This window comes from Trifolium pratense, linkage group LG3, assembly GCF_020283565.1.
Source record: "Trifolium pratense cultivar HEN17-A07 linkage group LG3, ARS_RC_1.1, whole genome shotgun sequence".
NCBI classification, from domain to species: domain Eukaryota; kingdom Viridiplantae; phylum Streptophyta; class Magnoliopsida; order Fabales; family Fabaceae; genus Trifolium; species Trifolium pratense.
The window spans coordinates 1,205,934-1,470,062 of NC_060061.1; the positions used below are offsets into that span (position 1 = coordinate 1,205,934).

The window sequence follows — 264,129 nt, forward strand, 5'->3', positions numbered from 1 at the left end:
CTGATAATTATGAACCAAACCAAACCAAACTGATAATTATGAACCAAACCAAACTGTTTCATTTTAGTTTTAAAACTGTTAGTTGTGGTTCAGTTTTTTTTTGTTTGGTTCGATTTAGTTCTGCAGTTCGGTTCAGTTTTTGATTTTTTTTGCCCACCCCTAATGTATGATGCTATACGTTTGAGTTCTCATTGGCACCTTTTTTGCCCATGGTATTATTTTTGGTAGTCATATATACATCTAGTCTAGTATATAGTAAGATACATACATCAACCAAAATACTTGACTAGATGTATATAGTAAGATACTATGGAAAATACATACATCTAGTCTAGTATATAGTAAGATACATACATCATCAAAATACTTGATTGTGAGCAACTCAACATTCCTTTTACTTGTATATATATGATACATACATCTAGTCTAGTATATAGTAAGATACTATGGAAAATCCTAAATTGACCCTCCTAGCACCTTAGCCCTCCACTTGTCCAATTACTAATTACTAATTCTAATATAACATAATTATATTTGAATATATATATATATATATAATCATAATTTATATTATATTTATATACATATCCCTATGAAAATATCTTAAATTTTATTTTAAATTCCTATAAAAAATTTCGCCAAATTACGATCTCTAAATATTTTTCATCACACTTTTTGGTTCATATGTGTATCATTTAACATTTTAAATTTTTCCGTGATCATATTTAATACATTATAGAAATCTTACTTGCAAAAGGTTAATTTTTTTATAGATCAGCATGAATTAAATATGAATTTTTATGAACAAAATAATATACACTAGACAAAATATTGTTCAAAATTTTTTGAAATAAATATCTCAATTTCGTTTTTAACCCCGATAAAAAATTTCAACAATTTTCGGTCCTCCAAACATTTTTCGTCGCAAACTTTGGTTCATATTTTTAAATCAACTCATGTGTCATTTGAAATTTGAATTTTTTTCACGGTCATAATTTTTTGCGTTTAAAAACTTTGAATTTTTCCCAATGACTTGGTGTATTTTTTGTCCCATTTAATTTAATGCAATTGGTTTAATCTATATATATATATATATATATATATATATATATATATATATATATATATATATATATATAAAAGAGAATACATGAGTTTTGGTGTGAACTTTTTATAATACCAACAATAACCTTGATTTTTTTAGTAGCAACAATAATATTTTATTAACAAATTCACCATAACACAAGACACATATTTTTTTTTAGCAATAAAAATCTTTTATTAACAAACTCATCATAACACAAGACACATATTTTTTTTAGCAATAAAAATCTTATATTAACAAACTCATCATAACATAAAACATATATTTTTTTTAGACATAAGTTAGACACGGATAGGCGCGTAACGCGCCTGCCTGGCCCGTTAGTATTAATAATTTATATGTTTACAAGAATAAGAATGATTTTTTTTTATATATATTATATGCAATTTAAATAAAAAAAATTTAAAAAGAAAATTATACTTTTTTATTAACGGGCCACTTTTATATTTTGGACATAGCTTCCTAAAACTCGGAGACATCCCGTAAATCACCTATAATTTTTTTAAACATCCATAATTATGGATAATCTATATAATATAAACTTTCAATTCAAAATGAATTTTGTAAATTTCATTTTCGTTATAATAATATTCGCAAGTGGCACGTGATGGTGCAAGACATGACAAGCTGTTGCACTCTAGAACTTGTCTTTTTAAGGACCTAGTCCTCTCTTTCTTTCTCTTATTTTTCCTCGTGTGTGTAAACAAAGAAAAAAAAAGATCAAATTAATTTTTTTTTTTACAAATAAATTGAGAAAAAAATGTGTATCTATAATGTAAAATAATTTTACACTGTTAATTAATATCAACCATATTTTCTACCACATCACTCCACTAAACCTCATTTTTTTTAATATGATAGAAGAATGTTTCATTCTTATTGGTTGACCGTATAAATTTACACTGACTGATTAAATTAATTGAAAACTAAAAGTAAATTAAAATTGATTTCCCCTACAACCCCATTTCACTAAACTAAATCCACAGTCAGAAAAAAGGAACACTACTTGACTTCAACGACCCACCCGTTCGGGTCGGGGCTCACCATGTTTGATACTTAAGCTTCTTCACCATCTGCAAATCCTAAAACCAACCTTCGCTCTTTTTTCTTCTCATTCTCTTCTACAATGCCTTTCATCTCCAAAATTGAACGCCAATCCGATTACAATCGCTTCAGTTCATCCACTCCCATCGTTATCGACAATGGCGCTTCCTATTTCCGTATTGGGTACTCTCTCAAACCCTAATTTCATCTCAAAAATTCCAAACCCTATTTTTTACTTATCTGTGCTCGCTTTCTTTGTTTTTCAAATTTTTTCATGATGGGTTTTTCATTTTAATTTTCAAGTTTGTTTCTTTTTGGTGAATTTTCAGATGGGCTGGTGAAACTGAACCTCGTGTTGTTTTCCGCAACATTGTTCAAAGACCACGACATAAATCCACAGGTATAATCATATGTTCCTATTTTTTGCTATGCTTTTGGTTCTTCTTCATTGTCATTTACGTTGTTTAGTGTTTGTGTTTGCTTAAATTACTTTGTAATTTTCTTTTCATGAAACTGTGTAGTTAAAGATTGTAGCTTTTATATTTAGCAAACATTAGGGTAATTGTTGGCATATGGAATAATTCATGGTTAATTTTTACATTCTGTAACACAGGAGAAACTGTCACCATTGTTGGTGACCATGATCCAGCATTATTGAAATACTTTGACTGTACTCGCTCTGGACCGCGCTCAGCATTCGACAGCGATGTTGTTTTTCAGTTTGAAATAATGGAATATGTAAGTTTTCCTGTTACAATTATGTGAGTATATGAGGAATAGTTTTTCTCTTTTTTGAGGTTTTCGATATATTGATGTTGTGTTTATGATAAAATTCCCCAATGTTCATATGCTAGTCTGATTTATTTTGATTCTGCATTGTGTGCACGTGAGGTTGCACCTTTAATTCATGTAGTGGTCTATTTTGATAGCTGCATGTTAGAATTGGAAGTTATATTTGTTTGTAAAAAGTTGGTGGTGCTTGCTGTATAATTGCTATTGCTATAAGATAAGATAGGTTTGAGCTAATGAGATACCTGTGCTGTTTAGTTGTTGATTTCACCAAAACGAATGCCAGAAGCCGTAAGAATTAACCTCTAACTAGGGAAACAGGCTTTTGAGTTTACGAGTCCAAACTTGCTGTAATTTCTGTACTTAGAATTTCTTGTCTAGTGTGTAGATCACTGTATTTCTTCAAGGATTTACATATTCCTAACACTATCACACAAAAATGGTGCCTTGCATCTAGCATTGTTAGAGTTCCTTTTCATAGTATGAACAAATAAATGGATGCATTGTTCTCCTCATGTGAAGTATATGGATTTTTTTTAATAAGGTGTGAAGTATATGGATGAATTGAAGTGAGACAGCTAGGTTTGGTACTAGGACATATTTTAAAGGTCACCGGTGGAATATGGAACCATAGGACCATAAGTTTGTAATAAACAACCAGTTAGGAAGTTTACCATATTACATATTGGGAATAAAGTCATACAAGTACAGAAGTTTAAGCTGTATACTTCATTAATTTAAAATCTTATCAAGTAACACATTACTAACTTGTTGTTTCCATCTTTAGATTCTGGACTTCGCTTTTGATCGGTTGGGTGCAACAGGATCAGAGGTACGTCTTCAGTGGAATAGTTTTTCTTCTCTTCACAGAAAAATTTAGTCTGTTATCTTTGCTATTGTGACATTTCAATGATATTAAACTCCAATGGTTATTGTTCTAACTTTGGTGTTCCGGTTAACTTAGTGATCTGTGTGATGTTGTTAGTTGTTACCTTGGACTTGTAGTTCCGTGGTTGTAGCATTTAAACTATTATGACTCACTCTTTGATATTTCTATGTTTAATGCCAGAGCAGATTGATCATCCTATCCTGATTACAGAATGTGTATGCAACCCAGTTCACTCTCGAAGTAAAATGGCAGAACTTCTTTTTGAGACTTATGGAGTTCCATCTATAGGTACTATTACTAATACTTTTTTAACCCTACAATAGCAAAAGCCTTAATCTTTTACAAGAGCCTTAGTAGTAGAAACAAAAGTGTTGCATTGCCCGTTGGCTTATGCTCAATCTTCACCACCAGGTCTATTCTTAAATAAATGATAAAGAAATAAATATATTCAAAGCTCTAGCAGGCCATGTTTGGCATCTTGTCGCTTAGTTGTTAGTGGCTTGGATACATTGCATATGCACGTTTATATCTATTTATGTTAGGGGATGTACACGTAATTTTATTGGCTAAGCTACCTGTGCTTCTCTGTCATGGCAGCCTTTGGTGTTGATGCAGCATTCAGCTATAAATATAATCAACAACGAAGTGTTTGTGATAAAGATGGTCTTGCTATGTGTCCTGGATTCGCTACAACCCACGTGATTCCGGTATGCTTTTTATGCTATTTGCTTTATTTAAGGATTTTGTATGTGAAGAAAATAAATTTTACACATCAATTTGAAGATTATTATGGTTGTATCCTCTCAGACAAACATTGTTAAAGAAACTGTGGGGGAAAAAAATAACTATAAGATATAAAAAATGGTAATTTTAAAAATAAATAAATATGCTGAATCATTTTCAATCGTCAGTTCTGCTATTTTGCAATTTTGTAAAGTGATTATAATTATTTCTAATTTCTAATAATCTTTATTTGTTTTTATTTTTTCAGTTTGTTGACGGAGAACCTATTTATAAAGGAAGTTGTCGTACTAATATTGGTGGATTCCACGTTACTAATTATTTAAAGCAACTTCTTTCACTTAAATATCCGTATCATTTGTGAGTATGAAATCATCCTGCTTCGGCTATTACCAAGCTAACTCCTCAATACATATTATTTTTTAGGTCTTATTAAATTCTCAATACAGGGCTAGATTTACATGGGAAAAGGTTGAAGACCTGAAGATGGAACATTGTTACATTGCACTGGACTATGTTTCTGAAGCTCAATTGTTTCAGGTAAGAAATAGGTTCTTCTTCTCAATATTAGTCCGTCCACTGTTTCTAAGGCTTGTACGTCAATTAATGATCTGACAGAAAGGAACGAAGGAGGCTGAAGAAAAAACCAAAATGTGGCAGCTCCCATGGGTGCCACCTCCAGTTGAGGCACCTCCTTCCGAGGAAGAGATTGCAAGAAAGGCAGCAAATAAAGAGAGACAAGGTCAAAGGTTGCGAGAAATGGCTGAAGCAAAGAGGTCATCAAAAATTAATGAGCTGGAAAACGAATTGCGTGGTTTGGAATTTCTTTTGAATCAACTTGGACATTTTCAAGAGAGTGATATACCATCTTTCTTAGCAGAGACTGGCTATGTCTCTCGGCAGGAAGTAGAATCTGCCCGTAGTAAGGTTGTGCAATCCTTAAGGAAACAAAAAGGTGAACAACCTGAAAGTGAAAAACCTGATGTTCCCTCTAATGAGAAGTATACTCTTATAAACATCCCTGATGACATGCTGACGGCAGAGCAGGTGAGTTTTTTTTTTGCAATATGTTTTATCATTGTGAGATTCAGCTCCCTGCCTTCACACCCTTTAAATGACTTCTTTGATGATTATTCACCATACCTTGCAAAGTTGACAATGCTTATTTGGTTTTACTCTTTTGATAGCTTGTTGAAAAGAAGAAACAGTTGTCACTCAAATCTATGTCTGATGGGAGGCAACGATTAAAACAGAAGCGCCAGGAAGAGTTACAGGAAAGAGTGAGGAAAGAACGGCTAGAAGAGGAGAAACACTCGTATGTTCCATTCTTCATTTTATTCAAGCCTGATTAAAATTACTCTGTTGCATATTTATGTGAGCAAGAGATGATATATTCAGCTTAGTAAAATTGAGAGAAAAGTGTCTGCCTTCATGTTTAAGACAAGGCTTGTCTACAAAGCACAACTTTAATCTTGACAAGGCTGGAATACTTCTAAATAGTAGTGCTTTTTTATGCTTTAAAATGTGTCTGATTTGTTTTTCTGGACCTTAATGTGTAGGAAGAACCCAGAGCTTTACTTGGAACAATTGCGTGCCAGATACAAGGACCTTTCGGAGAAAATTGACCAGCGTAAACGGCTCAAGACAAATGGAGGCTCTTCCACAAATGGAAATGGTTTGGCGGGTAGTGTTGGCCGTGGTGAGAGACTTAATGCTGCTCAAAGGGAAAGAATGCGCCTGCTGGCAACTGCTGCCTTTGATCGTGGTAAGGGCGAGGATACATTTGGTGCCAAAGATGAAGATTGGCAACTTTACAAATTGATGAGTAAAGATAATGATGACGACGACGAGGAACCAGATGAGGATACCACAGAGCTAGCCCGCATCTCTTCGAAGCTCCAGGTTAGGTCGTGTCTTTTATAATATGAAACCTAACCTAAAACTATACTGTGTTGTCGCCTACATGTTTGCATGGTTATTGTAGATTTCCTTGTATCAAAGGATTTTTTATGACTCACAAAACTCCTGCTGATATTTTGGTTTGGTAGGCCTTGGATCCAAAATTTGTGGCCGCGGGAACCTCCCAACCTGCCGAGGCGCCACGTGCTCGTCCGCTCACCAAAGAAGATTTTCAGATTGTTTTTGGGGTTGAAAGGTTCAGGTGCCCTGAAATTTTGTTCAGTCCAAACTGGATTGGTGTTGATCAAGTTGGATTAGATGAGATGGCTGGGGTGTCGATAAGAAGGTTATCATGTAAAGACGAAAAGCTTGAAGAGAGAATGACTAATTCAATACTTGTGACTGGTGGAAGTTCTCTTTTCCCCGGCATCATTGAACGCCTTGAAGCTGGAATTCGGATGATAAGACCATGTGGTTCGCCTATAAAAATTGTTAGAGCGCTTGATCCAGTTATGGATGCATGGCGTGGCGCGTCTGCTTATGCATCAACCCCAGGTTTCTACACACAAACATTCACTAGGATGGATTATTATGAAAAAGGTGAAGACTGGCTTCGGAATTATCAACTTCGATATTCATTGTAATTGACTAGATAACACAGTACATTGTTAATTTCTTGAACATCATACCTCGATTTAGACAAATACTATATGTTATCCACTAATCTAACTTTCTGTCCATATTGTCGCTTAAGCTAGGAGTATGATACTTATGTTTTCACTTTTCAGTCTGATCAATAGCATCAACTCTTCTCCAGGTAGAATTGTATTGAAATCTGTGAAGTCCCATTATGTGCCAATTAAGCAATGTTTGTAAGATTACACCATATACTGTACTACCTAATCATATTATCTATAAAAGACATTGAACAAATAAACCCATATTATCCTAAACAATTTAATACTAGTATATCTTCAGGATTAAAGAGCAAAAACTAAACCAATATACTTTTATTTATGGACAATGAAATTTTTGAAGTTTTCTCTCCCGAATTCCCGCATTTCTTTTCTACCCCTTGAATTTTCGTTTTTGCTCTTGGGGGTACTGCAGTTTATACGAACCGAATTTTTTTGTCATGCTAAAAAAAATCGGTTAATATAAACCGAAATATTGTGTTCCAAATTTTTTTCCAGATTTCCTCCATAAATTCTGCATGAGACTCTCAACTTCCACAATTTATTTGAAATACTAAACGATGCCCGATTTGAGTAAACGACCATTCGTTGGAAAGCTTAGGGTGTCAAGAATACAAATATAATTTTTGTTTTGAGGGTTAACAATCCAATTGGTTCAGTTTGACCAAATAATGGGTACTGGTACTGAAACAGAGCATAAACTTTTCTTAAACTTGTAGGTAGATTTTCTCATACTATATACTTAATGAAATTTAACAATTCCGGTGTCAATCCTATAGTAAATTTTGTCTTCTTTACACTAGATTAAAAATCATTAGCATATGACTTATATTCAGAGAGCTATGATAAATTTACCACAGGTATCTCTACAACATTTTGCAGAAACTTTTCTCAAACATGTAGGTAGATTTTCTCATACTATACTTAATGAAATTTAAAAATTCCGGTGTCAATCTTATAGTAAATTTTGTTTTCTTTACACTAGATTAAAAATCATTAGCATACGATGTACCAAAAAAACATCATTAGCATACGACTTATATTCAGAGAGATATGCTAAATTTACCACAGGTAGCTCTACACCAATTTTCACATAAATCTTTCTTCTTTTTGGGGGTAAATTTATGTTATTTCGGTTTATATAAACTGAATTTTTTTTCCCTGTTTAAAAATTTTGGTTTGTAGAAACCGAAATAAGCTGGCCAAATTTTTTCAAACCGCAAGGAGCAAAATGAGATTTTTGGGGGTATAAAAGAAAGGCGGGGGGTCGGGAGAGAAAACTTCAAAATGTTCAGATAACATGGATGACTTTGGGCTTGGGCTTGGTTTTGGCTGCGATAGATTGTTAGTCTGACCCTATTTTTTTTTCTTTTCTGTATGATATTTTCTCTCCGGGCCCCCCATGTATCTTTTATACCCCCCAATATTCCAATTTTGCCCTTGATAAAAACTTCGGTTCGCAGAAACCGAAGTTTTTTCTAGTTCAAATTCAGGAAAATTTTGGTTAACAGAAACCAAATTTTGTTTTCAAGACAAAAAAAATTCGATTCGTAGAAACCGAAGTTTTTATTGAAGGGCAAAAAAGTAAAATCCAGAGGGTGAAAAAAAACCATGAGGGGCCTAAAGAGAAAATATCTTTCTGTATATCTTTCCTTGCACACCTTGTGCTTCAAAATCGGCGGCCCGACTCATTTCGGCCCGGCCCGGTCGGGCTTCGTCGGGTCGGGATAAAAAGCTCGAATAAAAAACGGGCTACTAAAATTAGTGTCCGAGCCTGCCCCGGGTTGTCGGGCTTTCGGACCGACCCGGTTTATTTTTTATTTTACTTTTGGTGCTCAAACTCAACATTATAAATAGGATTAATAATTCTCACGCGTCTTATTTTTACTCATCCTCTACTTATATTATATATATATTTATATAATAATTCTCACGCGCCGTATTTTTACTCATCCGCTACTTATATATATATATATATATATATATAATAATAATAATAATAATTCTCGCGCGCCATATTTTTACTCATCCGCTACCTACGACTTTCTCGAGCCCTATTTTTACGTACCCGCTACTTACGAGTTTCTCATGCGTCATATTTTTACTCATCCGCTACCTACGACTTTCTCGCGCACCCTATTTTTAGTCATCCGCTACTGATGAGTTTCTTGCGGACCCTATTTTTACAAATCTGCTACGTACAACTTTCTCGCACGCCCTATTTTTATTCACCCACTACGTACGAGTTTCTAGCACGTCCTATTTTTACTCATCCGCTACCTACAAGTTTCTTGGGTGCCCTATTTTAATTCATTTGCAACTTAAGTAGCGAACGGTGTTTTATAATTTATATTACAAACTAAGTTCAAATCATCAAAAACAAATTATTTATATTTATTTTAAATTTTTTTTATTATACTTTTTTTTCGTGCTTGCGGGCCGCCCACGGCCCATTCTGACTAGTCCATATTTTAATCGGGCCGGGCTAAAAAGCCGGAAATAATTCGGGCAAGGATTTTCAAGGCCCGAGTCTGGGAAAAAATCGGGCTTGGCGGGCCGGCCCATTCGAGCTAGCCCATTTTGACAACTCTAATATTATGTACCAAAGAAAAAATGTTATGTACCAACAAAAAAAACTTTGTTTTCCAAATATATATTAAATCTTTTACAATTTCAACAACTACTCCTAAATATTTGGAATTTACTATAATAGATAAAATATAACTTTAAATTATCAAAATAACAAGTAATTTCAAACATTTTTTTCTTTCTAAAATGACAAGTAAAATGGAACGGAGGGAGTAATTGCTTTTGTAAAAACAATTGCTGGAATAAAATTATGGTAGTAAAAAACTGAATGTAAAAAGTTAAAAAAATTTAACAATTATGTTTGTCCATTCGATCAGTTGATAGGCTAAACGAGGCTAAAAGTTCTAGTCTCATCCTCGTATTGTCCACGTCTATTAGTTTCCTGGATATATTTGCAATTTCGATATATTTCAAAAAGGGTTAAATATGATTTTGATCCTTATAGTTTCCCGGAATTTTCGTTTTAGTTCCTGAAGATTTTTTTTCACATTTTTTAGTCCCTGAAGTTTTTTTCGTCAAGGTTTTTAGTCCATACTTTTCATTCAACTCGTGCATATCATTCGAAATTTTAATTTTTTTTTCTGCGGTCATGTTTAATACATTATATGAATCTCTCTTACAAAAGTTTAATTTTTTTAACAAGAGATGAATTAAATATGAATTTTTAGTTTTTTGCACATAACAATAAAAAATAATTCATCTTATGTTAAAAAAATCTAAATTTTTATCGGAGATGTTCTTATAATATTATAAACAAGAATATAAAAGATCATTAAAAAATGTGAAAATATACAATAGTTTGATTAAAAGTAAGGACTAAAAACCTTGATAGAAAAAACATCAGGGACTAAAAAGTGTGAAAAAAATCTTCAGGGACTAAAACAAAAATTCTAAAAAACTATAGGGACAAAAAACATATTTAACTGTTTCAAAAACAAATGCAAAATCGAGATATATTTTCAAAGACTAAAATAATGATTTGTTCTTATGTTAATATTTTTTACGATTGTTTTTTTAGGGGTTGACCTCTTCCAACAATTCATTTTTTTTTTACCTAAGATAAATAAATCCGTTGTTTCATTAAAAAAATAAATTGGATAAGTAAATATTATAAAAAACAAATAAATACTGGAGTAGTAAATACGATCAGTTAGAAGGCTAGATCAAATTTTTACTATTTTTGTAAAAAAATCGTTTTTTTTTTCTTCTTTTCTTTCTTTTTTGAATAAGAAGTTTGGAAGCTAACTATTTCAAAAGAGACCCGTTAGAAAAAACGCATACTTTTCTTTGTTTTTCCATCAAACGCTTTCTTTATCTGTGAAAGAGATAGTTTCTTGTTACTACAATTTCATTATCAATTGTCAATCTTTCTAACCCTAAATTCAATTCATAATTTGTTTTCTGTTTGCACACTCTTTCGTTCTCCGTCAATCTTGATTATCGCGCTCAAAAACCTCACAACACAATGCAACACGTTCGTGTAACTCGCTCCGAGTCTCGTTCTCTTCGTTTTCGATCGTTTTTATCATGCCGATGGCTAAAGCTGATTCCAAAGCCGCTGATAACCGGTAAATCGTTTCTATCCGTTTGCAATTTTCTGATTTTGATTTTTAGGGTTTAGATCTGAATATTTCGATTAGGTTTTTAATTCAATTTTTTGTTGATTTTTGTGGCTTAGGTTGAAGCGTAAGGGATTCATGTTTCTGCTGCCTTTGCTTGAATTGAAATGGAAAATAATTCTAAGATTCTTGTTTAGGGATTTATGTGTCTGCTGCCCTTGCTTGATTTGAAATGGAAAAGAATGTAAGATTCTTGTTTATGTTTCTACTGCCCTTGCTTGATTTGAAATGGAAAAGAATGTAAGATTCTTGTTTAGGGTTTCATGTTTCTAATGCCCTTGCTTGATTTGAAATGGAAAAGAATTCTAAGATTCTTGTTTAGGTATTTATGTGTCTGTTGCCCTTGCTTGATTTGAAATGGAAAAGAATGTAAGATTCTTGTTTAGGGTTTCATGTTTCTACTGCCCTTGCTTGATTTGAAATGGAAAAGAATTCTAAGATTCTTGTTTAGGGATTTATGTGTCTGTTGCCCTTGCTTGATTTGAAATGGAAAAGAATGTAAGATTCTTGTTTAGGGTTTCATGTTTCTGCCGCCCTTGCTTGATTTGAAATGGAAAAGAATTCCGACATTTTCTGTTCCACTAATCTTAGTTTGTCTTTTGTAGATATGATGGTGAAGGAGAACCATCACAGTTGGCTCCTGTTGACATTTTTGTTAGTACATTGGACCCTCTCAAAGAGCCGCCTCTTGTAACTGCAAATACTGTTTTGTCTATACTTGCTGTTGATTACCCTATCGACAAGGTTTCCTGCTATGTATCAGATGATGGTTCATCTATGTTGACTTTTGAAGCCTTATCTGAAACAGCCGAGTTTTTAAAGTTGTGGGTGCCGAAACAGCCGAGTTTGCAAAGTTGTGGGTGCCCTTTTCAAAAAGCACAATATTGAGCCAAGAGCACCTGAATTTTATTTTGCAAAGAAGACTGATTGCTTAAAGGATAAGATTCAACCCTCATTTGTTAAGGAGAGACGGGCAATGAAGGTTGTTCTTGAGGCATCAATGATGTTTCAATTTCCAGTTCAATATTTATATCTAGACATGTAGAAATATTAAATATGGATATTTGTGCATAACAGAGAGAATATGAAGAATTCAAAGTAAGGATCAATAGTTATGTGGCCAAAGCTCAGAAAACACCAGAGGAAGGTTGGACAGTGCAGGATGGAACTCCTTGGCCTGGAAATAATTCTAGGGATCATCGTGGAATGATTCAGGTATTACAATTTTCTCTATAATGCACATAACCTATGCCATTATTGATATTTTCAGTTTAGTTATATTTATTTTGTGGTATGCAGGTGTTTATAGGTCATAGTGGAGGACTTGATACCAATGTTTTGAAAACCGGACCGGACCGGCCGGTCCGACCGGTTCGACCACGAACCGGTGCCCTCGGCGGTCCGGTCGACTAGCAAGAACCGCTAGTCAGTGGAACCGGTCAAAAACCGGTGTGAACCGGTATGAACCGGTGTGAACCGGTGTGAACCGGTGAGCCGGTGAACCGGAAAACCGGCCGGTTTTTCTCTCACTTAAAAAAAAAAAAAAAAACTGATTTTTTAATTAAAAAAAACGATGGATTGAAATTGAAAGGTTAAAAAATCAAAAATCTTTCCTTTCCAACCATAGACTCAAACACGTGAAAAAATTATATGAACGGTTCAATATAAACGGTTCAATAACGGTTGAACCGATCCGACCGGTTGACCCTTGAACCAGTTGTCACAACGGTTCGACCTCCGGTCCGGTTCTTAAAACATTGCTTGATACAGATGATAATGAGCTTCCCAGGCTTGTTTATGTTTCTCGTGAAAAGTGACCAGGTTTCCAACATCACAAGAAGGCTGGAGTTATGAATGGTTTGTCACACTGAAGCTTCTTATTTTATGTGTTTGAGGGCATTGTCTTGTTTATTGTCTTCTTAATGGCTGTGTCTTGTTTATTGTCTTCTTAATGGCTGTGTCTTGTCCCGTGTCTTGTTTTGTTCCTGTTGAAAGATGATGTCAACAAGCTGAATCTATATGAAAATAACTTATTAAGTGGTGCTATGAGTCAACATAGTACAATGATAAACAATGTTTAACGTACAAAGTGGTTTATTTTTCTTCTTTAGGATGTGAATGATGTTGCTAGTCGATGATTGTGTATGATGGTTGTGCTTTTTTTATTTATTTATTTATTTATTTATTTATTAGAAAGATAAGCTTCTTTAAGATGTGAAAATGATGTTGCTAGTCGATGGTTGGGTAGGAGTAGGATGGCTGTGCTTTTTTATTTATTAGAAAGATAGGTTTGAATTGAACTTATCTAACCTTGGTTTATCTTGTGCAATGTAGATTCGAGTTTCTGCTGTATTGACCAACAGTGCATATCTTTTGAATGTTGATTGTGATCACTATTTCAATAATTGCAAAGCTCTTAAAGAAGCAATGTGTTTCATGATGGATCCCGCTTATGGAAAGAAGACATGCTATGTGCAATTTCCTCAGAGATTTGATGGCATTGATTTGCACGATCTATATGCCAATCACAATATTGTCTTCTTCGATGTACGTCTTTATTCTTTTGTAATTTTTCCAATTTTTAACCAAGAAATTATTTTCTTTCCTTGCATTACTCTCCACTGCTTTGGCTAAACTTCACATTTTTCATTTGTCAGATCAACATGAAAGGTCATGATGGTATTCAGGGTCCAGTCTCTGTGGGAACTGATTGCTGTTTCAACAGGCAAGCTTTGTATGTGCATGGAATCATCGTTGCTGGTTAATCTCATACATGACTAGCGAATAGGTATTGATCTATGGTATTTTTGTTTTTGCAAATTGTAACTTGTACGCATAGCAACATAATTCCAGATTAAATTACATAGGAAAATAATGAAATCCACTAGCAATAAGTTGTGAAAAGGTTGTGGTGTTGTGCATGTTGTCTTAAATCTGTAGTAAGTAGTAACAGTTATTTTGTGTTTTATTTTTTGAAAATATTTTGTTCCATTCAGTCTTGTGTAATTGTTGGTTTACCGTAGAGTTGTTGGAGACAGTTGGTATAGTGATATCATCAGTAGCACATTCTACTTCCCCTTTCACCAAAATGTTAAAAAATGGCTCAGCCCCCATTGATTACTTGTTCAGTCCAAAATCTCTGTTGAGGTCAAATTGTATTTTCTTATGCCCAATAACATTGTGTGTTGGACTCTGACCTGGGCTTACCCCTACCTGACCAGTAACTTTAGTTAGCCAAAATCGAGTTAAGCTGAGCTATTTAACCAAAAAGATCATAAACTATTTTTCATTATGAATTAATATGAAGCACAGATAGTAATCAGATTAGCGTGTTCCGGTGACACTGTCACAATACTGGCACATATGATCACATTAAATTATGTCATTTTCTCAAATTATTACCAGTGTTCACGTGTCAATGTCCATGTCATGTTCGGTGTATGTGTCGGTGTTCGTGCTTCATAATGAATTATATAAAATTATAGTGAAAATAAAAATGGAATTAAGTCAAATAGTTAAATATACGATTCTCATTCACACCAATACTGATTCTTACTATTTACACAGTTTATACACCTTTTGAGTGTAAACATTTAATACGTTATTTGTTGTGATTGAGATTTAGCTCTCTTGACAATCATAGCTTCCATCCTTCATATTGCAGCGGCTACTGCAGAAAATTGCGGAGGACCAAAGTTACGCAGAAGAAACTGCATCTTATGGTCATAATGCTGATATTGTCCAAGTAGCAAAGGTAATAGCTTTACTCATTTATTTCATTTATTGTATATGATATGATGCACTTTTGATTTAGTCTTGTATGAAGGACCTATGATTGAAGCCAGACCTTTGTTTGTGATCTAGTTGTCAAATAAGTAGCTTGTGTTGCAGAATCTTTTTGATATTTGGAGTTTGTGTGGACTTAGTTTTGAAAAAACTTAATGAAATATCCATTGTACTAGTATCCTTTGCCTACTTGGAGTTTGATGTTACTGTACCACATTGATGATTTTTGCCACATTGTATAGCTATTACTTGTATATGTAATTTTGGTTCTTGTAATTAACTATGTCAGTTATAATTATTCTGGATGAACGTGATTGGAATGAAACATTACGTCGGAAGCGAGGTAGGTAACCATTGTATGTTTATTAATAATTATTAATTACTAATTTATCATTTATCGCTATCATTAGTAGGCTAAAATTGATACATGGATCGGCTGGAGTAATTATAAATAATATCTTCATTATGTATGGCTTTTTGAATACATAAAATTCATTATCTATGAGACTGTTCATGAAATTGTTGTATGTGACCTACGTGTCAATAACATATTGAATTTGAAATTCGAATACTAGTGGTATAAATACAAAAAACTTGATGGTCTGAATGCAATTTCAATGTGAATGAAAGCTGCAAATGTATGTGGAGAAGTCCCTTGGCACCTTTGATGCAAAATTGAATATATGTCCTTCGATGTCCCTAAATTGAATATTTTTCCCTTGATGTCCCTAAATTGAATATTTTTCCCTTGATGTCCCTAAATTGAATATTTTTCCCTTGATGTCCCTAAATTGAATATTTTTCCCTTGATGTCCATAATTTGATTATATGCCCCTTGATGTCCCTAAATTGAATATATGTACCTTAATGTCCCTAAATTAGATGTTCATAATTCTGCTCTGTTTTGTTGCCTATTATGACGTTTACGGGAACAATGTATGAGAACAATTGAGTATATGTCCCTTGATGTCCCTAATTCTGCTCATAATGGTAATTAACAAAGATGGTTTTGTGTGTGCCTTTGTGCCTTTGATGCAAAATAGAGTATATGTCTCTCGATGTCCCTAAATTGAGTTTATGTCCCTAGATTTGATGGTCTATGCAATTTCAATGTGAAAGTTTACGGGAACAACATATGAGAACAATTGAGTATATGTCCCTTGATGTCCCTAATTTTGCTCATAACGGTAATTAAGAAAGATGGTTTTGTGTGTGCCTTGGTGCCTTAGATGCAAAATAGAGTATATGTCTCTCGAGGTCCCTAAATTGAGTTTATGCCCCTAGATTTGATGGTCTGAATGCAATTTCAGTGTGAAAGTTTACGTATGAGAACAATTGAGTATATGTCCCTTGATGTCCCTAATTCTGCTCATAACGGTAATTAAGAAAGATGGTTTTGTGTGTGCCTTGGTGCCTTCGATGCAAAATAAAGTATATGTCTCTGGATGTCACTAAATTGAGTTTGTCCCTAGATTTGATGGTTTGAATGCAATTTCAATGTGAATGCTTCAAATGTAAGTGGAGAAGTCCCGTGGCATCTTTGATGCAAAATTGAATATAAGTCCCTTGATGTGCCTAATTCTACCCATAACAGTAATTAAGAAAGATGGTTTTGTGTGTGCCTTGGTTCCTTCGATGCAAAATAATGTATATGTCTCTCGATGTCCCTAAATTGAGTTTATGTCCCTAGATTTGATCGTCTGAATGCAATTTCATTGTGAATGCTTCAAATGTAAGTGGAGAAGTCCCTTGGCATCTTTGATGCAAAATTGAATATATGTCCCTCGATATCCCTAAATTTAATATACGCATCTCAATGTCCCTAAATTATAAGCATCTCAATATCCCTAAATTGAGTATGCGTCTCTGGATGTCCCTTGGTGCCTTTGATTTAAAATTGAGTATGTGTCTCTGGATGTCCCTAAATGTGATGATTTGAATGCAATTTCAATGTGAATGAAAGCTGCAAATGTAAGTGTAGAAGTCCCAAGGCACCTTTGATGCAAAATTGAATATATGTCCCTCGATGTCCCTAAATTGAATATACTTCCTTTGATGTCCCTAAATTGAATATATGTACTTCAATGTCCCTAAATTATAAGTATCTCAATGTCCCTAAATTAGATGTTCATAATCTCTCGATGTCCCTAAATTGAGTTTATATCCCTGGATGTCCCTAAATTTGATGGTCTGAATGCAATTTCGATGTGAATGCTTCAAATGTAAGTGGAGAAGTACCTTTGCACCTTTGATGCAAAATGGAAAAATGTCCCTAAATTGAATATATGTACCTCACAATGTCCCTAAATTAGATGTTCCTAATTCTGCTCTGTTTTGTTGCCTATTATGAATTTTATGGGAATACCGTATGAGAACAATTGAGTATATGTGCCTCGATATCCCTAAGTTTGCTCGTAACGGCAAATAAGGAAGATTGTTGTGTGTAGGGGTGAGCAGCAACCAGTCACCCGACCATAAACCGGTATATCCGAATCTAAAACTGTGCAAATGGGTTGTTTTGGGTTGGTAATCAGTTTATTAAATAAACAAAATTGGTTTGGAACAATTAAGAATGGGCAGGTTCGGTTCTGTCCTATCTAAAGTGTTTCGACGGTGACCAAGAACGACCGAAGATGATAGTATTTGGAATCTAATTATCTCTATTCTCTTATGTGCTGGAACCTGGAAGTAGAAAACATGTCTCTCTCCACCTATGTAACTGTGCAAGGTTTGCATGAGAAGTTGTGTAATTCCGCATATTTAATTGTGCAAGGCAAATTAAAGTGTACTTTTGGAGGAATGCGTGTAAGACTGTAAGCTAGGCAAGTATTAGTGGAGAATACATTTGGCGCCTTAGATGCAAAAATTGAATATACGTCCCTCAATATCCCTAAATTGAATATATGTCCCTCGAAGTCCATAAATTGAATATATGTACCTTAATGTCCCTAAGATGTTCGTAATTCTGCTCTGTTTTGTTGCCTTAATGAAGTTTATGGGAACAACGTATGAGAACAATTTGATGTCCTTAATGTCCTTAATTCTGCTCATAACGTTAAATAAGAAAGATGGTTGTGTGTGTGCCTTGGTGCCTTCGATGCAAAATTGAGTATGTCTCTCGATCTCCCTAAATTTAGTTTATGTCCCTTGATGTCTGTAAATTTGATGGTCTGAATGTCATTTCAATGTGAATGCTTCAAATGTAAGTGGAGAAGTCCCTTGGCACCTTTGATGCAAAAGTGAATATATGTCCCTCGTTCAATTGTCATCTTATGCCTTGCTCTCTTTAGCTCTGTCCGTACCTCAATAAAGTATATTTCACCACATATTAGAAATTCTGGACTGGTTCATGAAAATGATAGTTAATTCTAATGATTTTGTTTTTTAGTTGTGGATCAGAAGTGAATAAAATATCTCTTTAGGCTTTTCTTGAATTGATCTTATTTCATGATTTTCTTTGCTTTATTGGTTTTGAGAAATCGTTAGTGTGATTTATTTGGAGATCTTGTGATTTTTGTAACTTTATATTTTGTTTACAAGATCACATTATCTACAAATAAATTACACTAATGGAAAATATCAAGTTGATATTTATTAAATTCCTCTGTTTCGGTGTGTGCATGTTGCAGAAAGTTATTAGTGTCCAAGAAGAAGCAGATATTAATGTTTGTAGACGAACATCTACTGTCAGAACTTGTTCTCTCATGCTCACCCAAAAGTGAACAAGCTTGGAGTCATAGGTATTATGCAGGATAAATATTTTTCAGAGGAGTACTAATAATACGCTCGAATTTTGAATACAGAATTTTCTTTTGACAAATGTTTTGAATACCGATTGATCCTAAGGTTTTGGAACATTAATAACCAACTAATGCATACAAGTATTTTATCTAGGCGATGGGTGATCAAGTCAATCTCCGCAAACTGTTCAAATTTCAAAGAGATTTTAGGAAAAGAATTTGAGCTGGTGGAAAAAATAAGTGAGGTCTAAATTCAGTTCCGAATTGCATTACTATTCAAATTGGAAATGTTTTTTAATGTTCGTTTACTTGATTGGTTTTCTTACCCAAGTGAAGGAAAAATGTTAGTTACTATATATATAGTATTGGCATATATATCATTTTACATTTTTTATTTAACACCTTTGATATGTCCATCCATTTTGCATTGAAAACAGTAAATAGTCTACAAAACATCATCGCACTGAAGGGAAAAGATAGAGGGCCAAAAAACAAGACATCTACTGTTTATTTTACTTGATTTATGTAATGCTTCACCTTTTTCTGATAGATATAAGGGACTTACATACAAAACAAACAAACCAGCATATTTTGAGTAAACACCCATTATTCCTCATTTTTTGCCCCTTTCATTTTCAGAGATCAAAGATGAATTATCGTGCATGGAATCATCGTTGCTGGTTAATCTCATACACGACTAACGAACAGGTATTGATCTATGGTATTTTTGTTTTTGCAAATTGTAACTTGTACGCATCGCAACATAATTCTGGATTAAATTACATAGAAAAATAATGAAATCCACTAGCAATAAATTGTGAAAAGGTTGTGGTGTTGTGCATGTTGTCTTAAATCTGTAGTAACATAGTAATTTCTATTTAACCAAAAAGATCATAAACTATTCTTCATTATGAATTAATATGAAGCATACAGTCATCAGATTAGGCATGTTTCGGTGACACTGTCGCAATGCTGACACATATGATCACATTGAATTATGTCATTTTCTTAAATTATTACCAGTGTTGACGTGTCAGTGTCCATGTCATGTTTGGTGTATGTGTCGGTGTTCGTGCTTCATAGTGAATTATATAAAATTATAGTGAAAATACGATTCTTATTCACTCCAAATGAAATGACTTGTCAATGATTTGCTTAATGGTTCTCATGAAGTCTAAATTAAAGATATGCTTATTTAGGTGCTATATGAAATGAAGCAATCCAGAAAATGGGCTGCACTGCACTGCACGTTTCTGATAATTGTTGCTTTCATTATCGCAGTGTAAATTTTGATTTAGTTGTTTGATCCAGATACTGATTCTTATAGTTTACATAATTTATACACCTTTTGAGTAAGAAGACATTTAATACGTTATTTGATTTGATTGAGATTTAGCGCTCTTGACAATCATAGCTTCCATCCATCATATTGCAGCGGCTACTGCAGAAAATTGCGGAGGACCAAAGTTACACAGAAGAAACTGCATCTTATGGTCATAATGCTGATATTGTCCAAGTAGTGAAGGTAATAGCTTTTCTCATTTATTTGATTTATTGTATATGATCTGATGCACTTTTGATTTAGTCTTTTATGAAGGACCTATGATTGAAGCCAGACCTTTGTTTGTGATCTATTTGTCAAATAAGTAGCATGTGTTGCAGAATCTTCTTCTTGATATTTGGAGTATGTGTGTGGACCTACTTGTATGATTGTATCACATTGATGATTTTTGCCACATTTTATAGCTATTAATGTACCACATTGATGATTTTTGCCACATTTTTGTCAATTATTATTTGTCAGGACAAACTTGATTGGAATGAAACATTGATAAAGCGTTACTTCGGAAGAGAGGTAGGTAACAATTATATGTTTATTATTAATTATATTAATTACTAATTTATCATTTATCGCTATCATTAGTAGGCTAAAATTGATACATGGATCGGCTGGAGTAATTATAAATAATATCTTCATTATGTATGGATTTTTGAATACATAAAATTCATTATCTATGAGACTGTTCATGAAATTGTTGTATGTGACCTACGTGTCAAAAAAATATTGAATTTGAAATTCGAATACTAGTGGTATAAATACAAAAAACATGATGGTCTGAATGCAATTTCAATGTGAATGAAAGCTGCAAATGTAAGTGGAGAAGTCCCTTGGCACCTTTGATGCAAAATTGAATATATGTCCTTGGATGTCCCTAAATTGAATATTTTTCCCTTGATGTCCCTAATTTGATTATATGCCCCTTGATGTCCCTAAATTGAATATATGTACCTCAATGTCCCTAAATTAGATGTTCATAATTCTACTATGTTTTGTTGCCTACTATGAAGTTGACGGGAACAACGTATGAGAACAATTGAATATATGTCCCTTGATGTCCCCAATTCTGCTCATAACGATAATTAAGAAAGATCGTTTTGTGTGTGCCTTGGTGCCTTTGATGCAAAACAGAGTATATGTCTCTCGATGTCCCTAAATTTAGTTCATGTCCCTCGATTTGATGGTCTGAATGCAATTTCAATGTAAGTGGAGAAGTCCCTTGGCATCTTTGATGCAAAATTGTATATGTCCCTCGATATCCCTAAATTGAATATACGCATCTCAATGTCCCTAAATTATCAGCATCTCAATATCCCTAAATTGAGTATATGTCTCCGGATGTCTCTTGGTGCCTTTGATGCAAAATTAAGTATGTGTCTCTGGATGTCCCTAAATTTGATGGTCTGAATGCAATTTCAATGTGAATGAAAGCTGCAAATGTAAGTGGAGAAGTCCCTTGGCACCTTTGATGCAAAATTGAATATATGTCCATCGATGTCCCTAAATTGAATATACTTCCCTTGATGTCCCTAAATTGAATATATGTACCTCAATGTCCCTAAGTTAGATGTTCATAATTATGCTCTGTTTTGTTGCCTATTATGAAGTTTATGGGAACACCGTATGAGAACAATTGATTATATGTCCCTTGATGTCCCTAATTTTGCTCATAACGGTAAATAAGAAAGATGGTTGTGTGTGTGCCCTTGGTGCCTTCGATGGAAAATCGAGTATATCTCTCTCGATGTCCCTAAATTGAGTTTATGTCCCTCGATGTCTCTATTTTTCATGGTTTCAATGAAATTTCAATATGAATGCTTAGTCACAACTACAAATGTAAGTGGAGAATACCCTTGGCGCCTTAAATGCAAAAATTGAATATATGTCCCTCGATGTCGGTAAATTAAATATATGTTCCACGATGTCCCTATTGATGGTCTGAATGTAATTTAAATGTGAATGCTTAATCTTGATTATCCAACAATGTGCTGATTTGGAAAATAAGAAATTGTATAATGGCTAAAGTCAATTATTGAGATGATGATGTATTTGCATGACCCTATCGATATTATTTTTTTAACAAAAAATGTGGTTTACAATATTAAATAATATTGTATGGTCAAAATGCAATTTGAATATTAACGTTTTATTCATAACTTGAAATGCAAGTCGAGATGACTCTTAATAATTATTTTCTCATAACAGTAAATAAGGAAGATGGTTGTGTGTTGTGGTGCCTTCGATCCGAAATTGAGTATATGTCCCTCGATGTCCCTATATTGAGTTTATGTGCCTCGGTGTCCCTAAAGCAAGTTTATGTATCTCAATGTTCCTAAATTGAGAGTGTGTTCCTCGATGTCCCTAAAATTAATGGTCTGAATGCGATTTCAATGTGAATGTTTCATAACTTCAAAATGTAAGTGGAGAATGCCCTTGGTGCGTTAGATGCAAAATTGAATATATGTCCATCGATGTCCCTAAATTAGATGTTCATAATCCTGCTCTGTTTGTTGTCTATTATGAAGTTTATGGGAACAACATATGAGAAAAAGTGTTAGACTCGAGCTTTATAGTTGAAAATTGTGTTCATCAGTGACTTTAATGTTGGAATTTAGTGACTGCTTCAGGTCTGATAAGGGCTGGTGGTTTGCAGAATGCTAAAGCAGCTGAGTCTGATGCGGCTCAGACATATTCGGCGGCTGTTAATTGGAAAAGTCCAACTCTGGGGCGATTCAAATGTAATATTGATGCATTCTTTGCGTCACATTTAAATAGAGTTTGAATTGGAATATGCATCCGCGATGAACTTGGTCAATTTGTGTTTTCAAAGACGAAATGGATTGCCCTTCTTTGTGGAGTGGATGTTGGTGGACCTCTTGGTGAGTATATGTCCCTAAATGATGGTATGTCTGTTGATGTCCCTAAATTTAGTTTATGTCCCTCGACGTCCCTAAAATCGATGGTTTGGATGCAATTTCAATGTGAATGGTTATCCATAACCACCAATGTAAGTAGAGAAGACCCTTGGCGCCTTAGATGCAAAATTGAATATATGTCCCTCAATGTCCGTAAATTGAATATATGTTCCTATGGTCGGAATGCAATTTAAATGTGAATGGTTAATCTTGATTGTCCAACAATGTGCTAAATTGGTGAATCTTGATTATTCAAACCTAAGAAGGATAATTTGGAAAGAAATTGTATAATGGCTAAAAGAATTCTTAAGACAATTATTCAGATGATGTGTTTGGAGATGACCCCATCGAGATGAATTTTTTACGAAAAATGTGGTTTACAATATGAATTCTTATTTTGTGGTCTAAATGCAATTTGAATATGATGGTATTATTCATAACTTCAAATGAAAGTCAAGATCACCCTTGATAATGAGCTTTGATAACCACTTGTTGGCCTAAATGCAATTTAATTATTAATGTTTATTAATAATTTAAGATGGTTGTATGTTTATTTTTCATAAATTCGGATGATGGTAGTGTACTAGTGTGCCTTGGCAACCATAGATGTATAAATTGAACATATGTCTTTGATGACTTTGAATGCAAAAATTTGGTATTTGAGCCTTCTTAGTCTTAATTGTTGGCCTAATTGCAATTTTATTATAAATTGTTTACTCATAACTTTAAATGTAATTTGAGATGACCCCTGCTTCAAACTTCTACCATAGCTAAACAAATGATTTTAAAAATATATGATGTCTTTGTTATATTTGATGTTCTCTTTCATAACAACATAATTTAGGATATGGATTTCGAAGTTTGGTGCTATTGGAGTGATGTCAGATTATCCAATTTAACTTGAGAAAATTGCAGGTAATGGTATTTCACACAAAGTACATCTTATAATATTACAGTAAAGTGATAAATGTTATTGTATCAACTCTTCAAATAATTCGAGAAGGGTGTTATTATCAGTCTTATTTGTTGATCAGATGTTGAAACCAGGTGCTATTTGCTTGACGGAGGTCGTAACATATAAAAAATAGTAGGAAATGTTGCTTATACTATTATCAGTACCACTGAATGTGTTCCTATTTAGTAGACAGAAATTGCTATATGACTATTTCACTTTAATAGTTGCTGACTTGTTCTCGAAATGTGCATAACATCTTTTTATTCAGAATTGTTTGATTGAGACATGGCTTAATTGCTTAACTATACTGGTTTGTCTAGGGTAAATTGACCTAAAGTGTCAAGGTATAGAAGAGAAAAAGACTTGAGAAGAAGGGGAAGTTCTAGTTGGTAATATAGAATCTATATGACTAAGCAAGAGAAGACTCTTAGCTTGAGGGTGAAGAATCAACTAGTATAGGATGATGATACTTCGGGAAACCAGCTGTGTAGGTAGGCAAGGTGTGTTACAAATTGAGTGCTTTGCAGAAGGAGAGTAATACAAAAAGGTGCATTCTTATAATATTAATTCTAGTTTGTTTTTGTTCTGTCCTAAAAAGGGCAACAATCTCAACCACAAACTCTTAAGGAAGAATAATTTAGTGTATGATTAGATAACATAGTAAAACTAACAAAACTCTTATTTGATTGAGTTAAATGCTTGTTTGGAAGACATTGGCTCTAAATTGAAGTTGGGAGAGAGGCTTGAGATAGTAAATAGAGGTTAAACATCAACAATATGTATGTTTTCATGCTTATAGCACATGTTGATGAGTACAATGGAAGTATTTTAAGAAAATGCCTAAATTCACCCCTAATCTGTTTTATACTGTTTAATTGCAGTTCATCAAATGACTAAAATAATGCAAAAGGTTGAATGGGATGTATAAGGTTGTTGCTGATGCATATGAAATGGTGGAAGATTTGGATGAATGGAAGGAGGGGAAATGGCTTTGGGTGTAGAAGTAGCCGAGTGAATTAATTCAGTGGGCGTATGATTTACTTTAATGACCGTGTTGCTTACTAAAGTAGTTTTGGAGGTTGGTACCGGTTGAAATGATTAGCCGATCCGAGAGGCACTTATTCAATGAAATCAACATGAGGTGTTTTCAAATGGGGGTATCCATCGGTCTACCATGCTCTCTAAAATTGTGAACCAACTTATTGATGTTGTTCACTTTAGGGATGAGTATCGGGATGCTCGGCGATCTATATGGTTTGTTGTTATCTCGACTGTCAAATAACCGATTATCCCAAAAGCTTAAGCTGTTAGGATGAAGCTATATCAATGGTTTTATATTATTTCTAACACGCCCCCTCATGCAAGAGCCCATTTGGGCTTGAAGCGTGGATAATGCATAGGTCCACCTACCATATGCTTAAATTCCACTTTTTAATTAGAAAGTGAGGGGAGCAGGGATCGAACTCAAGACCTCTTAGTCATAGAGGCTCTGATACCATGTCAAATAACCGATTGTCCCAAAAGCTTAAGCTGTTAGGATGAATCTATATCAATTGTTTTATATTATTTCTAACATCGACTAATGGGTAATCACGCATCCAAGAGGTATTTAAATATGTCCCTTTACAAGTTTTGTTTATTTTTGAGGTAAGTTAAATTGAAACTCTGGAGTTGGTTATGTGCAAGGAATGTCTGGTTCAGATATCATGTTTCAGCATGGTTTATTAATCAGATAGGTTACTCAGGTATCTACTAAATTCATAGGCATGTATGAGATGAAATTATTGTTTGAAAGCTCCTATTATGAAAATTTTGTTTGGTTGTTGTTTGTGGTGTTGGAGATGGCCGATGGGTGCTGCTAGCGATTGTTGTCATGGTATGTTGTTCGGTTCAGCTTTGAATTGAAACACTGGTCACCTAACGACACAAGTTAACAATCATTGACTATAGTTTAAATCACAGAACTAAATCCACCATGACAAACATTCACTTAACACTTGTGTTTCATGATAAGCTGTTGTTGAAACCAACTAGTGTGCATCATTCATCTATCATTCACTCTTTCAATTCAGTTTTGGTACACATTGGACGGAAAATTTAGAACCAAAATGAATGGTAAAACCAGTGAGTTCCAACCCATTGATTTGATCATTATTCAGAAATGTTTCACTTCCAAGTGAACAAAATATGATTGATTTAGCTGGAAATAATGGACAAGTTAACACCTCCTTCAATTTGCTTGCATGATTTAAAAATCATGTTGGAACATTCACTAAATTTTGGTTCTGCGTGGTGTGTTTGCTTTTAATTGTGTGATCACGCATCCAAATGTCTTTTATGCAATACAATGTGATAATGATTCACAAATGATTAACTTTTTTTGGGTAGACGCAAGATCAAGGTTAGCCTATAAAATATTTGGTGATGTTATAAGACCAACAAGTATAGTATGCCATTTGAACCTTTTGCCGCGTTGAATCATCATCACCAGTCTATTTTATTTGGCTGTGCTTTGTTGCAAGATGAAACAGAGAAATCATTTACATGGTTGTTTGAAAATTGGCTTAAAACAATGGGTGGAAAGAGTCCTGTATCAATAATTAGTGATCAAGATTTGGCAATGAAAGTCGCAATATCTAAGGTATTTCACACATTTACCCTAAAAACTCAACTTTTAAGCGTGATCTAAAAAGGTGTATACATATACATGATTCATCATGTATAAAAGACTTTGAACACTATTGGCATCGTATAATGGTTGAGTATGATTTGGTGAAAAACGAATGGCTTCAGGGTTTATACAGTATAAGAGAATCATGAATTCCAGTTTATAATAGAAATACTGTTTTTGCTGGAATGATTACTACACAGAGGAGTGAGAGCATCAATGCTTTTTTTATTTATTCTTTTGTAAATTCTTCAACCACATTGCAAGATTTTGTAGTGAAATTTGATAAAGCTGTCAATAGTCGCTACGAAAAAGAAGACAAAAGATTTTGAGTCGACTTTTTGAATTATGGGGATATTATGTAGGCACATCTTGGTAATTTTTCAAGCAAAAAATATTGTTGAAATTCCAAGTAAGTATATTTTACATCGTTGGTCAAAGATTATGAAATAGACTGGTTGCATCTTTATGTTAGTTTTTTTAATATTAGCATCTTTATGTTACTCATAATTGTTTTTAGAAAGTGGTGAAGAGGTACTACTACAAGAAGAATCTGACAACGTGGTCATATCTCATAAAGCCTTGTCTGGTAGGCTCGGCTTGAATCCAGCATTAGCTTTTTTAGCCCTCGAGCTGTTGGTGGACTAGCGCACTGCTTTTCTTTTATCCATAATCTTCTCCGGATATGTAGTCACTCTGCCGCATCTGTTTTTTACTCCGATTACCAGACATAAGTTACTCTCTGCAGTCCCTACGCCTCATCAGTGCACTATTCTCTTATTAAACTTGAAGTTGATAGTTGATACTTGCTAGATTACCCTCTTCCAGGGTCACTACACTTCTATAAGGACAGGATATATTTTCATGATGTAGCTGCTAAAAGCCTTGTTTTCTACATAGTTATGGCTGTGAATCAGCATTTACTAATGGAGTAGTCTATGTTGCTTAGTATTGGTTGTGCATAGTGGCTGGTTTTTGGTAATGCAAGTATGCAACATTATCATATTGCTGTATTGGCCTAGTTATGCTGTCATTGGCAAACTCATAGGCTTGGTGTGTGAGTTCTCTTTGCCTCTTCAAAAATATCATATCATATACTAGTAAAGTCAAACTCCATATGCAGCACCAAACTGCAAAATAAACAAATTGCAATGTTATTAAGTCATAGAATAAAGAGAAAGAACTTTATCACAAAAAAAAAAAAAAAAAAAAGTAAAGAGAAAGAATTATTAATGGACAAACACCTATTTCGGTCTCTAAAAGTGTAACATGTATTAATTTATGAATGTATTTAAATTGCAAATGCATAATTTTAATAATTTTATGGATTAAATTGATAAACAAAAAACATGTGTGAGAATTAAATTGTTTACCTAAAAACAAATTTAATGACAAAACATGATTAATAAAATAGACATTTTTAGTTATATTTGTAATTCCGATATACTCAAAGACAATGTGACACCGAGTTACGCTCGCCGAACATCAAAATAGTGGTTAACTGATTTGTCTTGGTCATAAATATCCAACTATCCATGTTATTTTTTATTGTATCAGCAATTGAAAGGTTCAATTTAGGTTTATGTTTGTGAAACGAAATTATATATCACAAGAGACATCATTCTAAGGAGTAGTTAACAAAAATCATTCTAAAATAAATTATGTGGAACCCATTGGATAATGTGTGATCCACTATCTAACTTATATATATATATATATATATATATATATATATATGGGGGCTGCTAATTTAGACCCAGTTGGGTCTAAATTAGCAAGGTGCACCTTTTGAGTTGGACAAAAATACCCTTTCTTTTTTAAAAAAAAAAAAAAAAAACATATTGGCGTTGATCCAGTGTCGCGCGCCTACCGCAGGACCACTGTTACAGACCGTTGATTTCCATCAGACGGCCAAGAGATGATCTCATCATGGCTGTCGGATCAATCAGACAGTCCAGATCATCCATCTCCATGATAAGCCAGCGCATGCACCACACTAGATCTGCGCCTGGAGAGAGAAAATTTCATTTTAAAAAAGCAGGACACGTGTCAACTGCTGGGTGGTTGGCGTGTTTTTTTTTTCATTTAATACTTTAAACTCAATTATTTCGTTGTAAATTAATTTTTTATTTTTTTATTTTTATACCAAAATTCATAATTTTTTTTTGTCTACAAATAGAGACTTGGTTCGTTTGATTTGGACACAAAAAAAAAAACTCAATTTTTCACTACCTTTAATTATCTTTATATAATACTGTGAAACCATTTAGCTGGTAGAATGGTTTCACAGTATAACTCTCTGAAACCATTTTACTGGTAGAATGGTTTCAGTGAGTAATTTCTTAATTGTTTGCTTCTGAAACCATTCTGAAACCATTTAGCTGGTACAATGGTTTCAGAGCGTTGTACTTTGAAACCATTTCACTGATAGAATGGTTTCAGGGGAGTTGATTTTTAATTGTTTGCTTCTGAAACCATTTTACTGCTAGAATGGTTTCACAGTATAACACTCTGAAACCATTCTTCCAGCTAAATGGTTTCAGAAGCAAACAATAGTTTTTAATTACCGTTTTATCTCATTTAATTAACGAAAAATAGTTTCAGGTCTCAAAAAATTTCATAAAATATACCAAAAGTTCCAGCATATTATCTAATATTTTATTAGAAACAAATAAAAAAACAATTGGTTTCAGAGTACAAATCTATGAAATTATTATTATTATTTGTTAAATGGTTTTAAATAATCAGCGGAATTTGTGAAAATAATTTCATGACTTGAACTAGGGAGAGTGAGGTACACAAGAGGGTTCTAAATAATTCATAGTACTTTACATAAAATTTTGGAAATTTTTTATGGAATTATAATATTTTTAATTACCTTTTTACTCATTTAATTAACTAAAAATAGTTTCGGGTCTCCAAAAATTTCATACAATATACCAAAATTTCCAGAATATTATCTACTATTTTATTATGAAAAAATAAAAAAAAATAGAGCCTCCCTGAGGCCGCACGCGCCCCCACGCGCCGCCGGTGAGAGTGGGCGTGGGCGACGCGCACTGTTCATCGCCCCTCTCACCCGTTTTATGCAGAAACGGGTCGTGCGACCCGGTTTTTGACCCGGTTCGATCTCCCTCAATACTCAACGAAACTCGACGTTCCTTATATGGATTTTGATCGTTTTTCAATTTTACAAAGGTTTCCGGTATTAGTTTTTGAAATCGGCGTTCGATTCGCACGTAAAATGAGGTCGAAATTTGGAAGAAATTTAAAAAATGTAATAGTTGTTCTATTGTTTCAAAAAAAAAAGGGTATTTTTATGATGCAAATTACATACATGCCCCAGTTGCTCTATTGTTTCAAAAAAAAAAAAAATGGGTATTTTTGTCCAACTCAAAAGGTGCACCTTGCTAACTTAGACCTAACTAGGGTCTAAGTTAGAAAACCCCTATATATATATATATATATATATATATATATATATATATATATATATATATATATATATATATATATATTTCTCTATCTCTCCAAATCGAATAATCTATTTCTTTTGAGAAATTGAGAGCATTTAGGATTGTTTCAAACAATTTGACGGTTCTATTGTAATTTTAAAAATTGTACCTCTTATATAATAAGTTGTAAAAATTATTTCAAAATATTTTATTTTTACTAAATATAAAGCACCAAAAAGGACTATCAAAATTTTGAGACAATGTGCTATTGGCCACTTTACACTCCCTAATAACCGGCCCTAAGAAGATCTTATGCTTTTTCGTGATCATATGATCAAAATACTTATGAGCAGTTTTCACTAGGCTTCTGCGGTGAAGATTATGGTGCCCCCTGGATATCATGATGCATTGATCCTTAAATGTCTTGGGAAAGATCAACCATTATTGTTGTTTTTTCTCAGATCTTGCCCACTACAAAACCAAGTTTTTGTCTCACAACAAAAGATGTTCCTGCATAAAATACAATTATATTTTTAGTAATCCGTTACTTATGAGTTTCTTGCGGGCCCTATTTTTATAAATCCGCTACGTACAAGTTTCTCGCACGCCCTATTTTTATTCATCCACTACGTACGAGTTTCTAGCACGTCCTATTTTTACTCATCCGCTACCTACGAGTTTCTTAGGTGCCCTAATTTTATTCATCCGCTACTTAAGTAGCGAACAGTGTTTTATAATTTATATTACACAAATTATCAAAAACAAATTATTTATATTTATTTTTAATTTTTTTTATTATACTTTTTTCGGGCTTGCGGACCGCCCGCGGCTCATTCTGCCTAGCCCATATTTTAATCGGCCTTTATCGGGCCGGGCTAAAAAGCCCGGAAATAATTCGGGCAAGGATTTTCAAGGCCCGAGCCCGGGAAAAAATTGGGCTTGGCGGCCGACAGATTCGGGCTAGCCCATTTTGACGGCTTTACTTGTGCTTGGATAAAGTTTTTAATAATAGTAATATTTTGGCTTTCATGTATTTTAGATAAAAAATTAAGTATTTCAAAATTTTGATATGAAGTTATTTTAGACATATAACGAGTATATATTAAATAATATTAATTATTTGAAATTTTGTAGACATGAGCAATATGATAAGAGTGGAAATAAGGGGATTAGTTTTGTGAGTGGGTGAAAATAGGGTGACTAAAATTGTAATAAAATAAATTATTAATTATCAATAATGTAATTGAACAATATTCTAGATATGATTTATTATTTTTTAATTTAAATATGATTTGGTCAAACAATTACTATTAATAAAATTAATAATTTTGTTGTATGATTCAATCAATAATTCATTTAATTATTTATTTAGGTGTATAAAATATTTAAAATAAGTTGAGTAAAAAAAAATATTTAAAATAAGGTTCCTAATAAATATTTTAAAACTATTGTCGACAAATAATAAAATATAAAAGTAAAATAGTTTAGACAGTAAAAAAATAAATTATCTTTTTGACGGAAAATGAACGAATGAATTATTGACACGCTACATTAAGTTTGTGAACAAAGTCTCTTTTGTTAGTTCAATAATCTACTGGCTAGATTCACACTATAAGTGTGTAGAAGTGAGAAATTCAGAATCCACACTATGAACATTCAATAGTGTATGTAGTAACTACCAACTAAACTACAATTACGAAACTGTTGCGAATAAAGTGTTATGTTATAGTATAGAATATATAAATTATACCAAAAAGTAAAAATAGAATAAATAACAAAAATAATAATCATGTGTCTAATGGTATATGTTTGAGATTTTAAAGTATACTTGAGGTCTTAATTTTCTATATCAATTTTTGTGTTAGATCAGTCTTCGTTGTTGGATGGTGAAATTGCTCTCTAAATTAGTTACTATTTATTTTTGGAGCGGATATCAAGTTAAAAAAATAAAAATTAGGACCAAGATTGAGCAGAACAATTTAATGTTATAGATGTTAGACAGAACATGAACATAAAAGAAACCTCAACGGTATACAAATTTATGTGACAAACCCAAACTGGTATTTGACCGTTGCAGCAATATCTAACTCTCATTCAGGAAAATAATATTAAATTAATAAACTTCCCATAACCAGCTCTCACAATTCGACCGTTATAAACCTCTTCCTCCTTCTTCTTCCTTAATTCCTCCGAATCAAAAAAACCTCTCTTTCTCTCTCTATCTCTCTCTGTTTCTCTTTCTCTCTCTCTCTTTGATTTCACAGAGAAGAAAAATGGAGTCACCACAAGCAAGAAAATCTGGGATAAACCTCCCAGCTGGAATGTCCAGCATAGCATCACTCCGCCTCGAAACCCTATCAACTCCACCATCATCCGCTTCGCCTCGCGCAATCTCAAACCTTTCATCATCACCATCTTCAAAAAATTCTACATGTAGTGATAGATTCATACCATGTAGATCATCATCAAGACTCCACACATTCGGTTTAATCGATAAACCATCACCGGTTAAAGAAGGGAGTAATGAAGCTTATTCCAGATTGTTGAAATCTGAGCTTTTTGGATCTGATTTTGCTTCTCCTTCTTCTCCTGCAGGTCCTTGTTCTCCTAGTAAGAATATGTTACGGTTTAAGACAGATTCTTCTGGTCCTTCTTCTCCGTTTTCGCCTTCTCCTTCGATTTTTGGACAATATTCTGGATTCTCTAATGAGTGTTCTACTCCTCCTAAGCCTCCTAGGAAAGTCCCTAAAACACCCAACAAGGTAAGCAAGATCTTCTATTTGAACATGAAATTGTTTAATTTTATTGTATTTTTTAATTGAGTTAGACCTTGTTTTTTAGGATTTGATTAGGTCTAAAATGTATGCTGATTTTGTTGTAGATATAGTTACCCCTAAACCCTAAGATAGAATCATATATTCATAGCATAGGTCTTACTGAATGAGATAGTGCTATAAGGTTTTAAAAATCTGTATGTTACCGTGAAAACAGCCGCGACAAAATGGTATAGGTAGCTGCTGTTACTGTTTTCCACCATTTTTATAGAGTTAAAAAAATAAATTATGCAACAACGCCATTACGGAAGAGACAAAATGCTAATAGACATAGACTTCTGTTTTTTTCAATTGAAATGAATAAAAATCACCATTTTTAGTACAAATATATTCAATAAGATTTGTGCAACATTGTCATCAATTCACACCGTCAGCAATTCACACCGCGATAATAGCTGTTGTGGTAACGGTTAATGTTTCATTGTGATCCTTAATTAATTAATGTTGAGGAGAATTGCAGCCGATGCTCGTGCGGCCTCAAAAGCCCGTAGTGCCTGGAATCCTGATCCGGTCATGAGTTGAACAATTTGAGTCCTTTGTTCTTTTTAAATAAAGTTGATTTTTTGAACTCTAGAATTAAAATTGTATATGCATTATTCATTTCTCAAGCTCTAAAACTTTGCAAGTTAAGTATTTAACAGTGTCTTTGATACAGTAAAAAAAATTCTTAGAGAACTAATAGTGATTTATGAATGTTGATTGCTAAAATTGAACAAGTGTTTTTGCAGGTTCTAGATGCCCCTTCACTTCAAGATGACTTTTACTTGAATCTTGTGGACTGGTCCTCACAAAATACTCTAGCAGTGGGACTTGGCACTTGTGTTTATCTCTGGAGTGCTTCAAACAGTAAAGTGAGTATGAATCTGCCAAGTGCCAACAATAACATTATCACAAACATGTACAATAATAATTAACCTATATCTTTGTGTGGCTTTCTTTCAGGTGACTAAGTTGTGTGACTTGGGACCTTATGATGGTGTATGTTCTGTCCAGTGGACTAAGGAGGGTTCTTTCATATCCATTGGTACAAACCTTGGTCAAGTTCAGGTACCTTATTAGCTTACTTAAAAATTTATTTGCTTTTACAATCAATGTATTTGAATTTTGATTTGATGATAGAGAATAATGAGAGCATTTTTGTCTTATGGTAACAGATTTGGGATGGTACTAAATGCAAGAAGGTGAGAACAATGGCAGGTCATCAAACAAGAACCGGTGTCTTAGCATGGAATTCTCGCATATTGGCTTCAGGGAGTAGGGATAGGAACATACTTCAACATGACATGAGAGTTTCAAGTGACTTTATTGGCAAGCTTGTTGGTCACAAGTCTGAGGTAAAAAGAATTTAACAAACAAATACTCATTGAACTAGTAATAATGTTTTATAAGGTCAATTATTTATGTAAATAGAGAAATTGATGCCAACTTTTATCCTTCAACTTTAACAGGTATGTGGATTGAAATGGTCCTGTGATGACAGGGAACTTGCTTCTGGTGGTAATGATAATCAGGTATGTCTCTCTTTCCAATGCTGTCAAACTCGATATCCTTCAAGTCAGAACTCGAGGATCCTAACACGTAACAATAATCACAAGACCCTACCAATTCTACTTAAAGTGACATGATTAAATAAAGATAACAAAGACTTAGGACATGATTAAATTATATAAAGTGAGAATTGAAAAATAGAGACTCTTTCTTTCTTTTAACAAGATTAAAGCACACACAAAATTGCATCATTCGATACTTTTTGTTTAGTTTTGTGAACTTTTAATTCACCTCTTCTTCAATGTTATGTTATGAGCAGCTATTGGTATGGAATCAGCATTCTCAGCAACCAACTTTGAGACTCACAGAGCACACTGCTGCTGTGAAAGCCATTGCTTGGTCACCTCACCAGAGCAACCTTCTTGTGTCTGGTGGTGGAACTGCCGATAGGTGTATTCGTTTCTGGAACACAACAAATGGCCACCAATTGAACCATGTTGACACTGGAAGCCAGGTTTATTTTTGTTCAATATTACAACAAGAATCCATATAATGAAAAAAGAGTGCATCTTATCTTATTAATTTAATGCCATAATCATGCAGGTGTGTAACCTTGCTTGGAGTAAAAATGTGAATGAGCTAGTCAGTACTCATGGTTACTCACAAAATCAAATCATGGTGTGGAAATATCCATCACTGGCAAAGGTATTTTACTTTGAAAGTTCAAGATATACTTTAGAATAATTCTAACCAGAAATGATTATTTAAGTACAAAATGTCTTAACCTTATGGATATTTTTTTATTAGGTTGCAACTCTAACGGGTCACAGCATGAGAGTACTATACCTTGCAATGTCTCCTGATGGTCAGGTATTAATGTCTACATAACAACATGATTAATTTATATATATATATATATATATATATATATATATATATATATATATATATATATATATATATAATAAATTGTTCCTTATTTTTGTTTACATCAATTTTAATTCAATGATGAATAATACAATTGCAGACAATAGTGACTGGTGCTGGGGATGAAACTCTGCGGTTTTGGAATGTTTTCCCATCAATGAAAACACCTGTAAGCATCTAACCAATTTTCAATTATGCCTATAATATAAAGCACGGGCAGTCCTTGAATTAGGCGTGTTTTCGTGTCGGACAGACACAACACTTATGATTACTTATGATTACATTAATTATATTATTTTCTTAACTTATTATCGGTATCACCGTGTCATTGTTGTGTCCGTGTTCATGCTTCATACACTTATCCTATATTTTCAATGCTACTTGAGTCCTAACTTTTGTATTTGCTGTCCTTTCAGACCCCAGTTAAAGATACAGGCCTATGGTCACTGGGCCGCACCCAAATTCGATGACCCATTAAGCAAAAGCCTCAAATGAAACTGAAACAAGGAATTGAATCTTATTATGACAGAAGAAGGAATTGAATCTTATTATGACAAAAGATGATGAAAACTGAAAAGAAATTGTTTATACAATTTGTATTTAGATTAAGATTATAGATAATTTTTTTCCTGTATTTGGGAATCACAGACACATTGACTTTGACACTACCGTATCATATAACATACTTATACTTATTATACCAAAGACAAGCATAGGAAACCAACAATTTGTGAAGTTTTTCATCTAAATTCATCATTGTGTTACAATAATTGTTTTACTTTTTTTTCCCTATTGTTATTGGCATTGCATTTGTGTTTTTTATTCATTTTCTGAAACATTTTTCCGTCTTCTATCAAGAATAAAGGCTCAGAAGAAAAACTTGACCAATAAAAAAAAGGCTTAGAGCTTCTTCCTTGATAGAACTTCTTCCTGAGTCAGAATAATAAACATCAATTTAACTTTTAAACTATCAGTCTATCACTATTTTCTTTTGTCTCTAAGTGTATCTCAAATGGTAGCTATCAGGCATATTATTGAAGTGGTCGGGGTTCGAATCCCGGATTTCACATTTCTCCACATTTAAATATGTGATAATTTAGCCACTAGGCTACTTAACAAAAAAAATAATAATAAATTGACGGATTTTAACTCTCCTTTCGATTTGTAAGAGGATTTGATATTTATAAAATCCAACCAGTGTCTACCATATTGGTTAAGGAAACAAAAATAAATATTTTATGTAAAAAATATTTTTAATTTTTTTTCAAGAGACGTGAGGCCGTGGGAATAGAAATGGCTTGGAGGCAGGTTTTTTGCAAATTATAGTGGAAAGTGGTTTTAAGGTGCTCGTTGACATGGTTTCAGCCTTTCAAGGGAAATGCAATATTAGCGGAGCAACCCCTATTTTTATTCGGTGGATTCGTGATCTTATGAATTTATATTGGCAGGTCCATATAACCCACACTCACACTAGGCATGAAGGCAATACAAGCGCTAATTTTCTAGCTAATCTTAGTCTTGCGCTGAGTTTCATGGAAACCCATATTTTAGAGACTCTCCTCCTAATGAGCTTCATAATCACTTATTTAATGACATATCTGAAACTTACATATCTAGACTCGTTTAAATCCGAGATTTTTTTTCTTGAACTTTGCCTTCTTTTTGTTTATAAAAGAAAATAGTATCCGAAGCACTAATTACATTTCACTTTAAAAAATAGAACAAAATATATTTTGGTTACGTTGAATAATATAATCAAAGAGATAAGATGCCAACATTTCCATCATGTTCTCTCTACGTATCAAACACTAACATAGTAAACCATTTGGGTTATGCACTCATTAGTCATTAGTTTACAATTACGGAAATTAAAGAAGACTATTAGGTACGCTGGAATATGACTCGGTCTCTCTCTCTCTCTCTCTCTCTCTCTCTCTCTCTCTCTCTCTCTCTCTCTCTCTCTCTCAGGGTACAAATACCATCATATGATGTACAAGTCACCCATGTTGAATAAATAAAACCCTGAATCACACAAATTAGGCCAGTTAAATTTCAATTAACCTGTAAATAAATACTATTAGGCTATAGAGTTAAATTTCAATTAACCCATAATATTCATATGGAAACATTAGTTTATTTTTGGCATTAATGGCTGACTTAATTTTAAAACAATAATAAATATCGATAATATTTGTACTTTTGTTTAAAGAAATATATAAATAGTTTTGTATTAGGCATAAGTTCAACTCAGCGTCGAGTAAGACCCAATTAGGTGTTAAGTTTGAGAATGGATTATCTCAAATGTGATTTACAATTGAGAGAATAAAGTATAATCGAACACCATCTAAATTCATCTTCTCTAAATTTTTATATGTTTTTCTCTCTTGATCAATGCTAACAAATCACATTTTATTCTCTCAAGTGTAAATTACACTTGAGAGAATACATTCCCGACAAGTTTGGTCAATAGCATGTTGGCTCAATGCCACACGTTCCTGTTCAACGGCCACAGAAGTCGATACTTCTGTAACAGCCGACAGCCATCGACGTTGAGGCCGCAAGATTGCCCTCAAAATGATAGCATTGGCTTCGTGTTGGGAACTATATACCCCTTCTCCCGCAGAAGAGTCAGATAATTTTCTTACTGATCTCTAACTTCTTACTTCACGCAAACACTAACTTGAACGTTAGAGTGTCTTGCATGTACATCCCTCTTAACATCTACCCTACAAAGAGACGTTGAGTCAATGGTCAAAATTCTCTTGATCAAGTAAGATCGTAAATATAAACTAGTAGAATAAAATATAGGTAAATTCTAATATGGACTACTTCATCAAGTAGTCCATGGTGGACCAGTCATAAATAACATTATAACACATACGAATTTTACAAAATTCACCGTTGGATTTAAAGTTTATATCATATAGATCATCTATAGAAAAATTTAGAAAAATTGAAAATCATTTGATATGTTATTGAGACACATCAAGATTAACGGTTTATTAAATAACATAAATCTTGATAGATCCCAATAACATATCAAATGATTTTCAAAAAAATTTTAAAAATTTATGAATGATCTATACGATATAAACTTTCAATCCAACAATAAATTTCGTAAAATTCATATTCAGTAGATCACTTGTTCACAGTGATCCATCGTAGCATTAGCCATAAAATATAACAATTACAGTCAATAATACTATCATTTTTCATTTTCTTTTATCCTTGCAAAATGAAAAAGCAAAAATTAATCACTTATTGAAGAAATTTGTATGGAGCACGTGCATATGGAATTTGGTGCAATGCAAGGTGCGGATAAGGATCCGGTAAGAGAAGGAATATACTTAGTTGCGGCCATGAATGTCCTAAGGCCACATTGTCATAATCAACTTTTCATTTTACTACTAAAAAAACAAAAACAAGAGATCGTAGTCATCACAAACAACTCACAATAGTGGTGGGACATATCCATGAGCTCATGTTGAGATATATGGATAAGATGTGATTTCAAATTTTGCTAGTCATTCATTTACACCAAATACATTGTGAGGCAATTATGACTCATTTTCATAACCGTCAATCATTATCAAAAATCAATTTCAAGAATATCATTATTTCTAAGTTTATCAATTATTGTCATTAGTCTCATCCTAATTGATTCATTCATCATCAAAAGCAAAAATAAACAAGTAGATGTGATTTTAATGGACCGAAATTCTAAGTAGTGTCTCTCATGGAGATGGATTCAGTGTCGCCAAACTGCATGTATTAAGTACATACGGATTCTTTGATCTTGATCGGATTAAACAACTCAGATGTTATTGAATGCACTGTTAGGACAACTGCACTCTAATCTAGTCCAAGTGGTTCAATCTCTTATCGGTCCAATCTCTTACTACACAAAATGACAACTGAGATTCCAATTTCAATTTTAATATGGATCATGCTAACTAGTGTTCGCATTTATAGATCTCTTAAAAATAGAAAATTATGTGAACCCTTCAAAAAAAAATATTTGCTTTTTGAGGCAATATTATTGCCAAGGATAACAACAAAAAATAAAATATGTTGTAGTACATCAATTTATAAATATTTGAAAGTACACTAGTAACAAACATGAGCACATAGAAAGTACATTAGTAAGAAACAAACAAACATGAGCAACAACTTATATAAATGTTGTCAAGAAAAAAAAATCTATAAATGGAACAAAAGATGGTATAAGAAGGAAATAATTTTTCTTTTTCTTGTGTCATATTCTTTAGACAATTGTTACATTACATACAAATGAAAAATGAATTAACAAAAAAATTAAAAATCAAAGAACAGCATAAGTTCCTGTTAGAGTAACCTTTATTGCATCAAATCATTTACAAAATACCAACCCAAATGAAATTAACGGTTGGCAAAGAATTTGCTGTGAGAATATTACATGAAATTAAATCAAAATGTACAAGTTTTGTTTTCTTCTTTTACTGTTCAACAACATACATAAGTCCCTTTCTTTCTACACATGAATGGACACCCTTTCCGCTGAGGTTTCTGTAATCTTCAATGTTGCTCCTGTTCCACCTTGATGCTTTCCATGTTGCTTGATTTGGTTCTGAGACCAGTAAGCATGTGCTCCTAAAACTCTGTCCAATAACTCCTGAGGTACCGGCTCTCCTCTCCTTTGTTGAGGGGAGATTTTCGCAGTGTGCACTAGTGTTTTCCATTTATCCTGCATAGACATATAAGGCCTTGTTTAGTAAACAACTTAATTAAGCGCTTATAGCATAAGTACTTACCATATAAATGTTTACGCATAAATGCTTGTGGAAATAAATGAAAACCACTTATGGACATGTCATAAGTTGTTTCCATAAGATATGTCAAATAGCCGGTAAAGTGTCTATGTCAGTAGATAAGCTCAAATAAGTTACTAATCAAATAGGTCATCAATCTCATTAATCATCATGACACAATTAAGCAATGCTATTACCACCATTATAGCATAAACTTCTTTTTGCCAAACTACACAAAACATATTGAATCAACACAAATGTATCAAAATATCTTTCTAAAATATACAATGCAACTGATAGAGTGGCTTCATATCAAACAGAAAACATGAAATCAACAAATATAATCACAAGGGTTGGATCCAAACTAAGTAGTAACCATGTAACGTTAATAGCTTGAGAGGGAAGGAAAGAAACAATTTTTACCTTTAAATCTACATAAGTTCTATGATCAGCATTCTCAAAAGCTCGCAACTTAACATCACGCCACCTGCAAGAAGTTAACATTATCAGCAAGCCAGTTTTGTTGTCTATATGCAGGTAAAGCTGATGTATTACTAGGTAAACGCGTACCTTCCAGTCCCAAGTTCTTCAACTGCATGAACAAGTGCTTCTACCTCAGTTACAGAGAATGGTCTCCTGGTTCGACGATGTATAAACTCGGAACGCTTGACTTTCTGACTCACAGGGACCATAGCTAATGGTTCGGTACTAGCCGGAAGAGCAACAATCGCTCTGGAATGATCTGGTGTTATTTTGTCAACTATGGTGTCAGTGGGAGAACAAGTAGAGTCATGGTTATTTTCAACTAGAGTGTCTTGATTTGTCGGCAAATTGATGTCACACACGGGATCAGATATCCCTGAATCTAATGCAGGAGTTTCCGGAGACCTAAAAAGTTAAATGATGATATTAGGTATATAGTGTCTAATAGTAATAATCAACTTAAGATATCTGAATCATAATCATAAGCAAATTTCATTTACAAGCACTACCATTTCCCTTTCATAAATCAACTATGGAAACGAAAAGAAACTATGTTATCAAACTTAGCTCACCTGATAGGTTCGGATGTTTCGCATTGAGAAGAAGGATCACCAACACAAGAAACAGGAAGAGAAGCTAGTAGAGAACTAGGCTCCAACATGAAACTGAGGGCATCCAGATTCTCATTGCAAGATAAACCAGTCTGCTCAAGTGTTCTATTGTCATCTCCAATGTCTTCTCCCTGAAGAAGAACACCGACATTCATACCGCCTCCAATTATAGCCATAACTGCCTCCATGACTGTCCTCTACAAAAACATTATAGCAATACACAATGCAAAGGTTAGATCCAAATGTATGGATGAATCTTTAACAACAATAATAATTTTTGAAACCAAAATAAATATATGTATTTAGCAAGATTTATACCTTTAGTGAACCAACAGTTGCAGTTTCGGGAACCTCGATGTAAAGCTCTGGTATCTTAAACGACTTAATGCGAAATTTCACTGTTCAAAAGGAACATATATCACATGAGTAACGGTTTAGTGTACAGAATCCTCAGTTACCATACAATAAACGATGAAGGGATATTAGAGAATTAGTTAGTGGTTACCATGAGAATCCTCGGTTACTTGCAGTTTCGAAGAGGAGCTAGGCTTGTGTCCATCCATTCCTTTCTCAGGCGAATTTGACACACTCTCGCTGCTAAATCCTCCATCAGAAGTTACTCCAGAAACCCGGTCAAAGAATTTCCTCCTCTTAACAATGGTGCTGTGGCGAGATCTGTCGGAATTGTTACAAGTCTTCCTCTTACGATAAAGAGGTACTTCGAGATCTACAAATTCAATAATACTTTTTTAGTTTAAAACACAATCAAAACAATCATGGTATGTATGCATTTGGTACCACACTTACCAGATCTAGAAAGTTCACAGTCCTTCAACTTTGGAGCAACGTTCCAGTATTTAGAAGACAGCAGATTCTTGATTCTGCGGTGTGCCATGCGTCGTGGAGACCTAAAAGCCTTCGACTTAGTGCAAACCTTTGTGCACCTTAAAAAGTTTTCGTCATCATCTCTAAAATCTATCTTAATGCCATTCCCACGCTTGGCAAAGGAATCGGTGGGGAAAGGCTTCCTATGAAGTGGATATTTTACATTAGTTTTTGAGTCGGCCAGAGAAGGAGACATGTACAATTCTAGCCGATCTTTCAAACCACATTTATCGGATCTGAATCCTTTCTTAATTTTCCTGTTACAAGACTCCCTGAAATTTTCAGGTGCTTCTACTAATCTATTAGTATAACTTCCATATTTATTATATGATTCAACCGTTTCAGTCTTCACATTAGCTATTTCAACTTTTTCCAATGAAAAATCGGACTTCACGTGCAGAAGAGGTTTCTGATCACGGTTTTGTGAGGCTACGTCAGTTGTAAATATACTATCTGTACAGGTTCCTTGATGAATTCCCTCCATCATCGATGGTTTACCTTCATCTTGTCGATCTTGCACAATGACACCTTGGCTATTTGCTTCGGATGCATTGCTAGAAGCAGAACTTTCACTTTCCTCCAATAGCTTGCCAGCTATCGACGCCAATATTTCAAAAGCACAAACTTGACCATCCTCAACCGTTTTGTTTAATGCACCCCTTCCCTGAACAATTGTCAAACATAAAGGGATTAGCGAATTCAAATCACGAAAATGAAATGCATAACACAATTGCGAAGAATGCATCGAGTACTTACTCTTGCAGATCTAGGAGCTTTAGGAATAACCGGAACTTGAAAGCCAGTGAATCCATTATTTACCCTCTTCTTCAACACCATAGTTTAAAGATATATCTCTCATCAAATAATCAGAAGCATCAATACACGAGATCTTCGTCACTGTCATAATAACATTGAAGGAGTTTAACATATTTCAAATCGCAGTTAATATATAGTCAAACGGCTATTGAATCTTCGCATACATCCAAAGAATTAAGTTGAATAATCTAATCTTCAGATTCAATTAAACCGGACAGTTACTTTTCATGTGGATTTATATTTTACAGCATAAAGGCAAAAAAGAATATTCACAACATTAATTTGGCAACTAGCATTGAATTACAAGCGAAATAAATATGATGTGAAATCACAAGATCCATCCAATTGTAACGGTTGAATATAATTTCTGCCCCAATTGAATACACAAGGAACAATTAAGATCAGATTTAAACAAGTCAAAAAACTACCAATTAAACTCATGAATTCAATTTCATTAAACATAACAACAAAAAATGGCTGCTATTGGCTGCAAAGAATGAATCCAGATCACTGAATCCGAAAACTGATCGCTTGAAAGATCGATGCTATTATGGATTCAGATGAATTCCATGGAATTTCAAGAAACAATTCCGATTCCATGGTAATACAAGAATCAAATCCATGATCAAAATCAAAAAGAAAACACACACACCAAAGGATGATAAAAATCAAGATCATCAAAACTCAAAAGTGAAAGAAGAAGAAAAAACTGCTATTTGCTGCAATAGTTGATGAGTGCTAACTGTTGAAGATCAACACAAAACAAACCAAGTTCTTTTTCCAAATCAAAGAACATGGAATCAAAATTCAACACAAAAACAAGTCCAAAACACCCCCACATAAAAAAATTCAAAATTTTCATATTGAAATCAACGAAAAACCACTTACATACGACAAAAACACCTTAACTTCCACGATCGGATCTCAATTCTCAATTCTTCACTAAACCCCATAATTTTCTTATTATTAAAAAAAAAAAACAGAATCTTCAAAATGTTAGAGCAAAATTAATCCACACGCTACCACAATTTCTCTTATTATCAAAATCTCCATAATTCAATAAAGAACTCCACAGATTCAACAAACAATCTTCACCATGATGAGATCGTAAAAACAAACACATCAACAACAAAAAAAAAAAAAAAAAAACACTAAAACCCAAAACCCAAAATTCAAAATTCAAAACCTCTGAAATAAACCAAAACAACAAAAACAAACTCACCTCTTGTAAAAACAACATTCGAACAACGATCCGAGGAATCAAATTGCGATCACGTAACGAAAATTCCGAGGTAACCAATTTTTTTCTGACAGAGAAAAAAATGTCTAAGATCTAAACAGAATTTGCAACTGAAAACACAAAATCCTCAAGTTATATTTTTTGTTCTTTGTTCTTGAATTTTGATTATTTTTTATTTAAAATGAAAAGAAAAGAAAAGAAAAGAAAAAAAGAAATAATTGTTATGTGATTGAGATGAGATGGAAGAAAACAAAAGAATAGATAGAATAGTAGATAGAAGAGTTTAAGACACAAAAACCCACCAATACCCATGAAACAGTACCCTTAAACCCTTTATAGCTACGTTGTTAACACCACATAACCGGATTAGTCGGTAAAAGTGTTATGTTTACCGGTTATAGTAGGTTACTTTTTACAAAAACCCTCTTTAGACCCATTTCTTTCTTAACCCCTAACTCAACCAAATCCAAACCCAAACCCAAACCCATCCTAACCCCTATGACACGTGGAGGCTTGAAATTTTTTGTAAAGAGATGAGACAGAAAATAGGAAAATATTGATTGAGATTTGGCTTTTTACTATTAAGGGGTGAGTGTGTCTGTGTGTGTGTTCATTTTTATTGCTTTTCTTTGATTATCTCTTTTTTATGGTCCATGTTTTTTATCATTCATTTATTATTAGTAGTACTTTCTCTAATCTTATTATAAAAAATTAAAATTTATAGAATATTTGATGTATCTGGTCTATAATGTAAATTAGATACATCATACATTCTATAAAAAAATAAAATTATAATTATATTTTATGAATTTAAAAAATAAATATAGGAAAATATTGATTAGTAGTACTTTCTCTAATTTTTATATATAAAAAAAAATGTTTTTAAGATTTATAGAATATTTGATGTATCTTGTCTATAATATAAACCAGATACATCATACATTCTATTAACTCTTTTTTATAATTATATTTTATGAATTTAAAAAATAATTTTTTTTATAATAAAGATTGTGGCTCAATTCATTAATTTGTCTTTTCAAATAACTTTTTTTTCCTTCTAAATATTCATACGATAATGATAAATTTTCCTTGTGATATTGCATTTCATAAATCCAAATTATGTGACTTTTGACATAAATCCAAATTATGTGACTTTTGAAAATGAAATCCAATTTACTTGTGTTTGACTCTTTTTTTTTTTACTTAAATTTATGTTTGACTTATACTTAAAAAATGGTGTAAATCATACACCTTATGCATGGTGGATTCGAATTACATGTAGGTTTGACTGTATATAGTTTTCTTATAATTTGAGGAGATTTAGTCGTTCGATTAATATCGATTGGTCCATATTTAAAACAGTTTTAATAAAAGAGGAAAAATAATTTTAAATCTTGGTCGTCCAATTTTAATCCCTACAACATCGCATGCCAGATTTGTGGTGGAGCGAGGAATTAAGCATCAAGAGGATGAAGTCCAACGACAACAATTTGGTTAAATAAATGCTTAAAATACAAAAAGTTTGTTTGTATAGTAAGTCTAAGTTAGAACTAAGAAGTTCAACGTTGAATCAAAATGTAAATGTTGAATAAGATGTAATATAAGTGAGAGGATTTGTATATCTAATTGTGAAGAGGCTGTGATCAATGTTGATGGGAGGTTTATAGCTGACTTTGAAATGATTTAGGTGGTTGCATTGTCACTAATCACTATGGTTGAGCTTTGGACAATTGTGAAAGCTTCAAGTGTTAAACGATCGTGGTTTTATGTAAATTGGGATTGAATTTGATTCAGTAAAAATCTTGTCTCTTAGATCAAATGGGTCTATATAGAAGAAAATTGAGAGAAAGATAAGTGCTTTGTTTTTCTTATAATTGTGAACACTGATTACAAGAGTTGGAAAAGAGATAAATATATAGAGAGCAATGTGCAACAGCTCTGCATAATTATAGCTTGATGAATCCTAAAAAATAGAGAAGTTTCCTTTATTTGAGGAAATAGGAATATCGGTTAGTTGACTAATTTGAATTGCTGCAATTATAGCCTTTAATCTCCAACAGCTCTCCATTGATTGTGCCATCAATATGAGATTTCACTTTGCTGCAGTCTTGCCTTTTTCCTTCTCTGTACAGTAAGTATCATAACTGCTGTCTAAGGACAGCTGCATACTGCTAATACCCTCCCTCAAACGAGGCCGAGGTTGAAGGCAGAGTTTGGGCTGGAAATGTACGAGAGCAGACTTTGACACTGGTTTAGTGAAGAGGTCAGCAACTTGATCATTGGTGGGAATGTAGTGAGTGGCAAGAAGGCCTAGTGCAACTCGTTCGCGAACAAAATGGTAATCCAATTCAATGTGCTTGCTGCGGGCATGAAAAACTGGATTGATGGTCATGTGAAGAGAACTAATATTGTCACAATAGAGTATTGGAGGTGAGGCAAGGGGAACATGAAGGTCTTTCAAAAGGAATGTCAACCATGCGAGTTCAGCTGCTGTGTTTTCCATGGCCCTATATTCAGCTTCAGTGCTGGAACGAGAGACTGTGTGTTGTTTCTTTCCACACCATGAGATGATATTTCCTCCAAGAAAGGTGCAGTATCCGGTGGTAGAGCGTCGAGTAGTAGGACAACCTGCCCAATCTGCATCAGAAAATGCAAAGAGATCAAGTGTAGTATTGGAAGTGAAATGAAGACCTACATTGATTGTTCCTTTGACATATCGTAAGATACGCCGAACCATTTTTAAATGTATAATTGTAGGAGAATGCATGAATTGGGATACATAGTTAACACAATAGGAGAGATCGGGCCGAGTAAGAGTGAGATATTGTAGAGCTCCAACAAGCCCACGAAAGTAACTTGGATCATCAAGGGGAGTGTCATTTGATGCAATCTTGGTTTTCGCTTCAAGTGGTGTGCTCATTGGCTTACAATCAACCATGTTAGCTCGTTTAAGGATAGTAAGAGCATAGTGAGTCTGAGATAGATGGAGTCCATCGGTTGTCGGCAGTATCTCAATTCCAAGGAAGTGGTGAAGAGGTCCCAAATCCTTCATAGCAAATTCAGATTGCAAAAGTTGAATGAAATCTGAAACTAGAGAAGCAGTGGATCCCGTGAGAAGTATATCATCTACATAAAGGAGAAGAATTAAAGATCCTACAGTGGAATGCAAAATAAATAAAGATGGGTCAGCCAAGCTACAAAAAAAACCATAATCAATAAGAAAAGAACTAAAGCGATCAAACCATGCCCGAGGCGCTTGTTTAAGGTCATAAAGAGCCTTTTGAAGTTTGCAGACATGGTTAGGGTATTGAAGATCAACGATGCCGGGAGGTTGTTCCATGTATATGTTTTCAGAAAGGACACCATGTAGAAAGGCGTTTTTAACGTCTAGTTGTCGAATGGACCATTTCTGAACAAGAGCTATAGTGATGATTAATCGGATGGTTCCCGGCTTAATTACGGGGGAGAAGGTTTCGGTATAGTCCACTCCATCTACTTGGTGATATCCTTTTGCTACAAGGCGGGCTTTGAGGCGGTCTAATGATCCATCTGGTTTGAGTTTTGATTTGAAGACCCATTTAGAGCCAATAACATGTAGGTTAGGGGTGCGAGGAACAAGTTTCCAAGTTTGATTCTTATGTAAGGCCTCAAGTTCTTCATCCATGGCTGCCTTCCATCCAGGATGAGCTAAAGCTGAACGAATATTATGCGGATTACGTGGGATGTCGGCACTAGGTGTGGTGATTAAGGCATACTTAGGATTAGGCTTTATAATTCCATGTTGTGAACGAGTAGTCATTGAATGCATAGGTAAATTTTGTGGAGATTGGGTCTGGAGAGATGATTCAGGCTCAGGCTGTAGGGTTGAAGCATTTGTCCCAAACTCAATTTCTTCTTCAGTTTGTAAATGATGTTGAGAGTTTTCAAGGTTTTCTGGGTTAGGTTGTGCGTGTTGTTCCAAATGATTGACATGCATTGTAGGGAGCTGTAAGGAAGAAGAATGCATTAAATTTGTTGGTAACGGACTTAAGCACGGTGGAGTTGGAGCTGTTTCTATCAAGTCTGCACAAGAATCAGGGTTAGTGTGAGGTAGCCAAGAGTCAAATATACTAACTACATGTGGTGTAGGAGAGGGGATTGTATTGTGATGATTACTCTTATATGGAAAAAACAACTCATCAAAAACAACATGCCGTGAGATAAAAAAAAAATTACTAGAAGGGTGAAAGCATTTATACCCTTTATGTGTATTACTATATCCAACAAAAACACAAAGAATAGTTTTTGGATCAAATTTGTGACGTCGTGTGTCCCATGTGTAGGGGAAGCATTTAGAGCCAAAGACTCGTAGTGAAGAATAGTTTGGATGTGTCCCGTGCAAGGCAAAATAAGGAGTTTCAAAATTAAGAGAAGATGATGGAAGTCTATTAATAAGATGGACAGCTGTAGTAAAGGCTTCGACCCATAGAAATAAAGGAACACCACTATGAAACAACATAGTCATACCTAGTTCACGTATTATTCTATGTCGCCTTTCAACCATACCTGTTTGTTCGGGGGTATATGGGCATGATACCTGATGGATAGTACCTGTTGCACGAAAATGAGTTGAAAGTTTGGAGTTGATGAACTCTCCTCCATCAGAGTGAAATATCTTAATTTCTTTGTTAAATTGTTTTTTAACATATTGTTCAAACGATAAGTAAGCATTAACAAAGTCAGATTTATGTTGTAAGGGAATAATCCATGTATACTTAGAGAAATCATCAACCAAACATGCATAATATTTGAATTTAGCAATAGATAAAATAGGAGCAGGGCCCCATAAATCACAATGTATTTTTTCAAAGATAGTAGAACTAGAATGCTCAGACGAAGAAAAAGGTAATTTACTAAGTTTTCCCAATTGACAACTATCACAAAGATGTTTAGATTTCAAAGTTCCAACTACATCAATTAGCCCTTTATTCTTTAGAAGTTGTAAAGCTAAAGTTTGAGGGTGTCCTAGACGTTGATGCCAAATATCTGCCGACCCAGATTTGAAGCGATAAGAAAAATATGATTCAGGCACAGATGAGAGGACATATAGATCACCCTTGCGTCTCCCTGTAATCATTGGTTCCCCCGTTTCTCGTTCCTTTACACAAAAATCAGAATTAGAAAATTCACAATTAACAGGATATTGATTGGTTAATTGGCTTACAGAAAGCAAATTCTTTTTTAAGTCAGGGACAAGTAAAACATTATGAAGAGGTAGTGTAACATTTTTTTGCTTAATGAAGGAGTCTCCAATACCATGAATTGGTAGAGAAGAACCATCACCAATGAGCACAGAGTCTGTACCTGAATATTGTCGTATGTTACTCAACATACTTGCTTTACCTGTCATATGATTAGAGGCTCCAGTGTCTGAGGTCCATTCTGTCTCAGCAATTGTGTTGTCCAAAGTGAGTGCTGCAAGTGCTTGAGGTATATCATCAGATTGTGTGGGTTTCTTTGGCACCCACCAACATATTTTTGCTATATGACCCACAACATCACAATATTGACATTTCTCATTTCGATAAAGTTCTCGCTCTGCCGGAGTCATGCGGCGCTCTCCTGGAGGTGGAGGACGACGCTGTTGCGTGGTCAGCGTGGGGTGACTTTTGTTTTGGTTACTAGATTGTTGAGCATGAAACCCTCGTCCTGTTGATGTGAAGGTTTGAGAATTCCCCCGATTTCGAGAAGAATTTTGACGAGATCATTGTTGTTGTCCGTAAAAGGCCATTTGAGGAGTAAGTGAGTTTTGCATGTTGTTACGGCTGGAAAACCAATTGCGCCGTTGATCAAGGCTCTGGAGTTGTGAGATAAGCTCAGAGTATGATGGTCTTGGAGGTTTTAACATGGTGGTTGTGAAGGTTTCATAATCAGGGCCAAGACTTGTGAGGAGATAAAATACATTTTCTTTGTCTGGGATTGGTTTCCCGATTGCAGCAAGGCTGTCACATAGACCTTTGAAAGTGCGAATGTGTTCACCAATAGTTTGATTTTCTTCCTTGCGGAAGTACGTCATTTGTTGACGGAGTGTAAACTCACGCTCTTGTGAATCCTCTGCATATGCATCTTTGAGTGCAGACCAAACGGCATGAGCAGTGTCTATGCCAACAACCAGTCCAAGTGCTTCTTCGGAGAGAGTTCCGATTATCCAACCTCGGAGAAGACGGTCTGCCTTGCGCCATTTGACGAATTCGTCAGTTATTTTTGGGACAAATTGTTCTAAGTTAGTGGTGTTGTTGGGATCTGGGGTTGTGAATTGAGTAGGGGCTGGGTCTTCATTTGTTAGATGACCAACCAAATCTTGACTTTCTGCAAGGGCTAAGGCCTGTTCACGCCACAATGGGTAGTTTGTAGGGTTGAGTTTTAGAGTGATAAAATTACCAACATTGAGGGATAGAGAAGTCGTGATTTTTTTATGGGTGGGTGTTCACAAATCAAAAAAAGGCTCGTGATACCAAGAAGAAAATTGAGAGAAAGATAAGTGCTTTGTTTTTCTTATAATTGTGAACACTGATTACAAGAGTTGGAAAAGAGATAAATATATAAAGAGCAATGTGCAACAGCTCTGCATAATTATAGCTTGATGAATCCTAAAAAATAGAGAAGTTTCCTTTATTTGAGGAGATAGGAATACTGGTTAGTTGACTAATTTGAATTGCTGCAATTATAGCCTTTAATCTCCAACAGCTCTCCATTGATTGTGCCATCAATATGAGATTTCACTTTGCTGCAGTCTTGCCTTTTTCCTTCTCTGTACAGCAAGTATCATAACTGCTGTCTAAGGACAGCTGCATACTGCTAATATATATGTGACACCATTACTACATGATTCGACAAATTACTCAACTTATTTTTCTCTTATTCTTTGACTCATTTGCATTATGAAACTAACCAAGTTGTTGACGATCTTTCCAAATTGTTGATGATTCTTTGACTCGTTTTCAGTGTTTGAACTTCAATTCATTCATGTATAATGTAATGTCCCTATAAATCAAGTAAATATCATGCGAACAACAAACTTAATATTATTTTTTTTTACTTAAACAACAAGCTTAATACTTGATTGGATAATAATTGACAAAATTATAAATTAGATAGTTTAATACTATAGGTCAAAACTTGATATCTGATTATACTTAATTATAGGTAAATTGTCTTTCTTTTTCCATTAAAAATTCAAGAATATTTTGTTGGGTTGATTGCAATGTAAGTCTCATATTGCTAATGAAAGAAAAAAGGTCAAGAAAATTATATTTGAGAAGTCTCACATTGCTTAGAAAAGTGAAGAGTGGAGGAGCTCATTGTTATATATAGAGACCTCAAATTTCTTGTTTCAACGCACCAGTCAGTAACACTTTAAGCTTATATATGACTTTTTTGTTTTTCTCTTGTACTTTTTTATTAGAGTGTTGTCTATGTGTTGTAACAATTTTCACATAATATTTATTCTCTGGTTGTCGATTTTGACAACGGCCGTGATTTTTTCTCCAGGTTTCCAAGTTATATTCTTATGTTGTTGATTGCATTCTTTTATTTTTTTTCTATGCTTGTTTTTCCAACATAGTTAACAAAATTAACATAGTTAACAAAATTTAAAGTCTTGTTATCTCATTGTTAGACTCCTACAATAGAGCTTCTTGTATTCAATTGAATCTCACATGTAAAAATCATTTATTTATAATTTTTTAATAATTCAATCCCTCCAACTCAATACCTTTAAAAAAAAATTATATGAGTCTCACCAATAACACATCTCATTAGTAACTCTACATCAATATAAATGGATCCCACAAAAATAAAATATTACCATTGATTATTATAGAACAAATATATATCAGATACTTTTTGTATTTTGCTCCAATAAATATACAATGATTAGAAAATAAATACCCACTATTAAAGATGGTAACAAAAATTAATACAGTACAAATTTTGGCAAATAAAAACTTTTTCAGAAAATATTGCGATCTTAATGATGAACACACAGAAGTAGTTTAAAAGAGCTTCCAATTCCTGCAGTTAAAGTAAAGAATTTGTCAATTACTCAATTGTACATACAAAGTTGATGATCAATGATTCAAATGATATTGACATTACACTTCTTTTTTTCTTTTTTTTTATAAAAAGTACACTGGTAAATAAATAGTACTCCTACTACTATAGAAGATTACATTAATTAATACTAGTAAAATGATAAAAACAAAATAGTTTAATTTATATGCCCCTTCAGTGTAAAGTTATTTTGCACATGTGTCTAATAATATACCGACACATCATATATGGTAATTAAAAATACATGATGTGTCACATTCATTAAATGATGTGGCAACGCGTCATTGGATGTATGTGTAAAAAAAAATTATACCGACGGTGCACAACAATTAAACTCAAAAACAAAATAGTTTAATTGATATGCACTGACGGTAAAAAATAGTTTTACATGATCGTCCAATAAATAACCATCATTTTGCCATATCATATCGAGAAAGTGGGGTAAAGTAAGGTGATGTGAAGGAAAACATGATTGATATTGATTGACAGTATAAAATTATTTTACACAATCGGTGAATATTAATTAAATCCAAAAGCAAAAGTTGAATGGTTGAAAAACAAAAGGTGGTTCATGTGGTTGGAAAAAAAACGAGGGGCCAAAAGTTGTTGACTTGACAGTTATTTATGCGCTATGCTAACAGAGTTTCGTGTCAAACTATGTTTGCTACAGTATTATTAACATTTTTAGTTTTTATTTTATTTTATGACGTTATCTTATCTAACTGTGTTGCTCTGAATACATCGCAGGCATCATCACCTTCTTCGCAGCAAAAGTGTCGTGGGTCCCAAACCACCGTCTTTTTATTCGAAACGTGTCATTTCTTCAATTACTTTTCGGGTCAAACTAACTCAACTGGACTTGGGTAACCCGAATTAATATTTGACTGTTAGATCATTTGTTCAAATCCCTACAATATTTGTTTTTCATGATTTTAGTTCTAGTCAATTTAATTATTAATAATTATTTTTTATGTGTTTTTTTATGTTATTTAGAATTTAAATAGACAATGATGTTTTTTAATAGTTTTTGTTACGTTTTTTTATCAGGGACGATTTTTAATATTCGAACAGGGCGTTCAAATAGTCGAGAATGATCATGTTGATTTATATTCATGGTATTTGATCAGTATCCTCAATTCATCTATTAAGAAAACTCGTTTGGACATGGGTTTTCACAATACATCAAGGAGAATGGGTCAACCCATATTTTTTCAACAACTCCGAAAAATCATTGTGGAACTTATTTTTTGCTTTGCCGGTCAGGTATGGTCTAACCCTTATCTTATATCTTAAATTAACAATATTCTTCTTGTGATAATACCTAAAATTGAGAAACCTAAATTGTTTCTCAAATTACACTTATTATTGCTTTATATAATGTTGTTTATAAAGTTATTTTTAAATTTATTTATAACAAAATTAAATATTTATTGTACTTGAAGGGATAATTTCACGGTATCAACCTAGTTTTAGTCCTCAAATAAATATCAATCATATTTAGAGGGAAAAAACATATTTTTAACTCTAAAAAAATTGAAAAAATGGTATATTACAGACAAAATATATATATATATATATATATATATAAGTTATACTTATAGATGATCCCCAACTTAGTCAATAAAAGTTTAATATTATAAGTTTTATATTATTTATATTTAATTTTAAAAGGTTATACTATTAAAATTGCTTCAAAAGTCTCTAAACAAGTTGGGTCGGCCCTTATTGATTCTTGAAATAGATTTTCTGATAAACACGTGTTAAACGTGTCATTAAAATTCTTGAATGTACCAAAATTGATAACAAATCTATAAATGTCTCTTTAGTTAATCATTTTGATCTTTAAATTTAACTATGTTTCTTGTCGTTTAGGTGAATTCTTCGGTATATATCTTATTTAAATTTAAATGTGTATCGGTACATTTATTGAAGTAGGCGATTATAATAAGTTTATAAATAGTGTTTATTAATTTTTCTATATTAAATATTATTTATGGACTTTAAGAATTGTACACATTTGTAGTGTATAAGTACATGTCCAAATAATAAGTGTACAAGAATGATCACCTTATTTTAGTCCCCAAGTGTGTTTTTTTATTAATCAACTTAATTCATAAATGGCAAATATATATATGGGAGCACTTCAAGTGAGAGGAGTGTTGTATTGTGAGAGATGAGAGGAACAAATATTAACCATTGATATAAAAGAATGGTCCGGATTAAATTTCAGTCTTTTAAGTGCAGGTTACTCTTTCGTAATACACACCACCCCCTTTCTGCGATTTTCACTTGCGGTCGATTCGTTACTCGCTGCTACTTATCCGATTAAAAAAAATCTGGAATTTAAGATTTCTTACAATGAAGCCCAAAATCTGTTAATTACATACTACCTTTTAAGTTTTACGGCCATTGGTAGAAAAAGCATATGAGAATCTCGTTGATTGCCATCGATGCACACAGGACCAACAAAAACAAAATCAAAATCAATCTTGTTGTTTTTAATAATAACAAACAAAAAATCGAAATCAATCCTCCATTGAATTAAAATTGGCTAAACCTTCTTTTAGGGTAAAACTGTGCAAAATAATTGAATGGTTATGAGTGGGTATAATGAATTAGATGTCTGGTAAATGAAACATGGAATGCCGCTGGGGAAGACAAAGAGAGATATTATAGCGTGCATTGAACCTTAATTATTAATTAAAGTTAAGATTTAATCAGGACCGTCCTTTTATATCCAATGGTTAATATTCGTTTCTCTCATCTCTCACAATAAAGCACTCCTCTTACTTGAAGTGCTCCCTATATATATATATATGGGGAACTATCAAGTAAGAGGGTTGTTATTGTGAAAGATGAGAGAGGGTTTAATAACAACTATAGGATTAAAATAAATGGTTTAGATCAATTGTCACTTTGGTATACTCTCACGTGCTCTCTTTTGCCGGTTTCTCTTCCTTCGCACACGACTAAGAAAACCGCCATTGGCAGAAATAGAGTTCGAACAAAAGCGATGCATATTTTATTGGTAAAATTCATAACGCATCGTCATTTTCATGTTCAGTGTCCTCATCTATTTTATCATTATCCAAAAAAAAACCTTGCAATTTGCGACATCTGTGAACAGAATTCGGATTAAATTGAGTTAATCCTTATAAAAAAATGCTACAAAATCAATATATACCTCCACTTTCGTGAAAATATGGTGTTCTAGAAACAATTTAATAGCCATTGTTAAGAGATGAGAGGGTTAAATCACAACCTTTAGATATTTTGTAGACATTTTATATATTTATTAGAAACAGTTTAATAAACATTTTGTCCCCTCTAATTTTATATTTATTGTAATTTTTGTCTTAATTAATGTGTTTTGCCATGAAAAATTGTAATGTTTTTCGTAAAAAATACTGAATTTATATTTCAAAAGAGATATTTTATTATTAAATTTAATATTGGGCAATAATTCACCTTTTTAAAGGAAAAAATACCTGTTTGGATCAAATTTACAACAAATATCAAAATACAACCCAAAAAATGTAATTAAAAAGGGGTATATATGTATGAGTTTAATAGAATAAAGGCACTAAAATGAAATTAAACCAATATGGTATAAAAAATAATTAGTAAGAACTGTGATCTCTGCTGATTCTCCTTCTTGTTGATTCAAGTTTGGTTGTACAAATTATGACCCTTAAGTTTTGATGATAACAAAGTATATATAACAATTTTGTACATTAATCGTTTCACTAAGTGTGCAAAATTTCAAGTAAAAAGAAAGCATTTTGAAGAGTATCATTTGAAGTTAGTACAATTAAGCACCAAAATCAAATAATTTATAAAAAGGACATATATGTTGAAATCCTTAAGCAATGTAATACCAATGGATCTCTTAAATTCACGTCACTACCTCGTACTAACTATAACTATGAAATCAAAGGACATTTCTATTCTCTCCTCAACGGCATTATTCTTCATCAACTATATAAAGAGAACAAAGAGAATTTGAAGGTGTTAAGTCTTTTGAATAAGAACAACATAGCAAAAAATATACTTAGCCATTATTTTGTCACACTCTTAAGTTTTAAACCTTGAATTTCATTTGTGTATCTGCTTGTTTAGAAGCATCTTAGTAAACACACATAGGAACGGATACAAAAACTAACCAAACGGGGGACTGACCATTTTTTTTAATAAATATTACATAAAATTTAATTGTAATTTATATAAATAGGGATCAAATTATACCAATATAAAACTATTTTACATTGATTTATTTATCAGAATTAATTTACACTATGATTATACATAGAAATTATAGTCTATTAATAATAATTATGTATAAAATAACAACTTTAAATATATAGTATATACAACATTAGGGGTGGGAGGGAGGGGCCAAAGCCCACCCTTGCCACCCCTTGAATCCGTCCCTGCACACAAACCTTGTATTTCAACCTTATTTGAATTTCCTTGAGGGACTAGGTTTAGTCGGCTGTCTTAAGAAGTCATTGACAGTTTGTCTTTGAGTTTGTATAGTCAATTTGATTAGTGGATTAAGATCTTTTGATAAGGTAAAACTACTCTCACTGGACTTAGCCTAATTAACGATGAACCAATATAAAAATCTTGTAGTGATTTGTTTCTATTCTTTTTGTGTTGTCTTTGTTTAGTGTGAAATTTTTTTAATCTAAATACCCAATTCAAATCTCTTTTTCTTGTGTTTCTTGAACCTACGATTCTAATTCATTTATGCATGGTTAAAACTATTATGATACAGTTTCACACACTCATAGGAAAAAATAAATGATTGGTTACCCAAAATGTGCTTGTTAACATTGTTAGAGTGGAGAAGAGAGTGAGAGAGAGAATAGTTTCATCAATGAGTATTGATTTTATTGATCATATGAATACAATTTATAGAGATACAAATTGTAGTGTATTGCTTGGTTAACAAGCTAACTAGAGTAACTAACTCAGGTTAGTTACTAACTAACCAACAAACCAAAAGTAGTTACAACAACATGTTATAACTAACAAACTAACAACTATCTTACAAAACAAGTAACTAACAGAAACAGAGGGACAGATACTCCAGCATCTGGTACAACATCTTGTGCAACTGATTGAATTGTTCTTCAACAAACATTTGTCACAAGGAAAAATATACAGTGTTTGTGGGAGATTTGTGCTAATGATAATCAAAATAATAACTATATGAACGGAAACCGACAATTAATTAAACCAAGCCATTTGGAGAGATTGAACTAAACCTTAAATTCAAAGACGAAACCAACTCTTCATATACATATGTCATCCTGAATTGTTTACTAGTCTATATATAAATATAAATATATATAATATAGTAGTAATATATAATTTCAATTATCTCTTTTGAATAAAATATAGTTGCCTCCTTTGTACACCAAAAATAGAAGTTAGTTAATTATGTAACTTTTTTCTAACGCGGTAGCTGGAAGTTGAAGAAAAGTATCTATCATATGAATATATTCAAACTTTTTATGTCTGGGTCAATTTTGTTAGGCTAGCTGTATAACTAGGCAAATGGTAAATGCATTAGATTAAATATGGTATATGGTCAAGGATATTCGTATCATATACAAAGTGCATAAATTAAAGTTTGTCTATGCATCGGCGAGCTTTTATTTTTGGGGCACAGAAGCAAAGAACAATGATCGACACAATTCAGTATGGAAATTTTGTGGAGTTTGATGCAAGTATTGTGTGTTAATATAATATTATTTATTTTGATTCTTTTAATCTCCAACGAATATAAGCCTAGTATAATTTAATGTAAGCTCTTTAAATGTGTAAATGTTACCAATCATATACCGTGATTAGAAGGACAGAAAAGAGCAACATTTGAAGATCATGTGAAAATATATATTTATTGTGAAAATTAATAATATGAAAATACAGATTATTTAAGTTGTAAAGAAAAGTTTGTTTTGTTGTGTGTGAGAGTCAGGAAGCATGTTCCAAAAGTAAATTAAGCTTTCTCGATGATTACACAATTGGAAGCAAATTACAACCATGTTTCAAAGAATCTTAGTGCCAAATCAATACACATATTAATTAATATGTATTTATTTTTTCACCGCAAAATCCGTCCTGACAGCATAATTTCTTTCGGTTGTCCGTTCTCGCATAATTGTTTCAGCCTCTTCCGATCACAATTCCGATGAATCGAACTGTGATTCTGCTAACCAAATCCAACGTCAATCACCACTATATCGACTAACGATTTATCATATTAAGTAATACTCCCTCCGGTCCTATATATAAGGAACACTTTGGTTTTTTTTTTTTTGTCATTTTTATAAGAAACACTCTTTAAATTTATTCTTTATTAAACAGATAATCTTTTTTATACCCTTATTAAATTGTATAAAATGTAATCTATTCAAATGTTATGCATTAATTACAGACACATTCTCAAAGCTAGTTTTGGAATAACACATAACATTTTAGAATTTTTAATAAAAAAAATAAGTCTCCGGCCTGTGTGTTTTTCTCAATGTGTTCCTTATATATAGGACCGGGTGAGTATTAATCAAAATGAGGGACCTCAAAATGATACTAATGATTATTTTATTGTGAACAAAGAAGATTAATTGAATTTTAATTATTATCAATAAAATTCGTATCACTGAACTGACATAGTATATATATACTCCCTCCGTTCCAAATTATAAGAGAAAAAATAAAAATCACATTTATTAAGAAAAAGTAAAACATGATAATTTGAAATATGTATTTATGAGTTTTCCTTGGAATAAGTTGTATGAGAAGATGTAAAAACATTCTTATTGGTTGTTGTTTATTGAGAAAATGGGACAGAAAAAAAATTAAATGCAATTATGAGATTAGGGAAAAAAACATTCTTAAAAATAGTTTTTCCCTTATAAGGATATTTTCCCTTATAATTTGGAACGGAATGAGTATATATTAGATAAATTACTCCATGTTTAAATTAAATGAACTTTTTGTAGATCTTGAGTGATAATATATTTAATACAGATAGGATTAAATGAACTTTTTTTTTTTTGGTATAAGAGGGGCATCTTATTATAATTTGATCGAATAGTTATGGGTGTGATTTGATTTACAATCAAAGAAACAATTAGCATGTGATTACTTGTGAGTACAGCATGTCTCCGTTTGCTCCGCCAGCTAGTTGTCCCCTTGAAGGCTGGATGGATGGATCCATTTCCATACCATAAAATGAGAGACAAATCAAAAGCATTGCTTTGCTAGCTAGCTAACGTGATTCACAAGGTTGCAATTGGATGCATATATGGGGCAGCAAAAAGAGGGTAACATAATATGCAGTAAAGACAACCATAAAAAAGTCACTTGTTTTAACCAAAGCAATCTAATCTCTTTTCTACATTCTATCATAGTTTTTGTTTTTGGGTGTGGTGTTATATGATAGATTTTCATACAATGCCAAATTAGGCCATTTATCTTTCACTTTTCACATATATGTTAGATTATTGTTATTAAATTCAATATATGAGCATTACTTAGTTTATAGGGAAAGTATATAATATGCGGGAGATGGTTTCAGATTTGGATTCATCACTATTCATTTTAAAAAGTGGAATTTTAATTACGGGTTTATAGGTATGAGTGGCCCGTACAATCCGGTGACTCATTCCAACTTGTATTTTACCTGAAATCGTTTAAGTGCAGATTCAATCCGAACCACTGTATTCAAATTCGAAGTGGTTTGGTTCGGGTAACAGATTTATGATTATAAACTCATCAACCTGCGAACTCCTCCCGTTTTAAAAAAATTGTTACATTTATTTTTTCGACAATATAGTTTAAGTTTTCTATGTATTAGAATTTTAAATTTTGATACTATATTTGAAGTGTTTCTGATAATCTTAAATGTGTTTCGATCCGACTTCAATTCCACATATCCGAGAGATTGTTCGTTTTGGGTTAATCCGTCACGGTTTTGTCCTTTGTAGAAAAGGTGCCCCGATGATTTGAAAGGTGTGGGTGTTGTATATAGACTATCCTCAATCTCGATTACCAAACGATGTGGAGTATTTTGATGTATCCGGTACAAAATGTTTAAAATTTAAATAGTAAAACTTAGTCTAAATTTTTTAAAAGATAATGAAATAGAATGTCATTTAACTATATATTGTTTTGGAAAAAATTTAAAAAGTTATATGTAATTACTTGGTAACTCAACCCAACTCACTCACCACTAAATTGGGTCGGTTTGAGTTTGACATAAAAAATACGGACTTTACGCTAAATTAACTTTACGCGAACACCCCTAATTTTGACCACAATATTACTTATCAAAAAAAATATTAATTAATATTATCTTCGATCCTAAATATATAAAAAATGCAGGGTCAATATAGTCAATAAAATTTGATTTATTGGGCTAGTCGGATAACACCTAAATAAAAAAACATTTGGACACACATAATTATGAGAAAAAAAATAAAAGAAGAATAAATTAAATAATTTTTTAAAAAAAATAAGTAAGCTATATGCATTTTTTATGTATATGTATCTAAATAACTTTTATTTAAGATTGTGTCCAAACAGATGTTACTTTTCTAATATTAAATAACTTTCATGAATGGTGTCAAAATTGCTTCTTTTTTTAAAAAATTTATTTAACAAAAATAACTCACATGTAGTTGTTTGGCTTAACTCACATGTTCTTTGGCTTAAAAAATAAAAAGAACAAATGTCATTTATTTTTTCTCAAAAACGGTTGCTTGCAAAAATTTCTGCATAGGCTGAACCTAATTGTAAGATGGTTATGATCAAAGCAGTTGGAAAGATATTATCAAAGTGTTGGGAGTACTAACAACTAGTTGTTCAATGTTATAGATTGAGCTAAACTCCCTCTTTTAATTTAATATTGACACTTTACTATATAAAGTGTAATTTAAGCAACTGGACCATTAATATAGTATGATCAAATCTCCCTTAGTTTAGGATTTGGATTTAATAAATTTGACTTGCAAACAAGAGATTACTTGAAAAGTGAAGTTAACTAACATTGGCGGTGGTTGAATTTATTTATATAATTGGGTTTCAAACACTCATATCATTTGCTTCTTTTTTTTATGAAATTATTTGCTTTGTTTTCTTATGTGTGTACACGTTATTAATTAATATTTTTTTTTGTACAGCATGGTTTATTATTTAAATTTAAACTTTGTATGGATCACTGGATCAATACCTTTGCCTTCTTCCTATGATTCCATTTATTTTGTACATTAATTCAAACCTATATATATATATATATATATATATATATATATATGGGTCCGTTTGATTCGCTAAAAATAAGGACTGGACATGACAACCGTAGTTGTACCGTGTTTGATTGTAAAACTGTTTCAGGAACTGGACAAACTGGGAAGCAATGGACAGGACAAAAACAGAATTTTTTGTACCTCACTAAACCACAGCACAACTTTTTGTCCGCAGTACAAGTTGTCTAAAATGCCAAAATACCATTTTATTAACAAAATATCGTATAAGACAAAAAAATGTTCAATATCCCAAAAGTTTGTTCTGTGCTGTTCTGTCATGTGTTGTGCTGTTCTGTCTTGTACTATTCTGTCCAATACTTACCCTTTAACAAATCAAACACACCCTATATATATATATATATATATATATGGGGTTTTCTAACCTAGACCCTAGTTAGGTCTAAGTTAGCAAGGTGCACCTTTTCAATTGGACCAAAATACCCATTCTTTTTAATTAATTAACCAAAATACCCATTAATAGACGCGGATCCAGTGTCGCGCGCGTACCGAAGGACCATGGTTACAGACCGTTGATTTCCATCAGACAGCCAATATCTGATCTCATCAAGACTGTCTGATCAATCCGACAGCCCAGATCATCCTGATCCATCAGATTCCAGCGCGTGCGCCACACTGGATTACACCCTGGAGAGAGAAAAATTTGCTTTTTAAAAGTAGGACACGTGTCACACAATGGTTGGCTGGACGTGATTTTTGTTCATTTAATACTTTGAACTCAATTATTTCGTTGTAAATTAATTTTTTATTTTTTTATTTTTATACCAAAATTCATAATTTTTTTTTTCTACAAATAGAGACTTGGTTCGTTTGATTTGGACACCGAAAAAAAAATGCAATTTTTCACTACCTTAATCTCATTTTTTGTCTACTAAATACGTTACTTGTGTGTTGTAATTTAACACGCACCACTCAACCAACTCACTGAAACCATTATACCAGGAAAATAGTAGATAATATTCTGGAACTTTTGGTATATTTTATGAAATTTTTGGAGACCTGAAACTATTTTTAGTTAATTAAATGAGATAAAACGGTAATTAAAAACTAATGTTTGCTTCTGAAACCATTTTACTGGTAGAATGGTTGCACATAGTTGTATTCTGAAACCATTTTACTGGTAGAATGGTTTCAATGAGTAATCTATTAATTGTGTTTGCTTCTGAAACCATTTATCTGGTACAATGGTTTCAGAGAGTTGTAATCTGAAACCATTTTGCTGGTAGAATGGTTTCAGTAAGTTGATTATTAGTTATTTGCTTCTGAAACCATTTAGCTTGTAGAATGGTTGCACATAGTTGTACTCTGAAACTATTTTACTGGTAGAATGGTTTCAGTGAGTAATTTATTAATTGTGTTTGCTTCTGAAACCATTTATCTGGTACAATGGTTTCAGAGAGTTGTAATCTGAAACCATTTTCCTGGTAGAATGGTTTCAGTGAGTTGATGTAAGGTAGTGAAAAATGAGATTAAGGTAGTGAAAAATTGGGTTTTTTTTTCTGTGTCCAAATCAAACGAACCAAGTCTCTATTTGTAGAGAAAAAAAAATTATGAATTTTGGTATAAAAATAAAAAATTAATTTACAACGAAATAATTGAGTTCAAAGTATTAAATGGAAAAAAATCACGCCCAGCCAATCAGACAGCGACACGTGTCCTGCTTTTAAAAAGTAGATTCTTCTCTCTCCAGGGTGTAATCCAGTGTGGTGCACGCGCTGGAATCTGATGGATTCGGATGATCTGGGATGTCTGATTGATCAGACAGTCTTGATGAGATCAGATCTTGGCTGTCTGATGGAAATCAACGGCCTGTAACCATGGTCCTGCGGTACGCGCGCGACACTGGATCCGCGTCCATTGATGGTAATTTGGTTAATTAATTAAAAAGAATGGGTATTTTGGTCCAACTGAAAAGGTGCACTTTGCTAATTTAGACCCAACTGGGTCTAAGTTAGCAGCCCCCTATATATATATATATGTGAGGAGGGGAATAACGGTGGATGTGATGTGATCCAAGATTATAATATGGATACTGTTCAAACTAAGCCAAAAAAAAACTCTCTAGACTCTATCAATTATTCATTTTAATTTTTTTTACTACTGAATTTAATTTGGTTTCTTCAGTTATTTTAAATCAAGACTTAAACTATCTCACATTAGAAAACACAATTAGTTAGAGAAACAAGGAGGGGTGGTTTAGGGTCAATTTTTGACCCAAAATAACCTCTCATAATTGTTTTTCATTTTCTTTTTTATTTAAATAAGTGATCTTCACATTGATCAAGTTTTTCTTTTGTGTTTTCTTTTTTGTGATTTCGCCGTCTGAGTGCGGCGTTGTGTTGTTCGTCGTCTTGTGCGATGTTTTTGTTGTCCCGTATTGTTGCGGTGTTCATTTGATTTCTATTGAAAAGATCGGCTTCAGTCAATTACAGATTCAACCAATGATTTGGGCTTCAACGCTGCAGATCCGGAGGCATGGATACTTCGGTGACTTTAACTTTATCATATTATTTGTTGTAGGCATTTTGCCGTTGTATGCTATTAACTCGGATGCTGTGAGTTTTGTTCGCAGATTCATCTTTTATGTTTTTAGCAATGTTGATTATGTGGTTGTATTTGATGTAATCTATCAATTTGAATGAATGAATATCATTTTGTTATTGTAAAAAAAAAAAACTATTTGGACACTTTAGTTCTATTCTATCTAAATTTTAAATTTGAACTTATTGTGGTTACTATTCCTCATATTCACGCAATAAGTGCATTAGAAGTGTTCAATTGTAATTAGACAACTCATTTAATTCAAATTTTAATTTTTTTAAAAAAATTACTAAGCTTGAAATCTAAATTGTTTGATCTCAATCTAACAGTCATCAATACACTTATTGCGTCTGAAATTCGAAATTTCTACAAAAAAAATAAAGTATATTCTTTTCTTTTATAGTGACTTGTGTCAACTCAGCCATAATTTTGTGTGCATGTTCTTTTTCTATTAGTAACAACAACAACAAAAATTAACCCCTTCTTTATTTAAGATTTTTTTTAAGAAGGTAAATTAGTCCAACCAAATTGACGCCAAAAAGAATTGAACCTCAGACCTCAAGAAGAACACACTCCTAGGTCCCAAGCCAATATCAATGCACCAACTCAAGTGAGTTCCTCTTTATTTAAGATTGAAAGTGTTAGTTTATTTATGTCTTTGGTGTTCTTCCATTCACTTCACCTAAATTCTCCCTCACTCTTGTTCATAAAAAAAATTACAAATATACTCCATATTTGGTCTCTCACAAACATAAAAGACCCAGATTGTTTTATCAAAAGAAAATAAAAACTCAAATTGGTCGTTCACAAACATAACAATGAGATATTAGAACGTAAAAAACGTCGCAGCATCCCCCAAATACAGCTCAGACAGGATTCCAACATATCTGGCAATTCTCCATCTAATATTTACATAATGAGAAGCACAAAAGCTTATGGTACATGGAATTGCTAATCATTTGATACAACGTGTGTTACACTTCCTATGGCTATTCCACCGGAGAAAGTCCAGTAATGATCTATACCGTTCAATTGTATTCAATAATTTTTTACTCAAATAGATGCCAAAGATTCTTTAGGATTCTCATGTCACTGTAGAGAATCGGCTCTTTTGCATTTGTTCATTCTGCATCTAGTCTTTCTTTAATGCAACAAAGGAGTTTGTGTTTTGTTATTTCACAAGCACTTTGAAGTGGTATAAGGTTTGAGCGTGAAAGTCAATCGTCTAATGATGATCATTTTTTTTGGACTAAAAACAACATTCGTTCATTCAAATTGATAGATGAATAATATTCATGTCTCCAAGTCTGCAACGTTGAAGACACCAAAGTCATTTATTGAAATGCACTGAGTCGAATCTAATCTGTCAATCTGAACCGAATAAACACCGCACCAAGACGGGATAACAAAACTGTGCAACAGAACGACGACCAACACAACGGCACTAAGACAAAATCACAAAAAGAAAAACAAAATATATGTGATAATCACTTATATTTAAATGAAAAGAAAATGAAAAACAATTTAGAGGGATGATTTTGAGACAAAAATTGACCCTAAAACCACCCCTCATTGGTGGATGAATAAAAGAATAAATTATGGTTGAAGGGGGCGGCAGCTGTTTCTTAAGAGAGGGTGGCTATTTTTGGAGTAACTTATTGGTTAAGCAATTTAAATACTTGTAAAAGTGTTAAAAGTGTTTATAACGGCTTATAAAATCTGTAACTGATAATATATGCTCAATATTTTCAACTTATTTTGATATGTTATCTGTGATTGGTTATAATCATAGAAACAACTTATTCATAACCTATAAAAAGGTTATCCTAAATTCATCTTTAATTATAGACACAACAAAGACATAATCAATTAAAATAGCTATCTACTACTATACTGAAAATGTATATACACACTTAAGTTGTCCAGGAAGAGTTGTAAATGTTACCATCTTAAATTTCTGATAAGGATAACAGTGTCGTGCATTAATGTCATTCAAATTGGGTAGAAATAGAATTTTAGTTTTTAAACTAAAAATTGAGCACATTCTAGTATTAACCTTTCAGAATCACCTTACTACAATTTTATCAATTAAACTCAAACCTGCAGACAGAAATGACATTACTAAAATATTGTGTATTTGATGTAGCAACTAGCAAGGAATGCTGAAACATTACTAAGACTCAACTACGAACTTCTATTGTCGGTAATAATCAGAAGGGTGAAGTTCGATGTTTCAAATTCAATGTTGAATCATCGATGTATACACAATCTACACAAAAAAGTAAACAATAAGTTAATATAGGAGATGGTCTACAGACTAAACTTACAATGCATTTAACATTTCATACACTTCAATTTCTCTATTTCACATCACAACTTGCAAGATCACAACTCTAAACACACATATAAGTAAATTAAAACCCCACCATCAGGTAAAAGATACCAAAAAAAATGTGAAAATGCAGGAACTTAAAAAAATGACTGCATGACAAGCAACACATCTTCATTGCTCAGTTTTAATAGAAAGATCTAGATTTCAAATCCAAATTTAAATTATTTTAAAGTTAAAACTTGAACTTAAAAACTACATCTTCCATTACTGACTGAGATATATATGTATGACTGCCCTGCAGCATTCCCACAATCTATATGCATATGCATCTTGTTCATATAGTATTAATGTTCCATTCTTACAATAAAACCATTAAAAAAAAACTACATCAACTTGAGAATTAAAGTTAAATAACAGTTAAGCCGGTAGGCTTGGTCTAGTGGTGAGGGGTTTGGGAAGTATGTTATAGATCATGGGATCGATCCCCAACTCATTGTAAATAAAAAATAAAAAAAAAAAAGTTAAATATCAGTTTCTTCAATTAAATGTTAAAACAGAAGAAAATATGAGATGGAATTAGTAGAATGATGAGACAAAAAAAAACTCAACATTCTGTGGATTCCATCTCTACGGTTGTCTGGCCGCTGCCCAATTACAACATATCCACCAAATTTCTGAAAACATTTTCATGTTTGTCAGAAAGAAGCAGTAGTGATAATCAAGCTTTTTCTATAAGCACTTAATCTTCAACAAGAAAACAACAAAATTGTTTCCTCGTCCAAAACAAAATCAGTGCTAAACAAAAAACCCCACTTGAAACTTTTAAACATAAGGGAGCAAATTGAAACCTAAAATAAACATAAGGGACTAAATTTGCAATTAAGCCAAAACATTATTAGCATAAGCTTTGGTTTGGTATGAAGCAACGATAGCATAATGTACACAAAATTCAGTCTCACATGATTTATGAATTGAATATACACTATTTTTATTTTTATTTTGTGGTGTATTCCTACACAACAAACTATACCTATACTGTAACCATAGTAGCTGCATCAAGGTAACAAGCAACAAAAAAAGCTATCTGAAAAGATAATTGGCAACAAAAGCCCATCAAAGACAAATAAAGGTATCCAGGATAATTCCATTTAGTCTCCCATATCAGCTTAAGCCTATTTTGACTTCAATTGTATAGATTCATCTCTAAGAGCAACTAATTGAGACTTAAATTACAAACTTAAAAAATGAGTCTTAATTGGTGTGTACACTATTTCATATCCACTACATTGAAATCATTGGACTTATTTTAAGACTCTACAAATGTACCAAATCAATGTTCACTTCACAATTTTAACTTAATGTAGGAGATGGTTGATGCATTCAACTTACAAGATATTAGTTATAAACATTTCTTAAGCAGACACATTCACCATTGCACATTTGTTACAATTCATGCACCTAAGTAAACAACGTAGACTATAGAGTAATAACTCATCAATGTCATCAAAATTATAAAACCCAAAAAAGCATGTTAAAATTATAAAAAAAAAATCAAAATTAACAACTAAATTTAATTAACATCTAAACATAAGAAAATGTGAGAAGGAATTAGTAGAATGAAGAGACAAAAAAACTCAACATTCTGTGGATTCCATCTCTACGGTTGTCTGGCCGATGCCCAATTACAACAAATCCACCAAAATTTCTGAAAACATTTTCATGTTAATCAGAAACAAGCAGTAGCTATAATCAAGCTTTTCCTATAAGCACTGAATCTTCAACAAGAAAACAACAAAAATATTTCCTCGTCCAAAACAAAATCAGTGCTAAACAAAAACCCCAACAATAATAAAAACAATTAAGTCAATAATCATGAAAAAAATTTAAAAAATTAAGGGGCTCATAAGTAAACAACACAAATGTTTTCCCATCATAAGTAAAACCGGTGCAAATGAAAAACTAGAACATAGAAAATAAAAAGTTTAAAAAGCTTTAAAAAAATGGATTTTTACTTTTTAGGGCTCATATCAAGTGTAAATTATAAAAGATCTGTCACAGTGGAAAAAACCCAATTGAATAAAAGGGACAGTAAGAGAAAGAGGAAGAAAACAAAAAAGGTAAGACAGAAACTGAGATACCAAAGCCAAACCCCTTTGGTGAAAAGGGTGTGGCGGCACCATCAAGTTCTGAGATTATTGTTGTTTTGTTGTTTGTTTGGTTTTGGGGGGTGATAGAGGAAGAGGATCCAAACTCTATCTATCTATCTATCTATCTATGAATCTATCTGTGTGTGTGGAATGAATTGGGTATTTCCACTCGAGGCCAATCTCATTTGTAATCACTGCCCTGTTCTTTCGGCTCAGCAAAACTGCTTAAAGCCTGAAAGTGGCGATGGAAGAATACAACTTAGACTTATATAGCATCGCCCATTTCTATTAGGGTTTCGCTTTTCCTTAAATTTTATTTATTTTAATTTTAAAATTCTCCAATTTACCAAAATATGGACAAGCGGTATAAACTTAAGTCCCCGGCCGATGTGTATGGAAAAGTATTTGTTGGGAGAGATCAACCCTTTAAATGCATCCCAGTTAGCTTGAGGTGCGAAGATACCTTTGGTTTAAAAAAAATTCTCTAATTTCTTTTTAAAAATAAAAAAGAGAAAGTTTTGAGTTTTCAATTCTATATTTTTGTACAAGCACCACCCTTTCCTAATAAAAAATTATATGAAAAATTACATTTAGTCCTTTAATCTTAATTATGATTTGGAATTTACAATCTTCAAAAAGTCTGGAGTGTGGACGACGTATTAATGTAATAATGTGAGACCTGGCGTTACATAGAGAGTTATAAGAGCAAAATTTACGGGTTTCATGTTGCTGATAGATTTTTGGAAGCTGGTTCAACTTTTTTTTTCTTGTCGATCAGATGTTATACCGTTCAGATTCTTAGGTATACCAGTTGGGGCTAATCCTATAAGAAAAGAGACTTGGAAACCAGTGGTGGAAGCTATGACGAGGAGGTTAAGCTATTGGAATAGTCGCCACTTATCCTTCGGGGGTCGCTTCACTCTTATTAACACGGTATTGGCTAGTATTCCTCTGTATTTTTTTCTCGTTCTTTAAGGCTCCTAGTTGTATTTTAAAACAGTTAGTGAGGATTCAACGAAATTTTCTATGGAGAGGAGGTATTGAAGATAAGAAGTTGTGTTGGGTTAAGTGGGAGCAAATTTGTCTACCTAAGGATCAAGGAGGTTTAGGTGTAAAAAATCTAGATTTTTTCAATGCGGCTTTACTCAATAAATGGAAGTGGAGATTTCTAGTTGATGGAGAAGCAGTGTGGTCTGACTTGTTGAAATTCAAATATGGTCACCTACCCACGAGACTGATGACCGAGGCATCGAATGTGAATGGATCCAAAAAATCTATTTGGTGGAAGGATGTGTTGGGTATTGGGATATTGGGTTAGGACGATTGGTTCAAATCCAATATTGGTTGCGGTGTTGGTAATGGCGATAACGTTGGCTTTTGGAAATTTAAGTGGTTTGGAAATCAACCATTTAATCTTTTATTCCCAAATTTATTTGCTAAAGAAACATTTCAGGATGCCTTGATTTCAGATAAGTTGAATTGGAATGGTGTGGATCCAGTGTGGATGTCGTAGTGGCGCAATACACTGTCTGGTATTGAAAATCGACAGTTGCTTGAACTTCATAATTTGCTTACAGGTATCTCGTTACATCCGAATGGTATTGACAGGTGGAGGTGGGCGCCGAATTCGGTTGGTATATTCTCTGAAAAATCTTGTTATACCTTGTTGCTTGAATTTCAGAACTTTGGTAGTTTGGATTCTAATGTGTTGGACGCCATTCGAAATTTGTGGAATAATGATGTTCCATCAAAGGTTAATTTTTTTGGCTGGAGGTTATTATTACATAAATTACCTATCAGGGCAGCGTTAAACCACAAAGGTATTTTACTCAATCTACATGATCTCCCTTGTAGTTTGTGATTTATGGACATTGAAGACTTCCCATCTTTTCTTTCATTGTTCTTTTATCAAAGGTGTGTGAAATGAGGTTTTTAGATGGGTAGGATGTAGTTTGACACCAGATTTGAAAGGATGAAATCACTTTATGCACTTCGGAAATATGATTAAATCTAAAACAGGTAATCATATTAGACACTTGATTTGGTTAGCTACCACTTTGTGCATATGGAAGCTTAGGAATAATGTGATTTTCAAAGAGACTTTGCCTAATGCCGTCTCTTTATTGGACGATATTAAAGTTATATCTTGGGTTTGGTTTAGTGGCTGATCCTGACGCCATTCTTTGTTGTCATTTTCTGAGTGGTGTCTTGATCCTTATGGTTGTTTTCAAAGCATACTATAATTTGCTTTGCATTGTAAGAGATTGAGTATCCCCTGTACTCCCTTATAATATTATTTTGCTTATAAAAAAAAATCACCAAAAATCCAATTTTTACATCATATATATTCAGTCAATTTCTTTTCAAAATTAAACGCAAAATTTGAAGTGTGAGCAAACGATAAAAAGTCAGTTGATTCTAGTAGATCATTAGAAAAATATGATGGAATATTTAAGGCTTAATTGCACTTTTTACCCCATAAATTTCACAAACTTACAATTTTGGTCCCATAACTTTCAAAATAGCAGTTCTAGCCTCTATCTTTTTCGCTCTTTTCCAAAATGTCAATTTTGACAAAATCAACGTTGACATGACAAGTCAGTTATGTGACTCAGCTCTTGTGTCAACTTCTTTTTGCCACCTAGTAATTACCATAATGTTATGAAATATAAGCAAGAGTAATAATATATAAGTATAGAGGAGAGAAGAAGAGAAGAGAGAAAGAATAGAGATTGTATTATTCTCATCAAGGTGTGTGTTTACATGACAATACAAGTCATATTTATAGGACAATATAATGGGCCAGTGGAATGGGCCAATGCTTAATGGACATCCACCAAATTATTCATAACACTCCCCCTTGGATGTCCATCGAGGATATGCCTCGTTAAAACCTTACTAGAGAAAACCCATTGGGAAAAAATCCTAGTGAAGGAAAAAGAGTACAACATCCTTTGTGTGTGAACTACCTCATTAAAAACCTTACCAGGAAAACCCAGTGGGACAAAACCATGGTTAAGGGAAAAAGAGTGCAGAACATATTTATATCTCCCCCTCATAAAGACAATTATATATGAGACGAAGAAAATCAAATAATCTTATGTAGTTGTAGTAATTGGTCAAAAGTTTTACTTGAAGCTGACTTTGTAGAAAGACATGTCTTATCTTCTTTATCATATAATCTTCTCCAAATATGTAGTTTGTGCGACATTATCTTCATGTTGAATCGTTGCAAGAACCCTTTAGAAGAAAACTCACAAATTCTTGTATATGATGAATCACACACTTTAACCAAATCACATTCTTGATTTATCTTCTATAGTGCTCAACTTTCCTCGTCATTTTGTTTCATGATATTGTTATTGTTGTTTGCTTCATAGATCTCCATGAGTAATTGTACTTCTTCATGTGAACATATAGTTTGTTTGTGGTCTATACCTTTACGAGGATTAAACAAATTACCTGAATATCTAGAATAACAAAATATATACTTGATGATATATTGACAACAAATAATAGGTCCATAATGTTTTGACCAAAATTGAACTAAAATGTGGTACTTCAGGACCAATTAGTTCTTCATCATTTACTCGAACTCTAAAATATTCTTCAAATACTTATTTTGTAATAAATGACAATATTTCAAGCTCTTAAGGAGTCTCTTGATGATATTTTTATCATCAACATAGATAGATAGAAAAATTCATTGCCAAATATTTTCTTAAAATAAACAAATTGTCATTTTCATATTTCTCACTTGGAAATATTCAACAAGAGTATTATACAACATGCATATATATTGCTCGAGTATTTAAGGAGACTTATTCATGTTTATTAAGTCACCTTTCCAATAGTTTGATATATGTGTCTCACGAAAATTAAATCCATTTGGGATTTTCATATAATTATCAAGTGAGATGATTTTCATGTAATCATCATTATTAAGTGAGCCATTCAAATACATATACTAAACTTAATCAATTATAAAGAAGTTCTGAATTCACTTAAGGTGAATATGCCTCTTGAAAATTAATGATAGATGTTTATCATTATTCTTTAATAATGAGTCAAACTTTAAATATTTGTATATTTTCTTTTCTCAAATAGTTTGAAATGTATGTCTCGTGGAAATTAAATCCTTCAAGGAGTTTTATATAATTCACACTAACAAGTGAGCCATACAAATATATCGTGACACATTTTTCAAATAAATTGAATTTTTCATGTGTTAATAAACTTAATCAAGTAAGACTTAATCAAGTAAGAGAAGGATTTTGATTTCACTTCAGGTGAATATTTCTCTTCACATTCAATGGCAAACTTTTACCAATATGCTTGAATAAAAAAATCAAGCTTTTAATGTTTGTATGTCAACATTTTCTATTCACACGAAAATTAATTCGTATCTATCATGTTTTACATCTTCAGGTGTATGGATTGCTGGTCCAAAAATCTTCACTTTGCAAAGTGATTTTAATTACGTAGCAATTGCGTTTTCATTTAGACAATCATTGTCTATAATTCTCAATAGAATTTAGTTCATGATCCTCATTAACTCTTTTCACAAATAGCGCTATATTATATATAAAAATATCATCAACGTTGACTTCTTTTCGGTTCCATCATATTCCATTAATGACATAATTTTCATTCATGACATAATTCGTCAAGATCTCTTTATTATCATAAATTTCAGGTACCTGAGAAGTTCTTCTGGAACTTAAAACTCAATTATGTCAAATACTCTTTTGAAGTTTTCATATCCTCACTTGAGTCATCTTTCTTTTTAGCTCCTTTTCTTATTTGAGGATTTTTATCGTTGGAACCGACTGATCTACCACACTTCAGGGTGGTTAATACTGATTTGCAAAATAAGATTGTCCAACAGGGACATCCATTTTGTTTGGAGCATTAGCAGCTAATAGTTGATTTCATAAATTTTGCAAATGATTTATATTTTGAACATTTGATTCAAACTATGAGGATCAATGTGAGATAATAACATTAATTTATTTCAAGTGATTCATTTGAACTTCTGGTTCATATTTTTCAGCTGCTTATTCTCTCCCCTAATATTGGGAAAATTGATTCATCACTTGAAAATCAGCCTACAGGGCTGTAAATAATTCTCCAATTTTTGGCTCAAGATGATTTATAATAGATGGAGATTCATATCAAATACATTTTCCCAATATTCTGTAAGAACCGTTTAAATGCATTCTATTGGAGCAATTGCACATACACAACACATCCAAAAATGCTTATATGGGAATCATGTTTATAAACAAAGTTCAAATTGTAAATTAGGGGAGAACTTATAATAACTAGTTGGCTTGATGCGAATTAGTATCTCAATATACATGTTTGAATGTTCCCAAAATATAAATTAGAAGTTATGATCTCATAAGTATCAGTCATGTAATTACTTTAGACGTCTAAAGAATGGATCTTCTAGTCCATTTTTTGTATGATCATATTCTATTTGATATCGATTTCAATTGACATACGATACTTATCAAATATTTTCTAAGAATTTAGAAAATGAGATCTTAGCAAAACTATTTGAGAAAACAAACTCACAAACTTCTGGTTGTGAGTAAACATGCATGTGACCAATTTAGTTGATGCATCAATTCAAGTCACAAAATATCTAAATGGTCCAAAATCTCAAATTATCAATTTCTTTTGGGAATTAGTAACCGATAAAAATTATTAGAATGAAGGAACTTCGGGCCCTTCAATATATATATTTATTTATTTATTTTTCGCGTCATAATAAATCCGGGATGACCTTTGTAAACTTCTGGTTTACAATAATTTGTGCTTCGATTGCACTAATATATTTATAAGTGTAGTATATAAACTTCTGGTTTATATCTTTCTCATTAGACTTATTTCCTTCAAAATATGTGTCATAGAGATATTCAACATCTCTTCATTTGTTTCAAAATAGGTGTCATATAAGTATAATTTTGCACCTTCATATAACAATATATACTATACCCAAATGTACATAATTGACCTATTTTATATTTTCTGTAACCACAACATTAATTACTTTCTCTATAATATTCTGCGTTTAAAATATGAGAAAGGTTATAAAAAAATTGATTGGCAACTAGTTAAGAGATATTATTGCCAAATAATTAAAAGATTTCGATAAACGATTGCATACCTTGAATACAATTAAAATAATTGAGATATGATCATATAATATTAATCAAGGGGAAAATAGGTGTACTATTCATATTGAAAAATAATGTCATATAAAAATATAAGTTACAAAGACATGATCATTGCATATAAAGAAAGGAAGGTTAATTTCAAAGAAATTAAGACAGTAACCAAAAATAGATATGAATGTCAAATCAAAATTATAACTAATATCCATTAATTAACAATTAAGGTGATTTAACCACATCACAAAACTTCATTTTTCTTCTCTTTAACATATCTCACTTAATCATTTGAGAAAATTTCAGATCATGTACAATTCTTTACACAAAGAAAATAGGCTAAAAAAAATTATTTGTGCATGTATAATCCTTAGTATAAAATTGAACAACACCATATATAAAAAAAATTATACTCAGGATAAGTAATCATAATAAATCATAAATCAGCCTAAAAATGCAGGTGATGCCATAGAAAAATCGATGCTAAAATTAATAGCAACAAAAGGAGATAAAATAAATATAGTAAAATATTGCAAAATTAAAAATATATCCAACAATTTTTCTTTTGTTCAATCACAAATGTGACTGATTTTTCAACATACTCAAAAAAAAATTATTTCTTTAATTTGCGTATATTAATGAAGATCTAACTTTGTTTGGATGGGCCTTAAGTTTAGAAAAGTTGGTTTAAAGTACCAAAATATTAGTGAATAAGTTGGTATCCGAAAAAAAAAATTGCACACTTGTGTTCCTCTTTTGTCAAATTGCCTTAAAAGTAGGTAAGTTAATTAGTTTCTATCTCTTTTGTTATAAGTATGACAATTGGTATATGGAAACAAAATCAATTATATAAAAAAAAACAATCCATAAGGAATATATATATATATATATATATATATATATATATATATATATATATATATATATATATATATATATATATATATATATTTAAATAAAACATTGATAGTTATATTTGGAAACAATATTAAATATGAAGATTTGTCATAATTTAGAATTTTTAACGGAAAAATCAATACGGCCATTGACCTTTGTTTTTAAGGTTATATTACTGCAGGCCGTAAAAACAAACGGTGTGATTCATGCTACATGCTTTCTGTAAAATTTACTTAGCAATTTGAATTTTACAATTTTATCTATTGAGTTCTTCAAGAACTATATAATAAATCACTATCAATTTACAATCCTTCAAGGATGTAGGAATATTGAATTCATCTAGAATTCATTGAAGCGAAAAAGAAGTTGTTTTATTAGTTCTTCAGGAACTATATAACACATAAAGTATTTTGATGTGCAATCCATTAGGGATGCATGGTGATAAATGATGATATTTCGTAAGTTCTTCAGGAACAAAACTAATTTTTTTTAAGTTCTTCGGGAACTAAGATTATGAATTCTTCGGGAATTCATGTATTAAATGTCTAAGTTCTTCAGGAACTGAGAATAGGTTCTTTAGGAACCAAGATTATGAATTCTTCGGGAATTCATGTATTAACTGTCTAGGTTCTTCAAGAACCAAGATTATGAATTCTTAAACATGTTTAAGTTCTTTTGGATGATCGAAGTGTCGATGTTTCACCATACAGGTGTCGGTCACGAAGCATAATGATGCTTCACCAGACTATTGTCGGTCACGAAACTCAAACATTATCCAACATCCAAAATACATATTATAAATAAATAAATAAATAAATAATTGATCAACATTTTATGTAATATTAATGATCAAAGTGTTATGCTTCACCATACAAATGTCGGATATCACGAAGCGTAAACAACATTGAATCAATTAAATACATAAAGGAATGATGCTTATTTATTTATTTAATTTTAATTATTATTATTTGATCTTTATAAGTATACAAGGTTCAAACGATTCATAATCATATAATAATCAAAAATAAAAACTACTTGTGATTTCATAAAAATAGAATAAGAATTGCGCACCTCAGTTGGTAAGCTCGTGCTGATAACGTGTTATGAAATATAAGCAAGAGTAATAATATATAAGTATAGAGGAGAGAAGAAGAGAAGAGAGAAAGAATAGAGATTGTATTATTCTCATCAAGGTGTGTGTTTACATGACAATACAAGTCATATTTATAGGACAATATAATGGGCCAGTGGAATGGGCCAATGCTTAATGGACATCCACCAAATTATTCATAACACATAAAAATATAAAATAAAAAGGAATGGAAGAAGTCATCTTCTCCGATGTTTGTTTTCCTGGATTCCTCAAGTTCTCATGTTCTTGTTTTTGGAAATATTACTCATTCTATCCAAACAGATCGACGACGTTGTCTCTACAAAAGACCGTCGCCTTGATTGCTCGCCATCTCACCGTTGTTGTGTCTTTTTTGTACCCCATTTTTTCCGGTTTTCATTTTTACAAGGGAGTGTTTAAAATTGAAGATGGTTTGGTCGTGCTATTGAGGGAGACACAAAGTTGAAGATTGAAGGATTTTTTTATTGAAATTAAAGATTTTTTTGGTGATGTTGTAATCAATTTTTAATATAAGCTTTGCAACTTAAAGGGATTGTTACTGAGAATTAGAAGAAAGCGGTAACAGAATCTTGTGTTGTTGAATTGTAGAATCAATAATCAATAGTTGGAAAAAATTTGCAGTATGAAGAACAAGAACAAAGAAGAGGACAAAGATTTAGAATTTTTTTGCGAAAAGAAGATGGAACTATCTTTAAGTGTTAAGCCGATCCCAACACTTTTAAGTATACTCAAGGTATCATGACCATTGTAATATTCTTCGCTTCACTTATTCCATTTCTCTTTATTTTGATTTTATTTTTTTGGTAATTATTAAGTGATAAAATAAGCTGACATGACAACTGAATTACTTAAATGACTTGCCACGTCGATATTGACTTGGTCAAAATTGAGTTTTTGAAAAAGAGTGTAAAGATAAGGGCTAGAACTGCTATTTTGAAAGTTAGGGGACCAAAATTACAAATTTCTGAAACTTAGGGAGCCAAAAGTACAATTAAGCTATTAATTTATCCAAATTAAATTTCATGGGAGGAGTGGAAGTGGCCCTCTTAAAAATGAAGCCTCAATTTTTTCTTTAGTAATAGTATTAGTAAATTAAGTGGATGTAAAACTTAATACATTACATTTTGTAAAAAAAAATAAGAACTTAATATATTACATTAAACTGCAATAGTTCAATTTTCAGGCCCAAAATCATTTTTACAGAGTAATAGTATTAATAAATCAGGGGTGTAAAATTTAATACAATACTTTATTGTTATTGATTAGAATATAAATCTTTTTATGTTAATATAAATCATTTCAGGCCCAAAATCATTTTTTCTATATTTTGAATTATAAAATTAAAATCTATGTTATTTTTAACCGTTTTACCTTAACTAGACAGTTATTGTTAGTCTTAATACGAGGAATCTGATATCATAGACTCACCTCAGTTGCTATTCATCCAACTTTGAACTATCAAGAAATGTAAATATAAAAAATGAAAGGAACCAAAATTTACCAGCCAATGAGCCAGACAAGTAAACTAGATGATCATTAGTCTTCCAAATTAATCCAACAAATGAGTGAACTTCGAAGGGAATTTTTTTTTTACATTAATCAATTCTTTTCAAGCATCCTGCAACTCGTTAATACTCTTTCCCTCCATAACGATCAGTGTTTGGTTCAGATCTTCTAAGTCTTGAAGTGACTCTTCCTTGTCCTTCAAATCCAACTGCAAAGCATCTACCTTCTTCAGATGCAGAATTGCAAATACATGTGGCAATGAGGCAAAGCCAAGGACGGGTTTATGGTTTTCCATCCCCCATCCAAACCCTACACTCCCGCAAAAACAAAAACCCAACCAAATTCTCTTCAGGGTTCAAAATTGGGTAACAAACCATGTCAAAGGCTTAAGAGTATCTGAGGAAAACTCATTCTAGATCAATGCAAATTCAGCGGCTTCGGATACGTGTAGGTCCTATTACCATGCCTAATGGCAATCAAAATAAATTATAGGAGACTAGGACTGCAAGTAAATTAATAATAGTAAAACAGAGATGCTTCATGTCACCATTGCACATATTCTCTGGCAAATTCCTACTTCATGCACCTAGGTAAATAGTATGCCACAACACAAAGTTCACACTGTAAAGACTCGTCATTGTCTCACCAAATTCTCACGATCAATACTTAATATGCAATTCTATACCATCCCTATTCCCCAAAAACCTTTCTTCAGTATTGATTATTATAAATCTGAAAGCTCTTAATTTATATCAAATCAAAAGAGAGAAGAAAAATAAAGAGTGCAAATGCAGCAAAACGGTTCCAAAAACACAGTATCAATGTGCATACTACTTTATGTCTTCCTAATTACAAAACCCCAAAATTTATGCCTTTTTAATAGTTGCATGAAAATAAACAATTAAACTAAATCAACAGCTAAACATGACAAAATGTGAGATGGAATTAGTAGAAATGTGAGGCATAAAAAACTCGACACCTGTGGATTCCATAGCTACAGTTGTCTGGCCGCTGCCCACTTACAACAAACCCCACCATGTTACTGAAAACAGAGATCCTTCTTTGAGAAGCAAAACATGTTTATCTGAAACAAGCAGTAGCTACAATCAAGACATTTTGAGTCTGCTAGCAACTTTCCCCACTAACCTGCAGAATATCATGTACATATCATATAAGAACATTTTTGTCACGCTTCATATAGGTAAATTCTCTAAAGATACACTTTTCAAAACGCAAGAAAAATATAGTAAAATCTTCTTTTCTCACCCTTCTCAATAACTATAAACAAGCAGTAGTTATAATCAAGCTTTTTCTGTGCGCACTGAATCTTCATTCAACAAGAAAACAACATAAGTGTTTCACCATCCAAAATAAAATCAGTGCAAAAAAAATCTGAACAAAACAAATAAGTTAAAATCATAACAAAAGAAAATCAGATGATTGAGGGGCTCATAGTAAATTTCGAAAGATCTGTCACTGTGGGAAAAATTCCAATTCAATTTAACGGACAGTAAGAGAAAGAGGAAGAGGAGAAAGAAGACAGACAGAATCTGAGATGCCAAAGCCAAACCCCTTCGGTGAAAACTTAAAAGAATGTGGCGGCACCTTCAAGTTCTGACCTTTGTTGGTTTCTTTTTCATCTTTGTTTTGATATTGACAGAAATTGGGTTCTGATTTTCCAATTGAATTGGGTATTTCCGACTAAAGGCCTCTCTCGTTATAATCATTGCCCCATTCATTCTAGCTTCAAAAAAACAACTGAATGCAAAGAACAGTAAATCTAACCCACGCTTTATGTAGAGCAAACTCATTTCTAGGGTTTCACATTCCTAAAAATTTAAATACTTCCAAATTATCAAATTAGTCATTTCCAAGCGTGCACACACCATCACATGCAGAATTGCTAACACACAGGCAATGAGGCAAGCCGAGAGCGGATTTTCCCTCCCCCGCCCCAACCTTAGACTCCTGCAAAAAAAAAAAAAAAAAACAGATTCTCTTCAGGGTTCAAAATTGGGAACCAAACCCCACCAATGACTTAAGAGTTTTGAGGAAAACACATTAAATGTAAATTTAGCAGGTTCGGAAGGATATGTGCCAGTGCAGGTCCTACTGCTATGCTAAACGGCAAACAAAATAACTTATAGAAAACTACAAGATTGAAAGCAAATTAAAAATAGCGAAACAGTGATGCTTATTGTACAAGCTTTGGTTTTGCGTGAAGCAGTCAATGCTGTATCCTAGTATCCCACATCAGGTTTGACTTTGATTCTAGAGACTGATCTCTAAGAGCAACTAATTGAGTCCTAAATGCAGACATGTGAAAATTATTATACTGAAAAATGAGTCTTATATTTAGTCTGTTACTTAGAAACCATTGAACTTGCTACACCTTCAAAAGTAAGCATACTTGTGACAGTAACTAAATTTTATAACTTCAAATAAAATATTCACTTGAACGGTCTTAATTCAATGTTCACTCCCCAATTTAACCTACATCGACAAACAAAACAAAAGGTCAATATAAAGGAATGGTGGATGCATTCAACTTCCAAGACATTATGTATAAACATTTCTTAAGCTGACATTTTCAAAATTGCACATATGCAATGGCAAATTGCTACTTCATGCACCTAGGTAAACAGTATGCCACAACACAAAGTTCACACTGTAAAAACTAATCACAAAATTCTCAGAATCAATGCTTAGCATAAAATTTTATACCATCTTCATTCCTCAAAAACCTTTCTTCAGTAATAATGAATATGAATCTGAAAGCTCTTAATTTTTATCAAATTAAAAGAGAATAAAAATAGTGCAAACGCAGCAAATTGAAGATAACAAAGGTGGAGGTGACAGTGTATCGGTGTCAAAAAAAGCGGCGCATATAAAAAAATAGTTCAAAGAAAGCGATTCACAAACAAAATATTTGGTTTGGGAAAAATTGTGCTCACGGTTCAGTATCAAGAACCGGTTCATTGAGCTATTAATACGGTCTGGTTCAGTTCGATGGAAGACTATAAAGGTTCGGTTTATTGAACTGTTATGGTTCGGTTCGACTCAGTTTTCAGTCTGAACTGAACCATGAATAGTCCTATCTGTGTAAACAAATGTAAACCACCTACATCAACAAATGTAAACAATAGGTCAATGTGAGAGAATGGTGGATGAATTCAACTTCCTAGACATTAGGTATAAACATTTCATAAGTTTAACATGCAATTTTATACCATCTTTATTCCCCAAAAAACCTTTCTTCAATATTGATAAATATAAATCTGAAAGCTCTTAATTTATCAAATTAAAAGAGAAAATAAGAGTGCAAATGCAGCAAATTGATTCCAAACACAATATCCATGTGCATACTACTATATGTAATCATAATTACCAAAGCCCAAAATTGATGTAAATTTAATAATTACATCAAAATAAACAATTAAACTTAATCAATAGCTAAAGATAAGAAAATGTGAGATGGAACAAGTAGAAGTGTGAGACAATAAACTCAACATCCACCATATTTCTCAAAAACATGTTCATGTTTATCATAAAACAAGCAGTAGCTATAAATATAATCAAGCTTTCTCTTTACGCACTGAATCTTCAATAAGTGTTTCACCATCCAAAATAAAATCAGTGAAAAAAAAAAATCTGAACAAACCCAATTTTTTTTAAAACAACTAAGTTAATAATCATACCAAAAGAAAATCAGATGTGAGGGGCTCATATCAAGTGTAAATTTGGAAAGATCTATCACTGTGGTAAAAAAACCCAATTCAAATTTAAGGGACAGTAAGAGATAGAGGAAGAGGAGAAAGAAGCAGAAGAGAGAATCTGAGGTACCAAAGCCAAACCCCTTTTGGTGAAAAGAGTGTAGCGGCACCTTCAAGTTCTAACCTTCTAAATGTTTTTTTTTTTCCTTTTCTTTTTTTGATATTGATAGAAATTGGGTTCTGATTTTCCGATTGAATTGGGTATTTTCCACTAAAGTCTCTCTATTATAATCATCGCCCCTTTCTTACTACCTTCAGCAAAATAGCTGAAGGCAAAGAACAGTGAATCTAACCCACACTTTATATAGACCACAACCCATTTCAAGGTTTTCACCTTCCTAAAGATTTAAATACTTCCAAAATTATCAAATTAGTCATTTCCAAAGTGTACACGCCATCACATGCAGAATTGGAAACACAAGAGGCAATGAGGCATGCTGAGAGCAGTAGGGATGGCAATTTGACCCATACCCAGAGGGTACCCGCAAAAATTACCCACAACGGGTAGGGTAAAAACCCGCATTTTGGGTACGGGCACGGGTAATTACCCGCAAAAATGAATGGGTATGGGTGCGGGTACGGGTACCTTAGTACCCACCCCGCCCCATACCCGCATAATATATATTTATTTATTTTATTTATATTAGTATATTATAATATATGTAAATCAATTTAAAACAATACAACTCTACTAAACTATTACATATTTTTAATAAAAATGTTTATTTATAACATAATATAAAAATAATGTGAATATTTAACATAAATATGGACTTTAACATAAGGTTGGTAATAATTTTGTTTATAATTTTCATTAGTCAATATTAAAATCTTTAAATTTTTTTTAATTCTATTAAAATTATATGATATTTTATAATTGATCAATTTATTTTTAGTAAAAATGCGGGTAACGGGTATGGGTGTACCCATAAGGTATGGGGACGGGGGCAAAAGTTGTTACCCACGCGGGTATGGGGATGGGTACGGGTATTTTTTCAATCCGCGGGTGTGGGGATGGGTACTATAGTACCCTACCCATTGTCATCCCTAGAGAGCAGGCTTTCCTTCCCCCACCCCAACCTTCCCGCAAAAAAAAAAAAAAAAAAAAACTCTTCAGGATTCAAAATTTGGTACCAAACCCCACCTATGACAAGAGTTTTGAGGAAAACCCATACTAAATCCATGTAAACTTAGCAGGTTCCGATGGATATGTGCAGGTGCAGGTCATACGCCATGCTTAATGGCAAACAAAATAACTTATAGGAAACTACAAGATTGAAAGCATGTTAATAAAAGTAAAACAGGGATGCTTAGTGTACAAGCTTTGGTTTTTTGTGTGAAGCAGTCAATGCTGTATCCCAGTATCCCACATCAGGTTTTTACTTCACTCCACAATTTAACTTACATCAACAAACGTAAACAAAAGGTCTATAAAGGAATGGTGGATGCATTCAACTTCCAAGACATTATGTGTTGGAAATTCTGCCTTCATTGTGGTCCGCCCCCATCAGCCTAATTGCGGCATTTCGGTTGCCTTCATTGCAGCCTCCAATACCTTCATTGTGTTATACCTTCATTGTGTTGGGTGTGAAGGGGTGGATTTAGTCCCACATTGCTTAGAGATATGGCCTGTGTAGTGTTTATAAACTCTTGGCAATCCTCACCTTACAAGCCGGTTTTGTGTGGATGAGTTAGGCCCAATATAAAATCTGACATGGTATCGGAGCCTATCCTAGATCTATTGTTTGTTGGGCTTCCCGCATCGTCCACGCTTCAGGCCCATTGGGCCCGAGCATGAGGGGGTGTGTTAGAAATTCCGCCTAAAAAAGTGCAATATCTTGTAGTTGATCTCCTATCCACAATTGACCCTGCATAGTCAGCATCAATATATGCTTCAAGCCCCACACTTCCATTTCGTTCAAACAAAATTCCTCTACCTGGGGTTCCTTTCAAATATTGAACAACATCAGGTCTAGTATGTGATAGATATATTAGTTTGCTGACCAATCTTTAATACATTTCCTTGTTAACCGCAACATCTTCTTCTGCATTCCCCAACTTTATATTTGGATCAATTGGTGTACATGCAGGCTTGCATGCTGTCTTGCCGGTCTCTTGCAAAAGGTCAGTAATGTATTTTTGTTAGGATATGAAAATTCCTTTCTTAGAGTGAGCCACTTCTATTCCCAAAAAATACTTCAATTTTCCCAAGGTCTTAATCACAAATTCCTTAGCTAAGTGTTGACTTAACATTTGTTGCTCCTCTTCATCATCGCCTGTTACGATAATGTCGTCCACATACACCAATAACACTGTGACTCTCCCTGACTCAGAGTGTTTAACAAATAAAGTATGGTCTCCTTGACTTTGTTTGAAGCCCAAACCAACCATAACTTTAGTGAATCTTCCAAACCAAGCTCGTGGTGATTGCTTTAGCCCATATAAAGCCTTTTTAACTTGCACACGGTGTTGGCAGCAATATCTTCACGATATCCAAGGGGGTACATCCATGTAGATCTCTTCTTCAAGTTCTCCATGAAGGAAAGCATTTTTTACATCAAATTGCTGCAAGTTCCAATTGTAATTAGCTGCTAAATATAATATCACCCTAACTGTATTCATTTTTGCAACTGGAGCAAATGTCTCTGAGTAATCTATTCCATAAGTCTGAGTGAACCCTTTGGCTACCAATCTTGCCTTGTACCTCTCAATAGATCCATCAGCCTTGTATTTTACAGTGTATACCCATTTGCACCCTACAGGTTTCTTTCCATTTGGTAGAGAAACTAATTCCCAAGTATTGTTCTTATCAAGTGCCTCCATTTCCAAATCCATGGCTTGTTTCCATTTCCTGTCAGACAATGCCTCAGATAAGGAAGTAGGTATTGTGGTAGTGTTTAGACTTGTGAGGAAGACTTTATGGGTAGTTGATAACTGTTCAAAGCATAAGTAATTGGATAGAGGGTAAAGTGGCTTGTTGGTGCAGGTTCTAGTTTCTTTCCTATGGGCAATTGGGAGATGCGAGTCTTTAGATTCTAGTTTCTTGATTTTGGATTTTTGTGTTTTATCGGGTTGGGTTCTTGTAAGGTTGAGCTAGATTCTGGTAGGGGTGATCGTATCCGAACCAATCCAAAAGTAAAACCGCAAATCGAACCAAACCGAAAACCGTAAAAACCGCATTTGGTTTGGATGTATTTGGATGGCTTTCTTACTGAACCGCAAACCGCAAACCGCAAAACCGCAAACCGCAAAAACCGCGGATAACCGCAAAAACCGCATTAAGTTACTATTATATATTTATATTCCAATATCGTAAAAGAAAATATATTTATATTCCAATATACATGCCCAATTACCAAGTCAGTCGACCAAATTAATCGAACTTCAAGTTGTTTTTATTTTTTGTACTGAAATTTTATTTTGGTGTTGTAATGTTATTTTAAATAAACAAATTTTATCGGTACCGTGATGTTATTTTGAAAATTCAATTTTTTTATATATTTAAAATTGTAAGTTACTATAATGTTATTTTGGATAAATAATTTTTGTTGGTACTACAATGTTATTTTGGAACTTCAATTTTTTATTTTTTTTTATGCTTAAAATTGTTCGGTACAATCGTTATGTTTTAAACCGCACCAACCGAACCGATCCAAACCGCATTGGTTTGGTTTGGTTTGGTTTGGATGACTTTTTAAAAATCAACCGAACCAAACCGAACCGCATGCATTTTTATCTCGCGGTTAGGATGACTTTTATGCTCAAAACCGAACCAAACCGCACCGCGATCACCCCTAGATTCTGGTACCTGAACAAGAGAAAATTCGGAAATTGAATCACAAGATTTTGAAGGGTCGAAGAAAGTTACTTCATGTAATGTTGGATTGGATTCATGGATCTGAGTAGATTCAGGAATGGTATTCTTTTTCCTTGTGTATACTAAATTCTTCCCATATCTTACATCAACACCAACATTCCCATCTTTTTCAGAATCAATTTCAGTCTCAACATTGTCACCTCTAGTTTCAACATTTTTAGGATCAATTTCAGTCTCAACATTGTCACTTCTAGTTTCAGCCTCAACTTCTGGTCCGAGATTAAGGTCAGGAAGTATAAGAGACTCATCTTCCTTACTTGTCCTCTCCCCCTGAAGATGAGTTTGAGCGAAGTAACTTTCTTGTTCGTGAAAGTTGACATCTCGAAAGACAAAGAATTTATTAGATGGCGGATGATAACATTTGTAACCCTTTTGGGTGGAAGAATACCCTATAAAGACACACTTTAAGGATCTAGGATCATGTTTCCCTCTACCATCACTATGGATATGGACGAACGACTTACACCCAATTATTCTAGGAATGAGATTACAAGAGGTGGACACATCAGGATAAAATGATGATAGAACCTCCATAGGAGTTTTAGAGGCAAGAACACTAGAAGGTAAACGATTTATGAGATACGATGCGGTAAAAACCGCCTCTCCCCAATACTTCTTGGGAACCTTATTTTGGAATGATATAGCACGTGTTTGATCTAACAAATGCCTGTTTTTTCTCTTAGCAATCCCATTTTGTTGGTATCAGAGCCTATCATAGATCTATTGTTTGTTGGGCTTCCCGCATCGTCCACACTTCAGGCCCATTGGGCCCGAGCGTGAGGGGGTGTGTTGGAAATTCCGCCTTCATTGCGGTCCGCCCCCATCAGCCTAATTGCGGCATTTGGGCTGCCTTCATTGCAGCCTCCAATACCTTCATTGTGTTGGGTGTGAAGGGGTGGATTTAGTAAAATCTGACATTATGTATAAACATTTCTTACTTTCAACATTGCACATACATATACTCTGGAAAATTGTTACTTCATGCACCTAGGTAAACAACAGGCCACAACACGAAGTTCACACTTGAAAAACTAATCAATGTCTCAAAATTCTCAGGATCAATGTTTAGCATGCAATTCTATACCATCTCCATTCCTCAAAACCCTTTCTACAGTATTAGTTATAATATGAATCTGAAAGCTCTTAATTTCTATCAAATTAAAAGAGAATTAAAATAGTGCAAATGCAGCAAATTGATTCCAAACACATTATCGATGGGCATACTCCTTTATGTCTTCCTAATTATAAAACCCCAAAATTCATCAATTAATAATTAAATCAGAATAAACAATTAAATTTAATCAATAGCAAAAGATAGGAAAATGTGAGATGGAATTAGTAGAAGTGTGAGACAAGAAAACTCAACATTTGTGGATTCCATCTCTATGGTTGTCTGGCCACTGCCCAATACCATATTTCTCACAAACATGCTCATGTTCATCGGAACCAGGCAGCAGCTAATAATATACCTATTTGTGTATCCACTGAAACTCCAACAGGACAACAACATAAGTGGTTTCCCCATCAAAAATAAAATCAGAGCAAAAAAAAAAAAACTACAACTCTGAACAAAACAAATACGTTAATAATCGTAACAAAAGAAAACCAGATGGTTGAGGGGCTCATATCAAGTGTAAACTTGGAAAGTTCTGTCACAGAGGGAAAAAACCCAATTCAATTTAAGGGACAGTGAGAGAAAGAGGAAGAGAAGAAAGAAGCAGAAGACAGAAACTGAGATACCAAAGCCAAACCCCTTTGGTGAAAAGAGTGTGGCGGCATCTTCAAGTTCTGACCTATTCATTGCTTCTTCTTGCTTTGTTTTGTTTTTATATTGATAGAAGTTGGGTTCGGATTTTCCTATTGAACTGGGTATTTCCCACTAAAGACCTCTCTCATTATAATCATTGCCCCTTTCTATCTAACAGCTGAAGGCATAGAACAAAGAATCTAACCCCCACACACATATAAAGAACCACCCATTTCTAAGGTTTCACCTTTCGTAAAGATTTAAATCCTCTATGTACTCATCCAAATGTTCGAGATTTATGTTTACAGACATTTATAAAAAAAAAAAAAATGATATGTTTAGACGTTGAGATTATTACTACTAAAGAAAGATAAATAGTGAAACAGTTGAATATACAAACATTTCACATTAAGATAGATAGGGACAGTCACATTATAGTAAACTACAAGATTGAAAGCAAATTAAAAATAGCGAAACAGTGATGCTGTATCCCACATCAGGTTTGACTTCGATTCTAGAGACTGATCTCTAAGAGCAACTAATGGAGTCCTAAATGCAGACATGTGACAATTATTATACTGAAAAATGATAGTATTATTTAGTCTGTTACGTAGAAACCATTGAACTTGCTACACCTTCAAAAGTAAGCATACTTGTGATAGTAACTTAATTTTATAACTTCGAATAAAATATTCACTTGCACGGTCTTAATTCAATGTTCACTCCCCAATTTAAGCTACATCGACAAACATAAACAAAAGGTCAATATTTAGAAATGGTGGATGCATTCAACTTCCAATACATTATGTATAAACATTTCTTAAGCTGACATTTTCAAAATTGCACATATGCAATGGCAAATTGCTACTTCATGCACCTAGGTAAACAGTATGCCACAACACAAAGTTCACACTGTAAAAACTAATCAATGTCTCACAAAATTCTCATGATCAATGCTTAGCATAAAATTCTATACCATCCTCAGTCCTCAAAAACCTCTCTTCAGTAATAATGAATATGAATCTGAAAGCTATTAGTTTTTATCAAATTAAAAGAGAATAAAAATAGTGCAAACGCAGCAAATTGAGGAAGATATCAAAGGTGGAGGTAACAGTGTATCGGTGTCATAAAAAGCGGCCCATATAAAAAAATAGTTCAAAGAAAGCGATTCACAATCAAAATATTTGGTTTGAGAAAAATTGTGTTAACAGTTCAGTATCAAGAACCTGTTCATTGAGCTATTAATACGGTCTGGTTCAGTTCGACGGAAGACTATAAAGGTTCGGTATATTGAACGGTTGTTATGGTTCGGTTCAACTCAGTATTCAGTCTGAACTGAACCATGAACTCCTACCTGTGTAAATAAATGTAAACCACCTACATCAACAAATGTAAACAAAAGGTCAAGGTAAGAATGAATGGTGGACTGATTCAACTTCCTAGACATTAGGTATAAACATTTCATAAGTCTAACATGCAATATTATACCATCTCTATTCCCCAAAAAACCTTTCTTTAATATTGATAAATATAAATCTGAAAGCTCTTAATTTATCAAATTAAAAGAGAAAATTAGAGTGCAAATGCAGCAAATTGATTCCAAACACAATACCCATGTGCATACTACTATATGTGCTAATTAAAAAAGCCTAAAATTGATGTCAATTTAATAATTACATCAAAATAAACAATTAAACTTAATCAATAGCTAAAGATAAGAAAATGTGAGATGGAACAAGTAGAAGTGTGAGACAATAAACTCAACATCCACCATATTTCTCAAAAACATGTTCATGTTTATCATAAAACAAGCAGTAGCTATAAATATAATCAAGCTTTCTCTTTACGCACTGAATCTTCAACAAGTGTTTCACCATCCAAAATAAAATCAGTGAAAAAAAATCTGAACAAAGCCAGTTTTTTTTAAAACAACCAAGTTAATAATCATAACAAAAGAAAATCAGATAGTGAGGGGCTCATATCAAGTGTAAATTTGGAAAGATCTATCACTGTGGTAAAAAAAACCCAATTCAAGTTTAAGGGACAGTAAGAGGAAGAGGAGAAAGAAGCAGAAGAGAGAATCTGAGGTACCAAAGCCAAACCCCTTTTGGTGAAAAGAGTGTAGCGGCACCTTCAAGTTCTAACCTTCTATATCTGTTTTCTTTTTCTTTTCTTTTTTTGATATTGATTGAAATTGGGTTCTGATTTTCCGATTGAATTGGGTATTTTCCACTAAAGGCCTCTCTATTATAATCATCGCCCCTTTCTTACTACCTTCAGCAAAACAGCTGAAGGCAAACAACAGTGAATCTAACACACACTTTATATAGACCACAACCCGTTTCAAGGTTTTCACCTTCCTAAAGATTTAAATACTTCCAAAATTATCAAATTAGTCATTTCCAAAGAATTGCAAACACAAGAGGCAATGAGGCATGCTGAGAGCAGGTTTTCCCTCCCCCACCCCAACCTTCCCACAAAAAAAAAAAAAAAAAAATCAACCAGATTCTCTTCAGGGTTCAAAATTGGGTACCAAACCCCACCTATTACAAGTGTTTTGAGGAATACCCACACTAAATCAATGTAAATTTAGCAGGTTCGGATGGATATGTGCAGGTGCAAGTCATACGGTCATGCTTAATGGCAAACAAAATAACTTACAGGAAACTACAAGATTGAAAGCAAGTTAATAATAGTAAAACAGGGATGCTTACTGTACAAGCATTGGTTTTGTGTGAAGCAGTCAATGCTATATCCCACATCAGGTTTTGACTTCACTCCCCAATTTAACCTACATCAACAAACGTAAACAAAAGGTCTATAAAGGAATGGTGGATGCGTTCAACTTCCAAGACATCAACGTTGGACATATACTCTGGAAAACAGTATGCCACAACAAAAAGTTCGCACTAAAAACTAATCAATGTCTCACAAAATTCTAAGGATCAATGTTTAGCATGCAATTCTATAGCATTCCTCAAAAACCTTTCTTCAGTATTAATTAATATGAATCTGAAAGCTCTTAATTTTTATCAAATTAAAAGAGAATTAAAATAGTGCAAATGCAGCAAATTGATTCCAAACACAGTATCCATGTGCATACTACTTTATGTCTTCATAATTATAAAACCCCAAAATTTATGTCAATAAACAATTACATCTGAATAAACAATTAAATTTAATCAATAGCTAAAGATAAGAAAATGTGAGATGGAATTAGTAGAGGTGTGAGACAAGAAAACTCAACATTTGTGGATTCCATCTCTATGGTTGTCTGGCCGCTGCCCAATCACAACAAATCCACCATATTTCTCACAAACATGCTCATGTTCATCAGAAACAGGCAGCAGCTATAATCAAGCTATTTTGTGTATGCACTGAAACTCCAACAAGACAACAACATAAGTGTTTGTTTCCCCATCCAAAATAAAAACAGTGCAAAAAAAAAAACTACAACTCTGAACAAAACAAATACGTTAATAATCGTATTAAAAGAAAACCAGATGATTGAGGGGCTCATATCAAGTGTAAACTTGGAAAGTTCTGTCACAGTGGGAAAAATCCCAATTCAATTTAAGGGACAGTTAAGAGAAAGAGGAAGAGGAGAAAGAAGCAGAAGACAGAAACTAAGATACCAAAGCCAAACCCCTTTGGTGAGAAGAGTGTGGCGGCATCTTCAAGTTCTGACCTTCTATTCATTTTCTTTTTCATTTGTTCATTTTTGTTTTTATATTGATAGAAGTTGGGTTCTGATTTTCCAATTGAATTAGGTATTTCCCACTAAAGACCTCTCTCATTGTAATCATCACCCCTTTCTTTCTACCTTGAGCAAAACAGCTGAAAGCAAAGAAAAATCAATCTAACCCATGCATAAATATAGAGCACCACCAATTTCTAGGGTTTCACCTTTCCTAAAGATCCAAATTACTTTTTTAATGAAAATTTTCCCAGGTTCTCATCCAAATGTTCAAGATTTATGTTTAGAAATTATATTGTATACTATATCTATCTATATCTCTCTCACTTTTTATATTTTACAACCTACATGCATTTCCAAAATTATGATGTCAACATTTAATCTCTCTTTAAGAACATAGTTTAGTAAAAAAAAAATTAAGGTGCTTTCGGTCAAAACAACAAGTGACTAAGTTTGAATAAAAAGCTTGGATGGACCACCAAAATAAACTAGAATTTATAAATCCAATATGTTAATTATATTCCACTTCATCTTTACTTTTATGCTCTACAAGAGTTCAAAAATAAGTCAATAACACAATGGAGTACTCAAGGAATCAAATAATAAAAAAATAAACAACAACCAAACATTCAACAACAATGGTTTATTAATGGTTAAGCAGAAATCAAATCTGAGATACATACACAATATCAGTATGCATGCTAATTCACCAAACTTGTACAATAGGACTAATTACTTCCGTATGGAATGTAAACATTTTCCTTTAATATGTTCTCTTTGCTATATAACATTACATCATTTTAGGCCCTGTCCTAAAATTGTTGATCTATTAAAGATCAGAAAATGTTGAAGCGCTACAACAAACAGTTAACAGTCTTTGAGTAGTGCATGCAAAATTCCACATGATACTGTTTTTGCCCAATTGTTAATTGCTTATTTCACATAACCTAAAATTGATAGTATACATGTTCATACTAATTTATGTCTTCATAATTACATCAAAATGAACAATTACAACAAATCGACCATATTTTTAAAAAACATTTTCATGTTAATCAGAAACAATCAGTAGCTATTATCAAGCTTTTTCTGTGCGCACTGAACTTCAACAAGAATAAAAGTGTTTCCCCATCCAAAACAAAACCAGTGCAAAGAAGAAGAAAAAAAAACCACAACTCTGAACAAAACAAATAAGTTAATAATCACAACAAAAGAAAATCAGATGGTTGAGGGGCTCATATCAAGTGTAAATTTGGAAAGTTCTGTCACAGTGGGAAAAAACCCAATTCAATTTAAGGGACAGTAAGAGAAAGAGGAAGAGAAAAAAGAAGATGAAGACAGAAACTGAGATACCAAAGCCAAACCCCTTTGGTGAAAAGAGTGTGGCGGCATCTTCAAGTTCTGACCTATTCATTGCTGATTCATTCATTCATTTTTCTTGCTTTGTTTTGTTTTTATATTGATAGAAGTTGGGTTTGCATTTTCCGATTGAACTGCGTATTTCCCACTAAAGACCTCTCTCATTATAATCATTGCCCCTTTCTTTCTAACATCTGAAGGCAAAGAACAATGAATCTAACCCACACACACATATAAAGCACCACCCATTTCTAAGGTTTCACCTTTCATAAAGAATTAAATACTTTTATTTTAATGAAAATCCTCTATGTTCTCATCCAAATGTTCGAGATTTATGTTTATAGACATTTATCAAAAAAAAAAAAGATATATGTTTAGACGTTGAGATTATTACTACTAAAGAAAGATAAATAGGGGAAAAAATGAGGATTAGATAAAAGAGTAAACGATTTGATATATTTAATAACAAATCGTGTTATTTGAACATCAAAATAATACATGTGATATCATATACATCTATCTATAACAAATTTATGTGAGTTTACTAATTACATCAAAATAAACAATTAATTGTAATCAACAGCTAAACGTAAGAAAATGTGAGATGGAATTAGTAGAATGATGAGACAAAAAAATTCAACAACCGTGGATTCCATCTCTGCGGTTTGTCTGGCCGCTGCCCAATTACAACAAATCCACCATATTTCGGAAAAACATGTTCATGTTAATCAGAAACAAGCAGTTGCTATAATCAAAAGCTTTTAATGTACGCACTGAATCTTCAATAAGACAACAACAAAAGGGTTTCCCCATCCGAAATAAAATCAGTGTAAAAACAACAACTCCGAACAAAACAATTTTTGAAAACAAATAAATTAATACTTATAACAAAAGAATATCAAATGATTAAGGGGCTCATATCAAGTGTAAATTTGGAAATATCTATCACCGTGGGAAAAAAACCCAATTCAATTTAAGGGACGGTAAGAGAAAGAGGAAGAGGAGAAAGAAGACGAAGACAGAATCTGAGATACCAAAGCCAAAACCCTTTGGTGAAAAGAGTGTGTTAGCATCTTCAAGTTCTGACCTTCTATTCCTTGTCTGTTTCATCTTGTTCTGTTTTGTTTTTATATTGATGGAAGTTGGGTTCTGATTTTCCAATTGAATTAGGTATTTCCCACTAAAGACCTCTCTCAATTGTAATCATTGCCCCTTTCTTTCTAACTTGAGCAAAACAGCTAAAAGCAAAAAAAAAAAAAATATCTAACCCATACAGATATATAGAGCACCACCCATTTCTAGGGTTTCACCTTTCCTAAAGATTTAAATTACTTTTTTAATGAAAATTCTCCCATGTTCTCATCCAAATATTCAAGATTTATGTTTAGAAATTATATTGTATACATCTATCTATATCTCTTACTTTTTATATTTCACAACCTACATGCATTTCCAAATTATACATAAAAATCAAATGACACCGTATTTGACATCAAAATTATGATGCCAACATTTAATTTCTCTTTAAAAATCAACAAAAATGTCTTCACTTCAAGTGAAGTAGTGAACATAGAACACGTATGTTTCTCTCCGCCTCTTCATAAATTTTTATTGTGATGAAGAGAATACTGAACTTTTACAATGTGTTTCATGGTTGAGTCCCTCATTGCCATTTGCAACTTTTGATGTGAAAAAATTATTAAGGATGGTTGAACTTTATCCAAATGATTTTGTAGATGTGCCAGAAGTGGTGGTGCGACATCAACTTCAAAATTATGTTAGAGATGTTTAATTTTAGCCACACCAATATTTTGTGTCTAGTTCCGCCCCTGCCCCGGAACCAGATTAGGCGGTCCAGTGGGCCGGATACCGGTGGTTAAAACAAAAAAATAAAAGTATTTAAGGTGCTTTCGGTCAAAACAACAACAAGTGACTGAGTTTGAATAAAAAGCTCGGATGGGCCACCAAAATAAACAAGAATTTATAAATCAAATATGTTATAAAAGATCTTATATATTTAATAACAAAATGTGTTGTTTAAAAATCAAAATAGAGACACATATGTTACATCGTATACATCTATCTATATCTCTCACTTTACATCTTTTACAACCTACACGCATGTCAAAAATATACATAAAAGTCAAATGACACCGTATCTGACATCAAACTTTTTATGTCAATTTATTTGTTTTCTTTAAGAACATAGCGTACTAAACTCTCGGAATGCACTTTCAGTCAAAACAACAACAATAATCAGTGGCGGAGGTTGACTAAAAAGCAAGATGGGCCACCAAAATAAAAACTATAATTAATGAATAAAATTTGCTAATTATACTCCACTTCATCTTTTCTTTTCTACTCTTCCAGAAATCGATAAGCGAATAACACAATGGAGAAATCAAGGAATCAAATAATCAAGAAATAAACAACTTAACACTCAACAACAACAATGGTTTATCAATGTGAGATGGAATTAGTAGAAATGAAAAAATTCAACACCTGTGGATTCGATCGCTATGGTTGTCTGGCCGCTCCATGTGCATACTACTTTATGTCTTCCTAATTACAAAACCCCAAAATTTATGTCATTTGATAATTACATCAAAATAAACAATTAAATTTAATCAATAGCTAAAGATAAGAAAATGGGAGATGGAATTAGTAGAAGTGTGAGACAAAAGACCTAAACATATGTGGACTCCATCTCCACTTGTCTGGCCACTGCCCAATCACAACAAATCCAACATATTCCTCATAAAGGGTTAGATATTGATAGAAATTGGGTTCTGATTTTCCGATTGAATTGGGTATTTCCCACTAAAGACCTCTCTCATTGTAATCATCGCCCCTTTCTTTCTACCTTCGGCAAAACAGCTGAAGGCAAAGAAAAAGGAATCTAACCCACACACATATATAGAGGCATCACCCATTTCTAGGGTTTCACCTTTCCTAAAGGTTTAAATTACTTTTTTAATGAAAATTCTCCATGTTCTCATCCAAGTGTTCAAGATTTTATGTTTAGAAATTTATCAAAAAAAAAAGTTTGAGTTTAGACATTGAGATTATTACTATTTACTACTAAAGAAAAATGGATAGGGGGAAAAATGATAATTAGATAAACGAGAGTAAAAGATCTTATATAGTTAATAACAAATTGTGTTATTTGAACATCAAAATACAGACACATATGTGATATTGTATACATATTTCAATATCTCTCTTATTATCTTTTACAACCTACATGCATTTCAAAATTATACATAAAATCAAATGACACCGTATTTGACATCAAAACTTTGACGTCAGCATTTAATTTCTATTTAAGAACATAGTGTACTAAACTTTTTTAAGGTACTTTCAGTCAAAATATCAACCAGTGACGGAGTTTGAATAAAAAGCTCGGATGGGCCACCAAAATAGACTATAATTTATAAATAAAATATGCTAATTATACTCCACATATTTACTTTTCTGCTCTTCCAGAGTTCAACAATAAGTCAACAAAACAAAATTTCAGAAAAACACATTCATATGTTAATCAGAAACAAGCAGTAGCTATGATCAAAAGCTTTTTTTTGTATGCACTGAATCATCAAGACAACAACAAAAGTGTTTCCCCATCCGAAATAAAACCAGTGCAAAAAAAACAACTCCGAACAAATTTTTTTAAAACAAATAAAGTAATACTCATAACAAAAGAATATGAAATGATTGAGGGGCTCATATCAAGTGTAAATTTCGAAATATCTATCACCGTGGGGAAAAAAACCCAATTCAATTGAAGGGACGGTAAGAGAAAGAGGAAGAGGAGAAAAGAAGACGAAGACAGAATCTGAGATACCAAAGCCAAAACCCTTTGGTGAAAAGAGTGTGGCAGCACCTTCAAGTTTCCGACCTTCTATATATCTTCCTTTTATTTTCTTTTTTTTGGTTTGGATATTGAAAGAAGTTTGGTTCTGATTTTCCGATTGAATTGGGTATTTCCCACTAAAGACCTCTCTCATTGTAATCATCGCCCCTTTCGTTCTACCTTCGGCAAAACAGCTGAAGGCAAAGAAAAATGAATCTAACCCAAACACATATATAGAGCACCACCCATTTCTAGGGTTTCACCTTTCCTAAAGGTTTAAATTACTTTTTTAATGAAAATTCTCCATGTTCTCATCCAAATGTTCAAGATTGTATGTTTAGAAATTTATCAAAAAAAAAAAAGCTTAAGTTTAGACATTGAAATTATTACTACTAAAGAAAAATAGATAGGGGGGAAATTGAGAATTACATAAACGAGAGTAAAAGATCTTATATATTTAATAACAAATTGTGTTATTTGAATGTCAAAATACTGACACATACATGATATTGTATACATATTTATATATCTCTTACTTTTTATCTTTTACAACCTACATGCATTTCAAAATTATACATAAAATCAAATGACACCGTATTTCACATCAAAACTTGATGTCAGCATTTAATTTCTCTTTAAGAACATAGTCTACTAAATTTCCTTAAGGTACTTTCAGTAAAAACAATAACCAGTGACGGAGTTCGAATAAAAAGCTCAGATGGGCCACCAAAATAAACTATAATTTATAAATCAAATATACTAATTTTTATCAAAAAAAAAAATCAAATATGCTAATTATACTCCACATCTTTACTTTTCTGCTCTTCAAGAGTTCAACAATAAGTCAACAAGACAAACTTTCAGAAAAACACGTTCATATGTTAATCAGAAACAAGCAGTAGCTATGATCAAAAGCTGTTTTTTGTACGCACTGAATCTTCAACAAGACAACAACAAAAGTGTTTCCCCATCCCAAATAAAATCAGTGCAAAAAAAACGACTCCGGATAAAAATTTTTAAAACAAATAAAGTAATACTCATAACAAAAGAATATCAAATGATTGAGGGGCTCATATCAAGTGTAAATTTGGAAATATCTATCACCGTGGGAAAAAACCCAATTCAATTTAAGGGACGGTAAGAGAAAGAGGAAGATGAGAAAAGAAGACGAAGACAGAATCTGAGATACCAAAGCCAAAACCCTTTGGTGAAAAGAGTGTGGCAGCACCTTCAAGTTTCCGACCTTCGATATATTTTCCTTTTCTTTTCTTTTTTTTGGTTTGGATATTGATAGATGTTTGGTTCTGATTTTCCGATTGAATTGGGTATTTCCCACTAAAGACCTCTCTCATTGTAATCATCGCCCCTTTCTTTCTACCTTCAGCAAAACAGCTGAAGTCAAAAAGAACAATGAATCTAACCCACACACTAAGAACATAGCGTACTAAATTTATTTAATGTACTTTCAGTTAAAACAACAACATCAACAACAATAACCAGTGGCGGAGATCGACTAAAAAGCTCAAATGGGCTACCAAAATAAACTACAATTAATAAATAAAATTTGCTAATTATACTCCACTTCATCTTTTCTACTATTCAAGAAATTTGCTAAAATGTTGATCTATTAAAGATGACAAAAATGTTTTAAGGGCTACAAGAAACAGTTAACACTTAACAGCCATTGCATGCAAAATCCCACATGATATTGTTTGTGTCATATTGCTAATTTCACATAACCTAAAATTAGAAGTATATTTCAGATCATTTACACATACTACAGAAAAACCAGAAAACGGAACATGCTCAGTTGAATATACAAACATTTCACATTTCCAAAGAACAAAAAAACACATGTTAGCATGCAATTTCTCAACACACAACCACGAAAAAACCAAATTAAACATAAAACAAAAAGGGAATAACACGCGTTAGACTTGAAATCGAAGATTGAAGTAGAAGAATAAGCGAGATAACAGTACCATCAACGAAATTATAGAGGGTTACCATGGAAGAAGCGAAGAAATGGGGAATATTGTCGCCGGAAAGGGGAGGGCACGGCAGCGCCTGGGGACTGAGAGAGAGAGAGAGAGAGAGAGAGAGAGAGAGAGAGAGAACAGCGGAGGGAGTGACTTGACTGGGGTGTTCTAGTAATTTTATATTTGGTGCATTTTTTTAGTCATTTTTTATAATAATGTTTTTATAATAATGTTTGTTTGCGTTTGATTCGTAAAACAGCAAGGACTTTACAGAACCGTATAGGACAGAACAAGATAATAATTGACAGGACAAAACTATATAGGAGAAAGATAGGGCGATAATATTTTCATATTCGAAAATAAAATGAGTATTTTCGTATATTTTATAGTTGTATTGTGGACAAAAAGTTGTCCCGTGGTTCGGTGGGAGACAAAAATTCTTGTTTTTGTCCTCTCCCTTATTACCTGAAGGCTTAATTACTTAATTGGTCCCTTAAAGATATTTATGGTTTCAAATTGGTCCCTTAAAGAAAAAAAGGGCCAAATTGGTCCTTAAAGACCTTGCCGTTAAACATTTTGGTCCTTTCCGTCCAGAAACTGTTAATTTTTACAGGTGGAGAACTGGATGCTTACGTGGCTGCTCACATGGGTGCTTACATGGCTGCTTACTAGGTAAATCATTTAATTTTAAAATAAAAACTTAAAGTTAAAATTTAAAATAAAAAAGATTATAACTTCTCTCTCTTGTTCTTCATCTTCATCATCAACTTCATCAAACAAACCCCAAAAAAGAAACCAAATCCTCAAATTAGAAACAGAAATCCCTAAAAACACCCAAAAAAACCCCAAATTCACTCAAACCACTTTCTAACCATAAATCAAACCCCAAAACCTGCAAAATAAAAAAATAAAAACAAAACAATTTCAAAATAAAAAGCTTAGATCCATTCTGATTTCTTATTCTTTGCCACAAATCCAACTCAAAACCAAACCAAAATCAATATAAACATATGCACAACTTTGCCACAAATCCATTCTGATTTAATTTTTTTGTCTCTGTTTCTCTTATTGTTTATGTTTTTTCGTTTGATTTGTGATGGATGTGGAAGATGGTTGTTGTGATTGTTGAAAGTGGAAGATGATTGTGAGTGAATAGGTGAAAATGGAGGTGTTTATGGTTACTGGTTTTTGTTCTCAGTTTCCTTTCTTTTTACTCTTTCAATTTCTCTGCCTGTGAATTTGTTTTTGAGTTTTTTTTTTTGTTTTTAAGTGTTTCAAAATCTGGATTTGTGTTGATGAAGTTTATGAAGAAGACGGAAGGAAGGAGATGAAGAAAGGAAAATAAAACAAGGTGTTGGTAGTACATTATTAGATATAATAGATATTCAAGATCCAATGGTTTTTCTTTTGATAAGGAAATCCAATGGTTAATATTAAAAAATTATTGAAGTCTATGGTGGAGCACCTGAAGTGTTGGTCCACCTTATACTTTTGGGGTTAAAAGTTAACGGAAGAGACTAAAATGTTTAACGGCAAGGTCTTTAAGGGACCAATTTGACCCTTTTTTTCTTTAAGGGACCAATTTGAAACCATAAATGTCTTTAAGGGACCAATTAAGTAATTAAGCCTTACCTAAAATAATTCAGTCTCATACCCAGTTTTAAATCAAACAAAGTACATCAAAAGTTGTCCCGTCCGGCGTCCAGTCCCTTGTTTTTTAGCATATCAAACGCATAGTGATTATAAATTTCGTCTTTGATGTGCATAAGTGAGATGACCAAGGTTTGCCCCCTATATATATAATAATGCAGTATTTCCACCAACTAAGTTAACTTTACGAGATTCTTTGTTTTAGCTTTTTATAAGAAAAGCTAGCCCTCTCCAGACCTTTTTGTAAGAAACACTTTGAAAAAAAAATTGGTCTTTTTTATAAAAAAAATTATCAATTTTCAAATGTTTTAAATGTTTAATTTCACTTATACTCTTATTTATTACGAGAGATAATATTAAAAATAAGGAAGTGAGTTGAATGAAGAGTAATTAAATAAAGGTATACATGGAATCAATTTAATTTACAAGAAAATAATAAATGAAAATAATTATGTAAAATGTGTTTCCTTGGTCTATGTAATTTTTTCAAAGTATTTCTTATAAAAAGGACCGAAGGGACTAATTTATTATGAATATTATTAATGGATATTATATAGGTCATTGGTGATGAAAATTCAAGATATAGTACCCGAAGACTATTTTATTTATCATTACTACTCGTGGACAATTTTAATTCCAACTAGATTTTAGCCCAAATATGATGATTGTTGGCTTGATAAAATTTGAAGTTTGACCACAAAAATGTATTTTCTCTTCAAATTAAAAAGTGAGAAAAATATATGAACTTCAAAAATTTATTCAAGCCTCAACAAGCGTACCAAAGAGTCAAACAATCCAATTTAGTTAGATCAAGAACTAGAGGCAGTGAAACATAATCAATCATAACAAAATGCTCATTACTCAAGAAAGAAACAAACCAAATAAAGGCAAAATAACAGTGTCATGTCACTTATGATGCCACAGAAATACATTTGATAATAGTAATAAGTTCAACATGTCTTCTTCCATGGTAGGGATAGTACAAATGATTTCATTATGAATGCAGTTTGATTGTCAGCAAAGATCACAGCTTAACTAAATGTTGGGACTTCACAGCGTACAAAACATGAGGATGCAGGCTACCAAGCTGAGATGCAAAAAGTTTCTCTCTGGCTATATATGCCTTGTGTTTCTTCTCATCATCGACATCAGTTCCCCTTTCCGGCCGGTTTTGTTCCCCTCTTGCGTTTATTTGATTGGTTGTTGGCGAGAAACTGTATTCCTTCTTGCAATGTTGCTCTCCGTTTCTCTTTATAGTTCCATAATTCCAAGGTTGGGTATCCCCCACTAGGATTATATTCATTTATTTCTCTCAAAGCTACCACCACAGCATTATATGCCGCTTTACCAAAGCTTTTTTTCAGCCCCTTCAATTTTTTATCGTCCTCGTCGATCACTAGCTAAAATACCATATGCATAAAACCACATATCCAAGTGTAAGCATTAAAAGTTCAAGAAATTAGGAAAGCATAAAATAAATTTGATAGCATCAACTTTGTTTAGATAAAATTGGGACAAGAAGAGCATAGTTTTGCATACCTTTTCCTGCCCATCAACAAAAATAATTTTGAAAGGATGCCAATTGGGGTCCTTTATATTGTCTTCCCAAGAAGAGCATAGTTTTGCAGCTCGATTTTGAGCTTCAGCTTCATCTGCATTGTATCGTTTCATCATAACTTTGAAGAATGGTCTAGTGTCGAGCTCCCCCATTCTCTTTACACCAATTTGCTTGTCGTCGGATGAAATTTCTTTAATGACCTACATTACACCATATAAAAATATAAAAGTCTTTAATATGTTAAAGAAATAATGGACAGTAAAAAAAATCAAAACATTAAGTGCATGATAAAAGTAATGTAAGTTATGTAACAAACAAGTGAATATGGACACAATCACAGTTTAGTTCTGTATGCATAATCAGATAAACCGATAAAAAGTAAAAACATTTGAGTAGAATTGATTCAACAAATGAGTAAACGCCATACAGGATCTTATATGTGGCGAAAAAACACCTACCTTAATAAATTCTTTTCGAGCATCCTGCAGCTCGTCGTTACTCTTACGTTGCATAGCAATTAGTGTTTGGTTCATTTCATCTAAGTCTTGTAGTAACTCATCTTTTTCCTTTAATTCCATCTGCAAAGCATTTAACTTCTCTGGAAGCTCCTCATCTTCATCTGCAAACTCTTTCAACAGGCTTATTGAAACTTTCAGTTGCTGCACCTCCAATTCCAGCTTTTGTTTCAGAGTTGCTTGCTTTTTAAGCTCAGTGGTTTTAGCATACAGCTTTTCCTATTTTAATATGATGAAGAATGAAGCCTCATTTTAACAAAAAGAATAAATGAATTCAATAAAACTAAAATTAATTTTGCAACTAAAAGCATTCTATAGTCAATCAAAAACAATAAAAAGTTACGTTCGGTTTATGTTGTGAGCAGGCCATAACTTAATTTTGGAACTATACAATTGAGTTTGACATGTTTGATCGCTCTCAAGCATAATCGATGATGTCTCAATAATTTATTTATAACTTTCCCATAAAAAATACTCTATCAGATCCTATTTATTAAAAAAAATTACATTTTAGATTCAAGGATATCTCGCGATAATTCTTTTTAAAAAAACCTTATGTTCCTTAGTTTTAAAAAAATAGATTATATAAAAGCTATTAGGATTAACTTTTCTTTTTGCGGGTAAAAATAATTTTCAAAAAACCTATTACAAAATACTATTAAAATGATAAAATAGCTTTTTAAAGAAAAAAATCTTAAACAAGTGAACCCTTAGCTTTTTAATTTAAAGCTAATATTGATTATAAAAGAACAAACATGCACCTAGTCAAAAAACAACATGCAGAGAGTATAAAAAGGAATAAGAAATACCTTGAAAGATTTTTCAGCTTTCCCAACCCATCCGAGAGGGCGGTGTTGCACTTCAGATTCAGAAGTTTCCATTTCGTCATCATCGCTCTCTTCTGATTCTAAAACATATTCCTGCTTATTTCTTAATGAAATCCTTTTTCTTTTGCATTGATGCTCAGATCCATCAACATTTTGGTGCTTCTGATCCATCCACTTTGTAAAAAGTTGCTTCATGTCTTCAACTGTACTCTTCATTCCAGTAAATTCAGAAGTAAGGTGTTCTACGGATTTTTCCAGAGATTCAATTTTGGAACTCATTCTGGTGAGTTTGGAAGAGAAAGGGACGTTGAGACTTGAAGGTGAGTTTGTTTGTGACTTGTGTGAGTGAGTGCGTAATGGAAGCGTCAAGAATAAAAGTAAAGAGGACTATGAATTTATAGGAAAATGATGTAATAATAAATAGGGTTTTATTTTTGGTTAAAACGCATGTAAAGGTTTAGGGAAAAGAAACGTTCCTTGATGGGATCATTAATTACTAATTCATGGAAATAAAGAATAAGAAATGGTCTTTTTATTGATTTTGTTGAAAAAAAGAAGTTGAAAAGTTTTGGTCTTTTGGTAACAAAGTAGTTAGCGGGATCATTAGAAGTTTTACCGGCACTTAGCTCTGTTTGGTAAAAAATAATAAAAAATAGGGGATATCTGATAAACTAACTTATAGCAGATGAGTTTATAGTGGATAGCTTATTGAATTTGTAGTGTTTGGTAAAATTAGTAGTTGAACTAACTTATAAGTGTGAAATAACATAAAAAAAATAAATTCAAGTAAGATGATAGGAGTAAAATTGAAAGAAAATATGATAAGTGATAAGCTCGTAAGCTACTTGAAATAGCGTTTGAAAAATAAGTTATAATCTTTTTTTTTTAAATTGTTACCAAACAGAACTTTTATCTTATAAGCTAGCTTATTGGTCTTCCTAAACATAGCCTAAATCATTTTAACAATGAACTCTCTCTCCCATATTATACAAAACAAAATAAAAAAAATTACAGCTTCTCAAAAGAAAATAAAAATAAAAAAATTACACATTTTTAAAAAAAAGTAAAATATGAATTGAAGTATGATTTTTTGTGTCTTCTTTAAAATAAGTTTTATGCGAAGATGTAAAAAAAATATTGATTATGAGAGAATGAAGAGAGAGTAAAAAATCAGTTACAAACCAATTCTTTCCTTCGCTTCATTGCCACTAATGATCACTTATGTAACACTTATTATTTAGGCTACGAAAATCTCATTTTTGAGACATTAATATAAGGCTTAATTACTAAATTGGTCCCTTAAAGAAAAAAATGTCCAAATTGGTCCCTTAAAGACTTTGCCGTTAAACATTTTGGTCTTTTCCGTCCAGAAACTGTTAATTTGTACAGGTGGCAAACTAAGTGCTTACGTGGCATACAATGACTAGGCAAAAAAATAGGTGATTGTGTATTTAAATTTCCTTGTTGATTTTAATCAAAAAAATAATTAGGGTTCATCTTCATCTTCATCCATTCTCTTCTTCATCTTCATCCATTCTCTTCTTCTTCTTCTTCTACATTCCAATTCTCTTCTTCTTCTACATTCCAATCAGCATAAAATTAGAAAACCCACCCACACCAACAACCAACCATTTCTTTCTCAACAACAACTACAAACCCATAAAAACAACTCAAAATTAGCACAAAATTAGAAAACCCCAAAATTCCAAGATCCGGAAATTGAACAAAATTAAAACCCAAAATATGGAAATAAAGAAGGTCCACGCGATGATGATGTTGTTGAGAATCAATTTTTGAGAGATTTATCTCCGATTTATAAATAGAAGACATTGAAGTCGTAGATCTTGTATTTTATTGGTAGTTTTGTTTCTAAGTGTGAGTTCCATGTTGTCTGGGAGCCTTGCTTTTGGTTTAATTTCTTCTAGATTTTTTGCGGTTGCAGCATGCTATTTGGTTTTCTCCCTTTGTTTTAGGCACATTTGTTTTTATGCCTCCTAAGAAGAAGAAGAGGATTGGAATGTAGAAGAAGAAGAAGAGAATGGATGAAGATGAAGAAGAGAATGGATGAAGATGAAGATGAACCCTAATTTTTTTTTTTGATTAAAATCAACAAGGAAATTTAAATACACAGTCACCTATTTTTTTGCCTAGTCATTGTATGCCACGTAAGCACTCAGTTTGCCACCTGTACAAATTAACAGTTTCTGGACGGAAAGGACCAAAATGTTTAACGGCAAAGTCTTTAAGGGACCAATTTGGGCCTTTTTTTCTTTAAGGAACCAATTTGAAACCAAAAATGTCTTTAAGAGACCAATTTAGTAATTAAGCCTTAAAAAAATGTCATGCTAAACAGTATCCCTGGTGCACTAGTTAAGCATACTAAAAAACAAAAAACAAATAAAATGTCATAACTTTTTACATTTTTAAAGCATTGAATACACAATTTACAAGATAAAAATTTCATATTCATATCATTAACAAGTGCCTCAGAGCACTTAAAAAAAAAATCATGTTTGGTTAGTATTAACTAGTTTAGACACTTGTGTTAGCATGGGTTTGAATTTAGTCTAAATTAGTTAGCATGGGTTTGAATTTCGTCTGAAATTAGTTAGCGGCTAAAATTGAGCTACGTAGCCCAATTGGTAGTGGGAATGGATTGAACACGTACTTGAACCCCAGGGTACGTGGTTCGATTCCCACTGAAGGCAAAAACTCTACTATTGAGGGGGTAGAGAAGATCGTGAGGTGACAGCCAGGATTGCCTACTAAATACGTAGAAAAGGGGCCCGGGCTGTTACAAAAAAGGCGCCTTTTTCACTTGGTAGTGGGAATGGATTGAACACGTATTTGAACCCCAAGGTACGTGGTTCGATTTCCACTGAAGGCAAAAACTCAACTAGAGAGGGGGGTGGAGAAGATCGTGAGGTGACGGCCGGGATTGCCTACTAAATACGTAGAAAAGGGGCCCGGGCTGTTACACCGACCACACTTAACCACCCCTCCATGGGAACACACACACCATTTACTTTTACAGTCATTTACTATCCTGCAATTTACTTTTCTGCTCTTTAATTATTGCAATTTACTTTTACCTGCACAACTATCTCCAAACACCAAAGCGAATGCAAATTCATTCCTAAGCGAAACTAGTAATTTTGGCACAATCCATGTGGAGAACGATAAACTTATCACTTTTATTACATGGTAGCGATTCTGTGCACTTGCAGAACCACCGTTAGCATCCTTCTTGATCTGCCAACCAAAGTAGTCTATTGCAAAGGGGTAAAGTTTTTGTGAAACATTCTAAAGATTTTAACATAAGACTTAGTAAATATTTATATTTAAAAACTAAATAAATTAAACAAAATATTGATTATATATCGAAGAGGCGAAATCCTAATTTGATGTTTTAAAGATAATAAACATCTTAATTATATTTTAAGTGAATTCTGATATTTTTGTGATCTAACAAGTGCTCTTGGGTGATTAATATAGACAGGAACAAAAGTTCATTCATTATATATCTCTTCACTTAAATTGGTTAAAAACTGCAAGTTTATGAGAATGATCCAAGAACATTCTCCAGTCTGCACTTTTTCTCACGTGCAAAGCTATATCTCAACAATAAGCACTTAATTGATATCATATAAACAAGAGACAAATAAACACTTTTGCAAAGGACTTTATTGAAGAGAATATCTACATGATATAAGTCATTTAAGGCAAAGATTAAAAGATAGCAAAAGAAAGGTTTCTATTTGGTCATGTTTAAGGAATAAACATGAACATGTCTTGACTATTTATTTCTCAAGCTCACATTCTCTATTCAGAGATTATTTGAAGACATTTATGGACCAATGAAAAGAAGACAACAATTTTGAAGTGGTACTTCTCAAACGACTTCATAAAATATATTCTACTATGTCATTGATCTACAAAGGAAAACTACTTGTACTTTTACAAGTACACTTGAATAATAAAAGGATAAGAAGACCAACTATCATCTTATGATCTCCATGGATATCTTGAGGCCCACGAAACAAAACAAGCAAAGCATACCTCTCTATTTGATCTAGGCCAAGAATCAGTAAACTTCTGGAAGAACGATCTGAGAACGTTCCAGAATCAAACATATTTCCTGCACATGTTTAAAAGATTCGATCCAGCTATATCCAGCTGTTGTTTTTAATCTTCCAAGGCTCCTACAGTGCTTGTTCGTGGAGAACAAGTTTATATTGCTCTGAGATGCTCAAACTCACGCTCCTCATGACGTCATCATTCTAAGAACATTCTTATGAAGCATCTTCTTTCTCATCAAATATTATTTGATTAATATTTTGATCTGAATTTTAAAAGACTAACGGCTAGTCTTTGGCTCCATTTCAACTTACTTGGAGACCACAAAACTCAGAGCATACAACATCTATAAATAGCACACTTGGGTGCTTTGAAGACTTGAGAGCTCACACTACAACATTCATTCTATACTTGTCTTTATCATACAAGGTACCAAGCTCTTCTTTTATCACTCAAACTCAAGATCTCCATTCTCATCAGTACTTCTGAGTATTTTGAGTGTTTTGATTTGCTTCTCAAATTAACCTTTGAGTTTTCAACAAGCAAATATCTCAAAAGTTTCTACTACAACTATCAAAATCTAAACTTGTCTTTTTCGCACAAGTCATCAAACTCTTCCACTCTCACTCACAGCTCTTTAAAATCACATACTTGGATCAATATACTATTGAGTGAACTGAGTGCATCTGTTATAAGTTTCTCAACCTGATTGAGTTTTATTTGTAAGCTTGTGATCCAACAAACTCTATTGTAAAAAAAAGGATTGACTCAAGTCAATACGTAACTATTGATTGAGTGACACCTCTGTATAGTCAGAAGGAGACTGAGGTAGTTATTAAGATTCTAGGGCTTAAGGTTATTTGATCTTGGTTTAGATCAAGGAGGTTTGTAATTTGAGATTACTAGTATCTCAAGATTATAGTGGATACTCACGGAGCGTGAGAACTGGACGTAACTCATACTATTCGTGGTGAACCAGTATAATTGTTGTGTGTTGATTCTCTCTTTCCCTATCTTTTACTTTGAGCAAACACTAAGCACACAATTACTTTGAATTCGTTTTACTGCTAACCAGATCCTTCTGAGATCATTCTAACGATTTCTTTTGAGTTGCAATTTTTATAAGGAAAATTTTAATAGGTTCACAATTCAATCCCCCCTTTTTTGTGAAAAACTTTGCTACTTCAATTGGCATCAGAACTCTGCCTCTAAGGTTGAGCACCTAACAAGTTCTAGAGGAAAAGATTTAGGAAGGAAGTAATGACAAAGTATATAAATGAAGGAGGATCCTCAACTAGACCACATTTCTTTGAAGGACAGGATTATTACTACTGGAAGGATAAAATGAAGTTGTTTCTAAGATCGCAAGACAACAACATGTGACATGTAGTTGAAGTTAGAGAATATGTTCCACCACCAGCTAAAGATTCAACAACTCCAAGGACTTCAGATAAATGGACCACACAAAAATCCGATCGGGTACTTTTAAATACTAGAGCAAAATTATTTATAAAATCTACTTTGAACAGGGAAGAACAGGATAGAATCATCATGAAGAATCAAGTCATGTGAAAGAAATAAGGATTGACACAGGTGTCAGAAAATTCGAATTGTTTGAAATGAAAGAAGATGAAACCATAGATCAAATGTATGGAAGATTCACAATCATTATCTATGAACTCAATTCTCTTGGAAAAACCTATACTGCACACGAAAGAGTAAGAAAGATACTAAGGAGCTTACCAAAGGATTGAAGGCATATTGTGATAGCTATCACTGAAGCAAAAAATATCTCTGAACTCAAATTAGAAGATTTGATTGGATCTCTGAAAGCTCATGAATCAATTATTCAAGAAGATAAACCTGAAAAGAAGAAGATGGTTGCTCTAGAGTCACAAACGATGGAACACTCTCAGAACAATCTAATTGCAGATGATGACATTATATTTCAAGAAGATGATGAAGAAGAATTTGCACTTATCTCAAGAAGAATTCAAAGATTAATGACGAGAAGAAATCAGATAAGGAACTCATCCCAAAATAGAAGAAATAACATCAAGAGGGAAGGTGACATAAGCAAGATTCAATGTTATGGATGCAATCAATTTGGACATTACAAAAATGAATTTTCCAAAGTTAAAGCAAAAGCCTCCATTCAAAAAGGAATCTATGGTAATGACCATTCATATTTTATTAAATAAACTTTTGCGTTGAACAATATAAATTGCGTCCATGGTAAGCAAAAGCCTCCATTTAAAACAATATGATATATTAGGGGTGGACAGGACCCTCTGGACCGAACCAAACCGGTCCAACCGAACGGTTTTTCCTGTTACGAGCCGGGCTAAAAATGGGCTTCGGGTTCAAAAAATGGAAAAAGCAGTTTGTAACAGGTTTACCTGGTCGGGTTCGGTTTTTTAAATCAGGCCCATGGGTATCCGAATCGAGCTGTAGTTGAATACAACATTATTAAATTAATACTCCTAGTAGTTAATGTTTTTCTTTGAAACTGTATCCTAGTATTTAATGTATATATATTCTTCAGGGACTACAAATCAATATATTCTATTTACGATGCAGGAATTTAAATTTATAATAATTCATAATAATAGTTGTTTTTCATTTCACTTTAGTGTGTTAATTTTTTTTTGATAAAGGGGAAAATAAAAGGACAACAACACAAACTAACGAGGACGCTGCCTCAAGACACCCGTTGCATCCGCAACCAGCACATGCGCTATTTGCGGAGGCGGAGAAGTCCATAACTTAATATTAACATCTGACTGAGCACCATATTTAGCCAACCAATCAGCACATTCATTCCCTTCTCTAAGAGTATGAGAGAAAGATAAAGACCAATTACGCGTCCGGAGGATACGAATCTGACCAAGAACAATTGCGTGAGGGTGAAAATTATTGTCATCTTCAAGGATGAGATCAATAGCTGACTTAGAATCAGATTCCAAGTTAATCGTACGGTAGCCTAAGCCCCAAGCCAATTGAAGCCCTTTGAGAATAGCATAAAGCTCTGCCAAAAGGTTAGAAGCATGACCACAAGAACCGGAGAAACCATGCATCCATTCGCCAATATCATTGCGGATAAGACCACCAAAACCAGCACGACCCGGATTTCCGAAAGAGCTACCATCCACATTCAACTTCAAACACGGAGCCGTTGGTGGAATCCAAGTTACTTGCCGAGTGATGTGCGCCCTATTGGGTATGTTCAAAACCTGCAAAAGAAAATTGTGAGAGTTAGAAATACAATTTACTATCAACCAAATAGGCTTCCTATTAGATTGAAAAATTTCCTCATTTCTAGCTTTCCAAATTTCCCAACAAGTGGTGACAAAAAGGGACCCATCCGGTCCAGTAGCATGAAGGCGAAACCAATCACAAACATCAGTGACAAAAAAATTAGCCAAATTGGGAAAATGACTAGCCATCCAAACAGCCCAAGACAGGGGGCAATCCCGGAGAGTATGAAGAGCAGTTTCATGCAAATTGTTACACCTAGAACAAGACGAGTCCGAAGTTAGGTGACGAAACATACGAACTGAGTTAGTGGGAAGAGAATTGTGAGTGATAAGCCATGCAAATAGTCTCATATTCTCAGGCACTTGAAGCTTCCATATCCAACTCCAAGAAACAACAGGGTCATCTTGATGCACTAAATGAGAGTCTAACCACTGATAACCACTAGATGCCGTATAGATCCCATTGGAGGAACCATTCCAAATCAGAACATCATCATAATTGTCGTCCAAAGAGATGCTTCTAATGTTATCCTTAATAAGACTAGGAAGAATAATGTAGAGTTTTTGAAAGATCCACTGACCATCTTCCACCACATCATTGACTTTGAGGGAAGTGTCACTAATATCGACATAAGGAACCAAGTTACAAAGATAATCATCACCGATCCACTTATCATACCAAAAGGAAATCTCTCCACGACCAACCCTACAAATAAAACCATCTTTAAGAACATCCTTCGCTTTGACAATTGCTCTCCAAACACACGAAGAACCCTGAGAAACATTAGTGTACCAGAGGTGGGTATCACCAAGATATTTACCAATAAGCATTTGGACCCATAGTTTTTGAGGACTATTGAGAATATCCCAAACATGTTTCCCCAACATAGCTGTATTAGCCTTTCTCGTGGTCCTAATGCCAAGACCGCCCTTAAGTCTAGGCTTAGTTAAAGTAGACCAACCAACCCAATGACAAGAGTTACGACCCCACACAAAATTACGAATAATAGAGTCAATATTAGTACAAACAGAACTAGGGAGCCAAAGATTTTGCATACTATAAATAGGCATAGCAGTTATCACACTTCGAGCAAGAGTCACACGACCGGCCCTACTAAGCAAGTTGCTCTTCCAACCAGCAAGACGACCATTGATTTTATCCAAAATGTAATTGAAATCAGAGATTCTCACTCTACCCGTTAACATAGGAAAACCAAGGTACTTACCAAGATTGTATGTATGCTGGAACTCAACAATAGATTCAAACTTCATAACTTTGGATCTAGGAACATTAAGAGAAGGGAAAAACCTGGATTTTTGGATGTTTACCTTCAAACCTGAAGCCCTGCAAAAATTGTTAATAACATTTTGAACTAACCTTACCTGGGAGGCTTTAGCTTCGGTAAACAAGAGACAATCATCAGCAAAAAGTAAATGAGAGAAGGAAGGACCATTTCTCGATATCTTCACGGGCAACCACTGTCTTGTGTCAACCTTGTCTTGAATAAGAAGGGATAACTTCTCCATACAAAGGATGAAGAGATATGGTGACAAGGGATCTCCTTGCCTCAAACCCCTTTTAGGAGCGAAATTATCTAATTTTTCGCCATTCCACTTCAAAGCAAGAGAAGAAGAGGTGATGCAACACATAATAAGATTAATAATAGTAACAGGGAAACCAAATTCTTCAAGAGTTAGTTTAAGAAACTGCCAGTCCACCCGATCATAAGCTTTCTCAAAGTCAATCTTGAAAAGCAAGCAACCTTTTTTGCCTTTTTTCTTATGCATATAATGCACAATCTCTTGTGCAATAATAGCATTATCTGATGTGCCCCTTTTAGGAATAAAACTGCTTTGAAGGGGGCCAACAATTTTATTTAAGAAAGGTCGAATGCGACTAACTAAAACCTTAGAGATGGTTTTAAGAAGCACATTGCAAAGGCTGATGGGGCGAAAATCCTTAACAGTTGAAGGGACGTCAACCTTTGGGATAAGGACAATCAAGGTCTCTGCTAACTTAGGATCAATAACGCCAGTACTAAAAGCCTCAGAAACAAGATGCCACACATCTTTACCAACAGTATCCCAATAAGTCTTGAAGAAGATAGGTTGAAACCCATCAGGGCCTGGCGACTTGTAAGATTCCATGGAAAAAATGGCTGCTTTAACCTCCTCTAACAAGACCGGCTGAAGAAGAATATCATAAAGCTCTTGACCAATTTGAGGAATCTGAACCAAATTAAGACCATGAGGATGACAAGGGTCATTAGATTGGAAGAGATGCTTGAAGAATTTGGAAGCTTCTCTCTTTAAGGTTTCTGCATCAGTACACCAAACTCCTTCAATATTGAGCCCACATATCTTGTTCCTTCTTCTCCTGATCACCGTCTGGGCATGGAATACTAGTATTTCCTTTAGTGTGTTAATTTAACATTGAATACTAGTATTTCCTTTTAAGACTCCGTATTATTTTTCCTTGGAACTCTAAGACCATGTGCAATGGGAAAAAAATTGGTGTTGAATGAGGGTTTAATGTGTTGAATGATTGGAGGAAGGGTGTTGAAGATGATGTGGAGGAGGGAAGAGTTGTAAACTTTCAACATAGTTGAACCTCACCAAAGCAGACACGCGACCTCATTTTATTAGCCAAAACAGGCGCGTGAGATGCACGCGCGGGGGTTTCCATGCTCTATCAGTTTGCTTTCCTTTACACTAAATAACCAAACAAGACAAAAATCTTAGTATATCTCTCGCCTCCTCTTTCCTCATCTTCATCTTCTTCTTTTTTTCTTTCAAAAATCTCATATGGACTTATTTCTCACTTTTACTATATGTTTAAAATTTTCTTTTTGCAGATCTAGATCAGTAGATCTGATTTGTTATACCCAGATCTACCCTTTGTTGCTTCAATACTCATTCAATTTGTTGATACTAATTTTTTTATTTATTATTGATCTAAACTTTTTAATTGGATTTTCTCTGTATTTGAGTTGTTAAGACCTTCTAGAATTTTTTGGATTTTTTTTTGTCGAAACCGTTTGAATCCATCCGTTTGACCCGAAACTTGTTTAATGATAATGACCATTATCATTTCATTCAATTGCGTTGAAAATGTCTGATTATTATACGAAAAACATGTTTTGTACTTGTTTAGTTTCAAATATTAAGTTTTTAATTAACCAAATATATTATTCATTTCATACTAGTATTTTGCTAACAAATTTTTTTTTATTAACCCTCAGGTTCCTTGATGAAGGGAGCCGGAAATTCAAAGTTCGTCTGCTAGGTAAGTAAAATTTGACAAAAAATTATTTCTACTAGGAATCAAATTCGAGTTCTCATAAATGATCAATTTTTTGTGTTTTTTATTTATAGAATAAATGATCAATTTTAATGTTAGCAAAATACATGTGTGATAATGTATTTTTGAATAAAATTATTATTAGTATTTATTAAATAAACTATTTTTACAGCAATTAAATGGTGTTTTGATTATACGATATAATTACTCAAAAATATAAAACAGAAATTACAAAAGGTATTTCCAAAATTGAAATAACTCTGTTTCAATTTCAAAGTTTCAAATTTGAACTTTCAAAACAAAAAAACCGCGAAAAAAGAAAAGTAAATTGGCGAATAATGTCCATTTCCGCGCGGAATGAAAATCAAATATTGAATTAAAGCAAAGTCTCGACCGTATATCACTATCTCCTCATAAAAATATAATCAAACGGTTATAGTCGTTCCACGTCATCGATCCGCGTATAACCTCATTAGCCAATCGTAAGCGAGAACCTTTCCCTATATAATTAAATCACCGCAAAATACTTCATTCATCATCGATCATCTTCTTTATTCCAATCCCAATTTCCAATCTGAAACCCTAAATTTCGAAATTCCCAAAACGAAATCGCAATGGCACCAAAAGGAGAGAAGAAGCCAGCAGAGAAGAAACCAGCAGAAGAGAAGAAATCAACAGTAGCAGAGAAAGCACCAGCGGAGAAGAAGCCAAAGGCCGGAAAAAAGCTACCAAAAGAAAGCGGTTCTTCCGCCGGAGAGAAGAAAAAGAAGAGAAGCAAGAAGAGCGTTGAAACTTACAAGATCTACATCTTCAAGGTTCTGAAACAAGTTCACCCTGATATTGGTATTTCAAGTAAAGCTATGGGAATAATGAACAGTTTCATCAATGATATTTTTGAGAAACTTGCTCAAGAATCTTCTAGACTTGCTAGGTATAACAAGAAGCCAACTATTACTTCTAGGGAAATTCAAACTGCTGTTAGACTTGTTTTGCCTGGTGAATTGGCTAAACATGCTGTTTCTGAGGGTACTAAAGCTGTTACTAAGTTTACTAGTTCTTGAATTTGTAATGGTTTAGTTGTTGTTTATTTGGTTTTTACTTGTTGGATCTGGTTTTAGGGTTTATTAGATGTTTTAATTAGTTTATTTTTGTCTTTTTAAAGATTTAGTTGAAGAAATTGATCTAGTGGTTCTTTGTGTATGAAAATGGTGGAATTGATTATATTTGACTACTAAAATGTTTGTATGGTACAATGATTCATGTAGAAGTACTTATTTGATTAGTTTCTGGAAAGTTTTATGATCGATGGAACATATGATCGATGAACAAATGGCTTCTACCATGCTAGAGATAGTATAAATTACTAATGTCACAACTAATGCAGTTTTCTGCAAGATCAGTAGCAATTGTATAGTGAAAATAATCAGTTTAAACATCATAATTACTTAAGTTGAACAAAATGTTAGAGTTGCAGCTTACTAAAATTAATTCATGCTACAAATTAAGCAAGAAATTACTGATTATTCATCATCCTCATCATCACTTATCACAATCAATTGCCCTTTTCGACTCCTTTTCGGGTTGTGCAATTCAATCTGCATAAGAGCACGAGAGTGTAAGCAAAATACAGTATCGGCATATATCCATTATATTATTACTTATATAGCAAAGTCATATACAAACCTCTCTGTGGTATTCGTTCTCCCTCTTGCGTTTATTTGACTGGTAATTCAGCAGAAACTGTATTCCTTCATCAAATGTTTGCTCTCATATTCTTTTCATAGTTCCATAATTCTAAGATTGGGTATTCCCCACTAGGATTATTTTCATTTTTCTCTATCAAAGCTGCCACCACACCATTATATGCTGCGCTGCCAATTCTTTTCTTCAGCCAATTTAGCTTGTTATCTTCATCGTTAATTATTACTTGCTATAATAAAAAACAGGGTCTATCAAAATAGCTACGTAGCTTGGACACGACACTAATACATGTGATTACATTTAATTATGTTATTTTTTAAGTGATGATCGGTGTCAATGTGTCGGTGTCGATCCGTGTAAATGCTTAATAAAACAAGATTACTATGTGTTTAACCAAAACATACCTTAGCTACCCCATCAACTAAAACAACTTTGAATGGATTCCAATTTGGGTCCTTTATATTCTCTTTCCACAGTGAGTATAGTTTTGGACCTATAATTTCAGCTTCATGCTTATCGTACCTTTTCTCCATAGCATCAATGAATGGTTTGGTATTGAATTCCCCCATTATCTTCACACCAATATGGTTATCGTTAGTTGATATTTCTTTAATGATCTGTAAGATACAAAATCAACTAGTCTTTAATATAACCAAAGAAATAACAATTGATTACTAAACTTCAAAGAGAAGAAGATATAAGCGGGAAATTAACACTTACATCAATTAATGTTTTTCGAGCATATTGCAACTCGTCATTACTCTTACTCTCCTTAATGATTAGTCTTTTGTTAGATTCTTCTAACTTATGAAGTGAATCCTCTCTGTCCCTTAAATCCATCATCAAAACATCTAACCTCTTCCTAAGCTCTTCAATTTCTAAGTCCTTCAACAGATTTAGCGATGCATTTAGGTTCCGAATCTCCAATTCCAGCTTTTCAAGCTCAATTGTTTTAGCACATAGTTTTTCCTATTTTATTAGGATGAAGAATGAAATCAAATTTTAGTAAACAGAAAAAACTAGTAAACAACATAACTCTTCAACTAATTGTTCCATCATGAATCAAAACCGATAAATAAAGTAAAATAAAAAACCGGCTAAGAACCTTGAAACGTTGTTTATCTTTGGCAATCCATCCAAGAGGACGGTGTTGTTCTTCTTCAGATTCAGAACTTTGCATTTCATCACGGTGCTTCTCCTTCCACTCATCAAAGAACTCTTTGATATCTAAAACAATAGTCTTAATATAAGAAAATGCAGAATGCAAATAATTTATAGATTTTTCTAGTGATTTAATTTTGGAGCTCATTTTTGTGGACATAGACAAGAAAATACGGTAACAAGAGGTAGTATGGAAGTACTATTTTATAGTCATAATGTTAGTTATTTAATGTAAGTACTAATGAGGTTTTCCCATTCCTTAATTGCAATAGCATCTTTAATTAATTTCACTTAACCCAACATAATAACGTTACAACTTACATTTGTCAAAAAAAAAAACGTTACAACTTACAAGAAAGCAATAGAAGAGTCCTTTGAGTTTCTGATCAAGTGTGTCAGGTATACTTTGCAAATTACTTTTAAAAAATACTACAGTAGGAAAATAAATATCAAGGAGGAGTACTATCCATCCATATATAACTTGAGAAAATAAAATACTGAGGATTTTACATTACTAACCTTTCAATTTAGGCTTCCACGTAAGCATTATTGAGGACAATTATGACTAATCACTTACTCTTCACATTTCACCTCACAAGGACTTCAAAATTTTATCCAAATTAGTTTTTCTACTCAAAGTACCGAAGTTTAATATTTTTTTATTAAACTTGCCTGAACTGATGGGACTCACATTAACACTTTCCAATACATTTTCTATATACAAACTTTCTTACTTCTTTGAAAACAAACATTAGGACTCTTTTAGTAAGTCACTACTGATCTCTAAGAGTCAGATACTCCTAAACTCTTTTATATCTTCTACTAATCTTCTTCAACTCTATTGTTTTCAGGTTCATCATCTATTTATCTTCTGAACACGAAAGCAAGTAACTATATTTTACTACTTTTTAACTTATTCATTTACACTTAATGCATGTTATCTCATAATATGTTTTTCTTTCTTACAAGTGCATGTTTTATGTGTTTTCTTTCGATTCCTGTCACCTCCTACTTTATTTTTCCGAAAGTTACATGTTTTCACAAGTATGTGTTTCATGTTTTGTTACACAATGTCCAGATCTGGTGAAATATGCCATGTTATACCTTTAGGTTATCTCATAATATGTTTTTCTTTCTTACTAATGCATGTTTTGTGTGTTTTCTTTCGACTCCTGTCACCTCCTACTTTAAGTTGACAAAGTTACATGTTTTCACAATTATGTGTTTCATCTTTTGTTATACAATGTCCAGATCTATGCAAATATGGATGTTATACCTTTAGGTTTTTTTTTTTGTAACAAGTTCATCTTTACCACTTGTTTGACAGATCCCAAAACAATGTCAAGAGGTGTGGATAACATCAAAGACATCAATGACAATAAAGAAGTCTGGAAAGTTGCCGTCAAAGTTGATGATATCTGGACTACTACCAGATACTCCAAAGAGTATGCTGAAATGATTATTAGAGATATTCAGGTCTGACCACTTTATTATTACGATTTAATGCATATTTTGAGAGAAGGACATACAATAATATTTAGGTTACATCATAACAAGGTGATTCTATTCACGTTATGATTGGACCTAAAGAGTATAAGAAAAGGACAGACAAACTAGCTGAACTCATGAAACTAAAAACATTTACTATGACCAATTTTAGGGTCCAACCCAATGATGATAAGTTTAAACTTACTCCTCATGCTTATAAGATGCTATTCATATCTGGGACATCAATTCAGCCAAAAGATATTCCCAACATGCCCGTTTCAGCTTTTAAGTTCAAGAAATTTAAGGAAATCCAATCTTTGAAATTTGCTGAAGATATCTTGGTTGGTAAGTCATTGTTTTCGTCACAATAAGACTTTTAAAACATATCATTATATATATGTTCAACTTCAACTATAAATGACACACTTTGTTATTTCATCAGGTTCGTTGATGTGCCCTATCAGGTTCGTGTCAGTAATTTCTTTTGTTTTTTACAATTTAAAAATTCTACCTAATTTTAATTTTATTATTATTTTCAGAATTACGCAGAACTAGATCCTTTTTTTGTCGGTGAATTTTTCAATGAACTTCAAAATACATGGAAATTGGTCGATGGTAATGGGAAGGAACACCAAGCTGAGTTCAATATGTCCATAACACAACCTTTGCTTACAAATGGTTGGATAGCAATAAGGACCTTTTATAAATGGAATGGAAATCAAAATATTACTATGGTGTACTATGGTGAAAATACTTTTCTATTAATTCCTATTGATTTTTAACAAATATTCCAACATATGATTTTCCAGAATTTCATAGTTTAGGTATGAAATCTGGAAACTATCGATCTTTTGAAATTCCAATGGATCTAAAAAACACAACATCAAATGAAATGGTATTTTATCATTATTTTTACTACTTTTTCCTGTGGTTAACAATTTATGTAAAACTTTTGATTATATACTAAACATTTATTTTTTTTCCATAGGTACTATCTGATAATTTTGCCCAATTTCTCTCAATGACTAATCATTCTACAGTAAAACTTTGTGGACCTTTAGATCAAGTAATCCTTTGCAATTTACAAATCAACAAGGAGGACGATTTAACTGCTAAATTTGTCGATGGCTGGTCTACTTTTTGTGAAGTGAACAAGATTGTTGCCGAAAATCTTCTTGAGTTTAAAAGTGATGGAATTATGCAAACAAATGTACTTATTGTCAATCATATCTAATATAATAATTAGGGATCAACATTTCTATTTTTTATTTCAATGTATTGTTTTTATCTTTCATGTTATGTTTTTTCATATTTCTTTTTTTTGTCTATTGCAAATTATCTATCAATCAAAAGACATTATCAAGTCAAACTTTGTGTACCAAAAATTTGTATTAACACTTGCAATTTACTTATTTACTTATTGAATATAACGAACACAGTATTATAATTCAATTTCGTCATGGATTGAGTACCTTTTCTTTCGTTAATAATATTATTGCAACTAATATACTACTATTTAAAACTTATGTCATTACGCAAAACAAATTTAATTTTTGTCACTTTAATTGTATTCAATTACTCTTATTATTCAAATTGTTTCAGACTAATTTATTTTTTCATGTCATGTTCATTTTAGTATACCTTTTTTATCAATTTCGTTACACAGTTCTATATAATCTATTTTCATATAAACAAACCCATTTAATAGCTATTAAACTATACCAACCATTGTTGTTTTATTATTTTATTTTTTTCCATATGTCACAACGACCAATTTCAATTTTATTTTAAATATTATATTCCATGTCTAAAATTAAATCTACTTTTTACTTTATTTAATATAAATTAATGACTGCAAAAATCACATTACATTAACGCGCGGAACGCGCGTCCCGTGCGGATGCACGGGTAAGTTCCTAGTTAACTTTGGATGAAGGGAGTATTCATCTAAGTCCCAAATTGACTTGTTAAAAAAAAAAGTAGAAAGTTGTTAATACGAATAGTTAGTTTGAATTTTTTTCAAAACCATAACTTTAGTGGCTTACAATGTTGGCGATGAGGATCGAACTTAGAACTCCGTTCATACTACTCAAATCCCTCACCACAAAAACAAATCTAATTGTTTGTCATGTGAGAATTTATATTTTTCCCTGTACAAAAATTATAGGCTTAATTAGTCTATTGGTCCCTTAAAGACATTTTAGGTTTCACAATGGTCCCTTAGAGAAAAAAAAAGTCCGGATCGGTCCCTTAAAGAAAAAAAGGTCCGGATTAGTCCCTTAAAGACATATATTTTTGCCATATTGATCCTTTCCGTTAAATTTTAACTCCAAATATAACAAAAAAATTCTAATGGTTAAAGTTTTAAAAATTAATAAAGTTTTTGGTGGACCACTTATATTTAATAACATCCACAATTAAGTCTACTAAAACTAACGTTTTTTTGTAAAAAATTGACGAAAATGACCAATTGAGAAACGAATGTGTCTTTAAGGGACCAATCCTGACTTTTTTTTCTTTAAGGGACCATTGTGAAACCTAAAATATCTTTAAGGGACCAAAAGACTAATTAAGCCAAAATTATATTAGTTGAAACTGTTTGGAATTTTATCTGTGGAAAAATTGTATGATTGGGTTGACAATTTTATCCTTGTTAAAATTGTATCAAGAATCATAGGATTATAGTGTCATAGATCATACACATAGGATAGAAAGAGAGCATAATAATGTTCATGAGGTAAAAATTCATAAGAGTTCATATTTGATTGATAAAATATAGTAAATTGTTTACATTAGTGTTCTATTTATATGACTCAATTAACTAACTAATTGAGTAACCAACCTCCAACTAATTTCTAACTAATTAACTAACATCAACAAACTCTAACTATCTTAACAAATTGCAAGCCGAATAATAGAATATTTTGTGGAGAGATTGTGGTTATTGGTAGTATGAGAAGGTTGTCAATTTGATCTTGTTAAAATTGCAGTAATAAAATATTTTGTTGATGTTATAAATTGGAAAATCGATGTGAACACCATTGTTTACGAGTTAGGTGATGACAATATTTTATAATTAGACAGCGATGAGATACATTTTAAAATGATTTTGCAATCTAGGTGATAAGGTCCCCTTTATTTTGGGTTACAAACGAACAAGGATTTGGTTCCAATTGGTCGAGAATATTCAACGGTGCGGCAGTGGACAGCCCAGCAAGGGAGCAGCGTGTCTGTTGAAACGGAGAAGAGAGAAGGCACATAAGGACGGAGGGAGAGAAGAGCGATGATAGTAGCATTGGCATTGATATCTAGTGTAGTGGTGATTTTGATCAATTTGTAGTGAATGTTGAAGCAGCGCAGGAAAGAAGGAAGTTTCAGTTACTCTGTGAATAGCAAGTTCTAGAACCAAACAGTGGATAGGGCTGAGATCATGCAGCAGGCACCGCAGCAGAGGCTGCCGCTGAGGATCCAAATCGCAAGTTAACCATAATTGCTGCATCAGGGTGACAAGCAACATAAAAAAAGTTAACTGAAAACATAATTGGCTACATAAAAGCACATCAGAAACTGTTGTAAAACGGTTTACTGACTTTATAAAAAAAACAGAAAAACGAATTTTCAAAATTGGCAACGACACAAATTATTGGCTGAGTCGCGTACTAGGTCGCTTTCTTTAAGACGTTTCGCGGAACTACTCGAAGAAGTGCACTGTAGTATATCAACCGCGAAGTCCCCAGGATAAAACAGCCGTTTTCAATGAAAATACCGATAAACTACTGCACTGTAGTATCGGTCAGAATAACACCAAATATGGTACGAAATATCGAACCACTCTATTGATATACGAATATCAATTCTACGGTTTACAACCGTTCAAATATTGAAACAACAAAAATTTAACGAAGAAGAAAAAATAGAGAGGAAAGAAAGCAGTTTCTCAGAATTCAGAGAAAAAGAAAAGTGATTTAAACTGAAGAAAGTAAGTGGTATTTATAGGCAAGCAGGGAGCTGGAATCAGAGGATTTTCAGGAGCTGAATTAGCTCAGTCAAAGTTCCAATCGTGGCACAAAAATAGGGACACGCGGGACACATCATTGTTGACCGTTTAACAGATAGAAATCCGTTCAAGACTTGGTCGAAGCACATTTAACATGTGCGAATTAAGGGACACACATAAAAGAAATTTAAATTCAAAAATCTCTTTTTTCTTAGTATTAAAAAATTAATATATCACCCAAGCCCAAGCCCGGCCCGAACCGAACCGAGCCGAGCCGAGCCGGCCGGTCGGACGGACGGACGGCGGCGGCGCGCGCGCGCGTGATATTCGACATTGTGTGTGGTCTCCCTTTCTTACAAAAGTGGGTACCCCAAGGGCACACCCTTGGTTGCCAACTTGTGATATATAAACACTACCAAGTGGTGTGATTTTTCCAATGTGGGACTCAAAAGAGTCTTTTTTCAATTCACACTACACATGGTTCTAACAAATGTGTTTACTTCAATACCAAGTTTCCTCTTATTCCTTCATCATGTTCCAACAATCCCCCACTTGAATTTAAAAAAGTTGTTTCAGTCATAACGTTAAACGTTCCAGTAAGATTGTGCATAAGCGAAGGTGAGCTAAGTCTTGGAACCTTCACGTAGCCAGTAAGAGCCTGATTAAGCAAGAGTGACGTTTAGTCTTGGAACTCTATCTCAGATTTTCCTCAAACCAGCACACAACCTTTCGTAAGGTGTTTTCTAAGGCCCGTGCATTAATGGCCCTGCACGTCTATCCCAGTTTCATGAATGCTCTAGGAATTCGCCCCGAAATTCCAGAGAAACCGGCCTCAGTTCCACATTCATATAGGTGATTCTATCAAGAGTACTCCTGATGTACTCCACTCCTATAGAGTATAGATTTCACTAAGAGTTTTGCTAACTCAACCTTTCTCATTTCAGGATTCATGCTTCTCCATTTGCATGTTCATCTCATATTACTCACAACTTGTTGTTTACCCATTGGAACCTAATTCTTGGGATCTCCAGTCTTTTAGGTTGGGTTACCATCATAAGTAATTCACTTCATAGGCATTAGTCCCATCTTGACAGATGTATTTTGGACTTTCTCTCTAGCCAGTCCTTTCGTCAAAGGATCTGCTAGGTTATCATTAGTGCGTACATGATCCACTCTCACAGCACCTGTAGTGATGAGCTCTCTCACTGTGCTGTGCTTTCTTCTAATTTGACGTCTTTTACCGTTATAAAAACGATTCTCAATTTTAGCGATAGTTGCAGTACTATCACAATGGATCAAGACAGCAGGCATAGGTTTTTCCCATAAGGGAATCTCAGATAACAAGCATCTCAACCAGCTTGCTTCTTCACTAGCAGTTGCTAGTGCTATCATTTCAGATTCCATAGTGGACTGTGCCAAAATGGTCTGTTTCTTAGACTTCCATGATACAGCTCCACCGGCTATACTAAATATAAAGCCACTAGTAGCCTTGGAATCATCTGACAAGGTGTTCCAATCAGCATCACTGTACCCTTCAAGTACAGCTGGAAATCTCTGATAGTGTAATCCGAGATTCATGGTCCTTTTCAGGTATCTCATGACTCTCTCAATAGCGTGCCAATGCTCATCACTGGGTCTGCTGGTAAACCTACACAAGAGTCCCACGACATAGGCGATGTCGGGTCTAGTACAATCAGTGGCATACCTAAGACTACCAATGATGCTCGCGTATTCTGTTTGTCTTACGCTATCACCAGTGTTCTTAAACAGTTTTACACTGGGATCATAAGGTGTGCAGGCAGGTTTACAGTTAAAGTAACCGTATTTCTTTAGGATCTTTTCCACATAATGTGATTGATCTAGGGATATCCCCTTCTCAGACCTAGTGATTTTTATTCCAAGAATCACACTAGCTTCTCCGAGGTCTTTCATATCAAAGTTGTTACTCAACATTGATTTCACATTATTTATGGCAGAAAGGTTTGAGCCAAATATCAACATGTCATCTACATAGAGACATATTATAGTGCAAATGTTGCCATCACATTTATAGTAAATGCATTTGTCACTCTCATTGAGTCTGAACCCATTCAATATCATTAAGTTATCAAACTTTTCATGCCATTGTTTCGGAGCTTGTTTAAGACCATACAGAGATTTATCTAACTTGCAGACCTTAGTTTCTTGTCCATGTATAACAAACCCTTCGGGTTGTTCCATATAGATTTCTTCTTCTAAGTCACCATTTAAAAAAGCAGTTTTAACGTCCATTTGGTGTACAATTAAGTTATAAATAGCTGCTATTGAAATAAGTACTCGAATGGACGTTATTCTAGTGACCGGTGAAAATGTGTCGAAGAAATCTATATTTTCTCTTTGTCTAAAACCTTTGGCTACAAGGCGAGCCTTGTATTTTTCAACCGTGCCGTCGGGTTTTAGTTTCTTTTTCAAAATCCATTTGCAACCAATTGGTTTGCAGCCGGGAGGTAAGTCTACTAAGTGCCATGTTTTGTTAGATTCTAGAGAATCCATCTCATCATTAATAGCTTCTTGCCAAAGATCTGCATCCATCGATGACAAGGCTTCTTGAAGATTTGCTGGATCTTCATTCAATGTAAAGGTCGCATAGTCTGGACCATAGTCTTTAGCAACTCTTACACGTTTGCTTCTACGAAGTTCATTTTCTACTTCGTCATTGCTATCATCATTTGGTATCACTGGTAAGTGACTCGACTCAGGAATATTATCCTGTTCAGTGCCCCCACTATTTCTTGATTTAAAGGGAAATTTATTTTCATAGAAGTCTGCATCATTAGATTCTATGATCACTTTTTCATTTAGGTCGTAAAACCTATATGCTTTACTGTTTGCTGCGTAACCAATGAATACACATTCATAGGCTCTACTAGCGAGTTTAACTCGCTTCGGGTCCGGTTTACGGACATAGGCTAGACATCCCCAAGTTCTCAAATAAGACAAGTTTGGTTGTCTTTTCTTCAATATTTCATAAGCAGATTCGCTTCTTTTAGATTTGGGAATTCTATTCAAAACAAAGCAGACAGTCAAAATTATTTCCCCCCACCAATGTTTAGCGGCACCAGAATTTAACATAATAGCAACTACTAATTCAGTAAGAGTTCTATTCTTTCTTTCTGCTTTACCATTCATTTCAGGGGAATATGGTGCAGTCGTTTCATGTATAATTCCGTGTTGTTTATAAAAATCATTAAATAAACTAGAATTATATTCGGTTCCCCTATCACTACGAAGTCTTTTGATTTTCGTATTAAATTGAGTTTCTATTTCTTTCACAAAAATTTTGAACATGTCAAAAGCATCACTTTTATTTTTCATTAAATAAACAAAAGTATAATCTGAACAATCATCAATAAAAGTGATAAAATAACGTTTGTTATTCCTAGTCATGGTTCCATCTAGTTCACATATATCAGAATGTATAAGGTCCATTGGTTCAGATTCTCGTTTTACTGATTTATGTTTGCTCTTTGTTATTTTTGCTTGACTACAAAATTCACATTTTTCTATTTCATTAAAACTAAGTTTAGGAATTAATCCTAAGTTACTAATATTCAAGATTGAGCGTTTATTAACATGACAAAGTCTAGAATGCCAAATATTAAAATCACACAAAGAGTAAACAGAAGGAGAAATTTTATTCATAACATTAAAATCAACATTGAGTTTAAACATGCCATCAGAGGCGTACCCTTTCCCAATAAAAATACCATTCTTAGTGATGGTGTACATATCAGCCCCTATAGTTTGATTAAACCCAGCCTTATTCAAGAGGAAACCAGAAACAAGATTCTTCTTCATCTCAGGAACATGAAGGACTTCCTTCAAGATAAGAGTCTTTCCAGATGTGAACTTCAGAACCACATCTCCAACACCAGCAACATCAGATGTATGAGCATTACCCATCTGCACCTTCTTATTTTCAGCATTCGTGTATGTTTTAAACATAGCACGATCATAACAGACATGGCGGGTAGCGCCAGTATCTATCCACCATCCATCAGTACCACCGACCATATTAATTTCGGTGATCATAGCAGCATATGGCTCATCAGCCACATTCACATTAATATGTGCAAGATTAGCCGGTTTAGGCCTCTTTGGATTCCTGCACTTCTTTGATATGTGACCTGTTTTCCAGCAATTGAAGCAGTAAAATGGCTCAACAGCGTCATTTCTAGGAGGTGGTTGTTGCTGATGTTGCTTAGCAATATGGCCCCTAACCGGGTTACCATTCTTAACTCGGTTTTGAACGCGGCTCTGATTCTGATTTTTCAAAGGTTTGCCCGTAGGCTTCAGAGCTGCACCGAATTTCTTTTTATTGGTGTTAGAAACAACCAATATCTTTTCTTCCTCTTTCATATCCTGTTTCCGGGATTCTTCTTCTATACGAAGACGGGTAATCAGACCCTCAATGGAAAACTCCTTTGTCTTATGACGGAGCTGATTCTTAAAGTCTTTCCAACTGGGGGGCAGCTTATCAATAATGACAGAAATTTGAAATTGCTCATGTAAAGGCATACCTTCAGTTATTATCTCATGAGCAATCTTTTGCAGTTCATGTGACTGCACTTCCACCGACCTCTCATCAACCATCTGGTATTTCAAATACCTACTCACAGCATACTTCTTCACTCCAGCTTCCTCAGTATCATACTTCTTACTCAGAGCCTCCCACACATCACTGGCTGTGTTATAAGTTCTGTAATAATCATACAGATCATCCTCCAATCCATTAATGATATAGTTTTTGCAAACATAATCATTATCAATCCAGAGCTGCCTATCTATTTCTAGTTGCAGCGCTTTCTCTTTAAGCTGTTCTGCCGTGGCCTTGCCTTTATCTTTCTCGGCAGAGACAGCATCACCGTTGGTGTTAACGGTCTGTTCATTAGTTCCAGAAGCCGAAGCTTCAGCAGGAACCACAGGAATGAGCTGTTTCAAAACGTAGGCACATTTTTTAAGAGTCAGGAAGAAAAACATTTTTTGTTGCCAACGTTTGAAATGGTTACCCTCAAATTTAAACGGCCTTTCGGTAGCACCGACAGAAGAATTACCAATAATCTCTTCGTTTGCCATGATATTTTCGAAACGTCTTAAAATTGTTGTAAAACGGTTTACTGACTTTATAAAAAAAACAGAAAAACGAATTTTCAAAATTGGCAACGACACAAATTATTGGCTGAGTCGCGTACTAGGTCGCTTTCTTTAAGACGTTTCGCGGAACTACTCGAAGAAGTGCACTGTAGTATATCAACCGCGAAGTCCCCAGGATAAAACAGCCGTTTTCAATGAAAATACCGATAAACTACTGCACTGTAGTATCGGTCAGAATAACACCAAATATGGTACGAAATATCGAACCACTCTATTGATATACGAATATCAATTCTACGGTTTACAACCGTTCAAATATTGAAACAACAAAAATTTAACGAAGAAGAAAAAATAGAGAGGAAAGAAAGCAGTTTCTCAGAATTCAGAGAAAAAGAAAAGTGATTTAAACTGAAGAAAGTAAGTGGTATTTATAGGCAAGCAGGGAGCTGGAATCAGAGGATTTTCAGGAGCTGAATTAGCTCAGTCAAAGTTCCAATCGTGGCACAAAAATAGGGACACGCGGGACACATCATTGTTGACCGTTTAACAGATAGAAATCCGTTCAAGACTTGGTCGAAGCACATTTAACATGTGCGAATTAAGGGACACACATAAAAGAAATTTAAATTCAAAAATCTCTTTTTTCTTAGTATTAAAAAATTAATATATCACCCAAGCCCGGCCCGAGCCGAGCCGGCCGGTCGGACGGACGGCGGCGGCGCGCGCGCGCGTGATATTCGACATTGTGTGTGGTCTCCCTTTCTTACAAAAGTGGGTACCCCAAGGGCACACCCTTGGTTGCCAACTTGTGATATATAAACACTACCAAGTGGTGTGATTTTTCCAATGTGGGACTCAAAAGAGTCTTTTTTCAATTCACACTACACATGGTTCTAACAAATGTGTTTACTTCAATACCAAGTTTCCTCTTATTCCTTCATCATGTTCCAACAGAAACAAATGAAGGTATCCACTTCAATGACTGCTACCTAGCTATCTAAGGATAATTTGATTTTGTATCCGACATCAACCAAAGCCTATTTTGATTTCATCAACTCTAGAGACTAACTCTAAGAGAAACTAATTGAGGCTTAAACTACAAATTATAATACTGAAAAAATTAGTCTTTTTTGGCATGTACACTGTTTCATATCCATTAGCAATGAACTTGCTACAACTTCAATAGCAAGTATATCTGCTATATAACTTAAAAAAATAAAATTGAATGGAGGGTGCTACTGAATAGTACAATCAAAATGTTAAATTCCCAATTGAACTGAATCAACAAATGTAAACAAAAGTAGGAGATGGTTGATGCATTAAACTTCCAAAACATTTGGTATAAACATTTCTTAAGCAGACAATTTCATCACTGCATAATTGTTCCTAGACTTCATGCACCTAAGTAAACAACATAGGTTATCAAATACATACAATAAGCCACTTCACACAGTAATGACTCATCAATGTCATCAAGTCTCACAAGATTCTCAGGATCAATATTAACATGCAATTGTATGCCTAAAAGAACATACCCTTCTTCACCATTGATTAATATATAAATTTCAATTTTTATCAAATTATAAGACAACAAAATGAGAGCAAAAATGCAGAAAATTGATTCCAAACATGCATACTACTATATGTTCATACTTATAAAACCCCAGATTTTTTTGTCAAAATTAAAGAAACTTCATCAAATTGAACAATTAAATTTAATTAACATGTTGACCCAAAAAAAAAAAATTAATTAACATCTAAACATAAGAAAATGTGAGAAGGAATTAGTAGAATGAAGAGACAAAAAAACTCAACATTCTGTGGATTCCATCTCTACGGTTGTCTGGCCGCTGCCCAATTACAACAAATCCACCAAAATTTCTGAAAACATTTTCATGTTAATCAGAAACAAGCAGTAGCTATAATCAAGCTTTTCCTATAAGCACTGAATCTTCAACAAGAAAACAACAAAACTGTTTCCTCGTCCAAAACAAAATAAGTGCTAAACAAAAAACCCAACAATATGTAACCAAAAAAAAAAACCAACAATAATCAAAACAATTAAGTTAATAATCATAAAAAACAATTAAAAAATTAAAAGATTAAGGGGCTCATATCTCAAGTGTAAATTTTGAAGTCTATCACTGTAGGAAAAAAAAACCCAATTGAATAAAAGGGACAGTAAGAGAAAGAGGAAGAGAAGAAAAAAGCGAAGATAGAATCTGAGATACCAAAGCCAAAACCCTTTGGTGAAAAGGGTGTGGCGGCACCATCAAGTTCAGATCTTCTATATATTATTTTTTTTTTGTTTTTTTTTTGATATTTTGGTAGAAAATGGATTGTGATTTTGTGAGGGAATTGGGTATTTTCCTACTAAAGGCCTCTCTCATTATAATCATCGCCACCTTTGTTTGTACCTTCAGCAGAAAAGCTGAAGGTGAAGAACAATGGAGATAACCTACGCATTATATAGAGCACCACCAACCATTTTTAGGGTTTCATTTTTGGTAATTAATTCATTTTTGTCAAAAAAAGTTCACCTAATTTTTTTATTTTTTTTTGACAAAAATTAAATTATTGCATTATTTTTTAATGGTATTTTTAGTAAAAAACATTCATTATCTTGTTATTTGAACAAATCAATTTTTTTTTCTTCCTTTGAGCAAAGACAAACTAAACAATGTGACAGATCTGATAGATATTTAGGTCTCTTAATTGTTTGATTTTGAGTTTAAAATTTGACTGGTGCATGGAAGAAGTCAACCATTAAATAAATCTCAATTAAAAGATTAGTCTATACAATTGAATATATAAAATATCTTTAGTGTACAAAAAACAGACAAATTGGACGACAATCATCGTGAAGCCACTCCCACGACTAATGTGAGCAAGACATTGATCATAAATCATCAAAATAAACTAATGCTCAATCATATAATCATTTTCATAAAAAATGTTCCAATAACATGGCTAATGCTACGGTGGATCACCTTCACAACTGGTCCATCGTGGACAAGTGATCTACCGAATATGAATTTTATGAAATTCACTGTTGGATTGAAAATTTATATCGTATAGATCATCCATAAATTTTTAAATTTTTTTTGAAAATCATTTGATATGTTATTGAGACACATCAAGATTAAACATCTTGATGTGTCTCAATAACATATCAAATGATTTTCAATTTTTCTAAATTTTTCTATGAATGATCTATATGATAGAAACTTTCAATCCAACGGTGAATTTTGTAAAATTCGTATTCGTTATAATGTTATTCATGACTGGTCCACCATGATCACTTGATGAAGTGATCCATATTAGAATGACAAATGCTAAATAGTGCCCCCGGGGCACTCTTTAAGCCCTTAAATAGTAAGCTTTTATAGAATTTTTATCGAAATGCGTAAAGTCAACGCATTGAAAATTGTAATGTTTAACTTTTTGAATAAAAAGTTTCTTTAAATGGAATGCTTAAAGAGTGCCCCGGGGGCACTCGTTAGCAAGACCCTATTAGAATTTATCCCAATAACATTTCTTATTGGAAACATGGTTGATCGAAATGATAATATTATCCTTGTATTTTTGTCTCATAAAATATGTTCCAATAACAATTCTGTTTTAAAAATTACAAGTCTCCCATCCCTCTCTCTCACACGTAAAACTCATTTTGAAAACGGGGGAACTAGAAAATTTCATGCACACGCCTTTCCTTCGTATCCCTCCCTGAAAATGCGATGCAAACCACAACCACTCTCATCTTCTCCTCTCTATGACTGGTCACCGGCGACAAGTCACTTACCAGGCCACTCTCCCTCCCTAACGAAGCTTTCTTTGTATTTGTTTTTACAAAATTGGAACTTGAAAGGTAAGGCTTTTTTGGACTGTTTTGTTGATTGAATAGGTGATTGCAATTTGCATATTCCCTTTTGTTTCGATTATTTTGTTGATTGTTGATTGAGTTGTTGAATGAGTGATTGCACATTCTCCTTTTATTACTTAGATTGTTTTGTTGAATGTTGATTCTTTTGTTGAACGGGTGAGTTGAATGAGTGACTGCACATTTTGCCCTTTTGTTTAAATCTGTAGCAAAAAACTCATCACGAGCAAATGAACTTAAAACGCTACTATACACTGCTTTGACCAAAGGACAGTCACAAACTAAGAACCATCTAACACGAACACCTGATACGACACAAATACAAACACAGCTTAGGAGGAGGCATGACATGTATGGTTGACAACATTTGCATAAGCCAATCCACTACTAGCATTTCCACTTTCCATGCTCCTTGATTGATATTTAAGCCTTAAGGTATACAAATTTATTTAAATGAATGACAACTTTAAGGGCACCTTTTTGTTGAGACTACAAAAGTCTATTTAAATGAGATACCAAAAACAAATTAATTTTAGATATTGAATCTCTAACAGCATACTGTATTTAAAAAAAATTCAATTATCTCAACTATATCACATGTGTATTGTTAATTTTTTTATGTCATCCACTATTACATCCACTTCAAATATTATTTTACGAAAACTCATTTCATTTGGCTTTGGCTATCATGAAACACTTAGTCATATCTTTCACGGTGCACAACTAAATTTTAAAGGTAGATTAAAATGTTCTATAAGATATTATTATGGTCTATCCCACACTTGATTATTTTACCCTCTCTCCATTTTCTCGTCCTTTCCTGCTCTTCTGTCACAACAACTGTGCCTCCACAACTTTACACTGTTCCACCTCACTGTGAAGCCTCCGCCACTTTGATCTTTATCCTAAAAAACTTGTAATTTTTAACAAGATTTCATAGATCTGGACATTGGTACTCACATGAGATGTTTGATGATTTATTTTAATTTTACGAATTTTTGATAATTTTTTATTAAAAATAAGAGGTGTTCCACCCTTAAGAGGTGTTCCGTGCGGTGATGTTTTTGTTATGGAGGAGCTCTTGCTCCGTCCACCGTCATGGTGCCACCGGTGCACATGATCTCCGGCCAATCGCACGGAAAAGACGGTGATGTTTAATTTATCTCTGTTAAGCTTAAGAAACTAAGAAGATACTGAAATAAATAAATAAATAAATAAAGAATAAAAAAATGTAAACAAAGAATAAAAAAAATGTGCACCATCGTTGCCTAGATTGGGAGGATGGAAGAGGAAGAGAAGAGAGTGGATTATGTGTGTAGGGATTACCAGAATATTTCGTGGACTTTATTATCTAATGGTATGGAATGGTCTTGCACGATGCACTATTTAGGTGACTTGTTCACATTAGAACTCGCCTTCTAATATAGCTGAAATTCTTGTCACTGGAGGGAGGTAGATGGAAATTCATTTAAGTCACTTTATAATCTCAACCTCAATTTTTGATTTAAAATTTATCTATATATATAAATGAAAAATAATTACACATTTACAAAAGATAGACAGACAACAAGCCGCGCCGCTAAACATTTTTGTATAGCAAAACCTAATCTTTGAAAAATTACATTATTCATAGACCTAGACGACACAACGTTGCTATGCAATATGCATGACCTTTAGAATTCTTTTCAAAAGGTTTACAACCTCTGGTACTAGAAAGCCAAAAATGTCGAAAGCAAACGATATAAAAAAGTGTTACTAGAAGTGGCTTTGAAGAGTACCCGTCACACAGTAAAATCTTCAACCTCAATTGACAAAAATAAATACTTCTTTTTTGGGTACAAGTTTTAAAAGAACGAAAATCTGAGAAATAAAAATCTAGAAATAGCTTTAAAATGAAAATATGTTTTTATTTGCTTCCCTTGAAAATCATTTTTGATAGATAAGTTTCTGTTTTTAATTTTTTAAAAAGTGATTTTCATTTCGGTAGTTAAACACAAAATAGTTTATGTTCTCTACACGCACGATTTAGTTGGATCACAAGACCTAGAGGGTCAAAACAAAACATGCTGAATAAAGAACAAATAATATATAGTCATGCAAGTTTAACATCAATATATGTCTTCTCCCATGCTAGAGATAATATAAAGGCAGTTTAAGTTTGGGCAAGACAGTGCTAATTGTCAAGTGAAACCAACAAGTTTAACATGATCATAAATTGCTTAAACTACGCACAACCTTGGGTTTGCAGCTCTACAAATATGGATACATGCTAACCAGCCGCTGTGCACAATTATTCTCTCTGACCATGCAAGATGTTCATTCTTGCCACCACGACCATCATCATCAACATCATCATCGATCATTCTTTCTGAAATAAATCCATTGTAACATGACATAGTCATTAAAACAGTAGCAGTAATCATATGGAAAGGGGGTGATTATAGATCACTTATAAATTTCTTGAGAAAAGATCCAAAGATTAAAGAAGTAACTTAGGTGGCTGTTACTTATAAGTAACAAAGGTACAACAGTTGGTCATCGATTTCTTTTCCAAATTTTTCTAGCTATAATGTTCATGAGAAAATTTCAGTAACCTGAATATAATGTTCACGAGAACATTTCTTTCTTGCGTTTCCAATGGTTCAACAAAAACTGCACTCCTTCTTGCAAAGTTGCTCTCCTTCCCGCTTTATAGTTCCATAATTCCGAGGTTACATATCGGCCACTGGGATTATATTGATTAATTTCCGTTAAAGCTGCCACCACTGCTTTATATGGCTTTTCACCCAAATCTTTTCTCAGCCCATTCAGCTTTTCATCGTCATCTTTAATGATTTCCTGAAACGAAACATTTGTAGAACCGGATAACCAAATAGTTCCAATCAAGAGAACATAGTCAACCAAAATATTCACTGTCCTCATGAAGAGGTAATATAGAGATATAAAAAGTTAACCATGTTTGATTAAAAGTGATATGCAATGAAGCAGGTAGACTTTAGGATAATTTTATGAGACCTAGATATATTAACATAAACTAACCTTTTCTTTCCCATCAACCATGACAACTTTGAATGGATGCCAATCAGGGTCTTTTAGATACTCTTCCCACAATGAACATAGTTCTGTAGCTTTGTCCTCGGCTTCCTCCTCGTTATATCTTTTCTGCATAGCTTCATGGAATGGTCCAGTGTCAAGTTCCCCCATTCTCTTCACACCAATATGGGCTCGAGTTGCTATCTCTTTAATGCCCTACAAGATTGAAAAAATATTACCACTAAATCTTTCAAGCAATATTAAACAGTAAAATGTATAAGAAATGTTTCAAAATTGCAAGAATGTTCAGAACACCGGGTCCATCATAAAAGTAATGTAAGAATCAAGAAGTGGACCTTTCAAGCAAACATTGGACAGTAAAAAATATAAGAAAGCTTTAAAGATTGCAAGAGTTTTTGAAACATGAAGTCCATAATAAAAGTAATGCAACAAATAAGCAGTGAATAATGAATATTAACCACAATGACAACTTGGTCCCGTATGCATAATTATATTATGGGCCATTGACCAAATCGAAAAAAGTAGAGGAAGAGGAGTGTTATATATATAAATATATACAGACAAACACAAGCACATATACCATGGTTGCATTTCATATAACACTTTAAACAGGCAAGTAAAAGCATAAAAAAAATAAGACCAGGCAAATGAGCCAAAGAATTCAAGTATCAAAGAATTGGAAACCTGGCCCCCTTTGCACAGATGATCTTCCAAATTGATATAATGAATCAGTAAACTGGAATGCAAAGATCTATCCGGAAAAAGTACTTACATTAATCAATTCTTTTCGAGCTTCCTGCAGTTCATCATTACTCTTACGCTCCTTAATGATTAGTGTTTGGTTCAGTGCATCTAAGTCTTGAAGTGTCTGTTCCTTCTCTCTTAAACCCATATGCAAATCATCCACCTTCTTCAAAACTTCTACATCATCATCATCTTCTATGTGCTTCAACACACTAAGTGATCCTTTTAGTTGCTGAATCTCCAATTCCAGCTTTTGTTTCATATCCAGTTTTTTCTCAAGCTGAATGATTTTAGCATGGAGTTTCTCTTTTTGTATCTGTATAAATATATTATTCAAAATTTCAAATAGCATAATTATACTCTGAACCTGACAAGCACACTTTTATCATTAACAAAATTAAAAAAAAGGCAAACAAACCTTTTGATCTTCAGCCAGTTTCATAACATTTTCATCAGCTTTCAATTGCTCCAGAGAAGCCATCTGAAGAGAGCTATTTTTCGTTGTATTCTGCAAAGACAATAAATGCCAGCAAAGTCAAACAAAGCTTTCTACAAGCTTCTGAAGCAAATTATTATTTTAAATGACCACACACACAGTATATTATGTCAAATTTTCTAGTTTATAGGCTCCTTAAATGATAATTTCTTTATCCGCTCCCCTAATTACTCAAATCTGTCAAAATATACTACCAGAAACGTGCTTCCGGTAAAATGCCGCAATTTAGGGGGCTGGCTGAGCAATCATCTTAAGAAATATCCTTAGGCTATGTTTGAATATCTAATAGCTATTCCAGTTTATTGAATATTTTGAACATGGAAAGGAGAAAAAGACTTGTTACTACCATACCCTTAAATTGGAGAGAGAAGAGTTTTACTGGATGGGACAAAACAAATGCAATTAATAAAATTCCATTGCATTGCATCCTATTTAAACAATCCAAACAATAGAGCCTAGGGTAATACCATTTTCCATTCCAGCTCTTTCTGTCAAATCAATCCAGACATAGTCTTAATGGTGGTGAAAAGAGTAAACGAAAAATGGAAAACCCTGGGTGTGAAATCATTGGCATATGACTCTATATCGGCGACTCTTATTCTCTCCAATTCCTCGAAGTTCATATCATTAAATGCATAACATATAACCACGCACATTGGAGTTCATAATTTTAATTAGAGTAAAATATTACGGTTAATTATTGCAAACATCCATTTCACATCACCTGTGACTTAAGTAACAAGGGACGGTATCACTACCTAGATTAAGATCAGAAACACAGACAGTCAAACACAAATACAGTCTATACAGAGATTATAAGCTGCTATTGAGAATTGAATCATGATATCAGTGTCAGATCTTGACATGAATTTATAAGGGGGCCAAAAATGTACCTACATATAATATATTTATTTATGAGAAAAAGGAATATGCACTGACAGTGTAAAATTATACCAACCATGTTTTCCGCCACATCACCCCCACTTTCTTGATATAACATGGCAAATTGATAGTTTTTTATTGGATGATCATGTAAAACTATTTACACGGTTAGTGCATCTCCATTAAACTCTATTTATATAGATAAGTCAACATGAAATGAGTGTTGCCGTAATGGATTGGTCTCTTTACTTTTATGCGAGATGCTGGGTTCGATTTCCATATTTTGCATTTTTAAGCCTTTAATTTTTATGTTGCACAAAGATAATTAGTGAAAATACAAAAATTAAATAGAAAAGGATCGAACCCACACATTCTGCCTGCTGTAAGAACAAATCTAAGCTACTGCGCCAAGGTTTATATTGTGATATTATGCTGCATATTAGTATATATATATATATATATATATATATATATATATAAAAAATCTGGGGCATGCCATGGCTCACTTGGGCTCCTGAGAAGATCTGCCACTGCATGAGATACTTTCCCTTTTAAAGTAAATACACCAGCAATCCAGACACTAACTTGTTTAGTTGTTTTGGATTCAAACCCTTCAACGACGACATACCACTCAACCAAAAATCGGTTTTATCATATTGCTAGTATTTTCAGAATTAATTATCCATAGATTCAAATTAAAATGATTTTCCAACCAATCATTCCATGATCATCAAACATGATAAGTAAAGTGGAAATCGATTAATCTTGGTTGATAATTCATTCATTCAAACCATTGACACATCTAAGCATCAATCATTTGGACAATAAATAATAATCAATATAAAATTTACAGGAATCCCAATCATAGTATGCTAGAGAGGATGGAGCAAATAAAAAACACCATACCTCTTCAATCTCTTCTGCCAACTTTTTTCTTTCACTTTCATTATGTGCTTCACGCTTTTCCAATGCAAGTCTCCGTGTCTCGAGCTCTTTTTTCTGAGTTTCCAGTTGCATTTTAAGCTTTTCGTGATCATTAAAAATTCTTTGGAAATGATCCTTAGCACTTGACTGTATTTTCTTTATCTCTAAATACAAGGAATCATTGCATAAAACATTGTTGTTAGAAAAGATCACAAAATTTCAAAATAATAATTAATTCTTAAAATTGTAAAATAAAATTTCAGCATATAATATTTTTCATAAATCAATTGAACGATGCCAAATTTTATGATGCAATCATTGCGATGATCTTAGCAGTATGTGGCTATTTACAGACTTGTCAGATCCCCCTTAATTTCAAATTCAGACTCAACCCTTTGGTTCAGAAACCACCAAATACTGGCAGTTGTATGTGTAACCAAAGCATCAGTTGCAAGTAGCACTACATGCTTGGACTCCTAGAACTAGACACAAATCAGAAACACGTAAAACGAAAAACCCACAACCACAACTTAACACAAGTCCTGATCCAAATTAGTGAAACTGAAAAGTAACTCAGGCTCAATAAACATATACCTTCATTATAAGATTGAACGAGCTCATCTTTTTCTGTCATAGCAGTAATCATTTTGTGCGCAGTCTCAGTGCATCTTGCTTCTATCTCATTTAAGTGCTTGTTTTTTACTTGAATAATGTTGTGCAAATTGGACACAAGTTTATCCTGCCTTCGAGCTTCTTCTTCCATAAGTTCTGGTATGGTTTTGAGATCGGCCATCTTTCGCAGATGTTCCCCAATGATATTGTTTGCTTTGTAGTCATCTGCTCGGGCAACCCATGCATAAAGACCCGACTTCTGCTGTGAACTAGCTATAATTAACCAATCCTTTTTCCCATGATGTTCTAATGCATATGCTTTTTCAAATGCGAGTGCATTATCGAAGCCAGGCCAGTTTTTATTGAATTCCACAAGGGCAGTTCCAGTGTGACCTCGGAAATTCCATAGAGGGTTGACTCGAAATGGATTGAAACCCCTACGTCTGTACTCATCCCTAAGCTTGGAACCACTCGCCCCAACAGTGCGTCCATCTGGTGTCCGGCTAGTGGGAATATTAACTACAATTCCAATCCAAGGCCACACAAACTGTTCATCAGAATCAATAGGAGTGTCACTTTTATCAGCTGGTTCTGATGGAGTCTCATCTATATTCATAAGATCCTTTTCCAAATATTTCACTAAAGCCAAATGAGTAGCCTTTTCTCTTGCCTTTCTCTTTTGGGAACTACTCTGACCCACCCCAGAAGCATGTTGCAGGAGTTCCTTGTACATATAATCCCGTTTTCTTTTCTTAGGGCAGTATGGACAAGTGAACTTCTCGTCTGAGGTTTTCACATTCTGACTTCCATTTTTCAGTTCTTCATAACATTTATCTTCATACTCACTTATCTCAGAATCACTTATATCAGTATCCTCCTCAGAGCTCTGAGACATTATAGTTTCTCCCAGGCTTATACCACCTGAAATACAAATTTAACTGTTAGTACTTAGTACTGATTGCTGTTATGTTGCTTCAATGATTATTTCCTTTAAGTATCTTATTCCAAGCCTAGGTAAAACACGAAAGTGGAACAAAATTTTCAATAACAATTGCTCCACCATTGCTTTGAAAAATTAGAAATGACTAAGTTCCTTCAAACATGGGACTGAAACTTTTTTTTTTGTGTGTTAACTCTCCGGTTCCCACTGAAGGGCCTTGGTAATCCGGATTTCGGCTAGAAGGAAAGTCACATAAAAAAATTGTTCCACCTAAGAATCAAACTCAGACTCTCCCGAACAATTCGTCGGGGTGGTAACTAGGACGAGACGGAATACTAGATTAAAGATCATACATACAACCTTAACACAACCTCAAGAAATACCTAAATTCAATGTAATAAAAATTTAATTTCCAAAACCGGACAGACTTCGGATTAATAATAACATGCATTAAGTCTCATAAAGCCAACATGGGGTTTAAATTAACCAACATTGAAGCACATAAACATTATTCCATAATCATGCAGTAATCAACAATTGACAAATTATTCCTCAAACCAAAAATTAAAAACCAAAAATGCACAATCCATGCTTCAAGTCACATATCCAACCTAAAAATCAATAATCAATTAAATTTAGGGAAATTCTCAAAAATGAAATTAACACCTTGAAACTTTAAAAACTGAATTCCTCTACATAAAATTCATCATAAACTTTACCCACAGCGTGAAATTAAACCCAATAAACAGAGAAAGGTGATGCATGTGAAAAATTGAAAATGCGGAAATGGATTTTGACGAATTGAGTGAAAAATGCGGAGAGAATTTCACTTACTGAAGATGGATCTGGAAAATTGTGTGTGACCTAACACTCTATGAGAGAGTTAGGTCTTAAGAACACAATGATGAGGGTTCTGAAATTAGGGATTTGACAATAGAATCTCTTTCTGCTATGTTTTCATCTACTGTATAATGTGACTCTTGTACACACTCACTCACATTAGGGGAAATGTTATTGTGTGCTGCGGTCTTTGTTATTTTCGTGGTCTTTACTTTGATGATGTGGTTGTGTTGGATATGGGAAATGATGATGCCACGTGGTGTTTTGAGGAGTGGATGATGATTTGGTGGTTTTTGATTGGAGAGTATAACGTAGAATTAGTGATGCGGTTGCATGATAGTGACACGAATGCTTATATAATGTCCTCGGGACGTGACATTTGTTATTACCTTTTTCTATGAGTGTGGAAAAGAATAGTAAAGTAGGAACGTTAATTTAACGTTTTTAGTCAGACGAAATCTTTAAATTAATGAGAGGTACTCATTATTGTTTTTAGAAAACAAAGGTTTACAGTGATGATTGACGTAGAATTTTGTATAAATAATTACGGTTTGATATCTTATAACTACGATCGAGATAAGACTAGAATTATTTGATGCTAAAATTGACTGCGAATCGGATTAAATGATCCAGACTCCAATACATCGGATACTGATATACTGATGGTGAAAAAATAAAAATAAAATAAAGGATTTATACTCCCTTTAGTTAAGCCACTTGCAACGGTTGTACAATGGATTTGGGTAATCAAATTCATTTAATTGAAATTACGATGGTTATGGTAGAACCAACAAATGATATTAGGATTAATTAGTTATGAGGTTTCCACTATACGCCAAGTTTGGAGGTAGGGGTGTTCGCGGTTCGGTTTGGTTATTAGACAAAAAGTTATCCGATCCAAAGAGAAAATAGCATGCAGTTTGATTTTGGGATGACAAAAATAACTACGATCCAATCCAATTTTATGCGGTTTATTTAGGTTTGGTTGGTTCGGTTTTTAAATGAACAATACGTAAATACTTGTAATATAAAAAATATATTTTATCTAAAAAAAATTAAGAAAGCAACTACAGTTCATAAAACCATATTTTTACGATTGTAAGAGGAAATCAAAGAGCATTATGTAAAAGAAAAAGAACCAAAGATATTTGACATAAACCAAACAACGATTATGTACCATGAATCACAAAAGAATGAGTCTTTCTTAAATTGAACTCTTTCTCATGAGAAAGTTGAGATGTTATACCATGATCAAAATAAGTGTTAAAATATCAGAAAAAAAATTTAAGAATGATGCTATATTACGAGATCATGGATTTGGAGTAACTACAAAATATCTAAAAAAAATTATTAAAAACCAACATATAATAGGTTAATGAAATATATCATACTAATAATAAAATGGAGAGATCAAATTACACCGGTGTAACATTTGAGTAATGTTACACCGCTCAATAACACAACGTATATAAATTTTACAAAATTCACCGTTGGATTAAAAATTTATATGGTATAGATCATCTATGTTAAATTTTATAAAAATCTAAAATCGTTTTGATATGTTATTGAGATAGATCAAGATTAACGTTATTAAATAAAAAATGCACAAACCATTAATCTTAATTAGTCTCAATAACATATCAAGTCATTTTAGATTTTTGTAAAATTTAACATAGATGATCTATACGATATAACTTTTCAATCCAACGGTAGATTTTGTAAAATTTATATTCGTTAAAGCATTATTGAGCAATGTTACACCGGTGTAATTTGATCCCTCCCCATAAAAAAATATTAAATTATATATATGTGGTTTGGTTCGGTTTCAGAAAAATCAATCCAAAATTTGATCCGATCCAGCGATTTTTACAAAAGGACATCCAAATACACCCAAAATTATTCGATTTTTTGCGATTTTCGGTTTTTTTGGATCGGTTTGCGATTTTTAATTAGATTGGTTTGAATTTGAGCACCCCTACTTGGAGGTTAGGAAGCTATGTCTCGTAGAAGAGAGTGACTTAGTTAGAAGGTTTGCTGTTTGTTGATGGCTGGATGGTGGCTATAAGGTCACGAAAGAAACGATATTCTATAGCGTAGTGCATCATTCAAAACTTAAAATTAACCATAAATCGAACCAACTCGAAAATAGTTTCACACTTGATTCGATAACTAATTTGGTTAACTTAGTTCATAAATTAAATGAATTAAACTTGAGTTGCAAATTAAGCTCGTTAATTTTTTTTTTACATAAAAAATAGTTATAAAACTTGGGAAAAAGTACCAATGATACTATATCCACAAGCTAGGATTAAGTACAAATGATACTTGACCCAAAATACAACTAACAAAGGGCACCAAAAATCTCAAAAGTGTTTCACCATTCTACCTATGGTTAGAAATCCATTTATACAAAATACAAGATCCCCCTTTTTCTTTTCCATTAAGCACTTCTATAGCATTGTAATTTGTTGGAAGTTATTAGAGATTAGTTCAGAATCAGCATATTCTATTTTGTGCAACTCATAACACTGACTGTAAATAATAATTAGTTGTTTCCTTATTTAGAATTAGCATTTATAGGAAGAATAATTGTCCTGATTCTCAGACTAGATTAATGCTTACTGGTCTGTCAATTGTATTCTATATATACCTTTAATATATTATTCACTAAATTATCAAAGAAATACAGATTGTTTATTTATTTATGGTATCAGTTGCAGGAAGAATTCCTTAGGGTTTTTTCTTTTTTGCTTCCGTTTTTCTTTTTTCCATCCCACATAATGTCTGATGACTTGTCTGATACTGAGTCCCAGTCTTTACCCAAACATTCTTCACTTAAATATGAAATACTTGGAGCATCACTGATCTACCTCATGACAAAAGGGCAGTTGGGTGTAAGTGGGTCTTTACAGTGAAATTCAAGGCTGATGGAAATGTGGAAAGATACAAAGCAAGGTTAGTAGCAAAAGGTTTTACACAAACTCATGGTATAGACTACCAAGAGACTTTTGCCCCGGTTGCTAAGATTAATTCCATCAGAATTCTTCTCTCTTGCAGTAAATATCAACGGTACACTACATCAATTTGATGTTAAAAATGCCTTTTTGAATGGAGAATTACATGAAGAAGTATATATGAGTTTACCTCCAGGATTTGAAGAAAATCTTGGAAGAGACAAAGTCTGCAGATTGAAAAAATCCTTATATATGGATTAAAACAATCACCAAGGGCCTGGTTCGAAAGATTTGGAAATGTTGTTAAGAAACATGGTTTCACCCAAAGTCAAGCAGATCACATATTGCTCTTTAAACATTCACATGAAGGTAAGATTGCTATTTTGATAGTGTATCTTGACAACATTATCATGATATGAGATGATGTTAACGAGATAAGTGATCTAAAGAGAAGACTTGAAGCAGAATTTGATATCAAGGACCTTGGAAAATTAAAGTATTTCCTCGAGATGGAGTTCTCAAGGTCTAAAGAGGGTATCTTTCTCAACCAACGCAAATATATACTTTATTTACTCACAGAAACAGGGATGACAGGGTGTAAGGCAGTAGACACACCAATGGATCCCAATGTAAAACTGAAGGCAGCATCTGAAGATGAAGTGGTAGATAGAGAACGCTACCAACGATTGGCCGGTAACTAATTTATTTGTCTCATACAAGGCCTGATATAGCCTTTGCAGTAAGCTTGATAAGTCAGTTTATGCATGCACTATGACCTACTCACTTTGAAGCTATTTTCAGAATATTGAGATATTTGAAAGGAACTCCAAGGAAGGGGTTGATGTTCAAAAACAGAGGGCATATACAAGTGGAAGCTTACACAGATGCTAATTGGGCAGGTAATATAAATGATAGGAGGTCTACTTCAGGGTATTGTGCCTTTGTAGGTGGAAACTTAGTTACACGAAGAAGTAAAAAACAAAATGTTGTAGCTAGGAGCAGTGCAGAGGCTGAATTCCGCTATGTGGCCCATGGATTTTGTGAAGTGTTATGGATTGAAAAGTTCATGGAGGAATTGAAGGTCTCTAGCCCAACACCAATTAAAGTTTACTGTGATAATAAGACAGCTATTTCCAATGCCCATAATCATGTCCTACATGACAGAACAAAACATGTTGAAGTGGACAAGCACTTCATTAAAGAAAAACTTGATAGTAGTGAAATTTGTATGTCCTATGTACCTACCACAAGTCAAGTAGCAGACGTTCTCACAAAGAGTCTTCCAAAGAGACAGTTTGATGATATGGTGAGCAAGCTTGCAATGAATGACATATTCATGCCAACTTGAGGGGGAGTGTTGGAAGTTATTAGAGATTAATTCAGAATCAATATATTCTATTTTGTGCAACTCATAACACTGACTGTAAATAATAATTAGTTGTTTCCTTATTTAGAATTAGCATTTATAGTAAGAATAATTGCCCTGATTCTCAGACTAGATTAGTGCTTACTGGTCTGTCAATTGTATTCTATATATACCTTTTATGTATTATTCACTAAATTATCAAAGAAATACAGATTGTTTATTTCTTTATAAGTCCATCAAAACCACATCAACCGCACCGCCAACACTTTTGAGTTGAAAATATAACAATTTCTATCTCTCCAAATCGACCACACCAACTCTTGCCATACCAATAGAAGGCCCTTGGTACATTTGTAATATGCTTCTTGAACTTCATATTTGAGTTTAATTAATGGATATTTTCTTTTTACACTGACGTCTAGAATTCTCTATTTCTTTATGTGATTTATGTGATACCAATAAAGTGAGTGTAGTGAGATGATTTGCTAGAAATAATTTTATATTGTTGGCAAAGACGAAGCTAGAAGGGTGACAAACAAAGGTCACAATCCCCGTTACTTTATTTTTTATTTTTTTAATATCAATGTTATTATATTATTATTTTAATTCTATTTTATTAAACTCACGAAATGGTCCCTTTTTATAATTCAATTTGTTTTGCAAAACCCAAGCACACACTTAGTTTGGACAATCGAGAAGGAAATGTTATGTTAATGGTAAAGATAGTAAAGACCGATAAAGAAGACTAAGCGAGTGTTTGGTTTCACGTTAGAAACCCATAAACGTGCGTTTTCTTCTTTCAACGTGATTCTGCAATTTAATGGCTTGTTTGGCTAAACTCAAAATTGGATCTCTTTCACGCGATTTCCTTCTCAGACGTGCGTATTTTTGAAGCCAGGATTCCTAGCTTTTGCGTCAACGAAACGTGATTCAGACTTTTTGGGTGGCAGGTATTCTTTTATTTATTACCCATAAATTCTTCAATTTTCCAACACAAACAATTATTCATGGAAAGAAACATACGCGTCTTCTTCCTCCTTCATTACTACACATCAACTCAACTTCAATTTCTTCTCTGAGAAAGGATTTCTTTGCATTTGTTTTCAGATTTGGTGAATCTGCATATGACCTTTTATTTATTTTTGCCAACTGCTGTCATTACTCATGTTAGATTGGTGTTTGTTGGATGAATTTATTGTTATTGTTTCTTCTCTCTCTCTCTCTCTCTCTATATATATATATATATATATATATATATGATACGATGTGTATGAATTATTTTTAACATACTCCCTTTCATTGTTCTTCCAAGTCTGAAGGTGAGTAGAAATTTTATTGATTTTTTTTTTGTTGTGATGACTTGCTGCAGTAGTAGTGTTTCTTCTTCCCTGTTAAAGTTTTTATCACATGTAATATACCCTGTTTTATTGTTATCTTAAATAATGCATAGTATGTGTTTGATAAAATGTCTCTAAGAAGAAAACAAGGTCTTGCTTTATTTTAGGTTTTTAAGTTATGTTATTATTGGACTCAAATGTTGATGCATTTATGTTTCTAAGTTCTGTTATTGTTGGACTCAAATGTTGATGCATTTGGGGTGTGGAAGAATAGATTTGCAATCCTACGCCGCATGTCGAAGTTCAAATATGAAACACAAGTTCAAATAGTAGTCGCAACAATGACAATACACAACTTTATCAGAAGAACTGCTGAAGTGGATAGTGATTTTAATCTTTATGAAGATGAAAACACAGTCATTCACCATGATGAAATTCATAGATCAAATAACTTGGATCCGTCACAAGTTTTCAATGTAGCTTCTTCGTCAGAGATGGATCATGTTCGAGACTTAATTCGTAATCAAATTATAGAGTCTAGGGGTGTGTTTGGTAACACAAATAAGCTAGCTTATAGCTTATTATATGAGCTTATAAGCTTGTTTCAAAAAATTAGAGGTGTTTGGTAACAAGCTTTTTGTACTAGCTTATAGCTTTTTTTCAGATGCTATTTCAAGTAGCATTTGAGCTTATAGCTTATAGCTTTTTACACTTTATTCCATTTTTACCCTTTAATTTAATAACTACCCACTTTAAAAAATAAACTACCCACTATCAATTATGTAATTTTATATTTAATAACCACTTTAAAAGCTAATTTTACCAAACACTTTAATTTCAATAAGCTGGCTTTTCAGCTATCAGCTATAAGCTAGCTTTTCAGCTATCAGCTAGCTTATAGCTTATTTTTACCAAACAGACCCTAGGTTAAATAATTAGTTTGTTATAATGTTGAACTTTAAATTATATTTATCTATTTGTAATTTTTATTTAAATTCATTTTATTTAATTATTATGCTAATTTAACATTTTTAAGTTTATGCCTTTATTTAAATATTATATTTAACTAATTAATTTTTGGTAATTTTTGTTTTATGAAAAAATACACTAAAATTCAATTTGGTAATTATAGATACAAAAGCAATTTTGTTTCAAATTATCCAAACAACATCAAATTTTGAGAATCACTTTTACATTAATGTATCCAAACATAAATCAATTCTGTTTAACTCAATTCTACCAAAATCAATTCTGTCAAACTCAATTCTGTTAAAATCAATTCTACCTGACGCAGAACCAAAGATACACTAAGCCAACTCCACCAATTTCATTACTACCACCCTAGGAAAATTCCAATTCCCTTAAATGCAAAGATACACAATAAAAGATAATTATTATAATAATGGCATTCCATTGATAAAAAGTAAGCAATACTATGAGTTACAAGAATAAGGAAGCATTGTTGATATACACTACAGACAAATGTAAAAATAAGGCCAAAAAAAAGAGAGAGAACTATCAAGAGTTCCATACTACAAATTATAGAAAAGCAAAGACCTCAGAAATATATCACTCAATGCTCTCCTTTAACCCTCACATCTCCATTTGGTAGTACACTTTGTGCTTGCGCCAAACGTTTCAACTCCTACACATGTGGAATAAAGTCGAGATTTATGTTAACGAAAAATAACAAAAATAGCATTTTAAGTCTTATAATTGGCTCAATGATTCAATTTGGTCAGAGTTCTTTTTGGTATCATTTGAGAAACTTGAAGGTAGAATGGTAAATAACCAATGTAAACTAGTTAGGCATGCAGAACAAGGGACATCAGGAGGCATCATAATACCACATGGATAGGAGGAATTGGCTATAAGAATAGCAAAATTTCCCAGGTGGAAAGGAGAATTGAGGTGTGATCTATAGTGAGCATTATAAAAAGTGGAGGGGGAACCCACTTGGGTTGGTGCATTAGTATTGACTTGGGACTTGGGAGTATGCTCCTCTTGAGGTCTGAGGTTCGATTCTTTCTTGCACCAATTTGGGTAGGCTAATTTAGCTTCTTCAAAAAAAAAAAGTGGAGGGGGGAGGCAGGACGAAATTGAGAGGGAAAGTGTGGGAGGTTTGTAAACTCCATAATTGTTGCATTATCCTTTTTCTGTATCTTGGAAGTTATATCTTTCGCTTCTCCTTGGATTGATGTTGCTTGCTTGTTTCGATTATGAGACAAGGAAAGAAGACTACCAGAAATACAAAGTCTGATTTATATTCGTAATCAGAACTCAAGGTGATGCAGAGCATAAGCAGACAGAAACTCATCAGTACAAGAAGCTTCAAGGAAGGAAGAAAGGGAAATAAATTAATTGCTACTATGGCAACCAGACAAGGCAGCAATCCCTCTTGTTCGGTACCAAATTACTTGGTCCATACGACCGAGCTCATATCCCTTAGGGGAGAGAACTGAGACGAAATCAGTCGTAATACAAGGATAGCAGAGCAGGCGAGGATGACCGAATGTATAGTCTATACACTTGGCATAATAAGGGTCTGACGAGACTTTCTATGACTCAGGAAACATATACAGCCATATAACTTGGTCCATTGAAATAGGCCTCTAACAGCTAAATGTCCTACCCATACAGAAGGCAGAAGAGTAACCATGTCCCTCCTCAGTACCTTATATTATCATTGTCAACAATGAGGGAACATTTGGTGGGGACCATGCACAAAAATTTAGGTTTGGGTCTGACAAAAGGAGAGGGCCCAACCCTGGAAAAGGGAGGCATATAAAAGGCTAAAGGGTGGTTATCCTCCAAATTAGGGCATCACCAACCTTGAACGGATACGGTGACCCAGACTTGTGTTTACAAATGAGATCAAGTCCCTCATTGAAACAAGATGCAGAACAGAAAGCAAAGGATGTAAAAATCATATATCATATCTAGAATTTGGTAAAAGACCAATCAGATCCTACATCATACAAAATTTATTAAGGATTTTAGATAAGGGATCTAACAAGTGAGGGCGTGATATGTACAAAGAGCTAATGTTGGCTATACAACCCATATATGGATCCATTCATGTATGAGATTTAAAAGGTCAAAACTAGCCCTTCACACACTCGGCACAAATACACTTGCTCCCTATTCACACAAATAAGGCATAATCAAAGAAAGTTATGAAGCCACAACCATCAAAGGACAGCAAAAACTAAGGAGGAAAACCATAAAGATTTCAGTTAGGGTAAATTGCAGCAAAAAAATGCTCTTCAGATTTGTGACTTTAGTGAAAGTTATGGGCTAGACAGGAAATTTTCTTCATCTGCCCAATACATCAACCATTTATAAGCAGACATATTCATGTTTAAATCTATATACAAGTGATAAACTGGGAACAACCTATGATGTAGGAAGGTCATTCTGGCCTACTTTGAAATAAAAGACCGAATAAGTAACACTTACAGCAGCAGAAGCAGCACGACTCTCTCTAAAAGTTTCAACCTCATCAGGGAAGTTCTGCTCCAATTCCTCCAAAAGATGCTTGCGCAAATTCTGCCACAAACAGAAATGCTAAGTTGGACTAAAGCAGCTCATTAAATATATGGGAAGACCAAAGAATGTAAACAAAAAGAGCACACTTATTAAATAAAATCAAGAATTAGAATCAACCTTTAAAGCATCAGTTTTTCCTTTGGTGATCTGATTCTTTGCAATACAGTTGTTTAAAATATCTCTGGTAAATTCATCTGGATTCTTCCCATCATCGATTAAACTAAAACCAGAAATAAGTCAACGATTATATTCAAATTAGAAAAAGGAGCATATTCTGTCATTTAAAGGAAAAGATAAAAGCACTTAACAAGGCAAAAGACTCACTTTACAACTTCCATAGGAACCTGAATGTTGCACTTTTCCGCCAATTTGACCATGTTGTCAAGCTCCGCAACAAGACCATTGCTGGAAAATTTAAGTAAAATATTATCAAATTGGGACATTGACAAAAAGTAAAGCAGGAATAATTGTATTGTAGGGAAGGGATTGAAGAGAAATACATGCGTTGGAGGAGTGGCATTTGAAAGGCAGCATTGAAGGTAGAGACTGTAAGGTACAGCTGATGGATAAGGCCTAAGGTTTTCTGAATGGAGTTACTGACCTGGTTCAGCTTCTGCATAGGATCATCAGCTCCTGCTGCAGAAGCTGTTGTTTCATTAGTTTGAGAGATCAGTGTCCCATTGCCCCCTGCGGCTGGACTTTGTGATGAATCCATTTGTGTTTCTCTGTAGACTGGAACTTTTTAGCAGATGTTCAATACAGAATGCAAAAAACTAACAAAAGCAAGAGACTAAGTATAAATGTATAATTCTCTGTAGCCCGGAGACTACGGAGCAATTTTCTTCAAAGTGGTTTATACGGAGCTGCTGTAAAAATTCAAATAGAATGCAAGATCTAACATGTGCGTATGGTCAACAGCAATAAGTATTATCATGACCATCCCAAAAGAGAGTCATAATGAGTTAAAACAAGTTTGAGAGTCAAATCGTATCCAACGAACGATGACGACTAGAGAATTAGGGTGTGTTTGTTTGTAATATTTTAATTGCAAAACACATACAATGTTTTATTAAAAATAATTAGGCAAATCATTCGTATAAAACAAATTGTGACTACTAAAAGTCTAAAACTAACTCTTTTGTAAAAAAAAAAATGTGAGTCTAAAACTAACTAAAAAAACAGAAAAAAGCTGCAGAGCCTTAGTGTTATACATTAGTGAATATGAAAGCCAAAATTGCATCAAAACCTAGTCCTACAAGCTGAAATCAAAGAAAAATAACAAAATCAAACTACTACTTGAAAAAAAAGAGTCATGGTGGCTGATTATACCAGAGTAAATGTAGAAGACAAACCTTGTTGAAGAGATGCTATTAGTCAATGACTGGATCAAAAACCATATGACCCCTGTTAGCAAACACTAGTAGAAAAAACACTTTTATTGTGTTAATATTATTAGGCTTTCTCCAAAACTAGTACATGAGAAGCAAGGCAGGACAAACTACAGCCTGAAACAAGGATTTAAATACGGTGATTTGCGTTTTACTTCAAATAACAATACAATATACATGGTTCTAACTCATCAAGCCAGTAATAACAATCATGGACTCGCTAACGTAATTTCCAACTTTATGGATCTAAATCCAGTAGCCAAAATCAAAGACTGATAATTTCATGATCAGGCATCGACACTCAACAATTCTGTAACTAAAAATCAACATAAAGAGCAAAACGTATTTGAGAAATGGAATTATGATAAATATAAAATCACTGTGAAGAGCTTCAAATTTAACCATTTTTCATTACTTCCATTTCCTGACTGTTGAGTTTGTATTAGATTAAATTTGAAATATCCACCCTACGTTTTACACCATACCAAATTTACTTTTAAAGTTAAAAATGTAAACTTTAGTTCAATTTAAATTAGATTCTACAGAAAGCAATATACAGCACCATAAGGAAAACAAAAGTAGATCCGCAAACACACCCATCACCGTTTCATACATAGATAACAATAAAGAAAATCGAAATCCTTAAATTTGAAATCCAAATATAGATAACAACAAAGAAAACATAAACAAATTTGAGAGTAGAATCAGTACCTGTTTGTGTTTTCAGTTGTAGGGAGAGGAACGAGCTGAGAAAAGCTTCAATTTGTTTCACTGAGCTTCAATTTGGGGCCTAGGGTTCTTGCCATCATTTCTGATTATCGGTGCATCTTCTATTTTCTTTTCATATTTTCTCTCCGTAAAAGTGGATATCTAATTTTTTTTCTCTCTGTAAAAGTGGATGTCTAATTTTATTTTTTTGGTAAAGTATTCTCTAATGTTTATAATGCAAAGCCTATCAGTATCACTTATATAGTCATAACTAGTCGGATGCCCGTGCGTTGCACGGGTTCGCCGGAACGTGATTTCTATACCAATCATGGTTGTTATGTGCCGAGGTAATTAGTCATAAGCATATGGAAATTTCTTAGGGGGGATATCATTTATATACCAATCATGGATGCTATTAGCCGAAAAAGTTAGTCATGAACATGCGGGAATTATCAAAGGGGGACATCATTTAAATCGCAATTGAAATAGTATCATGTCGCAATTAAAACAACGTAAATGAAGTACAAATTCATATCTGAAAACGACAAAAACAAATTAAAAGTCAATTGTATGCGGAAATTTTCGAAGAGGGATATCAGAAAACAACAAAACAAATTAAAGGTCAATTGGATCACAAAAACTCGAACCAACACGGGTACTTTTCTTGATGTGGACAATTTGCTCGTCCATTAGTTTAATATACTTGGCTTGTTGAATAGCAAAATATGACTCCCAAACAATAGCTTCTTGTGAACAATGTTGTTTCCATTGAACACATGTCAGAGGTATTGGACAACCATCCTTCAATCTGACATAGACATAATGACCGGGAATAGCTCCAACACAAATAACCAGCGAAATTTTATAAGTGGCACGCATAGATCATAAATGTCTATATTGTAAGCACAAAAAAATTACAAACCATTGTGGATACTTGTGGCGCGAAAACTAAAAAAATCATATTCACGACGCGCAGAAATTACAAACCTTTGTATCAATAAAGCATAAAAATTACGAATCTATGTGAATGTTAAAATATCGTAGTATCATGAAACTCTATATTGAACTCACATTGAAGTCTCATACTGAACTCATTCTCTATTTAGTAGTGCTAGCATTAAATTTCACCCAATAATAAAAAGTGTCCTTAGCAAAAAAAAAAACATGTTTCTAACATTTATTTCAAAAAAGAATAAAGACAGTATACATGATTGTATATGATAGTTTCCTCCTTTCAACCAAAGAATGTGATTTACATATCTGGCACTTCCCCAAAAAATTTACCAATAATAAGCATTGGATTATGATAAAAATCATGGCAAAATTAAGATACAGATTTTGATGATCTAGTTTTATATGAAATATCTTCTTCCCCAAGTAAAAGTGCCTTCAAAATCGCCTCGCCTAAGCCACTATAATGTACAATCAAATGACCACCATCTACAACTTCATGATATTGTATCCATGGTAACTTCTCTGAAATGAATCTTTGAATTTGAGAGGGTACTACTTTATCTTCATAGCCCTGCCAAATGTGAACTGAACTTCTGTTATTGTGAGGGAATGGATTACTAAGCTTCATTGGGTCAAATTCCCAATTTCCAAAGGCAATCATCCAATCACCACTGAGTGTGTCAAAAACAACCTGGTGCCTCAATTTATCCTGTAAATAGGAACATACAATCGTCACACTGACCATCACAGAAGAGGATTGCCGGATTGAACTGAGTTGGAATGTGGTTGGTTCAACCGGTTCATTGTTTTCATTTTTATTAATTACTTGTTTATTAAGTCATTTGGTTCAAACGGATGAATTGAATCAATTAAACCATAAATAAAGGTTTAGTGATTCGATCTCTAGTAGCCAATAAGAAGTAATCTGCAAATCAAAAAATTTGAACAGAAAATCTAAAAACCAAATTGGAGATATAAAGAGATGCAAGAAGAGAACTACCTCTTATAACAGATGATTAAAACCTTCAAGCTAGATCAAAATCCACCCTTTATTTGCAAAAACACAATCTCATCAAATGTTAGAAAATAAACCATCAAATAATCTGGAAATTTCAAATCTTCTAGGGTTGATTCCTCTTACCTTAGTTTTTCCAATACCCAAAAGAATAAAGAGAGAAGGTTGATTCCTCGTACCTTAAAGTTTCTTAGCTTGAATTTTGTCACCCTAAAATAAGTGTGTTTAGGATATGAAGTTCAAAATAAAAGCATCAAACCATATACCACATTTCAGAAAATGCAAATTAAATGGTGACTATAAATCAATCACCTTCTATATATGGAAAAAAAATTAAGCTTATAACCTACATCACAAATAATAAAGAAAAAGATCAAAATCATTTTTTTTTAAACGAACGTATCAAGATGAAGAAGAAAAGAGGAACTTGAAATCACAAGCAAATCATTAAATGGTTTGTGAAGTGGCATCACATGTCAACTCCTAAGATGATCAAGGAAAATGTTAAAATCAACTCCTAAAACTTTACCTCAGTTTTGAAGTGATATTCGGAAAGTAATGTTTTTATACTGGATTGACCAGCTTCTGCACAAACCTAAAACAAAACAGCAAACACAGATAAAGAGTTAAAATTTGGGGAGGAAATATTGTAGTGAAATTGTCATTTTCCCGCAGTAGCCAATGTATCTCAAAAAAAAAAGGCCTAACCGAAACAATAAAATGAAATAAATTCCATTTTTATTTGGAGAGTAATTCAATCTTGATCACAAGCCAAATCGTGGACACTGCATTACAATGTCATTTAGATCAAAGCCTACCTTTCCGTAAGACAACGACGTTTTTCTTCAACTTTGTTAACATACTGAGATTTTCCTCGAGGACATCGATAGCTGTCCAACAAAACAACTGACTCAGTTCCTCTCAAATATATCAAAGTAAAGATGGTGATCCTATTTAGAAAAAATAAAAATAAGAAAAAAAGAGGGGCTGAATGTAACTGTTTCATAGAATATAGACACACTTTTCTAGCAAAACAATATAACACTCATTTGGCCAGTTGGATCGTATATAATCCTTACCTAATTACGTTTCTAAGATGAATAGCCCTAACTCCTAACCCTAAAAAGAAAGGTACGAAGTTGAAATCCCCTCAGTGTATTTTTTGACTGGTGTCACAGCCACTTTCAGTCTTGTACAAATTTTATCTGTGCATTTGTCCAAGTGTCCGGCATCTCGGTTCCAGTAGGTATACCTGAACATTCTTATTTTAACTTATGACTCAACCAGCTAATCAGTTGTCTTTTTAAACTCAATTACTTTTTCTCTTATTTTGGCACATTCTACTTATTCTCTCTGCCCACCCATTCTCAAAACAATTATTCTAATGCACTAAGTTGACCAAATTTCATTATAAACAGTTAACTAAGCAAAGAACAAATTAAAAATCATTGTTTTACCAAGTAGTTATTCATTTCAATGACATCCATTGAAATGAATACTCAAAATTTATTATCCTTTCATGATTCATCCATGATTCATCATGCATATCAAGTCATTCCAACCGACGAACTAACCCTATTAGTCTTCTAAGAAAGTGTAGTTGTAGTTGCCTTTGTGAAGTACATGTAGTAGTATACTTTAAGAATCATGATTGCAACGATGAAAACTGGTCCAGCAATGAAGATTCCATTTCTCAAACTTCCACAGGAGAAGTTCTAAGCATAAAATCAAACTTTCACAGTAGAAGTTCTGAACACCATAATTTTAGCCACAGTTTAATATCACTATATCAGTGTGATGAGATGAAACATAAATCATTGCTCAGTAATTAATTCATAATAATTATTACCACAGGGTGTTAATGGCCTCCCTAAGCACATGCACTTTGTCACACCCATACGCAGTGATTCACTTGAAAGAAGAAACAGGAAAGTGCCCACTCCATAACCAGTTGCATCATCTGAACTATAAACACAATATGTTTCATTTGTTCCTGGGGTTGTGTGAATGGTTCCCTGTGAAGAAAGAACATAGAAAAGAGGCTAAGTTATTTAAGAAGAATAATCAAAAGCAAATGATTATAGCGCACCATATTCTAATTAGCATTATATTTTGTTCCAGCAGACAAATATCAGGAAGGTCCTATTAAAATGAAATATACTTCTGCAGAAAACACGATTAAATTCATGCCTGTGTTCTGCTGCATCTCATTTTCCTTTTCACCACTATTCGGTCCAATGCACTCTCTGCCTGCACTGACACGCATAATTAATTAAGGAGTGAAAATATAAAATTTAATCACTGTCTTTATATGGATAAAACATTATGCAAAAATTTATTAAAATAACCTGCAAAGTGTAGTTATTTGTGGACTTAAAAAGTCCAGAACCAAGCTCCGAACTATTCCACTAACCAGAATGTTGGCTGTTAGACTCTTCCTACAAATGCTGAATAGCCATGATAATATAAGGTGAAATTTGTTACAAAGAAGTACGGCGGCTTAAGTCCTTCACAAACCAACTTATTGTTCACATTAGACTTATAATGATAAAAATAAAATAAAAAAATTAAAAATCTTATGTGAACTTCTACCGATGGCTTGTATACCGCCTCCATTAGGAGATCCATTAGAAGCCAACCTACTTTCTCGATCAATCTGCCATTTGTAATCTTGCATTCTTTCATTAAGAGCCGCTTGCTCATAATTGGACCTTTCTCTTGATTGCCGAGCATAAGTCAAGACCTGCAAAATAATTAGTATGCAGTGAATCATTTGCATTTTTACTATGGCTCAACTGTTTGCCAATTAAATGGAGTCTAAGAGTTGTGCAAGCCAAAAAAAATTATCTATATATACAACTATCAGCAGAATTGCAGCCACAAAAAGAGTCTGCATAGGAAAATCAACAATAGGAGACAACCTCAAGTTTAATTCACAATCCAAACAAACTAAATCCATGAAGCATCAACACTAGCACATATTATGGTTTTTGTTACTTGTTATGTTAGTGATATGAATATCTCAATTGTTTGTTGTTTTTGTTACCATATTAGATCAATGAGAAATTGTGCATAGGGATTTATTGTCAAACAACATTAGAAGCCTGGTGCTAGAAATTTAGGCTGCTATGCTAAGATCTTAGACAGAACACAAACTTATAATAATATAATAACTACTATCTAACAATCCACAAGAGCATCAATTTAGGGACGAAATAGTATAATGGCAAATATCAGAAGTGCGTACCTTCAAGTTCAATGTCATTTTGATGAGCTTCTAACCTGTTGTAACAACAAACAAACACACCTTAATTAATCAAATAATTAAAAATATGATCCAAACCCAAAAGATAATCTCAAATTAAAATGAAAATCATACATCAAACCACAAAGTTTTTGGCTAGTGAAGATGTCAATACCAACAAAGTGACACTTAACATGTCCATGTTTTCCGGTTTTGGATTTTGAAACTTCAACCACTTGTGTCCAACACAAACAAACAAACAAACACCACAAAACATAAATCATTAAAAATCAAAACTTAACTTTGTTTTGCACAAGATAACACAAAATTCATATGGGGTTTGATTAATCTGAACCAATTGATAATTTCTTTATCATTGGAATGCTTTCTACAAAAATTAAAATAAAATAAAAAACGAAAAGCAGTATGAAAGAGAGATGAGATTGTTCTATGTACCTGATTGACATTCAAAGATCCAATTTCAGGGAAGATTTGAAATTTGGGGTTAGGGTAGATGATTTTCGGCCCACCTTAGAGGAAGAAGAAATGAAGAAATCAAAATGCAAGTAGCTTATTAAATCAGTGAGAAGCAGGAATGAAGAACCAGGAATAAGAAAAAAGAATGAAATCGAAAGATTACCAGAGAGGCTTTTGAAATCGAATGAATGAAATCGGCGAGGATGCTTCACTGAGTGAGAGGCGCGCGGAGGAAGAGAGGCGGCGGACGATTTCGAGTGATTTGTAGGTGTGGTGGTGGAGGATGTGGTGGTGAAGGACGAGATGGTGTGGTGGCTCGCCGGAATATGGGATTCGTGATGACCAGCCGCCGGTATCCGGCGATGAGACGGTGGTGTTCTTGTTGTTCTTCGTGAAGAGGCTAGAGAGAAAGAGAGAGCACCAGAGAGAGGAAAGATAGAAGAAAGAGAAAGAAAGTTGAGTAAGTAAAAACAAAAATTGAGAAAAAATATATATATCTCTTTGAGCCTGTGATGTCAAACCCATTGTTTGGGTAAACCATCAAACATTGTTTGCATTAACCAGAAAATTGAGCCCCAATGAATGTAGAAGAATATGCAGCCAATAAGAATTTTGGAAGAACAATCATTACATCATGTGATAGTTGACATTGTGAAGGAAGTGAAGTAAGTAATAACATAATATCATAGTTGACTTTGTGCATCAATTTCCAAGAAACCTAATGCATATACAATCCATGAATGTCAACCTAGCATGTGATGAAACATACTCCTACATGATGATACAAGCATTACATGAACAAAATCTTGCAGGCAGACACGTGGAACAGGATCATTGGGCAAAGATAAGCACATGGTGGCAATACACAATTGGACATGAGGCAATGGTGTGAAGCATTGATTGGTTACCTAATTAGGGCTTCCAATTAGGGTTGCAAAGTTTATAAACCTTTATATATACTAGTAACCGGCCCGTGCGATGCACGGGTTCATATATAACAATCATGGTTGTTGCCAACCATGGATGCTATGAGTCAAAGTAAGCTAGACATAAGCAGAAAAATTTAAATCAAATTGGTTCATTCAACATCTAATAATTTAATTGTAATATCATTATCGCTACATTCATCATTTGATAGAGAGCTCCACTATAAGGCACAAAGCATGATCATCAAGATGAACCATCTCAAAAAGCAGTAAAATTCAAGTCTGATTCACATATTACAACATAAGTTCCTTGGACTATATATATTATGTCACATGTTGAACACAATTGCTTTATATATAGGCCAGATGACCTAACTGACAAATGCGAAACATCCCTGAATATAGTTTCCCTAGCATATGATTAAATTAAAGTTATGATAACTTTCGAACACAATACAGTAGAGGAACCTTCACCTTCAGATGCACCTTTCCTATAACTTATTGCATCAAATATTTCACCAATCTCGCGAGCATTATTTATCTCCACCTTCCTTGTCCATGCCACACTCCAATTATCCAGCATAAAACTGTCCACATAGATAAAAAGTTCATGAATAAGAAGTAACACCAGTTGATCATATCATTAGAACAACAAAGGGGTCAAGGAAACATAGGTTGGAAAAGCTAACAAAAATCTCATACCATTTTAAAGCAAGTAAAAATAATGATACAAAGTTTGGATAAAAGATGCAACTTTAGCAAATATGCAGAAGCAGAATATACTAACCATATTTAAAAGCTACAAACAATTGAAGGGGGTAAGGTAGAAAACAGCCCTACAATCCGAATTAATTTTTTTGACAAATTAAGCCCAAAAATAAAAATTGTATAAGATTTATTAATGTCTTAAATCTTAACAAAGATTTATTATTGTCCAAAAATAACACATGGAAAACAAAATGATAGAGATAGTAATCATACTAATAATATGTCAATCTTCCTTGAGATCATTGTGGTAGCATATGGCAGAAAATTGATGAGGATATGCAAAACTACAAATAAATCAGAAAAGTGGATGAGAAAGTAAATAAACCATGAAGCTAAAACAGATATGAAGTATACAATTTATATCTAGGGAAGCCAACAGGTTGAAAGAACACCCGTCGAACAAAATTTGACACCATGAAAAGTGTAGGAAATGAGCGAGCCTACAAAATTGATAGAAAAGAGAAAAGAGTACATGAATCCACATTGTTTACCTGAACAAAAGGAACATCAAAATGCGCATATACTCCTCCAAAATCATTTGGTGATGAACCGTACCTGTGATTGATGCTTATTAGTTTTAGGTGTAGGTTGGCTAAATATAAAATACACATTTGTAACCCAAAAAGAACATGAGTCGTGAAAGTGCAATTCAATGAGGCAATCAATCAAACTTGTAAAAGGAGAATTAATTAAAGCTGTAAAATTTACACAAAAAGTAGTAAAATAATAAAATAAATGCATCGAAGAATGAGAAAATAACTCACTTCAACATATGAGAATTATTTCTATCTTCGATTCCTCTAATCAGCCTTCGATGAATAAGGTTTTTTCTAGGCAATCTCATTATATCCTATGAAGCCAAATTCAATTTGCACAAACCGCATAAATTATCATGGTGTACATTTTGTTATAAGATTAAGAACCAATGAGAGAAATATTTGTACTTACACTATCGAATGATTATTACAAAGGATGGAATAGGTGTGATAGTCCTCGGTAGGATCAAACCATAGCATATGTCTCATCTTGCGATTACCAGTCCCATTCTTGTACACATTTGTGTCAATCTCCCAGAAACTAAAAATCAAGTTCATCTCTTGTTGGCCCTGCACCCTTTTCTGTACACATCTGCAACAATTTCACATTCTTATAAACACCACACCAATTGGATTCATATAGTAAACCCAAAAAGGTACTCATAAAAAAGTACATTTAATAATACTATAGTTCAATGATGTAATTATATACCTGTATCATTGTCTAAGGAGAGATACCAGATCTGTCCATATGTAGAGGTAGTAAAATGGTCATGGGACAACATTATGCTGAAATTATCTTCAAAAGATCCTTTAGACATAGCTGCTTCAACTGAATGATAATAAGCAGCTATGATTGCTGCAATGAAAAGAAGAATGAAAAATGAAGAATAGGACCCTGCATCCATTTTGATTTTGGTTAGAAAAAAAAAGAAGCTAGAATAAAACAAACAAAGCAGAAAACAACAGGAAAAAAATCAAATAAATAGAGTATAGAAAGTAACAGATCGAACCAGAGGAAAGAAGGAGAAAAAGGCTTCATCACCTCCATCGCCAAGCACCGCAGTGTCACCGCGAACTGCCACCGCAACTCTCTAGATCGGAACTCTATCTTCCTCGCGGGTATAAATACTATTACATGTTTTTAAATCAAACCTGTAAATCAAGAAGTAATCTGCAAATAAAAAAATCTGAACTGAAAATCTAAAAACCAAATTAGAGATATAAAGAGATGCAAGAAGAGAACTACCTCTTATAACAGATGATCAAAACCTTCAAGCTAGATCAAAATCCACCCTTTATCTGCAAAAAACACAATCTCATCAAATGTTAAAAAATAAATTATCAAATAATCTAGAAATTTCAAACTTGACATATATATTACCGTGACTTGAAACTACAACTTGATCAAAATCCACCCTTTATCTGCAAAAAACACAATCTCATCAAATGTTAAAAAATAAATCATCAAATAATCTAGCAATGTGTAATTTAGTATCAGTAAATATATATTACCGTTCAAACTTGACATTTCAGAGGCTTATAATATCATCCCATCTAACATTAGGCACTAAAACAACACGTTGATAAAAAAGTTAGTAACAAAAAAGACTAATAAAGAGGAGTTACAAATTACTACTACTGATTTGAAACTACATGTTAAAAGATATAGAAAAATGTGAATTGATATGAAACCGAATTTCGTGAAAAACTGGCAAATAACTTGCAAGAATTTGTTTTATGGTTGATGCTTCCAATAAGCCGTATTTTTTGGTGCCTCTGCTATATCTCATCCTCAGATCCAATGCCAAACTTTGAACTACTTTAGTCACTGCTAAAAAATTCAACTAACCACTAATAATCCAAAAATATAAGAATAGCAGAATCAATTAAGGGATTAGGTTTGCTTATCTTAGTTAATATGATATATTGTTTTTGTAACTCAACACCATATTTTCTATAGTAAGTTAAGGTTAACAACACCAAAATTTTCTAACTCAGCATTCAAAATTTTTTAACTCAACATAACAATACAGAGGATTGAGTATATCCATTATCTATATTTATTCAATCAATCAATCAAAGAAACAAATCAAAATTTTCCAAGAACCTAAAACCTAGAAAAATTATAGATTTAGAATAATTGTACCTGTCTGTCGCATAGAGAAAGCTTTTGTGGTGGTGGCGCGACTGGCTTTTCCGGTGATTTTGATTTGAAAACTCAGCCGAGCAGAGAGAGAGAAAGGTTGCGGTCGGTGGTGAGAGGCAAGCAGTGTGGTGCCAATGGTGGTGGTCGAAGCTTTTCCGGTGTCGGCCGGTACTCTCTCTTCCTCGCCGAAACTTCCTCCCGCCGTCAGATCTTCTCTCACTCGACCACTTCCTCACTCTCACGAGTGATTCATTTGTAGGTGGTGGTGGAGGTTGTGATGGATGCTATGGTGAAGGATGAGATGGGGCAGAGAGGAGAGATGAAAGTGTGAGATTTGAGAAAAGAAGGAGAGCGTACGAGAGAGAAAGGAGAGAAGAGAGAGAAACAAATTTGACAAATGAAAAAAAATAAATATGAGAGAATAGAAATCTATACTTATTTGGGCCTACTGTTACCTTGTGTTTATAGGAACTCTCCAATTGGTTCAAGGAGAGGTCTAATAGAATTGATGCAGACTGAATCATTGCAACCACATGGAAGATTCTAGTTGCCAACATATGATTTTCTAAGCATATAATAAGTGTCAATTAACAATTGGATAGAACATTAGGGTTATCAAAGGACAAGCAAATTAGGTTAGATCAAATGGAAACCTAGAGGTGGCAACTTATGATTGGACAATATGCAAAAGTGTATAAGATTCATTGGGCAAAAGATTAGGGTTAAGCAATAAGGGTTAGGACATATTTTCCTAGCAACCAATACATGGTAGACTTGGAGACTCATCTTCAAAACCCTAATCAAACCCTAATTTGTTTGGCCAATTGATGACTACCAACAATGCAAATTGTCCAATTGTATCTTGCCAACATATGGTAGTCTGTATCAATTATATTGGACCTTTCCTTGCACCAATTAAAGAGCTCCACTAAACACAAGATGGCAGCAAGTAAACTAAGTGAAGCAAAGTGAAGCAAGTAAACTAAGTTTTTCTCAAAACTTTTTCATTTCTCAACTTTCTTTCTCTCTCTGATACGCTCTCTCTCTCTCTCCTCTTCATGAAGAACAGCAAGAACACCACCGCGTCATCCCCGGATTCCGGCGGCTGGCTATCGCGAATCCCATACTCCGGCGAGCCACCACACCATCTCGTCCTTCACCGCCACATCCACCACCATCACACCTACAAATCACTCGAAATTGTCCGCCGCCTCTATTCCTCCGCGCCTCTCACTCAGTGAAGCATCCTCGCCGATTTCATTCTTCCGATTTCAAAAGCCTCTATGGTAATCTTTCGATTTCATTCTTTTTTGTTCTCACCGATTTCATAAGCTACTTGCATTACTTCTCACTGATTTTGATTTCTTCATTTCTTCTTCCTCTCAGGTGGGTTCAATTCCTCAAATTTTGATCTTGCATGTTTGAAATCTTCCCTGAAATTGGATCTTTGGATGTCAATCAGGTACCTAGAATAATCTCATCTCTCTTTCATACTGTTTTTCGTTTTTTATTTTATTTTAATTTTTGCAGAATGCATTCCAGTGATAAAATTGAATTTTTATCAATTGGTTCAGATTAATCAAACCTCATATGAATTTTGTGCAAAACAAAGTTAAAGCTTTGATTTTTAATGATTTATGTTTTGTGGGGTTTGTTTGTTAAAAGACATAGAGAAGGCTGTTGTTGGAGAATGTCATGTTTTAAAAGATTTAGTTGAAAAGTTAACACATAATCTTGTGGTAATTGCTTAACACACAACTGAGATGGACAAGGAGAAATGGATGGAGGTACTATATATATATTTGATCATTGTATTTTGCTATGATTTTAGAAAAGTTATTGACTCTAACTGTATTTTATGTTTTCAGATCCAACCTGATAGAAATCATGGGGAGTCAACATCACTCATAACTCTGGTAATATTATTTAAAAAAATTAGATAAATTTTGTTGGTTTGGTTGGTTCCTTCATTAATAAATATTGATCACTAATCTAATAATACTTTCCCTTTATTGTTTAGGAGAAGCCTACTAGACAGTCTGATCATGGAAGCAAAATCCCCTCTGAACTTATGAAGCAAATTATTAGCCTTTTCCCCAACAAGTTAACCATATTGCTGCCTAAGGTATTGTCTTTTACTAATTTAAAATTCATTCATTATCATGTATTGTTACTATTAACTAGCAATATAATTTAACCATGAGAGTCTTGTATTATTGGTTGTAAGATTATCAGGGAACTTTATCCCATAATGGACTGTATAGAGTTATCAAGGGATTTTATCTAATAGTAATAATGATCATAACAATTAGCCATATTTCATCTCTCTTTCATACTGTTTTTCGTTTTATTTTTTTTTTGTGTAGGTTTTGATATGTGATTTCTTGAATCCACCATGGGAAAAGAGTGAGTAACATGAAATTTGATTTGAGGGTAGTTTTGATTCAGTTTTAATTATTGCTTTTGACCGTGTCGCTTCTACCGTCGTTTGCAGTTGATATTCAAACACCGGGTGATCTTATAACTCTTACTGCTGCAGCTGCAACAGGTAGTATTTAATTTTGATCTTCATTTTCTCTCAAATTAGAATTTCTGCTAGAGCCTGACAAAATTGATTTTCTTCAATATTTTAGGGTAGGCTCTTGGTGGAAATAGATTATATGCTAGCTTATAGTTCTGGTGAAGCTTCTTTGAGGCTATTATGGAAATTTGGACTGCTAGGTATACTTTTTCCCTTCCAGGTAGGTGTTAATTATGCAATGAGTTTTTTACTCTGTCATGAAATGAATATTTATTTAGATCGAACACTACAGGCTGCTTATTTTACTCACCATGGATTTCGAAGGAGGGACAAAAGGACCAATATGCTTTTGGTAAGTGGTAACTTCATGCTTCTTCGTAGAGTTTTCAAAAACATGCTTGTCACATTGCATATGATCCCTGCATATGATTTTCACATAGAATATGCAATATGGCAAGTTCATTTTGTTCCACTGGTATGTGTAAATTGCTATAAGCATAAATTCCAATTTATTTTCCTAATATTTCATAAATTGATCTTAGCTTTAATTTCATTGGTTTGACGTTTTCTTATTGTCATTCAGGATAATGCGCTGATGCCTGTGCGGCCATTGCTGACTCGGACTTATTTGTTGGCGGGTTGACTGGTATGAATAAATGGCCTGTAGATATAGATCGATATTTAGCTTTTTCTTTTTCTTTTTTGACTGTGGAGTTTGATAGATTGTTGGATTTGCCACTGATGAAAATTGGAAAGGAACTGTTAGATGGGATAGTGATTACTCCTTTCTATTTCACTTTAAATTGTTTTCAATTTTAACATGTTATACTATACACAGCCCAATGATTGTTAAATCTGAAGATTTTCGTATTTTCAGGGACTAAGACTTGAAGGCGAGGAAATGTCTTTTTCTCTCATTGTATTATTCGGCAATTGCAAGTACCGGGCTGCATATCACCGCATATAACAATATAAGTCATATATAGAGTTGATTCATGTCCTAAAACTGGCATCTCTTCCTATATCGACAAAGATCTACCTAGGAAGAGGCGTCAGATTTATTCGTAGTGATTTTCAGGAAGAATGTTAGATTGATGCATTTCTTTACTTAAATACCTTTGTTGTGTTTGCTACAATCGCAATGTGTTCAATGTCTGTTGTACTGATAAATGTTTTTTTTTTTGTTGATTTGACCACATTTATCTTATTGCAGAACTCTTAGAATTAAAAACAGGTTATTATAGTTTGAGACAAATTAAAGCTGCTACTAATAACTTTGATCTAGAAAGTAAGATAGGCGAAGGAGGATTTGGTCCTGTTTACAAGGTAAATTTCGATAAACTGTATGTTAAATTTACTCGAGAAATATATAGTTTTGAAAGGTTTTCCTCAATTATTATTATTATTATTATATATATATATATATATATATATATATATATATATATGGAAACATGATACTAACTAAAGGCATTGCTTATTTGCAGGGTTTACTGTCAGATGGTGCTGTCATTGCTGTTAAACAGCTCTCTTCCAAATCAAAGCAAGGAAACCGTGAATTCGTTAATGAAATAGGTATGATATCGTCTTTGCAGCATCTGAATCTTGTGAAGCTTTATGGATGTTGCATTGAAGGAAACCAATTGCTGCTTGTATATGAGTACATGGAGAACAATAGTCTTGCTCGCGCTCTTTTCGGTAAGTGCTTTATGAACTACTTATGGTTGTGTCTATATGTTCCTGTTAAGTTAAAATCAAACTTTAAAAGAAATTTTTTCTTCTAGGTAAACCGGAACAGAAGTTGAACTTGGACTGGAGCACGAGAATGAAGATATGTGTCAGGATAGCAAGAGGTTTAGCTTATCTTCATGAAGAATCAAGGTTGAAAATAGTTCACAGGGATATTAAGGCGACCAATGTCTTACTTGATAAGAATCTGAATGCAAAGATCTTTGATTTCGGTTTAGTCAAGCTTGATGAAGAAGAAAATACTCATATCACGCGAATAGCAGGGACAATGTTAGTATTATGCCACCATATTATAAAGTTTTGAATCGTAGACTTGGTTTATCATTAGTTGGCTTGCACTCATGGTTTTAAATTGCGGCTCACAACCACAATTGTGGCCACAAATGTAAAGGTTTTGAAAGTTTTGGCAAACACATTGTGACTGTAATTGCGGCCTCTTCAACTGCATTTGTCTGCAATTTCAAAGATTGCAATGCAACTGCAATTTATAACCATGCTTGCAATATTAATCACAATCCGTGTATTTCTTGCAGCTATAATCATGTACATATATCGTAGAAGTTGGTTCATTTTACCTTTTGAAATCACTGACACAAAGGTGTTAAATGTTCTTATCAGAGGTTAAATGCAAAAGGTATTTCCACAACCCTTTGAAGCCTTCAAAGCTCACATGGACTGCCATGTACAGAAAGCAGCACAAGAAGGTGATTTCTTAACTCTTTAACTGTTTTGTTTTGTAGATTGAACAATGTTGCAATGTCAAGATAAACCAAAATTAAGATCATGAATATGTTGAAATCAAAATTTTCAATGATACATTACAATTATTACTGAAATTTTTACAATAATCTATGCAGATTTTGTGCTCTAAACTCTATCCAAAAACAATTGCATTTATATTCCTTGACCTCTCTAGGTAATATGAATTTTTTTATTTATTATTTTTCTGAACTCATTGTTTAAATATTTGTGCAGTTTCAATTTCTTATTCAAAATATATACACATAAAAATATGAATAGAATGAATTGTATTGTGTATGCTGTCAAGTTTGTTTGGGTTTGTGGATAATGTTTTTGTGATTCCTCTATCACCATATAAGTAGATCACTTATAGGTTGATACTTTTAATCACTTTTAGTTTCATTTAGATAGAAAAAAATATTTCCAGTCTTTGAATTCCTTACTTTAGTGACAATTGGTAAGGTACATAGCTTTGATTGTGTTCAAAAACTCTCTTTGATTGTGAAAGTGAGCACTCAAGGTGAAAGAATCAGTGATAACTGATAATTTTTTAGCTTATTTATTCAGGTATAACAATACTTCATTTTAGAAAGCAAAAATGTTAGCTTATTAAGTTTGCTTATTTAGAGGTGTTTCTCCATGGTGTATATATTATGAATTAGAGTCCAACTTTATTACTCAACACTTTCCAAGCTTTATGACTTTTATCAAGTTGGACTAAGTGTCATTAGAGCATTAAAAGCTTGCTTATACTAAGGACTAAGTGTTAGTGTGTGTATATATATACACGTTTCTTTTTTCTGAACCTTATACTAATCATCTTTTATGACACTATGCATTTGATTAATTTTGTTTTCGTGTGCAAAACAGACTCTTCCATGGCGTGAGTTTTGTCAGAGTTCATTTCGAGAGCGAGTGTATCATCTGATGTTAGTGAACCTGATGTTAGTGGACACTGCTACTATGAATGCCTACAATGGTGGATGGGTTGATTTTTGTAGAACACGTAGATTGGTTGAAGGGATGCCGGTTAAATTTATAGCCACCAAACCCCTTGACAACCAGGTTATTTATGTTAAGGTTGCTGCTGATTTTTCCATGCAAACTACTTTGGTGCAGCAAATGATAGATGGAAAGTTTGTTCCTTCTGTGGTCGCGGCACAATTCTTTGCAGTCACACCATGATTTGAATTGTTCGAGTTGTGTTGTTTTCTTTGATTCACATGTATGAATTCATGGTTTATTATGTGAATTTTGATTGGAGTGTCATGTTTTATTTTCATAGTAACGTTGAATGCTTAAGCTATGTACTTGGTTAAACTTTTGCAATATGGCTTTTGCTCTTCTTTATTATGTGACTTTTGATAGTAGTGTCATATTTTATTTTGATAGTAATGTTGAATGGATATGATGTGTGATGCATTAACCAGAAAATTGAGCCCCAATGGATGTAGAAGAATATGCAGCCAATAAGAATTTTGGAAGAACAATCATTACATCACGTGATAGTTGACATTGTGAAGGAAGTGAAGTAAGTAGTGACATAATATCATAGTTGACTTTGTGCATCAATTTCCAAGAAACCTAATGCATATACAATTCATGAATGTCAATCTAGCATATGATGATACATACTCCTACATAATGATACAAGCATCACATGAACAAAATCTTGCAGGCAGACACGTGGAACAGGATCATTGGGCAAAGACAGTTTTAAACTTTATGTTTTAAACAATGTCATATTTACAGCAACATGGATTGATAAGCGTCATGGTGAAGTTAATTTAAGAAAAAAGATGGAATGATTTGCTATCATGTAGATAAAAATAGCACTTTTTTTTTACAAAAGATAAAACCAGCACTTAAATCTCGGAAAAATTATCAATTTTTACCAAACACTTAAATATTAGGCTTTAATAACATGTTCTAAATTTTTAAGATAATCGCTAAAACAATGAGTTTAATAAAACAATGAGTTTAATAGAGATGCTTAAAGTATAAGTATATAGATGGAGTGAGGAGGTTAAGTATCCTATCTCTAGAGAGGTCTTCATTGTGGCCTTGGTTCATCTACTTGCCTCTTCCTCGATCAAAGAATTAACATGATCCCATATTATTTTTCTATACTTTATCTTAACTACCGTATTTTGCATGCTTTAACTTAATATCCATATGCTTATGACTAACTCTCTTGACTCATATCAACCATGATTGACATATAGATGCTTATGTTTGCCCCCTTTCATTGTTTACAACCATGATTGATATATACTGGGTGTTCCGCAAAACCCGTGCAACGCACGGGCATCCATCTAGTTAAGATATAGATAAGATGCAAAAAGGCTGAAATCAAGAGAAAAAAAATATTTTCGCCGTCTGTGGGGATCGAACCCACGACCACGTGGTTAAAAGCCACGCGCTCTACCACTGAGCTAAGACGGCTGGTTCGAAATTAAATATACTAAAACATTATTATTCCATGAAGCATCACTCAAATCAATTTCATCTGTAAATTGAAAGACATAACATACATATATGGACATATGCATTTTTTATAGCTACTTTTTAATATTTACTTAGTGTTATACATTCCTGTGAACACATAGAGACTAAAGTTTGAACCTGAGATTCTTCGTTTATTTACTTCAAAGAGGTGAATATTTAGCCACTAGACTACTTAATAATTTTGTTTTACATATATCCACTAACATTTTCAATTACAATGTTCAGTGAGTTAGTTCCCATAAGACCAGGCCATGTTCAAATGTTCAATTGCATGCAGTGTATCACAGTATCCTTTGCAATTAGCTTCAAAAGGAGTAATGAACATTGACATAAATGATAAATAATTAGATTTCTTAATCATTTAACTCGGAGTTTGATACTTGAACGATGATTACATTTTGGAAGAGATTAATTTCTTAAATGAATTCCAATAAACTTTTCTTTAAGCATAGAAGGATAATTTTTTTTCTTTTTGACAAAAAAGAGTAAATGTGTATAGTAATCTGCACCTAATTGACATAGGTTATTAAAGCAAAGAGATTAAATATATTACTTTAGTACGAGTATGCATACATTTATTACATGGAAAAGTATGATACTGTATCGCATTTAAGGTATATGTTTTCGCCAATGAATTTGACAAAACCACGGTACAATAACTACATTTTGAAGTTTCAACAAAATCAGAGCGCAAATGCTCAAAGTAATCCATCACCAATCTAAATATACACTCAACATTGTAACATTTTAAACTACTTTTACATATAACTCACCATCCATACTTGTGCATTTTCTATTGTACTCTCTTTCACATTCATAGAATGATAGAGCCTTATGAGAAAGAGATGTTGGAATTGGAAAACAAAACTTTTGTTACTAACATTTTGGCATGAAAATCTATACATCAAGTCAGCAACTATACATGCCATAGGATCATATTCATAAATATAGGAAGCACAATATCTATATATATATTCTTTAACATAATGTATAGTTATATATGTATAATGTCAGAGGTATATGTAATATGTCCAAAAATTTCTTCTTCTACTTATGAAGATCGAAGAGGAGAAGCAGATGAACTTATATTAGAACTACCTTCTCCGGTTAGTGATTCATCGACACTTTTTCCAAGCTGATCTAAACCGCTGCTGCTTGAACTAATACCATTTGTTTTGTCATTGAGATCCTGAAGTTGTTCCAATGATCTCACCACCTCATCAATGTTTGGTCTATATTTTTGTTCTACCGACATACATTGCATTGCAATCTGAGCTACTTTCATTGCTTCACGCGTCGAGTATTGACCTTCAATACGAGCATCCATGACTTGAAATATTTTGCGTTTACTGATAAGTAAAGGTTTCGCCCATTCAACTAAATTATGCTCCTTAGTTGGCCTGTTTTTATCCAATACACGTTTGCCTGACATAATTTCTAAAAGAACGACTCCAAAACTGTATACATCGCTCTTTTTGGTCAGGTGACCTTCACAAAAAAGACAATGGAAAAAAGGTTAGGATATATTTGCGATTGCGAGGACGAAAAATATATTTAAACCTATGATAAAAAATGTAAGTAGTATGCAAAAATAACTTGATGATACTGTCTTGAAAAAGGTTGAGATACCTGTTGCTAGATACTCAGGTGCTGCATAACCAGGGGTGCCCATTACCCTTGTAGAGACATGGCTCTTACCACCTTCCGGTCCATCTTTTGCCATCCCAAAATCGGAGAGTTTTGCATTATAGTCCTATTTGTCGACAAAAAGGAATTTTACAAAGCAAGTCTAATTAGTAATCTCTTTAATCAACCAGGCAAGTAAGATTGTTGGGATAATTCACTTACAGAATCAATCAAGATATTAGAAGTTTTGAAGTCTCGATATATCACTTCGACTTCATCACTGTGAAGAAATGCAAGTCCCTTAGCAGAATCAAGAGCTATCTTCATTCGGATTTTCCAAGAGAGTGGCTGAAAGTAAGAAGCTCCTACTCCATAAACATTAGGTAGAAATGAGATTTTGAGAGGTTTACTATATTAACTACTAAAGAAAAACTTGAAAAAAAAATATAAAATAGGCGACAAAATTAATAACATACTTCTAAACAAATGATTATCCAAACTTCCTTTTGTCACAAATTCATATACCAAAATCCGGTAGTCATCTTCTAAGCAGTAACCAACCAATTTCACAAGATTAGGATGACGAAGCTGTCCAAGGTAATTGATTTCTGTCTATAAAGTATAAGGTTAGTGTTGGTTCAAAAGATAACATATATAAAAAGCGCAAATTGTGCCTATGTCTTCGACTGTAGAGTGACTGCAACGATTTTCCATTATTCAAACTCAAGGTAACGAATTGCAACTTATGTTTAAATACTACAAAATGTCCTAAATGAATTTCATATTTTCCTAACTTTAAAATGAAACGAAATTCTAAACTATTGAGCCTAAAATGACACTCACCAACCATTCAATATGCCCCTGACTGCTTTCTTGGTTAAGCCTCTTGACAGCAATGACAAAACCAGTACCTGGTTTAGTAGGGGCTAGTGTGTGCTCATCGATCCAACCCTTAAATACGGAACCAAATCCACCTTCACCGACCATACTATCTGGACGAAAGTTCCTTGTCGCGGTTCTTATTTCATTGATTGTGAAAGACTTCAAATTGATGGATTGCAATATCTCACCCTCAGTCCTAGAAGTTAAAAGCAAATGTGGAGAAGATGCCTTTCTGCTTAAACCGCTCGAAACATCCTCTTCTCTTCCACCAACCTTTGAATTCAAACCTGTTAATCTCATAAAGAAAAACATAATTAACTTCTTAGGCCATGTAATGGTAAGCAAATTGCCACCAATAATTTCAATAACACTAATTCTATATAGTAAATTGAGGCCAATGCAGTAGAAGAAAATAAGGTACAATAGCATTACATACATTACATTATATCCTATTTCTCAGAAGTGTATTAATTAAAAGGAAAATTTCTTACATTTTCTTGAAGATAAATTTCTGTATTATTGATTTTTTTTCTCTCTCACTCTTTCTCTACCTTTCACCTATAAAACCAACACTTATGAGATCATGATCGCTGAGTTCAAGAACTGCACGGATTAAATTTTCCAAACTTAATTTTATAAACACAAGTTAGAGAGGATCTTTGATTACCCCCTAAGAATTTCTAAACAAATCTTCCTCAACCAAACCAATATAGTTTTTTTTTTTTTTTTTGAGAATGTCTTAACCGCAGGGTTTTGATGGCATCTGATGCATTAGTGTTGATATGATCGCACCTGACCAATATAGTTTTGTCCCATTTTGATATTTACTTTTGTTATACTTTCATATCTTCACTACTAAACACAACATAACTCATCACATATAATTATTTTGAAGCTAGTCTTTTAATTTTTTGTGTTTAAGCCATTCATTAATTATTTTATTTTTCTTCCATACCAAGCAGCAAAATTTATTCAAAAAAAAAACACATATTGAATCATTAGAAGAATCAGAACTCAAATCCAAACAATCTCTAATTAAGCAAACAAAGTTCAGATACAAGTTGATCAAGAAAGAAAGTTAAAAAAAGAAAAAATAATATTAAGATACCATTATGTGTAGGACTCTCAGCTTTGACCTTTGCACTAAAGCAGCAACCCATCATCATAGAACTAATTCAACAACACAGAACTGTTGGTGATGGACTCTTTCAGTGAAACCAGAAGAGAGTAACTAGAAGTAGAATTTTCAATATTTGATAGAGAGAAGTTTGCATAAGCAAGCAAGGTCTTGAAAGAGAAGAAAAGCAATATAGTGTGAAAACAATGATTTTTTCCACACATAAAAGGTTTGGTTTGGTGTCACCAAAGGACATAACTGTAAATTCAACACCACTATTGTTGTGTATAATATTATAAATTATGTTGAAAAGTATGTGGTGTGAATGAGGTCATATTTGTGGGATTCTTTGAAATTTCTTTGTTAGACCATCGAGAACAGGTTTGTTCTGGCTGCTACTTTAATTGGTTGTTTTTTAAGATCAAGTTGAAAAAAGAAAGAAGAGGGCACAACAAGAATGAAATATGTATTTTTGTCTCTCATGTATTAGTGCATTTTAGTATTTTAGAATTGAGAGTTGAACCTAACTCAACCTTACAAAATCAGCTTGTAAGGTGACGATTGTCTCTACTTTATTACACATATTCAGACCATTTTGCAACCGATATGAGATTTCTTAACACACCCCTCGCGCCCAGCGCTATTGGGCTGGAGGTACGAATATGAACGATGGATGACCCAATCAGAAACCTAATAGCAGACGGCCCAGCGGATCGTGGAGGAGGTTCTGATACCATCTTAAGAGGATCTATGATTAATTGATCATCACATGCTACTATGATTATGATTTATGTTATTGTTATGATGTGCAATATATTGATTAAGCTACTTCAAAAACTATATGCAACCTATTTCCTATTGAACCCTCTTAGATACTTCCATTGAAGATACTTGTATAGCATTTCATTTATGTGGTGTTTCCTATATGTTGAGATTAAGAGCACCCAACTCCACTAATTGTGTCATTGGAATCCTGAACTTGTTCCAATGATCTCACTACCTCATCTATGTTTGGTCTATATTTTGGTCTTTCAGACAGACATTGAATTACAATGTGACCTACTTTCATTGCTTCAAGCGACGAATATTGGCCTTCTATACGAGCGTCCATGGCTCGAGAGATTTTGCGTTTGTCGACGAGTAATGGTTTTGCCCATGCAACTAAATTATGTTCCACAAATGGCCTGTTTTTATCCAATGGACGTTTGCCCGACATAATTTCCAGGAGAACAACTCCAAAACTATATACATCACTCTTTTTAATTAGATCACCTTTACAAAAAACAATGCGAAAAAAGGTTAGGCGTAAAATTGTAGGTTTTTAATTTTCTGTTGTTGCAAGTTGTAATAAACATTTTAAAGTTTCTTTTCGGCTTGAACAAGATTGAGATACCCGTGGCTATAAACTCAGGTGCTGCGTAAATCGGTGTATACGCCTTTCCCGATTCGAACCTTTCATCTTCTGATCCATATTTTTCCAACCCAAAATCGGATAGTTTCGCATTATAGTTCTGTAGTCAACAAAAAGGAATTTTACAAATGAAGTCGAATTAGTATTTTCTCATCTCCAAACTAGTAAGATCAATATGTAATTGATCACTTACCCAATCAATCATGATCTTAGAAGTTTTGAAGGCTCCATGTATCATTTCAACTTCGTTACTATGAAGAAATGCAAGACCCTTAGCAGCATCAAGAGCTATCTTCATTCGGATTTTCCAAGAGAGCGGCTCAAAGTTAGAAACCCCTACACCATAAATATTAGTAGAGAGGAGTTTTTAAGAGTTTAAGATACTAACTAGGAAATGATAGCAGGAGGAAAATTAGTAACATACTTCGAAACAAATGATTGTCCAAACTTCCCTTGGTAAAAAATTCGTATACCAAAATCCGGTAGTTATCTTCTAAGCAGTAACCGATCAATTTCACAAGATTAGGATGATGCAGCTGTCCTAGGTAATTGATTTTTGTCTATAAAGTACAGGGTAAATTAGTTTAGTCCTATTACAGTGAATATCAAAATTTTCATCTGTCACAATCTATTTTGCTACAAAAAACAAGTTTCATAAACTAGTTTGATATTTTCCTAACTCCAAAATGAAATTAAATGAGACTCACCAACCATTCACTTTGTCCCAGCTGGTTGTTTTCTTGGTTAACCGTCTTCACAGCAACGACGGAACCAGTTCCTAGTTTAGTAGGGGCTAGTGTGTTTTCATCGATCCACCCCTTATATACATAACCAAACCCACTTTTAACGACTAGACCACTTGGACGAAAGTTCCTTGTAGCCGTTTTTACCTCATTGAATGTAAAACACTTCCAAGTTATTGGATTCAAGTATCTCACTGTCAGTCATAGAGGAACAGCATCCCTTTTTGCTTAAACCACTCAAAACATCCTCTTCATTCAAACCTGTTTATCTCAGAACAAAAACACGAATTAACTTCTTAGGCCGGCCTTATTCTCGCAACAGTTTTTCTACCAATAATTTTGATAACATTCATCCTATTGTTCAAGTTATACAGTTCTCTTTTACATTGATACTTTTATATGGAAAATAGAGGCGCCAACCAACACTTTTAGATCGGCAAGACAACCGGTAACAAAAGAGAAATAACCGCAAATTGTGCCTATGTGACTACAAAGCTGCTGTAGGGTTTTCAGTGTCACAAGCCACATATATAAATATACGGTTCTGATTACAAGAATACCGCAGACACCCCCCAATCGCTCCCCTACAGCAAAACAGTTGGGCCTAACTAACGTTACTTTGGGACAAAGGCAAAGGGGAAGGGGCGGGGCAGGTCGCCACACTCACTCTGTTCACTCGGCTACCCCGTCGCCCCTTGCACGCTTTCTGTGCCTATGAGCAATACTCAACAAACACAACGGAAGGAAACTGAAAAGGTACAGTGACATTATTGACTATAGCAATCAATCATGTAAATTAAAGGAAAGTTTCTAACATTCTTGAGTAATATTTTTCCCTCACTCTTTCTCTATCTACCATATATTCATCTATAAAACCAACCGTTACACGAGATCACAATTGTCGAGTTCGAAAACTGCATGATGAATTAAATTTATTTTAACACCATTGTCATGGCTGAGTATACCAAACCAACATGCGAAATTTATTCTTAACAAATTTAATGTATATAAAGTATGATTGAATTGAAGACAGTGAGGGGATCTTTGATTAGCACCTCACAATTTTTAAACAGATTATACTCCATCAAACAAGTTAAGTTGATCAAGTAAGAAAGTTAAAAAATGAAAGGGAAAAATTGAATAAAATTTATGATACATACCATTATGTGTAGGACTCTCAGCTTTGACCTTTGCACTAAAGCAGCAAGCCATGAACATGAGTGATAGATAGAACCAATTTTCAGCGAAACCAGAAGAGAACACTTGTCACTTGTATCTTAGACAAAAATGACTTTAAAATATAACATAACATGATTTTCTTATTTTATTTTTATAAGTGGTCTATTGGATTAATACTTTAAAAAGTATTTAAAATTTCAAGTTGACCGGAAGTATAAATTAATATTTACGATTGAAATAATGACTTAATTGATATCAGTTCGATTAAAATAATAAAAAATAAATATGTAATTCATGTTGAACCAACATCAATCGTGTCAATATTTAATCGTAAAAATGAGAAGTTATAAATTTTTACTTCTAAAAAGTATTGTCAATAATCCACGTAATTTTTAATAGTTTTAAATAGTGGTCCATCTTAGCACTCATTGTACTTATTATAATTAGCGGGCCAGACAAGCGCGCCGCGCCTGTCTGTGTTTAACTTATGTCAAAAAAAAAAAACTCTTATGTTATGAAATTAAAAATCAGAGATTAATAAAGTTTTGCAATTAAAAAATGTACCTTATTTAAATTTCTGCAAGAATTGTGATAGTTGGAAGACCTTAATAAGAAAGAACCATTGTGTTATTTGAATTTAAAATGAAGGGTAATTTGGACAATATAAAAAATTCAGCCCAAACTCACCTATCATTCTTATATATTGTTATAGATAATAAAGTTTTGCAATTAAAAAATGTACCTTATTTAAATTTCTGCAAGAATTGTGATAGTTGGAAGACCTTAATAAAAAAGAACTATTGTGTTATTTGAATTTAAAATGAAGGGTAATTTGGACAATATAAAAAATCCAGCCCAAACTCACATATCATTTTTATATATTGTTATAGATTTAAAATTTGAATTTAAAATGAAAGGTAATTTGGACAATATAAAAAATCCAGCCTAAACTCACGTATCTTTTTATATATTGTTATAGATAATAAAGTAGTATGTGGTGCTGTACCAAAAAAAAAGTAGTATGTGGTGTGTAAATGGTGTTTTTGATTCAAGTTCTTTGTTAGATCATTGAAGGATCGATAAAACTAAATCAGGGTTGTCTTGGTTGCTATTTTATTTATTTTTGGTACATGAAAGCACAAAGTCCAAGAAAGAAAAACAAACTACAATTCTATGTGCAAGTTTTTAGGCATGCAATCTTGGAAAATGTCATTAAGAATAATATTTTGCAGCTCTTTGGAGGAGTCTCTAAAGTCATAACACCAAAAGAGCTTTAAGTAAGACTATGATTGCTAGTCAATCCACACTCGTGTTTTTTTTTTTTTAATTTTTTTTTTACAATAATCCACACTTATGTTGTCTATTGGTGTGTGCTTAAACTGAATTTGCCAATTTAGGTTGATAATGTCCTGGATATGCTGGATTAAAATGGGACTCGTCTCGTTGAGCTTGCAATTCCGTGTTACCAGATCAATGAGTAACTTGGAATCACTTTGTACGATGAGATGAATGACTCCATGTCTTTGTGCCAACTCGGTCCATTCTTGCCTCTTTCGGCATATAGGGCATCACAATACGAATCATTTGAATAAATCCCTAAATCCAACAACCATTTGAGTTCCATAGTAAGCCGCCACACCAACAAGATTCACAGTCTTCTTGTAAGCCCCATCACAATTAAATTTTGATCCAATTTTCAGGGGGTGGTTCCACCCAATGTATATGGTTTGATATTTAATTTGTTGTTTTATAATCAAGTTCAAGGAAAGAAAGACACACAACACAACAAAAGTTTGCCTTTATAAAATTGATTTGTTTTTTAAACGACCTTTCTTATATAAAATTGATAAAATAATTATGTATGTTTTTAATTAATTAACATGGTAGGATAACAATGTGGGTATATATTGGACCCATAATTATGTGTGTTTTTTATTCCAATACTATCTTATCTTAATTAAGCCACTTCAAACAAATGATTATCCAAACTTCCCTTGATCAAAAACTCATACACTAATATCTGGTGGTCATTCTCTAAGTAACCAATTTTTCACAAGATCAGGATGATGAAGCTGTCTCAGTCAGGTAATTGATTTCTTTCTATAAAGTATAAGGTTAATGTCAAAATAGTAATCCTGATTCAAAATAAAACATATAAACAAAACACAAACAAATAACACAAGGTTTGAATTTGATCAGTTAGTTTAGTCAATTGTAACTATATCTCCGACTGCAGAGATGCACGGGAAAATCAGAGTAGCAATAGGGATTTTTTTTGTTCTAGTGACTAGAATTTCACCTCTTAAAATGAATAAGCAGGTTCGAACGTGAGACCCTGCATATTGGCTATTGCAATATCTCTGCCAACTGAATTATGTTCAGGAAATAGTAATTTTCTATTGTTCAAGTTTAGAGTTACCGTTAAATTTTGTTTGATATGTTTTAAGACTACAAAAATTTCAATAACATTAATCCTATATGTGCAGGAGCCCGGGTTCGAACCCGGGACACTCCACTTATTCACATGAATGAAAGTTTAGGACATAACCACCAAGTCAACAAAACTGTTTTTAAATTCTTTGTTAGACCATCGGAGGATAAATTTAAACCAGTTGAAATAGGGAAAAATTGAATGACATTAATGATACCATTATGTGTAGGACACTCATCTTTGACCCTAAAGCAGCAAGCCATGATTCAAGAACAAAGTTAGAACTGTTGGATTAGACCCCTTCTTGTCTAGCTCTTGTTTTCAATGCAACTAGAAGATCAGCTACATAAGTTTGCATAAGATAGCAAGGCCTTGAAAGTCAATACAAAGGCCAGGTCTACTCTTACTGTTAAGACTTTTTCCCCAAGTAACTGAGTTTGCTTATTATCTTTTGTTGAGTGTATAATTGTGTTATTTGGAGTTTGTTTGAAGTCTCACATTGCTTAGATTCGTGGGCTGTTGAGTGTATAAATATGTGAGGGCAACCTCACCCTATGAGCTAGCATTTGAGGTTTAGATCCAAGCATATTTAATGTCTTTCACACTCTCATCTAACTCTAGATCATCAAAACAAGATTTAACTCATGTTTTTCTAACCTTCCCCCACTAGACCATCTGGATGAAAGTTCCTTGTAGCATTTTTTAACTCATTGAATGTGAAACACTTCAAATTGTTGGATTTCAATATCTCACCCTCAGTCCTAGAAGTTTTTACCTCTACCAATAATTTGAATAACATTAATCCTATAATTTAATTAAGTAAAAAAAAATTAATCCTATAATTTAAGTTATATATACAGTTCTCTCTTACATTGATCATTTTTCATGGAATATAGGGCCTAAACACAGTATAAGAAAAGGTCTAACAACATTTTATAATATATCATGTAATACATTGAATTTCAAAATATAACTCATCACATACATATAATTTGATACAAGTCTTTTTGGTTTACTCAAATTAAAAATGATCTTTAAGAAAATAGAGCTAAAACATTTATCAAATAAATGTTTAAGAGCTCCCCACTCTACCAATTGTGTCATTGGAATCCTGAACTTGCTTCAATGATTTCAACATGCATATTTGGTATATATCTCGTTGTATGAGACAGACATTGAATTACAATAAAAAATTATGAAAATTATGAAGATCATTAATCTTTAATTTCAAGAGAAGACATTTATCATTGTTGATGTTTTGAACATTTTTATCATCATGGTCCACCGTGGACCGTGTCCATATTAGAATTTATCCGGTTAATTTGGATATAATTTTGGAATTCCCTAAAAAAATTACATTACTTCACAATATCCCCTCATCAAAACACACTCTAAGAGTAACCCATAGATAATTTAAGTGGATATGCATTGTCACATTACAATTGTGAAACTTTCATATTGCAAATTTGTGGTTCAAGTTCAACTAGTGATTCATAACCTAATATGCTTTTTACTAATTCTGTAACATTGTGATAGACTCTGACTACAAGAAAAAATAATTTGTAATAGACATTTAATTACCTTTGAAATAATTTTTCCACAGAACCAACAATCCTAGTTATGCCTTCCCTTTTATTTTCACGAACTAAACTTTGAGATATTTTTAGAATGATAACTAAGCTTGATGACAAAGAAATGTTGGAATGGAAGAAATCAACTTTTGTTGCGAACATTAAGCCATATATAACCATTTGTTTAGATATAGAGACTGATCAAAGCTTCCCTTGCCATCAAGTACTGTATCATTAGAATCCTATATTTTGTTCCAATAAACTCACCACTTCATCCATCTTTGGTCTATATTTTGGATCACGAGACAGACAGCGAATTGCAATGATAGCAACTACACCCGCTTCATGCAACGAATACTGGCCTTCTAAATAGGAATCCATAAGTTGGAAGATCATGTATTGGTTGATGTGGAACCGCTCAGGCTTGTCCCCTAGTTCGCATCGTGGCCAGTTTTTAGCATCTGCACATTTGCCAGACAAAATTTCCAGCAGAACAACTCCAAAACTGTATATATCACTCCTTTTGGTTTGGCGAACTTAAATAAAAAGACAACCGGAAAAAAGGTTAGGAGTTTTGATGTATTAGTAAGATGCAATAATCATTGTTGATGTTATACCTAGGAATGGATTGACCAAGCTTAAGGTAAAGAGACTTGGACCACCAGACAAAAACTATATGCTACTAAATTTTCTTAAAACAATTTGGATGTACAATAAAAAAGATTTTCATTTTGCTATTTTATGGTTAATAAATTGTAAATATTGTCCATATTAAATTTCAACAGAGGAAGCTGGAAGTATCAAGGGAAAACTAAATTAAAGCCTAAAAACTAAAGACTATCTTGGTTGCCTTGCCAGTACAAATAAGATTTCGGTAACAAACTATTCGGATTTCTACATATAATTAACATCTAGGTCCAAATGCTCATTCACTATGTGCACGGCATGATCATATGGTGAAATAGGTAAATGATGTGCAACAATAACTTACTGATACTAGCTTCGAGAAGATTAAGTTACCTGTGATATAATACTCAGGTGCTATGTATCTGTAGGGTTGAGACATCGCTATATATAACGTCAAACTCGAGTTCACCTCACCAAATTTATCTCTAATTTTTTCCAACCCAAAATCGGATAGTTTTGCGTTATAGTTCTGTCATGCACATAATAAAGGAATTTACCAACCCAAAATCGGATAGTCTAACTAGTAATGTAATTACTCTTCATCTCTAAGCTTGTAAGATCAATAATTCCACTTACAGAATCAATCAAGATATTAGAAGTTTTGATATCTCCATGTATCACTTCGACTTCATTACTGTGAAGAAATGCCAGACCCTTGGCAATATCAAGAGCTATCTTCATTCTGACTGTCCAAGAGAGTGGCTTCATGTTAGAAGACCCTGCTCCATAAACATTAACAAGATAAAGATGATATTTTGAGGGGTTTAATATAATATACTAACTAGTAAAAAAACAATAATGAATATCATACATACTATTAAACAAATGATTGTCCAAACTTCCATTGACCAAAAATTCATATGCCAAAATGGGGTATTGATCCTCCAAGCAATAACCAATCAATTTCACAAGATTAGGATGACTCAGCTGGCCCATGTTGTTGATTTTTCTCTATAATCAAAAATCAAGTAAGAGGACAATGAATAACATGACAATAAATTATAAATATCTAATTTGCTACTGATGCTACTGATAGGAAACAAATTTTCTAAACTAACTTGATATTTTCAAAATTCAAACTAGTTCTCAAGTTTTGAACCAAGTTTCCGAATGAAACTCACCAACCATACACTGCGTTTCTGGTGGTTCACACGGTTAAGCTTCTTCACAGAAATTTCTAAACCAGAATCTTTTTTAGTGGGTGCTAATGTATGCCTATTGATCCATCCCTTTACACAACAAAAGTCATCTTCCTGCTTATCTGGAATCGCGTTCCTTGTCGCAGTTTGTATATCCTTTAAGGTAAAGCACTTGAAAGTTGTAGAAGTTTGAAGCATAGATAAAACATCATCATCTTCTCTACTGTCAAGCTTTGAATAATTCAAACCTGTCCATTGCAAAATAAAATATAAATTAACTACTTAGGCCAGCATAAAAAAAAAAATTATTCAAAATTTTTTAAAATTCTGAAAAATAACAAGGACTAAATCTATATGCATAAAAATTTTGTATGAACCAAAACAATACATTTTTTATAGCGACAAAAAACAAAATTTTATAATTATATAAGGAAAAAAAAAATTAACCCTAAAAAAATTGTTTATAGGAACTATGTGCAAGAAAAATGTTTATAAGAATGTTATACCAGAGGTAAACCGTGTATAAGAAAAATGTTTATATTGAAAATTGTTTATAAGAATTATTTATAACTGTGTTTGGACTGTTTTGCTCAGGGGTTGTTGGCACGTGTATATGGTACTGGCGGTTGATTCATTTGTTAAGTTTGAACCCTTGTTGATCTTTGCCGATGCTCTCACTCTTCATCTTCTTTTGTAACAGGGTTGTTCCACCTTATTTGTATAATCACGATGTATTCCCATTTGGATCGTAATTGGGTCAGGTCTAATGTTTCCTAATCTCTGTATCTTTTATATTTATTTAATATATGTTTCCTTTTGCATAAAAAAAATTACCATTATATGTAGTGAACCTCGCACTGAAGCAGCCACCCATGAAGTGATCGAGAATCTTTCACTATGAACAATGTAGAGTGTACGTTGTTGATGATCCACTTCGGAATGAATGTGGACTATAAGTATTGTTGATGGCAGAGTCAGTGGAATTCTTGGAAACTATTCATGGAAACTTCTTTATTACACCAAGTCAGGAACACATTATTGGAAACTTCTTTATTACACCAAATCAGGAACATATTTTCTCTTTATCTCTTCATATCACATTACCAATTTATCATATGGATTCACCGACTACCAATACCATCAAAATAAACTGCAAGAATTTCTTTAGGTGCTCCCTAAAATTATTGCATGCCCAGCTCGTTTCCATTTTTATTCTTCCGCAACTTAAATAGCGGACATTTATTGACACTTTTACCATGTTTTGCACAAAATGAAGAAGCTAATGAACAGGGATTAGAAGTGTCTTCTCCATTTAAACATTTATTGACACTTTTACCATGTTTTGAACCCATGTTGCTTGATCTATATGACCAGTTGTTTAGATGTAGACACTGATGAAAGCTTCCCATTCTACCAAGTACTGTATTATTAGAATTCTATAGTTGTTCCAATGATCTCACCACTTCATCAATGTTTGGTCTTTTTTTTGGATTAGTAGACAGACATTGAAATGCAATGCTAGCTACTTTCATTAATTCACGCGGCGAGTATTGGCCTTCTAAATAGGAATCCATAAATTGGAAGAGCTTGTGTTTGTTGATGTTTGAACAATCATTTGTCATATGAATTATAAATAATCCAAGGAAACAATTTAAGTCATTTTGTTACATATCAGATTTGCCACACAGATACTACAGGAAACAATTTTGTTACATTTTGTTACATCAAATTAGTTTATACACTGCTTCAAAAAAAAAATTAGTTTATACACGGTTGATATTGATTGACAATATAAAATTAGTTTACACTGTCTGTTACTACTTCTGTTGCAAATAAAAATTGTGTTCTAGTTCTAGACATGAAAGTTGAAAGGGTCAAATGTGCCAGAGGACTGAACAGGCACATCCACCGTACAAACAAATCTATCACATGATCACTGTACAGAATCATTTGTTAAGATCAAAATCATCAAACTACTTTGCATGCACACAATCTTTGCCTGACAAAAACAGCATGAACCTATCTATAACTTGGTCAAAAAACGTTTACCAACCCAAAACAAAACACAACCATTTGTCTCTATTTATGTTCTATAATCCTTTAAACATCTTCAATGCATGCCTTGTGTGTATTAGTACTACTGCATTCCTATCACACACAAATCATAGAAGAAATAAGAAAACAAAAAAGGCATTGTTTTCTGATATTCTAGCTTCTAGCACACTGCTAAAAATGTCAACATATGAACATGAGTTGTTAAACATTGAGGTCCCTGCATTTCCTATTCTTTTTTTATGATTAAATTTATGTATGTTTTTTCTGAGATGTATTTGTTAATATATACTTGTGGACTGTTGTACAGACTTTTGTTCTCAAAGTACATATGCACTGTCAAGGGTGTAGGATCAAAGTCAGGAAAGTACTCAGAAAAATTGAAGGTAAAGTTTAAAAAAATTAACTTTATTTTCAATTTCTATATTTATTATCTTTAAGAAGTTAGAATCATTATGTCGGTACATACTTCTTCTGGTAGATCAGATACATTAATTATTTAATAAATTTAAAAAGATGAATTGTCTTTTATAAAAATGATTAGATGGAGTACTTTGTTTTTGCGGCTACAAAATTGATTTTGAATTAATGAATATATAAGTTAGCCATTTTCTAATGATTTTTTCAAGACTAATTTTACACACTTCTGAATTTGTATCAGGTGTCCTTAAAGTAGACATTAATGCAGAAGAGCAGATAGCAATAGTCACAGGCATTATCAATCCTTCAACTTTGGTCCAAAAGTTAGCAAAATTGGGTAAACATGCAGAAATTTTGAATGAAGATTACAACGAAGATGACACAGATCATGATGAAGAAAATGACAATAATCAAGAATACATAATAAATGACCAAAGTGCTTTTGAAAATAAGTATATGATTCCAACTATCTATGGAAAAGATAACTATGGACCTGAATGGTATTATAATCAGGATATGGATGCAAAAACCATGGAAAACAGCTTTAATCAAAATTTGGCAGTGCCATCACCAATGTTTTATGAAAGTTTTAACAATAGAGCAAATGAAGATGTTACCAGAACCAATGAATACCCCAAATGGCAATGGCCTGCAATATTTGAAGATAATTGTAGTGGAACCAGTTACTCTGGGTTTGGAAATCAAGAATGGCCACATAACATCTCTGGAAAATCATATATTAATGAATATGGTTATCAACATATCAACCACCTCTGATGGCTAATATACATGGACACTACCATGGTTATTATCACCCTTCAAATTAATTAATTGGATATGCTATATTGTGCTATTGAGCTTAGACTAAAGCATATCCTTTTAAGTAACACTCATGTCTAAAGTTTCATATTCTGTCATAATTTATGTTTTTGTTCTTTGATAATTTCATTTAAATACTTAAGGACCCTTTTAATAATTCTCCAACATTTTTTTTTGACAAGAATAATTCTCCAACTTTTTTTTACCAACAAAAACAACAATTTTCATTCATTCAAATCGATAGATATTACATCAATCAAAATTATTATATATATTCAAAATCGCTAAAAACTAAAAAGGATGAATTTGCGAACAAACTCACAGCTTCCGAATTAATAACATAAAATGGCTTTATCTTTAAGCCTACATTTGATATGACGAAATACAAGTATCCGGAATAATTTTCCAACTTATACTCCGAGAAAAGTAACAAAATATGCAACTTTTTAGTACATGAAGAGTAAAATATGCAACTTTAGTCTGTAAACTATTAATCTTCATCAATTAATCCCTACTATTAAAATGTCAAGTACTAAAATTGATCTACAAAATTGACAGGTTTATTAACATTTTATTTCTTATTTCTTAAAAATTCCGAACAAAAAAATTAAGAGCAATCCTCTTGTATGATCTTAAAAATTTAAATATGTTGAAATAAAAAGATAAAATTTAATCCTCTCTCTGTGTGCCGCCGGCAACAATTTTCTTTGTTGATTTTTCTTGGAGGGGTGATTTAAGATTAACTTTGATCCGAAATCACCCCCTATTGATTGTTTTTTATTTATTTTTTGTTTAAATAAGTGATACCTACATGTTTTTTAGGTTTTATTCGAGCTGTTCCCTTTTGTAATGTTTTTATCTGGTGTTGTTTTAATCCATTCTTAGTGCAGAGTCTTTGTTTCGATTTCCCGTCTTTGTATGGTGTTTGTCCCGTCTTGGTACGGTTTGTTTTTGTTCAAATTTGGAGGTTTATTTTGATCCCAACTTAGTGCAAATTCAATGACTTTAACATCATCAACGTTGCAGATCCAGATACATGATTATTCCAGACATTTGAAGTTGGTCATATCAATTGTAGGCTTTGTCTTAGACATTAAGCCGTTTTATGCTATTAACTCGGATGTTGTGAGCTTCTTTGCAGATTCATCCTTATTAGTTTGTATTGAAATTGAATTTGTAATGATTTTGATTGATGTATTTTCTATGAATTTAAATGAATGAATATCGTTGTTTTTGAGTAAAAAAAAAGATAAAATTTAAACCAAAATATTGTAGTTAATGAACCCCTCTTATGATAGAATCGTTCTGGAGAACCCGAGTCTGATTTCTGGTAGGATCAATTCTAGACCTCGCGATCCATCTTTTGATTATTCCTCTGAGAATCAGATGGTTAATATAAAAAAAATAAAAAATAAAAAATATTTGGAGGATGCATTTTGGAGGAAAGTTTTTTTCATTCATTTTAGTCGACTCGAAATGTTAGTTGCGCGTAAAGATGACCCGGTTTACACCAAAAAAGCATTTTGGAGGCCCAATAAAAATATAGCATTGTTTTGGGCCACTTTACGGCCCAGACAAAATACTTAGCGGGAAGTTAAATTCGCGCTTCAACCCTTCCTCTCCTTACAACCTTTCTATTTTCTTTTCTCTCTGTTCACTCACTTTTGCCGTTATTTCAACGCTCATCATCGTTCAAGCTTTCTTTCTCCTCCATCGTTCTTCTCTTCAAGAGGGTAAGCCCGTTACAATTTTTTATTTTTTTTTATCTTTCTTTTCTCATTCTTTTGCGTTCTTTTATATTTATGTAATGATAATCATCAAACATGATTATTTTGTTGTTGAAAAAGATCAAACATGATTTGTTACACTGATGTACTTGAATTTGTGATTAGGGTTGAAGATTCTGTTGTTTGTGGCTTTGGTTTTATAATCTGATTTATCATAGTAGTATTCCTTTGTTTGGAAGTGAAATCGAAGTTTGTAATAATGTGTTTTTTACTTCAATTCTTTTTGAAATTTTGATGTTGTGAAAAATAATTGATGAACTGATAGATTAGTGTTTGATTATGACCTAATTTTGGGATATTTTTGTGGAGTGTTTTATTTATTACCAAGTTGATGCTATGGACTTGCAATTAGACCTAATTTGTGATTTTTTTTTTTTTGACTAATTGATTTGTGAAAATTTGATGTTGGTTGATTGGAGTTGAATATTAGTATTACATTTTGGGGGAAACGGATTTAATGCTGTTACTGCGTTAATGCAATAATCGCCAACGACCGTCCTATCAAAAGTGAACGGCCGAGATTAAAATTGTAAGAAGTCAAATTAAACTGAATTTGTTAGAACCGTTGGATTATGTTTCTACCGCCGAGATTCTCTACTGCTCTGCGTGAAAGTAGTACAACAGACAACCTCAGTCCTATTTTGGTAGAGTTTTGTAATGTTAAATTTAACTTTATATTCTAAATTGATGATGTTGCCATTTTAATGAGGTTTATTGATATTCTTGAATTTGTGAAATATTATGAGTATTGATAAAGTAAATTAGAATAATTTATTGAGCCTTATTGGAGAATCACATGATTTGGTTTATAATATGGTTTGTGAAATTGTGATTGCTTTTGAGCGGTTCCTTGGATATCATGGCTCCCAGATTTCCTATACGAAGAGAGCAAAAGAAGATGAAGGCAAGTGACTCATCCTCTAGCAAACCTAACTTTGACAGTGACCAATTTCACTCTAAGAAGTGTGAAGAGATGCAACTATGAATAAACGAGGTATACTCTCGCAGGCGAGGCCAACTTTGAGGCATCTTAGGGCTCAAAACCAAAAGCCAGATTCAGATGAGCAAAAATGGGATTGTATTCTCCATGATATGGAAGTCTTATGTAGAATGATGCAAATTTGTATGGAGGATAATCAGAGAATAGAAGACGTCATGAGAGATTTGTGGGAAGACCTCAACCTCAATGTCATGCCCCCGAGGAAAAGGACAGCCGAGGAAGTTGCTCAGTTTGTGGATTGGAGACCTTTTGGAAGGCATCTTGTAGCACTGGAAGAGGGGAGTCAAGAAGATGATTCAGAAGAGGAAGATGAAGATGAAAGTGAAGAAGACAGTGGAGAATACGAAGGGTATGAGATGAAAAAGGCTGTTATTCTCCATAACAAGGGAGCCCTATCAAGAATGCATCAAGTGTATACGGAGAATAGACAGAGAATGAAAGACATCGCAAGACAGATGTACGAAGGTCTCAGACGCAATGACCCGCCCATAACTGACTTGAAAGATGAGGAAATTGCTTGGATGGTGAATTGGGCGGAGACCTTTTGGAAGACATGCTTCAATACCTAAAAAATAAGGGAACCAAAAAGATGACCATGTAGACTAGATGACTTGGATTATAAGCCACTTTTATTTGATTTTGCATTTTAAGTTTTAACTCTTTGCTTGGTTATGCTTATTATTTTTTTTTAAGAATGTTGATTAGGATCTAATGTAGGAGTTGCTTAATGTTATGCTTTTATTTGCCAATTATATACTCCCTCTGGTCCTTATTATAAGAGAAGTTTTACTTTTTAGGTTCATTCTAAAACTAATATATCTAGACTATAATATTGTCCAAATACATTAATTTTACAATGAACTTAAAAAGTAAAATTTCTCTTGTAATAAGAACCGGAGGGAGTATTAAGACTTATGGTATTGACCTATGTACACTGAAACGCATTACTTCAACATGATCAACACTAGGAATGTCAAATAGGCATCTATAGGCAGAGATAGAGTTATTTGCTATACATTGTCATGTTGGATAAAAACATTATATGTGCCTGGTTCATAGCGTAGGAGCATTCTTTAGCAGGGTATTTTGTGTATAATGTAGGATAAACGTTCATAGTCGTTGGCATTATAGATGTCGAATATAAATCTTTTTATTTATTTAAGTCATTTTAAGTAGTTTCGAATATATTTCTTGTTTGTCAATTTATTTATTTTTTTTATAAAAATGAGGGCCTAAGCCTGAAAAAAAAGGAAATTACCCTAAAATTAAGCGAGGAGTAGCTATCCTTAAAACATCCGCTACTGATAAATGTCTAATGTCATTAGGACAAACATCAAAGAAAACACATCCAATATTCATACAATACTCTCGATTAGCTAGAGCATTTGCATATTGATTAATTTCTCGGTATGAGTGTTGCACCGACACCTCCCAATCCAAAGCTAAGAGTCTTCGAATTAGTTTCTTGTTTGTCAATTTAGTTCACAAAGAAATATCAACACATTAAATATTAATGTCGCACTCTCACTTTGTCCAAAATTATTATTTGATTAATAAACCAAGCAAATGACATTCATCAAGTCTAGAGTTCATTTCTCGTGTGAACTTAACTCTGTTGATAGGGAGATATTACATTTTAATAAGTAAGTGGAGTGTCCGAGACATTGCTTTTAAAAAAACTATAACTTGATTTTATTGGTTTTATAATTCAAACTCTGCTATTCCTGATGCTCCACCAGATGCTGTAAAGTTCCTCTGCTATGACAGTTAGGAGACAGTTAGCTATTAGTTGTTAGTTGTTGAGTGCAGTTGCACTTGTGTTAGTTAGTAGTCTGTACAATTATATTTTCTGTTATTTTTGTTTGTCCTAGGTAGTTATGCAGTTACTTGCTTTTGAAGTAACAACCTATTGTATATAAACAATCTAGGCCCTTTGTGGAAGAATAACATTTTTACTTTTCCTTTATTCAATTTCTGCTTATTCAATTCATCTTCTCTCGGATTATTCATTCTTCTGTGTTCTTTATTTTGGGTTAATTCCCCAACAAAGTGGTAACTAGAGCTTTCACGATCCAAGAGATTTTGATTTAGATCTTTCACCAAGAAAGAGAATCAAAGGTTGTCGTGATTTCAATCATGGCTGGGAAGAGTAATTTCCATGCGAATTTGCTCATTCTTGATGGAAAGAATTGAGATACGTGGGTCAAACAGATGAATGTGATATTCATTGTTCAAGAAGTGGATGAACAAGTGAATATAGTTCTTGATCCATTACCAGCAAATCCAACAGAACAACAAAGAACAACATTCAAAGAAGCACTAAAGAAAGATAACAACGCTCTATTTCTCATTCATCAATGTGTTGATGCAAAGGTGTTTGAGAAGATTGCAGATTCCACTACCTCCAAGGATGCTTGGGACATTTTGCAGAAGAGTTATGGTGTTGATGCAACGGTCAAGAAATTGAAATTGCAAGCCTTGAAGAGACAATATGAATTGTTTGAGATGAAGAGTCACTACAAGAAAAGACATTTTTTGCAGCGAAAAAAGTCGCTGACAAATGTATAAAGTTGTTGCAAAAGAGCTTTACCCCAACAAAAAAAAAGTCGCTGCTGGTTGTTGCGATAAGCTCCGTTGCAAAAAGTTTTGCAGCGACACTTAATATTGTTGTAATTAGTAATGTTTTGCCAACAAGAATATTTGCCGCCGACACACAACATGATTGTTGTTATATCTAACTTGTCTCGACGATTAAAGTCGCTGCGATAAATATTTTTTCCCAACAATATATAGTAGTAGTTGTTGGTTTGAGATACGTAAATATAATTTTTTTTTATATATATATTGTGAAAATTTTAATTCTTATTTACTTTTTATATGATTAAATTTTATTTGAATAGCAATTATGAAGTTTTGTCTCATAATTTCGATACAGTCTTCTTGTTGTGTTAAGTATTTTTTTTTTTTTTATAAGCACTTGATGTATTGAGTATAATATCTGTTGTGCTCTAACTCGTCAATGGCAAATCCTGCATTAATGTTAAATATTATTAACACAAGAAACAAAAAATAATTTTTATGAGATTAAAATTACCATAACACAAAGATTCTTAGGAACAACTGAGATTTTGGTAACAATTTTAAGATAGAAATATGAAGGAAAGAATTGCTGTAAGGAAAAAGAAAATTGAAGAACAATTGAATAAAATCAAATTACTGTACCTTCTTAAAGTACACACAATTGAAGAATTTTGAAGTATTGAATTTGAAACATGATTTGAGATTACCATTACTGAATATGGATTGGAAAAATATTAACATAGGCAATGTAATTGGAGTTGCAAACTTGCAGTGTTCAGCGAAATTAGAGGGAAAAATATTAACATAGGCAATGTAATTGGAGTTGCAAACTTGCAGTGTTCAGCGAAATTAGAGTTGCAAAACTTGCAGTGTTGAGCAGATTAGGATTTGTAAAATAGTGACCTATTTAAAACCGTCTTCAATTTAGTGGGAGCATTTTAGTTTTTTTTTTTTAATAATAATGTGTAAATAAAAGCCTCCATAATCTATACTATGTGTGTATCCATATTCACGTAAAGTTGTGAGTGGGTAGTTGAAAAGTAGTGGTAGTATAGTAGACTTTAACTTCATCTAATTTTAGTTAGTAATTTTAATATTATAAAGTAATTGTGAGTAATAATATAAGAATTGAATTACTTACCAAAAAAAAAATATAAGAACTGAATTGGGCTCTTAAAATTTAATTGACATATAACTAAAGTATAAAAAAAATTAGTAGTATTTAGTCAAAAAAAAAAAAAACTGGTAGTATATATTTTTTGTCAAAAAAAAAACCTAGTAAGTATATATTTATAAATTAAATAAGTTTTTTTTTCACCTTGAACATAGTTTAGTATTGATAGCGGTATTGATACGTGCAGAGATCGAAGTTCGAATATGAACTTTTTATTTATTCACCTTAAATGTAAAATTTTAACTACTAAATTGCTTGACAAAATAAATAATATCATATAATCTTAACATAAATTGGTTTATTGAAACAAAAAATGAAACAAAAATTTTAGGAGATGAAAATATTCCGTTTTTATTTTTATGGACTAAAATTAAAACTCACTACATTTTTTTTTGACTTAAAACTTATTAAACTTTATATTTATCCAGATTTGTTTTTGTACTATATGTACTATTTTTTAATTAAAAAAAATTAGAAATGCCCATTTTGTTTATTCCAAAAAGGAAAATTGTCCACTAATCTGACCATAGAACGTGAAGAGAATTATCCGGCTAGCAAGCATGTTTTGCAATTGCAGCAACCTTGCAAAATTATTGGGAAATGGCTATATCATTAACAACGATTTTTTTTAATTGGTTGGTACAAGTCTATTTATCCCAGCGATAGATATATTGTTATAAAAAATTTACTTATCTCAACCATATGTAATCATCGTTGCTAATTCTTTTTATTTGCCAACAACAATTGAATTGTTGGAAAAATGTTGCTGCCAAATCTCTTTATTCTTGTAGTGAGTGATGAGACAGTTGCAGATTACTTCACAAGATTGGTGACTCACACCAACCAGATGAAGAACTGTGGAAGCAATCTTGCAGAAGAAGAACTTGTTGAAAAGGCACTCAGAACTTTAACTTCAAAATTTGAGCACATTGTGGTGACAATTGAAGAAAAAAAAAGACTTAAGTGAAATCAAGATTGAAGACTTACAGAGTACACTTGAGGCTCATGAGATGAAGCATGGTGGGAAAAACCATGGCAAAGAATATGAACAAGCTTTGTTTGTTAAGTTCAAAAGGTACCAAGATGAAAAGAAGAAGTGGCAGAAAAAGAAAGAGTCAAAGAAAGGGAAAGAATGTGATGAAGACAAGCCTGAATTCTCAAAGGAAGAAAGAGGAGGTTCTGCCAATTCAAATAAGTTTAACAAGAAGCATATTCAATGCTTTAACTGTCAAGAGTTTGGTTACTTTGCAAGTGAATGCAGAGGTCAAAAGGTTCCAAGACTATGAAGAAGCAAATGTGGCACATGATGATTCAACATCAGAAGAAGATGTGAACTTCATGGTGACAATTACTGATGAAGAAGAAACAGAGGTACACATGATTGAGAATGATAGTGGATCAGATCAAGATCCATTAGTGATGATGGCTACCACAAATGATGAACTTGGTAAGCAAGAAGTATGTTATTTGGACACAGGTTGTTCAAATCACATGACTAGTAACAAGAAGTGGCTGATTAACTATAATTCTTCAAGAAATCAACAATTCGATTTGCTGATTGTAGAACAGTAAAATCAGAAGGAATTGGTGATATGTTAATCAAGGGAAAGAATGAGAATCAGACATTGATTACTGGTGTAATGTATGTGCCAAATGTGCATACAAATGTCCTCAACATTGGACAATTGGTTGAGAAATGTTTCACAATGACCTTAGGAAACAATCAAATGAATGTGTACAATGAGGAATGTAAGCTGGTATTGTGTGCAACATTATCACAAAGCAGAACATTTCAAGTCAAATTTGAGAGTTCAAATTCACAATGTTTTGCTAGTGAAGCTATCCATGAAGCAGCTTGGTTATGACATCTAAGGTATGGACATTTAAATTTCAAAAGCCTTAGTGATTTGAAAAGTAAAGATATGGTCCATGGATTACCAGAAATTAGAGTGCCTAAGGATATGTGCAGAAATTGCTTGGTTGGCAAACAAGCCAGAAAATCTTTTGCTGGCATATAGTGGTGAGAGCTAGGAACAAGCTTGATGTATTACACAATGATGTATGTGGTCCTTTTACTGAATCATTAGGAGGAAATAGATACTTTGTATCTTTTGTTGATGAATTCAGTAGAATGATGTGGGTGTATCCCATGAAAAGTAAAGATGAAGTGCTGGTAGTTTTCCAAAGGCTTAAAGCAGTAGTTGAAAAACAAGCAGGAAGGAAGATAAAGGTATTAAGAAGTGATGGAGGTGGTGAGTATACATCTCATGATTTCAGAAAGTTTTGCAAAGAGGAAAGTTAGTTATTAGTTGTAGCATCTTCTCATCCAGATGTTGCACCGGATGTTGAAGCATCTGTCCAGTTCCTCTACTATGACAGTTAGGGGGCAGTTAGCTATTAGTTGTTAGTTGTTGTGTGCAGTTGCACTTGTGTTAGTTAGTAGTCTGTATAGTTATATTTTCTGTTATTTTTGTTTGTCCTAGGTAGTTATGCAGTTACTTGCATTTGAAGTAACAACCTATTGTATATAATCAATCTAGGTCCTTTGTGGAAGAATAAGATTTTTAGTTTTCCTTTATTCAATTTCTGCTTATTCAATTCATCTTCTCTTAGATTATTCATTCTTCATTTCTTTTTCATTCTTCTGTGTTCTTTGTTTTGGGTTAATTCCCCAACAGAGTTATCCATTCTTTAGTAGGGTATTTTAAACTCGGCGCATCAATTCAATTGTAGTTTCTTAGATTGTGACCTGATCGTATGGATTCAATTAATGATCAATTATTAATTATTTAATTTTACAAAAACAATTCATTTTAGAATTATTAACTATAGCATTTTTTTTTTGGGTAGAGAATTATAGCATCTTTAATAGAGACACCACTTTGAGTTTCATATATTACTAATAAATGATCATTATAATGTTATGTAATAATACTTATATAACTAATACATATTTTGTTCAAATGATACAAAATTATGAAACTTTTAAATATTTACTATACACAAAAAAAGTCCATATTAAATTGATGATGCACTACCTTAAAAAACGTACTTGAATAATTTTTTAGATACCCACTTTATCATGTCATAGTTGCTCCAATAATAAGAAAAAATAAGGTACAAATTATTAGCTATGTAACTTCCTTATATCTTTATTGGAGATACTTTTGTGAGTATTATAACTCATCGAAATTAAAAACTTTTTTTTTTGTGTCAAATAGCTTAATAATTAGATTCACACGCTTTTAAGCACAGAAATATTTTTAGTATCAAATAGCTTAATAATTAAATTCACACGTGTTTAAGCGTAGAAAAGTAAAAAATTTCAAGTTCAAACTCAGACCCTATATAGATCAAATGTCTCAATTGAGTTGTGTTTAAGGGATTTGAAATTAAAATCTTTGCCAAAAAAGATTAAAAAATAATTTAAAAAAAATTGACACCTAGAGTTTGGATCTAGGTATACATTTGATCAGCACATGTCCCCCTCCACTTTACACATTTCACTTTGTTTCCTTCATATGCTCCTCACAATTTATGTGTTACACTTCAATATTATTCACTTCCCACCTCTCTTTTGTTCTTTTGTTTTTTTATTTTCACAACTACACTATTGTGTTTCAAAGGTTAGGTTGGGTTGGTCCAAGCTACTATACTGAAGTTTGATTGGTGTATGTTTTCATGTTTGTTGAATTTAGCGTATAGTTGGTAGGTAATAATTTGTTGAAATATAGGATCATCGAATCTTAAGATCAAAGAAGTCAATGTCTCTTCTAATTAACTTAATCTATTTCATAAAAAATGATTAGAGGGAAAATCTTCATATAATACTATTAATTTTTTTGCTATGTTAACTAATAAAATAATTGTCACTTATGATTTACTTGTAAAGAAAATTGTTATTTTATAGTACATCTTAATTATTTTATTTTGATTTACGCGACTTACATTTGACCTAGTAGCTTGTAGATCGCAGAAAGATTAGTAATAATAACTACAGACATTTTGAGTTGTTGTTCGGTGAGATTACTACAGATATGTTCGTAGACTTGAATGTTTGAGAGGACTTGCTACCAATTAGGTTAATTATGCCTCAACCGTTTTCACGTTAGCTTTTCTGCTACCACTACACGTATAACTTTTCATGTTTGAATCTCTCTAGCACAAAATAAAAAATTTCGGTAACTTAGCTCAGTTGCCGGTGACATTTTACTATATATACTGTATATATGTATGTAGGTAGGGATCAAAGTTCGAACCCCGATAATTCAACATATCCATTTTAAGGATGAATTTTTTTTTTTTTTGGTGAATGGAAGATGGAATTCTTAGTCACTGGATTATTTGACAAGAAAAATGAAAGCAGATAAAACAAAATATTAGATCTGGAAAAAGTCCAAATTATGAAGAATTTAATATGCGGTGCGAAAAAAAACCTCTCCCAATATGAATATGACACTGAAATAGACGTATATCATTTCAAAGCAAAAATAAAAATAAAAAAATAGTTGAAGACAATATGTAAAGAGGCTTCTAAATGGCCATTTTCCTTCGTAGAGTTGCTAATTACATGTTAAAAGTCATGCAACATGCGTAGTTTTAGAATTCTGGAAGTATATACATACGTATTTTTATTTATAAATACTCCATACATACGTTGAGCAATTTTATTTTAAAAATTATAATATTGAATTGCCTCTAGAATATTCTTTGTTTTTTGGCTGGATTAATAATTGATCGCATATGTCCTGTAAAAATAGTTCAGCAAATAATTACTACAAAATTTATTAAATGGACCGAGATTTGAACTCTAAATTAACCATTTTCTTAGGAGCATTAGATAAGAACGTAAACAACAAAAGAAAATAGAATTGAGGTTTGAGAAACCTGTTATAACTAGAGTTCGGGTATACAGGCTAGTCCGTCCGTTTAATCCGCCCCGCATAAACCCGCATATTAAATGGGGCGAACAAGCCCGTCCGTAAATATAAACGAGTTATAATATTAAGCTCGGGTTCGGTCCGCATAAGCCCGTGGGTTAAACGGTTAACCCGCGGACTATTACAAAAAAAAAAAAATCACTTTTCAAAAAATAAACTAAATTAGTAAAATATTGATATAATGAAAGCTTAAAAAAATATATTATTAATAATTTTATGTTATAACATATAAATTGTAACTAACAAATAAAAATAAATAAAGTTTGTGATATAATTGAGTTTATCTATCTTCTCTTTGTAACGAATGCAACTAAAATCAAATTCAACTGATTCTTATCGTCATTTTTGTACCGTCCATTTTAGTGAGAAAAACTTTCTACATGTACCCAAAAAAACATAAAAAGATTAAAAGATTCAACTTAACTAAATCACATCAAGGTAACCAAATTATTCAAAACATAATAGCGGAAAATACCTACAAGAAAAATAACTACTCATTTGGACATGTATCTTTTAAATACTACCAAATGTATATACAGCTAAGACAAAGTAAAAAATAGTGAAAAAGAACAAAAGATTATAAGTAGAAGAACATGCCTGAATCCTGATGTTTTGTGTTGTTGTCTACTTGATTAAAATTGGAGTGTGTTGTTGCTTTTTATAATTAGAGTTTAGACTAAGTCTTTTTTTTTGTTGTTAAAAAAGTTGAATTTGGACATGGACCAAGTTATTTATATCTGATAAATTTTGTAATTAATTATATAAAAAAAAAAGGCGGGCCACGGGCTAACCCGCAAACCCGCGGATTTAACCCGCACAACCCACGATTTTAACGGTCCAACCCACACGGGCAAAAATGTAAACGGGCCAAAAAAAATTGGTCTTAAATTCGTGTGGGTTGCGGGTTAAACGGGTCGGCCCGCGGACCTTGGTCCGTAACCCGGCTCTAGTTATAACTAGAACTAATTACTTATTAATTAATTAAAACATATGATTAATTGTCCCTGTGAGCTTAGTTCAATTAGTAGGGACATCTCATATATTATGTAGAAGTACGTCGGGATTCGATATTATGTAAGAGTAGGGATTCGAACCCCGGATACTACATTTATTCACATTTAAGGTAGAATTTCTAGCCAATAAATTATTAGACAAAAAAAATTATTTATGTCTATTAAATTCAAATATATTCAAATCCTGATAAGTTAGTTTGGTAGTATAGACTTGAGAGTATACTTTTCTTCTTAAGTTTTAGTTTCAAATTCTTTCTATGTAAACAATTTCTATGTTGGATACTTGGATAAGTGAATATAAAGTTTTATCGAGACTTTAATTGGGTCTTGTTAATGATGGTGAAATTGATATATAAATCAATTAATTTTTATTGGATATTGAGCTTTAAGAAAAAGTATTAAAATATATTTAAAAAATAACTAAAAATGTAAGTAAAATATTAACATATATCCTTAATATATATATATATATATATATATATATATATATATATATATATATATATAGAGGATGTATATTATGAGAATGATATATTTATATGAGAATGATGAGAATGATTTAGAGCCATTAGATTAAGATGTGTGGCTGAGATTAAAAGACAACCCATGTGCCTTGATGTAGTGTATCAACCAGAGACTGGGTTTTCATTTGTCCTTTACACGAGTTTGCACGACAACCACCACAACCCTTCTGTCTTCTTCTCTATCCTTCTGTTTATGTCAAGAAATTTTTGAGCAATCAATGTGTTCAATCAAATACAAATTCACGGCAGAAATTGTTTGTGCAACCTCCATCGACCGCCGCCATCTCAAATTCATGACTGTCGGCGTCATCTGCCTTTGATTAAAAGAGTTTAATTTCTATCACATTAAAATAACCCATGCATTTACATCAGGTTCATAGATTAGATTTTTTTAATCCTAAATCCAAGATTTCAATTTGAAAGTGAATTCACAAGAAAAATAATTAAAAAGACAATCTTTATGGATAAAAGGGAATAAGTAAATTTCAGATTTCAATTCGATTGAAAGTGAATTGCAAGTTTCAATTTCATTGAAGCATTTCAAAGTAATTTTGAATTATGATGTATTTGAGATTCATGTCGGAGAACGACGGAGAACCTGAGCATAAGCGAGAGAGCACACACACCTTATTCTCAAGCCGACGAACGGCGACAATAGAGGAGGATGCGCCGCCGTGCGTCGAGATACAGAGGAGGGCGGAGAAGCAAATGGATGGATGCAGGAAGATGAAACACGCAGAAGAAACAAGAGAGAGAAAGCGGAGTGACAAAGAAGAAAGAGAGAAGTTGTTTGTGATAGACTATAGTGTGACATGATACACTTTAAGTGTTTTAATCTCAACCTTTTATTTTAATCTAAGGGCTCTAAATCATTCTCATATAAACATATCATTCTCATAATATACATCCTCTATATATATATATATATATATATATATATATATATATATATATATATATATACACACACATATTAAGACCCCATTATAAAATTATTTCTTAAAAATTATGCATATAAGTTCTTAAGTATTTTAAATTTTTTTTTAATGTAAAAGCTATTTTTAGTTTCATCAACATGTACCTTAAAATATCTTAAAATTAAACAAACAAAAAATCTGCCTTAAAGCACCACCAAAATGTAATTGTCCATGTTTTTTATTTTCTATTTAAAGTTTCTTATAGCATTTCATTCATAATAATTAATATGGTTAATACATATGTCAGTACATCAATGAAAATATTAGAACTAGCTAAAGATGTAACTATCCTCGCAAGAACATGAGCTGCCTTATTTTGCTTGTCTCTGAGAAATGGTTACAACTAAGTAAACTAAACTAACCATCGAACAACCGACATAAACCCAACACGCTTTGTAAATATGGTGGTTTCATACTCTGCTATATACTAAAGAAGGAAATTCACTTACAAAAAGGAGAAGGAAATTTCTATGATCATGGAATTTTGTTGAGTGTCGGTATTCTATGACAAAAAAACAAAAATTTAATTTTACTTTAAAATAATTAAATATAAAAAATTGATATGAAATTAAATAATTGAATAATAAATATATAATTTAGTTGACACAACTTAGGCGTCGAAAAGTGTTCATCAATATATAGACAGTTAAATAAATGTTTGCTCCTCGTAAATATAATGATTTTTTATTTTATTTTACAGAGACTAAAATGTGGATACACGAGTTTCGTAAGTGTAGTTCAGTTGACTATTACCTCAAGTTTGAATTTCAAATTCTTGATTTTATATTTAAAACTAGTAATAGATTCGTGCGAGCTCAAGTTTGAATTTCAAATTCTTGATTTTATATTTAAAATTAGTAATAGACCCGTGCGATGCGCCGATATTTTTTTAAGTTACACTTTGCTAATTAAAATTAAGAAAATAAAATATTGCATTAAGACAGTCATTTGAAAACACGCAGAAGACTTTCATTAATATTTAATGATTTATTTAGTATATATAATAGCAATTTTTAGATTTTCATCAGTAATAATTTGTTCTGTATATGATGGTTTTTTGGAAATTTATGTTAGTTATAACTTATCCCGTGTAAAATAGTTTTTTTGAAATTTTTATTAGTTATAATTTGTCTCCCATTTGATAATTATTTTTAAATTTTTATCAGTGATGGTTTAAAACTTATATGATAGTTAAAATTTATGTCAATTATAATTTATCCCATGTAAAATAGTTTTTTTGAAGAAAAAAAATTAGTTAAAATTTGTCTCATATATGATACTTTTTTATGAAACTTATATTAGTAATAATTTTTCCCATATATGATAGTTAAAATTTATATCAGTTAGAATTTATCCGTGTAAAATGTATAGATTATATTTTATTTCAAAAAAAAAATGTATAAAGTGAGAAGTTATAAAGAATATAATTCATGAAATTTGAATTCAAATTTCAAATTGTTCTTTGGTGGAACTATAAAGAGTTGAATATAAGCATGACCCATTGGATAAGTGTATGACAAAGTTGAAAATATGACAATGACATATGACAATTGCATTTAATCTTTGACATAAAAAATAGCTTAGTTCGCTTGTTTTCAAAAGCAACCAAATTTGTTTCCATGTAATCATGACTTGCCAAAAAGCAACTTTGTCTCTCACGAGTTTACAAAATGGCTTGGTTGGCTCACAATATGGCTCGGTTTGCAACAATATTAGTTTAGTTACACATATTTTGGACACCAAATATCCTTACTTTAGACACATGGCATCATTTGAAGCAAGGTTATTTGTGAGTTTTCCATAACAATCAACTTTCTTATATAAATTAAATATATAAGTTAATTTTTTTTTTTTGGTTTACAATGTTGGCAATGAGAATTGAACCTATGACCTAACGCCACTAGATCAAACCTGGTAGCTTTAAGTTAAGTTATTTTTATATTAATAAAAAATGTGACCAATAAATAAATAATTAAATGAAGTCGTTGATCCTTTCCTTAATTATATGGAATCTCTACCGGATTTCCACTAATTCACATACTATTTGATTTTCCTTCATACTAAATAAAACCTTCTACTTCAAGTCTACAAAGAGAGAAACTAAGATACAAACAAACACAACCAATCAAAGTTGAAAATATCAAAGAAAAAAAAAAGTGGAAAAGAAGAAAAACTCTATTAAGAGATGGGAAACGCTATTGGAAGAAACAAAAAAGCAAAGGTAATGAAAATAGATGGAGAAACCTTCAAGCTAAAAACACCTGTTAGAGCAAACGACGTCGTTTCATAAGTGAAAACACGAATTTCGTAAGTGTAGCTCAGTTGACTGTTACCTCAAGTTTGAATTTCAAATTCTTGATTTTATATTTAAAACTAGTAATAGACCCGTGCTATCGCACGAGTCGTAATGTTACGCCGATATTTTTTTTAAGTTACACTTTGCTAATTAAAATTAAGAAAATAAAATATTGCATTAAGACAGTCATTTGAAAACACGCAGAAGACTTTCATTAATATTTAATGATTTATTTAGTATATATAATAACAATTTTGAAATTTTATAAGTTATAATTTATCCCGTATGCGAAAGCATATTTTTTTACCAATGTATATATTTTGTACTTATAAATAATTTTTTTCATATTTGAATCAATATCGTATTCTGTCCCGCGTATGATCTAATTAGTATATATGATAATTATTTTGAATTTTTTATCAGTTATAATTTGTCCCGTATCTGATACCAGATTTTATCCAATTTTTGATTTTTTTTTTGGTACAACAATATTTTATTTATTTATTACATTATAATTATTTAAGTATAGATTAATGTAAATTTTGATATTAAAGTTATCTAGTATATGGTAGTTAAAATTTTTATGTCAGTTATAACTTATCCCGTGTAAAATAGTTTTTTTGAATGAAAAAAATTAGTTAAAAGTTATCTCATATATCATAATTGTTTTGAAATTTTATCAGTGATAATTTGTTCCGTATATGATGGTTTTTTGGAAATTTATGTTAGTTATAACTTATCCCGTGTAAAATAGTTTTTTTGAAATTTTTATTAGTTATAACTTGTCTCACATTTGATAATTATTTTTAAATTTTTATCAGTGATGGTTTAAAACTTATGATAGTTAAAATTTATGTTAGTTATAACTTATCCCGTGTAAAATAATTTTTTTGAATACAAAAATCAGTTAAAATTTGTCTCATATATGATACTTTTTTTTGACATTTTTATCAGTAATAATTTGTCCCGTATATGATAGTTAAAATTTATATCAGTTAGAATTTATCCCGTGTAAAATGTATAGATTATATTTTATTCCAAAAAAAATATGTATAAAATGAGAAGTTATAAAGAAGGGTCTTGCTAACGAGTGCTCCCGGGGCACTCTTTAAGCATTCCATTTAAAGAAATTTTTTATTCAAAAAGTTAAATACTACAATTTCCAATGCGTTGACTTTACGCATTCCGATAAAAATTTTATAAAAAACTTACTATTTAAGGGCTTAAAGAGTGCCCCGGGGGCACTATTTAGCATTTGCCTATAAAGAATATAATTCATGAAATTTGAATTCAAATTTCAAATTGTTCTTTGGTGGGAAAATAAAGAGTTGAATATGAGCATGACCCATTGGATAAGTGTATGACAAAATTGAAAAAATGACAATGACATGTGACAATTGCATTTAATATTTGGCATAAAAAATGACTTAGGCTCTGTTTGGTAACACAAATAACCTAGCTTATAGCTTATTATATGAGCTTATAAGCTTGTTTCAAAAAATTAGAGGTGTTTGGTAACAAGCTTTTTGTACTAGCTTATAGCTTTTTTTCAGATGCTATTTCAAGTAGCATTTGAGCTTATAGCTTTTTACACTTTATTCCATTTTTACCCTTTAATTTAATAACTACCCACTCTAAAAAATTAACTACCCACTATCAATTATGTAATTTTATATTTAATAACCACTTTAAAAGCTAATTTTACCAAACACTTTAATTTTAATAAGCTAGCTTTTTAGCTATCAGCTATAAGCTAGCTTTTCAGTTATCAGCTAGCTTATCAGCTATCAGCTAGCTTATAGCTTATGTTTACCAAACAGACCCTTAGTTTGCTTGGTTTCAAAAACAACCAAATTTGTTTCCATGTAATCATGGCTTGCCAAAAAAACAACTTTGTCTCTCACAATTTTACAAAATGGTTTGGTTGGTTCACAATATGGCTCGGTTTGTAACAATATTAGTTTAGTTACACAAATTATTTGTGAGTTTTCCAGAATAATAAACTTTCTTATATAGATTAAATATATAATTTAAGTTATTTTTATATTAATAAAAAATGTGACCAATAAATAAATAATTAAATGAAGTCGTTGATCCTTTCCTTATTTATATGGAATCTATACCGGATTTCCACTAATTCACATACTATTTGATTTTCCTTCATACTAAATAAAACCTTCTACTTCAAGTCTACAAAGAGAGAAACTAAGATACAAACAAACACAACCAATCAAAGTTGAAAATATCACAGAGAAATAAAAGTGGAAAAGAAGAAAAACTCTATTAACAGATGGGAAACGCTATCGGAAGAAACAAAAAAGCAAAAGTAATGAAAATAGATGGAGAAACTTTCAAGCTAAAAACACCTGTTAGAGCAAACGACGTCGTTAGAGACTATCCTGGTCATGCTCTTTTAGAGTCACAAGCAGTTAAACATTTTGGGCTTCGGGCTAAACCACTTGAACCAAACCAAGAACTAAAGCCCAAGAAAATATACTTCTTGGTTGAGTTACCCAAACTTCAGCCCCAAAAAAAGCCCGAACCATCACCGAGGAGGGTTCGATCCAGTGGTATACGTGGCATGAATGCTACGGAGCGGCTCGATTTTTTAATGCTATCGAAACGCTCTGTTTCGGACTTACCTTCGGTGAATCGGTCCAATTTGGATGGTGTGACTGGTTTAGTCCGTGATGGGTCCACAAGGGTGAAAATGAGACTTCCGAAAGCCCAATTGGAGAAGTTGATGGAGGAGAGTCACGATGGAGCTGAGGTGGCGGAGAAGATTGTGAGTTTGTATATGGGAAGTAATGCTTCCGTGAAGGGTGGTGGTGGAATACATGAAGACAAAATTGAGCTTCACAATCAAAGGTCACAAAGGGTATGTATATTTTTAATTGTCACAAGTTATTTTGTTCATTTTTATATTGTTGATTACATTCTATCAAATCTTTGAAAAAGTTGTTTACTTGTTAGATTTGAATCATCTCCAATTTGTTATATTTTATTACGTGCAACTCAGTCTTTTAATTAATCTATGATTGAGAATTTTGCAAAATCATTTTTTGTCAGTCAATCATTAGATCAAATCCAATAACTAAGAATTGTACTGGAGACAAAACTCGAGAAGACGCACACGCGAGGATCTTGACCGATACTTGTTTCGATGTTGCATGTCCATCGTTGCCTTGTTGATTACATTCACAAAACTCTTTAAAACACTCTTTTACATCTAACAGTAAAAGGTGAGTGACCGCCGATAACAAGTGGCCTGATAAATTTGAACGGACTCTATAATTTAGTATTTTGTTTGAGAAAGCCATGAGATAGCACATGCTAACAAAAAAAATACTCCATCAAATACAATTAAAATGACTATTTATTAATGTCACTTGAATTAATAAAAAAATATGTATTAAAAAACTGATTCAAAACACAAGGAATGTGGAATGCTAAGAATAGAAAAATACATATGAACAAAAAAAGAACATAAGGAAGAGAACCAAGGAAACAAAAGACTGTAGCTAACAACAATAACCAAAATTGACATCAAGGAATATCACCACCTAAACATATGAGAGGTTGAACACTCTAATTATGGAAATCAAAAGAAAAACTTTGAATTTTTACTTTCACCCACAACCGTGTCAAAATTTAAATATGGAATTTTTCTCTCCCGACCCCTACATTTCTTTTATACCCCCCAAAAATCTCATTTCGCCCCTCGCGGTTTGAAAATTTTTTGCCAAAAAACTTCGGTTTATATTCACCGAAGCCAAATGATGAAGGTTTTAAGTTTTTGCTGATATATTAGACTATTTCGGTAACTGCAAATCGAACATTAGCATTTTCGGTACACAGAAACCGAACGTCAGCTTGCTCGGTACCTGCGAACCGAAATGTCCTAGATTTCGGTACGTTGTTACCGAAAATTTCATTGGGTCGCTAGAATTAGGTCATTTTCGGTAGAAGTTTACCGAAATAATTGTTTCGGTACCTGCAAACCGAAATGTCCCAGATTTCGGTAAGTGCTTACCGAAGTTTATCAGCATGTCAAATTCCTTCGGTTCGTATAAATCGCAGTATCCCCAAGGGCAAAAACGGAAATTCAGGGGTAGAAAAGAAATGAGGACATTTCGGTACGTTGTTACCGAAAATTTCATTGGGTCGCTGGAATTAGGCCATTTTCGGTAGAAGTTTACCGAAATAATTATTTCGGTACCTGCAAACCGAAATATCTCAGATTTCGATAAGTGCTTACCAAAGTTTATCAGCATGTCAAATTCCTTCGGTTCGTATAAATCGCAGTACCCCAAAGGCAAAAACGAAAATTCAGAGAGTAGAAAAGAAATGAGGGGGATCGGGAGAGAAAAGTTCTTAAATATGTACCTTTGATATGATTTTGTTGAGTATTGACCCAGGGCCGGTCCTGAGCAAAGATATTGGGGCCAACGACCTAGGGCCTATGTGTGTTGGGGTCCGAATTATTTTATATACTTATTGTACTACACAAAAGAATTGTCTTAATTTTAGTTAGTCTGATCGACCTGCGACAACAAATTAAATAGTAGAAGTTTTACGATCTCCTATAACATCCTCTTTTTTCCATTTTTGTTTTCAAAGAGATTAATTTATGTTCCACAAAGCAGTGCTATTATTCTGTACTTTTGTAGTTTATTATCCTTTTTCTTCTATTCTACAAAGTTTTATTGTAGTATTATTATTAATAATATTATTATTATTTTTGTTGTATTTTTTTTTTTTGAGTTATCAGATACTAATAGCTGATCAATTTCTATTTCTATGTTATTACTTTTGTGCTATTACAACTATTATATTAAATAAAAATAAGTTATTTTTCACGTTTTAGGTAAACCTAGGAATGACATTGTGTTGACCAAAACCCAAATTTATTCTGAAACCTTTATGCAGACCAAATACATGTTAAACATAATGTGCGAAGACATTCACACATTACTTTACCATGAAACACCAAACAATTAAATTAGTATTTGTCAATGCACAACTAATTTTTTACCTGTTATCCAATTTAATCGTTTGGTGATATTCAATGATAAATTTTATAAAAAGAAAATTCAAATTTAAATGTCCAAGTTTTGACATTTTCAACCTCAGCAATCAAATTACTCAACCATTTTATATAAAAAAGAAGATCCATTTATGAACGGAAGTATATAACCGGGAAAAAGTATTTATTTACTTAAAATATGGGTAACAATCAACCTTATCTTGCTGATGCCAAGGAGAAATTTGAGGAAATAAAATTATAATGCAATGTTTTTAACTACGTGGATGAATATTTTGAATCTTGTCATAAGCTTTTTATGTTGTTTATGACGTTTCTTGTTAAGCTATATAACATGGTAACATGCTTCGTGCCTATTTATTCTTACCTCATTCATTTTTTGTTGACAATCAAATCCTGTAGAATACATAAGCAGAAGTCAAATTTGAGAATGAGATCATTGCAAAAGTCCATAAATGCTGCTAATTTTTAACATTGTTGATCAAACGTTATAGTTAATAGTTATATACTAAATTAAAAAAATAAATGGTTTGTTCAATGTTACATGTATCAAACAATGACGAGTGACGATTACAACAAAAAGTATATATGATAACAAATATAAATCGCTATTATTGTTTCTCTTTAAATAATTACCCCTTACTTTTATTTTCAAATTTGTTTTTGTAGACTTGACAGAGTAAATGTGAAAATGCGGGATACCGAGTCTTCAAAATAAATAAAACTTAAAATAAACAAGAAAAGTAGGAATTGGAGTTGGGTGTAGTCAGAAAATAGTGACTAGTCTTGTACCAAAAAAGAAAATTGTAACTAGTCGGATATGGACTGTTTGATCAAGATCAGATAGTCTATATTTTAAGATTGGATTTTGATTATTATAAATAATTAAAATCGAAGGATAGTCTAATCTTGATCGGACAATTTATATTTGCTAACTGCGTGCAGTCACACCATGCAATCACACTGCAAAGAATCCAAATCTGAAAAATAGACCATTGCAGCGTGGTTTGATTAGACTATCATGTTTGTAGTTTTCTAGTAATTTGTTTAAATTTCCATGCAAATAGGTCGTATCTTAATTCACAATCATATACTTATATTGATTACGTGATGGGAAATTAAGTTTATGTTATTTCTTGAATTTGAATTTTCAGAAACGAGTGACTTTCAGTCCAGTGGAAGAAGGAGAAATTCATGAAGAAGCAGCTGCTCAATAATCACTTGTCAATAGTAGTTAGTTACTTAACCAGAAGAAGCAAGACATAGCACTAGCAGCACCACCACAACCCATCTGTGTTGGAGCTTCATAAGCAAGTTATTTTTGTCCTCAAATATGTAGGACATGTACTCATAGTCATGTCTAAGCATTGCTCATATTAGGTATGATGTTTAGGCATTGCTGACCCAAAATTGACTTTTTTTCTTTCTGGTCATGGAAGAGCCAAAGAAAGATCAATTTGAGTGGAAGATTACCTATGTTTGTACTTTGTATAAGGATGTTGGAAAGACAATATAGAGGTGAAATTATATTATTTTAAAATAGATACTTATGTTACCATGGAATGAATACAATGATAGATTTGATTATAAATTTAATGTACTAATCTTAGGTTTATTTTCTAAACATTAAAAATATAATTATTATATGCTGATGCTGTAGCACTTAATAGCAAGCAATTGTTCTGTTCCTTCATTTTACAGTAAAATTCCTTTCTTCCTCAATCTTGTGAGTGTTGTTCCAGAAAATCACACCCATTGGATTAAAAACATGTTTTTTCAAGAAAAATGTAGCACTATCATATCATTTGGTGTAATCGAAATATAAAGAAAGGAAAATTAGAGAAGGAACAAAGGGTGAAATAACCATGTTTTCTATCATTTTGGTTCAAAGTTGAAAAGAGAGAAGTGAAAAACCAGTACAATGATGTAACACAAATAGAGTCCCTTAAATAACTGGCTGGGGATTCAAACCTGAATCCACACCAAATTTCTAAGTTAGATAAAATTAATGGTGTCCTTTAACCTCTCCAATTTCAATAATAAAATGCCCTTTACTTAAGATACTCACACACAACACATCACCCTCACATCCATAAAGTTTTAACAATCTGATTTCAACAAATTTCACATCATTTATTTTTCATGCAAGGCACTATAACACCACATCGCAGAAGCATTACATTGAATTGGCATTAATAATAACAAGTGTTAATTATTTCAAACTTCAAACATGCAATAAAGGGTTATTCAACCGGCACAGATCCTCTCCCGTATACAGTGTCTCCAGTTAAATCTCAACCACATAATTTTTTGTTGTTGCAAGAATGGCCAAGATGCAAACTTTACTCCTTCCCGTGAAAACCACACAGGAGAGGATCCCTTCCCGTTATTCAACCTCATTTTTTAGCATGATAAGATCAGGTACTTGATCATAGATCTGATGCCACTCACTGCAAAATTCCTTGTCATAGTCACAAATTTCAAGCACATGCTTATTTAGAAACGATACTGCCAAACTTATTTCTAATGGCTTCCCAGAAAGCAGGGATAGAGATGTCATCAGGTACTTCCTTAAACGATGGGAGGTAGTTTACATCCACAATCACATGATCATGTGTGCCTTCCTGAATTACAACATCAAAACCAAAGACTGTGAGATTAAGCCTTCTCCTAAGCCAATTTGCAGCATCTGTAACTAGCTTAATGTCAATAGACTTGTTACTGGCTCCAGAATCCACGATGACGCTTTCGGCGGTTGGTAGAGATTTCAAGCTATCAAACTCTAGAGGTTTGAGATCATTACCAGTAGATGATTTTATCAAAATATCAGCATTTGGTATTGATTTTTTGACAGCATAGAAAATTTTCTCGCCCAAGACATAGAATTTGTACAAAGTGGATGAATGATCCACATACTCCTGAATAACAGCTGGAAGAGGAACGTTTAAATTTTTAAAATCGTCAACTCTGAAAATTATTGCCATCTTATGAGCATCACCAACACCACAAGCAACTTTAGGTTTCACTATACATGGAAGAGAGAGTCCTGCATCAGCTAATCCAGCCGCAAAATCAACTTCCCTAAAATTATCAACCTTAAGAAAATGGGCCCCTCTAATCAAATAACCACCTTTAGTATTCAATTCTAACAAGCCAAGTAGAACTTGTTGAATTTCAAGCCGATCCAATAAAGGAAAAATGTTAATCAGCGGATCAACCACACATAAATCCTGATGCTGATCCAAATATCTTTGCAGCTCTTGCATATTTTGCGTAAAAGTAAATTTATTCTCTTCAACAGATACAATTTCATCAGTGGCTTTATGCAGGACAATGTCAACATCCTTTAATTGAGACGATAAAGGAAGCTTGGCCGTAAGAGGCACAAACATTAACCCATTTTGTGTAGGACACAAAGGAAACGCACCCCGTTTTGCAAAATCTTCAACACGCGAAGGCTTCATTACATAACCGACAGTCAAGAAACTATTCCCGGTTAACTTTTTATTTAACCGACAAATGGTAAATGGCAACTCCTCCAAATTTTCTATATTTAGAGTGTCACATGAACTTTCACTTCCACTTTCACCTCCAACATTTAGAACAACAATCAACCAATTATAGCTTCTAAATTTCGTTAATAAGAACTCTTTCTTGCTAGAAACTAGATAAATTATACTTCCCGGTTGATTATCACACCATGGAGGCAAAACAACTTCATTTACAGGATCATTAATGATAAAGCAATGGAGTGAGTATAAACTAGCTATTCTTTTCAGAATACTGACCTTATCGTGTTGAAGTTTGATACTATAAGCGATTCCGATATGAATTTTGGAAAGAAAAAGTGTTTTGATGAGAGATTCAACTCCTGGCTTTAGTGAAGATACATTTTTATCATCAAAATCTCCTTCAACAAAGAGTACTGATTCATCGAATATCACACCTTTGACTAAACTCATATCTGAGATTGAATGCAGCACTACAAAATTACAATTAAAATGTGAAATAGTTATGATTAAATCAAAGACATTATTAGAAACAATGCATGTTTTTGAAATTGGGTTTATGGTGTGATTGAATTGAAGAAAAGCATGAGATTATTAATTGTTATGATAAAGCAAAACCAAAGAAAAAAATGAAATGGAAAAGACTTAACCCTAAATAGATAGAAGACTTACGAAAGGGAGAAAATGGGGAAGAGCGAGATGCGTCGTGGAGAAGGAAGGAAGGAAGAGAGGAGAATTGCGTTTAGTGAAAGCCAAGTGAAGTGGTTACGGCAGAGAGACGGCTTGAATTGTCATTACAATCCCATCTGAGTTATTACTATTTTCCTTTTTTTTTTTTTTTTTACTTTTATCAAAATAACAATCTTATTCATATTAATCAAGAATCAAAGACGGCGAACTCAAGTGATTAATATAATCCTATAAAATAAATTGTTCAGGAGAACATAGTTCGATTCATGACCTTTATGAATGGTTCAACCTGAATGACTATTTAAAAGATATTTAAAATTTGGGTCTTGTTAACATGTGCATATATGGCACATGATAAGGTATCTTAATATAGAAATTTAGCATTTAATGATACAAGACATTTAATGCTTGAAAAGTTAAAATGCACAAATTCTAAAGCATAATTTCTATTTTTATTACCTTTACATGTGCCATATATGCACATGTTAACATTCTCCTTAAAATTTTAATGAAGATGATTAAAACAACAAAAATTTGCAATTTGAGAAAGCAAAACTCAAAGAAAAACAAATAAAATGGCAAGAATAAAATTATTCGTACACCACTAGACTACTTAACAAAAAAACATCACTCTGCAAATTTGACGAAACATTTATGTATAGTTTAGTATTTTCCTTTTTTTTTTTTGACGCAAAGTATTTTTCTTATTAAATCTATACCTATATATAAAAGAGGATACAAAAAATTTTGGTTTGGACTTTTCATAATACCAACAATACCCTTGACCTTTTTTTATTAGCAATAAAAATATTTTATCTATACCTATATATAAAGATGATACAAAAAATTTTGGTGTAATTTTCATAATACCAACAATACTCTTAACTTATTTTTAGCAGTAAAAATCTTTTAATAACAAACTCACCATAACATAAAGTATGTTTTTTTTTTTTAACAGCAAAAATCTTTTATTAATAAACTCACCATAACATAAAATATGTCTTTTTTTTACATAAGTTTGCATTATAGAAAATATGGATCAGACATACGGACGCAAAACGCGCCTGTCTGGCAGCTAGTAACAATAAAACAAACGAGAGCTACCTGATTTAGGTCTCGGGCCAAAAATGCTCAACCTAATTATTTCATGGGTCTTTCAACTAAAAAGCCCATATCAAATTATGGGATTTGCTTTTTGTAAAAAAAAAATAAAATATGGGATTTGCTTATTGCGCCTCCTAAAATTCCTCACGCGTCCTTAGAAATTACCAAACTAACCCCCGTTTTTTAGAATGCGAGCACTTTTCGCACTCTAAGTAGCGAGTGACAATATTTTTAACTCAAACCCAGCTCTTGTGCCCCCTAGATAGCAAACTCTTTTTTTCATGATTTTTTCATCTAGGGTGACGCAAACGTTGAGTTTGAGGATAAAATATTGTCACTCGCTATATAGAGTGCGAACTGAAACACATTTCGCTATTTAGAATGCGAACTTAGTTTACACTTTTACACTTTAATTAGTGTACCTTATAAAAATGTGAACACTATCTTATATGATATTTTAATTTGCCACTGGAGCGGTTGTGACATTATTGACCAATCACGCACACCGTAATATTGAATCGTTATTTTATGTGATATGATCAAGTTTACATTTATACTTGCAATAAACATGTATCAAGACTACATGAGTCGATAAGTTTTAGAAAAAATAGAAAATTAGGTGATAAATGGTTCACACTTTAACTTGCAAACTATGTTTCATTCAAAGTTATTTCATGAGAGATAATAGAAGAATGGTTCAATTACATAATATATTAAATCACTTTAACTTGCATACATGTTTCATTCATAGTTATTACATGAGAAATGAGAGATGAATGGTTCACAAAATTTTATTTTTATAAGGTTCGTATTCTAGAATACGAATGCAGTTTGCAGTTTACTAGAACGTTTAATTGTTTCTAGTATATCAAGATCTTCAACATCTCAAAATATAACATTTTCGAATCAAACGAAACGGTAAATATAACATTCTTAAAATATATCTTCATTTAGCCACACTATAAATAGGAGGTTTCCCCCAATATGATCGCACCCTCAATTTTCTCACTTGCTACATATTAGCACACTGCCTTACTTTGGTATCAAAGCATCTTTTGCAGTACCCTATTAGATAATATATCAGTGCTTTAATGATGTAATAAACTTTGGTTGTAATTGAATTTTAGACTTAGTAATAATTTAGTTTCTAATAAAATCCTAGCATCCTACAAATAAAAACGCTAAATAAATGTTACATTTGAGTTCTTATTTTTAAAAAAATGTTTAAAAAATAAACGCTAAATAAATGTTACACATTTGAGTTCTTTTTTTTTAAAAAAAATGTTAAAAAAATTTGTACAAATAAAAAGCTAAATAAATGTTACACATTTGAATTCTTTTTTTTTTTTTTTAAAAAAAAGTCCTTTCCAGAGTTGCAATAAAGAAACAAGAAAATTTTGCTTAGTTCGATCGCTTAGCATTATGCATGCATAACTATATAAGTATAATTTAGTTTGTTGTTTCATGTCTAAGAGAGAGCGCGTCATTAATCTTGCCACTAAATTATTCTGAAAAAAAAAAAAAAAACAAAACAAGTGGGATAAAACAAGTGGGAAAAAAAAGATTCTTTCTGCTCAACCACTGCTCAACCAAACGGAGCATAAGTGTCACATATGCACTTACATTATGATGTTAGTACATCAAAACTACTATTACAACACAAAATAGGAAATAGGATAAACAATACATATAATATAAATTAGATGGGGATGGCCCTGGTGACTTTAGGGTATACAACAGTGGCAGGATGACCCATTATTCTGCGACCCTTCCTGTGCTTAAAGACATACACAAGAGCCCCCACCGGCCATTCCACCACCGCCGCCGCGACAAACGCCACAAACCCAAGTGTAGGCCCCACCACCTTACACCTACAAGGGTTGCTTCTTGTGCCACATTGCACGCAAATTGGAACCCCCATTCCAACCATTTTCAATTTCAATCAAAATAAATTAGCTAGAGAGCTACTAAGTATTTTTGTTTGATGCTTAAATTTGTTGAAGTTATCGTTCTTCTTGTGTTGGAGTTTATGGGACTTTGTTTGTGTTCTTAACTTTTATAATGTTTGGGTGTGGTGATGTGTTAATGCTACGTGTCTGCAGCTTAAGATTATTGGTGCACGTGTCGTCACTTTCTTTGGTTGTTTGACACGTGCTTTGCCTCTTTTCTTCCTTGCGTTTTTTGATAAGCTTTTTAATTTTTATAGATACCCAACATACAAGTGACAAGTTCCCACATGATTGCAGTAATAATCAATATATTTTGATGAGAAACAAATGATTCAAGCAAGTTCACATGTCGGCAACAAGTTAAGTACACGTACGCATTCATGCCAAGTTCCGACTTTATTTAAAATCGAATTTTTAGGTTTTTTTATTTTTTATTTTTATTTTTTTTATCTAAAACATTTGATTAAGATCGAATTTTTAAATTATTTGATTTAATATCTTTAAGGATGCGTTTCATATGCAAAATATTAATATTAAATATAATAATATATGACAAAACATTACATTATAATCACGGACGGATCCAGAAGCTAATCACACCTGGAGTCGAAAAATAATAAAATAATAATAAAAATGAATGTAGATTTTTCTATTACACATGTCCGTGTAATTTTTTTTAATGCTATCGTATTATATTTACAAATTTCTTTTTTAATGATGACCGATGACTAATCGCCTCTGGGAAATATGTGGGGCACAAAAAATAAGTTTTTCCCCTCAATCGAATTTTGTTCATACGCAGCAGTCAAATATGAAACTTTTGACCACTTATTTGAGAGACCCAAAACTCTTACCACTCGAAGCAACTAATTTTTTGTTTATTAAAAGGTTGTGTTTTTAATAATTCAACACTTATAATTGTTCGGCAATGTAAATATTTTTACACCGTAAATACATATCAGTTAAATTCTTAATTATATAATGTAAATGATAAATAATAGATATATTTACAAATTATAATATACTAATGGTATGTATATAGATGAGGGGGAGGGGGGGGGGGGGGGGGGGGGGGGGGGGGGGGCTTGGCCACTGCTTGCCCCCTCTAGGTCCGTCCCTGATTATAATCTTTTAAAGTATTGAATAAATTTTGTGTTGTATGATATTTGGTGGACAAAATGTTATTTTGATATTTTAGATAACTTGTATAGAAGATAAAAAGTTGTCTCGTGGTTTAGTGAGACAAAAATTATAGTTTTTGTCCCGTCCATTGGCCCCAATTTGTTTAATACCAGAAATCGTTTTAAAATCAAATACAGCTAAAGTTGTCAATCTAGTCCCTTAATTTTTAGCATATCAAACGTATCGTAAGACATTTCTCATGCACGCAGCTACTAATCAGGTTATTGATTGATTCAAACTTCAATGCGAAGGAAAGTGAAATCTTAATATTTTGGTTAATAATTTGCCTCTTAATTAGTTTCTCATCCAAAAATAAAATGATAGTAAATCAGGTGGTCTCCCAAGCGACATTAAGAGACACAGATGGTGCAGATAAAATAGGATGGCGAGGAACTACTCATCATTTTACGAGTGCTTATGAGTTCAACGGAGAAATGCACATCAAATAAGTGGATCTTGCTTGGTGCAGTGGCTTATTGTGAGATTTAGATGGTCCATATGGATCATTCAAAATATCGTCACTTGTGACTCTCTGCATATTGATTGACATGATTACAATGAGATGAAAATATAACAGGGCCACCCTCATTGTGATTTGTCGCATACAAGAGCTAATTAACATGGATTACCAGACTCAGTTTCAACACACGTGTCCGGAAGACAACATATGAAATTGACTAGCTAATTATTTATGTAAAATTCTTTCGATGATTTGACTTTGGAGACGCCTACACATCTTCAGAGTATCCTCTTTGACGATATTTTAGAAGCTTACATGTCTAAAAATGTGTGTGTAATTTCATAGTTTCATTTTGTTTTCTTCTTTAGACTTTAGCCTCTTCTTGTGAAAAACATCACCAAACTAAGTTTTTTGTTTACTCATGTTTTTTCTTTTTTTTCCTTTTTTAGTTCCTTAACTAGTGCCCCCGGGGCACTAGTTAGCAAAATCCTTCAACTTATACCCAATGAATATTCATAAAAAATATTTATAATGAATAGCGTAAAAACCCGCATTTTGGATATGAATAATTATCCGCAAAAATGGCGGGCATGAGTGTAGGTACATGTACTCAGTGGCGTCTCCGAGTTTTTGGAGGCTCTGTGCGAAATATGAAAGTGGACCTTTAATAAAAAAATCGTAATTTTTTTTTTATAAAAAAACCATCATCGATTTAAATTGCAAATAACATAAAATTATAATCATTCTTGTAATTAACATAAAAAAGATTCATAGTCTAACAATAACAACAAAATACATTATAGCAATTGAAGTAGAACCAAATAGAAAACATTGAAGTTGAACCGATAAAAAAAGAAAAAAAAGAACGTAATTAGCAATTAAAACAATCCAAATAGGACAACACATTATCAAACCAAATAGGACAATAAACATTAAAACATTATCATGTTGAAACTAGGAATCTCCTCTCCACTTTATAGAAATAAAAGAACATCCCTATCAGTAATTAACTTTGGGAGAAAAAGAATGATGAGAATTGGGAAACACAATTAAAATAGAAAAATTGTGATTTTACATTGCAAATTTTAGAAACTCTAACTTGTAAAATTTAGTTTTTACCTTTGTTTCAACTTTAATGGAGTTTTTGAGAATAGAAGGAAGGAGGTTAACCGACGTTAATACCGCCGGTGATGGTGGCAGGTCGACGCCTAGTAGTGGTGAATTAATGGAGTTTTCGAGAAAGAATACGTAGAACGCAAAACGCAATATAAGCTTCTCTTGTTTGCTATTTTTTTTTTCCTTAAGAAAACGGGTTGGACCGGGCCTTACTTCCCTTACAACATTTTCTAACATAAATAATTAATTTTTACATCCCCTAACTTACTAATACTACTACCATATATATTTTTTTTGTGGCCCTCATTTTTAAGAGACCTTGTGCCACGGCCCATGTCGCACATAGGCCTAGGCCGCCCCTGCATGTACTTTAGTACTCACCCCGCCCCATATCCGTCTAATATATATTTATTTATATTATTATATACCAATACATATATACATATATCAATTTTAACATTTTTAATAAAAATATTTATTTATAATATAATGTAAATACAATATGAATATATAAACAAATATATGAACTTTAGCCTGAGATTAATAATAATTTTGTTTATAATTTTCATAATTAAACACCTCTTTGAATTATTTTTAATTCCATTAAAATGTTTACTAGTCATCGGTGAGAATGGACTTCATTATTCACAAATAAACTAATTGAAGCCTTTGCCCAAATGTAACAGCAAAATAATGAAATTCCACAAATTAAGCATCTAATACCTTCATCTTTATTATCTGTGAAAACAGAATAAATTCTCATAAAAGTGTAAAAAGTGTGTTTGTATGCAGCAATGCAAATAAAAAACCAAACATTATAGAGAGTTAACTTAATTAACTTACAACTTATATGCTATTTTATTTTAACACAATCAACATGATCCTTCTTTGAAATGAATACATTAATAGACAAAACCATTATTTCAACTTGAATATATCATTATTAGTATTACTACTTAAATAATTTCATTCTCATGTTGATACCTTCACCATGGTCATATTCTATTTTGAATTTGACTCTGATAAATTTGATAAAAATGGGGACTTGACTCATACATGAACGGTTGTCAAGTAAATGAAAGTAAGGGTACCCTAGAATTATCAACAGGTAAAAAAGGAGTGGCTCATTGCATCCTACAAAAAGTTTAGAATAGTACACTTTTTTAATTCTATTCCCTCTATTAGATTCCTTTCTTAATGTGTTATCCCAAGCTAGGCTTTTCTTATATACAATTATAGCCACATTTTGTTTTTATAAAAAATATGTAGAAGTCAAATATATATGAAAATTCACAAATTTAAATTATTATTTTTAGATGAATCGAAATTGAGCTCGGTACTCAAGATTTACAAGACAAACACATACACTGCGCACCAACCACTTGCCCTAGATTCCAGACTCCAGAGGTTACAAATTTGAATTAATGAATTGAAAGAATATTGATAAATCCAAAGTTATGTCATCTAATTAAAAAAGGCAATGAACACAACTTTCTGTTTCCTCTCCTTTTCACTAGCCTACTACTACTAAATGACATTGTAGGAACTTAGATGTCATTAAATTAAAAGCTTGCTAAAAGGATTGTTTGTCTTTGAAAATTATGGAAAAAATCATAACTAAAAGATATTCTATGACATGTGAAGGCTACAATAAATTAAGGTCCCAATAATAATTGGGTCACATAAGAGGAAGAACAGTGCCAGCTACGTACTTTATTCAAAGTGAATGAGGCATTCTATTCTTTTGTTAGGAAGCTGCATAGTGCAAGGTTAATTACCACTCAGCATATTTTCTATATGCTGTATAACTTAATTTGCTCTATTATACTATTTTAATTTTAATATGGAATAAAGTGTGATTTGGACTTCATGTTAAAATATGATTTGAAACTAATAACTAAATTTTAATTGATCAGCTAGACTTAGAAGGAAAATAGCTAATTGTTAACAGATGAAGTCCTTATTCATTTCAATTTCTTTCATCTGTGATTAAATATAAGTTCTAATTTTTTTTCTTACCACAAGTATCTTACCACTGGACTGTCTAATCTGGTTTGGAGGTCGGTTCTGACATCAAGTGGTTACAGATCCCTCCCGATTGCAGTTGTGGGGATCGAACTGTGGTCCCCCTATTAAATCCAACACCAATCACTACTGGACTAACTAACGATTGTTTTAAGTTCTAAATTTATGTTGCATGAGTTCAGGAGTTTTCATCTTCTTTTATTCTAGTCACTTACATAATTGTGAACTGATATAATAAGCTTTATATGTTTGATGATCTTTTTTTTTTCTGTTGACAGAATATATTTGGTGATCTTATCCCTGATGAAATATCAAAATTAAACAACATGATGGAAGGACAAAAACTAAAGTTCAAGTGATGTATATGAATATCTGATCACCATATCTCATACAAAAGCAAATATTCTTAAGCACCATCAAAAGTATAGGGAATAAGGAACCCAATATATTATATTGACATAAATGCTAGTGGTGTATGGAACATTTGTTATATATACAAAAACTTATACCGTACTCAGAAAATGAAATTTTCTCCCTAAACTCTCCAAAAACTGCTACAAGATTGACCTATTTCTATACCCTCAAATTGAAAGAGTAAACATAAGGTCCACTACATTTACAACAACCACATGTAGTTCACTACCATAAATCCTCAAATACCTAAAGAATTGAACTAACAAAACCAAGTTTTGTTCACCTTTCATATTATACCATAATGGAAATTTCCAAATTGATCAAACATACCTAATGCATGACATTTACTTTTTCTCATCAATCATGCACTTAACATGAGGTAAGAACAATAGAAACTTTCCTACATCATTCTTAACATATTCAATCTCCTTCTCTCACTCTCTTTTATTTCAACACTTGGACTCAAAAGTAGTAAATCTCAATCAAGGACTTATTACTACTCAAGAGAATGGCTTCTCCAACTCACAATTGGAGAACTCAAAAGATTACACTAGTGCTACTTATTATTTGTATTTCATTTTCCTTTTCATTTGAAGAAGCTATAATAACATCTCCAAAGAAGTTAGATTATCCAGTGGTTGGTCAGCCAGCAGATTACACCGAAATCAAGTGTGGATCATGTCCGTGTGGATCTACGTGTGGTGACCAATCTCCTCCACCTCCACCTCCACCTCCATCTCCGCCACCACCTTGTGAACCACCAACACCACCACCTCCTCCGCCACCACCTCCTCCACCATCACCACCTCCTCCTCCTCCCAAGTGCCCTCAAAATTGTAACCCCTTGCTACCACCACCGCCACCGAGGTTCATATATGTGCCGGTGCCAGGTCAGGTAAACCAACCTAAACCATATTGGATATATTATTACTCTGGAGCTGAAAACAGAGTTGGGAGTTTGCTGGTTTTAGCTTTGGGACTATTAATTGCAACAGTATTTGGATGATATCATCATGAAACTAAAGCTAAACTTGTTCAAATAAGTTTCATCTGATTAATGTTCTATTCTCTTATTCTTGTTCACATTTTTTGTATGTGTTTGAATTTCCATGCACTTATTATGTCTGTCCTGGTAACACACAGGAAAATTCAATATGTCATTCATAACAATTCAAAGTTAGCCGTAGTAATTTCTTTTTTTACTAGTACTTGTATATATTTCTTTTCAGTCAAGATATGTAATAATGTATGATGAACATGCCTTTGCAAAAGAAAACATTTAAAACTCCCAAAACCATTCCTACGTTAACACACTTCAACTTTTTCATATCAACACTAACAAGACCTAAATGAGAGAAAAACAAAACATATGCATATTCTCAATGTCATTCACATTGAAGGAATCCTAACCTTATTTCCTATGAAACACAGACAAACGGACACTACATGTCAACACTGATAATATTTTTTTAAAATAGCATAATTCAATATAATCATAAGTGTCGGTGTTATGTTGGAGTTGGACACCGAGCATGTCTGATACCGAGACATGATACCGAGACGCACCTAATCCAAAGAGTGTATTCATGGGTGGTAACCTTTTGTTCATCCTAGCACTCCAATTCCTAAAAGAAGGCCCTTGAGATGCAAGGATATTTAAAATTCTAGTTTTGCATCACATTCACCTTCTTCCCCAGCTGAACTCATTCCAAACACTAACAATATTATGATTCTCACCCAGAATACATGTGAAGGGAGAATGATCCTGGTTGTGGAGATTTCTCTCCAATTGCCTTCTCTAGTGTTATATCTTATGTTACATCGCTTTCTTGAAGGGTAAACTTGTAAAAACAATATTAATTGTTAACAAATTTAATTAAATACTGTTGTGAATTCGAATAGAAAACCACACCAATAACCTTTGATGTGTGAGACAAATGAATTCAAGCAACCAAATCAAAAATGGATGAGCAATTTAAACAAACAAGCTAAAACTACCAAAAGCGATAAAACACGAATAATTGTTTACTCAGTTCGGTCCAATAATGACCTAGTCTGGGGGAGAGAGAGCTCTCCATTCCACTATCGATGAAATAACTTGATTACAAGAGATAATACAAGAGTTAACAAGAATTTAGTAATTCCCTACATTCTACCCTTTTCCCAAATCTCTACCCGTGACCAAAAGATTTACCAATAAGTGTTTCTAAGGCTTTACAATGATTCCCCAAACCCTTTGAGTGACCCAAGAGACAAAACCTAGCTCTCTAGAATCAAAATTGGCTCAAACACCCTAAAAATCACTTTCTCTCTCTTCCTGGCGGCTGCAGAAAAATATAAGCAATATATATACTACAACTGGCACATAGGGCGCAACTTTCTGGCGCATGAGGCGCAGAAGGCAGAGACTGCCCCCAAACCTGCGCATCATAAATTCATAATCTTGTTTCTGGCGCATGGTGCGCAAGTTTCGGCAGCACCACCATTTTTCCTGTTTTCTGCATCATTGTTTTCATGCTTTTCAACATCCAATTCAAAGGCAAATTCAACAATCTCCACCTTGCCATTAAATTGATGGTGGTGCCAACTTCCCACCAACCATCGTGCCGCTCTACAAAATTACACCACCCCTCTTCGGCCCCAGAGTCTACCTCTCTGTTCTCCAGAATGATGCTTGCCTCCAATTGCCCTTGGATTTTTAGGACAACTGTAAGCGTGAGCTGTACAATATCATTAAGATATTCTTGCTATAATTGCTAATAGATGTTGTAGCTAATCATAGGGATCTGATTAGTTGACACCCTATGTATATTATAATTAGGAATATTTGTTTTTCCTTAGTTAGAATATTTCCTATTTTGTATAGTAAGTTGTAACTATATATTCCACCTCTTAGGTGATGAAAGATATACACAAAAATTATAATATAGTAAGTTGTCACATGGTACCAGAGCAGGACCGATCCTGCCTGTAGCTGGAAAACAATCGAACCGAAAGCCGTATTTCGTAGCTACCTTTTTTTTCTCTCTCTCGTATCCCTGTTTAGTTTTTCAACGTAACCCTCCATGGAAACCATAGACAGCCCCACCTCACCCAAACAAATCAACACACCCAAATCAGAGCCCTCATCCATGGAAAAACAAAACTCACTACCTCAAATTATTGTTCACCAAGATAATTCTGTTTTCCCAAACAGTGTTATCCTAGATGAGACCAATTACCCATTATGGTCTCAACTCATGGAAATGCGTATCGGTGCTCGCAACAAAGGTGGGTACTTGACCGGAGAAACAAAAAAACCTGCACTCGGAGATCCTAGCCTTGGATCATGGATTACGGAGAATCACAAAGTAAGAAGTTGGCTGATTGATTCAATGCAGCGATTTATTCGCCTTTCCACTGCGGATGAAATTTGGGATGCTGTATCGAAAACCTTCTACGATGGATCTGACGAAACTTGCCTCTTCGAATTGAATCAACGGTCATTTTCAACCAAACAAAATGGTCGACTTGTATCGACCCATTATAATGAACTTGTTGCTATTTTTCAGGAAATTGATCACAGAACTGTTTCTCAAGAGGGAATTGTTGAAGGTGTAGTCCATCTGCATTCCGCAATGGTAAGGCTTCGAGTTCATATATTTTTGAGTGGCCTTGATTCTGATTTTGATCAGGTTCGTGGGGAGATATTACGAAAAGATCCAAAACTTGACTTAGAGAGTACGTATGCATATGTCAGACCTGAAGTTCAACAAAGGCAGACAATGGGAGGCTCTCGTCCGATCTCTGAGAACGCTGCTATGCTAACCAATCAAACTCGCCATCCTGCTTCTTCGTCAAAGCATCGAAACACTCAACCTACCGTAAAGTCCAACGACTTGTTTTGTACTCACTATGGCGAAACAAATTGAAATTCTGGTACACAATAGACAAGTGTTGTCCACGATGTTCAGACATTTGTCGTAACACTTGTCTTAGCAGTAAGAACAATAAAGCAAGACATTAAAAATAGATACTGAAAAGCATAAACAACACACATAATTGTTAACCCAGTTCGGTGCAACGTCACCTAATCTAGGGGATACCAATCTAGGAGGAAATTCACTATCAACAGTATTAATTCAGAGCTAAACTCCCCTGTTTACAACTCCTCACTTAATCCCTACGTAATGCAACTTCTACCTAGGAACTCCTAGATATGAGACCCCGTCTCACTCCCCTCAACCTTACAATAACAACAGAATGGAGACACTCTCATTGACAAAGATGAAGACACACTTCAATGACATTAACACCTAGCCAACGACTAAGCTCACAATTTGGAGTTGCTTAAAAGCTTCCTCCAAGTACAATTCTCAACTCATTACCTACAGGTTTCTGAGTGAGGACATAATGACCATCTCACAACCCGAGTGGTTCACTTTACACCAACTCTCCTAGAGAGTGGCTTAAAGACATGAAACCCTTAAAAGACTACATCTTTGATATTCTATTTTAGCTTCAGTATAAAACAGGGTTAAGAACACCCTTTATATAGAAGAAGACTAGCTTGGGCTTCAAGACGAAATTAGGTCTTCAAAATTGCAACAGCAGCAAATATATTTTTGAAACAAATATTATATTTTCTAAAAGTTATTTTTTTCCTTTAGAAAATAGAACTAGGGTTCGGCTGCCTTCAGAAACAATGGACCACGTGCGCCTTGTTGTATAAGTCACCACGAAATAATTCTTCCAGCAAATCTTCAAAAGATTGAATATAAAACAATAATGCTAGCTGGCGCGCAATCAGTCACACAGGTGTTGTTCCAATATGTACGTACATCTGTCTCAACACATGATGTATGCACATATGTCTCAACACTTGGCTAAAAGATGTTTTTGCAAAATGTAGCCAACATACAAAAACCCAACACAAATCATTCAAAGTAGTGATGTTATGAAATCATTGGTTATCCTGAATGGTGGGATTTTACAAAGAAACCAAGAAAGAAGATTGTTGGGAAAGCTATGGTGACCTCTACACAGGAGAACGAATCCTCACAACCAACAGCAAATGTTGCTCACTTAGATATTGTTTTTTTTTTGAAGAAGCTAAATTAGCCCACCCAAATTGGCGCCAGAGAGAATCGAACCTCAGACCTCAAGAGGAGCACACTCCCAGGTCCCAAGCCAATACCAATGCACCAACCCAAGTGGGTTTTCTCACTCAGGTATTGTTGGTAAGATATATGTGGCCAATGCATGCAAGATGGAGGTTCCAAAAGCTTCTTGAGTGATCACCAAAACACAATTGTCACATGAGCATTGAAATTATTGCATCACACATGACATAAGATACTAAGTGCAAAGATCATGACACACTTGTCATATCACTATTGGACTACACATGATAGGCCCACACATGCTTATAGGTGTCAAGAGATGATTGACCATGATGGATTAGGGTTCTTAAAGGAGTTAGGGTTTCTAATGACATCATGCATGATGTCATCCAATTAGGGTTGCAACTTCTATCTTTTATAGTAAGTAAATATAAGAATAGATTAACATTTTGTGGTTTTTATTACGATCATTTCTCTCCCGACCCCCCTCATTTCTTTTATACCCCCCAAAAATCCAATTTTGTCCCTTGCGGTTTGAAAATTTTTTGCCAAAAAACTTCGGTTTATATTCACCGAAGCCAAATATAAGACCATTACGGTAACTGCGAACCGAACATTAGCGTTTTCGGTACACAGAAAACGAACGTCAGCTTGTTCGGTACCTGCGAACTGAAATGTCATAGATTTCGGTATGTTGGTCGCTGGAATTAGGCCATTTTCGGTAGCAATTTACCGAAATAATTGTTTCGGTACCTGCGAACCAAAATGTCCCAGATTTCGGGAAGTGGTTACCGAAATTTATCAGCATGTCATATTATTTCGGTTCGTATAAACCGCAGTACCCCCCAAGGACAAAAACGGAAATTCAGGGAGTAGAAATGAATTGAAGGGGGTTGGGAGAGAAATCATCTTTTCTTACACTAGACGTAATGGGAATAAGGCAGTCCATACCTTGGCCCAATTAGCCATGACCGAGTCCAACCATTTTTGGATGGAAAATGTTTCGCCATCTATTAATTATTCATACCTATTGTTTTATTGGACATGATCCATTAATAATATTTTTCTTACCCCTCCCCTTTCATCAATTGGCTTCGTAGAAAAATTTACTTCCTTCAACACCTCCAAAGCGAATAACTAATGTGATGTAGTCATGGTTGTCGCTATTGGTGCTCAGGTACTTCGCATCGTGTAAGCGCCCACCAAAAGTGAAAAGGGAGAAAGTCGCGCATGCACAACAGCGATTGGGCTCCAATCCCTTCTCAACTTGTGTTTTTGTTGTTAGTTGGTGAGGTCAAAATGTGATTGTAAATTCTGATTTTTAAATAATTATATATTTTTTTTAATTAAATATTTATTATTGAGGGCTGCAGGCCGCCAATAATGTATAACAGCTGACCAAGCATTATTGAGGGTTGCAGACCGCCAATAATGATATTGAGGGTCTTGGGCCGCCAATAATGCTTACTAGCGAGCGTTTTTATGAGGGTCTAGGGCCGCCAATAATGCATACATTATTGACGGATTTTAGCTCTTCTTGGAGGCTTTTGGCCCTCAATAATTCATTTTTTTCTTGTAGTGTTTCTAACCCGACCTCCCGCCTTTCTTTTCTACCCCAAACTGACATTTTTGCCCTCTGGGGTACTTCGGTTTATACGAATCAAATTTTTTTTCCTTGTTTAAAAATTTCAGTTAATATAAACTGAATTTTTCATACAATTTTTTTTTTCTATGTAAAAAAAAAAGAGCAGTCAAAATGTACAACAAACAGAAGCAATTCAGCAAAACTTACAAAAATGAAGAGCATAAATTTGCAGCGTAAATATCATACATATTTTTAATGCAAATTGAAAAACACGATTAGATTGAAACATATGTGATAGCCATCAAAACTAAGAAACCCTTAAACTCAAATAACAACTAAACACCGACACAGAAAAAATGGAAAATAAAAAAAAGAAATGAATATGAAAAGAAACAAATGAACATTCCCAACCCTATTTAGGGCCTAGGTTTTCTTTGTAATAAAAAAGAAACACTAGGCCCTAAGTAGGGTTGGGAACAGGTCATGCTTTGACAGGTATGAGCCCGGCTTACGATTTTTCTTCAAGTGTAAGCCTGGCCTACGGCCTATCAAATGTTTTTTTTTGCCTGACCTGAGCCTTTTTAAAGTCTGGCCTGACCTTGTAGCCTATTTAAAAGTTTGTGTTACATAAAGGCCTCTATATAGTCTTTTTAAATGGGTCAAACAAGCTTAAAGCCTATTTCACATTTATAGTTTTATAATTTCTACAATATTAAAAAAAAAAACTAATAAAATGATTAGAACAATAATTAAAAGCTAATAAAATAACTGATAACTCTGTTATTACACACTAAAAGTAACTTAATTCAAAGGATTTTGAATGACAATGGTTCTAAGCTTTGGAATAAATGAGAAATTGCATTGAAAATAGAAGAGAGTTTGTGTCACAATAAGAGAGGTTTTGTTGATGTATTGAGACTTTGTCATTGAGCAGCATGTATGTTATTAGCAAGTGGCTCTCAATTCAAAAGGCTACTTGGTGACCATTTGTCTTGCTGCTACATGCGTTTCACGTGAGCAAATATTAAGTGCCACACAGCTGCTTGTTTCTTGCCTTGATATGCTCCTGCTCAAGGTTGTCAGAATCGGACCGGTCATCGAACCGACTAGCTCACCGGTTTAAGGTTCAATTGGTCGGATCGGGTTCAATCGGGGTCGAATTGTTTTTAATTAAATATATATTTTAATTAATATATAAATAAAAATATATGAATAATTGCTCACATTAAAAAGATAAAATATCACAAGTCAAAATAAAATAAAATTTATAATTCAAACCAAATGAAAAACATATGAAAAACAAAAATATTTCCTATTCCTACGACGTAGTTGTTTTGTTTCAGATTTTTTTTAAAAAAAAAAAAGGTTAAAACGACGTCTTGCCTGTTCTTTTTTAAAAAAAAAAAAAACTGTAAAACCGCTTGAACCGCCCGGCCAGTTCGCCGGTTCACGCGTTTTTTTGCCGGTCGGTTTCCTATCCGTTTTTTGCTCAAAACCGAACCGTTTTCATGACCGGTTTACGGTCCGACCGGTCTGTCCGGCCGGTCCGATTTTGATAACCTTGCTCCTGCTTCTTGCGCATAACGCAATTGATATTCATTTTGCCAAGTGGGTTGCTGTCTCTTGCGTTAAACGCAAGACTTGCTGCATTAAACGCAGCTGCTGCCCTGTTTCTACTATATAATGTAACGGATAAATAGATTCTAAGGACGAAACCGATAGAATCAAGTCTCAAGAGTAGGGATTCCAATTATCTAGAATAGAATCCGGTACCAAAGAGAGATTATGCAAAACATAATATTGAATGAGAAAGGTTTTTAGAGAAGAAGATAATTTGTTGAATATTGATTGATTGATTAAGTTTCAAATGAGGCACAATGCCTTTAAATACAACCACAAGGGCAATAAAGTAAAATGACATAATATAAACTATTTATTTAAAATAAACTATTAAACTATACTTAATTCCTGTCACAATACCCTCCCCTTCAAACATCCTTGTCCTCAAGGATGAACAATCACAAGTGCCGTGTTTAAGAGGCAAGGCTTTCCATTTGATTAAAACTTTAGCATTTCGAACATTTCCCTTGTGAATCATTTTCCTATGCAAAACAGCCACATATTTTCTTCTTTGACGGGCTTGCAGAAAGCTTTGGGTAGTGGCAGATGCAAAATAGACATTTTCAATATCAAGAAGTGGTTCATCAATAGTAAGAGTTGCCTTTACACATACATCCCAATTGACAAAGTGAATAAATTTATCCATCTTCCATAAAAACCAAGGATGGTAATGATAGGCTTCGTGTTCATGAACAATAGTAGCAACACTCATAACTAGAGCTTCAAAGTTTGGCCACCCAATAATGTGCAAAAAGGCTAGATTAAGTATTTCATAAAAATTGTCATGCATGGAATCTACTGTAAGAGAAACTTCAGAGCTCAAATTGAGAACATTTTCATGTATTAGAATACTTATCACCTTCATGAGTGGATAATTCGAAACTCTAACCAAACCCTCCAAATCAGAACTATAAACACCAGCTTTAGAAACAAAACCAAATATTCTGACCCCTGCACTATCATCAAAATAACAGTGAATATTTGCGAAAACAGAACTAGGACCATCATAAAAAAATTCACTGCAATAACTGCAAGTGTCAGCAAGTTGTGGTTCAGGTGGCAACACTTCTGGAACCTTGATGCATAATCCATCTAGTAATGGTCCAGTTACCTTTGTTTTTCCACACTCAACAGCCTCCATCACATGTTGGATTGAATTCTTCTGTTTAGCAATCAGTTTCTCACATGCTCTTTGAGTGGACACTTGAAGCTTTCTCTGGAGTAAAGAAATAAATGCAGCTTGCAGCATGAAATTTGGAAGACCAATCCACTTAACCTCTTTCAAAACCTTAATTTCTTCAATTAGAAAATTCTTTATAGGATCACTTTCAGCACAGTTTTCATAATTACTTTCATATAGATTAAGCATTTCCAGCAACCAAGCGGCACAAAGCATGTGCTTGTCATCAAAATACTCTTGAAAATCACTAGGGGTAGTAGGCATCCTATGCATGTCTTTGAACAAATCAAAAGCAACAAACTGATCATTATTCATGCACCTGTTGATGATTGCACTCCAAACAGTTGGTAGAGAAGTTAGAGAAGTTATGTGGCACTTTGGCATTTCATCAAACAGTTGGAGGGAAGTTTGTAAGATTGAAAAGTGCTTTCCGGTGGTGACCAACAAAGACAAATTGAGGGACGACATTGGAGTGACAACCCTGTCGGGTGGTTTCGGTGGCGGTGGGAGCTCACAAATGTGGCTCAGAGGTTGGAAATCTCTGCCCGTAAGGAGAACAGAGTGTGACAGTGGTTGGTTGAATGACATGAAGTGGGAAGTCTCTATGGTATCAGATACAGGATCAACACTAACCTGACGAGGTGAGAATTTGGCACTACTAAGGATGTCGTAGCAGGGAAAAGAAATTGCAGAGCTTGTTGATATGTCAATGGCCGGAAGAACCATTTCCTCTTGTTCACCGACAATTATCGGGGCTGGCTCAATAGAAATGACATCTACAGATTGAGATTGATGGAAGTGTGCAAACTCGTCGTCGACAACGTTCACCGCTACTTTCGACGTGTCATCATCATGCGCAACACTTTCTTTGTGACAATCGATTTGAAGATTATTGTCCTCTGAGGAAGCTTCAGGTTGAAATTTCTCAGACAAACCCCTTTCGACTTCTTCATCCATCTCTATAACTTTGTATCGTATGCCTTTATGCTTCAATGCATGATCTACAGTAAATGGTTCATTGCATACAAAACATAAACCCCTTTCCATCTTTTCTTCAACTTCAAGTGCGCTCAGAATTTTCAAAATTTTCATGGGATTATCGTTAGTAGCCATCAAAAACGCTGAATTGAAGGCTCAAGATACCAATTGTAACGGATAAATAGATTTTAAGGACGAAACCGATAGAATCAAGTCTCAAGAGTAGGGATTCCAATTATCTAGAATAGAATCCGGTACCAAAGAGAGATTATGCAAAGCATAATATTGAATGAGAAAGGTTTTTAGAGAAGAAGATAATTTGTTGAATATTGATTGATTGATTAAGTTTCAAATGAGGCACAATGCCTTTAAATACAACCACAAGGGCAATAAAGTAAAATGACATAATATAAACTATTTATTTAAAATAAACTATTAAACTATACTTAATTCCTGTCACATATAAGCAAATTCAACTCAGTTTTGAAGGGGACGAAATTTTGGAGCTAAATTGGTTCTTTCTAGCTGAGTTCAAGCATCAAGAAGGTGGATCCAAGCAAGAATCAAGTGTGGAAATACATCCAATTCCTCTTGTCATGAAGATTGCAATTGTTTTCATCCATGTAATTTCCTCTATCACTATGTTTAGCTAGATTCTTAGATTGAATTTTTAGGTGATTCTCATGTAGTATGTTTGAACCATGTGAGCTTGATTGTATACAATTGGATTATAATCCAGTTTCAATTGATTATTCTTTGCAACTAATGCTTCACATAAATTGACGAAATTGTGTGATGAACTTAATAATTGATTTATCATGAGATGAAAATTAGTTATGGACCTAGGAATGATTGAACAATTGATAATCACTTTAGAGATTTAAGTTTATTGATTGTGATTTAGTAATCAATGCTTGTGAAACTAGGTGAGTAATTCATGAGTATATAATATGATTCACCAAACAAATTACTATGAGATGAACCGAAAAGATCCGATCGCCCGCCAACCGTTCGATAAAAGTCCAATATTCGTTTTCAACAAATTCTTATAAACAAATCTCCCCAATTATTCTTTTATTTTCTTTTAAGCATTGGTTTAGTTGTTTTTGATCAAAGTTAAAGTCAATCCTCGTGGACACGATATCTTAATTACTACTCGACGATAATTGTATAATTGCAATTTATCTATCAATAACCCTATACACTATAACTTATAAGTTAGCAAAACACTAGATCTTCAAATCCAGATTTTTCAAGTGTAAGCAAAACAAATCTCTAAAATCCAAGTTACAAAGTCTAATTTCTAATTTCTATTTGTGAATTGTGCTGTGAAATATTTTGTCTAAATAATATATTTTTTCTTTGTAAAAACAAAAAACCAAATATATTTTCTCTAATGTTTTGTATTTATATAAATAATGTTTTTTTATAAGATATAAATAATAATATTATATAAATATAAAAAATAATTATTAAATATAAACAGGCCGGCCTACCAAGCTTTGTAGGCTTTTTTAGAAGCCTGAGTCTGACCTATTTATGTAAATAGACTCTTTTTAAAACCTGAACCTGACATTTTTAATAAACAGGTCAGACCAGGCCGAAGGCCCCTGTAGACAGCCTAAGAAGAATTTAGTTTTAGATTGTAGAGAAAAATAAATTCACGAGATATAAAACGACTTAAATTAATATTCCAATCTTTTTTTTATTTATTTTATATTTCTAATTAATCAATCAAACTTTGTCAAAATAATAATTAATCAATCAAACTCATGTTGACCAAGTGTTTCCACCCACTAAATTTTTCAATATTAATGATCTTCCAATATTAACACATTACAACAGTTCATATTAGGGACTCTTCATTTCACTCCCATTTCCAAAAGATGTGGCACCGGCACTGACACTGACGCAGATGTTAAAAATTCATTGTAATTTTGTTCGCCCAGCCAGTTCGGTTCTACAATTCTGAACTCTAGTGTACCTAAACCAAAGAAAAAGTTCAAATCTGATCAAGCTAATTGAGCAACAATTCAGTATAGTTTCATGCAGTTTTTTGTGATAACCTTACAATTCACAGCCACACATGCAGTTCGGTACCTTTATGACATTACGATGCCATGCTAATGTTTCTGGATTAAACCGCAACTCCCATGTAGGCCAGTAGTGGAAATCTGGTTTCATCGTCAGGAGTTGTGGATTTCCATTGAGTTGAACTGTTCTTACCCGAACAAATTCCGCATGCTCTAGTTCCTGACAAACATTCATGAAATAATTACAATACTATATGGTTAGTACTTGATAAAAGTGTGAAGCCAAAACCGGGATGCCTTGTTATGAAACAGAAGTGTTAGATCATGACAACAATTACAATACTTGATGAATATGCAAATCCCCCGGTCTTAAAAAACAATAGCTTGTGGAAGAAAAAGTCCGCCAACACTTTGAGGCACATCATAACATTAAACAGTTCGACAAATTCCGTACATGCATTTTTAAGCTAATAAGTAGTAACTCAAACCTACATTTATTCTCCATCATATAACATTGAACCCTCCTAACCACAAATGGAGCTATGTACACGCGTCATTCAGTGTAGTCTATTCAAAATTACTGTGTCGTCATGTCATACTATATATAAGCTCTAACTAGGAAGAAAATAAAGGTAACGATGCATATAATCCATGCGTAAAACATTCCGTACCTTTGTAACATCAACAAAAGAATCTAGATCTGGAGTTGGTTTTCCATTAATTTCAACTACCCACTTTACAGCATACAGACCATATCTATGTCCAGGACTCCCATAAAAGCACCTGTGAATTCGACAAATTTTGTAAGCTGATGCATAGTTACACAAGAATGCAATGCAAAATGCTGGTGAAGTCCATGAAGAGACAAAATGAAGTACTGTCCTGGAATTAATCTTTCAACCCTCTCCCGATTTTGTGTAGACTCTTGATTTTTAAAACATTGGTCCTTGAAGCTAATTTCACTACTGTTTTCTACAGAAGCTAATTTAATAATATACGAATAGCTATTATTTAAAAAACTCATATTTATAGTAACTTGCTAGATGTTTTTAATATTTCTTTTTCTGCAAGTGTTTCTTGAGGAATTTATCCAATCTGACTCATAGTCTAAGTTAACTTCCTAACGATAACAACGCCAGTAAGCCTTAAACAATTTTATGCGCATTATGAACATCCTGCAATGCTGCAATTCATTAATCATTACTTAACACTGGTCGAGAATTAAAAATTTGCGTGCAGAAATTTAAACTTGTACCTTGCCACATATACACCGCGACCCTCTTTTGGAAGAAATCCAAGAGCACGTACTGCTAAATGTGTATCTTGAACTATACAACCACACCAACAAACTGCACGAGTTGTGCCATTTCCATCCCTAACATCTGTTCCCACAAGAAGTTCAATCTCTCGTCCCTAGACACAAGCATACAAATCAGTCATAAAGGTATAACCCATGTGCTTCAATAAATAAGACAAATTTTCTAAGCAAGATCTACGTACTCTAAATCAGAGGACTACGATGGTAAATATTTTCAATGTACCTGCCGCAAAATAGTCATCTGAAGCTTGCCATCATTGGTATTAGATTGATCTAAAGCTTGGCAAGCATTTTCAATGTCACGGAAGCATGTGACTGGTTCATTATTGATTGCTAAAACCATGTCCCCTTGCTCCAAAAGATTTTCAGCCTTTGATCCAGTCCAACAACCCTCAACTTGTAAAACCTGTCGTCTTATTGGGTCTTTGTTAACAAGTGCCTGCAATAATTTGACCGAAAACCATTAATAGAAAATCATGATAATTGCAATGTCAAAGCTAGTTCAAGTGTAAGCAAAATCAAACCAAGCAACTAACAAGAAAATGTAAAGAGGAACAAAAGGTTGTAATTCATTCAATTAACAAGATGTTCCCCTCTCCAATAAGCCATTTCTATTTGTAGGCAGCCTGAAATTGCGCCTAACTATCTCTCTAACTCACTAACTAACCTCTTAACAGTAACAAAACAACAGAAGGGCTTGAATCTGGTTCTAGAATCAGGGAAAACAAAATCTAAAAAATTTCTTTGGACACACAACATCATAAAATAAAATAGAAAGGAAACAACTTTGCATTCATTAAATTGCTAAAGAGAAAATAGTTCTAAAATATTATACATGAAAAGAAAGAAAGTATTCTAAAGTAAAAATGCAAAGCAATAAAGGAATATCCATACCTTAATGCGAAGATCACTTAGTCCTAAACTACGAGCCTTGGAAAGTAATTTTGGTTTAAGTTCAACTTCTAAAATTCTCACTTGTGGCATAGGTCTTTTGACACCATTTATGAGAAGATGTGGCCCATTTCCACCAGATATGATCTTGTCCAGGACCTGGCTTATAGCATAAATCGGAATCCCCTTCGAAAACTGAAAATATCCTGCACCTAATTTCATCTGAAACAGGACAATTTGGCATTCACATAAATAAATGGAAAGTACATCACATAATGGGAAGGACCTATGAAGCTCTACTGTGATAATGGGACAGCTATCGGTATACCACATAATCCAATTCAACATGATCGAACTAAGCATATTTTGGTTGTTAGACACTTCATTAAAGAAAAGCTCGATAGTGGGCTGATTTGCATCACAAGAGCAACTTGTATCCAACGTAGAATACCTATTCACCAGCTTGAGGGGGAGTGTAGGAAATAGCAACAATCATGTATGTTTCCTATTGAAAATAACTTTAGATCTTAGGTTCATGTATGCTTAGATTCATCTACTTGAGGAGTTTAGGGAGTGTCACTTGTATTTATTTCTCCTTCTAAACACAACATGTAATTTATGGAGTGTATATAAAATATCATTCATGGTTGCTGAGTACTTTACTCACTCAAGCACATTCTCAAAATATCTTCTCCCCATCAAATTTGAGGGAATTTTATTTCATCTGTGTAGCATTATTCAATCACATGAATTAATCTTGTTTAGTCTTGATTGAACAGCCTAATTAAAAAGCTTAAATACATGATTGATTACTGTATTATTTTGATTTAACTACTAAGATTTGTGATTCACTTTTATAAAATCCATAATATTTCAAAGCAGTTAAAAGTCTTCTTAGTTAATACTAGAATTGTTGAAAGTAACATAGGATCATGTAAGTAAGACTAGATCCATGAAAGCTAGGATCCATGTAAATAGGTGCTCATTTTATGCTAGAGAATGAACTCTCCAGTCTAGCAAAAATAATATAGATGTTCGGAAAAGGATTAAAATGTTTTTATTTTAATGTCTCTACGAAATCATTTTTATCATCCATTGTACTTTAGTGTTTTCATATGTTGGGCAAACAAGAGAATAGCAGGCAAGAACCTGAGTACAGAAGACTCCCCATAAAGATCGAACCCTTCCATGTTCATCTGTTAGCACACCCGAAAATGAATTACCAATTTCTGTATTCAAACACACGAAGAGTAAGACATTTATCCAAATGAGTAAAATCTTGGCTAAAAAAATGAAAACATCCAAATTTACCAGTATCAAGCTCAATAATTTCCATATTGGTCGCTCTGTAAAGTGGGTAGCCTGAAGATGCTATAGTTAATGAATTGCAAGAATTGGTAACAACTGATTTCCTAGAAGTTGCTTGAAGGCTTGTAATTAAGCCCACAAGGTAAACAGAATCTCCTCGACATAATGCCGGCTCTGGACAAGAAAATGTACTGATATTTTGTCAATATAGATAAATATGAAAGTTAATATCAAAGTACAAAACTATCAAGTATCTAACTGCAAAGATAAATTGCGATAAGTGTACAAGAAGTTAACCATATCCACTTTTATCATGCTACCGTCACTGGTAAGACCAGTTTTACTTGACAGCAAATCATAACCCTTCTATTACTATTCCTAATTTCTTTTTATTTTAATCGCAAGGGGTAACAGTTAGCTTTTCTAAATTCACAGTCAATATATAGATAGTAATATTTAGAAGTCACTGAGAATGAAACATGTTCTACATCATCAAATGTGGATCTAATAAAGCCACTTTTCAACAGTCTAAATTTAAGAAATGACATAGTAAAACCCACCTGGAAGTAACTCTGCCGCACGAACTGCTGAAGCTCCAGCAGGTCCCAAAGCAGATGGATTATATGATACGAGAGCAAAATTGTGAACAGGATGGACAAATACCACCTGCCATCAAGAAAGAAGAAACCAAGCTGAAGAAAGTCTATGTTCTTGTTTATTCATTTTAATGATTTTATATTATTAGAGACCAATTCTTTAAGAGAAAGTTTTACCTCTCCAGGAATTTCAACTGGGAAAGCAGCAAAAGTTAGCATCACTTCAGAGCAAGATACTGCAACAGTATTCTTGTCAACTGCAACTAATCCCATATCTTGAGTGTGATATATTATGACTCCAGTTCCAGAAGAGCGCTGTGAAACAACACCATCAAGCATACCAGATGGAGGAACTTGAACCTGACAATGGAAGTAATTAAGAATCATGGGAAAACCAGCAAGTCAGTACCATTGCCACACTACAGCTTTAAGCAAGCATTAAGACCTAACTTGTACAAGGGGTTATAAAAATATTTAATACAAACAGAATTGCCCAGAGGAATGAATATAGACACTGAAATTCTACAGTTATGCCAAGTCAAGCCAATGATCAGAATTGTGATAAATTTCAAAAACTACCTCCAACATCACAAGAGTAGACTTAACCACACGTTCAATGACCAATGCATTTGCTGTGGCAGATGATTTTTTTAGCTTAGTTTCTTCATAATTAGTTCCCTTGCTAATGAAACCATCAACCAACTCCTGATGGTTACCTTCAGACACATCTCTCCCACACGCAGGCTCACCAGTTAGTGAAATTGGATAACTGGCCAGATTTCCAACATCTTTAGTCGCAGATGATAGAAAAAGGGAATCAGGCTGAAAAGCAGGCGTAGCAATCCATAGGCCAGTACTGTCGTCCCGAGTGTATATCTGGGGAGGTGCATACCATTCATGGCGATCAACCGTCACCGACACCAACTGCAGTCATCAGACAATGAACCTCTAATACAAGTTTTACATCAACATGAAATTACTAGTATATGCAAATATACTACATTTATTTATATCATATATCTTGATTGGATAACCTTACCTTCCTTCGATGACAATCCACATAGCTTATATACTCCAATGGCACTTGAGCACCCCTTGATAGCTTAGACAGAACTGAAATTAGTTCCTCCAGGCAAGATATTTCTTGACCAGCAAATTTCTTAATTATCGCATGGCGAGGAACTCCTGCTTTAAAAAATATATATCTGCAAAAGGTAATTGTCACATGTTCAACAAATCACATACCAATATTGTTAAATAAACAAAACAGCACAGATATCTTCTCCCTCCAGCAACGACCATTGTGCATGTGCATGACTCAAGTGATGCTAGACTTAAAATTATTGGCAAATTTTTCAAGTAATTAAATTTAACAATTTCACAATACATCAAGAAATAATACTATAGAGTTTCTAGAGAGAAATTAGGGGTTTTGGTTACACAATGTTTGAGTGCCACACCCCCTCTAGTAGGGATCTCTCCTCCGCCATGGGAACTTATCCTCTCTCCAGAATGGAGTTTGCCCCCTCCCCTGTCTGTAGAGCTCATTGGCTATGAGAAATTGGGATTTTACTATCTTGAATTGGATTTTGGTAACTTTGCATGTGAGGAATTCTGCCATCAATTAAGGTAATAATCATCAAGCTCTCACCTATTCCTCTGATGTTTTGTTTAGGTGTGTTATGAAAACTCACTAATTTATATTTTGGAGCACTTGCATGTGAATTTCTTGTGGTCAAGGAATCATGGGTTGTGATTGGAGCTGTAAACTTGTGTTTAAAATATGCTACTGGTTGGATTTTGAAGAAACAGAGGAGTTAGAATAAATAAAAGAAAAGAAGGAATTGGATTGGTAATGGAAGAAAAACTTTCTGCACTTTTGAGTTTGGACCTGTCTTCAGTAATGAGTCATATCTGACAAACCGTAAATCCGTTTTGAATAATACTTACATGTCTGGAAAGCCGACAAAATTCCCGTCGTCTTGGTGCCAACCACGTATAATTTGGATCAATATTGAGGGCTGGGGACGCCTTTGAAGTTGGAGCTCTAATGCAGAATTATGCAGAAAATTTTGATTATGGGTTTATAGCATTTCACTTGCAAATTATGCGTTTCGGCGAGCTCTTGAAGTGTCGCTAATATTGTTCAAGCTTCTTTTCAGGTGGGTTCCCTTAGAGCCTTAAACTCTACTTAGTTTAGTATCTTAGTTTCCCCAAATCAAGAATATGTATGACAACACTAGTTTAGAAAGTAAGTTAAAGATATTCCCCAAAATTATGATGCATGATAACATTAAGGAATTTAGGATTATAATGTGTGTGAGGTGGATTAAATCCCCAAGTCCACCTCTACTATGAATGATGGATATTGGTTAATGACTATGACCGGATGAATATGGTTTGTAGGTGACAATTTAATGAATTTATATAGAAAATGCAAAGCAGAGTACTGAATTGGTGTATTCGTTAAGCGATAATTAACTTCGCTAGGAGAGCATAGCAGAACAGTACCCTGCATATTTACTACTTTTCAAACTTAGTCACTTGTTTTAAACCCTTACTCATTCCGGAACCTTTCCGTAGACACTATACTAATATACTATATTTATAGCATCAAACACACTTTGGGAAATTACCTATCAGGAGTCAGGACAAGTTAAAAATACCCTGGGAGGGAATTCATGGGCAGGATAACAATCAAGATAATTAAGTTAAGTTAAGAAAGTCAGTCAATCATGGTGGTTACTTATGTACCACGTTATGGGATTCGAGGAATCCAATCATGTTACGATTGTGAGCATCATGTCGTGTCGATGCGTATAATCACCGACGACGGATATGTCAGGCCTCTGAGATCGGCTCACCTCAGAGTGTCTTAGTTATGTTAAAATGAACAAGATAATTAATTTGTGTTACATCTTTATATTATTATGTTTATGAAATCATGTTATGAAATTATGTTAGAGACTGACAATCAGGATCAATGAACTTTTAGTTCATCGGTTGCCCCCGGTGTAGACACCAATAGTAACTGGTTAGTAGGAATCCACTGATACGAAGTGTCTGTTCTCATCGCCCACTTATTTGATTTCAGATAAACAGGTTGATCGAGATATCATGGTCTGCAAGCATGAAGTTCAGATACTTGGATTATGCTAGTTGAGGTGACGTCATGATATCTTATATTTTGTATAAGATTTAGTTTCTTTATGTTTTCAGTTGTTAGCTCAATTTAAGTATTAATCTCTTGGATTTTGTAATCCTATTTATGTATTCGGACGATATGTAATGAAAATTTAATGTTTCCCGATTTAGTTATGTACACTCTTGTTGTTATTCTAGATAAATTGACATGGGGTGTTATATCAACACACTTATCACTTGTGGAAGAAATTTGCTTGGATTAAGTTGCTCTATTGGTTTCGATTTTCTTATATACTATAATATATACTTCAAACCTTATATTTAATTACTCTCGATCCGACCTTGAATCGCAGACTAGTCCAGTTCAATGTATGATCCGATGTTAATTACTTTGCCAGTGACAATTGCAATTTGCAACAGCTGCTAAAACTTTCTTTACTATGTATATCATAAAAAATTAGATACACAATGATATATGTGATAAATGATTGAATGATTGTTTAGTTCCTTATATATAGAACCTACATTTTTAATAATATATAAGCCTCTTAATATTATTGCTCCCACTAATTAAATTTTCAAGATCCACACTAATTTATATCAAACAATTCCACTAATCTGGTACTAGTTATAATTTTGATAAGTTGTTAACCTATAAATACAAACAAGTACCCAATATTTTGTGACATATGGAAGTAAAGTATGGAATAATCAAAGTTTCTCTAGGTATACATACCCTGGTTCTGCCACATAAACAAGACCACAATTGAATCGGAAGTTTCTAGCCTGCATTAAAGGTGATAAACATAACCACAATGAGAAAGTTAACATAGAAAACAAAAGAAATGTTTGACCAGCTTTTTTCAGAGCTTATACAATATAAATTAGGTTTTATACTATTTTATAAGTTCACATTAGTGAAAATTGTAATTTTATAAGCTATTTTATCATAAACTACCTTGCCAAACTTATAATAATATATTTTTGACGTAAAACTTATATATAAAAATTGCATAAACTGTTTGCATAAGCTCTAAAAAAAGCTGTGTCAAACCCTAAATATTCAAGATTGAATAACCATCTTCTTCGGACTCATAATTAAATGCAGGCAAAACGAAAATCATATTCAACTAGTATTTTTACTTCTGAAGAGAAGACAATATAAAATACAGAATCCATTTCAAATATAAACTAACCTGCTGATATGAAAGAGGATGGATTACTGCTCCACTGACTTCCAAGAAATAATTGGGAGTTATTGAGTGCAAATCTTGTACCTGAAATAACCATTTAAAAAGTTGGCACAAATATTAAGCAATAATCTTTAATTTATTTATATCATTTTTTATAAAGTACGGCGTTTGTTTCAAGGTATAAAAAATTAATCCAAGGAACAATTTGTGGTTCCATTGTAACAAATTATTTCCAATATAGGATTCCCAGGAATATCTTTAGAATCCATGAAACAAACACACCCTAAGATTTCTTCAAACCCTCTCTTCAGAAAGAGTGGAATAATCACCATAGTGTCTTCCTATAGAAAATCTAAATAGTTTGGTATGTGAAACGGTACTAAAAATTATATATCAAAGCCATAAAAATCTCACCAATATAGTTAAACTCTTTGATGAGCCACCTCTTTCAATTTGTAGTTCAATATTTGAGTTTACATTGTCATCAAGTATAGTCTCCAGTCTCAAAAATTGGGTAATGACCTGCAAAAATGTGAAAATAGAAAAGTGGATCCCACGTTTGAGACCAATAGAACAAACTAGTCTCCTTGGCATATCATAAGCAGCAGTATGAAGAGGTGTTTAATCTTTGCAAAGGGTTTGAGGTCAGTGCTTAATCTTTGCAAAGGGTTTTTAGTCAAAAGAAAATGCAAAGGATTTTATTGTTTTTGGGAGGGAGGGGGATTTCCCATCAAACAAGCTTACCTGACCATTGACACGAACAAGTACATCACCCGGTTCCAAATGTTTATCGCCAGGACCACCGGGCACCTAAGAAAGTCAAAGATTAAAGCTGAAGAGATTGAAATGGCATGTCAACAATTCCAGTTATTGCCTACCACAGATTTGCTTACCACAGATTCCACAACAAGCATTCCAGTTTCGCTGGCAGGAGAAGCATGCCGTACTATCTAAAAATGTCAAATGTAGTGTAAATATTGCAGGGCATATTTGGAGGAAATAGCTACTTTATGAAGATATAAAATGAAAAACCAAAGACTAGAACAACCTGCTCTGTCTCACTTCTGAGGCCAAGCTGACGTGTCTCAAAAAACCATTTATGGAGAAAAATCACCTGTATCATATTTTACACAGTTATTGCCTCATATCCAAAGGAAACATCCATTGACATAACCAAGGAGAGAAAAAATCTCTGCAAACATCTCATTCAATTGTTAGTATAGTTGTCTTTGGACATTTTCAAGCAATGTGGAATGATGACGGGAGGATATATGACATACATACGGTTTGTGAACATTCGAGGTGTCATCATTAAGTTCAATATGCTCAATTTAGGGGAAGATTTGTTAGTATAGTTGTCTGTGAGATTGAGTTAGACAGATTACTTGCTTGGCAAGTAAACTGGTTAACTGATATAAGTTATGTGTTTTAGTTGGTTTTTAGCTTTTAAAACTGATTTTTAACTGATGTGTATTGTACCTTTGGCCTATATATGGTCACAATGAAAAGAGAAAAAATAAAAAAAAACACATAAACAGATTAGAAATGTAAATTGAAAGGAATAAAAAAACCAAAAACAATAAATAATAATAATTATACTGAAATACATACATTTAATAGTCATCCCGAGAAAAACATTATTTGTTTTTTAAAGGCAAGAGGAGAAAGCTTAGTGGAAAAAGTAAAGACGTCCCAATTGTGTTGACACCCCTTAAGAGAAAACCATTAAAGGAAGAACATATGAAGAATAATTTCAAGGACAAACCTGAAGTGTACCACGGGGTATAGAAACTGGCTTCCATTTATTAACATAAGTTTTACGCCCCTTTTGAAGAAACCTTAATGCCCTCACAACCTGAAAAACAATTCAGCAAATATTTAGTTTTTCAGTTGTCCAAATTGAATTAGTTACTCACTACTAGAAGTGTCAGCAGACAAGTTCAGCAAATATGTATCAAGAGCTCACTCGTTCTAGAGGTAAAAAGTATGCCGTTGTACTTAATGCATTGCCCGCAGCATGCAGCGCCACTGCCCTACCTTGCCAATCTATAACTGGGGAACCACTTGATCCAACTTTGGTCACAGATGTTGCCTGTAAAGCAAATATCAATAAGGATCTGAACATGTAAAGTTATTGTAAACATTTCAAACAAATCACTCAATCCACAAATTAAGTTGCCAAATGAAAGCATAAAATTGGTTTTGTCCCCTATAGCCAGTTTTCCTAGCCGAGCATTTTAAGTAAGTTGCCATATTTCAAAGTAATAAAAAAAACCAAGGAAGCCTTTAAGATGGCATTGGAAATATTATAAAGATGCTTGAACACTTCAAATACGAGCTACGAAAAATATCTCACAATGTTAAAAATAGAAGCAAAAAGAAAATATAAATGAATTTACAAGCATTTATTCCCACTTACTTGAATATAGAATGTGTTAAAGTCATTATACCCATCCCTGCATCGAAAAAAAAGTTTAACAATCTAAGTTTAACTTGCTTTGAAAGGAGCCATAACATACACTTAAAAGAAAAAATTTACAGTTATTTCACACCATACTTCTTATATTGAGGAGCACCCCTATCCAAACGAACAATAGTACCAGGCGATATGGAAACCTAGAAATAAAAGCCAAAATTATACAATCTCATTGGGATAAGAGAAACCAGGTAATACTAGAAGTCATTGTCCATCTACATAAACAAACGGGCAACAAGCTGTGTCGCTAACCCATTTTGAATGGAAAAACCAATTCTCTTAAAACCGTCAAATGATACAGAACTTAAGTAGCCATGTTCTACCAAGAATCAACAAGACCAAAAAAACATGCAAGAATGCAAAATAGGAAAGAGAGAGCAATTGAACAATTTAATGAAACATGTTTCTCTAAAAAATCTAAAATATCAATAACAAAATCAGAGATGTAAATATTAAGTTCATACCTTGTCACCACTATCATTACCAACAACTCTGATTTCTAATCCAACAGAAGCAGCTTCAGGAGCAAGAGGTATCTCTTCATAGTTTAGAAATTTTATAGCACTAGGATCATACCGAAAGAACCCAAAATCATGTACCTGGTTGCATCCATAGCCACGCAAAATAAAAGGAATAAAAATCACTAGTATATTTCTCAGCAAAAACTAATTAAGAAAATAAATAAGAATTAAAAAAAAATTAATCAATCAGATTAACACTACAATTATTTACAGAAATGAAACAAATACACAACACATAGTATTTGCAGGTTCAGAATATGAGGTTTTCTCTATGAAGCACGAACTTTGACACGGACACGTTGACACGACACAGACACGAACACGTTGACACTACTCGTTAAAAAACGTTAGGACCCAGACACATCAACACATTTATAAAAGATTTAAATTGAGAATCAAAATATATACATGTGCATCTAAGTATCAAAATGTAATGTCTTTAATCCCTCATTGATCAGTATTGTTGTTTCGACACACCTTTGTAAAATATGTGCTATATGTGTCTAAGGAGATCAAAAACAAAGAAAATAAATAAATTTTGGGACATTTGTCCAACACGTGTCGTATGAGTGTTAGACACACACAAAATTAAGCGCCATAAATCACAAAGAAGGAATCATTGATTGATCACTCACTGGATCTCTGTAAATAGGATGAACGGGAACCTCTTCACCGCTCGAAAACCTGGCGTCAGCAACAACAGGTCCTGTAACAGGAAAATCGTTAATGCAAACGAAAATGAAGATAAAGAGAAGTTGAAGTAGCTCAATGCTAACTTACCAGGACGGACGACATGGCGATTGGTGAGAATAAAACCGCGGCGTTTGTCGACGACAAAGCCGGTAGCAGAGCCGACAGAAGCAGAATAGCTATCGAAAGTACGAGTAGCGGTTGTTCGGAGGACAACGACGGCGGGGAAGACTTTTCTGACAGACTTCGACCAATCTTCGGCAGTTACAGCATTGAACTCCATTGAACTCTGTTCTTTCTTTGTTTTTTGTTCTTTACTTTCTGAAAGAACTTAAGAGTTAAACTCAAAAAAAAAAAAAACTTAAGAGTAGTGAAAAATGCTTATGAGAAGTGAAACGACTCAACTCAGAAATATGAATTTGCGCTTTTTTCAACTTAAACGACTTCACTGCCGCGTGTTTTTTTTTTCCCGGAAGAAGAAAGCCGTTAGAAAAAACAGAATTAGGAATTTGCTACCGTGCATACGGAAATTAAGATGTGCACCGTTCACAACACTTGTCCACCGTTAATTTTATAAGATCTACTCTAACTAAATTACATCAGATTTTCTCTTCATTCACATACATACATAGGCTTAATCAGGGGCGGACCCGGATAGAAATTATTAGTGGGGCTAAAAATTATTAGTGGTGGTGATCTAGTCCTTTATTTTGTTTGGACCTTATATGATTTGTTTATGGTTTTTTTTTACTTTATGTAAATATTTGTAGTCTACCTCAGTATTTCTTGTATTGAGGCGATTGTTTTGTTAATATTATTTTGGCTTGTTAAAAAAAAAAAAAATAGAGGGGGCCAAATTTTCTGAAATAAAAATGGAGCATACACCTTTAATGATTTAAAACAAATAAAAATGGATCATACCTTAAATGATCATACCGGATTGTCCTATAGTCGCTAAACTTTGGCTTGGCTCATATTGTGGTGTCATTTTGTCCTATAATCACTAAAATTTAGTTTGGCTCCTATTGCGGTGTGATGATAATGAGTAGGATAATGGTAGGATATTGTAGTACTTATTTCTGTACTTGCAATTTGGAAAGAAAAAAATACTTGTATCTAGACTTATACCCGCGTGGTAACAATATTTGTACTCTTTCTCATTTCCTCTACGTATCTAAGTACTCATACCCGCAATTCTACTCGGAATAAATCAATCAATTAAAAAATATGATAACATTTTAACATAATTAAAAAGTGTTGAGAATATAATAAGTGTGAGTTTGTGGAAATAGTCACATTAGATAGAAATGTGGTGACTTGAGTATTTATAAGTGGGAGAACTCACTCACCTATCACATTAAGTTTTGGGTGAACACAAAGGTGTGTTGCTCAAAAGAACAAGTGCCACAAAAGTGAATGTTTCTCGCTCGACTCTCCCCCGATTGTTGCTCTAACAAAAAGTTTTCAAAGATTTTAATGTTGACTTATGAAAATTATAAACAAAATTATTATTACTCACATTAAAATTATATATTTGTTAACATATTCACATTGTGTTTGCGTCGGTTATTTTATAAATGAACAATTATTTTTATTAAAAATCTATAATATATATTGTGTTTGTATTTTGTAAAAATCTATAAATGAACAATTATTTTTATTAAAAATCTATAATATATATATTATGCGGTTATGGGGCGTGGTGGGTACTAAGTATTGGTTTGATTGGTAATTCAAGCTCTGAAGCAATATAGCCTCTGAACCAGTGCTTCAGCCTCTGAAGCAATAGAACCTCTGAACCTCACAACTTCTGAAGCTGATATAAGTTCTGAAGCTCTGTTTTGGTTCTGATGCGCGTTTCTGTTTTCTTAGCTTTTAGAGGCAGTTAGTTAGTTAGTTTTTTGTACAGTTGTAATTCAGTTACTTTTTGTTTGTCCTAGGTAGTTAGGCAGTTATCTTCCGTTGAAGTAACAAACTTGTATATAAACAAATAAGGCCCTTTGTGGAAGAATAAGATTTTTACTTTTCCTTTATTCAATTTCTGCTTATTCTAAATTCATTCTTCATTCATCTTTCATTCTTCTGTGCTCTTTGTTTTGGGTTAATCCCCAACAAAGTGGTATCTAGAGCTTTCACGATCCAAGGGATCTTGATTCGGATCTTTCACCAAGAAAGAGAAACAAAGGTGGCAGTGATTCAATCATGGCTGGGAAGAGTAATTTCCATGCGAATTTGTCAATTCTTGATGGAAAGAACTGGGATACATGGGTCAAACAGATGAATGTGATATTCATTGTTCAAGAAGTGGATGAACAAGTGAAGACAGTTCTTGATCCATTACCAGCAAATGCAACAGCAGAACAGAGAACAACGTTCGGAGAAGCACTGAAGAAAGATAGCAAGGCTCTATTTCTCATTCATCAATGTGTTGATGCCAAGGTATTTGAGAAGATTGCAGATTTCACAACTTCCAAGGAGGCTTGGGACACTTTGCAGAAGAGCTATGGTGGTGATGCAAAGGTCAAGAAAGTGAAATTGCAAGCCTTAAAGAGACAATATGAACTGCTGGAGATGAAGAATGATGAGACAATTGCATATTACTTCACAAGAGTGGTGACTCTCACTAAGCAGATGAAAAATTGTGGAAAAGGTACTTAGAACTTTAACTTCAAAATTTGAGCACATTGTGGTGACAATTGAAGAAACAAAAGACTTAAGTGAAATCAAGATTGAAGACTTGCAGAGTACACTTGAGGCTCATGAGATGAAGCATGGTGGAAGAAACCATGGCAAAGAAGATGAGCAAGTTTTGTTTGTAAAGTTCAAAAAATACCAAGATGACAAAAAGAAATGGCAGAAAAAGAAAGAGTCCAAGAAAGGGAAAGAAAGTGTTGAAGACAAGCCTGAATCCTCAAAAGAAGGAGGAGGGAAAAAGAAGAATTATCCAAAGAAGGATAAGAGCACCATTCAGTGTTACAATTGTGACAAATATGGTCACTATGCTAAAGAATGTAAGGCTCCTAAGAAGAACAAAAGTCAAAACAGTGGAGAAGAAGCAAATGTGGCACTAGATGATTCAACATCAGAAGATGATGTGAATTTCATGGTGACAAATACTGATGAAGCAGCAGATTCCATGATTTGGTACTTTGATACAGGGTGCTCAAATCATATGACAGGGAATAGAAGCATCTTAACTGATTTTGACAAGTGTTTCAACACAAAGATCAGGCTAGCAGATAGCAATTCCATTGCAGCTGAAGGCATTGGAAATGCAGTGATACAGAGAAATAATGGAAGGAAAGCAGTGATTGAGAAAGTTCTATATGTGTCTGGTATGAAGTGTAACTTGATGAGTGTAGGTCAGTTACTTGAGAAAGGGTTCAGGGTAGTGCTAGAAGATGAAGCACTGAAACTCTTTGATTCAAAGAACAGATTGATTCTGAAAACAGCACAAAGCAAGAATAGAACCTTCAAGAGTCAAATCAAAGCAATTGAAGCTGAATGCTTGGTTGCAACTGCTGAAAGTAAAGACAGTGACTTATGGCACAAGAGGTATGGTCATTTGAATTTCAAAAGCTTGTCTATGTTAATTCAAAGAACATGGTGTTAGGACTTCCTAGTGTTATACCTCCAGTCGATACATGCACTGTATGTTTGTTAGGAAAACATCCTAGATCATCTTTTAAAAGTAACTTGCTTATGAGATCTAATGAAGTGCTAAATGTTGTGCATTCTGATATTTGTGGACCAATTGATGTGTTATCAACTGGTGGAAACAAATATTTTATCACATTTGTTGATGAGTATTCAAGGATGATATGGCTATATCATATAAAGGCTAAAAGTGATGCCTTTGAAGTGTTTAAGAAATTTAAAACACTGGTGGAAAAACAAAGTGACAAGTCAATAAAGGTGTTGAGAACTGATGGTGGAGGAGAATATACATCAAAAGAGTTTGAGAATTATTGCAAAGAGCAAGGCATAATTCATGAAATTACAGCACCATACACTCCTCAACACAATGGTCTTGCTGAGAGAAGGAATAGAACTATCCTGGATATGGCTAGAAGCATGGTAAAGCAGAAGGGTTTGCCACATAGATTTTAGGATGAGGCAGTTTCTACTGCAATATATATCCTAAACAGATGTCCTACCAAATGCTTAGACAAAGTGCCAGAAGCTATATGGAGTGGTTCAACTCCATCTGTGAAACACTTGAAGGTGTTTGGTTCCTTGAGTTACAAGCATGTGCCAGATGCAAAGAGAGAGAAGCTAGATGACAAAAGTGAACTTGTGATATTTGTTGGATATCATAGAACTGGTGCATATAGACTGTACAATCCCACATCAGACAAGATAGAGATCGGCAAAGATGTGAAAGTACTTGAGAATGAAAGCTGGGATTGGAAACAGAAATCTGTATCTAAGAAAACTTGTGAAGTGGACTTAGATGATGGATTGAGCAACATAGATGAACCAGTTACTTTTGTTGATCCAAATCAAGGTACTAATCATGAAGAAGATATGCACACCTTAAGTGATGATGATGATAGAGTTCATCTGACATCAAGACCTCACAGAGTTACTCAGATTCCAAGAAGGTTAGCAGATTGTGAGATGGTTCTAGATAATGTTGTAGACAATGAGGGTGACATTGTGCATTATGCTATGCTTGTAGACACTGAACCTTTAGATGTCAAGAGTGCACTAAAGAGTAAGGTGTGGTTAGAAGCAATGATTGATGAGCTAAAGTCAATTGAAAAGAATAAGACATGGGACCTGTGCAAGCTACCTTCAGATAAAATGTAACGACCCGATTTTTAGTAAATCGATATTTTATATATTTGCATATATTTTGGGTTAGTGTTAAATATTTATTTACGCGACCTATGATTATTTAGCGCGAACTTAAGTTTGTGAGCGAAACCTTTGTCGTGTTAGTGGGCTTGGGCGTGTGATAGAAGCTTAGTGGGCTTAGGCAAGTTGGGCTTGAACCAAGAGATTTGGAGAGTAGTATAAGTACCAAGTCAAACCCATGAATAGGATCACAATTCATTTTTTCATGAGAAGTGAGGTTTGTAAGCTTAGAAGCAAAGCAAGAACCCTAGGAGAGCAAGAAGAAGAACACGAGCAAGGAGAAGAGATTTAGAGGCCAAGAATCATCATTCAATCTAAGGTGAGAGTGGTTAAGCATAAGCTTGGGTGATCCAAGAGAGGGGAGGTGTCTAGCCTCCATTCCTGAACTCTCTCATCCAATTTCTTTGGGGTTTGGGTGAAGTTTCTTTATCATAAACATGTCTTTTCATCTTAGTATGCTTAATGAACATCTAGGAGGGAATATGTATATGTTTGATGATGGTTTTGCATGTTTATGCAACTTTGCTTATTTTGCAAGAAATTGACATGATTTTGTATGTGTGATGTGTTTTGGTGTTTTTGATTGTTGATTCATGTATATATGTATGGTATATACATGATTGATCACTTGTTATGCATTTATAACATGTTTAGATGTATTTTTGAGTGGAATCAATGTTAAACCGCCTTAGAAACTCAAGAACAGATATTTTCTGGTGTAGTTCGCTACGGATTCGCTACGGATTCGCTTAGCGAATAAGTTCGCTACGGATTCGCTACGGATTCGCTTAGCGAATAGGTTCGCTACGAGTTCGCTACATGTTCGCCATGTACCTGTAACCCTCTGATGTAGTTCGCTACCTGTTCGCTACAGCGAACGTGTTCGCTACGTGTTCGCTACGTGTTCGCTACGTGTTCGCTACGTGTTCGCTACGGGTTCGCTACGGGTTCGCTCAGCGAACAGCTCTGTGACAGCAATTTTTGTTAATGTTTGTAAAGTGTGTGTATCCATGTATTTGGTTTCGTTTTGGTTTGGAATTATTATATGTTTAATAATTGTGTTGTGTAATGGCATTTATATAAAATGTCAAAGAAGAATATTAAGGTTTGTATACTTTAATAAAGAGGGATATCAGCTTGTCTGATAAAGAAGTAAGTTGGATTAGGTTATCCATTTGTGAGTTTACCATATGTTTGGTATTTGCATGACATTCATACATTCATGCATTATTTAGGGATTTCAGACTTGTCTGATAAAGAGGATATTGGGCTTGCCCAATAAAGAGGATATCAAAGGTCAGGTTCTTTGATAAAGACGATGGTACCACATGCATTAGTCGTGTCTAGGTTGGCATGACATTGAATGTTTGGCATTAGTCGCATTTGAGTAAATGTGCAATTATGTGTTATGTGTTATGTGAGTTCTTTGTGTTGTCCGAAACGACGTGAAACTATCTGGTTGTGTATTTGTGAGTATGTGTTATCTGGTGTATTGCTTATTGAGGCATGTGTGTGAGTTAGTAATACGTGATAGGTTGAATATAGGTGCGTTTCTATATTCGTATGTATGTGATTATGTTTACTAACTCTCTACCTATTTGTTATGTGCTGGACCTTTGGGGGTTCAGGTATTCAGGTCGAGGTTTCGATCGAGCTTTAGCTGTAGATCGTTTTGGTGAGGAGCACTATTGGTGAGGAGCTAGTGTAGGCTACCTTTGTATAATTTTGTTAAGTTAGTTTGGTTGTGATGTATATTAGTGCTCTGGTATGTTGTAACATCGAGTCGGGGATCGTTTGTATTCCGTCGTATATCGATGCGAACATCTTAACTTATGTTTTATGTAAATGATTTATCTTTTGAACTATTTTGTTCACTGCTTTGAAAATCCTTTATCTAATGTTTTCCGCTGCGACGTTTCGTGTCGTGTGCACGATCGTTTTATAAAAATGTTTTTCCGTAGCGCTCCGGCTACTTATCTTTAAAAAGTTTTTAAGATCACGTTTTTAAGGGTAGTTAGTTCGGGGTGTTACAATAGTGGTATCAGAGCAGGTCGGTTCATGTGAGCCATTAGGATTTTCTTTCTCTTGTATGAAGCATGTGTTGGGTACACTGTTAATACATTCTAACGTCGAGTTGTGATTCGTTCAGGAATCATGGCTGCTGCTAGGACCAACGCTCAGATTGCACAAGCTTTGACTGCTTTGACTACATTGGTGGTAAGGGATAATGACCCGGGAAGGGATAGTGAGAAAAGATTGGAAAGGTTTATGTCGCATAAACCAACTCTGTTTATCGGGGGCTATAACCCGGAGGGGGCTATCAAGTGGTTAGATGAGGTTGAGATCATCTTTGAAGCAATGGGTTGTTCTGAGGAGAACAAGACTACTTTGGGAACTTATGCCCTTAGAGAGGAGGCAATCGTTTGGTGGAGGAATGTGAGACTCAGGATAGGAGTGGACGGTGTTGCTATCGTTTGGGAAACTTTCAAAAGGGAATTTTTAAGGAAGTACTTTCCGGCTGATGTGAAGAATAAGAAAGTGATCGAGTTCATGGAGCTCAAGCAAGGAAATTTATCAGTCGCCGAGTATTCGGCTAAGTTTGAAGCTTTGTGTGTGTTTAGTCCACACTACAACACGGTGGAAGCCGAAGAGGATAAGTGTGTCAAGTTCGAGAGTGGACTTCGTCCGGATATCAAGCTTTTGATTGGATTTTCTGAAATCAGGGATTTTCCGACCCTTATGACCAAGGCAAGGATTTGTGATGAAGATAGCAAAGCCAAGACCAACTACTATAAGGTTCTGAATGATAGGAAAGGAAAAGGTTTGGATCGTGGTAAGCCGTATGAGAACAAGGGCAATGGAAGTGGAAAGAAGAAGCAAGGAAGTGGAAGTTGTTACAAATGTGGAGAGCGGGGTCATATGTCATATGATTGCCCGAGGAAAAGCGACAAGTGTTTCAATTGTGGGCAGTTTGGGCACAAGGCCGATGCTTGTCGGGTGAAAGTGTTTTGTTTCAATTGTGGCGAGGAAGGTCACAAGAGTCCGGTATGCAAGAAACCGAAGATGCCGCGTTGAGGGTTCGTTCTCTGTTTTATCTCTTAGGTAATTTCGAGGGCGAAATTCTTTTAAGGGGGGTAGAGTTGTAACGACCCGATTTTTAGTAAATCGATATTTTATATATTTGCATATATTTTGGGTTAGTGTTAAATATTTATTTACGCGACCTATGATTATTTAGCGCGAACTTAAGTTTGTGAGCGAAACCTTTGTCGTGTTAGTGGGCTTGGGCGTGTGATAGAAGCTTAGTGGGCTTAGGCAAGTTGGGCTTGAACCAAGAGATTTGGAGAGTAGTATAAGTACCAAGTCAAACCCATGAATAGGATCACAATTCATTTTTTCATGAGAAGTGAGGTTTGTAAGCTTAGAAGCAAAGCAAGAACCCTAGGAGAGCAAGAAGAAGAACACGAGCAAGGAGAAGAGATTTAGAGGCCAAGAATCATCATTCAATCTAAGGTGAGAGTGGTTAAGCATAAGCTTGGGTGATCCAAGAGAGGGGAGGTGTCTAGCCTCCATTCCTGAACTCTCTCATCCAATTTCTTTGGGGTTTGGGTGAAGTTTCTTTATCATAAACATGTCTTTTCATCTTAGTATGCTTAATGAACATCTAGGAGGGAATATGTATATGTTTGATGATGGTTTTGCATGTTTATGCAACTTTGCTTATTTTGCAAGAAATTGACATGATTTTGTATGTGTGATGTGTTTTGGTGTTTTTGATTGTTGATTCATGTATATATGTATGGTATATACATGATTGATCACTTGTTATGCATTTATAACATGTTTAGATGTATTTTTGAGTGGAATCAATGTTAAACCGCCTTAGAAACTCAAGAACAGATATTTTCTGGTGTAGTTCGCTACGGATTCGCTACGGATTCGCTTAGCGAATAAGTTCGCTACGGATTCGCTACGGATTCGCTTAGCGAATAGGTTCGCTACGAGTTCGCTACATGTTCGCCATGTACCTGTAACCCTCTGATGTAGTTCGCTACCTGTTCGCTACAGCGAACGTGTTCGCTACGTGTTCGCTACGTGTTCGCTACGTGTTCGCTACGTGTTCGCTACGGGTTCGCTACGGGTTCGCTCAGCGAACAGCTCTGTGACAGCAATTTTTGTTAATGTTTGTAAAGTGTGTGTATCCATGTATTTGGTTTCGTTTTGGTTTGGAATTATTATATGTTTAATAATTGTGTTGTGTAATGGCATTTATATAAAATGTCAAAGAAGAATATTAAGGTTTGTATACTTTAATAAAGAGGGATATCAGCTTGTCTGATAAAGAAGTAAGTTGGATTAGGTTATCCATTTGTGAGTTTACCATATGTTTGGTATTTGCATGACATTCATACATTCATGCATTATTTAGGGATTTCAGACTTGTCTGATAAAGAGGATATTGGGCTTGCCCAATAAAGAGGATATCAAAGGTCAGGTTCTTTGATAAAGACGATGGTACCACATGCATTAGTCGTGTCTAGGTTGGCATGACATTGAATGTTTGGCATTAGTCGCATTTGAGTAAATGTGCAATTATGTGTTATGTGTTATGTGAGTTCTTTGTGTTGTCCGAAACGACGTGAAACTATCTGGTTGTGTATTTGTGAGTATGTGTTATCTGGTGTATTGCTTATTGAGGCATGTGTGTGAGTTAGTAATACGTGATAGGTTGAATATAGGTGCGTTTCTATATTCGTATGTATGTGATTATGTTTACTAACTCTCTACCTATTTGTTATGTGCTGGACCTTTGGGGGTTCAGGTATTCAGGTCGAGGTTTCGATCGAGCTTTAGCTGTAGATCGTTTTGGTGAGGAGCACTATTGGTGAGGAGCTAGTGTAGGCTACCTTTGTATAATTTTGTTAAGTTAGTTTGGTTGTGATGTATATTAGTGCTCTGGTATGTTGTAACATCGAGTCGGGGATCGTTTGTATTCCGTCGTATATCGATGCGAACATCTTAACTTATGTTTTATGTAAATGATTTATCTTTTGAACTATTTTGTTCACTGCTTTGAAAATCCTTTATCTAATGTTTTCCGCTGCGACGTTTCGTGTCGTGTGCACGATCGTTTTATAAAAATGTTTTTCCGTAGCGCTCCGGCTACTTATCTTTAAAAAGTTTTTAAGATCACGTTTTTAAGGGTAGTTAGTTCGGGGTGTTACATAAAAGACCAATTGATGTGAAGTGGGTGTATAAAGTGAAGCAAAACCCTGAGGGCCAAGTAATCAAGTACAAGGCAAGGTTTGTGGCCAAAGGTTTTCTGCAAAATCAAGGCCTAGACTATGATGAAGTGTTCTCTCATGTGGCAAGGCATGAAACTATAAGGCTGGTTATTGCACTAGCTTGTAGCAGAAGATGGCCTTTATTCCATTTAGATGTAAAGTCAGAATTCTTAAATGGACCATTGGAAGAAGATGTATATGTCAAGCAACCACCTAGTTTTGAATTAAAGGGTAAAGAAGATAAAGTGCTGAAATTGAACAAAGCCTTGTATGGTTTGAAACAAGCCCCAAGAGCTTGGAACAAGAGAATTGACCAATTCTTTGTTGTACAAGGATTTGTGAAATGTAGTGTGGAATATGGTGGGTATGTTAAACACAGTGATAACAAGCATATGTTAATCATATGTTTGTATGTTGATGACTTGTTAGTGACTGGTAGCTCACTAGCAGAGATTGAAAATTTCAAATCACAGATGAAGAGTGAATTTGAAATGACCGACTTGGGAAAGCTCACCTATTTCTTAGGAATGGAGTTGTTATATACTGCAAAGGGGGTGATACTGCATCAAGCAAAATATGCCACTGAGATTTTGAGAAAGTTTGAAATGCTTAATTGCAATTCATCAGTCACACCTGCAGACACAAGACTTAAGCTGGAAGTAGATGAAAATAGTGATATTGTGGACTCTACTATATTCAGACAATTGATTGGTTCACTAAGGTATTTATGTCAAACTAGGCCTTATATTAGCTATGCAGTTGGCTATGTAAGCAGGTTCATGAGCAAACCACTGAAACCTCATCTACTGGCTGCTAAGAGGATACTCAAATACATCAATGGTAGAATACACTATGGTGTGTTATTTCCATATTCAAAGGATAATGTAAAACCTGAATTAAATGGATTTTCTGATGCTGATTGGTGTGGAGACAAGGTAGAAAGGAGGAGCACAAGTGGTTACTTGTTTAAATTTCAAAATGCACCAGTCTCATGGTGTTCTAAGAAGCAGTCAGTGATTGCCCTCTCTAGCTGTGAAGCAAAATACGTTGCAGGATCATTGGCTGCTTGTCAAGCTAATTGGCTACAATCACTTCTCAATGAAATGAAGATCATTGACAACATCACAGTAATGCTGAAGATTGACAACAAATCAGCAATTAACTTGGCTAAAAATCCTGTTAGCCATGGTAAAAGTAAACACATTGAGACAAGATTCCACTTCCTTAGGGACCAAGTCAACAAAGGAAATTTAAGCCTGGAGTATTGTTCCACTGACAATCAACAAGCTGATATAATGACTAACGCTGTGAAGAGAGATCAGTTCCTCAAGCTCAGGAGGGAAATAGGGATTGTATGCTTCGATAGCTTGTCTTAAGGAGGAGTATTGGTTTGATTAGTAATTCAAGCTCTGAAGCAATATAGCCTCTAAACCAGCGCTTCAGCCTCTGAAGCAATAGAACCTCTGAACCTCACAACTTCTGAAGCTGATATAAGTTCTGAAGCTCTAAAGCTCTGTTTTGGTTCTGATGCGCGTTTCTGTTTTCTTAGCTTTTAGAGGCAGTTAGTTAGTTAGTTTTTTGTACAGTTGTAATTCAGTTACTTTTTGTTTGTCCTAGGTAGTTAGGCAGTTATCTTCCGTTGAAGTAACAAACTTGTATATAAACAAATAAGGCCCTTTGTGGAAGAATAAGATTTTTACTTTTCATTTATTCAATTTCTGCTTATTATAAATTCATTCTTCATTCATCTTTCATTTTTCTGTGCTCTTTGTTTTGGGTTAATCCCCAACACTAAGTCTATGTTTGTATTGATGGAATGCGATGGAATGGAATGGAACGGGATGGAGTATAATAATGTTTCATTGTTTGGATTTGTAAAATAATAATGGAATAGGATGGAATGGATTCCATTTAAGACCACCACTTAGCTTCAATTTTGTTCCTCTCCTTTTTAAAATATCCAAACAATGGAACGAAAGATTTATTTCATTCCGCTCCATCCCATTCCACCCCACTCTATTCCGCTCCATTCCATTATATCTCATCAATCCAAACAGAGCCTAAAAGTACTCGTGTTGGATATTTGAATTGGCTTAATTTTGCTAAAACAAATATACTAACAAGATGTTGGAAAACATGTTACAACATCATACTGTATCAAGGAAATCTCGCGCATTTAAGAGAGCATCTGCTATTTATGGAAATCCACTTAAAGAGCACGCTTAATGGAGATCTGATCTGATCAGGAGTTTTAAGGATAAGACAAACTTAATGAAATAGCTGGATGACTTATCCTATCATATAAAGTCCTTTAAACACTTTTGGAAAGTCTTGATATATCCTTAATGAAGATTGAAAAAGTATCAGATCACACTTTTATGATTCTCAAGGAGCGTCCTATTGATTCTGAAGCAAGAGGAGCGTGCTATTGTGCTATATATACGAAGACCAAGTTCAAGACCAAGTATCTCATTGAAAAGTATTAGTTACACATATTGAGTCTTTGTTGAGTCTTTTATTATTTGATTGTAATTCTTGCTTGTGGATTCTATAACACAAGTTAAGAAGTGAGTTTGTTATTTTAAGGTTACTCCTAAGCTTTGAAGTACGGAGTTTACCGTGTGTGATTCACTTGAAGCTTTTAAGCAAAAGTGAAGTGGTGTCTTAGTAAGTTGTCGCTACATTATTCCCAACATTGTTTAAACAACACAGGTTGTGTTGTGTGAGTGGAAGTGAGATGGGATCTCATGTCTAGGAGTTCCTAGGCAGAAGTTGCATGAGTAGTGTCGAGGTTATAAGGCGTAAACCAGGGGTTTGCTGGAGGTCTTAGTTTAAGGCGTAAATCCTAGGGTTTGCTGGAGGTCTTAGTAACTAGAGCTATTAGTGGATTTCCTTCCTGGATTGGTATCCCCCAGAGTAGGCAGTTGGCTGAACTGGGTTAACAATTACTTGTGCACCTTATTTATTTTCTGTCAGTATTTTATATGTTATGTAAGATGTGCCAACAATAGAAACAACATTATTCATAAAGTAATTGTTGGGACATCTTCGGTAACATCATTCTAGTGATACCAGAATTTCAATTGGCATCAGAGCAGGCACCCTGTTCTGTTATTTTGGGTGAGCTCCAGGGAAGTACTTTCTGGTACAATGGATAAAGAAGGAGGGTCATTGTCTAAACCCCCTTTACTGACAGGTCCTGAGAACTATGACTATTGGAAATCTCGTATGGAGGCTTTCATAAAATCAATTGACAGCAGGACATGGAAGGCTGTGATGCGTGGATGGGAACCACCAATGGTTCTTGACAAGGATGGCAAGAAAACTGATGTAAAGAAGCCAGCTGACGAATGGACAAAAGATGAGGATGATCTAGCACTTGGCAACTCCAAAGCCTTGTATGCAATTTTCAATGGTGTGGATGCTAACATGTTCAGGCTTGTCAAGAGATGTACTACTGCTAAGCATGCCTGGGAAATTCTGAGAAAAGCTCATGAAGGAACATCTAAAGTAAAGCTATCTAAGCTTCAGATGCTTAAAACCAATTTTGAGAATCTCAGAATGAAGGAGGAGGAAAGCATTCATGACTTTCAAATGAATGTGCTTGACTTTGCAAATTCGTTTGATGTACTTGGAAAACCTATCTCAGATGAGGAGCTAGTTGGAAAAATACTCAGATCTTTGCCTAAAAGATTTGATATGAAGGTGACAGCCATTGAGGAGGCTCATGATCTTTCAAGTCTAAATTTAGATGAACTCATAGGATCACTCCAAACCTATGAAATTGGCTTGAACAGGAGGAATGAAAAGAAAGATAAGAATCTAGCATTTTCTTCAAAAAGTGCTGCTGATAACTTACAAATTGAATCTGAAGGAGAAGAAAGCTTAGCTGAGTCTATGGCTATGCTTGGGAGACAGTTCAACAAGTTGATGAAGAAAGTGGACCAAAGGCCCAAGTCAAATGGTCGATTCAACAACAACAAACAGTCCAGCTTTCAGAAAAAGACAAATGAAGATGAAAGAGGAGTAAGATGCCATGAATGTGAAGGTTTTGGCCATATCAGAACAGAATGTCCAACCTTTCTAAAAAGGCAAAAGAAAAGCCTTGTAGTTTCATGGTCTGATACAGATTCAGAGGAAGAAGAATCTGCTAAATTTGTTAATGCATTAACAGGAGTTTGTGTATCTGACTCAGAATCATGTAATGATGAGGTAACTTATGAAGAACTAGCTGCTACTTACAAAGATCTTCATAATAGAAGCATAGAGGTTTGCAAAGCATTGGAGAAACAAAAGAAAATCAATGGCAAACTACAAGCTGAAAAAATTGAATTACTCACAAACATTGAAAATCTCAACATTAAGGTTGAAGATCAGAGTAGTCAAATTCATCAGTTGCTACTGGAGAAATCCAATCTCCTAGGTAAAATTGCTGAACAAGGTGAAGAAGTGACCAGGCTAAATACTGACTTGGATCAAGTCACAAAAGTGGCTAAAATGATGACCAAAGGTACTGATGACTTTGAAGAAATGTTACAAAAACAAAACTATGGGAAACCTAAGCCCATTGGTTTTGAACATGAAATAGTAAAGCAGCAGATGAACTTCAACAATGCCACCATACATACTCCAATCAACAACACGTTTGTGTCAGGAGGATTGTCGCAACAATCTATGGGACATCCTATGCCCAGGTTCTATAACTGGACATGTCATCATTGTGGAAGGAAAGGACATATTAGGCCTTTCTGCTATAGGCTGCATGGATATCCAAGAAAGGTTCATCAAGAATTTCATACTCCTGCCTTCTCTCATGTTACAACAAGAAAGGAATGGAGAGAAAAGAAGAAGATCACAGGTCTAATAGCTCATATATCCTTGAGAGCTTCCTCAAGAGAAACCTGGTACTTTGATAGTGGGTGTTCTAGACATATGACAGGTGTTGAACACTACCTTGAAGATCTGAAGTCATGTGCTACCAGTTTTGTGACCTTTGGAGATGGAGCCAAAGGAGAGATTAAGGGAGTTGGTAAACTTGCAAACTATGGCTTACCAAAGCTCGATAATGTGTTGCTTGTAAAAGGGCTTAAAGCAAATCTAATCAGCATAAGCCAACTTTGTGATCAAGGCATGAAAGTAAACTTTACAAAAACTGAATGTCTAGTTACAAATGAGCAAGGAGAGCTGTTGATGAAAGGAGTAAGGTCAAGAGACAACTGTTATCTTTGGATCCCTAAAGAAGAAGACAATTTATCCACATGTTTTATTAGCAAAGAAGATGAGGTAAAGTTGTGGCACCAAAAACTTGGCCACCTGCACCTTAAGGGCATGAAAAAGGATGTAGTGGATGTTGATAATTATGAAACCCCCAAGACTGCTGAAAGACCTAGTGGTGGTATAACAAAGATATTGAGGAGCTGTACAGGGAAGGTTGTGCCTACTACAAGCAAAGCTCCAGCACCAAGAATCAAAACAAAAGGTGTTGGACCTATAAAAAGTTGGAGTAAGGTTCTCTCCCCTCCTGCCAAGAAGAAGGATACACTGAAGAAAAAGAAGGAGTCATCCAGTGACTCAGATTATGATGCTGCTGAAGATGTTGCTAACATCTCATCTCCCAATCCTAAGAAGGCTACTGCAAAGAAGGCTCCTCAAGGTATTGAAGAAGCCACCTGTGACAACATCTCTTTCCATCGTGATGCCTTTACACTGAGATGGGACTATATCTACCAAAGGAGATTGGCTGTTGAAAGGGAATTGACCAAAGATGCTCTAAAATGTCAAGACATCTTTGACTACATCAAGGAAGCTGGTCTGCTGAAGACAGTCTGTGACTTCAGTCCCTGCTATGAGCTGCTGGTGAAAGAATTTCTTGTGAACATCCCTGAAGAATGTGATAATACACTGAGCAAGGACTACCACAAAGTTTTTGTCAGAGGTAAATGTATCAATTTTTCTCCTGTTGTGATCAATAATTACTTAGGAAGATCTGTAGAACCTAAGGGTGAATTAGAGGTTGCTAATGATGTTGTGAGTGCTGAAATAACTGCTGATAAGGTTAAGGTCTGGCCCACAAAGAAGCTGATACCCACTAGTAAATTGAATGTCAAATATGCCATCCTCAATAGGATAGGGTCAACCAATTGGGTGCCAACCAAGCATGCAACCAATGTTGCTACAAACCTGGGTAGATTTATATATGCTGTAGGAACCAAGTTTGACTATGACTATGGGACCTTTATTTTTGATCAAACCATTAAGCATATTAGATCAACATCTGTGAAGATGCCAATAGCATTTCCATCTTTGCTATGTGGAATTATCTTGGCCCAATATCCAGACATTAAGGTTGTGACTGACACTCCCAAGAAAAAGGAATCTGGTTTTACTTTTCATCATAAGCTCTTTGGTAATCACAATGTTACTGATCATGTTGGGACATCTACTGCTGGAGCTGGTGTTATGACCAAAAAGGAGATTATTGCTGGTTTAAAGGTTCAATGTCAGGACATTGATAAACAGCAGGCTGAGCTTGAAGAAAGGAAGAAAGTGTTCTTGAAGATGATTGAAGGATTGGAAACTGATGAAATACCTGTCAAAGCTAGTGCAAATGTGGCTGCTACAGGTGATCAAAACAATGCAGATGAGGATGAAGATTATGAAACTGCTACAGATGAGGATGAAGCCTCTGATAGCAGTGATGATGAATGATTTTGTAATCTTTTTACTGTTTTTACTGCACTTTGTTATTTGATTTGTGGGTGTTTGTGCCCTGGATTTTAGCACCTTCTGAGTGCATGGTCTGTACTTTGTTTAATTCTGCACTTTGGATCTTTTACTTTCCTATTTTGGCACATTTTGTGGCTAAAAAGGGGGAGTAGCATTTTGGTTTGTTTGTTTCTGCTACATGTTGTTGTGTCTTTTGTTATGACATGTTGTTAAGTAGCAGTAAGCAAGTATTCAGGGGGAGTAAAATTTTTTTTACCCTGAGATGATGCACAAGCTGATGAAGTCAGGGGGAGTTTGCTACTGAATGGATGCTGCCCTGATTGGACGAACAGGTGCTAGAAGATGTGCTCTCATATGTCACAACACCTTTGATGACATATGACATATGATATGATTAATCATTTGCTCTGATACCACGTTTTATTTTGCTCGAGGCTTTTTGATGATAACTCCGCTGCTGCTGCCTCTGATGCATATATCTTTCACCTATGTGAAATTTTGTTTAAATGATGCTCTAACATTCCTTCTTTTGTGTGACCATGGTGATTTGAAGGATTGCGCTTTTTAATCTCTCAAGGGTAATGGCCTGAAATTGTTTTAGCCAAAAATTGCCAAAGGGGGAGATTGTTGGATATTTGAATTGGCTTAATTTTGCTAAAACAAATATACTAACAAGATGTTGGAAAACATGTTACAACATCATACTGTATCAAGGAAATCTCGCGCATTTAAGAGAGCATCTGCTATTTATGGAAATCCACTTAAAGAGCACGCTTAATGGAGATCTGATCTGATCAGGAGTTTTAAGGATAAGACAAACTTAATGAAATAGCTGGATGACTTATCCTATCATATAAAGTCCTTTAAACACTTTTGGAAAGTCTTGATATATCCTTAATGAAGATTGAAAAAGTATCAGATCACACTTTTATGATTCTCAAGGAGCGTCCTATTGATTCTGAAGCAAGAGGAGCGTGCTATTGTGCTATATATACGAAGACCAAGTTCAAGACCAAGTATCTCATTGAAAAGTATTAGTTACACATATTGAGTCTTTGTTGAGTCTTTTATTATTTGATTGTAATTCTTGCTTGTGGATTCTATAACACAAGTTAAGAAGTGAGTTTGTTATTTTAAGGTTACTCCTAAGCTTTGAAGTACGGAGTTTACCGTGTGTGATTCACTTGAAGCTTTTAAGCAAAAGTGAAGTGGTGTCTTAGTAAGTTGTCGCTACATTATTCCCAACATTGTTTAAACAACACAGGTTGTGTTGTGTGAGTGGAAGTGAGATGGGATCTCATGTCTAGGAGTTCCTAGGCAGAAGTTGCATGAGTAGTGTCGAGGTTATAAGGCGTAAACCAGGGGTTTGCTGGAGGTCTTAGTTTAAGGCGTAAATCCTAGGGTTTGCTGGAGGTCTTAGTAACTAGAGCTATTAGTGGATTTCCTTCCTGGATTGGTATCCCCCAGAGTAGGCAGTTGGCTGAACTGGGTTAACAATTACTTGTGCACCTTATTTATTTTCTGTCAGTATTTTATATGTTATGTAAGATGTGCCAACAATAGAAACAACATTATTCATAAAGTAATTGTTGGGACATCTTCGGTAACATCATTCTAGTGATACCAGAATTTCAACTCGTACCTGTACAATCCCACTAATTTTTTTGGGGTAATTACTCGTGCGCATATAAAAATTGTGGGTTTTTATCCTATCCGTTGTGGATATGAATTTAATTATCATCCCTAGGTATCATTTTTAATAGGCATAACAAATCTAGATTTATAGATTGGCTCCAACATCAAATTCTAGATTTAGAAGAAAATAAAATTATCTACGTTGCAACTATCATATATGGGATTTGGTTTCCTCGAAACCAAATGGTTTTTTAAGACAACGACATTGAGGAATCTGATACGATAATTAATGCAACAAAGAGTATATCTGACTAACAATTAAACAACAAGCAAAATCAAGCTATAATTTCAAGTTACAACAATCAATTTAATCTAAACAGCAAGAACCAGGGCGCTCATGTTTGGAACAAATCTAGACCAGGTCAAATTAAAGCAAATCGTGATGCTAACCTGTCTCAAGAAGGTCTCTGAAGGCGATTTTATGCGGTGAGCGGGGCCAAGTGTTAGCTATTGCAACTTGGGAGATCAATGGTATTGCAGATTCTACAACGGCGGAAGCACAAATGTTATACAACACAATTCATTTAGCTGCCGATTGTGGTTTCCAATGTTTATATCGTACTAGAGAACCCTAATTTGGGGAATTAATTATATTAGAATAGATTAAGATTTTGTGGTTTTTCCTACATTAAAAGTAAGGCGGCCCATGGCTTGGCCCAATTAACTATTACCGAGTCCGACCATATTTGGACGGAAGATATTCCCCCATCTATTGTACCTATTGTTTTATTGGACATGATCCTTCAATAATATTTTTCTTCCATTAAAAAAAAGACTATAATTATAAAAAATGTAATTTTATGTTTTTCGTCCATTAAAGTCATGGTTGTCGCTATTGGTGCTCAAACACTTCCCATCATTTAAGCGCCCATCAAAGAAAGGGAGAAAGTCTCACACACATGGAAGTGACGGGCTCTCGTCACTTCTCCATTTGTGTTTTTTTTTTTTTTTTAGTTGATGAGGTCAAATTGTGAGTTTATTGAGGACTTTAACCTCTTTGTTATGTCCTTTTCTCCATGTGTGTTTTATATCATTTGTTGGTTAAAATGGAAATTTGCGGACTTGTTGGTTAAAAAAACAAGACAGACCAGTCGGACCGGTTGAACCGTGAACCGGAGGGTGGCCGGTCTGGTCCAGACATTGGATCAGGCAAGTTGTTAAATCGGTGGAAACTGGTAAAAACCGGAAAAACTGATGAACCGCCGGTTTTCCCGAACCGCCGATTTTTCTTCTTTTTTGTTGTCCCAACCCAAAACGACGTCTTTTTAATTTATTTATTTTTTGCGCTTTAACTTTTGTTAATATTATTAATTTTGAAAAAAAAAATAGAAGAAAGCTAAATAATAGTTAGAATTTAGGAAGTTAAAAATCAAATACGCGTAGAAGTAGAATAGAAGACCTTGCTTGAACCCTAGCACACAGCTTCGCCACCTCCAACTTTTGCTCGTCGTTCGCTTCGCCGCCGTATGTTCGCCGTTGTCTGTTCGCTGTCTCCATTGTTGTTCGCTTCGCCGCCTTATGTTCAATTTGGAGTTTCCATCGGAATGAGTGCATGTCTTTTCTCTTCCTCTTCACCATTTTTGCTTCAACTTTTGTTCCAATTGCTATATTTATTAAGTTTCTTAGGTGTTATGATTTTTTTTAAAGATCAAGTTATCCGGTTTAATAACTATATAGTTTATCATCCGATTTTTGAAAATAGCATAATCATTCCATCGGTTTAATCCAGTTTATCATGCAGTTCGATGTCCGGTCCGATTTTTAAAACATTGCATACTTATTTCATAAATTAGTTTCTTTATTGGTGTTTTTCACCATGGTGGTGAGTTCATATGAGACAATATTTTGTTTTACAGGTGGAGTTAAAAAAATTGGTTAGGAAGTGAAAACTCACCTTATGTACCCCATAGATTCTCCGACGTAGATAATTATCGCTACTGGCAATAAAAATTTCATATCAAAATTATGATACCCTAAAAAAAATGTGGTTTTTGAACAAAATTATAATAAATGAGTTTCTTGAAGTAGTTAGTTAGCTTGGTGAAAGATTGAGCTTATGAGGAATCTAGTTTTTTTTTTTATTACAAAGAGGGCTTAGGCCCTATGAAGAATCTAGTTTTAGATTGTAGAGGAAAATTGACTTGGTCGAAAATGACTTAAATTAATATTCCTATCTTATCTAACAATTGCGTCAAAAAAAATTATCTAACAATTTTTTTTTTATTTCTAACTAATCAATCTAACTCATGTTTTTTTTTTTTTGAAGCACATTCTAACTCATGTTGACCAAGTGTTTCCACCCACCAAATTTTCCAATGTTAATGATCTTTCATGATGATCGATCTCACCTCATTTAATGAAAAAAAAAAATCGATCTCACCTATATAAGCTTGATTAAA

The 264,129-nt window shown here is 33.5% G+C and overlaps 23 protein-coding genes, 2 long non-coding RNA genes, 6 other non-coding genes and 2 pseudogenes across 49 annotated transcripts; 12 read left to right on the forward strand and 21 right to left on the reverse strand.

The window, feature by feature from the left end:
* Positions 1–2,050: 2,050 nt before the first annotated feature.
* LOC123918239 (actin-related protein 5) lies at positions 2,051–7,247 on the forward strand. Of its 2 annotated transcripts, XM_045970236.1 has the most exons (12): positions 2,051–2,332; positions 2,479–2,549; positions 2,763–2,887; positions 3,726–3,770; positions 4,013–4,115; positions 4,425–4,534; positions 4,819–4,928; positions 5,018–5,108; positions 5,187–5,615; positions 5,756–5,883; positions 6,128–6,470; positions 6,617–7,247. In XM_045970236.1, the coding sequence occupies exons 1-12, from the start codon at positions 2,232–2,234 to the stop codon at positions 7,109–7,111; spliced, it is 2,151 nt and encodes a 716-aa protein (XP_045826192.1). In that variant the 5' UTR covers positions 2,051–2,231; the 3' UTR covers positions 7,112–7,247. The 2 variants fall into 2 exon arrangements, with proteins under 2 accessions (XP_045826192.1, XP_045826193.1); XM_045970237.1 differs by lacking the exons at positions 2,051–2,332; positions 2,479–2,549 and having other exon boundaries at positions 2,795–2,887; positions 4,008–4,115.
* Positions 7,248–11,028: 3,781 nt separating this feature from the next.
* LOC123918240 lies at positions 11,029–12,919 on the forward strand. The gene is made up of 5 exons (XR_006812729.1): positions 11,029–11,319; positions 11,430–11,554; positions 11,976–12,352; positions 12,448–12,585; positions 12,670–12,919. It is a non-coding gene; the product is annotated as an uncharacterized LOC123918240 (long non-coding RNA).
* A 752-nt stretch (positions 12,920–13,671) lies between these two features.
* Positions 13,672–23,810, forward strand: LOC123918241. Of its 4 annotated transcripts, XR_006812731.1 has the most exons (10): positions 13,672–13,917; positions 14,028–14,158; positions 15,035–15,124; positions 15,446–15,499; positions 18,786–18,896; positions 19,051–19,136; positions 19,536–19,604; positions 20,332–20,421; positions 20,701–20,751; positions 22,889–23,801. XR_006812731.1 is itself a non-coding variant. In XM_045970238.1 (5 exons), the coding sequence occupies exons 2-5, from the start codon at positions 19,545–19,547 to the stop codon at positions 23,015–23,017; spliced, it is 330 nt and encodes a 109-aa protein (XP_045826194.1). In that variant the 5' UTR covers positions 19,342–19,421; positions 19,536–19,544; the 3' UTR covers positions 23,018–23,810. The 4 variants fall into 4 exon arrangements, 1 of the variants encoding a protein (XP_045826194.1); XR_006812730.1 differs by lacking the exon at positions 15,446–15,499 and having other exon boundaries at positions 22,889–23,799; XR_006812732.1 differs by lacking the exons at positions 15,446–15,499; positions 20,332–20,421; positions 20,701–20,751; positions 22,889–23,801 and adding an exon at positions 20,096–20,121 and having other exon boundaries at positions 13,674–13,917.
* An 8,404-nt stretch (positions 23,811–32,214) lies between these two features.
* Positions 32,215–36,124, forward strand: LOC123918243 (protein FIZZY-RELATED 3). The gene is made up of 10 exons (XM_045970239.1): positions 32,215–32,990; positions 33,791–33,913; positions 34,005–34,109; positions 34,217–34,396; positions 34,511–34,573; positions 34,870–35,064; positions 35,154–35,255; positions 35,358–35,420; positions 35,578–35,646; positions 35,894–36,124. Exons 1-10 carry the CDS (start codon positions 32,502–32,504, stop codon positions 35,945–35,947), a joined length of 1,443 nt encoding a protein of 480 aa, XP_045826195.1. The 5' UTR covers positions 32,215–32,501; the 3' UTR covers positions 35,948–36,124.
* Positions 36,125–39,699: 3,575 nt separating this feature from the next.
* Positions 39,700–44,911, reverse strand: LOC123918244 (telomere repeat-binding protein 4-like). Its single transcript, XM_045970240.1, has 9 exons — positions 44,282–44,911; positions 43,000–43,140; positions 42,166–42,907; positions 41,864–42,085; positions 41,677–41,756; positions 41,320–41,555; positions 40,835–41,152; positions 40,688–40,751; positions 39,700–40,200 (listed from the first exon to the last, which is right to left on the reverse strand). Exons 2-9 carry the CDS (start codon positions 43,078–43,080, stop codon positions 39,988–39,990), a joined length of 1,956 nt encoding a protein of 651 aa, XP_045826196.1. The 5' UTR covers positions 43,081–43,140; positions 44,282–44,911; the 3' UTR covers positions 39,700–39,987.
* A 22,248-nt stretch (positions 44,912–67,159) lies between these two features.
* On the reverse strand, positions 67,160–67,315 carry LOC123919254. Its single transcript, XR_006813163.1, has one exon. It is a non-coding gene; the product is annotated as a small nucleolar RNA snoR143 (small nucleolar RNA).
* An 876-nt stretch (positions 67,316–68,191) lies between these two features.
* LOC123919260 lies at positions 68,192–68,352 on the reverse strand. The gene has a single exon (XR_006813168.1). It is a non-coding gene; the product is annotated as a small nucleolar RNA snoR143 (small nucleolar RNA).
* Positions 68,353–78,446: 10,094 nt separating this feature from the next.
* LOC123918245 lies at positions 78,447–81,404 on the reverse strand. 2 transcript variants are annotated; one of them, XR_006812733.1, is made up of 4 exons: positions 80,849–81,404; positions 80,343–80,424; positions 79,723–79,783; positions 78,447–79,602 (listed from the first exon to the last, which is right to left on the reverse strand). XR_006812733.1 is itself a non-coding variant. In XM_045970242.1 (4 exons), exons 1-4 carry the CDS (start codon positions 81,027–81,029, stop codon positions 79,476–79,478), a joined length of 327 nt encoding a protein of 108 aa, XP_045826198.1. In that variant the 5' UTR covers positions 81,030–81,404; the 3' UTR covers positions 79,054–79,475. The 2 variants fall into 2 exon arrangements, 1 of the variants encoding a protein (XP_045826198.1); XM_045970242.1 differs by having other exon boundaries at positions 79,054–79,540; positions 80,911–81,404.
* A 5,532-nt stretch (positions 81,405–86,936) lies between these two features.
* LOC123918246 lies at positions 86,937–98,862 on the reverse strand. The gene is made up of 5 exons (XR_006812734.1): positions 98,770–98,862; positions 95,412–95,471; positions 90,568–91,230; positions 89,080–89,230; positions 86,937–87,590 (listed from the first exon to the last, which is right to left on the reverse strand). It is a non-coding gene; the product is annotated as an uncharacterized LOC123918246 (long non-coding RNA).
* LOC123919258 lies at positions 87,427–87,584 on the reverse strand. Its single transcript, XR_006813166.1, has one exon. It is a non-coding gene; the product is annotated as a small nucleolar RNA snoR143 (small nucleolar RNA).
* LOC123919259 lies at positions 91,055–91,193 on the reverse strand. Its single transcript, XR_006813167.1, has one exon. It is a non-coding gene; the product is annotated as a small nucleolar RNA snoR143 (small nucleolar RNA).
* A 2,677-nt stretch (positions 98,863–101,539) lies between the features above and the next one.
* Positions 101,540–103,570, reverse strand: LOC123913369 (factor of DNA methylation 2-like). The gene is made up of 4 exons (XM_045964086.1): positions 103,274–103,570; positions 102,408–102,683; positions 101,931–102,149; positions 101,540–101,791 (listed from the first exon to the last, which is right to left on the reverse strand). The coding sequence occupies exons 1-4, from the start codon at positions 103,568–103,570 to the stop codon at positions 101,540–101,542; spliced, it is 1,044 nt and encodes a 347-aa protein (XP_045820042.1).
* A 10,896-nt stretch (positions 103,571–114,466) lies between these two features.
* On the forward strand, positions 114,467–115,176 carry LOC123918248 (probable histone H2B.1). Its single transcript, XM_045970244.1, has one exon. The coding sequence runs from the start codon at positions 114,541–114,543 to the stop codon at positions 114,985–114,987; it is 447 nt and encodes a 148-aa protein (XP_045826200.1). The 5' UTR covers positions 114,467–114,540; the 3' UTR covers positions 114,988–115,176.
* Positions 115,177–115,446: 270 nt separating this feature from the next.
* LOC123913370 (protein INVOLVED IN DE NOVO 2-like) lies at positions 115,447–117,335 on the reverse strand. Its single transcript, XM_045964088.1, has 5 exons — positions 117,308–117,335; positions 116,733–116,854; positions 116,348–116,596; positions 116,032–116,244; positions 115,447–115,521 (listed from the first exon to the last, which is right to left on the reverse strand). Exons 1-5 carry the CDS (start codon positions 117,333–117,335, stop codon positions 115,447–115,449), a joined length of 687 nt encoding a protein of 228 aa, XP_045820044.1.
* A 1,737-nt stretch (positions 117,336–119,072) lies between these two features.
* On the forward strand, positions 119,073–119,529 carry LOC123918249. The gene is made up of 2 exons (XM_045970245.1): positions 119,073–119,171; positions 119,265–119,529. The coding sequence occupies exons 1-2, from the start codon at positions 119,103–119,105 to the stop codon at positions 119,508–119,510; spliced, it is 315 nt and encodes a 104-aa protein (XP_045826201.1). The 5' UTR covers positions 119,073–119,102; the 3' UTR covers positions 119,511–119,529.
* Positions 119,530–129,175: 9,646 nt separating this feature from the next.
* On the reverse strand, positions 129,176–129,336 carry LOC123919256. The gene has a single exon (XR_006813165.1). It is a non-coding gene; the product is annotated as a small nucleolar RNA snoR143 (small nucleolar RNA).
* Positions 129,337–133,330: 3,994 nt separating this feature from the next.
* LOC123918247 (protein INVOLVED IN DE NOVO 2-like) lies at positions 133,331–140,009 on the reverse strand. The gene is made up of 8 exons (XM_045970243.1): positions 139,773–140,009; positions 137,981–138,919; positions 137,369–137,550; positions 135,503–135,592; positions 135,113–135,400; positions 134,326–134,535; positions 133,881–134,124; positions 133,331–133,654 (listed from the first exon to the last, which is right to left on the reverse strand). The coding sequence occupies exons 2-7, from the start codon at positions 138,891–138,893 to the stop codon at positions 133,894–133,896; spliced, it is 1,914 nt and encodes a 637-aa protein (XP_045826199.1). The 5' UTR covers positions 138,894–138,919; positions 139,773–140,009; the 3' UTR covers positions 133,331–133,654; positions 133,881–133,893.
* Positions 140,010–146,828: 6,819 nt separating this feature from the next.
* LOC123918250 (mediator of RNA polymerase II transcription subunit 10b-like) lies at positions 146,829–151,314 on the reverse strand. 9 transcript variants are annotated; one of them, XM_045970249.1, is made up of 7 exons: positions 151,084–151,314; positions 150,337–150,401; positions 149,485–149,709; positions 149,309–149,389; positions 149,102–149,204; positions 148,895–148,984; positions 146,829–147,080 (listed from the first exon to the last, which is right to left on the reverse strand). In XM_045970249.1, the coding sequence occupies exons 3-7, from the start codon at positions 149,697–149,699 to the stop codon at positions 147,009–147,011; spliced, it is 561 nt and encodes a 186-aa protein (XP_045826205.1). In that variant the 5' UTR covers positions 149,700–149,709; positions 150,337–150,401; positions 151,084–151,314; the 3' UTR covers positions 146,829–147,008. The 9 variants fall into 9 exon arrangements, with proteins under 9 accessions (XP_045826205.1, XP_045826204.1, XP_045826211.1 ...); XM_045970248.1 differs by having other exon boundaries at positions 150,337–150,489; positions 151,084–151,310; XM_045970255.1 differs by having other exon boundaries at positions 150,314–150,365; positions 151,084–151,255.
* A 913-nt stretch (positions 151,315–152,227) lies between these two features.
* On the reverse strand, positions 152,228–161,595 carry LOC123918252 (annotated as a pseudogene).
* A 555-nt stretch (positions 161,596–162,150) lies between these two features.
* On the forward strand, positions 162,151–164,860 carry LOC123918253. 4 transcript variants are annotated; one of them, XM_045970257.1, is made up of 10 exons: positions 162,153–162,435; positions 162,536–162,611; positions 163,018–163,065; positions 163,170–163,274; positions 163,516–163,555; positions 163,644–163,697; positions 163,783–163,890; positions 163,963–164,022; positions 164,254–164,316; positions 164,548–164,860. In XM_045970257.1, exons 2-7 carry the CDS (start codon positions 162,567–162,569, stop codon positions 163,785–163,787), a joined length of 297 nt encoding a protein of 98 aa, XP_045826213.1. In that variant the 5' UTR covers positions 162,153–162,435; positions 162,536–162,566; the 3' UTR covers positions 163,788–163,890; positions 163,963–164,022; positions 164,254–164,316; positions 164,548–164,860. The 4 variants fall into 4 exon arrangements, with proteins under 4 accessions (XP_045826212.1, XP_045826213.1, XP_045826214.1 ...); XM_045970258.1 differs by having other exon boundaries at positions 163,783–163,870; XM_045970259.1 differs by having other exon boundaries at positions 162,155–162,435; positions 162,536–162,936.
* Positions 164,859–167,510, forward strand: LOC123913377 (probable LRR receptor-like serine/threonine-protein kinase At1g53440; the record flags this gene model as incomplete). The annotated part of the gene is made up of 6 exons (XM_045964094.1): positions 164,859–164,996; positions 165,158–165,368; positions 165,455–165,689; positions 166,038–166,123; positions 166,277–166,335; positions 167,031–167,510. Coding segments are annotated over 4 exons (591 nt in total), but the record flags the coding sequence as incomplete, so codon positions are not given.
* Positions 167,511–168,533: 1,023 nt separating this feature from the next.
* TRNAK-UUU lies at positions 168,534–168,605 on the reverse strand. Its single transcript has one exon. It is a non-coding gene; the product is annotated as a tRNA-Lys (tRNA).
* Positions 168,606–169,606: 1,001 nt separating this feature from the next.
* LOC123918254 (receptor-like cytoplasmic kinase 176) lies at positions 169,607–172,422 on the reverse strand. Its single transcript, XM_045970260.1, has 6 exons — positions 172,285–172,422; positions 171,138–171,463; positions 170,771–170,906; positions 170,517–170,659; positions 170,298–170,421; positions 169,607–170,156 (listed from the first exon to the last, which is right to left on the reverse strand). The coding sequence occupies exons 1-6, from the start codon at positions 172,340–172,342 to the stop codon at positions 169,720–169,722; spliced, it is 1,224 nt and encodes a 407-aa protein (XP_045826216.1). The 5' UTR covers positions 172,343–172,422; the 3' UTR covers positions 169,607–169,719.
* On the reverse strand, positions 171,709–175,763 carry LOC123918256 (annotated as a pseudogene).
* A 3,664-nt stretch (positions 175,764–179,427) lies between these two features.
* Positions 179,428–181,712, reverse strand: LOC123918257 (receptor-like cytoplasmic kinase 176). Its single transcript, XM_045970261.1, has 5 exons — positions 181,437–181,712; positions 181,131–181,266; positions 180,892–181,034; positions 180,649–180,784; positions 179,428–180,164 (listed from the first exon to the last, which is right to left on the reverse strand). Exons 1-5 carry the CDS (start codon positions 181,650–181,652, stop codon positions 179,863–179,865), a joined length of 933 nt encoding a protein of 310 aa, XP_045826217.1. The 5' UTR covers positions 181,653–181,712; the 3' UTR covers positions 179,428–179,862.
* A 1,974-nt stretch (positions 181,713–183,686) lies between these two features.
* On the forward strand, positions 183,687–184,753 carry LOC123918258. The gene is made up of 4 exons (XM_045970262.1): positions 183,687–183,722; positions 183,817–183,892; positions 184,168–184,662; positions 184,698–184,753. The coding sequence occupies exons 1-4, from the start codon at positions 183,687–183,689 to the stop codon at positions 184,751–184,753; spliced, it is 663 nt and encodes a 220-aa protein (XP_045826218.1).
* A 1,639-nt stretch (positions 184,754–186,392) lies between these two features.
* On the forward strand, positions 186,393–188,250 carry LOC123918259. Its single transcript, XM_045970264.1, has 2 exons — positions 186,393–186,478; positions 187,403–188,250. Exon 2 carries the CDS (start codon positions 187,514–187,516, stop codon positions 188,099–188,101), a length of 588 nt encoding a protein of 195 aa, XP_045826220.1. The 5' UTR covers positions 186,393–186,478; positions 187,403–187,513; the 3' UTR covers positions 188,102–188,250.
* A 14,938-nt stretch (positions 188,251–203,188) lies between these two features.
* Positions 203,189–207,742, forward strand: LOC123918260 (uncharacterized protein At1g66480-like). The gene is made up of 2 exons (XM_045970265.1): positions 203,189–203,914; positions 207,235–207,742. Exons 1-2 carry the CDS (start codon positions 203,327–203,329, stop codon positions 207,295–207,297), a joined length of 651 nt encoding a protein of 216 aa, XP_045826221.1. The 5' UTR covers positions 203,189–203,326; the 3' UTR covers positions 207,298–207,742.
* A 369-nt stretch (positions 207,743–208,111) lies between these two features.
* On the reverse strand, positions 208,112–210,525 carry LOC123918261 (inositol 1,3,4-trisphosphate 5/6-kinase 4). The gene is made up of 2 exons (XM_045970266.1): positions 210,262–210,525; positions 208,112–210,062 (listed from the first exon to the last, which is right to left on the reverse strand). The coding sequence occupies exon 2, from the start codon at positions 210,040–210,042 to the stop codon at positions 208,573–208,575; it is 1,470 nt and encodes a 489-aa protein (XP_045826222.1). The 5' UTR covers positions 210,043–210,062; positions 210,262–210,525; the 3' UTR covers positions 208,112–208,572.
* Positions 210,526–213,062: 2,537 nt separating this feature from the next.
* LOC123918262 lies at positions 213,063–213,502 on the reverse strand. 3 transcript variants are annotated; one of them, XM_045970269.1, is made up of 2 exons: positions 213,306–213,502; positions 213,063–213,275 (listed from the first exon to the last, which is right to left on the reverse strand). In XM_045970269.1, the coding sequence occupies exons 1-2, from the start codon at positions 213,311–213,313 to the stop codon at positions 213,083–213,085; spliced, it is 201 nt and encodes a 66-aa protein (XP_045826225.1). In that variant the 5' UTR covers positions 213,314–213,502; the 3' UTR covers positions 213,063–213,082. The 3 variants fall into 3 exon arrangements, with proteins under 3 accessions (XP_045826225.1, XP_045826224.1, XP_045826223.1); XM_045970268.1 differs by having other exon boundaries at positions 213,063–213,278; positions 213,309–213,486; XM_045970267.1 differs by having other exon boundaries at positions 213,063–213,313.
* Positions 213,503–219,037: 5,535 nt separating this feature from the next.
* Positions 219,038–219,535, forward strand: LOC123913381 (leucine-rich repeat extensin-like protein 3). The gene has a single exon (XM_045964099.1). The coding sequence runs from the start codon at positions 219,038–219,040 to the stop codon at positions 219,533–219,535; it is 498 nt and encodes a 165-aa protein (XP_045820055.1).
* An 8,154-nt stretch (positions 219,536–227,689) lies between these two features.
* On the reverse strand, positions 227,690–228,624 carry LOC123918263. Its single transcript, XM_045970270.1, has 2 exons — positions 227,948–228,624; positions 227,690–227,787 (listed from the first exon to the last, which is right to left on the reverse strand). The coding sequence occupies exons 1-2, from the start codon at positions 228,602–228,604 to the stop codon at positions 227,698–227,700; spliced, it is 747 nt and encodes a 248-aa protein (XP_045826226.1). The 5' UTR covers positions 228,605–228,624; the 3' UTR covers positions 227,690–227,697.
* A 2,093-nt stretch (positions 228,625–230,717) lies between these two features.
* LOC123913382 (protease Do-like 7) lies at positions 230,718–243,447 on the reverse strand. The gene is made up of 25 exons (XM_045964100.1): positions 243,255–243,447; positions 243,110–243,180; positions 242,418–242,552; positions 242,035–242,093; positions 241,897–241,933; positions 241,444–241,569; positions 241,243–241,332; positions 240,526–240,591; positions 240,371–240,427; positions 240,222–240,287; positions 239,892–239,999; positions 239,481–239,561; positions 239,021–239,070; positions 236,180–236,345; positions 235,720–236,064; positions 235,318–235,500; positions 235,105–235,210; positions 234,548–234,718; positions 234,386–234,465; positions 233,240–233,458; positions 232,569–232,784; positions 232,283–232,440; positions 231,699–231,810; positions 231,095–231,247; positions 230,718–230,978 (listed from the first exon to the last, which is right to left on the reverse strand). The coding sequence occupies exons 1-25, from the start codon at positions 243,445–243,447 to the stop codon at positions 230,970–230,972; spliced, it is 3,057 nt and encodes a 1,018-aa protein (XP_045820056.1). The 3' UTR covers positions 230,718–230,969.
* Between the last annotated feature and the right edge of the window lie 20,682 nt (positions 243,448–264,129).

Excerpts from the sequence above, each read along its gene's own strand:
- LOC123918260 (XM_045970265.1), top strand. The coding sequence starts at position 203,327 with ATGGGAAACGCTATCGGAAGAAACAAAAAAGCAAAAGTAATGAAAATA. Across the intron at positions 203,915-207,234 it reads ACAATCAAAGGTCACAAAGG|AAACGAGTGACTTTCAGTCC; the intron begins GTATGTATATTT and ends TTGAATTTTCAG.
- LOC123918259 (XM_045970264.1), top strand. The coding sequence starts at position 187,514 with ATGAATAAACGAGGTATACTCTCGCAGGCGAGGCCAACTTTGAGGCAT.
- LOC123918244 (XM_045970240.1), bottom strand. The coding sequence starts at position 43,080 with ATGGTGTTGAAGAAGAGGGTAAATAATGGATTCACTGGCTTTCAAGTT. Across the intron at positions 42,908-42,999 it reads AAGCTCCTAGATCTGCAAGA|GGAAGGGGTGCATTAAACAA; the intron begins GTAAGTACTCGA and ends ACAATTGTTCAG. Across the intron at positions 41,556-41,676 it reads CAACTGTTGGTTCACTAAAG|AGGACAGTCATGGAGGCAGT; the intron begins GTATAAATCTTG and ends ATGTTTTTGTAG.
- LOC123918253 (XM_045970256.1), top strand. The coding sequence starts at position 162,567 with ATGTTTGAAATCTTCCCTGAAATTGGATCTTTGGATGTCAATCAG. Across the intron at positions 162,612-163,782 it reads GATCTTTGGATGTCAATCAG|GGTAGGCTCTTGGTGGAAAT; the intron begins GTACCTAGAATA and ends TCAATATTTTAG. Across the intron at positions 163,891-163,962 it reads GTATACTTTTTCCCTTCCAG|GCTGCTTATTTTACTCACCA; the intron begins GTAGGTGTTAAT and ends CGAACACTACAG.
- LOC123918250 (XM_045970249.1), bottom strand. The coding sequence starts at position 149,699 with ATGGATTCATCACAAAGTCCAGCCGCAGGGGGCAATGGGACACTGATC. Across the intron at positions 149,390-149,484 it reads ATGCCACTCCTCCAACGCAT|CAATGGTCTTGTTGCGGAGC; the intron begins GTATTTCTCTTC and ends TAAATTTTCCAG. Across the intron at positions 147,081-148,894 it reads GTCGTGCTGCTTCTGCTGCT|GAGTTGAAACGTTTGGCGCA; the intron begins GTAAGTGTTACT and ends CCACATGTGTAG.
- LOC123918258 (XM_045970262.1), top strand. The coding sequence starts at position 183,687 with ATGTCAACATATGAACATGAGTTGTTAAACATTGAG. Across the intron at positions 183,723-183,816 it reads ATGAGTTGTTAAACATTGAG|ACTTTTGTTCTCAAAGTACA; the intron begins GTCCCTGCATTT and ends ACTGTTGTACAG. Across the intron at positions 184,663-184,697 it reads TAACATCTCTGGAAAATCAT|CTCTGATGGCTAATATACAT; the intron begins ATATTAATGAAT and ends CATATCAACCAC.
- LOC123918248 (XM_045970244.1), top strand. The coding sequence starts at position 114,541 with ATGGCACCAAAAGGAGAGAAGAAGCCAGCAGAGAAGAAACCAGCAGAA.
- LOC123913382 (XM_045964100.1), bottom strand. The coding sequence starts at position 243,447 with ATGGAGTTCAATGCTGTAACTGCCGAAGATTGGTCGAAGTCTGTCAGA. Across the intron at positions 234,719-235,104 it reads TGCGGCAGAGTTACTTCCAG|AGCCGGCATTATGTCGAGGA; the intron begins GTGGGTTTTACT and ends TTTCTTGTCCAG. Across the intron at positions 232,441-232,568 it reads AGATGACTATTTTGCGGCAG|GGACGAGAGATTGAACTTCT; the intron begins GTACATTGAAAA and ends GCTTGTGTCTAG.
- LOC123918241 (XM_045970238.1), top strand. The coding sequence starts at position 19,545 with ATGAATTATCGTGCATGGAATCATCGTTGCTGGTTAATCTCATACACG. Across the intron at positions 19,605-20,331 it reads CATACACGACTAACGAACAG|CGGCTACTGCAGAAAATTGC; the intron begins GTATTGATCTAT and ends ATCATATTGCAG. Across the intron at positions 20,752-22,888 it reads AGCGTTACTTCGGAAGAGAG|AATGCTAAAGCAGCTGAGTC; the intron begins GTAGGTAACAAT and ends GGTGGTTTGCAG.
- LOC123913381 (XM_045964099.1), top strand. The coding sequence starts at position 219,038 with ATGGCTTCTCCAACTCACAATTGGAGAACTCAAAAGATTACACTAGTG.
- LOC123913369 (XM_045964086.1), bottom strand. The coding sequence starts at position 103,570 with ATGAGTTCCAAAATTGAATCTCTGGAAAAATCCGTAGAACACCTTACT. Across the intron at positions 102,684-103,273 it reads AAGCTGAAAAATCTTTCAAG|GAAAAGCTGTATGCTAAAAC; the intron begins GTATTTCTTATT and ends ATATTAAAATAG. Across the intron at positions 102,150-102,407 it reads CTCGAAAAGAATTTATTAAG|GTCATTAAAGAAATTTCATC; the intron begins GTAGGTGTTTTT and ends GGTGTAATGTAG.
- LOC123918247 (XM_045970243.1), bottom strand. The coding sequence starts at position 138,893 with ATGTCTCAGAGCTCTGAGGAGGATACTGATATAAGTGATTCTGAGATA. Across the intron at positions 135,593-137,368 it reads TGGCAGAAGAGATTGAAGAG|AATACAACGAAAAATAGCTC; the intron begins GTATGGTGTTTT and ends TTGTCTTTGCAG. Across the intron at positions 134,536-135,112 it reads CTCGAAAAGAATTGATTAAT|GGCATTAAAGAGATAGCAAC; the intron begins GTAAGTACTTTT and ends TCAATCTTGTAG.
- LOC123918239 (XM_045970236.1), top strand. The coding sequence starts at position 2,232 with ATGCCTTTCATCTCCAAAATTGAACGCCAATCCGATTACAATCGCTTC. Across the intron at positions 4,116-4,424 it reads TTATGGAGTTCCATCTATAG|CCTTTGGTGTTGATGCAGCA; the intron begins GTACTATTACTA and ends CTGTCATGGCAG. Across the intron at positions 6,471-6,616 it reads GCATCTCTTCGAAGCTCCAG|GCCTTGGATCCAAAATTTGT; the intron begins GTTAGGTCGTGT and ends TTGGTTTGGTAG.
- LOC123918263 (XM_045970270.1), bottom strand. The coding sequence starts at position 228,604 with ATGTCATTCAACCAACCACTGTCACACTCTGTTCTCCTTACGGGCAGA. Across the intron at positions 227,788-227,947 it reads TTGAGTGTGGAAAAACAAAG|GGGTCAGAATATTTGGTTTT; the intron begins GTAACTGGACCA and ends ATGATAGTGCAG.
- LOC123918257 (XM_045970261.1), bottom strand. The coding sequence starts at position 181,652 with ATGCTTCAAACTTCTACAACTTTCAAGTGCTTTACCTTAAAGGATATA. Across the intron at positions 181,035-181,130 it reads GGACAATCATTTGTTTAATA|GGTCTTCTAACATGAAGCCA; the intron begins GTATGTATGATA and ends TTTATGGAGCAG. Across the intron at positions 180,165-180,648 it reads ACCTGAGTATTATATCACAG|TTCGCCAAACCAAAAGGAGT; the intron begins GTAACTTAATCT and ends TTTTTATTTAAG.
- LOC123913370 (XM_045964088.1), bottom strand. The coding sequence starts at position 117,335 with ATGCTTACGTGGAAGCCTAAATTGAAAG. Across the intron at positions 116,855-117,307 it reads GTGGAAGCCTAAATTGAAAG|ATATCAAAGAGTTCTTTGAT; the intron begins GTTAGTAATGTA and ends CTATTGTTTTAG. Across the intron at positions 116,245-116,347 it reads CTCGAAAAACATTAATTGAT|ATCATTAAAGAAATATCAAC; the intron begins GTAAGTGTTAAT and ends TGTATCTTACAG.
- LOC123918254 (XM_045970260.1), bottom strand. The coding sequence starts at position 172,342 with ATGATGATGGGTTGCTGCTTTAGTGCAAAGGTCAAAGCTGAGAGTCCT. Across the intron at positions 170,907-171,137 it reads AGGGGCATATTGAATGGTTG|ACAGAAATCAATTACCTTGG; the intron begins GTGAGTGTCATT and ends TATACTTTATAG. Across the intron at positions 170,422-170,516 it reads CTAATATCTTGATTGATTCT|GACTATAATGCAAAACTCTC; the intron begins GTAAGTGAATTA and ends GTCGACAAATAG.
- LOC123918245 (XM_045970242.1), bottom strand. The coding sequence starts at position 81,029 with ATGTTTATACATAATGTCTTGGAAGTTGAATGCATCCACCATTCCTTT. Across the intron at positions 79,784-80,342 it reads TAGCAATTCTGCATGTGATG|ATTCAGTGCGCACAGAAAAA; the intron begins GTGTGTGCACGC and ends TGTTGAATGAAG. Across the intron at positions 79,541-79,722 it reads GTTTATAGTTATTGAGAAGG|ATAAACATGTTTTGCTTCTC; the intron begins GTGAGAAAAGAA and ends TGCTTGTTTCAG.
- LOC123918243 (XM_045970239.1), top strand. The coding sequence starts at position 32,502 with ATGGAGTCACCACAAGCAAGAAAATCTGGGATAAACCTCCCAGCTGGA. Across the intron at positions 35,256-35,357 it reads AATATCCATCACTGGCAAAG|GTTGCAACTCTAACGGGTCA; the intron begins GTATTTTACTTT and ends TTTTTTTATTAG. Across the intron at positions 35,421-35,577 it reads CAATGTCTCCTGATGGTCAG|ACAATAGTGACTGGTGCTGG; the intron begins GTATTAATGTCT and ends ATACAATTGCAG.
- LOC123918262 (XM_045970267.1), bottom strand. The coding sequence starts at position 213,313 with ATGGTTGGAATGGGGGTTCCAATTTGCGTGCAATGTGGCACAAGAAGC.
- LOC123918261 (XM_045970266.1), bottom strand. The coding sequence starts at position 210,042 with ATGAGTTTAGTCAAAGGTGTGATATTCGATGAATCAGTACTCTTTGTT.
- LOC123918249 (XM_045970245.1), top strand. The coding sequence starts at position 119,103 with ATGAAATCTGGAAACTATCGATCTTTTGAAATTCCAATGGATCTAAAA. Across the intron at positions 119,172-119,264 it reads ACACAACATCAAATGAAATG|GTACTATCTGATAATTTTGC; the intron begins GTATTTTATCAT and ends TTTTTTCCATAG.